This window comes from Schistocerca cancellata, chromosome 8 (genome assembly GCF_023864275.1).
Source record: "Schistocerca cancellata isolate TAMUIC-IGC-003103 chromosome 8, iqSchCanc2.1, whole genome shotgun sequence".
Lineage (NCBI taxonomy): Eukaryota > Metazoa > Arthropoda > Insecta > Orthoptera > Acrididae > Schistocerca > Schistocerca cancellata.
Window position 1 is genome coordinate 62099341 of NC_064633.1, and position 242693 is coordinate 62342033.

The window sequence follows — 242693 nt, forward strand, 5'->3', positions numbered from 1 at the left end:
GAAAGAAAATAAATACAATTTTATTGGGGTTAAAGCAAACCTTCCAGTCTATTTAATTGGTGTCTAGTGTGAATATATCTATAGAATTTTTGGAAGTATAAACGAGTGTAATTTAGAAATATTGATACAGTGGAGTCGATATCACGTATAATGTGATGTTTTTTAAATGTGTTTGGTAAAAGGTTCTTGAACGAATGAAATTATAAATAAGCTACTGAAAGTAGATCTTCTCAATATTAAAGAAACGATTTCAATTAAGGGAAAAGGTTTTCTAAATGATGAATAAGTTTAACCGAAGTAATTGAATTATTTACGGAAAGGTCAAAGATTTTGCTTATAACAAAGATTCGTTATTCTGTGACGCATGCGAAGTCTCATCACTTATATATTATCGCTGCGTCGAGTTGGAAAAATATTTAAGGAAAAATTAAAAATGTTTCAATTCCTAACAGTAGTGATGGAAGTGTCCATAAACGGAATAATCCTTTCAAGACGGTAGACAGATTGGTATTTTAGTACAAGTAATAAAATAGTTCCGAGTTTATGTCAGAGAGTACGTACTGCGTTGTGAAAAGTTCGTTGCGAAAGATAACAATTGCTAGTTGGATGTCGCATTTATCATCACGCAAGATATTCAGGTACTGAAATTAAAATAATTCGTTGCTCTGACGAGATCAGTATCGTAGACAACGAGAGTGGTTCATTAAATAGGCCCATTTATTCGCTACTGCTTAACTTCAGTAATCATTGGCGTGTGAATATTGTTAAGTGATTATTCGCAGTTCTGTCGTGGCTCGGTACGATTTCGGCGTCGTGTCTAGGCATGGTGTTGTTCCCATTATTTGGCAGACAGGCTGTTTGCATGGTCAGCGGTTGAGGTGGCTGCAATAGTAATTGTACTAAGGCTGATTTCGTGTCCGATTAGTTCATTGCCAGTGTGATTGCGGGGCGGGCTAGATTCTTGTCGTCATCAGAGGCCTCTCTCCAACTGGAATCTTCTGCAATTAGATGGCGTTCTGCAGTCTTAACATCAATTTAAAAATAAAAAACTGTGCCTAATTAAAGATGTGGTGGTCGACTGGTGGCCTAAGGATACTCTGCAGTAACGGCACAGAGACGTTGGTACAGTACGATCCCTTGTCGTTGTCAATCGATCTTGGGTACTGCCAGTCACGGACCAGTACATTCTGTCTTAGGTACGTCCGGAAACTCGGTTGTTATCAAAACAAGCATTTCTAGCTGCCACTCATCATTCACATAATGCGACGTCACAGTCAAAAAATTTATCTTCTTGTAGTTATCAGACCACAGATCAGCGTCTAAAGCTCACATTTTGGTCTTTAAGGCACATATTAGCTTTGGCACCACTGTCACCCGTATTTTGTCTGCCTTTTCTTTAATACGCCGCGATACAGTGGTAGGGTGCGTAAGAACATCTTCTACACTGACTTTTCCGTAAGTGGCGCCAACATTGATGAGCTCCTGCGAATAATTCTTGAAGCCAATCTTACTGCAAGTATTTAACGGTAGCAAATCTATTCCACTCATATCGACCAACCTATCAACAACAACGTTCTTTATGCTACTTGGTACTGCAAGTGGCCGGTGGACTTCTGCTCCGCAGTTACTTTTGCAGTGCCGAATCATACCTGTTGTGCTTGATTGGTACGAAAGTACGGTATCACATGTGGTACATTGCACGAAACCAGCAGAAGCCTGCGCGACAGGATCTACTACAAGTGCAAACGATTTCCAAGCTTCACTTTTCGTCTCCTCTTCCGACATGTCTTTCTTCTTCAGGACTAATGAACCGCTCGTAATTCTCTTCATAACACTTCTCTTCGTTTCATGAATGGAACGTTTACGACCTATACTTGGTTTATCCATAACGCTGTCTGCGCTGCTCAAAGCCAGGTCGGCAACTGCGTTTACACACGGTTTCTATTGCGATTCGGCACTGTAGAGCGCGCGGCGGCTGTACTGTCACCGGCCGAGATTGTGAGTGCGCTCGAGCGCCGGGCAGTGCTCGACAGTCCAACCGATAACCGAGAGGTCGAGGACAACCGCCGCATGGTGCATTAGGCGGCCACAGCCGTATCGCAGCGTGGGCCTTTCCCAGCCGTCGAGCAGCGGCACGAAATGGGAAATGCTCGAGCGGTTGTTTTCATCGAGATGCAGAGCTCTACTAGAGACACCACACACTCTTATCGTACTTCAAGGCTAATATGGCGAAGAGTAGGCTTACGATCTACACTCCTGGAAATTGAAATAAGAACACCGTGAATTCATTGTCCCAGGAAGGGGAAACTTTATTGACGTATTCCTGGGGTCAGATACATCACATGATCACACTGACAGAGCCACAGGCACATAGACACAGGCTACAGAGCATGTACAATGTCGGCACTAGTACAGTGTATATCCACCTTTCGCAGCAATGCAGGCTGCTATTCTCCCATGGAGACGATCGTAGAGATGCTGGATGTAGTCCTGTGGAACGGCTTGCCATGCCATTTCCACCTGGCGCCTCAGTTGGACAAGCGTTCGTGCTGGACGTGCAGACCGCGTGAGACGACGCTTCATCCAGTCCCAAACATGCTCAATGGGGGACAGATCCGGAGATCTTGCTGGCCAGGGTAGTTGACTTACACCTTCTAGAGCACGTTGGGTGGCACGGGATACATGCGGGCGTGCATTGTCCTGTTGGAACACCACGTTCCCTTGCCGGTCTAGGAATGGTAGAAAGATGGGTTCGATGACGGTTTGGATGTACCGTGCACTATTCAGTGTCCCCTCGACGATCACCAGTGGTGTACGGCCAGTGTAGGAGATCGCTCCCCACACCATGATGCCGGGTGTTGGCCCTGTGTGCCTCGGTCGTATGCAGTCCTGATTGTGGCGCTCACCTGCACGGCGCCAAGCACGCATACGACCATCATTGGCACCAAGGCAGAAGCGACTCTCATCGCTGAAGACGACACGTCTCCATTCGTCCCTCCATTCACGCCTGTCGCGACAACACTGGAGGCGGGCTGCACGATGTTGGGGCGTGAGCGGAAGACGGCCTAACGGTGTGCGGGACCGTAGCCCAGCTTCATGGAGACGGTTGCGAATGGTCCTCGCCGATACCCCAGGAGCAACAGTGTCCCTAATTTGCTGGGAAGTGGCGGTGCGGTCCCCTACGGCACTGCGTAGGATCCTACGGTCTTGGCGTGCATCCGTGCGTCGCTGCGGTCCGGTCCCAGGTCGACGGGCACGTGCACCTTCCGCCGACCACTGGCGACAATATCGATGTACTGTGGAGACCTCACGCCCCACGTGTTGAGCAATTCGGCAGTACGTCCACCCGGCCTCCCGCATGCCCACTATACGCCTTCGCTCAAAGTCCGTCAACTGCACATACGGTTCACGTCCACGCTGTCGCGGCATGCTACCAGTGTTAAAGACTGCGATGGAGCTCCGTTTGCCACGGCAAACTGGCTGACACTGACGGCGGCGGTGCACAAATGCTGCGCAGCTAGCGCCATTCGACGGCCAACACCGCGGTTCCTGGTGTGTCCGCTGTGCCGTGCGTGTGATCATTGCTTGTACAGCCCTCTCGCAGTGTCCGGAGCAAGTATGGTGGGTCTGACACACCGGTGTCAATGTGTTCTTTTTTCCATTTCCAGGAGTGTACTACAGTCACGCTTGTGACTTCTTCTATACTAAGGATGCCTGATTACAGCATGTGAAACCAACTTAATATACAATATATGAACATAAGGAAAAACTTTGTCGGAAGGGAACATGTACTCACCACCGCATATCGGCTACAGTTTGCGTAATATCCCAGCAACTTGCACCATTTTCGCATACAGTGGTTATTACAAAGAAACTAATGCAGCATGCACAATGCTATCTATTGGTCGCGATAGGAACCTATATTTACATTCTGCGCAGCATCTCTGCGGAGCGGAATCTGTGTCGGATTTACGCTGTATGTAGCGAGATGCTAAATGACACTCGTTTGCTGCATGAAGCCTCAGAGAGTACATCATGAGAGGTTTACTGAAATGCCTCCAATATAACTCAAAGAAATTCGCATCATTTGAGAAGGTTGTCAAAGGCACCACAGTTAGTGGCCTGTCACTTACGGACAACACTGAAATTGGATTGACACTGGCAAAGGAAAAAAAGAAATGAATGCTTCGTTCCAAACGTACCTTTACAATATGGGGTAATGGATATACTATAGATAACACAGACCGCGCACACACCAGTCTCTGCCATGAGGTTTGTAACCAACATGTAAGTCACGTGACTCGGGGCAGCACGCTACACTCGTCGCAGCAAGCCGACACTGTCATTACGCGCTATACGAAGTTGAGCTGACAGTTCTTTTTTTCATTTATTCCTGAAATAAAGCATTAATTGTAACAAAAGAAGACTTGTCACATTGTTGTTATAGATCATGTACCAGTACAGTTAATTAATTTTTCCAAAATACCTAATATTAATGTGACGGTTATCGTTATTACACGTGGCCATTTGAAAATTGTTGACAGTTATTTTCACAGACGTCATATTTATATTTATTTGGTCAATTCCTGTTTTGTTGCACTGTCAAACTTAATTCGCCGCTTCCTCAGGTGTAGAGGACGAACTATGGCAGGCAGCATTAGTTTTCTGTCGATTCGTCAACAACGCATATTTGTTTTCATCTTATTACGCTTTTATAACAAATTAAATCCGTTTATATCCATAATGTCCGTTTTTCCCATTATAAGCGTTTGTATTTTATGACTTTTGCTTAATACAGTACAGATACCAAAACAATTGACATATTACAGTATAGTAGAAAGTATTGTAGGCTAGAGATTTCCTGTGGTGTGTTAGATACAAACTTTCTGTCATTTTAAAACGTTAGTCTTTCATCGAGTTTTATATCTAAGGATGAACATACATTCTAACTTCCAATATATCTCAGCAAGCATTTTGAAGTAGTTCTCTCTCACAAGTGACATTTCCACCAGTTTGCCTAATCTGCAGTATACAACACAAGACTTATCTCAATATACGTGAAAGTCTTTACTTTTAGTATAAAGCACAACATTTTATCTATAACAAAAGGATCATAAATTGTGCGCTATAATTGCGTAATGACATACTCGGCTTTCTGCCCCGAGTTGCGTGACAGATTTGTTTCAGTAAAATGACGCCATGTGCAGCCTATATTATGGGGATACTGGAGTACACACAGAGCTTAATTTACGCTCCCCTGCAAAGATGAGTGATACAGATGTGTCAGTGTCTTTGTGAAACAGCAGAAATCACGAAACTTGAACAAGACCCCAGCGTCTGACGCAGTCCCTATGACATCCTGTGTAGAATTTGCAGCTGAATGAGGCTCCTTCTTCACGGTAATATGCCATAGAACCCTCAAATATGACTCTGTGCTCAGCGGTGAGAGGGAAACCCCTGCTTACATCCATCTATAAGAAGGATACGTGGAGTGTTCACGAAACTACGCGCCGTCGCCATTGACCTCCACCTGTTGCAGAACATTAGAACATGTTCTGAGCTCAGCCGCAATGAGGTACCTCGAACAGAATGACCTCCTCCTTGAGAACCAGGATCTACCCCGCAAAAGTCGGCCATTCACGTGACGTTCTGAAAGTTATGGGTCAAGGCATACAAGTGGATACGGTTTTCTGGACTTCCGAAAAGCTTTCACGTCGGTTATCTATGTTTATTAACGTATGTACGATGGTAAGGGATATCCAATGATATTTGTGATTACACTGAGGAGTTCTCTCTGAAACGAAAGCAACATGAATTCTTGGGAGGAGAGTCACTGAGCTGCGTGAAAGTAACTTCAGGCGTGCTCCAGGACAGTGCGTTGGGACCCACTGTTATATGTGTTGTATTGTAACGACCCGGAGGCAATATTATTAATAAATTTAGGTTTTTTTTTCAGATGATACACTTACCTGTGATAACGCACTATCAGAACCAAGTTGCTGAAGCACATTTTCATAACAGACAGTTACCATGCATTTTACAGTTCTTTCAAAGACTTGTAAACGGCATTTAAACTCACGAATTGGACTAGATTTACTGCAAGTATTCACACTTCCGCTTTTGTTCTCATCCAGTAACAACACAATCATCTGCACATGCACTTTTTTGTTAGTTTAGGCTTGATACACACACTAGAGATCCAAAGGTATTCAATACATATAACTGCCACTATTTACTTTTCATCCGCAGAGGCGGCACACTATGCTTCATTAGATCTCTGTGAAGCTCTTAAATACTTAAAGGTTACTTCTTACTGACAGAACAACTTAAAATATTATTTGTTACTGACATAACAACTGTGTATTAAGAATCAATTTCTTTCACGAAATTGGCTCTCAAATGATTTCAAGAATTGTAGGAATAACATTACTGTGTATGTCAGACATCTGGAAGAGGCGCTCACCACAAAGTACACACGTGAAGCAAAAAATAAATAAAAATTTTTAAAAAATGAAAATTCTGGAGCACGTGTGCTACATCAAGCTGCCAAGCTGCGTCTTGCCGATCAGCGTGCCACTCGGTAAGCTCCGATATCAGAGGACATCGGAGCTAATCTCAAATGAAATCGATTTGTCGCCGATGTCTTGAGAGCGGAGAAGATAGTGCGCTATAGCAGCAGCAGAGATTTACCCGGTTTTGTACGAAGTTTGCGCCTTTTGAGTCAGCAGGCTACATGGATCCTGGTCACGTTCCTACCGTGATGATATTGGCGGTCGTATTGTCTTTGGTGGGCACAGCTGTAACGCAGCAGCACGCCGCAAGCTTTCCCGAGGACTTCATTTTCGGCGCCGCTACGGCCTCGTATCAAGTGGAAGGAGCCTGGAACGAGGACGGTAAGAAGATTTCAGTCTTAGCATTCATTTTTGTCTGGCTGAACCCACATTTTGCGAAGTCTCGTAGGGCGTGACGACTAATCCAGGTTTGCTCTTACTGTCGTTAATACATCACGTTCTATCTCTGCCACACATTTACCCCAACGTGATGTACAAGGCGATTCAGTGATCATGTTACAATCTTTCAGAGATTGTGGAGAAGGGTAAATGTATCACTCTGAGGTAAGGGACCCCGGTCCGGAAACGAAAGAGTCGAAAGTTACTTGCGAGAATCATTCTGATAACTCTGACAGTGGTATACATGCACTAGTGGCGTTGTTGTTAAGATTGTAGTGCAGGAAATTTTCACAGTGATAGTGTGGACAAGAGCTATGAGCTCTTGTTCATTTCTGCTGCTGTGAATTTCGTTTTTTCTACTCTGCTCTTAAGGCATGCTCTTTAGGGCCTGTATTAATTGGACATGTTTTTCTTGTTTTGGTCCACACTTCCTCCTTAAAAAATAGAAAAAAATTAGAAAACACCCTTGCAGTACAAGAGATGGCTTTCGAAGCTGAACAAGTGCTCGTAGCTGTTACGTACGCATTTTAAATATTTGATCTCTCATGCATTTTCAGAGTACACGTAAGACTTCTTGCTTATGTGTCGAAGATCTAGCAGTTTCAGGAAGTAGGATATATGTTATTGGTTCCCACGAGGGCGCTAACATCGCATGGATGTCAGGAGACCTTCCGTGATGCCTTGAAGATGGGACTTGCTGTTAAGAGACCTCATCGACCACACACACACACACACACACACACGGTATCATTTTCTGATAAGGAATACATCCCTTTCTCCCTGTCATTTTTTATATGCACACATGAGTGAGGTGCATTGTTTACATCACACAAAGCGTGGTACTCAAATCTCAGCCAGTAGTCGTTCTAATTCGGTGCTTTAAGTGTACCTTGGCACCTGATATTATAAGGGACGATCAAAAAGAAACGATCCCGAGGCCTAATTACAGAAACCAGTACTTGTATGTTAGAACTATTGGGCCCTGGCTGTTGAGACACTTGTCCCACTGTGACACAAGGCGGTGAATGGCTGTCTCATAAAATTCCCAGAGCTGTGATGTTAACAAGTTCCGCACATACAGCTGGACGCCGTCGTCCGAGATGAATCGTTTACCCCTCAGAGCATTTTTAAGGGGACCAAAAATGGCGTAATCACAGGGAGAAGGGTCATGACTGTATGGAGCGTGGCCGAGAACCTCCCATGTAGGAGTGCCGCGACTGTGTTAGCCGTATGAGGTTCTAAGTTTTCTTGGAGCAGAATGACCTCACAGATGAGAGTGCATCGTTTTGATTTGATAGCTTGGCGAAGGGTGGTCAAGGTTTGCAAGTAATGCTGGGCATTCATTGTTGTCCCACATAGCAGGACGTGAATCAGAAGGGGGCCATCTTGGTCAAAGGACAACGTCAGCATAAGCTTTCCTGCACTTGTGTGGATGGCGTGGCTTTTTTGGGTGGTGGTGAGCCTGGATGCTTCCACTGGAGACTTTGTCGTTTTGATTCTCGTTCGAAGTTATGCCACCATGACTCATCTCAAGCCACCACTCATGCCAGGAACGCATTCCCTTCCCGAGGATAGCGCTGCAGATGAACAAGACAGTGGGGCGTTCGACATGCTTCCTGGTATGGTTGGACACAGACTTTGCGCATGTGCAGTCGTTCCTTCATCATGGTGTCAACACTTCAGTCGCTCAATCCGATCACGGCGGCTATGGCTTTCACTGTAACTCTGCAGTCCTGGGTAATGAGAGCATCCACCAGCTGGACGATGTCATCGGTAATGTGGTGCTCCAGACCGTGCATCATCGGCTAACGACACTCATCCTTCCCTGAAGCGCTTGTGCTACGCCTCCACCCTTGCAAGGGACATGCAGTGTTCTGCGTACCCTTGTGACATTCGTCGATGAATATCCGTTCCTCCTACTCCTTCCGCTGTCAGAAAACTAACAATACCTCTTTGCTCTTCTGTTGACGCCTCCATGTCACTGTTTGCAGTCATGCAATGCGATTGGCATTATGCTGCTGCTAGCTCTGGATAGTCACGTGACGTGCACGCGTGCCCTCTAGCGACGGGCTGTGAACTTCCACGCTCTGGTCGGAAACACCTCTCGTTACACACGCCACGATATTATCCTCCTGCCACCGGTTTGCGCATTCCAGACTCCGGCTCGTTTCTTTTTGAATGCCCCTTACAGTTTATCGACAAGGCAAAAAACAGAATGTCAGCACTGGCAGTGGAGATCGCCATGTGAGAATCTTGGATTTTGGGCAAGCCACAATGGAGAGATTTAGTAATGCTGCTTCCACTTACATTCTTATAGTGACATGTGCTACGGTCGTAACACTTTGCACGCTATTGCAGGCGATATATGTACCAGCGTCAGAAGACTTATGTACTAGAAATAACTGGTGTGGATATAATGCATTCGTTTCCTTATAAAGGTTCAACACACGTATTCTTCACAAATGAGGCCTCCTTCATGTGTGCCACACATTTTTAACAGTTAGGATAGTCTCTTTTGTAACTGCATCAACCAATATGCGATTGCTGGTAGAGCTCATTAACAAAGGTTTGGCAGAGACCGTAATGGTTGTTAATAATTTTGTAAAATCTGTATGTCTGCAAGCAGACTTACCAGCTGATTTTGCACTCAAGAATTACAAAATTATTGTGCTGAGTAATGATTGGTGGAGCATGATGGAGACCTTGAATATTCCATCGTTGATACGCAGGTACAGCTGCCTATTCACTTAGTGTAACTCTGGATAGATCGTGTAAATCATCTTGCCTTGCCAGAACATTCATCTGATTTGAAACATCGTAATTTTGTTTTGTGGGGGTTTGTGTGAAGACTACAGTGTGGTAATCGGTTATGACGTATGCTGTGATATTTCCGTTGCTATAATATTACGTCCTGCATCTCAGTCACCATCTCAGAGAGTTTTTAATACGTCCCGAGTCCTTGAACATGGTATTCTTTGATTGAACAACTACCATAAAGTGGAAGGGGGTCTACGGTGTCATTCTTCAAGAGACAACATTATTTTTGCTGCAGTAACACAGTCAAATTGGTGGAGACACCTTTCATAGCTGACATTATTGTACCATTAAAAATAGAGATTTTCATCCATAATCGTACAGTGATGCGAAAGCTATCAAAATGTAGACCAGCGCTCCTTGCCGGACGGCTGCAGTGTTTACACCGCAGAGCTAACAGCCATTTTTCGTGCCCTTGAGCGTATTCGTACCAGCACTGGCGAGTCTTTTGTCATTTGCAGTGACTCTCTCAGTAGTCTACAGACTCTTGACCAGTGCTACCCACGCCATCCCATTGTTGCTGCCATCCAGGAGTCCGTTCATGCTCTTGCACAGCGTGGACGTTCAGTGGTGTTCATATGGACCCCGGGACACGTTGGGAAAGCGGGAAACGAACACGCCGACAAATTAGCTAAAGAAGCCACCCGCAAATTGCTGTTGGAGATCGGCCTCCCGGCAACTGATCTCCGATCGCTGTTACGCCGTCGGGTCTTTGGGATGTGGGCAGACGAATGGCGCACTCTGTCGGCACCCAACAAGCTGCGGCGTGTAAAGGAGACCACGACCGTGTGGGGTTCCTCCATGCGGGCCTCTCGCAGGGACTCTGTTATTCTCTGTAGGCTCCGCATTGGTCACTCTTGGCTGACGCATGGTCATCTGCTGCGTCGAGAGGACCCCCCTCATTGTCGCTGTGGTGCAACCATGTCGGTGGCCCATCTGTTGTTGGAATGTCCTCTTTTAACCGCTCTCAGGCATGCATTTAATCTCCAGGGTGATTTATCATCTCTTTTAGGTGACAATGTCTCTCTGGCAGATCGGGTTTTAAGTTTTATTCGCGCAAGCGGCTTTTATAGGTCCATTTAATTTTATTACATCACCCTCTTTTGTGCTGTATCTTTTACTTTGTTTTGTGTTGTAATTCGACTCCACCCTAATCTTTTAGGCTGGAGGTTTTAACGTGTTGCAGAGTGGCTGGCTCATCCTATTATTTTCGTGATCAGCCAGCCACAGTCCTCTGCTGTGCAGTTTTAATTCCTTCTGCCTTTGTTCTCTATGTAGTTTTTGTTGCTGTGCTCCGTTTTCCGTGTTGTCTTACCATTGACCATGGGGCTTTTCTTCCCTCGGAATTTTTATTTTAGTGCTTCGCCTGACTGGTGGATGGTTTCACTGTGCTCTGTGTTTTTATGAAGGACCTTTGCAGTTTGGTCCCTTTAATCTTTAAACCAACCAACCAACCAACCAGTGCGTTGTGCGATGCTTGTGACTGCGCTTGTTTGCTGACGTAAACGTAAAGAAATGTATGTGAGCTCTGGGAAACTATGGGGTGTCAGGGATGATCGTAAATAATTAGTCAAGGACATAACATCGCAGTAAATAACATGCATACACGTATGGATGGAAATCGGACAATACATTTGCATACTTAAAGAACAAAAGTAAAGAAAAAGTCGAACGACAAGGAATACTATATCGAACGTACACGAACAAGATACAACCGTAATTTGTGGGTGGCAGCGCGTTCGAGTAGAGAAGTAGGTCTTGCAGGTACATATCGTACTTGAGCAATAGAAAATTGAACGAAATGCTCGACGCTATAGTAATGTGACGGGTATGGGAATATCTGTTAAGGATTTACCACATCAAAACCGAAACAGACTGCATTATGTGGACATAGACGTAGCTAACCACTTTTCTTGATTGTAGAGTCACTGGAAAGAGAACTTTGTTGAAAAAGGATCAAATTTGGGGCCATGGAAATGGTAATGTGGCAGTCATCGCTGTAATGGTCGCAAGCATGAGAGGCTGTCAGTCCAGATTCGAACTGATCTCTTTGCTTTACGGCGAAAATTTGGCTTTTGCTGAAGATGACAATTTGGCTTGACAGGTGAATTTTTGTTAAACGAGGAGGTGATAGCCCGTCAAAAGATGCTTTTCATATGCATTCGAAGAATTACAATCTCCCTGGCTAAAGTGTATAGTAATAGCTCAGGGTAGGATGGGAAATAAGTGTATAAGAAGATTCTTCATTTGTTATTCGTTAGTCTTGCGTGTATTCTCCTAAGTGATGAAGTGCAAAAATAGTCGATAACGGTTAAACGTGCTATATATGAGATCGGAGAAAAGTCGAGTACACTAACAAATATGTCGGGAACAACGGCGACAGTACACAAAACTAGCAAAGTGAATACAATATTAGAGATGAGATGACAAAAGGCTGAAGTTTCATACTTGACACTGGCTCTAGCATATATACACACACTGGACTCGCATTCGGGAGGACGACGGTTCAATCCCGTCTCCGGCCATCCTGATTTAGGTTTTCCGTGATTTCCCTAAATCCTTTCAGGAAAATGCCGGGATGGTTCCTTTGAAAGGACATGGCCGATTTCCTTCCCCGTCCTTCCCTAACCCGAGCTTGCGCTCCGTCTCTAATGACCTCGTTGTCGACGGAACGTTAAACACTAATCTCCTCCTCCTCCTAGCATACATACAGTGTGATTCTTACGTTTAAAAACCTCTGATGCAACGTAGATGAAGCTGAGACAAGTAATTTAATGTAAGACGCAAGGGGTCTCGAATATCGGGAAGTATCACGAAAATGGATCTTATTTAATCGTATGGCTAGGGCCTCCCCGTCGGGCAGACCGTTCGCCGGGTGCCGGTCTTTCAATTTGACGCCACTTCGGCGATCTGCAGTCGATGAGGATGATGGGGTGATGATGCGGACAGCATAACACCCAGTCCCTGGGAGGAGAAAATTCCCCGACACAGCCGGGAAACGAACCCTGGCCCAGACGATTGACAATCCGCCATGCTGACCATTCAGCTACCGGGACCGTACCGGAAAGTGGATGAGAAGTGTGGAACATGCGACGTCGCCAGATGACGTACCTCGCGGCACGTGCAGCGGTTGAACTCACCGGTCTGACGAACCTGATCTACCCAACCCATCTCACGTATTCCAGTCGGAGTGGTTCCGGGCCTAGGTGCGCGACTCCAGCTCGCTTTCCACTCCGGATTCGAGTTTCGCGTCTGACAGGGAGTATGCTTTTCATTGCGTTAGACAATTATGTGTTTACATTGAGGTAAGACACGTTATTTGATTTACCGGTTTTGCGGTCCCCGCTGGTTTATTGCGAAGTACAGTACAACAAAAATCTGTCGTATTGCATGACAAGGAGACGAGTATAGGCTTCCGAATTTCGTCGTCACCAGTTAGTGATATATATTTTCTTAACTAAATGTCTGTAAAGAAAAGAAAGATGGGGCAAAAGGAAAGAAACACAAATTAGGAACACCTTTGGCTTGGTTACAGCGAGGACAATAATTTTGCGACTTTTACGTTTACAACAAATCATCTTTACAAACGGTTTTCGAAATTTTCTCTACTGGCAAGAGTAAGATCGACAAGCCCAACTGCTGCACATGCGGCCAGCTACGTCACCTGATGACGTCACATGTTCAACATTTGTCACCCAATTACTTATTACGTACTTATTACTTAAGTTACTTATCGCAGTGGCGTCTACGTCACTTCGTGTGTTTTTAAACGTTAATAAGAAGCAGCACCGAGAACGCGGAGAAATAAGAAACCTGTGACACTGAGTAATATGGCATTTGTTCAGTGAGAGAATCACTTGACAATACAACCGATTTTGGGAAACGTGAAAGAATACCGAAAAAATACTGACTCGCAGGAACACGAACCAATCACAGCAAGAAATGCTCATCGAACCTGTGCCAGAAGAAGCGGAAAAACGTGTGGTCGTGAGAATGTGATCATCGGCAGAAAATTGAAACACATTTGAAGGAATTAAACCGGTTGTCGAAATAAGGAATAAATAGTGTGCGCGAAACTATCCTACAGAAAGCGTAGGAGGAATGGAGAACATGCCAGTTAGAATTAAAGAATGACACGACCTTGTTACCACCAAAATGTCGTCAAACGTGGTGGTCATAGCACTCAGTAGAAACGGCCAGCAGAGAGTACGGCAGACCTACGAAGGACGGTCGTAAGCGAGCAAATCCGAAGAGGAAATAATCCCCTAATCTGAAGAGTGTGAGCAAATGTTAATCAATACTTGGCTGGGAATCAGAGACAAAACTTTATAGAGCTGTTACATGCAGGAGAAGCAAGGCTATAAACTGGGGGGAAAGAGTCAATGGGACGTCAGACCCTAATCCTTGCAGCTTCATTAAAACCAGTAATAATGAATGATACAAATAGTTATTCTGTTTTCAACTTAGACTGATCAGCCAGAACATTACGACCACCTACCCAATAGCCGGCATGTCCACATTTGCGACAGATAATAGCAGGTAAGCGCCTTGGCATGGAAGCAATGAGGCCTTGATGGGTCACTGGAGACAGTTGGCTCCATATCTGCACATACTAGTCACCTAATTCCCGTATATTCCGGTAACGTAGGTGATGAGCTCTGACGCCACGTTCAATCACATCCCAGATGTGTTCGATGGGGTTCAGATCTGGCGCGCTGGGGGGGGCTAGGACATCAACTGGAACTCGCCACTGTGTTCCTAGTACTACTCCTTTACACTCCCGGCTTTGTGACCTGGCGCGTTATCTCTTTTAAAAACGCCACTCGTGTCGGGAAACACGAGTATGAAGGAGTTTACGTGGCCTGCAATCAGTGTACGACACTCCTTGGCTGTCATGGTACCTTACACGAGCTCCACTGGACCCGTGGATGCTCATGTGAATGTCCTCCAGAGCATATTGCAGCAGCTGGCAGCTTGTCTCAGTCCCACCGTACAGGTGTGAAGGAGGTGTTCCCCTGCAAGACGACGGATTCGCGCCCTCCCACCGGCGTAATGAAGAAGGTGTCGGGATTCATTAGACGACGCAGCGTCAACGTCCAGTGCCGATAGTCACGAGCCCATTTCAGAGGTGGTCACCGGTGTCGTGGTGGTAACACTGGTTCACGCACGGGTCGCCGGCTGCGGATGGCCGTCGTTACGAGCGTCCAGTGCACTGCGTGTTCAGACACGCGTGTACGCTACCCAGAATTAAAGGCAGGTGTTCGTTACGCCACAGTACGCCGCCTGTCAGTTTCACCTATCTGCCCAGCCTATTTTTTTTTCTTCAATGTGATTTCATTCCCCTGCCCCATATGGGCAGGGGATGGCTGTCAGCAGCACAATCCGCCGCTCTTCAGCCGAGTGACACGACAACTAAAACAAGAATAAAATAATACATACATAAGGAGATAAAAAAGGGGAACATAAAACAGAGTAAGGGGAGAAAATGGAGGTAAAAATACACTGACATGTAGACGTTCATTGGGGACAGTTAAAAAAGTCACCAGAAAGTTAAAAAAAAACACAGTTGGCGATTCGTAAAACAGAGAGAAGACACTGGATGCGCATGCACAGGTTAAAAGTTGGCCACAGTATTAAAAACACTCCGAAACAACACACTTAAAACCCACTTGGAGCACACACGACGAATAATAAAACTACCAGGTGGGACCTGCCGAGGGAAAGGTCAGAGAGGATGGAGAAGGAGGGGAGAGCATGAGGCAGCTGGGGAAGCGGCGGGATGAAGAGAGGAGAGGCAACCGTGGGTTCACGAAGAGGCAGGAGACACATGGGGTGGGAGAGGAAAAGGGAAGACAGGGCAGGAGGGAGCGCAGAGACACTGGAAGAAGGCACAAGAGATGGAGGGGGAGTAGGAGGGCAAATCCGGTCAGAAGGGGGGAGGGGGAGGAGAGGGAGTGCTGAGGAGGAGGCAGGAAGAGGGGGTTAGAGTTGGTAGGAAGGGTAGATGTCAGGGCGAAGCTCATCATCCGGGAGGGGTAGACAGTGGAAGTTGTGTTGGGAAAGGAGATGGAGGGTGTCGAGATGGAGAGAGGGAGGGACACAACGGTAAAGGTGCGGCAACTGGTTGGGAGTGGAGAGGAAGGGAGACACCAGGGGGTGAGGGGGATCAAGGCAGCGGACAATATATAGTGTGCGGATGTGTTCAAGGAAAAGGAGAAGGTGAGGGAATGGGATGAGGTCATAGAGGATGTGCGTGGGGGACGGAAGGCGGATGCAGAAGGCGAGGCGGAGTGTATGGCGTTCGAGGATTTGGAGGGCTTTATAGAACCGGGGAGGGGCGGAAATCCAAGCGATGCTGGCATAACAAAGGATGGGGCGGATCATGGATTTGTAGGTGTGAAGGATGGTGGAAGGATGCAGACCACACGTCCGGTCGGACAGGAGTTTCAGGAGGCGGAGGTGGTTGTGAGCTTTGTTTTGGATGGTAAGGAGAAGGGGAGTCCAGGTGAGGTGGCGGTCGAGTGTGAGGCCAAGGTATTTGAGGGTAGGAGTGAGGTGAATAGGACGGCCATAAATTGTGAGATAGAAATCATGGAGGCGGACTGCCCAGCCTACGACGTCCGACATTTGTAATGAAAGATGGCCGCCCAACCCCACATCATCCGGACGCGATTTCACTTTGTTTTCAACACCTGTTGAAGAAACTCACCACAGAACTCTCTGAACACCCGAGAAGTCGTGCATTTCCGATAAGCTCGTGCCGAGGCTCCGGCCTATCACAATCTGCCCTCGGCCAAACTCAGATAGATGGCGGGCCTTCCCCATTGTACAGACGGACAGCACGGCTACTGAGACTACAGGCACCGTGCGTGAGTCTGACTGGCTGTCATTCCTCGCCAGGTGACGCTGCTATCGCCTGGACGGGTTCACATCGATAGTAGTAATATGGTCATAATGTTCTGGCTAATCAGTGCATTTATAAACCGTTAAGGACAGTATTAAAATTAAGAGCTGCCCACTGTTTACATAATATTGATATTGCCTAAATTTTGGTTGGTGAGTCTGCTGTGGGACGATCTTTCGCCATACAAATTGGACTTTTCCCTAGTTGTCTGTTTCATTTTCAACAAACAGTAACTATCGTTCACTAACTCCCACTGAATGCAAAGCCACTGAAGTCTCATGAAACATTAATGGTAGGCAGTACCATGTTTTGTAGTAAAGTGCCCAATGGGGACTCTAGCACAGAACAGCCGATCAGGGGATAACATTTCAACATGGGCCCTCCCTCTCATACATTTTCATTACAGGGTAGTTTGAGTTACTGAGCTCAGGAATACTGGATGCTGTGCTAGGGCACACATTAGGAAGACGTGTAGCGTACCGAGTTGATTCTAAGTCACGTTTCTTCACAAAATAGAGCGAACTTACCAACTTCAGCAAAATTTTAACAAAATCGTTTCACTATGGTTGTTTAAGAGGTATCTGTCTTGCACAGTACTGTCAGTGGTATTCAAAGAGGACCGGGCTCAGTGAAGAACGCAACAAGAACACTCATTTTCTACAAAAACTCAGATACTCAAACATTATGAAAGGCGAAGTTCGCCATGTCTCGCGCAGTTCGAGTTGTGAAACCTTGCTTGCGTCCCCTAGCGGAAAGACGTCACTAAACGTAATAAGAATCACGATACATGAATTGAATAGTGACAAGATAAAAAACAAAGCCGGATCTCATTGAATCTAGCTAAAATATCTGTCTCGAGATTTCCGTAAAAATGCTTCCCACAAATGAATTAACAGTTACAGGAACTTCCTAACAGGAATAAACTGACTCACTTCCATCCAAAATCACATTACAGCTGCACAAAGCAGTGGCACGTCTCGTTCATAAGAGCCCCGAACAGCGACAGCTAACTGTGCACAAAGTTCAACCTGCTCCAACTGCTGGCCCGAGAGTGAAAGGAGCTTGGTAGTGGGGAACTGACCAGTCGACTAAACGAGTTAGCAGTCGTACCAGGCGTCTCCCCCAGTCAAAAAATAGCAGGCACAGCGCCCGGCTCCTCTGTTCAGAATTTCCCGCCCACTCAACGTCGAAGGCGCAAAGAAGCGTTCACGTTACACGTGGGTCTGAAGGAGCCAATCGTGAGGCCGTGCGTTGAGGGAGGACCAGCGCGCAGGAGGCTCCAGCACGACGGCCGCTCCCAGGCCGTGCTGCAAGGCGAGACCCCCTCAATTAAGCAGCGTGAGACTCACATTCATACAATGACCTTCGTACATTCATACAGTCACCTTTGTGTAGGAAAGGTGGATAAAAGTGCATGGAATGCTGAATATGAAGCATATTGAAAACGAGAATAAAAAGAAATCAGATCGGTTCCCAGTGTAGTTCTTTACCCCGGCCACGACAAAGAATGAGAAAACACAGGTACAGAACTCTACAAAATAACAAAATCACCTGAAATGTGGATGACTGCCACATATAGCATATCGCCACTACAAGCGTTTCCGGTAGACGTATGGGAATAACAAAAATGGTTCAAATGGCCTAGCAACAACGACCTTGTGATCACTAATCCCTGTATCACTCATGATGCTCTCTATTAGCTCTGGATTGTTTGTGGCTAAGAGGTCAAGTGTGTTTTCGCAACCATTTACAATTCGCGTGGGTTCGTGGACTAACTGCTCGAAATAATTTTCGGAGAAAGCATTTAGGACAATCTAGGCAGATGTTTTCTGCATACCACCGGTTCTGAACAGGTATTTTTGCCAACATATCGAGGGAAGGTTGAAGTCCCCACCAACTATAACCGTATGAGTGGGGTATTTATTTGTTACGAGACTCAAATTTTCTCTGAACTGTTCAGCAACTATATCATCGGAGTCTGGGGGTCGGTAGAAGGAGCCAATTATTAACTTAGTTCGGGTGTTAAGTATAACCTCCACCCATACCAATCCGTCCCGAATAAGCGACGACGGCGTTGTCGCACAGGGCGGCAGCGGTTGGCTGTGCTGTACTGGCCACAGTAGCAACGACCTTTCCAACGGCGCGCCTGACAGCTGCCGCATCGCACCTTTCTGCAGCGGCCGCCTGCGTTACCGCGTTAGTGTGTGTGTGTGTGTGTGTGTGTGTAGTAATCTAATTATAAAGCCCAGCTCAGGCTAGCGGCGAGTCTCACCTCACAGCTGTCATCGTCAGCAATTTGCAGGTAGCAGCTGTGACACCTCAGCCGCTCACAACGCAATAGTATCCGTCATCGAACGTATCAATTCCTGAACATTGCCGCCTTCGCCGGAACAGCCGCCTCCGGCGTCGGTGGAGGGTGGAAGTGGGACATTAACCTGTGAAACAGAGTAACACTGTGTTTGCAGCGGAATAACTTCAACACACTCCTCCAACAGCAATCCATGAGCTTTAGCGCTGGTTTTACACTTGGTGTTGGCAAAGGAAGAATAAGTATAGGCTATACACTTACTGCATTTGGACTCTGCATCGAAGTTGGATGGCATACAAGAATAGCAAGCCACAATGGTTCGTGTAAGCAATAAGAGTATATTTACATTTACATACTTACTTATGGAAAAAATAGATAAATATCGAAAAAGTTGGAAATGTGAAATAATTCGGTAGAAGTTACGATGTGGTCGCACAGGATATCTGCATTTATATTAGAGTGTGGTGGCAATGTGACGCAAACTGTAAAATACACTCCTGGAAATTGAAATATGAACACCGTGAATTCATTGTCCCAGGAAAGGGAAACTTTATTGACACATTCCTGGGGTCAGATACATCACATGATCACACTGACAGAACCACAGGCACATAGACCCAGGCAACAGAGCATGCACAATGTCGGCACTAGTACAGTGTATATCCACCTTTCGCAGCAATGCAGGCTGCTATTCTCCCATGGAAACGATCGTAGAGATGCTGGATGTAGTCCTGTGGAACGGCTTGCCATGCCATTTCCACCTGGCGCCTCAGTTGGACCAGCGTTCGTGCTGGACGTGCAGACCGCGTGAGACGACGCTTCATCCAGTCCCAAACATGCTCAATGGGGGACAGATCTTGCTGGCCAGGGTAGTTGACTTACACCTTCTAGAGCACGTTGGGTGGCACGGGATACATGCGGACGTGCATTGTCCTGTTGGAACAGCAAGTTCCCTTGCCGCTCTAGGAATGGTAGAACGATGGGTTCGATGACGGTTTGGATGTACCGTGCACTATTCAGTGTCCCCTCGACGATCACCAGTGGTGTACGGCCAGTGTAGGAGATCGCTCCCCACACCATGATGCCGGTGTTGGCCCTGTGTGCCTCGGTCGTATGCAGTCCTGATTGGGGCGCTCACCTGCACGGCGCCAAACACGCATACGACCATCATTGGCACCAAGGCAGAAACGACTCTCATCGCTGAAGACGACACGTCTCCATTCGTCCCTCCATTCACGCCTGTCGCGACACCACTGGAGGCGGGCTGCACGATGTTGGGGCGTGAGCGGAAGACGGCCTAACGGTGTGCGGGACCGTAGCCTAGCTTCATGGAGACGGTTGCGAATGGTCCTCGCCGATACCCCAGGAGCAACAGTGTCCCTAATTTGCTGGGAAGTGGCGGTGCGGTCCCCTACGGCACTGCGTAGGATCCTACGGTCTTGGCGTGCATCCGTGCGTCGCTGCGGTCCGGTCCCAGGTCGACGGGCACGTGCACCTTCCGCCGACCACTGGCGACAACATCGATGTACTGTGGAGACCTCACGCACCACGTGTTGAGCAATTCGGCGGTACGTCCACCCGGCCTCCCGCATGCCCACTATACGCCCTCGCTCAAAGTCCGTCAACTGCACATACGGTTCACGTCCACGCTGTCGCGGCATGCTACCAGTGTTAAAGACTGCGATGGAGCTCCGTATGCCACGGCAAACTGGCTGACACTGACGGCGGCGGTGCACAAATGCTGCGCAGCTAGCGCCATTCGACGGCCAACACCGCGGTTCCTGGTGTGTCCGCTGTGCCGTGCGTGTGATCATTGCTTGTACAGCCCTCTCGGAGTGTCCGGAGCAAGTATGGTGGGTCTGACACACCAGTGTCAATGTGTTCTTTTTTCCATTTCCAGGAGTGTATTTGGGAGTATGCGCACGGAACGATCTGAAGTGGAATGATCATATAAAATTAATTGTTGGTAAGGCGGGTGCCAGGTTGATATTCATTGGGAGACTCATTATAAAATGTAGTCCATCAACAAAGGAGGTGGCTTACAAAACACTCGTTCGGCCTATACTTGAGTATTGCCCATCAGTGTGGGGTCCGTACCAGGTCGGGTTCACGGAGGAGATAGAGAAGATCCAAAGAAGAGCGGCGCGTTTCGTCACAGGGTTATTTGGTAAGCGTGAAAGCGTTACGGAGATGTTTAGCAAACTCAAGTGGCAGACTCTTCAAGAAAGGCGCTCTGCATCGCGGTGTAGCTTGCTGTCCAGGTTTCGAGAGGGTGCGTTTCTGGATGAGGTATAGAATATATTGCTTCGCCCTACTTATACCTCCCGAGGAGATCACGGATGTAAAATTAGAGAGATTCGAGCGCGCACGCAGGCTTTCCGGCAGTCGTTCTTCCCGCCAACCATACGCGAGTGGAACAGGATAGGGAGGTAATGACAGTCACATCTTTTCTGGTTATGACTCTAAAAATTCGAATACATCTCCCATTTTTAGCTAGATACGTAAGTGCTGTGGATTATTCGGTAATGGTAGGATGCAATACCTTGATACTCTACTTAAAGAAAATGACAATCAGGGGCTATGGTGGTTTGTAAATATGAGTTACAGCGACAAAACAGTTACCGTTACGAAGTTGGTAAGCAACCTTACAAAACACACTGGTTGATCATTGATCCTTTCTTCTTCTTCGTAGGAAAAAGAGTATGAATCTGTGCTGTGATACATTGATCGTAATGTAACACTACATTTGTTGTCAGAATGTTTTTTTTTATGAGTCCCATCAGGATGGCAAAAATGACCCAAGTTACTGCATATTTGTCTCAGGACGTTTCCCTCCTAGTACAATCGACTTTACAAAGTTTCGCTGTGCAGATAGACTCTGCTACCTGACCTCCCAGAAGCGTTAGCCTCCTGATATTTCATTTGTCATCGACAACAATGTGTTGTTGCAGCTGTAACGATATGTGAGAGACGGATTCGAGATAGTATCTTAACTTCCAACATCTAATGATACTGTTATTATCGAGTACAAGTATGGAGCGTTTTTACTACTAAATAATGCTTTTTGTGTTAATAAGACTGTACGAAGCAGCTCACGGGCGTGTAATGTGAGTTAATTTTAGCATGTTCCTATTGCCCTGGCTGTCACGGGTCTTCACCAGGCGCCGCACTCTGCCATTACTGTCAATCGTCGGCGGCGCGTGGACGATCCTACCTCGGCTACTGTTTCAGCTGCCGCACTGCGACCGGGGCGGTGCTAAAGTGTAAGACGTAAGCCGTCGGGGAACAGTTCTGGACCGTTACACCTCGGTGACCGTCCTCTTCTCTCAGTTTGAGTACGATTTTCCCGCGGCTACTTGGAGCCAATGAAATGCCTCTTCCTCTGGATCGTGCAAGAGGGGTATTGCACACCCCAAGACTCGTCAGTATTCTCAGCGCGGTGTGCAGGCTCACAAGCCGACGTCTGCTCTCATATTTCGTAGATCTGCAGCTCTGGCAGACGCAGGCAGCATCTCGCCGTAAATATGCTGCTGGCTACTCTGTCATCAGGTACGTGCAACTCGCCTTTGCTGGGGTCACTGTACATGTGTTGCTCACATTGTTGAATCACGTTGGTAATTGGTCTTAGGAAGATTCGCTTATCACTCCAACGGTGCTTGAACTCTATGGTGAGTTCTTGTAGCGTCGTGACCTCTGCGAGTTTCATTTTTTCCACTGTTACCATTTCTCAGTGATGTTTCCACTTTGTGAATGGGTTTTCCAGTTAGGATTTATGAAATACTGGCCTGTCCTACTCTCAAAGCCTAAAGGTAGGATCCCACGTGCCACTGGATATTCAAGGGCCATTGAGCTGCATGTGGTAAATTGTGTACCCATTTCTGTTCCTCAGATTACAGCGACAGCTGTGGCGAAACGAAGAATGTGCTTCAAACAAAATACATATACACTTTGCCATAGAATCGTAATCTGCAACAAAAAATGGGGGTCCCACTCAAAATTTCAAATTTGCCCCCTGCCACCCATGCACGGACAGGGATTGCGAATGGAGTGTGGTATTCTGATTTGATCCATTATAAATGGTTTTTGTGGTATTGTTGGATGTCTCCCTCCGAGACAAACAAATTGGAATTTAACTTTCTTTTTATCCTATGTGTAGTTTTCGAGATATTTCAATGTATTCGGTTAAAATGAACACCCTGTATAATGTCAAATCATCTCATGTGTTTTTCACATTCTAATTGTACTTTAATACAGTATAATAATAAGAGAGAGCTAACGGATTGTTTGTGACTAGGCATTACTTGCTCAAAAAATGTTCAAATGTGTGTGAAATCTTATGGGACTTAACTGCTAAGGTCAACCGTTCCTAAGCTTACACACTACTTAACCTAAATTATCCTAAGGACAAACACACACATCCATGCCCAAGGGAGGACTCGAACCCCCGCCGGGACCAGCCGCACAGTCCATGACTGCAGCCCCCAAGACCGCTCGGCTAATCCCGCGCGGCATTACTTGTTCAAATGGTTCAAATGGCTCTGAGCACTATGGGACTTAACATCTGAGGTCATCAGTCCCCTAGAACTTAGAACTACTTAAACCTAACTAACCTAAGTGCATCACACACATCCATGCCCAAGGCAGGATTCGAACCTACGACCGTAGTGGTCGCGCGGTTCCAGACTGAAGTGCCTAGAACCGCTCGGTCACAACGGCCGGCATTACTTGTTACTAGACCTATTTTATAAGAGGAAAGGACATCAAATTGCTAACAATATTGAAACGTCCCCTTAGAACAATTATACATGACTGTGCTTAAACTAACACACAATATTTTTAGCGCAACGCAATCTGACTTTCAAAAATCCCTACAAAAGAATGGCCCTGACTAACATTAACCTATACCTTTCACAAATCACTTACCTCACAAAAATCTTCATTACTCGAACTACTGCAATACAGCGAGCGCCACTACTGCCAGCTAAATGAAAGATTCAAACTACAGAAGGCACTAACTACTGATAGGCATAGTTAGCAAATGAAAGATTTTAATAGAGAACAAACAATGTATTTACCTTAATAATCATAATATATATAGCAGTTCATAATATCCAGTATAACAAATTTCAAAACTCCGCCATCTCTCTCCCCACATCCACCACTGCTGGCGGCTCACCTCCAACTGTGCAACGCTACGCGCTGTTCACATCCAGCTGCCGCTGCCCAACACTACAATGGCAGACAACAATGCAAACTAGCCACAGACTGCACACAGCACAGCCAGTGATTTTCATATAGAGCGCTACGTAACGTTGCCAATAAGAAAACATAAACATCTACATATTCTAAACTTGCGTTTCCAGATCATCAGTAAAATACTGTGTGATTTACACCTGGTTTCCTTCTTCCAAAAGCGATATTAAGAAGTACATCGACTGCAACGTCATTGAGGGTCGTGGGTGTGGGCGCCGGCGCGCCAGCGGTGGCCTGTCGGAATTTTCTCTCTTGTGAAACTTAATTTAAACCTAGATTATAGATGTGATATGGCATAGGTCATCCTTCGATCCATTGTAGAACTTCGAAACCCACTCAGGGAATATTTGTTCACATTTTTGTTGAACGCAGTTGGTTTTCACCATCCAGTATTAAAACATTTCCTTTTATCAATAGTGCAATTTATAAACAATGTTTTGTGAGTAGAATAAAATTTCCAATGGTAGACTTAACTGCTTTTTCGACGTTATTTTACCAGCAAACTAAAAATAGGAAAGCCTTGAACCCCTTCCACTAAATTTAGTTAGTATTAAGATTCTTTTACAGGGAGTGCAGTGGAGCTGACGCTGAAATCATTAAGTATTTGGTTATATCATCGCTAGTCTCACTGAACTCTTTTGAATTCTGCATGTCATGTCTGGCGTCTCCTTACCAGCAACAGGTCCCAGTTTCAAACTAGTCAATTCCCTAAAAAACACGCTCAGAGCGTCGTTGCGCGAAAGTGGCAGGAGACACGATATAGAACAAACAGACACCACGCAGAATGTTAGACATTGACAGCTGAAAGGCAACAATTTGACGCTACTAGACTTCAGCAAAGCTTTTGACATTTAACTTTGACATATTGCTCAGAAAAATGTTGTTGTTGTTGTGGTCTTCAGTCCTGAGACTGGTTTGATGCAGCTCTCCATGCTACTCTATCCTGTGCAAGCTTCTTCATCTCCCAGTATCTACTGCAACCTACATCCTTCTGAATCTGCTTAGTGTATTCATCTCTTGGTCTCCCTCTACGATTTTTACCCTCCACACTGCCCTCCAATGCTAAATTTGTGATCCCTTGATGCCTCAAAACATGTCCTACCAACCGATCCCTTCTTCTAGTCAAGTTGTGCCACAAACTTCTCTTCTCCCCAATCCTATTCAATACCTCCTCATTAGTTATATGATATACCCACCTAATCTTCAGCATTCTTCTGTAGCACCATATTTCAAAAGCTTCTATTCTCTTCTTGTCCAAACTATTTATCGTCCATGTTTCACTTCCATACATGCCTCCACTCCATACAAATACTTTCAGAAATGACTTCCTGACACTTAAATCTATACTCGATGTTAACAAATTTCTCTTCTTCAGAAACGCTTTCCTTGCCATTGCCAGTCTACATTTTATATCCTCTCTACTTCGACCATCATCAGTTATTTTGCTCCCCAAATAGCAAAACTCCTTTACTACTTTAAGTGTCTCATTTCCTAATCTAATACCCCAACATCACCCGACTTATACTACATTCCATTATCCTCCTTTTGCTTTTGTTGATGTTCATCTTACAGGGTGTTTCAAAAATGACCGATATATTTGAAACGGCAATAAAAACTAAACGAGCAGCGATAGAAATACACCGTTTGTTGCAATATGCTTGGGACAACAGTACATTTTCAGGCGGACAAACTTTCGAAATTACAGTAGTTACAATTTTCAACAACAGATGGCGCTGCATGTGATGTGAAAGATATAGAAGACAACGCAGTCTGTGGGTGCGCCAATCTGTACGTCGTCTTTCTGCTGTAAGCGTGTGCTGTTCACAACGTGCAAGTGTGCTGTAGACAACTTGGTTTATTCCTTAGAACAGAGGATTTTTCTGGTGTTGGAATTCCACCGCCTAGAACACAGTGTTGTTGCAACAAGACGAAGTTTTCAACGGAAGTTTAATGTAACCAAAGGACCGAAAAGCGATACAGTAAAGGATCTGTTTGAAAAATTTCAACAGACTGGGAACGTGACAGATGAACGTGCTGGAAAGGTAGGGCGACCGCGTACGGCAACCACAGAGGGCAACGCGCAGCTAGTGCAGCAGGTGATCCGACAGCGGCCTCGGGTTTCCGTTCGCCGTGTTGCAGCTGCGGTCCAAATGACGCCAACGTCCACGTATCGTCTCATGCGCCAGAGTTTACACCTCTATCCCTACAAAATTCAAACGCGGCACCCCTCAGCGCCGCTACCATTGCTGCACGAGAGACATTCGCTAACGATATAGTGCACAGGATTGATGACGGCGATATGCATGTGGGCAGCATTTGGTTTACTGACGAAGCTTATTTTTACCTGGACGGCTTCGTCAATAGACTGAACTGGCGCATATGGGGAACCGAAAAGCCCCATGTTGCAGTCCCATCGTCCCTGCATCCTCAAAAAGTACTGGTCTGGGCCGCCATTTCTTCCAAAGGAATCATTGGCCCATTTTTCAGATCCGAAACGATTACTGCATCACGCTATCTGGACATTCTTCGTGAATTTGTGGCGGTACAAACTGCCTTAGACGACACTGCGAACACCTCGTGGTTTATGCAAGATGGTGCCCGGCCACATCGCATGGCCGACGTCTTTAATTTCCTGAATGAATATTTCGATGATCGTGTGATTGCTTTGGGCTATCCGAAACATACAGGAGGCGGCGTGGATTGGCCTCCCTATTCGCCAGACATGAACCCCTGTGACTTCTTTCTGTGGGGACACTTGAAAGACCAGGTGTACCGCCAGAATCCAGAAACAATTGCAAAGCTGAAGCAGTACACCTCATCTGCATGTGAAGCCATTCCGCCAGACACGTTGTCAAAGGTTTCGGGTAATTTCATTCAGAGACTACGCCATATTATTGCTATGCATGGTGGATATGTGGAAAATATCGTACTATAGAGTTTCCCAGACCGCAGCGCCATCTATTGTTGACAATTGTAACTACTGTAATTTCGATAGTTTGTCTGCCTGAAAAGGTACTGTTGTCCCAAGCATATTGCAACAAACGGTGTATTTCTATCGCTGCTCGTTTAGTTTGTATTGCCGTTTCAAATATACCGGTCATTTTTGAAACACCCTGTACATCCTCCTTTCAAGACACTATCCATTCCGTTCAACTGCTCTTCCAAGTCCTTTGCTGTGTCTGACAGAATTACAATGTCATCGGCGAACCTCAGTTTTTATTTCTTCTCCATGGATTTTAATAACTACTCCAAATTTTTCTTTTGTTTCCTTTACTGCTTGCTCAATATACAGATTGAATAATGGCAAGGAGAGGCTACAACCCTGTCTCACTCCCTTCCCAACCACTGCTTCCCTTTCATGTCCCTCGACTCTTATAACTGTCATCTGGTTTCTGTTCAAATTGTAAATAGCCTTTCGCTCCCTGTATTTTACCCCTGCCACCTTCAGAATTTGAAAGAGAGTATTCCACTCAACATTGTCAAAAGCTTTCTCTAAGTCTACAAATGCTAGAAACGTAGGTTTGCCTTTTCTTAATCTTTCTTCTAAGATAAGTCGTAAGGTCAGTATTGCCTCACGTGTTCCAACATTTCTACGGAATCCAAACTGATCTTCCCCGAGGTCGGCTTCTACCAGTTTTTCCATTCGTCTGTAAAGAATTCGCGTTAGTATTTTGCAGCTGTGACTTATTAAAGTGATAGTTCGGTAATTTTCACATCTGTCAACACCTGCTTTCTTTGGGATTGGAATTATTATATTCTTCTTGAATGTTACAGCTTAATTTCTCAGATAGTGTAATGAGGTGGTTTGAAAACTACTTAAAAGACAGACAGCAATGTATTGCTTGTGTAAATGAAAAATCTTCCTGGAAAGTAACTGATGACCTCAGGAGTGCCACAAGGGAGGAGGACAGCGGTTCAATCCCGCGTCCGGTCATCCTGATTTTGGTTTTCCGTGATTTCCCTAAATCGCTAAAGGGAAATGCCGGGATGGTTCCTTTGAAAAGGCAAGGCCGACTCCCCTTCCCGTCCTTCCCTAATCCGATGAGACCGATGACCGCGCAGTTTGGTTTCTTCCCCCCCCCCCAAACAACCACCACCACCACCACCACAACCACCACCCCCACGACCACCAGTGCCACAAGGATCAGTCTTAGGGCCACTTTTGTTTTCCTTATACAAGGTGTCCAGAAAAGGACTCCCTGATTTCAAAATTAAATATCTCGAAAACAAAGATCGATAGAGGAATGCAGTAAACGGTATGTTTATTGTGAAAGCTGTAAGAAGTTTATGCAGCAGTTTGAAATAATAGTTACAAAAGCTGCTAAGAGATGGCGTTGTAATCGCCATACGTAATGCCTAGTATAAATAGTGATCCGAAGCCCAGAGCGATCAGTTCCACTATTGAAACGTGAAAGGAGGCTAGCGTGCCGAAGGAAGAGATTAAAACTATGTACTCCATTGAACAACGCGTTTTTCTGGTGCTAGAGTACCACAGGTTACAAGAGAGACCTACGGCAACAAGGCGAAGTTTTCAAGCACGATTTAATGTTCCAAAAGGACCCGATGCGAAAACCATTCGTACGCTCTTCGCAAAATTTCAACGAACAGGCAGCGTAACTGACGATCTAGTGGGGCATGTTGGCCGCAAGCAAACCGCAGTTACGCCTGAAAATATCGCCACAGTTTCTGAAATTATTCAGCGAAATCCAATGTCATCCATCCGTAGAATTGCATCTGAGATTGGTTTGAAGCGTTCCAGCACGCATAAAATACTGAGAAAGAGCCTACACATGTTTCCATTCAAAATTCAAACGCACCAGGCCATACCCGTACGAGCTGTGCAACAAAGGGTTGCCTTTGCTAATCAGATGCTCAGAATGATTAATAGTGAAGGATTTGATGTTGGCTGCATCTGGTTTACAGATGAAGCAAAAAAAAAAAGGTTCAAATGGCTCTGAGCACTATGGGACTTAACATCTGAGGTCATCAGTCCCCTACAACTTAGAACTACTCGCGCGGTTCCAGACTGTAGCACCTAGAACCGCTCGGCCACCCCGGCCGGCACAGATGAAGCACACTTCCACCTGAATGGATACGTGAATAAGCAGAACTGGCGATTTTGGGGTTCCGAAAAGCCATATTGGTGTGAAGCGAAACCCCTGTATTCTCCTAAAGTTACTGTGTGGGCTGCAGTATGCAGCAGAGGCATTATTGGCCCTTTTTTCATTCGAGAAACGGTCGCTGGTGCACGTTACGTTGCAATTTTGGAACAATTTGTCGCCACACAGCAAGCGTTAGAGGATCGACCAGGTACTGAATGGTTTATGCAAGATGGAGCCCGACCACATCGGACCGAACAAGTGTTTCGCTTTCTTGAGGAATACTTCGGGAATCGAGTCATTGCTTTGGAATATCCCAAATTTACTGGTGCAGGCATGGATTGGCCTCCATATTCGCCGGATTTGACTCCCTGTGACTTTTCTTTGTGGGGCACAATGAAAGACATGATCTACCCGAAGCATCCCGCCACGATGGTCGAGCTTGAATCGGCGATCTCTGTGGCATTTGAATCCATTTCGGTTGAGACACTACGAAATGTGATGGCGAATTTCATTCTTCGTTTGCGCCACCTCTGTAGTGCCAATGGTGAACATTTTGAAAACATTGTGATGTGATTGTTTGCAAAGATTGTTTTCATACGATTATTTCACTTATGTATGCTGATATGGGCTGTACAGCGTACAGCGCCATCTGTTAGCAGCTTTTGTAACTATTATTTAAATCTGCTGTATAAACTTCTTGCAGCTTTCACAATAAACATACCGTTTACTGCATTCCTCTATCGATCTGTGTTTTCGAGATATTTAATTTTGAAATCAGGGAGCCCTTTTCTGGACACCCTGTATGCCAAAGACATTTCGTCGGTTCCGTCGACCAGCTTTACCTAAGCGTCACACCTGAAGATATAAACACTGCAATCGCCCAGATGAATGATAATCTGTCTTCAGTGGTGACATGCGCGAAAAACGTGGGGCTTAAACTAAATGCAAGAAAGGCACAAGTAATCTTAATCAGTCATCAGAAATTAAAAAGTTCAGATTTCCGCGAGCGGCTGCCTCCTATTATGCTCGACGGTATTCCAATACCATATAAGAAAACAGTTAAGAACTTGGGTGTAACTTTGGATGAGCATCTCAACTGGGCGGAGAATACAGTCGCAGTGTGCCAGTAGACGTCCGCTTATCTCTATGCTCTCAAAAAGCTTGGGAGCGTATTTCCACTGGACGTGAAACGCCAGCTCTTGCAAGCACTCGTTCTGCCGAACCTCTATTATTGTGATGTAATTCAACAAGGCATGAGTAGTGAAAACAAAAGATGGTTAGAACTAACCACGAATGCCTGTGTGCTTTACACCTGCAACATTCGCCAATACATCATGTTAGCGCTTCATACTCCCAGCTAGGGTGTTGCGGCCGGACAAATTGCTTGACTACCACACTATGTCTACTTCACCGGCTCCTCGTGGCGCAAGCACCTAAGTACCTTGCTTTAGAGATTAAACACCTTTCATGTCATCATAATCGAAACACGAGGTCACTGGTATTTGTTATCCTAACTGTGCCCAGTCACAAAACAAAAACATTTGCAAACTCCTCTACGCTGCCGCTGTCTGCCTGTGGAACACACTCCCCCTTACTTTGCACAAAATTCAATCCCCTGCTTCTTTTAAGAAGAAGTTGAAGCATTTCCTAGTATCATCCTCGTAACGTTTACCACAAAATTAATGTACAAGGCCAATCCTCCCCTCTGTCAAATAGCAAAGCTAATGTCTCCTATCTTGCTCCTTTCTCTTCTTCCTCTTCATCTTTGTCCATTAGCGACGCAATCTTCTTTTCCTTTATATTTCCTTAACTGTGTTTCGTCATGTCCCCATTCTTCTCCTCCCTTCACCATCAGTTTCCCTCACACTCCCATCTAAAGTCTGTCTCTATGTCTAATTATAGCAGTACTTATCATCTACGAATACAAACTGCATGTGTATGTATTTTCCCAAGTCTACCTTTGTAATAGCAAAGTTCACTTTTTTTACTAGATGTAGTTTAACATGCCTACTAAAACATATGAAAACAAAATAAGCAGAATGCCTGGTAAGATGTAAGAGAGGGCCTGATGGCCCTAATATTGCCAGGTTAAATAAATAAACAAAATATAGTACGACAGTACTCCTGGTGAAGCAGTCTGGTTACAAATATCAGTCCATAATTTCTTCCTTCAGTAAATCTTTACAACACTGACTGTTGCGTCTTATATTTAAAGGTAATTACAGTACCACAAAAAGAAGCTAGGACTGATGTGGAATCAACCATTAGGATTAATGCTGCGGTGCCTTCTAGGTAAGGGCGAGAACATCTGGGATCGGATGCTGCACGAACATCCGGAGTACAGCTCCAACGGCGACAACGGCGACGTGGCTTGCGATTCGTACCACAAGTACCAGGAGGACGTGCAGATGCTGAAGGCGCTCGGGGTGAGTCCTCTTCTCCGCTCGGGTGAGCGTTTGCTTGATTACAAAAGTTTATTTCTGGGAATTCTGCTAGGTACAGCTAAGTTTTACAGTCAGGAAAAATGATACATGAGGGTGAGTCAAATGAAAACCTTAAATAGTTTTTTAAATATTATTTATTGTGCAGAAGTGGTACAAAGCTCTATATCTTTTCTACATAATCTCCACGCTCAAGTCCTCCAGCGCTTACAAAGCGCATAAATTCCATTAGAAGAAAATACTTTTGGTAACCCGTGGTCTAGGGGTAGCGTCTTTGATTCATAATCAAAACGTCTTAGGTCCCGGGTTCGATCCCCGCCACTGGCTACAATTTGATAAATAATCAGCATTGGCGGTCGAAGACTTCTGGCATAAGAAGTCAGCCTCATTCTGCCAACGGCCCTGTCGAAGAGGGCGGAGGAGCGGATAGAGGGTCAGGGCACTCTCTTGTCCTAGGGGTGGGAAATTGCCCCTAAAGGCGGAGGAATCAGCAATGATCAACGACATGAGGATGCAGAAGGCAATGGAAATCACTGCATTAAAGACACGTAACGTGTATCCACAGGACATGTGGCCTGTATTTGAAGAAGTGTCATGATGACCTCTCCATTGGCAAAAGATTCCGGGATAGTCCCCCATTCGGATCTCCGGGAGGGGACTGCCAAGGGGGAGGTTACCATGAGAAAAAGATTGAAATATCAACGAAAGTATAACGTTCTACGAGTCGGGGCGTGGAATACCAGAAGCTTGAACGTGGTAGGGAAACTAGAAAATCTGAAAAGGGAAATGCAAAGGCTCAATCTAGATATAGTAGGGGTCAGTGAAGTGAAGTGGAAGGAAGACAAGGATTTCTGGTCAGATGAGTATCGGGTAATATCAATAGCAGCAGAAAATGGTATAACAGGTGTAGGATTCGTTATGAATAGGAAGGTAGGGCAGAGGGTGTGTTACTGTGAACAGTTCAGTGATCGGGTCGTTCTAATCAGAATCGACAGCAGAACAACACCGACAACGATAGTTCAGGTATACATGCCGACGTCGCAAGCTGAAGATGAACAGATAGAGAAAGTGTATGAGGATATTGAAAGCGTAATGCAGCATGTAAAGGGGAACGAAAATCTAATAGTCATGGGCGACTGGAGTGCAGTCGTAGGGGAAGGAGTAGAAGAAAAGGTTACAGGAGAATATGGGCTTGGGACAAGGAATGAAAGAGGAGAAACACTAATTGAGTTCTGTAACAAGTTTCAGCCAGTAATTGCGAATAACCTGTTCAAGAATCACAAGATGAGGAGGTATACTTGGAAAAGGCCGGGGGATACGGGAAGATTTCAATTAGATTACATCATGGTCAAACAGAGATTCCGAAATCAGATACTGGATTGTAAGGCGTACACAGGAGCAGATATAGACTCAGATCACAATATAGTAGTGATGAAGAGTAGGCTGAAGTTCAAGACATTAGTCAGGAAGAATCAATACGCAAAGAAGTGGGATACGGAAGTACTAGGGAATGACGAGATACGTTTGAAGTTGTCTAACGCTATAGATACAGCAATAAGGAATAGCGCAGTAGGCAGTACAGTTGAAGAGGAATGGACATCTCTGAAAAGGGCCATCACAGAAGTTGGGAACGAAAACATAGGTACAAAGAAGGTAGCTCCGAAGAAACCATGGGTAACAGAAGAAATGCTTCAGTTGATTGATGAAAGGAGGAAGTACAAACATGTTCCGGGAAAATCAGGAATACAGAAATACAAGTCGCTGAGGAATGAAATAAATAGGAAGTGCAGGGAAGCTAAGACGAAATGGCTGCAGGAAAAATGTGAAGACATCGAAAAAGATAGGATTGTCGTAAGGACAGACTCAGCTTACAGGAAAGTCAAAACAACCTTTGGTGACATTAAAAGCAACGGTGGTAACATTAAGAGTGTAACGGGAATTCCACTGTTAAATGCAGAGGAGAGAGCAGATAGGTGGAAAGAATACATTGAAAGCCTCTATGAGGGTGAAGATTTGTCTGATGTGATAGAAGGAGAAACAGGAGTCGATTTAGAAGAGATAGGGGATCCAGTATTAGAATCGGAATTTAAAAGAGCTTTGGAGGACTTACGGTCAAATAAGGCAGAAGGGATAGATAACATTCCATCAGAATTTCTAAAATCATTGGGGGAAGTGGCAACAACACGACTATTCACGTTGGTGTGTAGAATATATGAGTCTGGCGATATACCATCTGACTTTCGGAAAAGCATCATCCACACAATTCCGAAGACGGCAAGAGCTGACAAGTGCGAGAAGTATCGCACAATCAGCTTAACAGTTCACGCATCGAAGCTGCTTACAAGAATAATATACAGAAGAATGGAAAAGAAAATTGAGAATGCGCTAGGTGACGATCAGTTTGGCTTTAGGAAAAGTAAAGGGACGAGAGAGGCAATTCTGACGTTACGGCTAATAATGGAAGCAAGGCGAAAGAAAAATCAAGACACTTTCATAGGATACGTCGATCTGGAAAAAGCGTTCGACAATATAAAATGGTGCAAGCTGTTCGAGATTCTGAAAAAAGTAGGGGTAAGCTATAGGGAGAGACGGGTCATATACAATATGTACAACCAAGAGGGAATAATAAGAGTGGACGATCAAAAACGAAGTGCTCGTATTAAGAAGGGTGTAGGACAAGGCTGTAGCCTTTCGCCCCTACTCTTCAATCTGTACATCGAGGAAGCAATGATCGAAATAAAAGAAAGGTTCAGGAGTGGAATTAAAAAGATATCTATGATACGATTCGCTGATGACATTGCTATCCTGAGTGAAAGTGAAGAAGAATTAAATGATCTGCTGAACGCAATGAACAGTCTAATGAGTACACAGTATGGTTTTAGAGTAAATCGGAGAAAGACGAAGGTAATGAGAAGTAGTAAAAATGAGAACAGCGAGAAACTTGACATCAGGATTGATGGTCACGAAGTCAATGAAGTTAAGGAATTCTGCTACCTAGGCAGTAAAATAACCAATGACGGACGAGCAAGGAGGACATCAAAAGCAGACTCGCTATGGCAAAAAAGGCATTTCTGGCCAAGAGAAGTCTACTAATATCAAATACCGGCCTTAATTTGAGGAAGAAATTTCTGAGGATGTACGTCTGGAGTACAGCATTGTATGGTAGTGAAACATGGACTGTGGGAAAATCGGAACAGAAGAGAATCGAAGCATTTGAGATGTGGTGCTATAGACGAATGTTGAAAATTAGGTGGACTGGTAAGGTAAGGAATGAGGAGGTTCTACGCAGAATCGGAGAGGAAAGGAATATGTGGAAATCACTGATAAGGATAAGGGACAGGATGATAGGACATCTGCTAAGACATGAGGGAATGACTTTCATGGTACTAGAGGGAGCTGTAGAGGGCAAAATGTGTAGAGGAAGACAGAGATTGGAATACGTCAAGCAAATAATTGAGGACGTAGGTTGGAAGTGCTACTCTGAAATGAAGAGGTTAGCACAGGAAAGGAATTCGTGGCGGGCCGCATCAAACCAGTCAGTAGACTGATGACCAAAAAAAAAAAAAAAAAATCCGTGCAACCACTCATGCACCGCGTGGCGTACCTCTTCATCAAAACGGAACTTCTTTCGTCACATTGCGTCTTTGAGTGGTCTCAACATATGGAAATCACTTGGGGCATGGTTTGGTGAGTCTGGTGGATGAGGAAGACACTCAAAATGCAGGTCTGGGAATGTTACAACTGTTGTGCGGGAAGTGTGGGGCCTTGCATTGTCATGTTGCAAAAGGACACCTGCTGACAGCAATCCACGTCGCTTTGATTTGGTTGCAGGGCCCCGGAGATGATTTTTTAGGAGATCTGTGTATGATGCACTGGGGACAGTGGTCCCCATGGCATGTAAAGCTCCAAAATGACGCCTTTTTCGTCCCAAAATAGAGTCTCCATAACCTTCCCTGCTGATGGTTCTGTTCGAAACTTCTTTGGTTGTGGTGATGAGGAATAGCGCCATTCCTTGCTCGCTCTCTTCGTGTCCGGTTGGTGGAAGTCACCCAGGTTTCGTCCCCAGTAACGATTCTTGCACGGAAGCCATCACCTTCTCGTTCAAAGCCCCGAAGAAGTTCTTCACAAGTATCAACACGTCATTCTTTCATTTCAGGAGTCAGCTGCCGTGGCACGCATCTTGCAGACAATTTGTGAAACTGGAGCACATCATGCACAATGTGGTGTGCTGACCGATGACTAATCTGTAAACATGCTGCAGTTCATTCAGTGTCACTCTGCGGTTTTCCTTTAGTAGGCCTATGGCTTCACCTGCTGCAATGTTTGTGGAGTCACAACTCGTTGTGCCTGACCTGGACGAGGAGCATCTTCCACTGAAGTCACACCATTTGCGAACTTCCTGCTCCATTCATAGACTTGCTGCTGTGACAAACATGCATCACCGTACTGAACCTTCATTCGTCGATGAATTTCAGTAGGTTTCACACGTTCACTACGCAAAAACTGAATAACAGAACACTGTTCTTCCCTGGTGCAAGTCGCAAGTGAGGTGACCATTTTTATACTGATACTGCGACGGTATGTGTGCATCTGCACTATGCTGCCACCTACAGGCCATTCTGCACGCTGTTTGTAGCACGCTTACCAATTTACAGGATAACGGCACTAAATTTCGATTTGTTATTACAAATTTAAGGTTTTCATTTGACTCACCCTCGTACATGTTGAAATTTTCCGATTCTAGCAAACTTAAGGATCTCCTAGGAGAGGACACAGCGATCGGTGTAATTATTGAACAGATAACCGCCAAAAGTGACGTATTACACTGCCTGAAAGACAGTGAAGCACTCAGAAGGCATGGTCGGAACTCAATCTAACTTCGTACAGGTATATATCTTCATCGAGTATATACAGGCTTTCAATAAGTAATGCAAGATATTCTTTCCTGAAAGTAGTCGTAGTTTGCTTTAATGAGGATTCCAACACACCATATTATTCCCCACTCTTTTGCCTTAGGCACCCTGTTTTTCGACATTACCTCTGTTCAGTGCGACAGCCTTACATCACCTTACAGGGGGGGAGCTGTATGTCCGCATAGCGCCACTTTACTGGTCGACGTCGGAGCCAACGTTTTGCGGCATCAGTAACCTCCCCACTGTCTATGTACAGCTTCTCACAGAGTGCATCCATCGTTGGGCCAAACAGACGAAAGTCGGAAGGTACCGGAACCGGCTCTTGGGTGGAATGAAGAAGAAAAATCCAGTGAAGTTTTGTGGGCTCCTCTCGGGGGCACAAACTTGAGTGAATTCTTGTGATGTAGAAGTTGGTTTGACGACGTGACGACGGACACGTTGAAATCGTTTGACCAATTTCATGAGGACAGCACAGTACACATGAGAGTTGATCGTTGCACCATGAGGGACGACATGAAAGAGAATAACCACCTCAGAGTACCAGAGGACCGTCACCATGACTTTACCGGCTTAGGATGCGGCTTTGAACTTTATCTTTGGAGGACAGCTGGTGTGGCGCCATTCTATCCGATTAGAAGTGATGAACCCATTGTTCACTGCCTGTGACGACGTTCGACAAAAAATTTTAACGATGAGCCGATGGTCGTTCTTTGTTCTTTACGGTTTTCTGTTGGGCGGTGAGGACCTCAGCGGGCACACACCTTTGAGTTCCCCAAATGGTGGACGGGTGTGTCAGCACTGTCAACAGGTAAGTTCAGTTATGCAGCGAGTAGTTTGATTGTGATCCGGCGATCACCTAGAATGAGTGTCCGGACGTTCCACCGATGCAGAAGTCACAGGGGTATGCGGCTGGATGCCACGCGGGAGGTCGAAGATATTCGAGCGACATTTTTGCGATGATAACAGACGCTTCGCCCAACGACTAACCGTGCTTTTATTCACTGCCAGGTCTCCGCAGTCATTCGCATGCGCTTATGAATATTTTCGATGCTCTGATTTTCTGTAAAGAGACACTCAATGACAGCTCTCTGCTTGGAATGCACTTGCTTTACAATCGCCATTTCGAAGGCCATCTATCGAAATTTTACAAAACTATAAGGTCTGCACGGGGAGTATTCCACGATGTACCACAACAAATTCCGCATTTTTTCAACCGATACTGGCCGAGAAAAATATTGTGTTGCATTACAAACTGAATGCCCCTCGTAAAGGATTAGAGCTGTAATTCTCTGTGTCACGTAGGACAGCGACCAGAGTGTATTATTCGTGTATGTATTAAGTGTTATTACAACCCGTTAGGCTAAAAAAGTGGCGAGAACAGCGTCAGATGTGGAGTGACCTCTGTGAAGAACACAGACGATGATGATGTTTGGTTTGTGGGGCGCTGAACTGCGCGGTCATCAGCGCCCGTACAGAGTTCTAGATTTTTTCATAGCCCAATTTTTCACAGTCCAATCTAGCCACTGTCACGAATGATGACGAAGATGATGAAATGATGAGGGTAACAGAAACACCCAGTCCCTGGGCAGAGAAAATACCTTTCCCGGCCGGGAATCGAACCCAGGACCCCGTGGTCCAGAGGTAGCAACGCTAGCCACTAGACCACGAGCTGCGGACGAAGAGCACAGCTGTCTCGTACTCCTGTAAAACAGCGTGTCACCTCGTGTCACTTTCAATGGGGCTTTATAGAGGGTATCGATACTGTCAAGCTCGTCGAACCCTGCAATATCAATTTGAGGGCCATTCGGATGTGACAGTGGTCCGATGTTGGACGGTACTCGTTGTGAAGTTTCTGGTGTACCACATCCGATGACAGCAAGGATGGACCGCTGTGTTCTACCTCGAGCACTTTGTAAAGCCTCTCATATATCCATCTGCCATCCGAGAGCAAGTATTTTGCTCAATGTAATATCGTCATCCTGGCTAGCAGCAGCCGAACTAGCAAATAATCGTCCCATGTGTAGGCTGCCATTAACCACTGAAATGGCTGCATTTGGAGTGACACGATGAGAGACATGGCACTGTGGCGTGGTCCTGTACTGCCACGGATGACCATCGTCGGCAAGTATAGCGGCGACCTGGGGAGAGGTCCCGTTCTTCCACTGTTTTAGAGAGGCGCAGCGGTACGTCATAGTGTGGGGAACTGTGAGGTATGACTTCACGACACAGCTGGTACTGACAGCGGCAACTCTGATCGCACAGTGGTACGTCAAAGACGTCCTTCGTCCACGTGTTTGTCTCTCATGCGACAGTATCGTGGTGCCGTTTTACAACAGGCCAAACCTCGTCTACACATGGCACGTATTCTATGAACTGTCTGCGTGATGTTATGGTAGACACGTAGTGAGCAATATCACCAGATCAGTCGCCGCTGGAACATTTACGGACCAGCTCGAATGGTAACTCTGTCACGATTCAGTATCAGCGATTTCGAGGACCAGTTACAAAATATGTGGGCCAGCTTTCCTCAGAAGAAGATACAACTTCGTATTTTTTTATTTTTTTTGAGTTATTAGTCTTATGACTGATTTGATGCGGCCCGCCGATAATCCCTCTGTTGTGCCAACCTTTTCGGCTCGGAGTAGCACTTGTAACGTACGTCCTCAGATATTCTTCCTCTACAGTTTTTGCCCTCTACAGCTCCCTCTAGTATCACGGAAGTCATTCCCTGATGTCTGAACAGATGTCCTATCACCTTGTCCCTTCTCCTTGTTAGTGTACTCCACATATTCCTCTTTCTCTCCGATTCTGCGCAGAACCTCCTCATTCCACATCTTATCAGTTCACTTAATTTTAACATTCGTCTGTAGCACCACATCCCAAATGCTTCTATTCTCTTCTGTTCCGCTTTTCCTACAGTCCATGTTTCACATCCACACGCTGATGTGCTCGAAACGTACATTCTCAGAACTTTCTTCCTGAAATTTAGGCCTGTGGTTGATACTAGTTGACTTCTCTTGACCAGGAATGCCCTTTTTACCATTGCTAGTCTGCTTTTGACGTCCTCCGTCCGTCGTAGGTAGTAGAATTCTTAACTTCATGTACTTCGTGATCATCAATCCTGATGTCAAGTTTCTCACTGTTCCCATTTCTGCTACTTTTCATAATTTTCACCTTCCTCCGACTTACTCTCAATCCTTATTCTGTACTCATTAGACTGTTCGTTCCATTCAGCAGATCATGTAATTCTTCTTCGCTTTCACTTAGGTTAGCAATGTCATCAGCGAATCGTATTATTGATATCCTTTCACCTTCAATTTTATTTACACTCCCGAACCTTCCTTTTATTTCCAGCATTGCTTCTTCGATGTACAGATTAAACAATAGGGGCGAAAGACTACATCCCTGTCTTACACACTTTTTGATCTGAGCACTTCGTACTTGGTCGTCTACTCCTTATTATTCCCTGTTGATTCTCCCTATAGCTTATCCCTATTTTTCTCGGAATTTCGAACACCTTGAACCATTTTACTTTGTCGAACGCCTTTTCGAGGGCGACAAATCCTATGAACGTGTTTTGATTTTTCGCATATGCCTTTACCTTTCCTAAACCCAAGCTGATCGTCTTCTAGCACAACTCAAATTTTCTTTTTCATTCGTCTGTATGTTATTCTTGTCAGCAACTTGGATGCATGAGATGTTAACCTGACTGTGCGATAATTCTCACACTTGTCAGCTCTTGCAGTCTTCGGAATTGTGTGGGTAATATTTTTCCGAAGGTCAGATGGTATGTCGCCAAACTCATACATTCTACACACCACCTTGAGTAGTCGTTTTGTTGCTACTTCCCCCAGTGATTTTAGAAATTCTGATGAAATGTTTCTATCTCTTCTCCCTTATTTGATCTTAATCCCTCCAAGGTTCTTCTAAATTCTGATTCTAATACTGGAGCCGCTAACTCTTCTAAATCGACTCCTGTTTTATCTTATATCAGATCAGACAAATCTTCCCCCTCATAGAGGGCTTCAATGTAATCTTTCCACCTATCTTCTTTCTCCTCTGCATTTAAAAGTGATATTCCCGTTTCATTCTTAATGTTCCCAACCTTTCTTTTCATTTCACCGAAGGTTGGTTTGGCTTTCCTATTTCCTGAGCCAGTCCTTCCAACAATGATCTCTTTTTCGATTTCTTCACGTTTTTCATGCAGCCATTTCGTCTTAGATTCCCTGCACTACCTATTTGTTTCATTCCTCAGCAAATTGTATTTCTCTGAACTTTTTGTAATTTCTTCTTTCATCGATCTGCTGTAGTATTTCTTCTGTTACCTACGGTTTCTTTGCACTTACCTTCTTTGTGTCTGTGTTTTTCTTTCCAACATCTGTGACTGCTCTTCTTAGAGATGTCCATTCCTCTTTAACTGTACTGCTTACTGTGCTATTAATTGTTGCTGCATGTATAGCCTAAGAGAACTTCAAGCATATTTTGTCATTCTTTAGTACTCATGACACCCTTACCAAGTGAATCTGTACATTTATCCGTGCCAGAGGCATACCTACGTCATGATCACACTACTATGTTCTTTGTAAATTTGACGCGAGTTTTTAATCGCTTTCATAACGTCACGTACCCTCTCAAACCAAGAGGTTTCGTTCCATTCGTTCATCCGCTTCTGCGTGCTTCACTCTGTATTTTTTCCCCCTTCAGGGAGCGTATTTTAACCTTGTGATGCCCTCTTTATTTCAAGAAGCGATACACACATGTTGACAGTTTTCCAGTTCTAGGCAAAGGCTGGCAACTCATGGAGGGGACACAGCGGCAAATGTAACTAATGCACAGATAAACGCCACAGGTTTCTTCTTGTCTAGTTTATTTAAGTATTTTCTCTCGTCAGGCACTATCGTTAGATGTTCATTATCCTAGAGATTTAAAACTCCGATCCGTGTCATTGAAACAAAGTGGTTTGAGTTGGATGTGACACTTTTATCTCGCACCTGATCATCGAAACTAGTCAAATACAGCAAATAATTCGCGACCTATGCCAGTTTCCCTGTACATTAATTTTCAGGTACTGTTCCACAGTTATTTATCGGTCTGCGAAGAAAATTTTCCAAACCTCCTAAGCACTTACGGTAACCATAAAGTACCAACGATACGTGTGGGGTGGGTACTGAGCAGCTGAACCTGCCCGCTATAGGTGGACGTGTACCGGTTCTCCATCTCGTGGGCGCGCATCCTGCCCACAGGCGACCTCGACGTCATCAACCAGCCGGGAATCGACTACTACAACAACCTCATCAACGAGCTGCTCGCGAACGGAATTCAGCCTATGGTAAGTAATAAAGTTTCTTGCAGAGAACTTTACTCACGATTGCTCAATGTGGCTGGAGAGACACCACCAAAAAATTGTTAATTGTTTTCCACTAAATGATTAAGTCATCCTCAGCGAATGTACGCTCCTGTAATTTTTGGAAGAAAAATCCCGCTGTGTTTTCAGATATCTACAGCAAATACAGCAACAAGCAATATTAATGTTACACGTGTAAATGAGCAATGTATGGAGGGAACTATTGAAAGTTTTTTGGGTGTCTTAAGGTACATTTTCTGGGACAAGCCTTGAATTAAAAGGAAAATATTTGCTGTAGAAAAGTGTTTGACCCCCAGTCATGATGTAGATGCCTATCCCGAAAGCTAACCGTTATAAACGCACCATCACAGAAACATTTACTATTGAAATTCATTAGAAGTATTCCACTACCATCTAACAGTTCTAGTGTCCACAGCTCCAATCCTAGAGCAGCGCATGACCCATACTCACTCTTCACTAGAGTTGTCAACGACTCAGAAATATGTTCAGCATAGTACACGGCCACAAAAATCTTTGATCAGATACCTAAAAACTTGTACTGTCTAACAAGAAGGAAAAAAAAATTAAATACAGCTTAAAACCCGTTTCTTCCCGAAAAATTCTTCTGTTTTATAGACAAGATTCCAAAACCAACAGCATTAGTGGTATAGCAGACAATTTTGTTTACTTTTATCATCAAATTTAAGTACGCTTCATTACTGATATGAGTAATATGAAAGATCAATATGTTCATTTTCATGGAGCTTATGCTGCGGTGCGTTTTGGTGATGTCAGCGAGAGGAGTGCGTATACCAATACAGACAAACGAATGAGACTATTTAGCCTGTAAATTGACTCGCTCTATATAGTTTCTTCGGAAATCGGGCCATTTATCTACGAATAAAGGACTTGAACAAGCTGTAATGTGACATATTTCATTCTGAATTTTCTGTTGCATCTAAAATTGTTCTTGAAGTAAGAATAACGTGATAAATATTTCGTTAAGAGCACAGTGGACAAAAGTGCCCGCCTAGATGAATATCCATATAAGACAGACAAAACTTCCCAATACGTATGTACTTCATGAAGAAGTGCCTACAAATATAAATCAGAAACTGGCGGGCAGTTTGCAGTCTGAGGGTCAAAAGCCATGTTTGGTCAAGTCTCCTTCTATTGTAGATAAAAATACTGGTAGTAAAATTCTCATTGGGTCTGACACCACCAGAATACTGTGTATTAGCCAAATAGCTACGTAGCCACACATCAAATCGATTATGCTATTTCAGGATAAACTATTTGAATCTCAAAGTGGTAAATGTTCCTCTTTCATCTCAAATTCACGGGGTCACAAAAAATGCTGAGCACCTACAACACATCGTTGAACGCCAATCATAGCAATCTGTATTTTTCATTGCTAACTTTTGCTTCGTACATGTACACACCATCGGTGGGACTCTAAATGATTAGAGCTGCAATTCTCTGTAACAGGCAGAACTGCCAGTACAGTGCGCTAGTTTGTTCGTGTTTAGTTTTGATACCAGTCCTGGTAGGGGCGCTCACAGCATCAGACGTTGAATGAACGCTGTGAAGGACACAGAAGTGCCGCCTATTCGTGTGAGACTGCGTTGTCAGAACCTTACAGTGTTTCAATGGGGCCTCCTTGTGGGCCTCCATTTGGACGACAGGTCCAGTGATGGAATATCCTGTTCTGTGAGGCATTTGGGAGTGGAAATGGCCTGATGCTGGATTGCTTGTCAAAACATGAGGACAGGCATACTTGTCACCTAGGTTCCGGTTGACCACGTCTGACCACTACAACGGAAGATCGCCGTATTGTGCATCGAGCACATTGTAGCCTCTTCACACCTGTGCCAGCCACCTGAGAACTAGTAATGGTCTCCCTGCAGCATCCCGCACTATTCGTCAGGGTCTAGCAGCAGCCACACGAAGAGATTCCTGACCCACGCGCAGGGCGCCGTTTAACATCACAACACGAACGGCTGCATCTGGAGTGTTTCTGTGCAATGCTGACGAATGTCATCGCATTGTGTTCAGCAATGAATTGTAGTTCTGCACAACCCCAGATGACCTAGGGAGAGGTCCTATACTTACAATGTTATGAAGAGACACAGCCCAACAGTACATCGTCGGCATGCTGTGATGTCACGTGTTGGGCTGCACACGGAAAGAAAGAGGGATATCTGTGCAGGGAGGTCCAGTGCGAGGTGGCTTTACCCAGCGTGGGAAATATCCCCTTGTTATGAAATGAACTGGCACGCAACGGCAGCCGGGTGGTCGAACCGAGCCGGAATCTGCGAGACATTCTTTGCCCGCTTTTGGGGCGCCGGTTGGCGATATGCTGTGGTGACAGAACTGAGGCGCACGCACTGCCATCTTTCTCAAACGATTTTACAGAAACTAAGTGGATAAAAAAGATTTTTTGTGATACATACAGCTTTATACATCGGGTTTGTAGTGAAGTGCCCATCGTCTCGCTAGTTGTCATACTGTCATGTAGGTAAGACGCTGCACGAAGTTGGGAAAAGTTTGCAGTGAAAAATACAGGTTGCTATGATTTTGCGATTTTGCGTTTGGTGCATATTACAATACATGGTGCTACGAATAAAATTTAGCTAGGATTCTGAATTCTTTTTTTTTTCTTTTTTTAAGACTTGGGAGGAGGTCTCTGTCTCCAATCTCGAGAACATGGAGTTTATGTAGCATTTTCACTTCCGACTGCATGGAATATTCATAAAATACCTCATATCTCTTAAACTGGTCGATATATCAAAACGATATTTGGCAAATGATAGCACACAATGAGGAGAGTATTTTGCCATATAGTTAACAGACATAGCGTTCTTACCCACGTCGATATAGCCTAAATTACAGTTATTTAAGTTTCTTTCAATCAAGTGCTGTAATTTTTAGAAAGTCGTTGATAGCTAATGAAGAGAAAATAAAAGTGAAATTCCTTAAATTATGTTACAGCTAATCAATACAATGAGATTTCCCATAAGCTATTGACCTCTCTGGTCGTCTATTGCTTATTTAATAAGACACTGTGTTTCAAGATTCTGTCGCAGTAGCTGTTGCAAGGTGTGTTTTGTAATTTATATTGTGCTTTCGCAAAATAAGCAAAATCAAACCTACCAACAAAAGAAATGTAGCCATTCCTCATAACTGATAGCGTTTCCTCAAATGAGAATTTGTTAACAATTCAGATGAAAATAAATCGCCAACTTTGTTGCAATTCTGGTGGAATCCTGTAACCCTTGTATTTTTAATAGTGAACGACTGGAGTGGAAAGTTACCAGAGGATTTTCTCCTTGTTTTTCATCTGAGAAATGTGAAAATATTCCGCAGTAAATAGTTATTTCTCTTGCTATTCTTTGGTTCAAATGGTTCTGAGCACTATGGGACTTAACTTCTAAGGTCATCAGTCCCCTAGAACTTAGAACTATTTAAAGCTAACTAACCTAAGGACATCACACACATCCATGCTCGAGGCAGGATTCGAACCTGCGACCGTAGTCGTAGCGCGGTTCCTGACTGAAGTGCCTAGAACCGCTCGGTCACAGGGGCCGGCTTATCTTTTAATGTGTTAAAGATGAATTATACGTATTTATTATCGATTTAAATTGTAATGAGTAGTCTTAAGTAGTTCGTAAAGTAATGAGTATCATGTTTTTGTAACATTGTTACCCATAGATACAAAGATTTCCTATTTCTAATAGAACAATAAGGCTTTTTGCTGCAGAGTAGAACTGAGCTTCGCACCATTGAACGTGTGAAGACACAGGCGCCTTTGAGAACATTGCCATCTATTCACCAAAGTGAATATCACTGATGAATCAAAAGATATTTGTAGTAAGAAGATTCACTCTCTCACTTTGTACAGGGATAGGAGTGGAAAGATGGTTCGCTGTTTGCTGTACCTTTTCGTGCGTCAAATATAACTGAGGGGCATAAAGCTTTCCTTTCGTAATTTCAGCCCCAGCGGTTTATCATTACAGGTATGGTGCGTTACGGGATTCCCCTGTAGAGCAACAGAATTGGTGATTTATTTTCATCTGAGCTGATAAAAGTTTTCAGTCAGAAATCGCCACTGGTGACGCTTTTCGGAATTGAGAGAAGGGTAACAAGGAAGGCCAAGATAAATCGTACCTTTTGTGCAGTTTCAGAGTAATCTTGGAACCTAGTGTCTTTTTAATAAAGAGCAGGTAGTACTGAAATATGATTTTTTTTTCTGCCGCTTCAAGCTGCTGAAACGGTGGTTTATTAAGTGAAGAACTGATGACGAATCAGGTCAATATCTTATCAAGAAGTACTCTACTTCTTCGATATAAAAATAAACGTGTAATTTTTTCATTTATTTTCTTGTTAAAACATGTAGCAAATCTCGTTTCACTATCATTGGCCCTTAAATTTATATTGTTTCACAACTTAATGAACCGCTTGAGATTGCTCGTTAAGGTTAAACCTGGACATACATATTAAAATAACGTACAGGAACGCAGCTGGGTGAAGTCGATATTTTGACACGAGAACAAGCAAATAAAGGCATATTAAGTAGGCAGAGGCAGCAGATCGGCTACTTTCTGTTTTTATTGTGTACTATTAGTGAATTGTTGTTAAATTTTTAATTTATTACTATTAGCATAATTTCCTTCCAATGTTATTATTTCATAGAATTGGCAGACAAGCCTTTAATCTTCTGAAATAAATTAAGCATTGTTCTTCATTGCCACGTCACATCGTAAAGGTATTTTCAGACTAGGGTTGGTGCCATTCTGCAATACAACGGATGTCCCGCGACGATGGCGAGGACCTGCCGTTTACACCATGTGGGAGCAAGCCCTGCACACTGCACGTGCTCGCGTACCTCAAGCCACGACGCGCCGCAATAGGGACATTGTTGTCTCAGCAATGCCGTACCTATTCTTATGTCATGTGTTTGTTGCTCTTTTCTGTCGGCATTGTTATTAAAATACCTCTGATCCGCTTTTCGCAATTTCTATAATAAAGCAATATTTGTAAACAATGTACATTTTACGAACGAAAATTACGCGTTTATAATTGTTTTCAAACGCAAAATTTTAGCCCAGCTGCTACGGCTGATTGATATTTCGGTTTTTTTCTCGGTTATTAGTAAAAAATAGAAAGATTTTTATAACCGAGAGCAAGGAAATACCAAGAAATACGGATTATTCAGGACTAAATACCGTTGTCCGTTTTTACCGGTCGGTTTTTCCCACTCCTAACGCAGACTACTGGCTTTCTTTCTGTCCTACTTCACGCTTAATCGTTGCACTATTTTATGACAGACGTGCTAGATATCACAAAACGAAGTACACTACTGGCCATTAAAATTGCTGCACCACGAAGATGACGTGTACAGACGCTAAATTTAATCGACAGGAAGAAGATGCTGTGATATGCAAATGATTAGCTTTTCAGAGCATTCACACAAGGTTGCCGCCGGTGGCGACACCTTCAACGTGCTGACATGAGGAATGTTCTCAACCGATTTCTCAAACACAAACAGCAGTTGACCGGCGTTGCCTGGTGAAACGTTGATGTGACGCCTCGTGTAAGGAGGGGACGTGCGTACCATCACGTTTCCGACTGTGATAAAGGTCGGATTGTAGCCTATCGCGATTGCGTTTTAACGTACCGCGAGATCGCTGCTCGCGTTGGTCGAGATCCAATGACTGTTGGCAGAATATGGAATAGTTGGGTTCCGGAGGGTAATACGGAACGCCGTGCTGGATCCCAACGGCCTCGTATCACCAGCAGTCGAGATGACAGGCATCTTATCCGCATGGCTGTAACGGATCGTGCAGCCACGTCTCGATCCCTGAGTCAACAGATGGGGACGTTTGCAAGACAACAATCATCTGCACGAACAGTTCGACGACGTTTGCAGCAGCATGGACTATCAGCTCGGAGACCATGGCTGTGGTTACCCTCGACGCTGCATCACAACAGGAGCGCCTGCGATGGTGTACTCAACGACGAACCTGGGTGCACGAATGGCAAAACGTCATTTTATCGGATGAATGCAGATTCTGTTTACAGCATCATGATGGTCGCATCCGTGTTTGGCGACATCGCGGTGAACGGATATTGGAAGCGTGTATTCGTCATCGCCACACTGGCGTACCACCCGGCGTGATGGTATTGGGTGCCATCGCTTACATATCTCGGTCACCTCTTGTTCGCGTTGACGGCACTTTGAACAGTGGACGTTACATTTCATATGTGTTACGACCGTGGCTCTACCCTTCATTCGATCCCTGCGAAACCCTACATTTCAGCAGGATAATGCACGACCGCATGTTGCAGGTCCTGTAGGGCTATTCTGGGTACAGAAAATGTTCGAGTGCTGCCCTGGCCAGCACATTCTCCAGATCTCTCACCAATTGAAAACGTCTGGTCAATGGTGGCCGAGCAACTGGCTCGTCACAATACGCCAGTCACTACTCTTGATGAACTGTGGTATTGTGTTGAAGCTGCAAGGGCAGCTGTACCTGTACACGCCATCGAAGCTCTGTTTGACTCAATGCTCTGGCGTATCTATACACCCAAATTGCATTAAGATGTAATCACATGTCAGTTCTAGTGTAATATATTTGTCCAATGGAAACCCGTTTATCATCTGCATTTCTTCTTGGTGTAGCAATTTTAATGGCCAGTAGTGTAATAAAATGTTTACACGCTGGCGGTAGCCTGCCGTAATAGTCTGTTACTAATTACCGACCCGACCGTCTGCCCAGGTGACTATGTACCACTGGGACTTGCCTCAAGCTCTGCAGTACATCGGCGGCTGGCCCAACCCGATTCTCGCGGATTACTTCGTCGAGTACGCCCGGCTACTGTTCGACGAATTTGGAGACAGGGTGAGTGTGACGCAAAGCGCGCTGCCGTCGGTACGGTGAGGTGGGAGTGCAGTGAGCGGAGGCGGCGGCTTGTGTGTGGGGGCAGGTGCGCTGGTGGATCACGTTCAACGAGCCCGCCTCGTTCGTCGGCGGCTACTCGTCGGTGGGGGTGGCAGCGCCCTCGCAGAACGCGTCCGGCATCGGCGACTACCTGGCCGCCCACACCGTCCTCAGGGCGCACGCGCGCGCCTACAGGCTCTACGACGAGCAGTACAGGGCTGCGCAGAACGGTCAGTATACTCTCCGTCCTCCTCATCTCAGCACTGGACAAGTCACCAGTGAGAAACCGAAAGGTGGTATACGCGTTCGTGAGGTGTACTGAAATGGGGTAGTCACTCTTTCACTAGTTCACTGAAAAGAGTGGATTGTAAAAAAAAATCGAACGTCTCTCTTATAAAACGTAAAGGAGAGCTTTTCATGAAGAGACAGACGTAAAGCGTGCAAAGAATTAATGGCCAAATTTATTCATTTAAGATGTTGTCATCATCTCCTTATTAAGAGGTACACTGTGTGATCAAAAGTGTCCGGACACCCCGAAAAACATATGTCTTTCATATTAGGTTCATTGTGCTGCTTGAATACTGCTCACCGGTGTGCGATTCGTACCAGATAGGGTAGATAGAAGAGATAGAGAAGATCCAATGGAGAGCAGCGCTCTTCGTTACAGGATCCTTTAGTAATCGCGAAAGCGTTACGGAGATGACAGATAAACTCCAGTGGAAGACTCTACATGAGAGACGCTCAGTAACTCGGTACGGGCTTTTGTTGAAGTTTCGAGAACATACCTTCACCGAGGAGTCAAGCAGTATATTGCTCCCGCCTACATATATCTCGCGAAGAGCCCCTGAGGATAAACTCAGAGAGATTACAGCCCACACAGAGGCATACCGACAATCTTTCTTTCCACGAACAAAACGAGACTGGAAAAGAAGCGAGAACCGATAGAGGCCACATACCTTCAGGTGGCTTGCGGAGTATGGATGTAGATGTAGATGTAGATGAACATACGTCTTTCATATTAGGTGCATTGTGCTGCCGCCTACTGCCAGTGCCCCATATCAGTGACATCAGTAGTCATTAGACATCATGAGAGAGCAAAATGGGGACCTCCGCGGAAGTCACGGACTTCGGACGTGGTCAGGTGATTGGGTGTCACTTGTGCCCAACGCCTGTACGCGAAGATTTCTTCACTCCTAAACATCCTTAGGTCCACCGTTTCCGATGTGATAGTGAAGTGGAAACGTGACGGATACGTACAGCACAAAAGTATACAGCCCGACCTCGTCTGTTGACTGGCGGGAGCTGAAAAAACATGGATTTCATGGTCGAGTAGTTGCTCATAAGTCACACATCAGGCCAGTAAATGCCAAACGAGCCCCAATTGGTGTAAGGAGCGTAAACATTGGAAACTTAACAGTGGAAAAACGTTGTGTGGAGTGACGAATCACGGTACACAATGTGGCGATCCGATGGCAGGATGTGGTATGACAAATGTCCGGTGAACATAATCTGCCAGCGTGTGTAGTGCCAAAGTAATATTCTGAGGCGTTGGTATTATGGCGTGGTCATGTTTTTCATGGAGAGGGCTTGCACCCCTTGTTCTTTTGCGTGGCACTATCGCAGCACAGGCCTACATTGATGTTTTAAGCACCTCCTTAGTTCCCACTGTTGAAGAGCAATTCGCGGATGGCGATTAAATCTTTAAACACGATCGAGGACCTGTTCATAACGCACGGCCTGTGGCGGAGTGGTTACACGACAATAACGCCGCTGTAACGGACTGGCGTGTACAGAGTCCTGACCTTCATACTATAGAACATCTCTGGGATGTTTTGGAACGCCGACTTCGTACCAGGTCTCACCGACCGACATCGATACCTCTCCTCAGTACACCACTCCATGAAGAATTGGCTGCCATTCCCCAAGAAACCTTCCAGCACCTGACTGAACATATGGCTGCGAGTGTGGAAACTGCCATCAAGGTTAAGGGTGGGCCAACACCATATTGAATCCCAGCATTACCGATGGAGAGCGCCACGAACTTGTAAGTCATTTTCAGCCAGGTGTCTGGATGCTTACTTTTGATCACATAGTGTATAATCTACGTTAAAGGTTTCATACAATAATTCAAATATTAAAGTTAGAAGTTGTGCAATTTACGTGCCTTGAGGCAGCATGTCTCGTCGCGCTCGAATCACCCGGACTATATTCATCTAGACGGCAGTTATAAGCGTCGAGGGGGGCATGAAAGCAAAGCAGTAGTTGAGAAGCAAGTGAGGTAGGGTTCTAGCCTATACACCATGTTATTCAAATTGAACACTGAGCAAGCAGTAAAATGTCGACTGGCAAGTGCAAGAAAAGCGTTTCAGAATGTAGACTGAAGAGTTAGGAAGTCATTTCTGAAAGTGTTTGTATGGAGCAAACAGATTAGACGAGAAGAGAATAGAAACTTTTGAAATGTGGTGCTACATAAGAATATTCTAGATCTGACGCTGGGTTCAGGCCCGAAACTACTGACGTTACAATAAAATCATCTCAGAAAACTTCTGGCTGGATACAGGATTTCCAACAGTATAGTTTACGAAAACAGCTGCGGTGTTCTCGAAGCAAAATGGATAAAATAATCCCTTACTAGTTAGCTAGACAACGGAAGCAGCAGTAAAAAGCGCCAGCTAGACAACGGAAGCAGCAGTAAAAAGCGCCGTTGTAGTGTTAGGCCTTCACCACTAACCTCGCACTCTACTCCGACTCTTTAAAAAATCGGTTCCCAATGTATGAAACAATTTTAAAGTTCTAATTACTAAACTAATTAATTAATAGGTCCAATATTTGCCGTTAAGCATGTAAATACATTATTGTTCAAGAGACAGACACTAGTCATATTTCTAGAATGAAATTTTTACTCTGTAGCGGAGTGTGCGCTAAACGAAACTTCCTGGCACGTTAAACCTGTTTGCCGGACCGAGACTCGGACTCGAGACCTTTGTCTTTTGCTGACAAGTGCTCAACCAGAGTTTTATCTGCCAAAAACGAACACTCCGCTGCAGACTGAAAATTTCATCCTCTAACCGTCCACCAGGTTGTGGCTAAGCCACGCTCGTCTCTGTAATATCTTTTCTTCTTCCTGTAAATTTCGGAGAATAACTTACCTGAACTTCGGAACGTAGGAGATGAGGTACTGGCGGAACTAAAGCTGTGAGGATGGGTCGCGAGTAGTGCTTGGGCAGCTCAGCCAGTACAGCATCTGACCGTAAAAGGCAAAGGTTTCGAGTTGGAATCTCGGTCTGGCACACAGTTCCAACCAGCTAGGAAGTTTCACTAATTATGTTGCTTTTATTGGTTGCAGATTATTCGCCCACAAACTAATGAAATAATCAAATGCGTAAAGCTTATAAAATACCTGAAACTTTGTTGAAAGTTTGTTGCATGTAGCTAACTGCTGTTATTATCAAACACTGGTGAGTGATTTGAGCCGCGTTTTAAGAAAGGATTTTACATGTACGTTCAGTGGTTATGCGAATACTGTCTGTAAAAAGTGTTGCGAGTAGTTAGTAGTAAATAAACAATAAATTAAAATGTAATGTCTGATGCTGAAATTTTACTGCATAAATAGTGGAATTGTAGTAAGCAAAACACTTTTCTCTTTTCATTATTTTATAGACACTGTTAGCGGGATAAACTTTCTAAAAGGTTTGAAATTATATTAAAGTGATTTGGAAATTGATAAGTGCTCCCATTCTCAAATACTGGATGCATATGTTGCTGTTGTCGTCTTCAGTCCAGAGACTGGATTGATGCAGCTCTCCATGCTATTCTGTCCTGTGGAAGCCTCTTCATCTCCGATTTTTACTCCCACACTTCTCCCCAGTACTAAATTACTGATCCGTCGGTGTCTCAGAATGTATCCTATCAACAAATCCTTTCTTGTGCACAAATTTCTTGTCTCTCCGATCTAATCTTGAACATTATTATGTAGCACCACATTTCGAAAGGTTCTATTCTCTTCTTGTCTAAACTGTTTATCGTCCATGTTTCAACACGATACATTGCTCTACTCCGTTTAAACACTTTCAGAAAAGACTTCCTAACTCTTAAATCTATATTCGATGTTAACAAATTTCTCTTCTTCGGAAACGCTTTTCTTATCATTGCCAGACTACGTTTTATATCCTCTCTACTTCGCCCATCATCAGTTATTTTGCTGCCCAAGTAACGTAACTCATCTATTGTTTTAGGTGTCTCGTTTTTAATTTAATTCCCTCAGCGTCACCTGATTTCATTCGACTACATTCCATTATACCTGTTACGATTTTGTTGGTGTTCATCTTGTATACGCTCCTTTCAAGGCAGTGTCCATTCCGTTCACCTGCTTTAAGTTCTTTGCTGTCTCTGACAGATTTAAAATGTCATCGCCAAATTTCAAATTTTTTATTTCATCCCCCTAATTCCTACTACAAATTTTCCTTCCATTTCCTTTACTGCCTGCTCAGTGCACAGATTGAATAACATCTGGTACAGGCTGCAATCCTACCTCACTTACTTCTCAACGATTACTTCCCTTTCATGCCCCTTGACGCTTGGAACTGCCGTCTGGATGAATATAGACTGGGTAATTTGTCCGCCGTGAGTAATGCTGCCTCAAGGGATATAACTTACACAATTTCTAAATTTAATGTGGGATTTATTGTGTCAGATCTTTGCGGTTGGTTACATCTCTTAATAAGGAGATTACGACAGCATTTTAAATGTTTAAATTTGGTCAAATATATAAAATATTGAAAATCCAGTTTCTGGTGTGCCTGGAAACCAATAGATAGGCAACTTTCATTTGAAAACGTGCACCGTTTTAGCGATTTAGTAACATGGAGTCCAGTAACAGACAACGGTTGCAACACTACAGGTAATACATAGTGGTCAATGATGACCACTTTGACAACCTGTGTACACTCTTTTACCGCATCCAACTAATAGAAGTACCTACGGCACATTCAGAAAATAATTGGGCAGAAATGCTTCGTAGTTTCATGTAAAACTATATGCACCATGTCGCCATCATAGGTCGAAGGTAATGACCTGTTCTATAAGGCTGTGGCTCAAATGGCTCTGAGCACTATGGGACTTAACTGCTACGGTCATCAGTCCCCTAGAACTTAGAACTACTTAAACCTAACTAACCTAAGGACAGCACACAACACCCAGCCATCACGAGGCAGAGAAAATCCCTGACCCCGCCGGGAATCGAACCCGGGAACCCGGGCGTGGGAAGCGAGAACGCTACCGCACGACCACGAGATGCGGGCTATAAGGCTGTGATACATAACTCGACAAAAGACGTAACCTGGATCACTGTGAATACGGAAATTCTTTATTAGAAGAAAACTAAAAATTCAAACCGACGGTTCACTCGTACCTGAAATCATGAACTGCGTTAGCAACTCATGGCTTAAACTGTGAACAATCACTTGAGTGCATTCTGATAAGATGATTACGGTGAAATATCATGCCTCCTCAACTCTTAAAGCACTAGGTGGGCTAGTGCTTGTATTTCTCTACCGTTGATTTAAGGGGTGGATACGATCAGTTAGGGGTTCCAGAGGACCAGCCAAATACATCATTTTTGGTCCCCTGGGATGACTGTCAATATCAGAGGATGCTATTAACATTGATGAATGCACCAGCAACACTTCAGCCCTTGCTGGATGACGTAGGGAGAGCGTTAAAATCCTAGCAGTATTTAATGACTCCACGATATTACTATTGTCTCAAGAGACATGAGGGAGCAGGACAGTAAGTAATGTATCACATATTTCTTCTTGGCCATATTCAGTTGAAAAAAATGGGGAATTTGTTGTGAGACATAGTGGAATAGTCCTGTTTGAGCCACTACAGTTTCACGAAGTTCTGATAGTTGGCGGCGCCATATGTAACGCCTGTAACGAGGGTGCGTTCCAAGCAGACAGCTGTCATTGAGATTCTTTTCGCGTAAAACCAGAGCGTCGCAGATCTTCGTAGGCGTTTGCAGAATGTTCCCGCAGTCCTAGCAGTGATCGAAAGCACGTTGAATCGTTGGGCGAGACGTCTGTCATCATCGCGACAAGGTCGAGCATACCTGTCCGATCTCCCGCGTACCGACCAGCCGCTCACAGCTGTGACACTTACAATGTTGGAACGTGCGGGCACTCTCATTCGAGGTGATTGACAGATCACAATGAAATACCTCGCTGCTCAACTGGACGTCTTTGTTGGTAGTGCTGACAAGTCTGTGCGCCCGAGGGGAACTCACATGACTTCATTGGACTGTTCTTCCTCATCCACGCTACAACCCGGTTCTCGCACCTTCAGACTTCCATCTGTTCGGTCACTGAAGGACGAACTGAGCGGAAAGCTGTACGTGGATATTTGGGAGATTATTGACGTAGTAAGATGTCACCTCCAGATGTCCACCCATAGAGTGGTACCATGCGGGCATATAGGCCCTCCCAGTAAGGTGACCTAAGGCCGACGCATTGAGCCAAGATTACGTTAAAAATAGGTTTTTGTAGCCAAAAGAGTGAGGAATAATATGATGTATTGGAATCCTGACTAAAACCAGCCTGCTTTCAGAAGAAAAGTGTTGCATTATTTATTGGACGGCTCTCGTAAAGATACCAACTCCCAATGTTGAAACGAATGAAACTTCCTGGCAGATTAAAACTGTGTGCCGGACGGAGACTCGAACTCGGGACCTTTGCCTTTCGCGGGCAAGTGCTCTACCGACTGAGCTACCCAAGCACGACTCACGCCCCGTCATCACAGCCCCAATTCTGCCAGTACCTCGTCTCCTACCTTCCAAACTTCACAGAAGCTCTCCTGCAAGGTTCGCACGGTCTGCTTCAGGCGGTGGCGCGGCACGGACCTGCTGTCCCGGCCGCGGGCGCGCGTGGACGAGGAAGTGTTTACACCGCCGGTACTCGCGCGTGTTGTTGTCTGACTCGATCGCCATGGCACACAATTTTCGAAAGACTACGCTCCAATTTACGTTCGACAACGAATTTGCCAGACCAAAAGCTTTCGAAATAGAGTGTTTTTTGAGGGAAGGAGTTCGTTTACCTGCTGCAGACATAATTGGAATGCACCTGTCCATTGTAAGCAGTACACTGTACGTAAAGATGACCGATGAAGCTGCGTGTGAAAGAACTCTCTCCGCTGCTCAAAGAGGATTTAAATTTCGACACTCTGATGGCCATATCAGCGATGTAACAGTAGCTCCTTCAGGATTGGGTGCGAGGGTCATTCGGATCTTTGAATTGCCGTTTGAGGTGCCAGAATCGATGGTTACTGAGTCGCTGCGACCATATGGAACGGTACTTAGTCATACGCCTGAACGCTGGGCAAGTTTTAACACCTATCCTGTGCTCAACGGCGTCCGACAGGTGCGGATCGTCCTTACTAAACATATCCCTTCTTATTTATACATTGGAGGATGTCGAGCTATTGTGATTTACAATGGCCAGCCACGCACCTGTTCTGGCTGCGGTGGAGAAGGACATATCCGCTCGGAGTGCATACAACGCCGCGTCGTGCAACTGCCACATGGAGAAGCGTCACAGCGGGAAGTTCCCACGCAACTGCCGATGACGTACGTGTCGGTGGCCCGCCGGGAGGTGTTGCAAGTTCGGAGCGTGACAAGGACGTGTTTATCCAAGAGCAAACCGAGTTACGGGAGCATGGAGGTGACTTGGAGAATGTACCTACACCCACGTCACGTCAGTTGAGGGAGGAACCTCCCGAAAACTCACATGTAACACGCGGCGTGGAAGTAGAGGTCGAGACAGTGACGCCGGCAACAGACCAACGAACGATCGACGAATACAGTGAGGCAGCAGAGGACAGGGCACGCAAACAGCGATCGCCGAAGCGTCGCAAAAAGCGTCGCCATAGTTCGGGTGACACGTCCCCCCTAGCCTAGGGGACACTGAAGGTATCCTAGCCAAAGAACTGTCTGACACAGAACACGTGCCTATAGAGGACGCTGACAGGATTCCGTCAGATGGTGACCGGATGTCCTGCCTTTCAGATGGTCCCTCTTCATTGACACCGACTGACCCAGCGCTGCCGACGAAGGAGTCAGGGACACGAATGTCCCGGCAGCCACGTCGAAATACATCAGAGGACGTTTCTTGGATGGATGACCACTGCGACTGGGCGGAACCAGTCGAAGACATACAGGAATTGCCACCCCCAAATGATGACCACTCACATACAGGATGCACACCATGGAACGACAACAAAGGAGGGCAACCCGTTAGCGGGCACCCCTCTGAGCACGAATAGTGGACTAAAGCCCTTGGAGTTCTCAATGACATGACACGAGCATGACAACGACAACGAACCAAGCATATAAGATGGCCACAGTGAACATTAACACCGCACGTTCGCTTGCAAAGATGCAACTTCTCCGGGACATGAATTACGCCACAGACGTTGATATTCTGCTGATGAAGGAAACCTGCAATGCTGCTTTTCCCAACGTACATGGATACAACACTTATCTAGCGCCGACTCCAGATGTAGGACGTGGCACAGCGATACTAGTCCGGGAAGGAACTCCGATGTGTGACCTCGATTATCTTCCTTCGGCTCGGGTTTTGGCTATGACCGTGAACGGCATTCGTATCGTCAACATCTATGCACCCTCCGGATCTGACAATCGACAGGCGCGTGCACGATTCTACTCGGAGGAGATTGCCCCCCTATTCCGTGGGAGGTATGACCACATCTTGGTAGGGGGGGATTTTAACTGTGTACTCACACCGAAGGATCAAACTCCTAATTTCAGCTCCTGCCACGCATTGAACACGATCTGCCGGGAAATTGCCCTAATGGACACGTGGGAAAAGATCCATGGGCAGCGAGAGGGCTACACGTATTTTACTAGCCACTCAGCGAGCAGGCTGGATCGGATTTATGTTTCTGACGGATTAAGAGATCACGTGTTGGCTGCAGAACGTTGGCCCACAGCTTTTACGGATCACCTTGCATATTTATGCACGTTAACCCTCCCACGGCAGCGGGTCTGGCGGAGTCGTAGTTCCTGGAAACTTAATTCATCCCTATTGGTGGATCTCGAATGGCGCCAGCGGATCGAAGAAACATGGCAGACTTGCACTCGCCGTCTGCCGCTGCACCGTACGGTTCTTTCATGGTGGCTGCAATGTGCAAAACCGGCGATACGAAGAGCTCTCATAACGTATGGCAAGGAAAAAGCGAAATGGCTCCGAGATACACTTGATTATTACTACATGGTGCTCTGCGACCTGTCCTCCAAGACCCCATCGCCCGAGCGTCAAGCGGAAGTCCATCGCATTCAGGCCTGCATTTTATCGATCACGTGATGTCGACTGGAGGGACTTTCGATCCGTGCTCGGTGCTTGGACAACGTCGATGGAGATCGTATTAGCATGCATCATGTGTCCAAGGGACATGCGCGTAATCGCCTATCCCTAATCACAGTGCTCCATGATGACGATGGTCGGCCCATGACGTCACAACAGGACATTACTACTGAGTTTCTGGAGCATTACCGCCTTCTTTTCACTGGGACGCCGACGGACAATCGGACAGGAGAAGAAATTTTGCGACAGATGCAAACGGAGGTGGATGATCCGGATGCAGAGGTGCTATTGGAATCCCTAACGGAAGATGACATCCGGGGCGCATTCTCGAAGGGTGCGGTGCATAAATCCTCTGGGCCAGATGGGTTGACACTCGAATTTCATCGCGCATTTGCGGATTTAATGATGTCCCAGTTGGTATTGATGTATAATGAGTTATTGAGCCCTGACACGGACATTCCGTCGCAGTTCATGGCGGGACTGCTTATACCAATACCGAAATCGACAGCGAGTGTCAGCGCCCATCAATTTAGACCGCTCACGATGCTCAATACTGACTATAAGATCTTTGCGCGAATGTTGGCGGCAAGGCTCAAGATTGTAATATCCAAGACAATACCACCAGACCAGGCTTGTCTAGGGGTTCGGAGCAACATACATTCTATCCTCGGCGAATACCGTGACGTAATTTCCCTGACGGAAGCTTGTCGCATGCGAGCGGCGTTCGTATCGGTGGATTCTGATCGTGCCGTTGACAGGATCAACCATGATTTCCTTGACTCGACCATGCGACGCATGGCGATACCACAGGATTTTATTACCGCCCTCATGCGCCTCCTTCGCGGCGCTTCTTCGACGGTGAGAGTCAATGGCAGGGAGGTAGGAACGATTCCTGTTTGCAGCTCAGTTAGGCAAGGATGTCCCTTGTCGATGATACTGTTTACAATAGCGCTCGAACCATTGATGCAGGCTCTTAGACGGACTCTGACAGGCGTCCGACTCCGTGCGAGCTCCTGCGAGCTCCTTCACGTGTCGTGCGTATGCCGACGACTTGATACTCGTCCGGTTGGAGAACGAAGTAAGTAAGGTGGTTACCCTTCTTACTACGTACCAAGTAGCTGCGGGAAGCAGGGTCAACATGAATAAAATCAAGATCATGCACATCGGTCGAGGGCTGGACGATCTGCACAGTCCGTTTACGACGGTGGACATCTTGCAATGCTTAGGTGTATTGTTCACCCGACCGCTACGGCAATCAGCGGCGGCGAGCTATCGACGTCTCCTCCAGCACGTCCGACTGCACATACGCAACAATTCACTCCGAACGCACGACCTGCTCCAAAGGGTGGACTACACTAATGTTCACCTGGCCTCGCGACTGCCGCACCTGGCACAGGTACTGCCAATGCCACATGGTATTGCTGACAGATTAATGGCGGCCCTTGGATATTATGTCAGCCAAGGAATGTTGTTTAAGATCAAATACAAGACTTTAACCCTCCCATACCATTCTGGAGGACTTAACCTCACGGATGTGCGGAACAAGGCTCTAGCTCTATACCTGCGAGCGACGCTACAAACTTGGAACCAACGGAAACACGCCATCACGTCGGCCCAACACGCAACTGACGACAAATTTGGCGAGCTGTCCATACACCTCTTCTCACCACAGCAGCGCGATCGTTATGGTATACATTAATCAACCGCAAGACAGTCAACCGCCAACGATTGTACGACATTCGCATGGTAGATTCCCCGCTCTGCCTTATATGTGGCATGCAGGACACCGACGAACATTCTCTGCAGTGCGGTGAGGCAAAGGATGTTTGGCGGCTGACGCAACGCATCATGGCCCTTCTCCGACGTACCGACGAATCCACGATCACGACGGACGCTTTACTTTTCCCTGACGCTGTATTTTTTCCCTCACAAAAACATCGGCAATCCGATGGATTGGAGGACACGCATCGCACTACGTGCTCTCGCGGACCTTGATATCGGGCATGGACTATTGGCATTATCTACTAGAACAACACGAAATCATCCGACGCCACTCTAAATATAAAACGCATTTTGCGAACTTTCTAGGCAGCATGTTTCATAACCCCCTGAATCGGTGGGGAGTCCCAGGTTTACGTTGTTTCGAGGGATAGGATTTACTCCCAGTGAAGTGACGAGGATGTCACTTCGGCCCTGTATTTCTTTCCCTTCTTTTTTATATATGGTTTTTCTTTTGGGACATTAAAATTAAACGAATAAATAAAATATTATTGTTACTAACAAAAAAAATTACAATGTAGAATGTTTCCTTCCTGCTGCCTCTCCCTTATCCTGTCAGGAGACGGGGACACCGTGGCCAGGCCTCCAAGTACGACCCCTGCCCACTCTGCCCCCTGACCTACTTTAAAATTAAAAAAAAAGTCGGTAGAGCACTTGCCCGCGAAAGGCAAAGGTCCTGAGTTCGAGTCTCGGTCCGGCACACAGTTTTAATCTGCCAGGAAGTTTCATATCAGCGCACACTCCGCTGTAGAGCGAAAATTTCATTCTCGAAACGAATGTTTCTCTTCTCGATGTTCCTGAAATAAAAACAAATTAGTATTGCCGGTGAATTACACACAGATAAATGTGTTTCGCGATATCGAAATCGTTCTTCTCGTAGCGGCGCGTAGAAATACACACATCCAAATACGTTTTGCATCACTCAGGTTCCCAGAACTCTTGAAGACAGATGTTGACAGTGGATATTGTATCGCAAACAAAGTTCCTTTGACTGTTCAGAGATGTCACTAAACCCGCCCAAAGATGTACACAATCATACATGAGCAGCGCCTATGAGACGGAGGGGGTCCGACAGGCGATCAGTTCCCGTCATTCCACCAGGAAGGGGGTACACGGCTAGTGTTGTCTGTAGTTCAGCCATGCCTAGACGACCAATACCGCGGTTCGATCGCGTCCGCATTGTTACTTTGTGCCAGGAAGGGCCCTCAACAGGCTTCTTGGAATGAATCAAATGTTCAAATGTGTGTGAAATGTTGTGGGACTTAACTGCTAAGGTCATCAGTCCCTAAGTTTACACACTACTTAACCTAAACTATCCTAAGGACAAACGCGCACACCCTTGCCAGAGGGAGGACTCGAACCTCCGCCGGGACCAACCACACAGTCCATGACTGCAGCACCCTAGAGCACTCGGCTAATCCCGCTCGGCTTGGAGTGAATCAAAGCGATGTTGTTCGGACATGGAGGAGTCCGGAACTGTCGATGACATGTCTCGCTCTGGGCCGCCCATTCTTGGAACCAAATAATTCCTAAGACAACAGTGGCATAATACTTCATTCGATGCCTTCCTACAGTTTTTCCTGTTTTATGTACAGCTTAGTACAGAAAGCAGTTATTTTTTCAGACAGAACTCGATTCAAATTTACATCCATCAAAACAAAACCAGTCTGATACTCATATATCGAGAGATAACCATAGAAATAGAATAATGGTAAAAATTAATATCTCATGGAGCATGAATCATCATATTGCTGCTCAACGAGCAACTTCACTCTACTAGATAATTAGTGTAACTATTTTTCATGTATGAATCTTTAATCTTTATATCTTGGTCATAAAAGGAGATAATACAACAGACCGAGTCAAGTCGAAAATACGCTGCTCTGTAATCCGCCCAGCTGCAATATACAATCCACAACATTGGCAAAAAAAAAAAGAAAGAGGGCAGAATACCGAATAGCTGTAATGGAAACAAAAATGCTACAGTAGGTATCTGATCCGACACTTCATGATCATGTGTGCAATGACGAATTATGCAGGTGGGATGGAGTGGCTCCTGTCATTGAGACGATGAGAGAAAGCTGTCTGGAGTAGTAGGGACACGTACTTCGAGCAGACGACGATGCAATAGCAAATCTGGTAGCAAACGACCCCTCTGGAGACCGAGATAGCGCTGGCTAGATATCGTCCATACAGACCTCAAAACAGAGTGCAGCCACGCTGACCAACCACAAGATCGCATCTACATTTGAATCTACATCAACACAGATACTCGGCAAGCCAGGACAGAGAGGCGTAAGAGTGGACTGCGCTACATTTCGGTGCAAACGCTGAGGGGGAGGAAGAAAGTTTACCAGGACGTCTTGTACGAGATGCGCTTAACTGTGCATTGGAAGGAACTGTAAAATGTAGGGTTGTATATTTAGCTCCTGACTACCAGTCACGTGATAATTGCTGCTGAATTCAGCTAGCCTTTACAGTCTTTAGCCATACGCATCAACGTTGCTCCTGAAGTTCTCTACGTACTCGCTTCCATCAGGATGTCTTCATGGTTTTTTAATATCTCCTGGAGTTCAACAAAGAAATTTCTCGATCCATTTACCATCTGTTAGCCTGGTTATATCTTCAGTCCACTTACATTTCAGTTACAAACGTAATTACGTCTTTCACTCCTTATCCCCGATCTATTTCCCTTCCCCTGTCGAAGTTATTAGAGGAGGAGTGCTACCGTACCTACCGCAGCTGGAGAAGAACTGCTGAGCTAAGTGGCTGTGACAAAGAACGCTCTGATTCACCTGCGCTGACGGTCGTTATTTTGCATGAACAACATTTTCTACTGTGCGGCAGTTGTTTATTCGATCTCCGACGCAAATCCATGCCGTCTGCGCTATCAGGTAGTTCACAGCAAAAGATAATAAAAGATTTTACAATATTCAAAACGTTTGGATAGAAGCATTTGCTTAAGATGTAGGAAGAAATCGTAGTCACTTGGTGTGATACTTGAGCTGTGATGGGGGTATTCGTGAAGATATCATCCGAAATTCCAGATGTAGTGTATTTACGAAAATCAAGAAAGTTTCAGATGCCAGTATCCCCTGTCCATGCTAGTTTCCTCAGTCTGCCTTTCCAACTAAGCTATGAACGTGTTTGACTCCTAGATAATGTTGATATTCGTAGCTCTGTCGATTCCGTCAGCAGTTTCTTTTTCATCGGAAAAACTGACTTCTCCTTTTATTTGTACACACTTCCGTAAACTCACAACACTTCCCCTTCATGGCTCGATAAATAGCGTACTTTTCGTTTTGAATTCTACAGCCTTATTATGGCCTTCAACATAGAACAATAATAACACAGTCCTCAAAATGCATGTAGTATGATTATTTTCGTAGTCGTTGTAAGTTGAAGGCTCAATTATAAAACAACAGAAACACTAAGAAATTAATCTTCTCACATTCTGAGAGTCTAATTAGTGTACGGTGAAAGCACAAGCTGATGACCGCAGATACATTTTTTCTAACTAACGTCACTAGTTTAAGAAAATGTATAATGATGTTACAGAAAATGTCGTCGCGCACCTATCACCAAGATAATCGTTTCAAACCACCCAAGTACTAACTTCATACAGTCTGAAGAACAGATGGTCTTATTAGTGACAAGGTGACATTGTGTTCATCATCCGTTCAGTTGATCATATAATTTTCCAACGGTTTGCTGTCTTCATTTACGCGTGACTTAACGTATTTTCCATGTAATTAACGTTTCTCTTATCACCAGAATTCCCAGTATTTATTTCCTTTTAGGAGAGCTCTCAATATCCACAATATGTTATCGCTTTTTTATCAACGTTATGCCCGATGATTCGACACGTAAAGTGTCTCTTATCGCTGCAGGGCGCGTGATCTCTGATCACAAAAGCAAACACACTCTACAGCAGGGCTACCTTTTCGCCGTGCGCCGGCACTCGTCAGGTCACATATTCATCTTGTTGTGGGTTGGCAGGAGAGCCAACACCGGTTTTGAGAGGAAGCCGAAAGGCACGCGTTTTAGCTCACGCAGGCTGGCGTGAGGTCTGGAACAGGTCAAGGAAATTAGACTTTAGCAAAAAACGGACGTAGCTGCTGGAATACTTAACTTTAATCCATAAATGATGAGCGTCGCTCTTGACGGTACATGATTACTGTATCAATCGTAATTGGTAATGGCGCCTTGCTAGGTCGTAGCCAATGACGTTGCTGAAGGCTATGCTAACTATTGTCTCGGCAAATGAGAGCGTATTTTGTCAGTGAACCATCGCTAGCAAAGTCGGTTGTACCACTGGGGCGAGTGCTAGGAAGTCTCTCTAGACCTGCCGTGTGGCGGCGCTCGGTCTACAATCACTGATAGTGGCGACACGCGGGTCCGACGTATACTGACGGATCGCGGCCGATTTAAAGGCTACCACCTAGCAAGTGTGGTGTATGGCGGTGACACCACATTCCTCCCCTGCAAATCGGCGCACCGTTGTGGCATAAGGCTTCCGCCCGCCTTGGGGAGGACCCCATGTTGACGTATGCGACGAGGTGGGGAGCCTAACAACAGGCGAGGCTGTGCCACCCGCACCCTGCCATTCGGACCGCGGGGAGCTAGGAAACGCCTGAAAACCTGCTCCAGGGTGCACGCCAACATGCGGTGTATGCGCCCGTAGAGAGACAGGACGGTCCGAAGGGTCGACCTCCATCGGGCCGGGGCACCCGACGGGCGAAGACGACATATGGTCCGGAGCGGGCCAGAGTTCCATGTCGGAGGACAACTGGTCACGGGAAGCGATCGGCGGCGCGTGACCCAGGGAGGCGCCCGCCGTTTGAAGCGCCGCGTTCACTGCGGGCGTCGCCGGCGGGAGAACAGGCGGTGGCGGCGGCGGCGGCGCGTCGCCATGGGGCAAAATGGAAGGCAGCGTCGGTAACACCTGGGGCTGAGGCGAGCCAGTAGATGGGTCCCCAGGGCGCTGACAGGACGGCACCGTCGCTGAAAGCAGACGGGGAGCGGCAGATCCCGTGCGACGACAGAGGCGCAGCTGATTGAGATGCCGACGCACCTCACCAGAGGCCCCAAAACCATATATATAGCGCGGCCGAGGCAGCGAAGAATGCGCCCTTCGAGCCAACGCCGTGAACCTCGATAGTTGCGGTAGTAGACAACGTCGCCTGCGGCAAAAGCAGGTGTCTGCCGCTGCACAGGAACCTGATGCGGCGGATGTAGCAAAGCCATCAAAGTTCGATGAGGGCGACCGTGGAGCAACTCAGCCGGCGAGCGACCATCTCGGGGCTGAGAGCGATACGAGGACAAAAAGAGCAATAACGCGTCCTCCCGAGAATGCGACTCTTTCAACTTCAACATCTGTGACTTGAAAGTATTGACCAATCGTTCAGCGGCACCGTTTGACTGTGGCGAAAACGGCGCGGACGTCAGATGTTGAATACCATTGGCCTTGAAGAATGACTGAAATTCTGCGGATACGAATTGTGGGCCATTGTCGGAAACAATAGTCTGTGGAAGACCTTCAATGCAAAAGATAGCGGATAACGCTTGGATGGTGGCAGATGACGTCGTGGAAGACATCCGGACAACAAAAGGAAAATTACTGAATGAATCTACCACAACCAACCATCGAGAATTCCAGAATGGACCAGCAAAATCGATGTGTAAGCGTTGCCAAGGGAAAGTGGCTTTTGGCCATGCAAAGAATTTCTCTAAGACAGAGGACTGTAACGAACGTGGGACCACGACCCTGGACTGATCATTATCAGAACGCAACAGCAAAACACCACGACGAACAAAAAGTCTCTCCTTGTGAGCAAAAAATCGGCGAACCAACGGATTCCCGATCCGTGACTTTGACAAGGGCCATTGCGTAGCAACAAAACGCAGAACGGTAGCAAGGGCAGGGTCGGCAGCTGTGGCTGTAGCTACACGACGAAAATCAATCGGAAACGATTCGACCACGTCATCGGTTTCCGAATCAATGAACATGCAAGCAAGTTTGGAGGAATCGATTGCTCTATCCTCAGCAACAGGCAAACAGGATAACGTATCGGCGTTTCCGTGCTTAGCAGTGGACCGAAACAAGATATCGTAGCGGTACTGCGAGAGGAAAATAGACCAGCGAATGAATTTCTGCGCTGTACGTGGAGGTACAGGCTTGGTCGGATGAAAAAGCGATGTCAAAGGTTTGTGGTCTGTGATGATGGTAAAGTGACGACCATACAAGAAATCATGAAACTTTGTAACACCAAATATGAGAGCCAATGCTTCTTTCTCGATCTGTGAATAACTTAGTTGCGCAGACGAGAGCAATTTGGACGCAAAGGCAATAGGGCGATCGTGCGAACCATCTTTGTGCGCAAGCACAGCACCGATCCCGAAATCCGATGCGCCCACTATCAACAAAAGGGGCTTACGGGGATCGAATGGCGTAAGGCAAGTATTGGAAAGCAACGCCGATTTCAACTGGTGAAAGGCGCGTTCGCATTCCGTCGTCCAGACGAACGGAACAGCTTTACGGCATAAGCGATGAAGCGTAGCCGAAATTGAAGAGGCGTGTGGGATATATTTATGATAACAGTTGATTTTTCCCAGCACATTCTGTAGCTGCTTCAAATTCTGCGGCGAAGGCAAGTCTAGTATGGTACGGAGGTGCTCTGGACTGGGATGTATGCTTTGGGCATTGAGTACATGTCACAGGTAGGGTAAGTCACGAGCAAAAAACACACATTTGTCCTTCCGCAAGCGAAGACCATTTTGTCGCAAGACCTGAAATAATGTTCTGAGAGTGGCTAAATGTTCTTCTTCCGTCTTTCCAGAGATCACAATATCGTCCAGATAGTTTGCTGCAGTAGGGACCGACGCACAAACAGTTTGTAGATATTGCTGAAACAATGCAGGGGCGGATGCACACCCGAATGGCAGTCGTTTGAATCGATACAAACCAAGATGCGTGTTAATCACCAAAACGCGCTGGGATTCTTCGTCCACCGGTATTTGCAAGTACGCATCTGCTAGGTCCAACTTCGAAAAATATTTACCTGGGCACAGTTTGTCAAAAAGGTCTTCTGGGCGGGGTAAAGGAAAAGTTGCAGTCACTAGTTGTGGATTCACTGTTGCCTTGAAGTCCACACAATGTCTCAATTTTCCGGAAGGTTTTGGCAAAATTACTAAGGGTGATGCCCAGAGAGAAGCCTGCACACGTTCAATTACACCTTGTAATTCCAAATCGTGTAATGTTTTTGCGGCCTCATCACGCAATGCGTGGGGAACATTGCGCGCTCTGGAAAATTTCTGTTGCGCGTTTACTTTCAGTTCCAAATGTGCTTTATAGTTCTTAGCGCAACCGAGGCCCGGTGCAAAAATGTCTGCAAATTCTTCACATAGACGAGAAACACTGTCGGAAGGCACAGTCTGGTTCACTGATAGGACCTGATTTACTATAGACAAGTTAAACAACTGAAATAAATGGAAACCAAACAAGTTCGCTGCAGAAGAAGAACGAAGGACGTAAAATGACACAAGTTTTGTTTGTCCCTTGTATGTTGCAAGAAGGCTGCACTGTCCTAACACAGGGAGCTGGTGAGCCGAATAGCTAGTTAACTTAACAGTTGCGGCACGCAACAAAGGTGTGCCCAGCAGTTTGTAAGTGTCTTGATTGATCAGTGAAACGGCAGCCCCGGTATCGAGCTGGAACGGGATCACTTTGCCGTTAATGTCAAAGTCCACAACAAGTTTATTGTTCTGCTGACAACAAGAGCGACTGACTTGTACAACATGAACTGACACTGGTACAAAATCACTTGTGGCTTGGCTAGAGTTCCGGCAATGTCGATGCACACTATTTGTAGGACGAACACAGTCACTGTTAGAGAGAGTGGCACTGGGCGGAGTGGCATGAACTATATGAATTTCCATGGGCGAAGTTTCACGAGCCTGAGTATCCTTGGTTCGATTCCGATTTCGGCGTGAAGCAAAGGGCCTGGAATGGTTTTGAGCTTCCGATTTGAGCTTCTTCTGGCAACGACTCTGAACATGTCCTTTTTTATTACAGATAAAGCAAATAGCTTGGCGTGACAGGCAACTCTCACGCGAATGTCTAGTAGCACACCGCAGGCATGATTTTAGCACTGCATTTGCTTGCTGGCGCGGTACACATGGCTAAGAGCCTGGTGGCAGCGGCACGGTCGGGCGCGAGGACTGTTTACTGTTCCGTGCAGCTCGCCCGGCGGGCCGGTTAACCTGACACATGGGTGGCGAAGTTTCAAATGATTCCTGAGCAAAGTCAAGTGTGTCCTGCCGATCCAATATGTCCATCACTTGTTGAAGGGAGGGATTGACTAGTTTCAAAATCTGTCCCCTTATACGAACATCAGAAACGTTCTGTGCAATTGCATCACGTACCATAATATCTGAATAAGGGAGTCCACTTTGACACTCAAAAGCACAATCCCTAGTAAGGCCTTGCAAGGTTGCAACCCACTCCCGATTAGTCTGACCTGCCGTACGTTTTGTACGAAAGAAGGTATACCGTTTCGCAACTACATTGACTGATTCTTTGAAATATGCATCTAATGCAGACAAAATTTCGTCGTAGGACAGAGTTGCTACGTCGCGTCGGGGGAAATAATTTGACTATCACACGGTACGTGTGCACCCCGGCGGAGGACAATAAAAAAGGCTGCCGCTCGTTACCTTGAATTCTGTAGGCGGCGAGATGGAATCCAAATTGGCGTGACCATTCCGTCTAGCTTTCAGTGCAGCATCAAAACGACGAAAAGTTGGTGCAGCTGCGTGTTGTGACTGCATTATGGTGGAGCGGCGGCTGCCGCATCGTGTTGCAGCGCACGTTGACCCTGGACGAGCTGTCCAAGGGCATTCAGTAAGGCCTGTGTCTGCTGATTCTGTAAGCGATAAAATTCGGACAGTTACATCTGGAGATGGTGGCGAAGCCATTACACAAGTAAATAATGGCAGTATAGTTACGAACGCGGTGTTGCCTCGTCGCCAAATGTTGTGGGTTGGCAGGAGAGCAACACTGGTTTTGAGAGGAGGCCGAAAGGCATGCGTTTTAGCTCACGCAGGCTGGCGTGAAGTCTGGAACAGGTCAAGGAAATTAGACTTTAGCAAAAAACGTACGTAGCTGCTGGAATACTTAACTTTAATCCATAAATGATGAGCGTCGCTCTTGATGGTACATGATTACTGCATCAATCGTAATTGGTAATGGCGCCTTGCTAGGTCGTAGCAAATGACGTAGCTGAAAGCTATGCTAACTATCATCTCGGCAAATGAGAGCGAATTTTGTCAGTGAACCATCGCTAGCAAAGTCGGTTGTACCACTGGGGAGAGTGCTAAGAAGTCTCTCTAGACCTGCCATGTGGCGGCACTCGGTCTGCAATCACTGATAGTGGCGACACGCGGGTCTGACGTATACTATCGGACCGCGGCCGTTTTAAAGGCTACCACCTAGCAAGCGTGGTGTCTGGCGGTGACACCACACATCTCTCGTAAATACACTATGTGATCAAAAGTATCCGGACACCTGGCTGAAAATGGCTTACAAGTTTGTCGCTCCCTCCACCGGTATTGCTGCAATTTAATATGGTGTTGGCCCACTCCTAGTCTTGATGACAGGTTCCACTCTCGCAGGCATACTTTCAATCAGGTGCTGGAAGGTTTCTTGGGGAATGGCAGCCCATTCTTCACCGAGCTTTGCACTGAGGAGAGGTATCGATGTCGGTTGGTGAGGCCTGGTAGGGAGTCGACGTTCCAAAACATCCCAAAGGTGTTCTATAGTATGAAGGTCAGGACTCTGTGCAGGCTAGTCCATTACAGGGATGTTATTGTCGTGTAGACACTCCGCCACAGGCCGTGCATTCGTGTTGAAAGATGCAATCACCATCCCCGAATTGTTCTTTGGAAAGCAAGAAGGTGCCTAAAACATAAATGTAGGCCTATGCTGTGATAGTGCCACGCAAAACAAGGGGTGCAAGCCCCCTCCATGAAAAACTCCACCGAACCATAACATCCGAATTTTACTGTTGGCACTAAACACGCTGGCAGATGACGTCCACCGAGCATTCGCCATACCCACACTCTGCCGTCGGATCGCCATATTGTGTACCGTGATTCGCCATTCCACACAACGTTTTTCCACTGTTCAGTCGTCCAATGTTTACGCTCCTTACACAAAGTGAGGCGTCGTTTGGCGTTTACCGGCATGGTTTGTGGCTTATGAGCAGCCGCTCGACCATGATATCCAAGTTTTCTTACCTCCCGCCTAACTGTATAGTACTTGCAGTGGATCCTGGTACAGGTTGGAATTCCTGTGTGATTGTATGGATAGATGTCTGGATATTACACATTACGACCCTCTTCAACTGTCGGTGGTCTCTGTCAGTCAACAGACGAGGCTGGGCTGTACGCTTTTGTGCTGTACGTGCCTCTTCGCGTTTCCACTTCTCTACCACATCGGAACCAGTGGACCTAAAGATGTTTAGGAGTGTGGAAATCTTGCGTACACATGTATGACACAAGTGACACCCAATCACCTGACCACGTTCGAAGTCCGTGAGTTCCGCGGAGCGCCCCATTCCTCTCTCTCTCACGATGTCTAATGACTATTGAGGTCGCTGATATGGAGCACTGGCAGTAGGCGGCAGCACAGTGCACCTAATATGAAAGACGTATGTCCATCTACATCCATACTCCGCAAGCCACCTGACGGTGTGTGGCGGAGGGTACCTTGAGTACCTCTATCGGTTCTCGCTTCTATTCCAGTCTCGTTTTGTTCGTGGAAAGAAAGATTGTCGGTATGCCTCTGTGTGGGCTGTAATCTCTCTAATTTTATCCTCATGGTCTCTTCGCGAGATATACGTAGGAGGGAGCAATATACTGCTTGACTCCTCGGTGAAGGTATGTTCTCGAAACTTCAACAAAAGCCCGTACCGAGTTACTGAGAGTCTCTCCTGCAGAGTCTTCCACTAGAGTTTATCTGTCATCTCCGTAACGCTTTCGGGATTACTAAATGATTCTGTAACGAAGAGCGCTGCTCTCCATTGGATCTTCTCTATCTCTTCTATCAACCCTATCTGGTACGGATTCCACATCGGGGAGCAGTATTCAAGCATTGGGCGAATAAGTGTACTGTAACCTACTTCCTTTGTTTCGGACTGCATTTCCTTAGGATTCTTCCAATGAATCTGTGTCTGGCATCTGCTTAACCGACGATTAATTCTATATGGTCATTCCATTTTAAGTCACTCCTAATGCCAACTGCCAGCTAATTTATGGAATTAACTGCTTCCAGTTGCTGTCCTGCTATATAGTAGCTAAATGATAAAGGATCTTTCTTTCTATGTATTCGCAGCGCATTACAGTTGTCTACATCGAGATTCAGTTGTCATTCCCTGCACCATGCGTCAATTCGTTGCAGATCCAACTGCATTTCAGTATAATTTTCAATTCTTACAACCCCCCGATATACAACAGCATCATCCGCAAAAAGCCTCAGTGAACTTTTGATGTTATCCACAAGGTCATATATAAATATTGTGAATATCAACGGTCCTACGACACTCCCCTGTCGCACACCTTAAATCACTCTTACTTCGGAAGACTTCTCTCCATTGAGAATGACATGCTGCGTTCTGTTGTCTAGGAACTCTTCAATCACACAATTGGTCTGATAGTCCATATGCTCTTACTTTGTTCATTAAGCGACTGTGGGGAACTGTATCAAACGCCTTGCGGAAGTCAAGAAACACGGCATCTACCTGGGAACCGGTGTCTATGGTCCTCTGAGACTCGTGGGCGAATAGCGCGAGCTGGGTTTCACACGATCATCTTTTTCGAAACCCATGCTGATTCCTACAGAGTAGATTTCTAGTCTCCAGAAAAGTCATTATACTTGAGCATAATACGTATTCCAAAATACTACAACTGGTCGACATTAGAGATATAGGTCTATAGTTCTGCACATCTGTTCGACGTCCCTTCTTGAAAACGGGGATGACCTGTGCCGTTTTCCAATCTTTTGGAACTCTACGCTCTTCTAGAGACCTACGGTACACCGCTGCAAGAAGGGGGGCAAGTTCCTTCGCGTACTATGTGTAAAATCCTACTGGTATCCCATCAGGTGCAGTGGCCTTTCCTCTTTTGAGCGACTTTATTTTTTTTCTATCACTCTCTCATCTATTTCGATATCTACAATTTTGTTATCTGTGCGACAATCTGGAGAAGGAACTACAATGCAGTCTTCCTCTGTGAAACGGCAGACCAAAATTTCTTAGGATTTTCTGCCAAGTCATTAGATAGAACTTTACTTTCGCATTCGTTGAACGCCTCCCGCATAGCCCTCCTCACACTACATTTCGCTTCGCGTAATTTTTGTTTGTCTGCAAGGCTTTGGCTTTGTTTATGTTCGCTGTGAAGTTCCCTTTGCTTCCGCAGCCGTTTTCTAACTCGTTTGTTGTACCACGGTGGCTCTTTTCCATCTCTTACGATCTTGCTTGGTACATGCTCATCCAATGCATATTGCACCATGGTTTTGAACTTTGCCCAGTGATCCTCATCACTATCTGTACTTGAGATAAAACTTTTGTGTTGAGCCGTCAAGTACTCTGAAATCTGCTTTTTGCCATTTTTGCTAAACAGAATAATCTTTCTACCTTTTTTTAATATTTCTATTTACAGCTGAAATCACCGATGCTGTAACCGCTTTATGATCGCTGATTCCCTGTTCTGCGTTAGCTGTTTCAAATAGTTGGGGTCTGTTTGTCACCAGAAGGTCTAATATGTTATCGCCACGAGTCGGTTCTCTGTTTAACTGCTCAAGGTAGTTTTCAGATAATGCACTTAAAAATGTTTTTGGGGGTGTCCGGATACTTTTGATCACGTAGTGTATTATTCGGTGGAAAATAGAGCAGGATCTTCAGTTCTTTAATACTTTCCTTTTCTGGATCCAACAGAACTCTTCTATAAATTATACTGGCGAAACGAGTCCCCGATGACTCGCAAAAACCGAACTTGACAACATACCGGGCCATGGCCGTATGTGAATATTGAGGCTGCATTCAAGACGAAGTTAGGTATGTGATTCACAAAATAACCGACGTATTCGTGTTCATGTATTACGGATGTCTGAGAGGACAGCCTTCCCATTAGTAGAACGATGAGCGTCGCCTCGGACCATGGAAAAGCAAAGCGGCTCTGCCCAAGTTTAGGATAGGTCTATGCAATAGACACATCTAACTCTTTTGGATACTGAGAACATTACCAGAGAGATTAGAGGCAGCACTTGGAACTAGTTTGACATTATTCAGTTCGTAGTGAAAGACGGGAAATCATAGAGTAGAGCAGAAGTAATATCAGCCGTCCCCCAAGGTAGTGTCATAGGCCGTCTGCTATTCCTGATTTACATAAATGATCTAGGTGATAATCTGCGCAACCGCCTTAGATTGTTTGCAGATGACGCTGTAATTGACCGTCTAGTAAAATCATCAGACGATCAATTCCAATTACAAAATGATCTGTGTGTGTGAAATCTTATGGGACTTATCTGCTAAGGTCATCAGTCAGTAAGCTTACACACTACTTAACCTAAATTGTCCTAAGGACAAACACAAACACCCATGACCAAGGGTGGACTCGAACCTCCGCCGGGACCAGTCGAAAATTGATCTAGAGAGAATTTCTGTATGGTGCGAAAAGTGGCAATTGGCACTAAACAAAGAAAAGTGCGAGGTCATCCACATTGGTACTAATAGAAATCTGATAAATTTTGGGTATACGATAGATCGCACAAATCTAAGGGCTGTCAATTCGACAAAATACCTAGGAATTACAATTACGAGCAACTTAAATTGGAAAGATCACGTAGATAATATTGTGGGCAAGGCGAAACAAAGACTACTCTTACTTGGTAGAACATTTAGAAGACGTGACAAACCCACTAAAGAAACAGCCTACATTACACCTGTCCGTCCTCTGCTGGAATATTTCTGCGCGGTATGGGATCCTTACGAGGTAGGATTGACGGAGGACATCGAAAGAGTGCAACAAAGGGCAGCTCGTTTCGTGTTATCTCGCAATAGGTGTGAGAGTGTCACTGGTATCATATGCGAGTTGGGGTGGCAGTCACTGAGACAAAGGCGGTTTCGTTTGCGGCGAGATCTATTTACGAAATTTCAATCACCAACTTTCTCTTCTGAATGCAAAAATATTTTGTTGATACCCGCCTACGTAGGGAAATGATCATCATAATAAAATAAGGGAAATCAGAGCTCGAACGGAAAGATTTAGGTGCTCCTTTTTCCCACCCGCCATTCGAGACTGGAATGGTAGAAAAGTTGTATGAAAATGGTTCAATGAACCCTCTGCCGAGCACTAAAGTGTGAACTGCAGAGTAACCATGTAGATGTAGATGTAATCAGTAAGAAGAATGGAGAGAACTTCGAGGGGAAAAGCAAAGTGGTCAGTATATTTGAGTCGCAACCAGGGAGAAGCGTGGTTCAAATCAAAACATAGCTGTACATGTTTAGTACGAGTATTTTACATGATTTCCACAAATCGCTAAAGAGAAATGCCAAGCGTGACCCTTCGAAAAGAACACGGACGAGTACTTTCTCCTGCCTTGCCTAATCAAGCTTCTGCTTGAAATTCCCATCCCAGTTAGCAAGCAAGAAAGTTAAACATCAAACACGATAATTACGTTTTAGCTATAAGTATTCACCATTCATCCACTACTTGATACCGCGTCAAATCCTGATTTACTTGTGCTTCTCTTCTTTTTCTGCCCGTTAGCTATGGTTGGACCTGTTATGTGAAGCCAGACACATTTCTTCGCCTTTTTCGCCATTTATTGCGATCAGATCAGCTGTTCATGGCACAGTTTCTACAGACAAGTGAAAAAAACGAGAAAAATCTTCAGGCGAGTGGCATAGTATCTTCACAGCTCAAAAGCCAAACACAAGCTCGCAGAACTGGCTTGCAAGGCCCCTGTATCTAATGTCGCATTTCTCACTAGCATTTTCTCGAACAGAAAGGGTTTATTTCAATAATTTTTAGAAATCTGAGAAATAGGGTTACAAGAACACTGGTTCTTCAAATCTTATGCAATTTCACAAAATAATATGGTAGAATCGAAAGTTTTACCATCAGTAACTATTCAGATGTAGTAATTTTGAAGAAAAAAGTCGGTTCAGCCACAAGTGGAGAAAGGAGGTCATAAAGTCAAGGATTGTATTACCTTTGTAGTAATTTTGGTAATATACTCGTTGTCAGGTTAGACTGTTCACATAAATACACATTCCCCATTTCAAATGACGTATGCACTTTCGTTCCTGTTCCCTTGTTGACCCGCTCAATGCCTTCCACTCCTCAGTCACTTTCCCCAAAGGTACTGGTCTTGGCAACTTTCGACTAGCTGTGGATAGGAAGTATGAAAGGTGGTTACATTTCCGACGACTATGAAGTCATTTCAGACGAAGCATGAACTGTATCTTGGGTAAGGGGTGCTAGCTAAACTTTCATTATTACAGCAGTCAATACCTGTGTTTTAAAAGCACTAGATACTAACTTATATCTAAATTATACGACACATTTTGTAACGCATTGTCATTCAGTGTAACGTGCTGGTGGGTAAAGCTGTTTTGTTATCGCGCGCAAGTGGATATCTTAATGTGTTCTCAAGCCCAGGGTAGTTAACAGACATTCTACATACATATTAATTTTAGCCCTGTAATACCACTAATGTTAGGTGCAGCTCGTCTCAAATTAATTACAAATTCTATTGTGACATAACAAGAATGCACAAATTGATATAAATGAGAGTTTGGGAATTTTTCTAAAATGACAACACAACCTCTCCCTTTTTCATTCTACATTTAATTTATCGCTGCTTTCAGGGTTCAAGTGATACATAACAAGCAAATTCAATTACTTTCAACTCTCAACAAAATAATTAACATTTAGACATTGAATATGTGATTATTAAATCTTTATCTCTATATTTGAGAATGTTATAACTAGCAAAACAATTAAATCTTCATCAGTGAAATTTACATCTACGTTGTCATAGCTGTTCAACTGACTAAGTTGGTGGAGAATGAAATTTTGTCTTTTAAGGTGGGTAGGACGTCAAACCGGGCCGACTTGGAGCAGGAGAGGCACCACAGGACATTTTAATTTCCACTGTCTATTCTTTTACAAGTAAATTCATAAAACTTTGTCAGCATGACCAGGAAGGATTCAGGATTCACACTAGTAGCAGCGGAAGTTCAAAAACATAACAAAATAAATTTTTTTTTACATGTGAAATTTCATCATTTTTTTCACTTACTATTGGCTGCATTTGTTGCTATAGGTACACTTTTCTTCATAAGTAAGAGAGACTGCTCGAAGAATTTTGCGCAGCATACAAACCATACTTACAGGTGTCTGAAACTCTAGAATCTATTTAATTTACGAAAAAGTGAATGAGCTGTTACTTTTTAAACTTTATGTTTAGAAAAAAAGTCAAATTTTGTAGTTAATTGTCTCAATTTTTACCACAGTTTTTAATAGATTTGGAAAATTCTAGAGTTTCATACACCTGTAAGTATGGTTTGTATACTTTGCAAAATTCATCAAAGAATCTCTCTTACTTGTGAAGAAAAATGGACCTATAGCAACAAATGCACCCAACAGTAAGTGAAAGAATGATGAAATTACATATCTAAAAAAAAATATTTTGTTATGCTTTTGCACTTCCACTGCTATGAGTGTGAAGCTTTCCTGGTCATGGTGACAAAGTTTTATGAATTTATTTGTAAAAGTGTAGACAGAAGAAAATAAAATGTCCTGTGGTGCCTCTCCTGCTCCAAGTCGGCCCGTTTGACGTCCTACCCCCCTAAAACTATCAAACTCTCATGTACTCAGTGGAGGGTATGTTAGTTTTCAACTCTTGAAATTCTATATTCAAAGCGTTCACAGGCTGGAGTCAGCAAACTCTCGATTCGACATTTAATGTCGCCTAATACGCGTTGGTACATTACCAATGGGGAACTGCGGTGGCGTTTTCCCCGTACTGGATTTGAAATGCGAGTTCCCTACGCTCGCCTCGACTAAATCGCTCAGTCCCAACTTTCCTGCGTTCCGTAGAACATTAAATTTTCCCTAGTTGAAACAATGGCTATTGCACACTCGCTAAGGGATGGAGCGGCGTGCACAATGCTCTGCCAGCAAAAATTCCCGCAGGAATATGAACTACCACTTTACATCTGTCGTCACGATATGTGAAGTGTACCGCCCTCACTTCGCAGACGTAAAGGTCTCAACGTCTTCGCTATTTTTGCACACATGGGTGTGGCCTGGTGCGAGGCGAGAGAGCTTTGTTAATTTACTTCTCAAAAATGCTTTTATAAGACGTGACTCCCCCCACCGTGTCTCTTCTATGTCACACAGTATGGCTTCAGCCAACCGCTTCCTCGTTATAGGTGAATTTTTATTTTTCTTGACGGGTCGCCGCTAGCGTTGTTAGTGCTGTCGAGCCAATTACCTACAATCTCGGTTGTGTTTATTTAAAAGGTATTATACTGTTCTCGCCTTATTTCTTTCTGCGCTGCAACTGGGTCTTTTGTTGTTAATGTTAATTGAGGTTTCCCAGTGCCATTAGCCAAGTGCAGAAAACTGCATTCACTGTATCTCATTTGTGTATGCCCCTGTCGTTATAAGGGTAGATACTGTTTTGTTATTCGGTACATGAGATTATTACAATTGCTTCCTCTTAACAATAAAGAGTTATTTTCTGGGGATTTTATTCTGTATCGTAATTGTGAAGCTCATGTAAGGTCCGAAAAATGTGCACGCCTTACAATGTGATCACATATAAATAATTGTTTGATTCAGCAAGTGTTGTAACTAACAAAAGCGGTTATTTTGAGTGGTGTTTGAGTGCAAAACGCATGTTTCACGCACAGCAATAAATGTTCATCATCCCACAATTTATTTTAAATTAAACGAAGTAGTTAAAAACAAAAGTAGGAACTAATGATATAAATAACACTTAATTTTTCTTTTATACGGTCTATTAAATATGTAATGTGCAGTACGTTCCTAATGCTGTGGGAATTTTACTAAACATAATATCAAACACCTTTCAGCCGTCTGATTTCCAAGTTGTTATTTTATTGGGCTACCAGTTTAGGCAAATTCTTACGCCAAGTTCAGGACCCCTGACCGACGTGTAGTAAGACGCCAACCTCGGTTGAGGTCAACATTCAAAGACAGGTATCAGTAGATTTCTGCTTGATACAGAATCACTACAAACATCATCTGCCGACTTTTAGATAAACATGTACAAAGTGTACAGTACCTAAAATTACTGCACAGGTGACAGATATTTGTATTACCCTTGACTTTAAAACCTCCATTTCTCCACTTCTAAAAGCACAGATATTTACTCCAAAATTAATATATTTGGAAAGATATTGATGATAAAAACTTTCGATTCCACTATATTATTTTGTAAAATTGAATAAGATTTGAATAATCAGCTCTATATACTTGTAACCCTAATTCACAGATTTATAAAAATTTATACTTTTGTAAAAATTAATTTGGTAATTGTAAAATTATTGAAATAAAATCTTTAGTTCGAGAAAATGCTAGCAGGAAATGGAATATTAGAAGCGTGGGCCTTGTGCGCCAATTGTGCGCATCTGTGTTTAGCTTTTGAGCCCTGAAGAGGCTATGCCACTCGCCTGAACACACTTCTCGTTTGTTCCACTTATCTGCAGGAACTGTGCCTAGTAACAACAAGCATTAAAATCATCACAAACTGTCAACCCTTTTTCTTTGTGGGAGCTCTCTACCCCAACCACTTGTTACTGAAGACGTTACTCTGCAGACTAGGAGATGGTACCAACATGATGGCTGTCCTACCCACAGTGTACGCAGTACTACAGAATTTCTTCACCAACTGTAACGCTCAAATGCGAGATGGCAAGTGATAGGTATCTTACACAGGGTGATTCACCTAAAACTTTCACCGCAAATATTTCCGAAATGAAAAGTGCTATTGACGTGCCGGTTTCACAGAATGGATTGGTAGTCAGCGGTTCGTTTTGTTAGTTAATCGACAGATTGTAATGATACTTGTAAAGTGTATTTTTTGAACAAACATATCCTTTCAAAAGGCAACAATGCCTACTGACATTAACAAACTGAACGTAGGCTACATTAGAAAGTCGGTGCTGTTTGTTGCAGGATTCTAGTGCGAGTCACTTACGAGATATTGAATTTTGAAAAGTTCCCACACCGTCACTTGTATAGTACCCGTGGTAGCAAATGTTAAAGAAGAACACTCCTCCATACCTAGTTATATGGATTATGAATCGTAACGAGAAAACTGACCATCACAGATTGTGTTCAAAATGAACACTGGCAGCGGCAATACGCGCTTCCAGTCTGGTGTGGAACGACTACTGCACACGTGCTAGCATTTCAGCGGAGACGTCTGAGCAGGCCGCAGTAAGACGTCGTTGCCTATCATTGGCTGTAAGTGGTATGTCCTCGTAGACAGCGCCTTCCAACTTTCCCCGGACAAAAACGTCCACAGGCGTCAAATCCGGTGAACGGGCCAACCGAAGTACAGGTCGTCTGCGTCCAGTCTAACGACTTGGAAACAATTCGTGAAGCCGCACAGCGTAGCCGCGTGGTCTAGGGCGTCTTGCCACGGTTCGCGCGGCTCCCTCCGTCGGAGGTTCGAGTCCTCCATCGGGCATGGGTGTGTGTGTTGTCCTTACCATAAGTTAGTTTGAGTAGATTAAGCAGTGTGTAAGCCTAGGGACCGATGACCTCAGCAGTTTGGTCCCACAGGAACTCACTACAAATTTCAAATTTTTAAATTTACAGTTGGTGAAGAAATGCTGCAGTACTGCGTACACTGTGGGCAGGACACTCATCTTTCTGGTACTACAGGTTTCTCTTAGTCTGCAGAGTAACGTCTTCTAGCATCTGTGGAAGATGGTGTGGTCTATTAGTAGGCTGCAATAGTGCGCATTCTGTGTTCCGCCTATGAAATCGGGCCTGTGAGATGGTGGTTCACTATCCCACACTATACGTTTACACTCCATGTAACTAAGCCAGCAGGGATTTCCAACAGATCAATAGTGCATGTTTCAGTGGTTTACGGGGCCATCCTTTGTATACGTGTCTTAATCACTAAACAAGATACAGGGTACATCTGGAGTATCCACTCTTAATGCCCGTGTAAAGAAGTTAACACGTTTCTCGTAGTCGTTTCCATGCCGCTCTTTTTACACAGCGTGTTTCAAAAATGACCGGTATATTTGAAACGGCAATAAAAACTAAACGAGCAGCGATAGAAATACACCGTTTGTTGCAATATGCTTGGGACAACAGTACATTTTCAGGCGGACAAACTTTCGAAATTACAGTAGTTAAAATTTTCAACAACAGATGGCGCTGCAAGTGATGTGAAAGATATAGAACACAACGCAGTCTGTGGGTGCGTCATTCTGTACGTCGTCTTTCTGCTGTAAGCGTGTGCTGTTCACAACGTGCAAGTGTGCTGTAGACAACATGGTTTATTCCTTAGAACAGAGGATTTTTCTGGTGTTGGAATTCCACCGCCTAGAACACAGTGTTGTTGCAACAAGACGAAGTTTTCAACGGAGGTTTAATGTAACCAAAGGACCGAAAAGCGATACAATAAAGGATCTGTTTGAAAAATTTCAACGGACTGGGAACGTGACGGATGAACGTGCCGGAAAGGTAGGGCGACCGCGTACGGCAACCACAGTGGGCAACGCGCGGCTAGTGCAGCAGGTGATCCGACAGCGGCCTCGGGTTTCCGTCCGCCGTGTTGCAGCTGCGGTCCAAATGACGCCAACGTCCACGTATCGTCTCATGCGCCAGAGTTTACACCTCTATCCATACAAAATTCAAACGCGGCAACCCCTCAGCGCCGCTACCATTGCTGCACGAGAGACATTCGCTAATGATATAGTGCACAGGATTGATGACGGCGATATGCATGTGGGCAGCATTTGGTTTACTGACGAAGCTTATTTTTACCTGGACGGCTTCGTCAATAAACAGAACTGGCGCATATGGGGAACCGAAAAGCCCCATGTTGCAGAATCCAGAAACAATTGAACAGCTGAAGCAGTACATCTCATCTGCATGTGAAGCCATTCCGCCAGACACGTTGTCAAAGGTTTCGGGTAATTTCATTCAGAGACTACGCCATATTATTGCTACGCATGGTGGATATGTGGAAAATATCGTACTATAGAGTTTCCCAGACCGCAGCGCCATCTGTTGTTGAAAATTGTAACTACTGTAATTTCGAAAGTTTGTCTGCCTGAAAATGTACTGTTGTCCCAAGCATATTGCAACAAACGGTGTATTTCTATCGCTGCTCGTTTAGTTTTTATTGCCGTTTCAAATATACCGGTCATTTTTGAAACACCCTGTATATATATATGATGGGGATGGGACCTATGTCGATGGTGAACGCATAGGACACTTGCCTGACTCATGCCACTTCCACAGCTGCTAACTTACGTACCATCTGCAATAGCAGCAAGATCATTAATTTTCTCCTCTTCTGTCATCCATCACTTGTTTCCATTTGTTACGTTATCTAGATGTTACACTACCACTTTCAACTAACTGGCTGAAGAAGCTGATAAATAATAGTTGAGATGGTTGAGGTCTATTGGGGTATCTTGCCGCGTATTGTACTAGAACGAACTGCGTTCTTCCTATACTCTACACACACCATGAGCATGTCGGCTTTTTCTGCACTGGTGAATCTCATCGTCCACTCACGACCTGTTATTTGGACTGTCACACCACTGACGAGCAAGTCGCAATGCACTCATGAAACACACAAGCACACTGTAAGCAGACATAAGAACATCGTACCTACCAACTGAACAGGTTGAATGGCACAAACAAGTGTCGGTCTGGAAACTTTCCACAATAAATTATCTCGTAAACGACTTGTACTAGAATCCTGCAACAAACACCACTGACATTCTAATTTATCCTACTTTTAGTCTGTAAATGTCAGTAGGCATTGTTCCATTAAAAAAAGTGTGTGTTTGCACAAAAAATACACTTTTTAAGTAAAAATTATTTTTACAATCTGTTTATTATCTAACAATACGAGCCACTGACTGCTAATCCACTATGGGAGAACCGCACAGAAGCACTTTCCATTTCCACACTACATACGGTGCAAGTTGTAGGTAGTTTGAAATTTTTGAAAACATAGTCAGCGATCTTAAAAGTAGTTAAAATTAAAATTTAAAACAGTCTTGATCGCAATCTTGTTAATCTTTTAATTTTTTTTATTGGAGTGAGTGACCGGTTACGACTCTATGAAAAAATCACCTTCAGGCTCTGTAAAGATATATTGCCAAAGTAGTATAGACGTTATAATAAGCATCAATTAAAGATCCATAAAAAAATATGCCTATACGCCCAACTGTTAATAATATGAGTTGCCCCTCACACAAATTGAATAAAAAATTGAATGAGCTTTTAAAATCTTTTTACGTTTATGAAAAACGTTTTAGTGTCAAAAACAGTTACGAACTAGCTCTGACAATCTATGATATGGATATACTGGATGGTGCTAGGTTTGCCTCACTAGATATAAAATATCTATACACTAAAATACCAATAAAAGAAACTACTGATATTATTAAAAAATCACTTATTACAACATAAAATTATGGACACAGAAGAAGTAACAGAGTTCATCGATCTACTAGAACACGCATAAGCTTTTAACTACTTTTCTTTTAACGGTAAAATCTGTTTTCAAAAAGATGACCTATCAATGGGTATTTACCTAGCCGGTACCATAGCAGATATCTTTATTAATCACGTTGAACTACAATGCTTTGAACACAACCCTGAAATTGCTAATAAAATCATCTACTATAAGCGACATATAGATGATACACTTTTACTCTTCAATGGGACCATAGATGAAATAGATACCTTAAAAAATTGTTTAAATAGTATACATCCGAAACTGATCTTTACGGTAGAACATGAAATTCATAAAAGTATACACTTTTTAGATCTGACTACTACAAACAAAGAGAATAAACATCAATTTGCAAATTTATTGAAAACCGACAACAGATGTCTTTATTAACACAACCTCGTGCTATACATCGAAACAGAAAAAAGCATTCTTCCAGTCAATGATCAATAGACTAAATAAATTACCACTCACCACAGAGGAACTACAGAAAGAGAGACTAATATTGAAGCAGATTGCTAGTGTAAATGATTTCAATCCCGATGACATTGACTTCATGTTACAGGATACACATAGTGCACCTGAATCCAGTCATCGAAAATACTCCAGAATGAGTTACGTGGGGTATATCTCCGATAAAATAAATAAATTATTTAAAAATACCGAGCTCACAATAGGGTATTCGTTACCAATAACCAGCTTCAAAATAGACTCAGACACAATATTAATAAAAAAAACAACACCTAATATCAAAATTCAGGAGTGTATAAAATACAATGTGATGACTGTGAAAAACAATACATCGGACAAACTGGCCGCAACTTTGCTATTCGGTTTAAACAACATGTGGCTGGTACCAGTCGTAATAAATCCTTGTTTGGCCAACATTTGAATGACTGCAACCATTCCGAAGGATTAATTCATACGAAATCCGTTACTTAACGCATTGGAGGAAATTGAAAGCTATGCACATCGTAAAAGTGAACCCCTAGCTCTACTCAATGAACAACTAGACTTTAGGGAAAAATATTTTTATGGCCTTTTTGAAGACCTATTATAAAGAACTGCTCTGTCGTTTTCGTATTATTACGTTCAGTGTAGCCATGTATGGAAGTGAAACGTGGACGATAAATAGCTTAGACAAGAAGAGAATAGAAGCTTTCAAAATGTGTTGCTACAGAAGAATGCTGAAGATTAGATGGGTAGATCACATAACTAATGAGGAGGTATTGAATAGAATTGGGGAGAAGAGGAGCTTGTGACACAACTTGACTAGAAGAAGGGATCGGTTGGTAGGACATGTTCTGAGACATCGAGGGATCACCAATTTAGCACTGGAGGGCAGCGTGGAGGGTAAAAATCGGAGAGGGAGACGAAGAGATGAATACACTAAGCAGATTCAGAAGGAAGTAGGCTGCAGTAGGTACGGGGAGATGAAGAAGCTTGCACAGGATAGAGTAGCATGGAGAGCTGCATCAAACCAGTCTCAGGACTGAAGACCACAACAACAACAACAGCGTTGATTTAAATTTTTATATTAAGCTGACGCTTGTTTTATCATTAGCATTTTACAATTACGTTTTTTTAACTATCTGTATCTCATTTTTATAATGGTTCTTATGTTAAAAACCACAACACAACAGCATATAAACTGTCACTTCACACTTTTCTTATTTTTTTTTTTTTGTTATCCATATTTTTCCATCAAAGGATGCTAGTCGTTGCTTATTTTTGATGTCCGCTTTATACTTTGCCATAGCGGTATCAGGCACCTGGTTCTCACCAATCATCATACACTTTCATTAGCATCCTGTTGCCAATATTATAACCTATAATATGTGCAACCTGACAAAGACAATTCTTGTGAACAGATTTTAGAAAAAAACGTAATTTTAAGCTGGTTATAAACCTAACATTTTATCCTCTTATGACGTATAATTTCGTCATAAGGACGTATACAATGCTATATTGACAAAGGCGTCAAATTCCGCCAATTATAACCTTGTTACAGCACCATAGATTGTCGCAGTGAGAATAAGACGCTATTTTCATAGCAACCGCCGACATATCTATGCAAACACTGTTTTCGTGGTCGAAATGTCAACCCTTGAGATATCTTTCGCAGTACACAATAATCTGTGATCATCTGATGCCTGCCTCACCGGGCTAGGACGCCTTTTCCATGGCAACTATCGATGCACTTCAGTAACATTTCTGTCATTACAGAAATGTTGGTGTGGTTCCTCCATAGTTCAGTTATTTTCTATGGCGCTGACATCGGAAGAGAACAAAATTAACCGTATTTCTATGGCATCACATAATCGTAACATACGACGTATCTCCCCCTAGTACAATCTTTGACAGCACCACTAACGTCCACAGCGGAACAGGACGCCATTTCCATGGTAACCCTCGATTATCCACGTAAACACTGGTGCAACGACAATCTTTGGTGCAGATTTGTAGTTCTGAGTATAGAAGGTAGCATACTCTAAACCTTCTTTCGTATGAACCATTTTAATAGTATAATTTATATTCATTGACGAATAATGATCAATAATTGACATTACGATGTATTCCAACTGTAACTGTTCCTTCGTAGTTATGTAATAAGTCATCTAATCATGAACGTGTTTTCTGATTGGCTACTTATGATGTCCTACTCAGAACGGTGGGTGTGACCAGCCCTATTAATACCTGGTCCCTCTATACACGCCGGCCGGGCCGGTGTGTTCGAACGGTTCTAGGCGCTTCAGTCTGGAACCGAGCGACCGCTACGGTCGCAGGTTCGAATCCTGCCTCGGGCATGGATGTTTGTGATGCACTTCGGTTACTTAGGTTTAAGTAGTTCTACGTTCTATGGGACTGATGACCCCAGGTGCTAAGTCGCATAGTGCTCAGAGCCATTTGAAACATTTTGAGCCCTCTATGCACAGTCAGCAGATACACGAGCGTCGAGGGTCGACGGAAGTCATCTAGTAGTGTCCATCCACCGCTCTGGGTATAATTTATTACTATTTATCTTATTTTTATATATATTTTTATATGCTTATTATAACGTTTATACTACTCTGGCAATATATCTTTACAAAGTCTGAAGATGACTCTTTCATAGAGTCGAAACCGGTCACTCACTACAATAAAAAAAAAAAATTTAACAAGACTGCGATCAAGGCTGTTTTAAATTTTAATTTATCACCTAAGTTGCAATTTCAAAATGTCTTGGAGTAAGGTCAGACTATCACCCTTCCTCCTTGATTTTTTTTTCATCCGAAAAATACCCAAGTGGACATTCTGCTTTACTGCATAGGGCATTAATGTCGCGTTAGAAAGTACTAAATCGACTGAGAAAAGCAGTTTTAATAATCAAAAAAGTAGACAGTGAGGGAAAAAACTTGTTTACAGTACAAATTACAGGTACTGAGTAAAAAAATTAATTACATAAGTAATTATTTTAAAAATCATTATTATTGCCGACGAAATGTAAACAGATTAAAAATATTTTAGGCAGCGTTTTGGCACGAATAGCAATTTTCATTCCTACCAATAGCCGCACACTAATCGTGGGCCCACACTGTAAATGCCTGGACCTGACGCCGTTCTCAGTGTAGGAAATCTTTTTCAGAAACCAGCAATCCACCCCTTTCCAGCCCTTCTCGTCTGCTTATTAAAAATGAGAGAAAACGTTTCCCCTTCGAGCATTTCAAATGCTGTCATGCTGAAAAATCTTCTCTTGCCAAACGCTAGGTGATCATAGATTTCCTTTTCTTGTTTTGACGTAAAAATTCATTGAAACCCTATAGATACTTTCTCGATGTCAGAATCATTTAAATTTTCCTCAAAACCGACGTATATAACGTGTCGTTCCGAACTCGGCAGGGGGTGGAGCGGATTTCAAAGCCCTGCAATACTTCACAGCCTGTATCGGTCTCCCCATGTCACATGGATTCGAGGATTCACCGGTTCCGTTGTGCTTACATGTGTACGTCGTCGCTGCATGGAAAAAATTATTTCTATTATTTAATAATAATGCTTATTAGTATTGCTGGGTAGTTATATTTATTATGAATTAGCTGAGTAGTGAGCGTTGCCCAGGTGTGTATTTATTCCAGTTTACTATTAATCCACCTCCTCCACCCCCTCCCTCTCTGTCCACCCCCTCACCCCCCACTCCCAGTCCATCTGCTCCTGCCTGTCTTTGTTCATCTCCTTCACCCCATTTCTTTGTCCAGCCTGTCAACCCGATACGTCCATCTGCTTCTTTCCCCTCTGTCCCCCTCCTCATCCTCCCCATCAAAGTTCAACTCACCCATCCCACTCTCTCTCTCTCTTTGTCTCCCCCTCCACCTTCTCTTTCTTCATCTCCTCCTCCCACACTCTGTCCATCTGCTTCTCCCACCTCTCTCTGCCCATCGCCACACCACTTCATCAATCTCCTTCACTCCCTCCCTCTGCCCACCTCCTCCACCTCCCTCTGTTTCTCCCCCTCTCTCTGTCCAACTACTCCATCCACATCTGTCGATCTGCTCCTTCCCCTCTGTCTGTCTCCACTCAGCCTCTAGTCCATCCCTTCACGTCTTCTCTCTTTGTCCACCTCCTTCCCCCAATTTGTGACCATTCTTCCCCCTTGCTGCCAGTCCATATCGTCATCTTCCTTTCTCCCTCCATGTTATCAAACTGATAAAGGGCTGCTGGCTCTTACTCCAACAGTATTTCTTTTCAGATTGTGACTAATATGTGTACCAAGTGTAGCTGAAATCGGTCCAGTGGTTTTGGAGGAGATGTGGAACATACATACATACAAACATACATACAATGAAAGTTATTTGCTCTGTTTCGATCGTTCGTTCGTTCATGAGCATTAAAATGTTTGCCTGCTTTTTATTGTCCTCTGTTATAAACAGTTTGAACTGAAATTACTATTGCAAACAGCGTATCTCAGTGCACATATTAACATAAAGATAAAACTACTTGTCGTTCATGGTGCAGGAAATTAAATCAAATTTGCTACTCAAAAACCACTATCAAAATCAAACTGTGCACAGCCCAAAAAAACTCAAACACTGAAATTACGTAGCAACACTATGAAACACACACTGTTTACTAGCCCATTAAAAATCTGAATTGCAAAGGAATCGCTTAGAATTTTTGCAATGGAGACGTGAGGTAAGAAACGGAATAATCAACAAAATATGAAAAGAGTTTAACCTGAAAAAGTACAGCGTAAACAGTACAGCATAAAGATATCGCAGCAGCTAAAATATACTAAAGTAAAACTGAACCATTGGAAGAAACATTGGAATGATTTTCTCAATTTAAAACGAAAAACTTCATACTTGAAATGAAAATACTAATCCGTTCATTATAATGGCAATTTGTATCTTTTTAAAAAATTTATTTCCCAAGAACATAAACCTCACAGAAAAAAAGAAATTTTACTGTCTTTACAGAGGTCTTACAAGGCAATGCTTTTACGATTATGTAAATTGAAAAGAATTAAACTGAAATGACCTAAGCTGAGGTCGCGTGGTATTATGTTCTGATGCAAGTATCGCTAACATTACTAGTATGTATCAGCAAAAACCGTTAGTTTAAAAACGTACCCGTAACGCAAATCCATTCTTTCTGTTCCATAAATGCTACGTCTGTAAGTCCTTCCATCAGATTAATGATTCCTAAAACTTTCTTTATCAATATCCTCTTCCAGTATGCACTATGCTGAAAGTTGTGCTAGCTTACTATGTCCAATACTCGACTACACTCCGCTCTACAACTGACCCAAAGATACACAGTTTCAGAGATACTACTATCTCTGCCGTAAGTCGACTATTCTATTCCACAGATGTCACAAGCGACTGCTTCGCTCTCGTAACATGAAATTTCCACTCATTCTGACACTATCCGTAAATAAATATTCAATCCACCTAAATCGGTCCACCTTTCTTAATCCCCACCCCATTTGATAAATTTATATACAAAACTATAGGTATCATTCTTCCAAGAATACGTCTCAACAGAAAACGGAGCTCCTAACCACTCCCTATGCATCTTTACCTCAAATATCGCTGAAATATGTCCTCATACTACTCATCATAAACTTCATCACACATCATCATCAAAATATAGCAACAATGGCTTCAGCGCATAAATACCCTCATATCTCATAAAAATTCATCAATTTCCCAATATAACGCTTATTCTCTGCTTAGTCTGCAGAAATTGGCAGATACGAAAAACTATTAGCTGCTTACTAAGAGAATCAGTTATAGTACTACATCCATTCTTCATTCAGAATCAAGAAACTGGAGCAATTTTACCGCTGTTTCCTTACATACTTCATGGAACTGTATACAGCATTTTCTGTATACTTGTTTACCATGTACGAAGTACTGCCTTATATTGATTAAAGAAATTGACACCTAAAATTATTTGAGTAGAGAGCACCGGCACAATGAGAAAGTTCATAGCAAAACTATGTCCCTGACAAGTAAGTTACAGAAAGGTCTCATGTTTAACTTCAACAGTTTCTGCAGTGGTGGCACCTTGTATTTCAATTTTCGTAAGAGGCAACGTCGGGCAAAGTATAGTTTTCGTACATTATTATATGCTGACTTGCTGATAACTGATATTGCGATACCTGAGTCCAAAAGTGCGGTAAAACTATTGTTAGTAATGCAAATGTTGATTACGGGGTGTACAGTTCGTTTTAGTCCAACTTTGTTTTCCTGGAGCAGAATGTCCCGAATATCTCCGAATTGCATAAAGAGCAGTTACGGCAGCAGTCACCTGTTCGCTGTCATTTCCCTTCAGCTGCCGGGATCTTGTTTATTCATTTTACCCTGTCGCTGATTGCCATTATGTGTCGGTGATCTAACTTCGACTATCTCTACCTGCCATTGTGGTGACTATCTACCACAGTTGTGTCATATAGACATGTTTTGCTGACTGTTATTCTGACAATTGTTGTTGCCTGAGATTCCATTGTTGTGCCAGGTGTTGTTTTCATCCGACTGATTACATTCCTGATTACATGAATGTCCGTGATTATTATTGTGGTTGTTCTGACATTCATGACTGTTTCTAAAACGATATTTATTTCTGGAATAAGAATTCGAATTGTGGCTTCTGAAATTTCACTTGTCTATGTAGCTAATCTACCGTTGTTCCTATTGTCATGTCGTGAATATGAGAAATCATAGTTGGTTGGTTGGTTTGGGGAAGGAGACCAGACAGCGTGGTCATCGGTCTCATCGGATTAGGGAAGTATGGGGAAGGAAGTCGGCCGTGCCCTTTCAGAGGAACCATCCCGGCATTTGCCTGGAGTGATTTAGGGAAATCACGGAAAACCAAATTCAGGATGGCCGGACGCGGGATTGAACCGTCGTCCTTCCGAATGCGAGAAATCATAGTTATCAAATGTGTAATCAATTGATTTTCCTGCTCGAGCATGATCGCTGTCTAGTTCCAACTCCTGGAAAAGGCTCAAAAATTCTTCTAAATCGTTCTTACCCCTGCTTGCCATGATTATTTGACATAAGTGGGTGTGGGTAGGTAATTTCGTGAAGCAACTCAGGTGGGCTGGGCAGATGTTCTCAAATGCCAATTAAATATTTCTTTATTTGGCAATATGATGACTTCATTTTATTGCCAATGAATTAAAATTCTAGTTTAATGTAGTGCCTCTTTGCACAGCACTGCTCAGTCTTCTAATATGAGGTTCACTATCGCAGAGCAGAAGAATTTTAACGCTGGGTTGAATAACTTTTTAAATTTAAATGGGCTCACACCTCTTTTGAAAATAGCTATCTCTCTCCTACTACAATCTTGCATTTAAATTTATGACATAAGTCAAACCATGTCAGAATTCCTTCAGCACATCAAAGCATACCAGGTTCCTCAGTTCAATTGCAGATTTTATCAGCGTATCTTTCATTCCATTAAAACCCTTGTTTCCTTAAGTGATCAAGAACTTCTTCTTAAATCATTATTTCAAGATTCAGCTTGAAACTATATTAATAAAATTGATTTGTAATGAAACAGGAAACTCGCGAACAGACCCTGAAGACCACGTGATATTCGACCGACTGCCGTGTCATCCTCAGTCATTCGTCATCGGGTGCAGTATGGAGGGGTATGGGGACGTCAGACTGCGCTATCGGCCGCTGTCGACTCAACGAACGTAGAGGCGCTACCTCTCAATCATGGACACCCCGGCCCAGTCCTCCCACCAAGGAAACATGCCTGGCAGTACCAGAAATCGAACCTGGATTCTCCACATGACGATCTGCCGCACTGACATCTCGCCTACGGAGGCGGACTGTTTATTTAGAAAACGAAACGGAGTGCACAAATACAATGAGCCACAAATAATTGGCTGGATTTTAGAAAAGGTGAGAAGTCGCGTGCAAACAAGTACTAGTAGTTTCTTGGTGCATTTATTCCAGATGACATGTTTCGGGCTCCGCCCTTTTTCAGATTTCCTGGCATAAACAGTATGACAAATAATCAGTTATATATTTTTAAAGTACGAAATGTTAACAAGAAAGCGCAAAATCGAACTAAGTGTCAGAACCAATACACACCATTTCATAGCAAAAATAGCTTCGAAAGCTTTTTACTTATTCGCACCTTCACGAACCAAAAGGTGTAACATCCAGTTTAAACATGGAAGATGGGACTGTTGATTTTGAGGAGGACTACGGAAAATAGCTACTCCAGTGCGCTCGCACTTGCTAGGTAAACCACGCGGTGCAAGAGGGCACTAGCTTACGGCACTGCGGCTGTGCAAATGGCGATATGTTTGCTAAGAATTTAAAACCGTAACCGACACCAACCAAACATACATAGACACGTTAAAAGCCAATGGCAGTTGTACAAAACACAAGAATGTACATTACAAAATTATAGAAAAATCTCTTGTATTGGTAAGACATGATTTGTCGAAGATTACAAAAGGGTTTGTTTAGATTTCCAATTTCACTTCTGGACTATTCGTCAAACATACATTTTTAAGAAATTTGTCTCATCCTGTGGCATGTTATTGCAGTTATGCATATGCCAAAATGTTTACTGCCCGTTAAAACAGTAAAATACAACAATAAAAATACATGTAGTGTGCTGCAAGTAAGCACAATAAAAGAACCATCACTGTAGTAATGTACACGAGATTGTACCTTTCAAGATGCTAAAATATTTATTTACCTTAAAAGGATAAGTTATTAAAATTACTGAAGAATTTGTCTTGATGCACTGATCAGCTGGGAAGGGACTGTACGTTTCAACGTTTAACTATTGATGAATCTAACCAAGACGGTATTCACTGACCACTGTAGGGAACAAAGGAGTAAAGGGAAAGTGGTTATCGAGTGCTTACGAAAGCTTTCATAGCTTTTACGTACCTCTGAAAGCAAATCGTCAAAAACACTGAAAAACCTGTTCCTACCACTACTGATTTGCTTGTTGATCAGCGGTTCTGCAGCCACTTGACTGCATGCATGTATTTCCTATTCCTCCAAGATGTACAAATTGTTTCCCTTCCTCTGCGTGTGCAGAAGTGTCGTGTTACTTTCTAATTCTGCCAGCGAATGGCTTTTCTCTTTTAAATGGAAACCTAATGCGCTGCTGTTGCTCACATACCCATGTTCTTTAAACATCGTTTTGAACTCTCATCGTGTTTGTCCCACGTAAAAACGTTCACATGATCCGCACTTTATTTTATATAGTCCCGTCTTAAAGAACTTCTTTTGCGCGGGTCGCAGACTGTGCCTCAACAGGTTCCTCAAATTATTAGCCGTTTGGAATCGTTTTTATATAAATGTTCAACTTTTTGTACAAGTTTGCATTATTTTGTGAAAATCATCAGAAAAGGTTAACGCGATGTGTTTTACTTCTTCTCTACGTTCCACTTTACTTACTGCAACATTAGCAAAAACTTTTTCATGTTGCCTCCTAACATTAGCTTCATCGTACCCACTTGAGAGACCGATCTGTACAAAAGTCCCGCTTTCCTTATTTTTCGCTTCCTTGTCCAAATCAAACTTTGCTAACTTGTGGAACATAGATAAAAATACGACTTTTTTGGTTTTCAGGATGGCAAGAACATTCGGAATCATAAGATCCGATGTCGTTGGTTTCCGAAAAATACGTAGTTTGGGCTTTGAATGTTGCCTGGTTATTTCTAAATGTAAAAAATGGTAAGGCCCCACTCTTTTCAGATTCAGTTGTAAACTTAATATTTTCATGCATGGAATTTAATTTCTGGGCTAAGTGTTCTATTTCTTTAACATTGCCCGCAAGGTCAATGAAAATGTCGTCCACATGTTTGTAATATGCCATGATTTTTTTCTTTACACAATTCCCTATGGGCATCAAAAAGTTTCCGATAAAATCCCAGACAGAACCGAACCCATAGCCAGACCGTCTTTCTGAAAGAAAGTTTTCCCATTGAACGTGAAATTACTAAAGGAAACTGCCAGCCTTGTAAGTTCAATCGGCTGTATTCTATGCAGGTGATCAGCCTTCTCGTACTTGACGAGATTTACATAAACAATCCTGAGTGTTTCATTTATCCTTATACTACTGTAAAAATTTGTTATGTCAAGAGACATATGGATGTCATTTTTTGGCAGTGTGATTCTGACATTTAGTTCCATTTTGCGCTTTCTTGTCAACATTTGATGTTTTAAAAAATGTTTAACTAATTATATGTTATATTGTTTACACAAAGAAATCTGATGGTGGGCGGAGCCCGAAATAATGTCCCTTAGATTCAATGCACCAAAAAAAAAAAAAAAAAGAAAAAAAAACAACTAGTACCTGTTTGTTTGTGACTACTCAGATTTTCTAAAATCCAGTCTATTGTATTAATAATAATGGTCGCATGCCTCTACCAACAGTTTCAGACCGACAAACGTAAAAAAACTGAGCTATGGTTTTGGAATTTGATTCAGGCATTGATTACAACTAGACTTCCAGTCTATGCGATCTCGTAGCTGGGTTCGTATTTATCCAAGATAATATGGTTGTACAGTCTTAGATGATAATAAACTCCTATACGTTGTACAACACACGTTGTCATTTGACGCTTATTTACAAATACAAACAATGGAAAATCCTGGATGAAATGTAACAATATTATGAAAAGGGAAGTCGCTACTCACCATACAGCAGAGATGCTGAGTTGCAGATAGGCACAACAAAAAGACTGTCATACAGTAAGCTTTCGGCCAACAAGACCTTTGTCAAAAACAAACGACAGACGCACCCACACACTCGCAAACGCAACTCACACATACATGACTGCAGTCACTGGCAGCTGAAGCCACACTCAGTGAAGCAGTGTTGCTTCAGCTGCCAGAGACTGCAGTCATGTATGTGTGAGTTGCGTTTGCGAGTGTGTGGGTGCGTCTGTCGTTTGTTTTTGACAAAGGTCTTGTTGGCCGAAAGCTTATCGTATGACAGTCTTTTTGTTGTGCCTATCTGCAACTCAGCATCTCTGCTGTATGGTGAGAAGCAACTTTCCTTTCCATAATATTGTTTACAAATAAGTTATAGTTGTCACAGTTGAACTCACTGTTTCAAGGATATTACGAATAAGAAATTTCGCAGTAGAGCATCGCTCTTACAGTAAAACTTGAAGACGTGATGTTTCCCACAAGTGAGCCATCTTTATGCACTGGTACACTGTACGAAATAACGGTTGCTAGCCGCCTTCCAATGTAAACAACCCTGAACTACACATATTGTGGAAATCCGACGCAAACCGACATTAAAATTAAACAGAGTCTGCCTGAAAAAAATTACTATTCAATAAATCAAATTAAAAACTGTTTCAAAAGTAACGAGAATATAATTTTTATGTCCTTACTACAGCTTAAAAACAGTGCAGATTAAAGATAGTCATTGAGCGCAACTAGATTTTGGACGATAACGAGGGAGGGGGAGGGGGTATGGGGGAACGGGGATAAAGAGCGCAGTAGGCTCAGATGAATTAAAGCAATCCCCCGAAAATATCTTTTAGAAACGAAGGAACTATACCCCTCCTACTCTTCACAAACCGTTACCTATCGTTCCGCATCTGAAATTGTTTTCATAATTGAATGTCGCCTGGGCACTAATGAGACAAATTTGAGCAAACTGTTAATGACATGCAACCATCGCCGTTTGAGCGACATTTTTGTTTATCAGCTCGATTTTTGGGCAACACAGACAAATCCAAGTGTACCGGTATTTTTAAACAGTGATGCTAATTTAATGTCTTTGTTATGATGTTCACACCTCCGCTGCCTTGTGAAATACTGAAATATTGCAACCACTAAGTCCTGTCAGTTTGCAAATAACTGCTCTAGATTGATAATTAGACCGTGTATATTTTTGACTTGCCACAACGCTAGTGGATGAATCAAAATGGTTTTCTTCTTCTTTCTTGTAACAATAAACGAAAGCACTTACATTAAATTCAACTGCAAGCAAGAACTGAACTGATCAGCAAAACAACAACGGAGTTCAAGTAAGGACAACAATGTACAGTAGTTGGTTTTTGCTTAAATACGGGTGGACGACAGCCGATAATACTAGCGATAGCTTAAATCTATCAGTGGCCTGATTGACTCGATAGCGCGTATCCCTTTTTCGTCGTATGACTCAAAATCAAAATATCTTTTAATTTCACTGTATGGCAGCTATGTCATGTGTAATTTGATTTAGGTGATGGAGGTGTCCGGTTCTCACGAACCAGCGCTTTGGCTATGTCCTTGACCCATGTCGCAGATATTATTCTCTTCCGCAAATCATTTGTCAGAATTCAGAGTACTGATGTTAGGGGAATTCCTGTGGCTTCAGAGAGTACTCACAAGTCGCACTTCGATCTCCTCCAGAGCATGAGCCACAAGTTTCACACTTCATTCATCTGTTGACGTTTTCGCGACCACCACGAAAACGATGAACCCAACGTGAAATTGTACTACGGTCAACTGTAAACTCACCACGAACTTCACCTAGCGCACTGTGGATTTTTTCGGGTTTTTACCGCGTTAAGTTTCGAGCTTGGTGAACGACCTCTGGTCACAGTACCCGAAGCCCATGCAAGGTCCATTTACACCTCTTGTCAATTGTACGTTATTGTACACAGCGAGAAAACAGAGAAACGTGATTCTTCCATCAAGCTCCCAACTGCATCTAACGTAATGTTCATTGTTGTTGCATCTAACAATCCACAGTAATATCGACCGGAGCATTATTTATCAAATGCCCCTCATAGTTGGTGGCGGCCTTTGCTGAAGCACTCCTCAACATGGAAATTTGTCGCTAAGTAATCAGTCTTTCAACGCAATTATGGTAGCAAAACCTAACTTCTTTCGTACGTTTGTAATAATTACGTGAAGTGAGAACCTACTTTGATTAGAAGCTCTTCGAAGCACACTGAACGTGACTGTGAGACGATGTCCTGCCTTCTTGGAGTGACTATGCGTAACTGAGGAGATGTCGAGTGATACCTGTACGCTGTTACCGTACGATTGCAGCACTGTACTGACTCACAAACTGAAGTTGCCGTCTTTCCCGCGCTTGCCGTCATGCCCACCCCTTCCCCTACATATTCCCTTGAGCACCACACAAATATGAACTTTATCTAATGATGTAAGGTAACAGTGACAAATGTTGAAGAGGCAACACATGTTGATTAATTCGTTAGTACTAGAGGAAAATACATAACATAATTACAAATAAATGTCCATTTGTATGATGAAGAAGACTTGGGCGCCTACCACACGCATCCATATCACTAATGTAGACCGAAAATTAATTTCTAAATAAAAGAGAAACTAGTAATAATAAAAAATGAGGTCTTAGGATTTTGTGGTGCACTAACTCTCACGAATTGCTTAGTCTAAACACAGTCTTGTTCCAGGCACTATTGGGATCACCCTGAACAGCCAGGGCTACGAGGCAGCCACAAACTCTACAGCGGATGAGGAGGCAGTTGAGAGGAGTCTCCAGTTCCAGGTAATTTCCATGAATAAATTGATCAACGCAGGCACAGAGATGTAATTGCAACACATCGTGTTAGCAAGAGTGGAGCTCACGTTAAAAGACGCAAAAATATTCTGTGGATATCTGCTATTGCTCCACCAACGAATTTAATTCAATGAAGCACTGTCCTTTGGTGAGTATCATTCAAGGCTCGTAAATAAATGGTGAAAACAGTACATACAATACTATAACGAATATTATAAGTGGTTAAAAATACACTGAAGAGCCAGAGAAACTGGTACACCTGCCTAATATCGGATAGAGCCCCCGTGAACAGGCCCAAGTGCCGCAACACGACGCGACACAGACTCGACTAATGTCTGAAGCAGTGCTGGAGGGAACTGACACCATGAATCCTGCAGGGTTGTCCATAAATCCATAAGAGTACGAGGGAGTTGTAATTTCCCCCCTACTTCCTAATTCCAGCTGTTGTCCACAATAAGCAAAGTCCTTTCTCAAAAATTTGAGAAGAGCGAAGATTACAACACACTTCCTAGTTCACTTACATTTTCGTGTAGAGTTGTCTTCAGTTCTTCTTGTCTACGGGTCTGATTCTTGAAGCTGAAATTCTCACATTTTAGGTCCTCGTGGCTGAATTGATCAAAATAAATTTGAAGATTGTTTTCGCTGAATCTTTATTGTTACGATAATTTTCTTTGTCACATTTTAGTATATCATACAGTCCCTTGAATATTCACATTAACAAACCGAAATAACATTGTTCGTTCAAAATACAAAATTACGTCCAATCGCATCAGAGGCATACTTACTACTTACCTCACTTAGCAGAGATACAATAATCCAAAGGATTTACAAGTTTTCTTGAAAAATTAATTTCTATAAGTTTCGATTATTATGTCATAAATGAATCCAGAGACAGGCATAGTCAACATACTAGATTGTGAAATTAATAATAGAAATTTTGCGTGTGCCAAATAATTCCTAATTTCAAATGCTTCTAAAAAAATAATTTTAACTGTATATTCAGTGTTAGTGCTTATCGATTGTAACGTCGAAAATAAAGTAATTCCTTTTCATAAATTTTAGCATGAAATGTAACATATTTTGTATAAAATTGTATGAAAGTTTTTAGAAAAGCAGCTGAGATAATATTGACTTGTCCAAAATTCGAAAAATACTACTGGTATCGACAACTACTCTTAAGGGAAAATAATGCTAGAGGAGGATGTCCCGTTACAGGGTGGAGGTCTCTTCTGAACAGCGAGTTGCAAGGCATCCCAGATATGCTCAATAATACTCATGTCTGGGGAGTTCAGTGTCCAGCGGAAGTGTGTAAATTCAGAAAAGTGTTCCTTGAACCCCTCTGTAGCAATTCTGGACGTGTGGGTATCAAATTGTTCTGCTGGAATTGCCCACGTTCGTCGGAATGCACAAGAGACATGAATGGATGCAGGTGATCGGACATGATGCTTACGTACGTGTCACCTGTCAGAGTCGTATGTAGACGTATGATGGGTGCGATATCGCTCCAACTGCATAGCCCCACACCATTACAGGGCCTACACCAGCTTCAACAGTCCCTTGCTTACATGCGGAGTCGGTGGATTCATGAGATTGTCTCCATGCCCGTACACGTCCATCCGCTCGATGCAATTTGAAACGGGATTCGTCCGACCAGGCAATATGTGCCGTGCAGTCATCAAGGGTACATGACTGGGCCTTCGGCTCCGAAAGCCCATATCGATGATGTTTCGTTGAATGGTTCGCACAGTGACACTTGCTGAAGACCCACAACTGAAATGTGCAGCAATTTGAGGAAGGGTTGCACTTCTGTCACGTTGGACGCTTCTCTTCAGTCATCGTTGGTCCCGTTTTTGCAGGATCTTTTTCCGGCTGCAGCGATTTGATCTTTTACCGGATTCCTCATATTCACGGTACTTTCGTGAAATGCTCGTACGGAAAAATCTCCACTTCATCGCTACCTAGGAGATGCTGTGTGCCGTCGCTCACGCGCCGACTATAACACCGCGTTCAAACTCACTTGTATCTTGACAACCTTCCATTGTAGCATCAGTAACCGATCTAACAACTGCACCAGACACTTACTGTCTTATATAGGCGTTGCCGGCCGCAGCGCCATATTCTGCCTGTTTATATACTCTGTATTTGTATACACATGGCTACACCAGTTTCTTTGGCGCTTCAGTGTAGATGAGACATAAGCACATTTTATCTTTTTTCGTCAACTGCATGACAGAATTTGCAAGAAGTCTAAGTTATGTTACAGAACATGAATTACTTCGGTGTTATTACGAATTAATTTTTAATGACATTTATAGAGGACTCAATACAACACATGAGAAAAAAATACTTCTATCGTGTTCACCCTTGTATTTGCTTTTAAAAACCTTCAGTAACTAACAGAACACTTGCTTTAATGGTCCTGTTACGCTTATAATATTACCTTCAATTGTAATTCCAATTAGAACGGGGGATTATATAAGTAATTAACTGTTGTTACTTGCTTTACTACTTCTATATCTGAAGGAAGTAATCAACTCCAGTAACTAGTTATGAAGGTTACTAATGTTCAGGTTATGCGAAATTAAATTATTATTAGTTGAACTGAGTTAAAATTGAAAATACAGATTCCGTTCAGTGTCTGCTCTGGATTAGACTCTCTCCTGCATTTCGTTGAAAATTCAATAGTCCGTGCCGAGAATTAGCGATCTCGTTGTGTAAAAGCAACTGAAGATCTACGCCGGTCTTCTGTAAATTGCTAGCACTATTTATGACTTTGTGTAGAAGTTTCGGGAACTGATCCAGTTATCATTTGTTTCGATGATGCGTAGCAGTACAGCAGATTACTTCAAGACCGTGATGCAGACTCGTCAACAAAAATCACGAACCCAATGTCCGAAGGTCCTCCAGAAGCCTTTCGCAGAAGTTCACTCTTGGAAATACACCGTTTATGAAATGAAACTTATTTAAATTCCTTTTCAGCACTGTATTATATCGTTGAGGAAAATTACAGCCTCTTCTCTTCAGTACCTTTAACATGTTCCTCGAAATAGCAAAGTAAAATAAAAATGCCTTTAATGGCGGACAACAATGAGTTACAATTCTGTTCAAGATTTGTACAAATCTGTTCGCGATCGCATATTGTAATAGAGTGTATCATCTATCTCTGCTTTTAGCTTTAGATTTAGCTCTGACTTAGAACACGACAAGTAATGCCATCACGGCGGAGATGCGTACTGATATTCTCTTAGTGATATTTGTGTGGAAAAATACAAATATCTGGTTAAATAACGTATCTGTGTCTTCACTCCACGAAGTTTTGGCCCAATGGAGATCTCGGCTTCCTGTTACTTGATTTCACTGCTTCTCGCCGGCAAGGAATCTCTTGGCTCACTGAGAAGAATCTCAAGTGGCGGTAGCTACTCGTAGTCTAGCCTAGGGGAATTTGTTTTTTTTTTTTAAAGACACCACATGAGCAGTACAACTTGCACAGGCTGTCGAGACATAATAGCCTCTCTAGCCTACCAAGAAAAACAGAAAATATTCATGCCGGCTACCGGATCGTGGCTGCTGTGGGCGACTCTTACTAGGAAGGGGGACACGGAGCCTATAGATGCAGCCAGCCCCTCATGGAGACATGGGTTGATACAAAGGAGGTCCCAGTGGCTGTCCTATTAAGTCTATATTCAGCTCAATGTCCCTCCAGAAAATCTTTAAAATGATTTTAAATTACTTCAGAACTAAAGAACTGATGAAATAACATTTTCCCAGAGACACGTGAGTCTCAACTTTATCTTTGATAAGGACAGAAGTTGAAGTAATGAATTGAAACCTGTGCCTTAGCCTAGACTTTAACCCAGGCCTCCTGCTTACTAGGCAAATGTGCTAATCACTGCTTCATTGCAGCACTGTGGCTGCCTCACCTGCACACAGTAATCTAGTTCAATCCCTTCCCGAACACAAACTTCAGTTCACACTTTCAGCCCTGTTTCCCCTTCTCAGATCGTCATTATTGCCAAAACTCTACGAAATTGGAACTGAAGATTGTGTTAGGGTGAGCACTGAACTTACGTAGGCCACGCAGTTGTAACAGCCACGGTACCATGGTGCTGTAATTGTTAGCACATGTTCCTAGGAAGATGGCGACCTGGGTTCAAGTCCAGGCCATGGCACAAATTTTTATTCGTTGCTGCAGCTTTTATCCTTACTTCAAAACTATTTCTTAGTAATGAAATCTAGGAAGTACTTCGTTTCCCTTGAAGCAAGGAAAGCATGTTACACAGTCGTTGCGGAAATGATGGTAATTGCGTACATCATTCTGTTTCGAACTCGATTGGATCTACGGGATTAAAAAAAATGCGAAGTGGAGACTAACATCATGTCAAAGTAAACTTTAGCTCGTTTTACTGAGGAAACAGATGTACCTGTTCAATGAGGTGTCGTCGAGTTTCAGGCGTTCGTCTCAATAATACCGAAAACGTGCCTTTAACAAAGGCACAGATACTACTTCCCTTCATTCGTAGGGCCTGTACCGTGGAGCTGCTGCCCATTATCCAAGGGATGCAACTGTAGGCAACAGTTGGAGAATAACCTCTTATTTTATGCACTAAAGAAATTCCTAAACACTGTATGTGTCTTAGTTACGTAATCTGTGGTCTTTGTTAAGTTACTGTTGAAACATTTAGTGGTCAAATACAATATAGCAGTTTCAGCTAGTAGGTAAGTAAGACAGTAAAGTAGTGAATGCGACTTTTTTTGTGATCAATACTTGCAACTGTACTCCAACACATCTTCGGAAATTGTCTGCATTGTAAGAAACACGGCTTGGAAGAAGTTACTTGGGTTTGTTAATGAGGGATTGGACCCCCAATTTTCCCTAATACAGTTGCGATTCTTCTTGGGATACAGGCATATAATGACTGTATAATCTTCAGCGGAATGTTATGCTACTCTTCGATCAGGACCTCTTCCAACTCCTGTAGTGAAGAGGGAGGTGGAAATCTGCTCCGGACTCTGCGCTCCAATACCGCCCACAACGGTTCGATAATGTTCAAGTCCGGGGACTGTGCTGGCCAGGGAGGACACTGCAGTTCAGTTGCATGCTCTTCATACCACGGTTGTACTGTCCTGGGTGTGTGAATGGGTGCATTATCGTCCTGAAATATGGCATCATTGTTTGGGAACAACACTTGAATCATGGGGTGCACCAGGTCATCAAAAATGTTCACATAAACGTTGGCCGTAACACGGCCTTTGAGAGTAATGATGGGACCAGCAGAATAACATGCTATGGCTGCCCGCACCACCTCACTTCCCCCTCCATGTTTATCCGTTGGAATCAAGCAATCTGGATTGTAGGCATCTTTTGGCGTTCTCCAGACGTAAACCCGGCCCGATGCTGGAAATAACGAAAACGTTGACTCGTCGGACCACATAACGTGCATCCACTGATCAGCAGTTCAGGATTTATGCTCCTGACACCATGTTTTACGCTTCATTGCGTTGGTTGTCGTCATTAATGATTTCCGTATAACAACTCGTCCACGAATATTCGATTTATGAAGTTCTCGGCGGACAGATACGGGGTCTCGAGGATGACTATTGAGCTCTGCAGTCACTGTTGCCGCCGTAGTTTTGTGTTGTTTTGACACAAGTCATGTTAGCGTATGACGATCTCTGTCATTTAGTTTTGATTTGCGCCCACTATTACGTTTACACGATGATGTCTTTCCATGTTCTGTGTAGGCTGTCATGGGTGTTGAAACAGTTGCTCTTGAGACATTCAATAAATTGGTTGTCTTGGTTACTGACGCTCCAGCTAATCGGGACCCCACAAAGTGCCCTCTCTGGAACTCTGTTCGGTCTTTCATTGCACGCCGACCTCGGCCTGTGAATTCAAGTATGAAGTATGCGTTACTCGTCCATCGCAACACGTGCCTTACCTGCGTTGTTGACCGTCAAACACAGTCATCCCATTACTACAACTGTTGACATTATTTTGCCTATCGCCTGTAAGTGCATTATGAATATCATACTTAAATGCTCGAATAATGCCTTGAAAAAGTCTTATAAACTGTATCGTTGGAAGAAGTTTACTTCTTCCTCAAAGTGTGGCATAGTTTAAGAGTTGTAAAGGGCTCTTAACTATTTCGCACCTCAAGCCCATATCTAATCATGGAAATGAGCTAATATGGACAAAAATATTGATACTTTGTAAGAACGCGGCTTATACACTCCTGGAAATTGAAATAAGAACACCGTGAATTCATTGTCCCAGGAAGGGGAAACTTTTTGACACATTCCTGGGGTCAGATACATCACATGATCACACTGACAGAACCACAGGCACACAGACACAGGCAACAGAGCATGCACAATGTCGGCACTAGTACAGTGTATATCCACCTTTCACAGCAATGCAGGCTGCTATTCTCCCATGGAGACGATCATATAGATGCTGGATGTAGTCCTGTGGAACGGCTTGCCATGCCATTTCCACCTGGCGCCTCAGTTGGACCAGCGTTCGTGCTGGACGTGCAGACCGCGTGAGACGACGCTTCATCCAGTCCCAAACATGCTCAATGGGGGACAGATCCGGAGATCTTGCTGGCCAGGGTAGTTGACTTACACCTTCTAGAGCACGTTGGGTGGCACGGGATTCATGCGGACGTGCATTGTCCTGTTGGAACAGCAAGTTCCCTTGCCGGTCTAGGAATGGTAGAACGATGGTTTCGATGACGGTTTGGATGTACCGTGCACTATTCAGTGTCCCCTCGACGATCACCAGTGGTGTACGGCCAGTGTAGGAGATCGCTCCCCACACCATGATGCCGGGTGTTGGCCCTGTGTGCCTCGGTCGTATGCAGTCCTGATTGTGGCGCTCACCTGCACGGCGCCAAACACGCATACGACCATCATTGGCACCAAGGCAGAAGCGACTCTCATCGCTGACGACGACACGTCTCTATTCGTCCCTCCATTCACGCCTGTCGCGACACCACTGGAGGCGGGCTGCACGATGTTGGGGCGTGAGCGGAAGACGGCCTAACGGTGTGCGGGACCGTAGCCCAGCTTCATGGAGACGGTTGCGAATGGTCCTCGCCGATACCCCAGGAGCAACAGTGTCTCTAATTTGCTGGGAAGTGGCGGTGCGGTCCCCTACGGCACTGCGTAGGATCCTACGGTCTTGGCGTGCATCCGTGCGTCGCTGCGGTCCGGTCCCAGGTCGACGGGCACGTGCACCTTCCGCCGACCACTGGCGACAACATCGATGTACTGTGGAGACCTCACGCCCCACGTGTTGAGCAATTCGGCGGTACGTCCACCCGGCCTCCCGCATGCCCACTATACGCCCTCGCTCAAAGTCCGTCAACTGCACATACGGTTCACGTCCACGCTGTCGCGGCATGCTACCAGTGTTAAAGACTGCGATGGAGCTCCGTATGCCACGGCAAACTGGCTGACACTGACGGCGGCGGTGCACAAATGCTGCGCAGCTAGCGCCATTCGACGGCCAACACCGCGGTTCCTGGTGTGTCCGCTGTGCCGTGCGTGTGATCATTGCTTGTACAGCCCTCTCGCAGTGTCCGGATCAAGTATGGTGGGTCTGACACACCGGTGTCAATGTGTTCTTTTTTCCATTTCCAGGAGTGTATTTCGCACCTCAAGCCCATATCTAATCAGGGAAATGAGCTAATACGGACAAAAATATTGATACTTTGTAAGAACGTGGCTTATAGTTATTACTGCCACTTGCTGACATAAATCTGGTTACATTGAGTACTAACTGTATTGGAAAGTCATTTCCTCAGATCGCAAAAGTTTTAGTCGTCGTTACCTCATACACAACAATGCATAGCGGCGACTACGATATGTGAGGGAAAATACTTCCAATAGAAGGTTTCGGTATCAGCATTGACGCTATGATGGAACATAAATTTCCGTAATACATCTTTAAAGGACAATCCAACATTGTGCAGTATTTGTTGCGTTCGTGTGCCTGCGATGTGATTCACGATTCAGTGTGCTCGGCGTGTTTCAAAATGTATCTTCTGGCGTCATGCCCGTAGATCAGACATTCCGAGTCATGGTGTTTGCGACACAATAAACGTACCCAGAAATCAGATGTTCAGGTATTTAGTTAACGTTTAGAATATTCAGCTTCGGAGGCAGGAAATGGTCAAGAGTGTTTCTAAAATTTATAGACACCACTGAAAAGGAAAATGGTTCCAAATGTGACACTGGTATCGCTACATGGATATCAGTCTCTAGTCGTCAAGTACCCAGTGAACACTAACAGAGTCCTCTCCCCCCGACTGCAGCTCGGCCTGTACGCGCACCCCATCTTCAGCCGGGACGGCGACTACCCGGCTGTGGTGCGGCAGCGGGTGGACGCCAACAGCCGGGCCGAGGGGAGGCCCCGCTCACGGCTGCCAACCTTCACACAGGACCAAGTCGACTACATTAAAGGTAAGAGATTTCGAAGCTGTGTCTTTTGAGACTATGACCTAGTCCTGCTTTTTTTTTATTACAGCACTGAAGTGTGCTACGTCCAATAGATACTTCATCATTCAAGGATTTTTCGAAACACTCACAAATGTTCTGTCTCAAGTGTCCTTCCTTTACACATGAAACGAGCCATCAACACAGCGATTATTAACACATTTGGACGTTTCCTGAACCTGGACTGATATTTTAGAAGCACACGTGAACGTGTTCAGAAGCTTTTTTGGAGAACCTGTGTTACTGCATTTGCACCTGTTAGACCACCACAAATCAAAATCAGTCTTGACAAAGAGCTTAAACCAAACTCTCACTGTCTCTTAAGAGTTTTGCCCTAAATCATAGTTACATACTGGATTAATTCTCCGAGTCGATTTCGTGAAAAATGCTTGTGTGAAAGAGTTATGTAGGTTGCCCAAAAACATTTTACAGGTTTCACCCTTTCATATTTACTGGCATCCTGTGACTGGTGAAAACGCTACAGAAAACATCAGTTTCTATGATGGCAACGATCTGCCGAGAGTGTGAAGGCCAACTCGGTGGGCGAAAATACAGTTGATGGCGAAATTATGGCTGTAAGTAAACAGCTCAAATCAATACCGAGAAAAATAGAAGCAACAATGTACAAAACGGTAGATAAATCAACAATTCTAGTTAATGCGAATTCGTTTTCTTATTCCATTACTAACGTGTCCTCGCAGATACGTATGGTTGAAAACCTTACCAACCGGAACAGAGGCTACCAATTATCAACACATGGAATCGCACCTTTTCTACCATTTGCGTTTAGCAAAGATGACAGAGTGCGCAGAGAATTACGTTGAGCAACAGCCCGTATGAAAACTGAGATTCGAATTTCAGCCATCGAGGGCGCCGTCAGCTAACCGTGTGTAGACCATCTACACCATCTCATAAAAAATATCTGGACGACGATTAGCCGACATTCAAGTCGGGTGTGTTCACCCTCGGCTTTTATTGGGGCTTGATTTCTGCTGTGGATATTTCCAGTGACGTGTGTGACTGGTAGTGAATGTTGTGGTAATGATATTGGACGCTGGGATATGGAACGAGGTCGATGTTATGACTTATGTCACAGGTGTTCCACTGAGATCATATTGGGACTTCGGGCAGTCCATTCCATTTCAGGGATGTAACTGTCACCAAACCATTGCCTCACACATGCTACTTTACGACACGGTGCACTGTCAGCTGATGCAATCATCCTCTCCGAACCGTTCCTCTACTGTATGTAGTACACAGAGCTGTAAAACGTGTACGTATCCTTCCGCATTTAATGTTCTCTTAAGCATAAAAAGGGGACTGGAGCAACGCCGTAACACGAATTCTTCTCTCTTTCACTCTTGGCTCTACACCTGATGGCAGATAATGTTCTCCAGGATTTCGCTTGACCCAAACCCTTTCATCTCACCGACATAAGATCCAGCGTGATTTATCACACAAAAACACTCGTGTCCAGTCATCTACTAAACTGTGGCTGCTGAGATGTGCGGCTTATGAGGAAGTTGCAAACAATCTTGTAAGTAGGGCGTTCACACCTAATACCGTTTTACATACCGTAAAGGAACCCTAAAAAAATTAAAATATGCTGAGGTGTTGAGAGGCTGGTAAAATTGGTGGAAAAAGTTCACTTTGCCACGTTAGCTGTTTTATTGTAGTCGCTCAGAGACTGATACAACTGGCTTGATACCATACACGTTCACCCTCAAGAGTTTTACTGCGTAAAAAAAATTATGCAAACCTTTACAGGGCTATTACAAATGATTGAAGCGATTTCATAAATTCACTGTAGCTCCATTCATTGATATATGGTCACGGCACACTACAGATACGTAGAAAAACTCATAAAGTTTTCTTCGGCTGAAGCCGCACTTCTGGTTTCTGCCGCCAGAGCGCTCGAGAGCGCAGTGAGACAAAATGGCGACAGGAGCCGAGAAAGCGTATGTCGTGCTTGAAATGCATTCACATCAGTCAGTCATAACAGTGCAACGACACTTCAGGACGAAGTTCAACAAAGATCCACCAACTGCTAACTCCATTCGGCGATGGTATGCGCAGTTTAAAGCTTCTGGATGCCTCTGTAAGGGGAAATCAACGGGTCGGCCTGCAGTGAGCGAAGAAACGGTTGAACGCGTGCGGGCAAGTTTCACGCGTAGCCCGCGGAAGTCGACGAATAAAGAAAATTGGCTCATGCCACAACTGGAGACCGACAGCGCCGACTTCATCTTTGAACAGGATGGTGCTCCACCGCACTTCCATCATGATGTTCGGCATTTCTTAAACAGGAGATTGGAAAACCGATGGATCGGTCGTGGTGGAGATCATGATCAGCAATTCATGTCATGGCCTCCACGCTCTCCCGACTTAACCCCATGCGATTTCTTTCTGTGGGGTTATGTGAAAGATTCAGTGTTTAAACCTCCTCTACCAAGAAACGTGCCAGAACTGCGAGCTCGTATCAACGATGCTTTCGAACTTATTGATGGGGACATGCTGCGCCGAGTGTGGGAGGAACTTGATTATCGGCTTGATGTCTGCCGAATCACTAAAGGGGCACATATCGAACATTTGTGAATGCCTAAAAAAACTTTTTGAGTTTATGTATGTGTGTGCAAAGCATTGTGAAAATATCTCAAATAATAAAGTTATTGTAGAGCTGTGAAATCGCTTCAATCATTTGTAATAACCCTGTATAACAAACTTACTAGACATTTACTCAGTCCAGGATTTTTAATATCAAGATTAAAATCTTGGCACACGAATTATTAAAGAAAGGCACGAGCTCCTGTCATAAAATTACTTGTAAAATCTGATGTACCATTTTATCTAAATGGCTTAACTTGTGAACCAAGGTGCCACGAAGAGCACTACCGACACGCGCACCAACAGAAGTCAAACTTAATGACGTCAACTGCCACTGATAATTTATAGTTCACGCTCAGAGAGCACCAGACGTCCCTAAATTGAAAGTGTTATAAAAGTAATGGTGAGGAACGTCCAACAGGGGATACAAGTAGACCCAAATGAAACAATAATCTTTACAATAGTGTCGGACTCACATGTGGTAACGTGAAACCGTACAGACTACTGAGCATCTGTACATTGAGCGTACCACTCCCATCTTTAAAACATCGGAAATTGTAGGTGTGTTGCTAAAATCAAAGTGTAGGTGAGGCGAAATTTCTCACTGTCCTAAATACTACGAAGGAAACATGACTTAAAGACGGTACTTACCACATATTAAGAATTCTGATCTTAGTGAGTCAGTAGCGCCGTTGTTATAAAGTTTTGCACGAACGTTTTTGTACGCGGAAATGCCCCTGGGGATGTACGTGTATTGTGCGCAACTGTTGTACCAGTCTCTGAGCGAGAACAATAAAACAGCTAATGCGGCATATTTGACTATCTATCAATTTTACCAACATTTCAACACCTCAGTATGTTTTAATTTGTTAGAGTGTTTCTTTCTGTACTTATAATTGTGAGGTGATGCTCGGCCATTATACCTCATCTGTTTTAAGTCGCCACCCCTAGCCACTGTCCTAGCTGGGCTGCTGGCAGAACTTCGGAAGTCACGAGTTATTCCTCCCGCAGATTTCACGCGATTTTTCGCAACCGACCTCTGCAATGCTGGACGGTCCCTGTCCCTCAGTACTTGAGCATGATCGTTCCTTTGCGTTTTCACTTCACGAGCACACCATTAACAACCGAATTTGGCAACATTAGAAGCGGTGAAATGTCGCCGATGGGCTTCTTACTCAGCTGACGCTCAATGACTAGTCGACGTCCGAAGTCACTGAGCTGTCTTGATCGACCTATTCTGCTGCTACTCTTTGTCTGCTGACAACACAGTGCTTCCCACCTCATTGTTATACCGGCGGATTCGCCTCACATCGTATATAGTGGTCAATTTCTAGTAAGGTCGGGGTATCTGGATCAGACAGAGTATTGTAGGGGTCCAGTCCCAGACTCTTTCAGTTATCAGGAGACAACCAGGAGAGATACGGTGGCGAAGTCACTATTCTCGAGAGCGCCAAGAAAACATCATTGTCACTAACACATCTATTACGTAGAATCGCACCACAGCCAGATCTGCACAGTAGCACATTATCAACAGCGGAATGCCGGCGTGCGATCCATTCGAAGTACCGTCAGCACAGCAAATCGTCAGGTGGCAACTGTCTCGTCACAGGACTGCCATTGAGGGTTGGAATCTGGCGGCATCCAGCTCTGCGTAGCGATCTCCGAAGTGCTCTCTTGAACGGCGAAGATTTGGAGGCGCAGGTCAAGCCTCCAGCAGGCCTGAGGGCTGATGTCGGCCTCCACGTTCCGTCAGAGTCGTCTCGGAAGTACGAAGAGCAGCTGGCAGCAGTAGAGTCCTGGCAGTGGTTCCATAGACGGTCGACGGTCGAAGAGAGCTAGGCGTGCTGAAGATCGATCTCCCCCCCCCCTCCCCACGCTGGATACCTGCAGCTAACACAAGGGGCAGTCAGCACTCGTCAATCAGTCAATCAGTAACCAGACATTTATTAAGAAGTGTGGTGTATTTATGTTGGAGCTTCTCGTGCGCTCTGCGGCGGTAGGGATGGCTGTGACTCCACGTGTCCTCGTTTTCCCTCTCTGTCAGCTCTCCTACTGACTTCAGACTTTCGGAACTTTACATTTCAGAGGCTCTTCTCTACTGGCTCGACACCTGAATACTGGAAGTTGCCTTTTACATTGCCTTTGTTACGGAACTGTGCTTTCTCATTGTTAGGATAGTCTCTCTTGGCTTTCATGATGTCATTATACTTCGGCTGCCATTTCGGGCGCCCGGTCGTTCCCTCGTGCTGTGATAGCTTCCGTGTTTGCCGCAACTCACTCGGCATTTCCCCCTAGCTGGCGGCTTACTGGAGATCGATACAGGCTGTTCGCCTTACTGGAGCTGCCAAGGTAGAACTTGGACGTATTTTTAGTATCCACCAGGGATATTATTCAGGGGCGTAACAGTATATACAGATAGCAGGTGAAGTCGCACGTGATTGGCTCATCAGCTGTAACGGCGTGTTTCGTCTGCAGTAGTTTCTGGTGTTGGAACATTCTTTCGAAGACCTGTGAAAACGCTTGCAGGGTATTTGAGTCCTTTAAGTGAGTGTGCTTTGGTCAGACAGCAGATTTAATACGTTCTGTGCTGTGGGCGTAAATATGAACTTCGATCCGGTTATGAGAATTTCTTTAAAGTTCACGTAAGAAGATACTCGTTACCAGTTACACACTTTCGAAATTATAACACTAGCATTTGTACGGAATGTATTTGACTACATCAGAAACAAGGAATATGAATATCAGAAATAATGCCAGCTTTGCCTCCTCACGTTACTCATAGTGACTCTCATACTTTCGGATGATTGTTTTAGTTTGTACCTGTAAAAATCATTCGCTCCACCAAGTATTGCCGTGTACTGATTCTTTCAAGAGCAACATGTCTTTCAAGTTCCTTTCATATGACAATCAGGATTTATGTAGTCTGTTTCTGCCAGTCGTAGCTGGTAACGTAAATTTTTAATCTCATATTTATTACAGCCCAGAATACCAGAGTTTGTTTTCGATTCGGAATTACGGCTGAATGTTGGAGGGGATGAAATGTCAGCATATTTCTTTCGTATTTGTAGTTGGTTGCTATAGCGTCGTTCACTATAAGTAAGTGGCCACATGGAGTTGCTTCGTGAGCAAATGGCCTTGGGAAAATTTTATAGTGTCGTGACATACCAAACGAACAGATTTATCAATAATATTCACTGTGGTATATGCAGAGTTTTCTTCTTACATTTCTTTTTTGATTTCATTATTGCAGTTACTGCAGAGGTTTGTGTCTTAAACAAGCAGCAAATAAGAAATATCTAGGTACCTAAATAACTTTTATATTCACTTTATGAACTCCATGTACTGTAAATGTAAATATGACTAGTGAGATGTATTATTAATCTAGCAACGATGCATTACTTCATACCACGATATTTCTCGCAATTTCATTTTCTGTCATTGTCTCAAGACGGAGGTATTCAACGGACTTTCCACTGGGCTATTATCAGTTCGTAGCTACGAGTGTAGGTTGAAAAGTAATGCACACATGCTTAAAACAACTAGGAAAACCACATATTTATTAATAAACATAGTCACCGTTAAGACTGCCGGTCGGGGTAGCCGAGCGGTTCTAGGCACTACAGTTTGGAAGCGCGCAACCGCTACGGTCGCAGGTTCGAATCCTGCCTCGGGCATGGATGTGTGTGATGTCCTTAGGTTAGTTAGGTTTAAGTAGTTCTAAATTCTAGGGGACTGGTGACCTCAGAATTTAAGTCCCATAGTGCTCAGAGGCATTTGAACCGTTAAGATTAATTCATTTCTCTCAACCTGTAACAAGTTTTTTCGTTCTGTCACAGAAAAATTCTCGCAACTTTTCTCAAATCCAGGACTTGATACTGGCCTCCACTTCATCGTCCGAGATGTAATGATTAAAATCTCAGGCCGTAATCTCTATGGAGAAAGGAATGTGTGGAGTCGTTTCAAACTCCAGGTTTCGCAAAGCCTCTTCAGTTGTGTGTGGACGAACGAAAGATTATAGGCGCCACGCTGCCTCTAAAACTACGAACCCGACATCGGAGGTTCAAAGACAGTCGGCAGTATACACTGAGAAGAATTTAACGTTGTCACTCGTAGCAGATAATCAGATACGTAAAGTCGACGAGCTTTCCAAAACACAATCAAAAGAATTTTTTGCGGATTGTAGTGATTTGAACTTATTCGGCTAGGAGAAAATGGATATCTTTTCTCTTCTGGGTCGAAATGATGGACCTCTGACTCCCGCCCCGTCACAACATTCAAAAGTAAGTCACCTCCATCATCTCGGTAGCGCTACAAAAAATGCTCGCAGCATTGCAGTCGACACTGTCTCTTCTCGTCTGTTGGAGGGATTGCTTGCAACATTCCAGTCGACACTGTCTGTTCTCGTCTGTTGGACGGCTTGGCACTTATCGTGTACAGATTTTACGTTATCCTCATTGTTCAGTAATGAATCCGACACGTTCCTTGCATACTCCAATAAGGTTTTCCCTACGTTTTCCGGTGATTCTCCGGTCGCCGACGAGTTTGCGATGTTTATCATGTGGCAGACCGGACGTCAGCTGCGTGTTTCAGCAACAATTGTGTCTTTTCCAGGCTCACAGTCAGGAAATTTTACTACCCATCTGTTACAGTAGAATTATCAACAGGATCATCACTACGAGAAGTGAATCTCACACGGAGTCACTTTTTCAGCAATTAAAATTTCGACAACAGCACACTTCTTAACTCGCTTTCACATTGCACTAGAACGCGCCTCCATTCTTCCGCTCTCAAAATTGCGACACATTCAAATGGCGCGTGCATATAGAGGGGGGATTTATCTTCCGCGTGGCACTTGGCGCGTTTCTCAATATCATTTAAATGGCTTTCTACAAGCATGTGAGCATTACTTTTCATCTTACAATCTTACATTCGACGAAACATAGCCGCCATCCCCCCATGAACCATGGACCTTGCCGTTCGTGGGGAGGCTTGCGTGCCTCAGCGATACAGATAGCCGTACCGTAGATGCAACCACAACGGAGGGGTATCTGTTGAGAGGCCAGACAAACTTGTGGTTCCTGAAGAGGGACAGCAGCCTTTTCAGTAGTTGCAGGGGCAACAGTCTGGATGACTGACTGACCTGGCCCTGTAACACTAACCAACACGGCCTTGCTGTTGTGGTACTGCGAACGGCTGAAAGCAAGGGGAAACTACAGCCGTAATTTTTCCCGACGGCATGCAGCGTTACTGTATGATTAAATGTGTTGTCGAATTAAGTCGGGTGATGCTGAAGGAATTAAATTAGGAAATGAGACACTCAAAGTAGTAAAGGAGTTTTGCTATTTGGGGAGCAAAATAACTGATGATGGTCGAAGTAGAGAGAATATAAAATGTAGACTGGCAATGGCAAGGAAAGCATTTCTGAAGAAGAGAAATTTGTTAACATCGAGTATTGATTTAAGTGTCAGGAAGTCGTTGCTGAAAGTATTTGTATGGACTGTATCCATGTAATGAAATGAAACATGGACGATAAATAGCTTGGACAAGAAGAGAAGAGAAACTTTCTAAATGTGATGCTACAGAAGAATGCTGAAGATTAAATGGGTAGATCACATAACTAATGAGGAGGTACTGAATAGAATTGGGGAGAAGAGGAGTTTGTGGCACAACTTGACTAGAAGAAGGGTTCGGTTGGTAGGATATGTTCTGAGGCATCAAGGGATCACCAATTTAGTACTGGAGGGAAGCGTGGAGGGTAAAAATCGTAGAGGGAGACCAAGAGATGAATACACTAAACAGATTCAGAAGGATGTAGGCTGCAGTAGGTACTGGGAGATGAAGAAGCTTGCACAGGATAGAGTAGCATGGAGAGCTGCATCAAACCAGTGTCAGGACTGAAGACCACAACAACAAAAACAACAACATGGCCGCCATGACGGCGTACCAGTTCCCTCCCTGTGTGCAGTACAGCCTCTTTAGCTGTGTCGATAGTCTTGCAACAATGGTCATGACGAAAGCGCAAGACCGACACAGCGCGATAACACACTGTGCAACGTGGGCAGCCGATGTGCGTCTTTGCCGGCTCTCCTGAGGTGCGCAGATGCGGCGGGCAAGTGGAGAGGCGAAACATCGCGCGTGGTAGAAAACGGCGTTCAGCTGCACTCAGGAAACGTCGTGGAGCAGTCAAGAGCACAACCATAAACAACTTTTCAAATCGAGTCCAGAAAAGCAAAGTGTTAGTCGTATTATAGAGTCGGCACAACGAAAGCTTCAGTGGCGAGATACGAACTGCCGATCCGCCAGCCGGTTCGCGTATTTGTTTCCTGTGGAGGGACAACGGCCGTCACCGCGCGGCGTGTTTGACGCGTCCTCAGGACCGCCGAATGATGAAGTGTGCTCCGTGGAGGTAATGCTGCCTAGAGATGGGCAAGCTCGTTCATCCTTGGGAACTAGTTCACTGCTGATAGTTCATTTTTGGGAACCGTTCATTTTTACTCATTCACCGTTCGCTTGTGCTTCGTATATGGTTCTTATGAAGCAATTTCTGTGATTCTGAAGAACCTCTCGTTTAGCCAACCTTAGCCTTGTGTGACTGATCGCAGGGAAATAATATAGGGTGGCGCACGGAAAACCGGCCGCGAGTACAGACTGCTCGCCAATTACGGACGATGTGTTGCCCGTTACGAGCAGGTATAACAAACAGACAAGAACATGAAAATCACACGCGGCGCGCATGGGCTTGAGCTCATGTAGTCCTGTAAACCTGTTGACGGTTGTTTCCCAATTTAATAGACCACAAGGGTCTTGTGTAAAATTCTTCGTTTCGACTTCCACTACATAGCTATGCTACGTTGTAAACAATAATAGTTTACACCCTATATACACTCACGTTGTCTCTGAGTTCGTAGGCGAAGTAGAGACTTCATGGAAACAAATTAAAATGTGGTTTTCTCATACTTGCGTCACACGCTTAGTAAAAATTAGGTTTTAAAGTTGGGTTATTGAAGTTAATGCATCAATAATAATAATAATTAAGTTCGCAGTAATAATGTTTTTGGTTTGAAAGCTCCTTCTGAACAAATATTTTTGAGGTAATAAGTAAATACGATTTTATGTCAATCTATGTCTTTTCAAATGGAGAGGCACCGCTTTTCCTACTGAGCCAAACTGAGCCACAACGCACTTTTTTTTCTTTTTTTGTTTTTTTTTTCTTTTTTGTTTCTCCAAAGAAACCAAAGTAGCAGGTAATGCAAATTGGAAACAACCAAACTTAAAAATAATTAGAGCCTTCCTAAATGTAATGTTTTGTGTATGAAAGATACACGAAAATCGTTTTATATGAATTTTCTTACACTAAAAATTAAGCAAATTATTGAAAGTTCGCTGCTGCATCAAGTCGATGAAACCAAAAAATATATGAATAACAAAAAAAACTTGCCTTGTTATAAGTATGTCTTCTGCTGTTCATCGATATAATGAAGTGAGCTGATATGCCCTTTTGTTACCTGAAAAGACGTACCTATTACATACAACGTAATTTTTATGTAATTTACGTAACTATAAAATACTTTTTGATTACCGGTTGTGGACCCTGAATAGCCAGAACCAAGTGCAAGAACAGTTTGGAACACATGTAAAATAGGCGAGCGCAGTGAACGAAACGAACAACTCGATACTGAACTAACTAGGAGCAGTCGTCAGTGGAATTGAAAAAGGTGGTCAGGCGAAGAACGACGAGTGCGGCCGAGGGAGACCGAGACTGAGATGAGCACGCGACCGAGGCTGGAACGAGAACTGCCGAAGTGACCGCCGCGACCGAAGTGAACTAGTGAACTATGAACCGATCATTCCTCGTTCCCGGGAACTATAAGTAGACCGCCGCGACCGAAGTGAACTATGAACCGATCGTTCCTCGTTCCCGGGAACTATAAATAGACCGCCGCGACCGAAGTGAACTATGAACCGATCGTTCCTTGGAATTCGTTCCTCGGTCCTTTCGTTCATCTTGGTGAACCGTTCCTTTGCACCCGTTTGTTCGCGAACTACCTATCTCTAATGCTGCCACCGCTCTCCGAGTCGGTCTCCACAAATGGCGTGGCGTCACATGTGAATGCAACATCTGTTTTCAATAGATTCGCCCTTGACCAACCCCAGCCACAATTCAGAAAAAGGTGCCTTTGGAAAGGTTGGTGAATAGCCTAAGAAAATTACCGTCAGCTACAACTCGCTTCTGACATCGGTTGTAAGGCTGTTGGAAAGTCTTGGAAAGCGATTCTTGTGAAATTGTTCGAAGCACTGTGCTCACGCACAACGTATTCGAAGCGTAAGCCTCCCGGAGCTGATCTAACTGGAAAAGGCGCCCATACTGCATCAGTGAGTAAACTGTCGATCCTTAGAGCGTTATAAGTCACGTAATCTCTATTTGTGTAGAATGTTTTTGTGAAATGGCTCTGAGCACTATGAGACTCAACATCTGAGGTCATCAGTCCCCTAGAACTTAGAACTACTTAAACCTAACTAACCTAAGGACATAACACACATCCATGCCCAAGGCAGCATTCAAACCTGCGACCGTAGCAATCGCGTGGTTCTGGACTGAAGCGCCTAGAACCGCTTGGCCACCGTGGCCAGCTTTTGCGAAATGCTTTTGACAGCCAGACTGACAGTTTATTATTGTTGATGCTTTTTCTTTCGACAGTTAACTCACTGATGCAATATGGGCGTCTATTCGGACGTTTACTTGAGATTGGCGCAATAACCGAAACAAGCCTGTAGTAAGGAAGTACCACTAATAATTAAACTATTTGCAGCTTGCCTGGAATAATTCGCTACAAACTGTCCAGCAGTTCCGGCAAGTACGATTGTAATGTCATTAGGTAGTTGCTGTTGCCAACTCATCTAGAATGGGAGGCTCTGTTTTTCTGCTTATTATTATTATTTTTATTTTGAGTGTTGCCGACTTAAGCGGTGGGCATTTCTAAAAATGATATTTCATTCAATTTTGATTGACGATTAAATGCTTTTGTGAAGTTTTCCTTTATAACAATATTAATCTTAAATTATTTGTTACGTTAATGAATGTTAGACTCGCTGGATCTTAAGAATTGAGCATATAAGTTGAACAATGGAATAAACTTTTCATATTAATTTCCTCGGCTAGTCAGTTCACTTTAAAGCAAAAAATCTTTAGTTATTAATTACAACAGCAGCCCACACAAGCGCGAGAGTATTTTTTCTTACCTCCGTTAACCATTGTATTGTAGTCGGAGTCCTGGCTCTGGCTATCGGCTGTGGTACTGGAAATAAGGATCTTAAAGCTACGCATTTTCTGCAACGTCGGGCGGCTCTGGAGAAAAATGTATATTATGTTAATAGATGGCGAGTTTTTCGCTTCCGCTAAATTTTATAAGTTAATATCGCCACGTAATGGCGTCGTTGGTTGCATCGGCCGCTGCGATTGTTGCACTGTAAATTGCTCGAATGCAGATTAATTCAAGGAAGGCGACCATGAAATCGGGATCACCTCTTACAAATTAAATGTGCACAATAATATTAAATCGATATATTATCTGCTTAATTAGTACAAATATGCTTACATTTGCCAGCACTCGCAAGATGTCCGACTACACGCAACCAAGACAAGAGAAGAAGTGAAGACGACTGAAAAATTAACAAAAGAGCGTATCGTGTCGTCTCTTTAGATCATTTTGTTATATTTCTTTGCCCTCGAAACTTACACAGAGAAATTATTATAGTACGGAGAAAAATTTATGTTCGCCTGAGCAGCTAGTGCCCATTTATTATTCAAATTTTAAATGTCTCTTTTTTATAAATACTGTTTTTTAAGTCTTCTTATACTTTCGGTTGGGACGCTATGCAGGCACGAAAGTTTAGTGATAGTTACTTGTGAATATTTCTCGAACGGGGAAAACCACTTTGTCAGTATATAGGGCAATTTTATAGAGAAGGCTCATGATCCATACTTCCAGAAACAAATGTTTCAGTAGATGACGGTTTGTATGTGATATGCCTACCCCCATGAACCATGGACCTTGCCGTTGGTGGGGAGGCTTGCGTGCCTCAGCGATACAGATGGCCGTACCGTAGGTGCAACCACAACGGAGGGGTATCTGTTGAGAGGCCAGACAAACGTGTGGTTCCTGAAGAGGGGCAGCAGCCTTTTCAGTAGTTGCAGGGGCAACAGTCTAGATGATTGACTGATCAGGCCTTGCAACACTAACCAACACGGCCTTGCTGTTGTGGTACTGCGAACGGCTGAAAGCAAGGGGAAACTAAAGCCGTAATTTTTCCCGAGGGCATGCAGCTTTACTGTATGGTTAAATGATAATGCCGTCCTCTTGGGTAAAATATTCCGGAGGTAAAATAGTCCCCCATTCGGATCTCCGGGCGGGGACTACTCAAGAGGACGTCGGTATCAGGAGAAAGAAAACTGGAGTTGTATGGATCGCAGCGTGGAATGTCAGATCCCTTAATCGGGCAGGTATGTTAGAAAATTTAAAAAGGGAAATGAATAGGTTGAAGTTAGATACAGTAGGAATTAGTGAGGTTCGGTGCCAGGAGGAACAAGACTTTTGGTCAGGTGAATACAGGGTTATAAATACAAAATCAAACAGGGGTAATGCAGGAGTAGGTTTAATAATGAATAATAAAATAGTAATGCGGGTAAGCTACTACCACCAGCATAGTGAACGCATTATTGTGGCCAAGATAGACACGAACCCCACGCCTACTACAGTACTACAAGTTTATATGCCAACTAGCTCTGCAGATGATGAAGAAATTGATGAAATGTATGATGAGATCAAAGAAATTATTCAGGTAGTGAGGGGAGACCAAAATCTAATAGTCATGGGTGACTGGAATTCGAGAGTACGAAAAGGGAGAGAAGGAAACATAGTGGGTGAATATGTGTGTGGGAGAGAAATGAAAGAGGAAGCCGCCTGATAGAATTTTGCACAGAGCATAACTTAATCATAGCTAACACTTGGTTCAAGAATCATAAAAGAAGGTTGTATATATGGAAGAATCCTGGAGATACTAGAAGGTATCAGATAGATTATGTCATGGTAAGACAGAGATTAAGGAACCAGGTTTTAAATTGTAAGACATTTCTAGTGGCAGATGTGGACTGTGACCACAATTTATTGGTTACGAACTGTAAAATAAAACTGAAGAAACTGCAAAACGGTGGGAATTTAAGGAGATGGGACCTGGATAAACTGACTAAACCAGAGGTTATACAGAGTTTCAGGGAGAGCATAAGACAACAACTGACAGGAATGGGGGAAAGAAATACAGTAGAAGAAGAATGAGTAGCTCTGAGGGATGAAGTAGTGAAGGCAGCAGTGGATCAAGTAGGTAAAAAGACGAGGGCTAGTAGAAATCCTTGGTTAACAGAAGAAATATTGAATTTAATTGATGAAAGGAGAAAATATAAAAACGCAGTAAATGAAGCAGGCAAAAGGGAATACAAACGTCTCAAAAATGAGATCGACAGGAAGTACAAAATGGCTAAGCAGGGATGGCTAAAGGACAAATGTAAGTATGTAGAGGCTTATCTCACTAGGGGTAAGATAGATATTGCCTACAGGAAAATTAAAGAGAAATTAAAGAGACCTTTGGAGAAAAGAGAGCCACCTGTATGAATATCAAGAGCTCAGATGGAAACCCAATTCTAAGCAAAGAAGGGAAAGCAGAAAGGTGGAAGGAGTATATAGAGGGTCTATACAAGGGCGATGTACTTGTGGACAATATTATGGAAATGGAAGAGGATGAAGATGAAATGGGAGATACGATACTGCGTGAAGAGTTTGACAGAGCATTGAAAGACCTGAGTCGAAACAAGGCTCCGGGAGTAGACAACATTCCATTGGAATTACTGACGGCCTTCGGAGAGCCAGTCCTGACAAAACTAAACCATCTGGTGAGAAAGATGTATGAGGCAGGCGAAATACCCTCAGACTTCAAGAAGAATATAATAATTCCAATCCCAAAGAAAGTAGGTGTTGACAGATGTGAAAATTACCGAACTATCAGTTTAATAAGTCACAGCTGCAAAATACTAACGCGAATTCTTTACAGACGAATGGAAAAACTGGTAGAAGCCGACCTTGAGGAAGATCAGTTTGGATTCCGCAGAAATGTTGAAACACGCGAGGCAATACTGACCCTACGACTTATCTTAGAAAATCGATTAAGGAAAGGCAAACCTACATTTCTAGCATTTGTAGACTTAGAGAAAGCTTTTGACAATGTTGACTGGAATACTCTCTTTCAAATTCTAAAGGCGGCCGGGGTAAAATACAGTGAGCGAAAGGCTATTTACAATTTGTACAGAAACCAGATGGCAGTTATAAGAGTCGAGGGGCATGAAAGGGAAGCCTGTACCCGATGTTATATGTTGCTGTAAATTGAGCAAGCAGTAAAGAAAACAAAATAAAAATTCGGAGTAGCTATTAAAGTTCATGCAGAAGAAATAAAAACGTTGAGGTTCGCCGATGACATTGTAATTCTGTCAGAGACAGCAAAGGACTTGGAAGAGCAGTTGAACGGAATAGATAGTGTGTTGAAAGGAGGATATAAGATGAACATCAACAAAAGCAAAACGAGGATAATGGAATGTAGTCGAATTAAGTCGGGTGATGCTGAGGGTATTAGATTAAGAAATGGGACACTTAAAGTAGTAAAGGAGTTTTGCTATTTGGGGAGCAAAATAACTGATGATGGTCGAAGTAGAGAGGATATAAAATGTAGACTGGCAATGGCAAGGAAAGCGTTTCTGAAGAAGAGAAATTTGTTAACATCGAGTATAGATTTAAGTGTCAGGAAGTCGTTTCTGAAAGTATTTGTTTGGACTGTAGCCATGTATGGAAGTGAAACATTGACGATAAATAGCTTGGACAAGAAGAGAATAGAAGCTTTCGAAATGTGGTGCTACAGAAGAATGCTGAAGATTAGTTGGGTAGATCACATAACTAATCAGGAGGTATTGAATAGAATTGGGGAGAAGAGGAGTTTGTGGCACAACTTGACAAGAAGGGACCGGTTGGTAGGACATGTTCAGAGGCATCAAGGGATCACAAATTTAGCATTGGAGGGCGGCGTGGAGGGTAAAAATCGTAGAGGGAGACCAAGAGATGAATACACTAAGCAGATTCGAAAGGATGTAGGTTGCAGCAAGTAGTGGGAGATGAAGAAGCTTGCACAGGATATAGTGGCGTGGAGAGCTGCATCAAACCAGTCTCAGGACTGAATACAACAACAACAACAACGCTAAAGTAAGGTATCTTAATTTGTCCTACGGTATGGCTCTACAATCGGTTCCTCATACAAACCCGTGCAGAGAGCTGAGTGCGCAGACAAGCTGCGGATATGTAACAGCGCGTGAGCCCCGTGCTTCGAGCGATGCCACGGGATGCAACTGCTGACAGTTTCCTGCAGCCCCACAGCTCATGTCCGAAGTATGTTGTTGCTGACGGTGATTACTTTGGAGGCCAGTAAATGTATTTTGTTTGTAACTCTCGTTTCCTTTATTTTCTGAGACTATTCACCGTACCTTTCAGACACACCTCGTATATTCCATCTTACGATAACCGTCAAGGCTTGAGAAGATAAAGTGAGCGACAAACAAAATGACAGTTTATTTGTATTAATATGTAATCCCTATGCCCTAACGACCACAAAATGGTTGAAAACGTACGACAAGCTCATCTACGATAGGTACCAAATCCATAAAATCTAATTTAACGGGAGGGACAGAAACTGTTTACAAATCACAGTAGCAACAGAATATGTTTCGTAGTTTTGATGTTATATACAGAGAGATCTTGAGACACATTAGGTAAAGTATCTCTGTTGAAATTTTATTTGTTTAATTGTTATTGCGCAAATATAAATGTATTTGGTACCTTTTACCAGAAAATTGTGTTAGCTTTGGCAAATATTGTTCTGGAGAGACATTATGTTACTACAAGCAGTAAAATATAGTTGGCTGATGCATATGCATTGTTTTGTACTGCAGTTTACATTTTTCAGGCTTATTTTGAACTGTTATTAGCCTAATGGTTTAGAAATACTGCAAAGAAAATTTTTGAGAACATTTTTATTTCACCAAGTATTTTACACACTATTTTCGTCTTTACCCAAACTGGACGGTGAACCAAGTGGCATTCCCTTGCACTTCCTGCAGGAAATACACTACTGGCCATTAAAATTGCTACACCCAGAAGAAATGCAGATGATAAACGGGTATTCATTAGACAAATATATTATACTAGAACTGATATGTGATTACATTTTCACGGAATTTGGGTGCATAGATCCTGAGAAATCAGTACCCAGAACAACCTCTTCTGGCCGTAATAACGGCCTTGATACGTCTGGGCATTGAGTCAAACAGAGCTTGGATGGCGTGTACAGGTACAGCTGCCCATGCAGCTTCAACACGATACCACAGTTCATCAAGAGTAGTGACTGGAGTATTGTGACGAGCCAGTTGCTCGGCCAACATTGAACAGACGTTTTCAGTTGCTGAGAGATCTGTAGAATGTGCTGGCCAGGGCAGCGGACAAACATTTTCTGTATCCAGGAAGGCCCGTACAGGACCTGCAACATGCGGTCGTGCATTATCCTGCTGAAATGAGGGTTTCACAGGTTTCGAATGAATGGCTCTGAGCACTATGGGACTCAACTGCTGTGGTCATAAGTCCCCTAGAACTTAGAACTACTTAAACCTAACTAACCTAAGGACAGCACACAACACCCAGCCATCACGAGGCAGAGAAAATCCCTGACCCCGCCGGGAATCGAACCCGGGAACCCGGGCGTGGGAAGCGAGAACGCTACCGCACGACCACGAGATGCGGGCGTTTCGAATGAAGGGTAGTGCCACGGGTCGTAACACATCTGAAATGTAACGTCCACTGTTCAAAGTGCCGTCAATACGAACAAGAGGTGTCCGAGACGTGTAACCGATGGCACCCAATACCATCACGCCGGGTGATACGTCAGTATGGCGATGACGAATACACGCTTCCAATGTGCGTTCACCGCGATGTCGCCAAACACGGATGCGACGATCATGATACTGTAAACAGAACCTGGATTCACCCGATAAATGACGTTTCGCCATTCGTGCACCCAGGTTCGTTGTTGAGTACACCATCCCAGGCGCTCCTGTCTGTGATGCAGCGTCAAGTGTAACCGCAGCCATGTCTCCGAGCTGATAGTCCCTGGTGCTGCAAACGTCGTCGAACTGTACGTGCAGATGGTTGTTGTCTTGCAAACGTCCCCATCTGTTGTCTCAGGGATCGAGACGTGGCTGCACGATCCGTTACAGCCATGCGGATAAGATGCCTGTCATCTCGACTGCTGGTGATACGAGGTCGTTGGATCCAGCACGGCGTTCTGTATTAGCCTCCTGAACCCACCGATTCCATATTCTGCTAACAGTCATTGGATCTCGACTAACGCGAGCAGCAATGTCGCGATACGATAAACCGCAATCGCGATAGGCTACAATCCGGCCTTTATCAAAGTCGGAAACGTGATGGTAGGCATTTCTCCTCTTTACGCGAGGCATCACAGCAAAGTTTCACCAGGCAACGCCGGTCAACTGCTGTTTGTGTACGAGGTGCCTTCAAGTTCTAAGGCCTCTGATATTTCTTCTAATTAACTACTCACCCGAAATCGATGAAACTGGCATTACTTCTCGACGTAATCGCCCTGCAGACGTATACATTTTTCACAACGCTGACGCCATGATTCCATGGCAGCGGCGAAGGCTTCTTTAGGAGTCTGTTTTGACCACTGGAAAATCGCTGAGGCAATAGCAGCACGGCTGGTGAATGTGCGGCCACGGAGAGTGGCTTTCATTGTTGGAAAAAGCCAAAAGTCACTGGGAGCCAGGTCAGGTGAGTAGGGAGCATGAGGAATCACTTCAAAGTTGTTATCACGAAGAAACAGTTGCGTAACGTTAGCTCGATGTGCGGGTGCGTTGTCTTGGTGAAACAGCACACGTGCAGCCCTTCCCGGACGTTTTTGTTGCAGTGCAGGAAGGACTGCTGTTTGTGTACTATGAGAAATCGGTTGGAAAGTTTCCTCATGTCAGCACGTTGTAGGTGTCGCCACCGGCGCCAATCTTGTGTGAATGCTGTGAATATTGCATATCACTGCATCTTTTACCTGTCGGTTAAATTTTGCATCTGTAGCACGTCATCTTCGTGGTGTAGCAATTTTAATGGCCACTAGTGTATTAAAGACATACTGTAAAACAGGCAACAAGGATGTAACCCACTAACGTCTACCATCCATAAGGAGACTGACATCTTCACAATATCTTTTTCCCTACATGTATGGTACATAACATTCGTTCCTGTGTAAAGTAATTAACAAAAAAGTAAACGTGCTTCAAAACAATGGACAGCTTTACTCTGCTGCAGGTTGTCTTTATTAATCACTTCATTGTCACTAACATCATTGGGAGATTCTGTACCTTTATTTTCATTCAGTGCTCCATTATAAAAGGGCAAATCTCCTCCTGATTATCCCAAGTCCCCAAGAAGTTTAATTATGCCACTTCTTTTTGTAAGTTGTACATGGCGTTTAGCATAAAGTTTCATAATCTTTGCCATAATGTGCTCATATTTTACTGACTTTTCATAGACGTTTCTGTTCACAATGCGATGTTTCCGCGTAGTATGGGTTCAGATCAACCACACTTGTTTTCGCCTGCAAAGTAGTCCTCTCCTCTCAGCTTATCTTTATTCGTTTGGAAACAGCACACAGATTTCCAACAGATGACACAATTGAAGTCGACACCCAACACAAACACAGCCTTACCTTTGTTGTCCTAACCTTTAGATTTGTAATGTGAAGTAGTGTTTACGTTATTCACAAAATAACATCCACATTTTTCAAATATTCAGGTCTACAGGAATATATTTTGTCCCCAGTGCTCCACCTCGGCTTTAACACTTTTCTCTCCATTTTAATAATTGAATACGGTAAGAAATCTATTGTTGAAGTTTGTCAGCCCTCAGTCTAGACCCACCTCTCTTCACTGGACCAATAACGCCCGTCCGCTGCTTTGCTTTTGCAATATTTTCATCCATTCGCCTACCAGTGTTCAATACACTTAGAAATATATCTCGACACACGTTTACAATCACAGTCTCAGATTTTACTTTACGTAAGTATTTTACAGACGTTGCCATCTTGACACCTTTACCATTTTCCTAATTGGGTCTGCGCCTCTCCGGTGAAATTAGGTCAATGGATGACGAACTGAAGTTCTTTTCTGAAACAGAACCTTTATTCTGAAAGAAACTGTCATTGTAACTTTTGAATTTCAGTTGGCGATAAGCGTGCAGCACTGCAGAAGCCACTGTCACGTTCACAACTCATCTGAGGCGCTATGCTAGCCTTTTTGCATTCTCATTTTGTTTCGCGATATTTGTGTTCCACTTTTTTGGGCCACGTAGCGAACCTTTTCCTTGGATTTCCAGTCTCCGTTGGTGATTCGTAGTATTCATCTGATGTATCATATTGCATAATTTAATAAAAAACTCACAAAAAAAGAATTTCATACATGTCCTTGCAACATAACAGAATTTCATGTAAAAAACATGTCGGCCATGTTGTGTGTGACGTCATTACCAAGAAGAGCAACGATTGGCTGCTGGGCTACTTTTCGTAAACGAAATAAGACTGGATTAGGTACTCTCCGCCGTGAATCGCAAGTGTTAAAGGGCAATATATAGCGGATACGGTACGCTTTGACACACATAACAGTTACTATTACATAGGTAAAGGTACAAGTAACGCTGCCCCCCTTCTAACAGCCGTGTACCCCAAGTCTCTAGAGGAACGGAAGGTTCCAAATGATTGGAAAAGAGCACAGGTAGTCCCAGTCTTCAAGAAGGGTCGTCGAGCAGATGCGCAAAACTATAGACCTATATCTCTGACGTCGATCTGTTGTAGAATTTTAGAACATGTTTTTTGCTCGAGTATCATGTCGTTTTTGGAAACTCAGAATCTACTATGTAGGAATCAACATGGATTCCGGAAACAGCGATCGTGTGAGACCCAACTCGCTTTATTTGTTCATGAGACCCAGAAAATATTAGATACAGGCTCCCAGGTAGATGCTATTTTCCTTGACTTCCGGAAGGCGTTCGATATAGTTCCGCACTGTCGCCTGATAAACAGAGCCTACGGAATATCAGACCAGCTGTGTGGCTGGATTGAAGAGTTTCTAGCAAACAGAACACAGCATGTTGTTATCAACGGAGAGACGTCTACAGACGTTAAAGTAACCTCTGGCGTGCCACAGGGGAGTGCTATGGGACCATTGCTTTTCACAATATATATAAATGACCTAGTAGATAGTGTCAGAAGTTCCATGCGGCTTTTCGCGGATGATGCTATAGTATACAGAGAAGTTGCAGCATTAGAAAATTGTAGCGAAATGCAGGAAGATCTGCAGCGGATAGGCACTTGGTGCAGGGAGTGGCAACTGACCCTTAACATAGACAAATGTAATTTATTGCGAATACATAGAAAGAAGGATCCTTTATTGTATGATTATATGATAGCGGAACAAACACTGGTAGCAGTTACTTCTGTAAAATATCTGGGAGTATGCGTGCGTAACGATTTGAAGTGGAATGATCATATAAAATTAATTGTTGGCAAGGCGGGTACCAGGTTGAGATTCATTGGGAGAGTCCTTAGAAAATGTAGTCCATCAACAAAGGAGGTGGCTTACAAAACACTCGTTCGACCTATACTTGAGTATTGCTCATCAGTGTGGGATCCGTACCAGATCGGGTTGACGGAGGAGATAGAGAAGATCCAAAGAAGAGCGGCGCGTTTCGTCACAGGGTTATTTAGTAACCGTGATAGCGTTACGGAGATGTTTAACAAACTCAAGTGGCAGACTCTGCAAGAGAGGCGCTCTGCATCGCGGTGTAGCTTGCTCGCCAGGTTTCGAGAGGGTGCGTTTCTGGATGAGGTATCGAATATATTGCTTCCCCCTACTTATACCTCCCGAGGAGATCACGAATGTAAAATTAGAGAGATTAGAGCGCGCACAGAGGCTTTCAGACAGTCGTTCTTCCCGCGAACCATACGCGACTGGAACAGGAAAGGGAGGTAATGACAGTGGCACGTAAAGTGCCCTCCGCCACACACCGTTGGGTGGCTTGCGGAGTATAAATGTAGATGTAGATGTAGATGTATCTCATTTTTCAGTTTTTCGAATGTGGGGTCTTTTGGAGATGAGCTTCTCATACATGTGAATGAAAAATTGAGTGATTAGGTTTCCCAAGTGCTGCAACCACTAGTCTTAAGAATGTCTACGATGTGTTTGCATAGCGTAACGCAGTGGGTGTGACAGATGAGGACTCTGCTACTACGTAACGCTGTTGCGAGTGGTCATTCGATTTGAGTACATTTCTGGATGCTGTCGTTCGGCATTTGTCTCAAAATGTACTTGAAGTCAGTAAACAACCGCGTTGCGGTACAGGAAATTATTATCCGGTAAGACGAATTGGTTACCCAGTCTTAGCGGGTTGCTCCGCTAGGTGCCTTCACGATGCAGTTCAAAGTAGCGAGCACTGTTATCTATGCGAGCACAACAGATGATCACGGAAAATATATTTGTGGTAGGCCGCGACAGCCTGTTATTAACGTCAGCTACCTAGTAGAGGAATAAAACACTGACAGAAAAAATGTTTCATTGTTGGCGCAGAGATATAGATTTCTCTAGACCTTTCCATCACGGAAAAAATGTGAAGCAGTTTCCATGATTCAATTCAGGCACTTCGGCGTTATTAGTAAAAAATTGCTAACTATTATACCACGTGGTCAGTTTGCTTAAACTGCTGTATATATATAATGAATATGTGTCCATTCTCTTATTTCCTCATTTCTTACCTTGTCACCTCGGAAATTCTACAGGCTCTATTCACCACAAAGATAATAATAAATCTGATCTTTTTTCTACCTTAGCAATATTACAGTGCCTAATGAGGACTTTGTGTTTCAGGAACGTCTGACTTCTTCGGAATAAATCATTATGCAACGAAATTCGTGATATCCGGCGAGGAAGGTATATCGCCTTCCATGACTCGGGATACGGGGACCGTCCTAGTTGATACGCAGGTATGGAAAAAAAAACAACTGTATATACCATCTAGACGGCCACTTTGTGTTATTTCTACTGAAGAACAACACACTAAACACAACAAAACACATTTTAACAATGACTTTGGAAATGATACAATATTTGAACATACAACACGCCTGTTGTCCTGCAGAAAGGTAGTAGGACATTTTTATAGTTTTTTTGCGGCTACGGAAACTATGTTTGTTTTAAGAAAGGAGTATGCCGATTGTCGTTCCACGCTATGGAGTTCATAGTGCCAAATATTCCGCCGGGTGCCATTATCATAGTGTCATTATCATCATAGTGTCATTATCATCAGAAGCCAAATAGTCCCTCCAAACTTCCTTAAAATCCCTAAGTAATGGATGTGCGTTCGAAGAAATGTCCTGTAGCGTTTGCTAGCTTAGGTTTTTCGTCATTGCTTACAATCACTTGACGCGAATTCCAGGATAGTTCACTGAAGAATGACAAGTTTCTTATTCGTCACATTCAGCCGAAGACAACACGCAAGAAACCGGTCAAAACGTCGCTTCAGAAAGAACGCATTACTCTGTTTGGTTCCCGAGCAGATTTCATCAATATTGGCTATTGGAAGTAGTAATTTGAGTACGATAATAATGAATACAGCCTGCATTTAACTTGTAAAGAACAGATTAAAAGGTAATGAATAAACAGAAAAATTACGTTCTGGACCATAGGCTACGAAAAAATGGAATTAGTCACGTGAATAGTTTCCATTTCTGTAACGATTTCGACACCAGTATGTACACCATTTACTGTATCTTGGTTTTGAATAAAGGGTACATTGTATCACACGTTCTGTTATAATGCAGGTGCTTACTCTTCGATGTGGATGATATACACAGAACCACGATCGTATTCACGCAAGTGTACAAACACACACACACACACACACACACACACACACACACACACAACGTAATTTTTGTTACCGTTCATGGCAAGCCATCCCAGGTTTACATTTCAACAAGATAATGCCTGCCCGCATACGGCGAGAGTTTCTACTGCTTGTCTTCGAGCTTGCTAAATCCTATCTTTGCTTGCAAGGGCGCGGGGTCTCTCTCAAACTGAGAACTTTCGGAGCTCTATGGGCAGAGTCCTCAAACCTGCTCTGGATTATGACAATCTAACCTGCCAAGTGGACAGAATATCCCTCAGGAGGACGTCTAACAACATTATCAGTCAATGCCAAGGCTGCTTACGTAAGGGGCAGAGATGGACCAACAAGTATTGACTTGCTCAATTTGTGAAGCTCTTCCTGTTAAATAAATAATCCAATTTTTATGAAATCATTTGTTTGTCTGTATATCACAATTCTGACGTTACGGCTAATAATGGAAGCAAGGCTAAAGAAAAATCAAGACACTTTCATAGGATTTGTCGACCTGGAAAAAGCGTTCGACAATATAAAACGGTGCAAGGTGTTCGAGATTCTGAAAAAAGTGGGGGTAAGCTATAGGGAGAGACGGGTCATATACAATATGTACAACAACCAAGAGGGAATAATAAGAATGGACGATCAAGAACGAAGTGCTCGTATTAAGAAGGGTGTAAGACAAGGCTGTAGCCGTCTAATGAGTACACAGTATGGTCTGAGAGTAAATCGGAGAAAGACGAAGGTAATGAGAAGTAGTAAAAATGAGAACAGCGAGAAACTTAACATCAGGATTGATGGTCACGAAGTCAATAAAATTAAGGAATTCTGCTACCTAGGCAGTAAAATAACCAATGACGGACGGAGCAAGGAGGACATCAAAAGCAGACTCGCTATGGCAAGAAAGGCATTTCTGGCCAAGAGAAGTCTACTAATATCAAATAGCGGCCTTAATTTGAGGAAGCAATTTCTGAGGATGTACGTCTGGAGTACAGCATTGTATGGTAGTGAAACATGGACTGTGGGAAAACCGGAACAGAAGAGAATCGAAGCATTTGAGATGTGGTGCTATAGACGAATGTTGAAAATTAGGTGGACTGATAAGGTTCTACGCAGAATCGGAGACGAAAGGAATCTGTGGAAAACACTGATAAGGAGAAGGGACAGGATGACAGGACATCTGCTAAGACATGAGGGAATGACTTCCATGGCACTAGAGGGAGCTGTAGAGGGCAAAAACTGTAGAGGAAGACAGAGATTGGAATACGTCAAGCAAATAATTGTTCGTGGCGGGCCGCACCAAACCAGTCAGTAGACTGATAAAAAAAAAAAACCATCACATCTACCGATTTCCGCCCAATTCGCATACCCCCCATTGGGCTCATAATTCTTTTGTGAGTACTTGCTTGCTTACCACGGGGCCTCAGCTTTTGCAGTATTACTTCGTTTCCACACTGCAAGCTTATGCTTCCACTCTTCCTTTCCCCTTCTATCCGAAGATTTTCCTGGCGCAGACCCTGTTTGGATCTGGTTTATGTTTGGGATTCGAGTTTCCCCTTCCAGTATTCTCTACTACGCTTCATTAAATAAACACATGATCTCCATTGCTGAGTTTGAACTACCAAAAAGTTTCAAAATTCAGCAGAAGTGCGGATCGTGCAGGGAGGGTTGCCCAGGGCAGTGTATGCTCTATCTTTGTGTCTTTGCATCTTTACACCCTTCTTATTATTAAGAAAGTAATATATCCTAAACCCAGCATGGTAGCCATCCTGTCATCGGTGGGAGGGTGTGTGGGGGGGGGGGGGGGGGAGGCGCAAGTACCTGCACAGTAGTAGCCCCCCAGACCATGCATGGATCGCACTGTTCGTGCCTGAGCTGAAAACTTCCATGTATGCCAAGGAGTATGTGCCCATCGTGACCTGGCCATGGGAAACGGATTATTGGCCAAGTAGGTGTTGCCGAGGCTGGATGAAGCCCATGGGGAGAGCCCTTGTTTGGAGTGGGTGACACCGCAAATGAAGCCACAAATGAGTCGCAAATGAAGTGGATGAAGTTATCTCCCGCTGGTGGCCATATGGCACCAGCAATCTCAATGGAAGGGAAGTCATGTAGAGAGATATGACCTTAAGATTTTCCTTTCCCTGGCTACGCCTTGGGAGGAATGTAGAGCTAAGTGGCAAGTAGAAAAGTACTCCTTCGATTACTTGGTTTGCACAAGGGATGGTGGGAATTCCTTCTTCAAAACAAAGCTCTTATTCTTTGGGGAGAACGTAGAAGAGAAGTTTCTGGAAACGGCAGCCGTCTCCAAAATGAAAAGAGGGTCAGTTTTGATCAAAACGACATCCCCCACCCAGTCATAGGCGCTGCTCGCCTGTAACAAGCTGGGTGACATAACAGTGACTGTCATTCCCCATAATAGTCTAAATGTGGTGCAGGGCACCATTTATCATCGAGACCTGCTCTTGCAATCTGACGACGAGCTAAGTGCCAAGTTGGAGCAACAGGGTATTCAGTTTGTACTTTGTGTACATAGAGGACAAGGACTATAGGGTTACTAACAGTGCCTTCATCTAGGCCTTTGAGGGCTGTTCTTTGCCTGAAAAGGTCGAGATGGTGGTATACCAATGTGGCGTGAAAGTATATGTTGCCCCTCCCCCTCAAGTGTTTGAAATTCGGAAGATGGTGTTGCAATGCCAGCTCCTAGCTCAAAGAGATAGGAGATTCCAGTGGTGCCAACAGCACCAGATTCCGCCTGTTCCACTCCTATGGCCGAAGAAGATGTTCTGGCGGCCCCTGAGGCCCATGGCCTCATCACACAACAGAACCCAGAACCTGTGTGTGTTGGTTACCCCTCAACCAGTGGCAGCAGGTGACCCTTGGGCATAACCTGCCTCCTTGGTCCCTTCATGGCCTCACAGGACATCGACTGCATTATTCTACAGTGGAATTGTAGCGGTTTTTTCCATCATCTGGCTGACCTACGCCATCTTTTAATCATTTCCCCTGATTTCTGCACTGTCATTCACAAGATTTGGTTTCCAGAAACGTAGACCCAGGCCCTTCTTGGATGCCGGGAATATTATAAGAATCGTACGACCTATGACAGGGCATCGGGTGGAGTTTGCACATATGTTCCGGACATTCTTTATAGCAAACTTACGCCTCTTAATACACCTTTTGAGGCTGTGGCTGTTCAGATAAGGTCATTTCAGGATATTATCATTTGCGATGGTGACATGTCTCAGAACATATTGTTTGCACTGATTTTTTAGTTCCGCCACCTTTCCTAATCTTGTGTGATTTCAACGCCCATAACCCTCTGTGGGGTGGAACCACGTTCACTGCCCATGGTAAAGACGTCGAACATTTACTGTTACAACTTGACCTTTGCCTCTCGAATATTGGTACACCCACACACTTCATTGTGGTGCATGGGACTTGCTCGATACTTGACCTCTCCATTTGCAGCCCTTGTCTTCTTCCATCCATCCGCTGCAGAGTGACCACTTCCTGACCTTCCTCTCCATTCCTCAACATCGCTCCTTTGGACGCCTTCTTAAATGGACTCTCAACAGTGCTGACTGGCGTGCTTTCACGTCTGCTATCGTCCATGCTCCTAGCCTCATGGAGATATTAATGAGGAAGTCAAAAATACAATTATAGCCATTGTTTTGGCAGCTTATTTGGTGATCCTCTGTTCGTTGAGCCCCTCCCAACGAAAGACAGTACCTTGTTGTGCATCAGATATCGCAGAGGCCATTCGAGATTGTAGGTGGGCTCTCCTGCGCCATAAGCAGTACCCACTGATGGAACACCTCATTATGTTTAAACATCTCCACCCCAGATCAGCCACTTAATGAAACGATGGAAACAAGAATGCTGGGAATAGCACGTTTGCACCGTCAGACCATGTACTCAGATCATGTAACCCCCCTTCCCCCCCCCCCCCCCCCCCTCGCAGATTTGGGTAAATTTTAGATGTGGCTACGGATACCAGACACCTGTTGATGTATCTTCTATTACCTGCACTGATCCAGACGCCATCATTGAACATTTTGCTCTGCATTATGCTCGAGCTTCTGCATCTGAAAATTTTCACCTAGCCTTTCATGCCCTAGAACAGCAGGTAGAACAAAAGCAATTACTGTGTACTATACGCCACTTGGCGCCACATAATGCGTTATCGTCCCAGTGCTGAAACCTGGTAAAGACCTGCTAGAGATGGACAGCTTCCATCCCACTAATCTCACCAATGTTCTGTGTAAGTTGCTTGTACACATGGTGAGCCAGCGGCTGTGTTGGCCCCTTGAGACTCGGGGTCTTCTGACCCCATCCCAGGGTGGTTTCCACCAAAGCTGTTTCACTACCGAATATATGGTTTACCTGGAGTCCACCATGCAAACAACTTTTGCCCGACGTCAGCACCTTATAGCCGACTTATTCGACCTGCAAAAGGCTTATGACACCACATGGCGACAACACATACTTTCAACATTACATGAGTTGGGCCTCTAGGGTCCGTTCCCGATTTTTATCCAGAACATCAGGTTCGAGTTGATGCTTCCCACAGTAGCCTACATATACAAGAGAAGGGGTCCGGCAGGGCCCTGTACTGGATGTCCCTCACTTTATAGTAGTCATCAATGGACTAGTAGCAGCTGTGGGGTCCTCAGTATCACCCTCCTGGTATGCTGACGACTTTTGCCTCTTCTTTAATGGGGGCGTCTCTGAACGTCGGCCGCCATATGAAAGCGCAGCCATGTTTCCTCACCCATGGATTTCGGTTTCCAGCCGCCAAGACTCGAGTGATGCACTTCTATCGACGTCGTACTATTCGCCCATAACCTTAACTTTACGTCTACGACCAAGTACTCAATGTTGTGGAAACCTATCGCTTTTTAGGACTGGTCTTTGATGTTTGGTGGATTATCGCATAATCTTCGCCAGATTATGCGAAAGTGCTCGCTGCTCGCTGCACATTAATACACTTCACTCAGTAACACCAACTGGGTTGCACGTTACACTACCCTTCTGCAGTTTTACAAAGCCCATTTTGCCGGCCGGTGTGGCCAAGCGGTTAAAGGCGCTACAGTCTGGAACCGCGTGGCCGCTACGGTCGCAGGTTCGAATCCTGCCTCGGGCATGGATGTGTGTGATATCCTTAGGTTAGTTAGGTTTAAGTAGTTCTAAGTTCTAGGGGACTGATGACCTTAGAAGTTAAGTTCCATAGTGCTCAGCGCCATTTGAACCATTTGAACAAAGCCCATTTTCTTTATGGGAGTCTGGTTTACAGTATGGCATCGCCCTCAGCATTGTGGATATTGGATCAGATACAGCACTGTGGGATTTGACTTGCGACAGGAGTCTTTGAACAAGCCTTATGAACAGTTTACGCATGGAGGCTGGAGTCCCTCCATTGTGGATTAGGCGCCAACAACTGCTTGTCAGTTTTGATACCCATGTTTCCAGCTCCCATAATCATCTGACGTACCACCTACTATTTCCACATCTCTGAACTCCAGTTTTTTCCTCTTCTACCACTCCTCTAGGCCCACGCACTTACTTTCCCACTGTGCATCCCTTGGCCACAGCTTAGCTTTGACCTATCACGTGGTCCGAAAGACTCGGTCCATCCTGAGGTCCCACGTCACCAATTTTTGTCAATCCTTGGCACATCCCAGGGTTCAGAAGTAGTCTATACTGATGGCTCAATGGCTGCTGGTCATGTGGTCTTTGCTTATACCCATATGAGGCACACTGAACTGCACTCCTTCTCTGGATGCCTGTAGTGTTTCTACTGCCGAGTTGGTAGTCATCCCTCATGCTCTTGATAATATCCATTTCTGCACTGGTGAATCCTTAATCGTCGGTAGTAAGTTGCTGAGCAGTTTACAGTGACGACCAGTGTTACCGTCGCCATCCCTTGGTCATGGCTATTCAAGATTCCCTGCATGCCATTGGAGAATGTGGATGCTCAGTGACCTTCGTATGGACCCTAGACCACGTCGAGATCCTAGGAAATGAACTTTCTGATAGCCTGGACAAACTGGCTTCCAGTAAACTGACTCTTGAGCTCGGTATCTCGGAGACAGACTTCCTGTGGGTATTACAACGTCAAGTTTTAGGAACCTAGAATATGGAATAGTTCACTCTGACTTCAGCAAACGATCTGCAGGTGATAAAGGAGACTAAGAATTTAAGGTTTACTTGCTATGTCGGTGATGTTAGTCTTTCCTAGGCAGTTTCTAATTGGAGTACCTCTGGTAAGTGGCGGGGCTGGGGGATGTATGTCCCTTCATGGCAGTCTGCTTTTGGGGGCTCCTCCTTAGATGGGGCACCTTGCCTGCCTTTATTCCTCTGTCTCTCTTTCTTCTTTTCGTCCCTTATCTTGCCATCGTTGACCATTCGTAGACCCCAGTGTTTTGTTCCCATGGGTCTTTCACAGCAGGCTATGTCTAATCTACAGTCATGTATGTTCGAGGACAAAGGGACTGATAACCAAGTAGTTTGGTCTATCATCCAACCAACCAACCAACCCATTTGCATAATTCCATCTAGTGCTTAGTAATTTTTTTCTCTTAGACTGAATATAGATTCTTTCGGAAACTCGATGATGTCGCGATCTTGTAAAACTGCATGTTTTCTAACGGTGTGTTGTACTATTTTAGTTGTACTTTTTTACTGTAGTTTAACATTCCTAATGCTTGCGGCTGTGACTTATATAACTTTTATCTTAATATTACCTGCAAGCTAAACGGCAGATGTGGCAAGAACCCTCAATTGTTAAATGACTCAGTGAGAATGCTGAGTGTGGTGCGAAGTTGAGCATTGGATGCTGAAGGAGCACCAACACTGCAACTCACCTTAAGACCAACAAACATATAGTGGAACTTCAAGACCAAATATACACTACTGCTTATTGGTACATCTTGGTTGGATTTCACAAACTATTCCATGTTCTAATTCATCTATCCAAACAGAGATTTTAGTAATCACAGCTTTGTGGGCAGGTGAAAAAGAAGCAGACTCAAGTTAGAAACAGAAAAATTTCTGCCTTGTACGGGCTTCTGCAATTTGATAATGAAAATAAACTTATGAAGCAAAAAGACGCCACTAAAAAGTAGCAGTTAGGTACTTGTAAGTCTATACCATCTTCAATGATAAATATGTGAAATTTGTGTTGATATTTATATTCAAATTCTGTATGCAATACTGCTACTTACCTCTCGTCTGGTATGGTAGATGACGTGAAGTGAATTATTTTTGAACCTATATAGACTTTATTTCTATCATGTCCTGAGTTTATCTCATTTGTAATTAATTTTTCAGCTTTATTTTGAAAATGTCTATAATTTAGTGATAAACAATATAGGAATCTTACCCATGAACAAATATTTACAATGTGTGAGTGAATGCGTTTTCCAGGACAACAGTGAGACACCTGCTCTGTCGAGGTTTCTTAACTCACCACCTGTCATGTGAGCAGCTAGCATGTAAACTGACCTGTTAGTTACCACCAAAAGACAGAGTGGATATTCTTCGAGATCTTTACGCTGAAACAATGTGGGTCGTTAGTGGTGATCGAAACCGTTCTCTCGGCGCTTGTAGTTTCCGACGATAACCAGATACCAGGGGCTGCTTCCGCAAATTCGAACATAATGCTTAAGTAATGAATGGGTGCGACGAACCTACTTCAGTTTCAGGGGTGTAGCCTCCCTGCAACTCTTATTCCTGACGGTGTCCAGATAAACAATAAGCATTCCCTCTACGTTAGCACGATGTAACCGCCAACATTTCGGCTTGAGGACTCTCTTACAGTTTCTCGCTGACGGTTTCTAATGCGCAGGTTTAAAACTTGGCCTCAGTCCCGAAGTTCACTTGTTTTGCTTTTCAGAACTACCCCACGGGATTCCGCAACCTTCTGAACTGGATAGCGGCCGAGTACCCTGGCTACCAGGTCGTGGTCACGGAGAACGGCCTCCGGACCGGCGCAGGGATCAACGACACGGACCGCATCGAGTACTACGTGGTGAGTACAGTGAGGAGACGGGCTCTCAGCTGCCCTTACAAAAATCACAAATGTGTGTTGAAAGAATGACTGCTTAGCGCTTAACAAAGGAAGAAACAAAAAACGAGAAATGTCTTACCTCTTCCAAATCGATTCCCATTTCTCCTTCTACACAGTTAATCTCCCTTGTAGAGGCTCTCAATGTACACTTTTCGCCAATGCACTCTCTCCTCTACATTTAAGAGTGAATTTCCTTTTCCACTCCTAATGTGCTCGAACTTGCTTTTGAGAGAAATGACTTTTCCTTATGTTGAAGCTGTCCTTCGGACATTTTTCTTGGAGTCATTTTGTTTTAGGTTTCTTCCACTGGCCTTCACAGGGGTATCCAGTCTCTTCAACTGAGCTGCCTGTTCTGGTATCCATTATCGCAGACCTACAACCTTAGAGACATTCAAACGCACATCATCATTCCTCAGTGCTTCAGTCCCCTACTTTTTTATAAAGTGATTTTTCCTGAAGATTCTCCTAAGCTTTAGCCTACTGACCATCATTACTTAATTGTTGTGTGGTTTGCTTTTACAATCCAATATCTGGTTTCGGAATCTCTGTCTCACCACAATGTAATCCAGTTGGCATCTTCCCGTGTCTCCGGGTCTTCTGCAACTATACCTCCTTCTCATGTGAGTCTCCGACAATTTATTTACCGTTATTACCTGTCATTTATTGCAGAACGGAAGAAGTTATTATTCTCTCTAATTCCTGATACCGAGCCCATATTCTCCTGTCAATTGTCTTTTACTTGTTCCACTACTATAGCGCTCGTATCCTCAATAACTGTTAGATTTTCATTTCTCTTTACATATTGAGTTAACCGTGAACTGTCTGCGTAAAATCTTTGTCTTCTGCTTGTGGAGTCGTTGGCATTCGTTTGTTCGTTATTCTGATGAGGACAATCCAGTCACTGAACTGTTCACAGTAACTTACTCGTTGTTCTACTTTTCTATCCATAACGAGCTACTCCCATTATTCTATTTTCTGCTGCTCTTGATCTTACCCTATATTAATCTGATCAGGAATTCTTGTCTTCTTTCCATCTGACTTGACTGACGTCTACTATATCCACATTGGGCCCTTCCATTTTCCTTTTCACATTTTATAGCTTCGATAGCAAACTCAGATGTCCGAAAATTTCTCGCTCCGTCTCCTTTTTGTTTTCATCCATCCTCTCGTAGCCCCCTCCAGGATATCCGAAATGCAAATTCATTTGGAGTATTTTGCCAATGGAGAGATCACCATGACAGTTTTTCGGGTACATGCCACATTTCCTATGGATGCACGTTATGTGTGTCTAATGATACATTTTACCATTTCAAAGCTTCATCGCGAGAAGTATCGCATAGCACCCATTTCTGGTTTATTGCCATATACAGGAGGCTGAAATATAGTCGCAGTTACAACAGAATATTTCGCAACGAAACTGTGTAAAAAGATATTTTATACAGCACTGAAACTATGAACCAATTTTTACTTTATGTACATGTTTATGTAAATTTGTATTATCGTGTACGAAAAACAAGGCACTGTGATGAGGATTGTCGTTTACGAACTCAAAAACCGAAGGAGCTAGCGCTCAAACAACTACAGTAAAAATAAACATAGCTCCGTAGAGAAAAATAGTTTTATTTTAATAACATGATATCGTCTTCTCCTGAATGTCCTAGACACACTGGAAGCGCCCCTATGGCATCATAGCAACTGAGTTTCCCTTGCGCCACGACGAAAATTTTTGGCGAAAACTGGGAGAAAGGCAACTGTTGCGAAATCTCTTTGTTCTAGATCTACATCGACATGGATGTTCTGCAAATCACCTTAACAATAATTCTTTATTATTTCAATCTCGAGCAGCCTGCGGAATAAACGAACACCTGTATCTTTCCGTGTGAGCTCAGTAAAAATTTTATTTTTTTAGGATGATCGTTTTCCCTATGAAGGTGCGCGTCAACAAAATATTTTCGCATTCGGAGGAGAAATTTGGTGATTGAAATTTCGTGAGAAGGTTCTGCGGCAACGAAAAACGCCTTTGTTTTAATGACGTCCACCCCAAATCCTGTACCATGTCCGTGACACTCTCTTCCCTATTTCGGGATAACACAAAACGTGCTGCGCTTCTTTGAAATTTCTCGATGTATCCCGGTAATCGTATCTGGTAAGGATCCCAGACTGCGCAGCAGTACTCCAAAAGAGGACGCACAAGCGTAGTGTAGACAGCCTCTTCAGTAGATCTGTTGCATTTTCTAAATGTTCAGCTTGGTAACTGTCTCGCACGGAAATGTAGTTGGCGTGCGTCTCAACTTTATATTCTCTTATTCCTCAGAGTTTAACAGCTTTCTTTCAAGAATAAACTGCTGGTAAAAGAAACTTCGTTCACTTCTACATTTAGAAGGTGCTGAAAATTGGTTATTGCTGATGGAGATTAGTAGTAACTCAGTCCTAGTCAACTAGTATATCAGGTACTTGATTCGAAATACATTATTAGTTGTTAGTGTAGTGAAGGAGGAAACTTCATGGTTTCGAAACATGCAGCGGTCACTAATTCTTATTCACAGCTTCTCTTGAGCTTTCATTTTAGTTCTTGAAAGACTTCTTTAGGTGGATGCCTTTTTGCACGTTCAACTTTCCACATTAATATTAGCTGCAGCTATCTGTTTACTAAAATTACTGATCCTCAATTCGAACAAATGCCAGACCATGAAATCCACATAGTATTATTAAAATATGTATCACTTATTTATATAGTTTATGTAACACGTTAATGGGATTCACTCCCACGGTCCAGTTAGACAACTATCTTGATAATGTGACATACATATTAATATAGAGGTCTTGCTATAAACAAATAATTGTTACGTTCAGTAAGCTTTTTGAGCGACTGAGAAACTGCTCATGGCATTTTCTTGTCCTTTCCTAACCTCTGAAGAAGACTTCTTTGAGATCAAATGTTACCTTTAATTGTAAAGCAGTCCTCGAGTAATTGTACGGAAAGTCATGAATGTGTCTCTGCAAACTTTTGCATAAGTTGAAATATTATCGGCAACCACTCAAACTCTATAGTAAACAAGATATTTTGTGTTCAAAACGAAATAACGGATTCTGTGCATATGCAATCATTATTCTTACTAGTTTGCTCTTGGTATATTGTTTGGCAAGTCATTCATTGCATTACATCCTCAATCGTGAGACATGGAAAGTAAGACTCTTGTAGGTTATTTTACCTCCATTCTGTGAAAAAATCTAAGAAACTTAGCCGAGGTTGGTCTACGGGAAGCATCAAAGCATTTTGCATCTAAAATCAAAGATACAGGACATCAGTTCGCCTTACATCACTAACAGTAACAATTAAGAAGCGAAAACTGGAAAATGTAATGGTAAAATGAAAATTAAAAAAATGAAACTCTTCCTTGCTTGTTTAAGGACTCTATGCCAGAATTTGCGTTAATCGATTTGGATAAACTACAGAAAGCTTAAATCTTAATGACAGGATGGGCGCTTACCTTCGCAACTCATAACCATATCAAAGTGACAGAAAGAGCAGGTAACACGTCGCTTCACAAAAGCACCGATATTACTGTACGGACGAGGTTAAATATTCGGATTTGGTGTCGCTAACTTTCACACGGGACTAGCCCCATATGAATTGACGGAGGCTTTTCTTCTGTGAAATGTTTCGAACGTTGACTGTTTTTCTGGACCCTTTCTTGATTTGCAACTGCTGAAACCTTATTTTAGCCGCATGTGATTGATAAAATTAGTTGATTATGCCAGTGACAATGAGGCTGCGTCAAACTAGCAAAAGTAAAGAACTATAGAGTTTTACTGAAACCTTCAATTATGCTTCAGTTATTTAAAATGTTTTCCTGAGTCAGATACCAAAACTTTGGAAAGGCGTTATGAACCAGTAGAGGTTTGCTGATATTGCATATGATGGTAGGCTAATGTGGTAGTGAAATGTACAGACTGTTTCCATGTATCGTCTGGAATTTTCCTCTGCCTGCTTCTTTGCCGTTGACACATTTATTATAACCATATTTTTTACGTAATACTACTTTATGTTATGCGAGAAGCCAACAAGAACATACCGAAACTGCTTTAATCAATCCACAAACTGATTACGAAGAATTTCGCTACACTGCACGCAATGAGATTTACAGATGTCATTTTTATGTACTTTATACACAAATAAAAGTTTTTGTGCATTCATCTTATTCTTGTGGATCAGAATTGTTCACAATATTCGTTTAATTATAGGCTTTCAATTATGCAAGGTTCATATTCTTTTGTGAAAAGGTCGAAACCTGAAAACTGCAGTAGTTCTGGCGACGATTTGCGTTATAATAACAAATAAAAACAATTAAAGGAAAGAATGAAGGAAATTTGATTGGTAATTGTCCTTTTGCTTGCAATGAAAAGAGAATATTAGTACAATGCATTATTATGAGATGTTCTGCGTGTACGAAATTGTGCTATTGTTCATTCCCGTACCTTGCGTCGTTTCTTTTTCTGTGTCCATCACTATATATACTTTAATTATGTTTCTCATCTTCTGAAACTTCTTCTGTTAATTTTACGAAAATGACCGTGGACTTCTTTTCATCCATTTCAACTGTAGATGCAGGCAGCCGACTACAGGGAACACCAGTGCCTCTCTAGATGATATAAAATTCGAAGAAATTCTTCTTAACCTGCTTCTATTTCACTTTAATACAAATGCTTAATACTGTTATTAAGTCTTCTCTTATTCAGAAACACACAAGATACAAAACACTCCTACCCGTCATACTCCGATCAGTACAGCTTAACAAAACTTCTGCAAACGCGAGAGTGAAACAAAATCAAGAACAAAAAAGTGAATGATGTTTTAGGGTCATTTGTTATCGCTGTTTCATTTTTTAATAAATTTTAACTTTACCATATCCGGGGGGGGGGGGGGGGGGGAATCTCTCACCATGTACCTGCAAAGACTGCTTTAAATTTGTGTGAAGAACTATCAACATAATAAAAGTTCTGTTTGACTCTAAAATTACGATGTATTCGATAGCTCCTTTGAGTATTTTATTAGACCCAATTCATCACAGAAGCTGAAGTCAAACTCGGAGAAATGAAGAGATTGGCAAAAATCGTGAGTGATATATATGAAGATGCTTATATGCTACCGTTTAGAAACTTCCTGAAATGTCCTTACCTCAGTTCATTAGAACATACAGATATGATATGAACAATGTATTAATTAATTATTTGTATTTTGTTGCTACCAGTCTCATCTAATGACTTCAGTTAGTTTCATACCCCATGGATAATTTACGCGATAAATCGTAATGAAGTCGGACGAGTCATTTTACATTCACATCGCAAATTAATTTGTAAATATGGCTGAATATTTATAAGCATCATTTAATTTTAATATAAAGATATGAGTCAGTAATTCCTACCCACCACCTTTCTCACATTACAACGATAGAAATTCTTTTAATGAATAGGTGTTGTTAAGCAGGAACTTTTCAGTTTGTTTTCAAATTTTTCTTTGCTGTCTGTCAGACATTTTTTAACGTTGGGTAAGTTACAAAAACTTTTATTTGCAGCATTGTGCACCTCTTTTTGTACTGAAGACAACCGTAATACGGAGTAATGAATGTAATTTTTCCTTCTGCTATTGTAATTATGTACATACGTCGTTATTCCTTTTGAACTACAGCTGACGAATTTCAACAAATTTCATGAAGGAAAAAATATAATGTGAGCAGTACTCAGAATGGCCAACTCCTTAAAACAGACATCTTTAAGATGATCATGGGTGAGCACCACATATTATTCTTACAGCACATTTTTAAGCAGTGAAAGCCAGGGCATTATTGCATATGACATTATTGAATGAAAATATGAAAAATATGTCAATCTCACTGATTTATCTTTCTACAAGATTTTCAATGATTATAAGTGCAAATGTGGCTGAACTAAGTTGTTTATGAGTCCCAAGATGTGGTTTTTCCGATTTAAATTTTCATCAAGAGAGACACCTAAAGATTCTAAAGTTTCCAGACCATTTCTTGTTTCCTCACCATGTGTTGCGTTCATCATCGGTTTAGTACCTCCAGAAGTGCAGAACCAAATACGTTGGGTCTTTTAAAATTGATGGTGAGACGATTCGCAGAAAACCAGTCAATGATACTTTTAAGAAAACTGTTTGCCATTCCTTCTGTTTCTGTATGTATGCTCAGATCGAGTACAATACAAGAGTCATCTCAAAAAAAAAAAAAAAAAAAGAAAGAAAAAAAAACTAATCGTGCTTTCTGACTGTTAGACACAAGATCGTTTAAATATATGAGGAAAAATAATGGACCAAAGACTGAGCCTTTGGGAAACCAACACGTGATTTCTCCCGTGTTAGAGTAATGTCCGTGCAGTGCACTGGAAGAATTAATAAGTACAACTTTCTGCATTCTCTCCGTTAGATACAATGGTTGACTATACCATCAGTCACAGAAGATTCAATTTATCTAGAGAATTATGCGATTCCCACAGTAAAATGCCTTGGATAGGTAGCAGAAAATACCAGATGGCGTTGTTTCATTATTTAATCTTTGTAAAATTTGGTGAGTGAATATACAAATGGCATTCCCAGTAGAGAAACTCTTCTGAAATCTGAACTATGATCTGCTGAGGATGTTACTGTTGCTCAGGTGAGGTCCTGCTCTGAATGCATCACCTTCTCAAAAGTTTTGGAAAGTGATGTCAGCAGTGAAACAGATCTGCACTTATTACTGTCTCTCCTGTCACCTTTCTTATGGCGTGGTCTGACAACGGCATATTTCAATCTCTCTGGAAAAATGCCCCTAATTAGTGATGAACTACGTAATTCAGATAAGACAGGGCTTATTACTTTGAAATCTTTAGTATTCTTTAGGAAACATGATCAAAACCAGTCGAGTTATTATTTTTGAGAGAACAACATTCTTAATTTCAGGAGAAGTTGCTGATACATTCATAGATCTGTATTTTATGAGAGTTGCTTTTTTAACATACTGCTGTGATTTTTCGCTTTAACTATTTTTCCCTATACACTCCTGGAAATGGAAAAAAGAACACATTGACACCGGTGTGTCACACCCACCATACTTGCTCCGGACACTGCGAGAGGGCTTTACAAGCAATGATCACACGCACGGCACAGCGGACACACCAGGAACCGCGGTGTTGGCCGTCGAATGGCGCTAGCTGCGCACCATTTGTGCACCGCCGCCGTCAGTGTCAGCCAGTTTGCCGTGGCATACGGAGCTCCATCGCAGTCTTTAACACTGGTAGCATGCCGCGACAGCGTGGACGTGAACCGTATGTGCAGTTGACGGACTTTGAGCGAGGGCGTATAGTGGGCATGCGGGAGGCCGGGTGGACGTACCGCCGAATTGTTCAACACGTGGGGAGTGAGGTCTCCACAGTACATTGATGTTGTCGCCAGTGGTCGGCGGAAGGTGCACGTGCCCGTCGACCTGGGACCTGACCGCAGCGACGCACGGATGCACGCCAAGACCGTAGGATCCTACGCAGTGCCGTAGGGGACCGCACCGCCACTTCCCAGCAAATTAGGGACACTGTTGCTCCTGGGGTATCGGCGAGGACCATTCGCAACCGTCTCCATGAAGCTGGGCTACGGTCCCGCACACCGTTAGGCCGTCTTCCGCTCACGCCCCAACATCGTGCAGCCCGCCTCCAGTGGTGTCGCGACAGGCGTGAATGGAGGGACGAATGGAGACGTGTCGTCTTCAGCGATGAGAGTCGCTTCTGCCTTGGTGCCAATGATGGTCGTATGCGTGTTTGGCGCCGTGCAGGTGAGCGCCACAATCAGGACTGCATACGACCGAGGCACACAGGGCCAACACCCGGCATCATGGTGTGGGGAGCGATCTCCTACACTGGCCGTACACCACTGGTGATCGTCGAGGGGACACTGAATAGTGCACGGTACATCCAAACCGTCATCGAACCCATCGTTCTATCATTCCTAGACTGGCAAGGGAAGTTGCTGTTCCAACAGGACAATGCACTTCCGCATGTATCCCGTGCCACCCAACGTGCTCTAGAAGGTGTAAGTCAACTACCCTGGCCAGCAAGATCTCCGGATCTGTCCCCCATTGAGCATGTTTGGGACTGGATGAAGCGTCATCTCACGCGGTCTGCACGTCCAGCACGAACGCTGGTCCTACTGAGGCGCCAGGTGGAAATGGCATGGCAAGCCGTTCCACAGGACTACATCCAGCATCTCTACGATCGTCTCCATGGGAGAATAGCAGCCTGCATTGCTGCTAAAGGTGGATATACACTGTACTAGTGCCGACATTGTGCATGCTCTGTTGCCTGTCTATGTGCCTGTGGTTCTGTCAGTGTGATCATGTGATGTATCTGACCCCAGGAATGTGTCAATAAAGTTTCCCCTTCCTGGGACAATGAATTCACGGCGTTCTTATTTCAATTTCCAGGAGTGTAATTTCTACTCTATTTAAGAAATGATTATTAAATAGGTTTGTTACCTGTGGCTCATCACTTGTAGCTCAGTTGTAATGTGGTCCTGTTCTGCGAGTGGCGGTTTTGTGTATCATCAACATGGACAAATGCAATGAATATGGATGATATGATACTCTATGGTATTCTGCGGTTTGAATTCACTATGTTATTTAGCAGTTGCATTGATTTGATGTTGTAAATGATACTGACAATATTATACACATGTATAATTCATTATTCATACTACAACTTCTCCCGGATAATTATTTTGTTCAAATTGCACAAAAATTCCACCTAACGTAGTGTAATAATGTTGACTGTACGTTGTGTTCATATCACTAAAATTACAGATATACATCAGATCTTTTATAATTTTTGTCTTCGATGGATTTATTTATTCTTAGCAAATTGATCATGAAAGGGAACCACAACGCACACAACACTGGCATATGCTACCAGAAATATTTTTCTCCGTGATTCGTGCGTAGTTTAATTTTGGTCTCATACATCAGCAATGAAATCTTGTTCAACAATAAATACCATCAGCAGCGTTGTTGGAAAATGCAGTCTGATTCGATTAATTTTTTCTTTTATAAATAGAGTTCAGTACCACCGGTGCACATTTATTTCTTACACATCGGAATACTGTTTGCAGGTTCAAGTAATTTAAATTTGCCGCTGAGACAAAAGTTACGATGGCGGCCAACAAAAAATAGAGGATTTCCTTTTTAATTAAGATTTTCCTTTGTTCAATAAATAATTAATCATTTAAATTGGTCCCACCAAAATAATTATTAATACTGTTTTGCAAATTAGTTTAACACAAACCCTTGATATTTCGACCAGAAGTGCAGACGAAGTTGCTATATATTCGCAACTAACAATGGCTGCGCTTCTTGCAGCTATGATAAAACAATTAAGACAAAATTATAATTAAAAGAGGAAATGATTTTTTAATAATTAATCATAAATAGTTTTAACGCATTTGACTTTATTTGTTTTCTACCATCAAATGAACATAAAAGTACAATAATTTTACGTTAAATGTTTTTCATTCAACGGACCTCGAATCGATTCGCGTCTTGCGTTGGCGACGTACATCAGTAGAAGACGACAAAAGGGTACAAAAGAAAAGAAAAGAATGACATAGATCAACAAAGAATGTGAGACAAATATTGTCTCTGATTTACATAATTATCATCTCTTTAAAAATAATTAGATAACTGAATGAATATTACTGAGTTACGCAATTTTCCACACGATCATATTCCACTCTTAATAAAAATATATATATAGTGGATGTTATATGCGGCTGGTAGTCCTGCCTCTCGTTTCGCTACATTCCACAGAGTGTGAAGTCTGTTGTCGGAATTACTGATTTCTTATGTTATACACATGCTCCTTAATTTTTTAATACTTATCTTAGCAATTTTGAGTAGTTTTTTTAGTGTGCAACTACTACACGATATCTACTTGTTCTGACCAATGGATACGTTTTTCTATTCCTTAGACCACGTACTTTAATCATTTTAGTGATCCATGGTTTTTTAAAGCCTCTTTAATGTCCTTGCTGATTCACTTTTGAGGAAAGATGAAATAATGATATGCACTTTTTATGGAATGGATTAAATTTTACATTAGCATTTGGTTCATTATAATTTTTTATCCAGTTCACCTCACGTAAACTATTCTTAGAAACATTTGTCTTCGAGTCATTAATTATTCTGATTTCCAGTGATCAGTATAAATGCTTTAAGGAATTATCTTATCTCTCCTAACTAACAGTGCATGACGATCAGAGAGAGTATTTGTTACTGGGTAAACATTTACTTTCTGGCTTTGAATGTCATCAAAGAAAACATTAGCAGTTACGGTCCTTCTGTCTTTCTTTATCCATGTTAGAAAATTAATTACTAAGATCAAGTTTCAGGATCGAAATATCTCTTTCAGATCTTTTTCTTATCAGAATCCTTTAGAAAATTTACACTGAAGTCACCACAGACTATTAATTGCTTGCTGCTATCTGAGTGACAGCATAGTAGTGAATTCAAATTTCATAAACAGTTCAAAATTTTCCAGTGTGGATCTATGTATAGCTACAATTCAAAATGAACTATTTTACAGTGTGAATCCACGAGCATACACGCTACAAAATCTACTTGTCTCAATGTTTTTGAACTTGTGTTCTATCTTAATATGTGTAAAAACTCCTCTTTTGCCATGTTGGCTTTGCATGAGTAAGCTGCTCGAGTGTAATTTTTTATATGTACATTATCCAACCCTGTGGTTACAAGGTCTTCAAATAGGCATAGAGCTCTCAAAAGTTTTGAAACAAACAAGACGCCCTTCTAACTTATTACTGTCCTCAAATACTCGAACGAAGTAAGCTAACGTTACGTTTCTGTGCATTATTAAGCATTTTGTGGGGCTGTTCCGTTATTTTGACTTCTTTCAAAACAGGGTGCCTGAACCCTGTGTCTAAACTCACAAAGGTACCTCTGCGACACAAGTAACCTCAGAGGTTTCGCTTTGTGTGATGGTGGTCCCTGTATATTATCTGCAAGAAGCACAGCTAACCTATCTTCCCCTCTCCTGTTTAGGTGTAGGCCATGTCTAGAACACACACATCTCCCAATTGCAGCAACAGGCAGTTTACTCATAAGAGATTCGTTTTCAGTCAGCAGCAGCGTACTCAATTCATTGTTCACACACCTCACAACAGTGTTAGCCCAGGGTTGCTATTTGTTATGTAGGTCCTCCAAATAACTCACATTTCATTGACATTTTAACTTCTGTTTCATCCAGGTCACCTCTAATGCTGTAATTTCTGTCCTTAGCTATGTTATTTCCCAACTCATCTACTACAGTAACTTCATCGTCTCTGCCAACATCTTTTCACAAGTTCCCTATGTCCTCTGTCGCCAGGCTAAGGCTAGCACTTGTTACGCGGTTCCTAATTTGTACTGCACCATCGGGCATACTCCACACCAATGTTTCCTAATCTCTTCTGCTGCCGACCTACACTTATTTTCTTTGCTAGAAGTCTGCTGCACCCTAATGTGACCTACAGCTGGATGAGGCTAAACCCCTTCTACCTCAGGCACCAAGTGATTGAAAAGTTGTTCTCCTTTCGCTCATTGATTGTTTTCCTTATCCAGTTACCACCATCTGTTTCCCATTTCAGCCCATCTAGTTCAAATTTCGGATGTTTAATTCATCCTGAATGGCACCAGTCATTTCCTCCTGTTCAGCGAATCTCTTCTTTTTCTTACATAGGTTATAGTTGCATGGGAGAGTCTTGCTGAGTTCCCCATTCAGTTCACCACAGTCTCTTAAGAGAATTTATATTTAGTGTAACATATTGAAGTACGTTTCAAGGGCGTTTTGCCCATGTGTACAGAAATGTGTTGATTAAAGAGAAGATGTCTTAATCTGAACTAACGTAAACTATTTTTTTGTTTACTTTTGCTCAAATGTTCAAATGTGTGTGAAATCCTATGGGACTTAACTGCTAAGGTCATCAGTCCCTAAGCTTACACACTACTTGACCTAAATTATCCTAAGAACAAACACACACCCCCATGCCCGAGGGAGGACTCGAACCTCCGCCGGGACCAGCCGCACAGTCCACGACTGCAGCGCCCAAGACCGCTCGGCTAATCCCGCGCGGCAGTTTACTTTTCTGCTGCTGGAGTAGCTATTGGGATATTTGCAGGGAGGAGGGGCAGTGGATGGCCAGAAATAGATGTCCATTGATGTCTTCTGATGGTGTGGAGCTGTGCCTCGTTGTTTCTTGCAATTGACACAACAGCTTGTGTGAGATGCACATAGTTTTGCATCAATTGCTATTATGTGATACGCGTGCGAAACACTGTTATTGTATCAGTTCTTCACTTGCGATTTTGGGGTCCCAGAGCTCCATTCGCCTCATCGAAACACTCGTGAAACTGCTGTATATCATTGCATCATTTCACTGCTGCATCATTTCACTCTGGCACAGGATAGGCCGTATTTATCTGTACACAATGTTTCTACATAGACTTAAACAATTTACACTAGTACAATATGGCGGCCTGACAGTTTGACAGTCATTTGTTTCGCATTGTCACAACTTAAATCCGTTGCATTAGAATCGACTTAAGGCTGATGAAGAATTCTGAGGCTTTGTATTCACTTAACTCATTAAGAATATCTTTTTTCTTGTATTACGAAAGAACATTTCCATTTCTTCCATGACACATATTATTTCACTTTCTTCAGATTTTGCGTAAAATTTCCAGCTTGTCTGCGGTTTTCAAAGGTTCGTCCGTGTCTTTAATGTGTGTTGCTACTGCTGATTTGTTACATTTCTTCAGTATGCAGCAGTCTATATGCTCCTTAAATCGATTTCTGAAGTTTCTTCCAGTCTGGCGTATATGGTATTTGTTGCGTTGGCTACAGGTAATGGTTTAAAAGCCACATACGTCACGATACGTAGCTAATGATTTTGTACTGTGTATAAGCTTCCTAGTTAGACTCTTAGTGGTTGTTAAGCTCATTTTTACACATGTGTTTCTGAATTATCAACCTAATTCATCAGACATTATATCAAGATTTGGCATTTTTACATATTTAATTGATGGTGTCCCGTCAATTGCAAGTTTAGTTTGCTGGTTTTTGTTGTGTTTACTTTTTGTATTTTGTGGCATTGTGTGATGAGTATAGCATCATATCCATTGTTTATGGCTGTGCATTTTACTATTTCTATTTCCTGTGGCGATTCTGTATACTGAAATAGAAATTTCCAGGCTCTGTATAGTACTGATCTATACACACTTATCTTGAGGGAGATGGAATGAGCGCAATATGTTTACTGATGTTTCATAAATTTTGGTAATATCATTTTTTTAATAGAAAAGTAAGAAAATCCGGTTATTAGTATAGGTTTCATTTCTGAGACAAAGCTCACCGAATTTCAGCAAATATGTTTTCTCGGGGAGGGTAATTTCCTCAAAATTACATTGAGTAAATCAGGAAAATGGAGTTAAATTTTGGTCAAAAGATGGACATTATAATATGTTCCTACACAGTGTACAAAGTTTCGGATTATGTACAAGATTAATTACTCTCTTTCAGTCTTATCTTGATGCTGTCCTACAAGCTGTTAACACTGATGGAGTCCCAGTGATTGGATACGTCGCCTGGAGCCTCATGGACAATCTGGAATGGACTGGCGGATTCTCGTGAGTAATAACCACTGTCTAGAATATTTGTTACAATTCTTGGTCGTGCTTCAGCTTTCATCATATAGGCCCTTGATGATATTTCTCTAACAAAACGTGCCAGCATCATGAATGAAAGCTGCACGAAGCTACAACTGCTTGAAAAGTCGGCAGTAGCGGAGCATTGTTTAAACGAGGGTCACGGCGTGAAATCAGGTGAGACCCTAATAGTTGCCGGTGGTGCGTCCGGTTTACAAGCAGTGAATTGGAATTAGGTTGGGAGACAACTTGATTATTAGAGAGAAGTACTTCCTGTTAGCAGGACATGAAACCTTATATTGTGCTGCATTAAATCGCAACGTTCTTTGGTGCGATGCTCCACTATGGGCAGCACCACAGTCCCATTTTTTGGGCCAGCACCTGTGGTGGACGGCGCATGCGCCGTGTACGGTACAGGTGTCTGTATAGGACGAAGATTTCCAGCGTTAGCATCATTGTTCAGCGGGGCACTGGAACAATAGCCTCTCTCCTGAAGAAGGTGGACAAACTGATCGCTGAAATATCTAGTCATCTTGGTTTTAGCATCTATCAGCAAACTCGAGGTGAATACCATCATTAAAGAAAGTTGCTTGTGTGTGAAGTCTGTTTATGGACTAAAAATTTTTGTACCTAAGCGAATCAAAGTAATGACAACATACACGTAAGGATAAAAGATGTAACAAAAAATCCTAGTCAAAGATTTTTCTAACATGACGTGAGAAAATAAATATCTAAATTTACTATACAGACGTCTTGTCTTCTATTGATGCTAAACTGGTTTTACAGTTTACTTCCTTGAGGACTGATTAATTGTTTCTTAAATGGCATGCCGGCCGGTGTGGCTGAGCGGTTGTAGGCTCTTCTGCCTGGAACCGCGCGACGGCTACGGTCGCAGGTTCGAATCCTGCCTCGGGCATGGATGTGTGTGATGTCCTTAGGTTAGTTAGGTTTAAGTAGTTCTAAGTTCTAGGGGACTGATGACCTGAGATGTTAAGTCCCATAGTACTCAGAGCCATAAATGGTGTTGTGTTGGCAGAAGAGCCAACACCGTGTTACTAGTGGAGGCCGAAATGCACGCGTTTTAGCTCACGCAGGCTGGCGTGAGGAGGGTAGAACTATACTGACGTGAGGTCTGGAACATGACAAGGAATGAGAATTCAGAAAGCGGACTTAATTAGTTTGATACTTAACTTTAATCCATTAATGATGAACGTCGCTCTTGACGGTACATGATTCACAATATTATCTGTTCAGAATACACCCATAGTAATTGAATATGGCGCCTTGCTAGGTCGTAGCAAATGACGTAGCTGAAGGCTATGCTAAACTGTCGTCTTTGCAAATGAGAGCGTATGTAAACAGTGAACCATCGCTAGCAAAGTCGGCTGTAAAAGTCGGGCGAGTGCTAGGGAGTCTCTCCGGACTAGACCTGCCGTGTGGCGGCGCTCGGTCTGCAATCACTGATAGTGGCGACGCGCGGGTCGGACGTATACTAACGGACCGCGGCCGATTTAAAGGCTACCACCTAGCAAGTGTGGTGTCTGGCGGTTACACCAGAAATGGCATGTTCAGCTCGTGCCCAGAGAGTCAGCAACAACACATATACTGATAAGCCAGAGCCTTGTGACCGCCGACGTACTATCGGTATAAAGCCGTCCAAACGATAGTAGTGTCAAAGGGAGAGTTAGACACGTGCACACTGCATGTAGTATCAATGAGAGCGCTGCCCTTATGCAGAACGGGAAAGGCGCGCCATCTGTCTGAATTTGACCGAGGGCAGAGTGGGATTGCCCAGAGGTTCGGCACGACCACTTCGGAAACTGCACGAGTTGTCGGGTGTTGGAGGAGTTCTGTGGTGAGTTTCTTCAAGGTAAAACCGCGTCCAGACGCCGTGGGGTTGGGCGTCCACCCCCCATTAGAGATGACAGACGTCTTAGGCTGGGCAGACAGGTAAAAACAGGGCAGGCAGCAAACTACGGCGCAACTAACACCAGACTTTAACGAGGGGCAGAATAAAAGTGTATCTGAACACACGGCGCACCGAACACTTTTAAAGATGGGCCTCCGCAGCCGACGACCCAATCACGTGCCAATGTTAACACCACGACATCGCGACACCGAAAGTACGACTCAGGTGGGCACGTGACCATAGATACTGGACGTTGGAGCATTGGGAGAGCGTTCCTTCGTCTGGTAAATTTACCTTCTTCATCACGCCGATGGCAGGTCGCGAATCCGTCGCCTTCCAGGGGAACAGCTACTTGACACATGTACTGCGGGACGGAGACAAGCTGTCGGCGATTCCATTATGCTCTGGGGGAGATTCGCGTGTGCATCCATGGGTCCAGTGGCACCGTGATGACCGAGCAGTATCGCACTCCGGTTGCAGCCCAGGCACACTTCTTCATGACGATCATGTTTCCCGACGTTGGCGTTATTCTGTATCTGTGTCTGAGGAACACAGTGGCGAGTTCCAGATGATGTGCTGGGCCCCCAGCTCGCCAGATCGGAACCTGATCGAAGAAATCTGGGTTGTGACTGAACATGGCGTCAGAGGTCATCGCCCTCCTCCCCGGAATTAGGTGGCTTGTGTGAGCAGATGTGGTGCCAAATGGCTCCATCGACCCAGCAACGCCTCATCGCTTCCATGCGACGACGCGTCGCGGCTGTTACCCACCGGCTATTGTGTAGGTCGTCATAACGTTCTGGCTGGTAAGTGTACATTTCATAAGCGTTACATTCAGTACCAGCGACGCATGTTTGCGGTTAGCAGTTCATGACTTTTAAATGTACCGGGTGATCGAAAAGTCAGTATAAACTTGAAAACTGAGTAAATCACGGAATAATGTAGATAGAGAGGTACAAATTGACACACATGCTTGGAATTACATGGGGTTTTCTTCTTCTTCTTCTTCTTCTTCTTCTTCTGCTTTTATGGCCTCATTGGACCACTTCAGTCAATCATTTCTGGTCCTCTTCTTTGGTATTTTCCCCTTCCGAGTGGCCCAGTATCTCTTCATTCGTTCCGATGCTTTCCGTCGTTCCTCATCTGCAAATACCCTTTTCATTGTACGTCGTTTGTCAATTTTTTGTTTAAATCTTATTTCTGTGTCCCTCAACTTCTTTAAATTTGGCGTTTTGTTCTGCAAATCATCCAGAGTTATTTCCAGTTCTTCCATATCCTCTCTTATTTCCTTAAGCCATCCTCCTTGTTGTTTCAAATTCCAGAGTTTCTCAATAATTTTCCTTGATAATCTGGTTTCTGGTGTCCTCAGAATGTGACCACAAAAAGAGATCGTTTTCTTTCGTATAGTATCGGTGATGGGCTCCAGTTCTCTGTATACCACTTCATTTGGAACTATCCGCCATTGCCCAGCTTTTTGATATTTCTTATTTATGCATGTTCTAGCAATTCTTCTCTCTACTTTTAAAATTTTGTCAATTCTGTTTTTCTGGGTGACTTTAAAAAGAGTTTCACTTCCGTATGTAACCTCTGGTTGAACCACCGTCTTGTAATGTTTTAATTTTGTTTTAATTGATAGACATTTTTTATTGTACGTAGACCATGTTAGTTTTTGAGCTTTTATCATTTTATTAGTTCTTGCTCGCCATGTAGGTTTCTCGTCCAATTTATGTGTTATAATTTCACCCACATATTTAAATTGTTTCACTATTTTAATTTCCCTATTGTTCACTGTGATGTGATCTATTACAAGTGGATCCGTTACCATTATTTCAGTCTTTTCAAATGATATCTGGAGTCCTAATTTTTGTGCTATATTTTGTAAGCTTGTTATTTGTTTCGTGGCTTCCTGAATATTATTAGCTAGTAATGCTAGGTCATCAGCAAATCCCAAGCAATTTAGGTTTATTTTATCTTTCTTAGTTCCAATTTTAATATTCATAGGATAGGGGTTTTATTAGAACAAAAAAATAAAAAAGTTCAAAAAATGTCCGACAGATGGGGCACTTCATCTGATCAGAATAGCAATAATTAGCATAACAAATTAAGACAAAGCAAAGATGATGTTCTTTTACAGGAAATGCTCAATATGTCCACCATCATTCCCCAACAATAGCTGTAGTCGAGGAATAATATTGTGAACAGCACTGTAAAGCATGCCCGGAGTTAGGGTGAGGCACTGGCGTCGGATGTTGTCTTTCAGCATCCCTAGAGATGTCGGTCGATCACTTTACACTTGCGACTTCGGGTAACCCCAAAGCCAATAATCGCTCTGACTGGGGTCTGGGGACCTGGGAGGCCAAGCATGTCGAAAGTGGCGGCTGAGCACACGATCATCACCAAACGACGTGCATCTGTCGGACATTTTGTGAACTTTGCATTTTTTTGGTTCTAATAAAACCCCATGTCATTCCTAGCACGTGCGTTAATTTTTACCACTCTATCTACATTACTCCGTGGTTTATTAAGTTTTCAAATTTATACTGACTTTTTGATCACCCGGTATTTATTTATGTTTTTCTATCAACAGAAGAGTCACTGTGATGGTTAATTTCATTTCAGTAAGTCATCTGTTCTTAGGTGTAGGTGATAGAATCAATACAATTTGTCGCCAGAATATTGCAAAAAATACATTTTCCTTCAGTGCATCAACATTGGTTCACATGTTGATAGTTTTACATCTACATCTACATCTACATCCATACTCCGCAAGCCACCTGACGGTGTGTGGCGGAGGGTACCTTCAGTACCTCTATCGGTTCTCCCTTCTATTCCAGTCTCGTATTGTTCGTGGAAAGGATTGTCGGTATGCCTCTGTGTGGGCTCTAATCTCTCTGATTTTATCCTCATGGTCTCTTCGCGAGATATACGTAGGAGGGAGCAATATACTGCTTGACTCTTCGGTGAAGGTATGTTTTCGAAACTTTGACAAAAGCCCGTACCGAGCTACTGAGCGTCTCTCCTGCAGAGTCTTCCACTGGAGTTTATCTATCATCTCCGTAACGCTTTCGCGATTACTAAATGATCCTGTAACGAAGCGCGCTGCTCTCCGTTGGATCTTCTCTATGTCTTGTATCAACCCTATCTGGTACGGATCCCACACTGCTGAGCAGTATTCAAGCAGTGGGCGAACAAGCGTACTGTAATCTACTTCTTTTGTTTTCGGATTGCATTTCCTTAGGATTCTTCCAATGAATCTCAGTCTGGCATCTGCTTTACCGACAATCAACATTATATGATCATTCCATTTTAAATCACTCCTAATGCGTACTCCCAGATAATTTATGGTATTAACTGCTTCCAGTTGCTGACCTGCTATTTTGTAGCTAAATGATAAAGGATCTATCTTTCTGTGTATTCGCAGCACATTACACTTGTCTACATTGAGATTCAGTTGCCATTCCCTGCACCATGCGTCAATTCGCTGCAGATCCTCCTGCATTTCAGTACAATTTTCCATTGTTACAACCTCTCGATACACCACAGCATCATCTGCAAAAAGCCTCAGTGAACTTCCGATGTCATCCACCAGGTCATTTATGTATATTGTGAATAGCAACGGTCCTATGACACTCCCCTGCGGCGCACCTGAAATTACTCTTACTTCGGAAGACTTCTCTCCATTGAGAATAACATGCTGCGTCCTGTTATCTAGGAACTCCTCAATCCAATCACACAATTGGTTTTCAAAAGTAATGCCCCAGAATTCACTGCTGAATGGACTATTATTATGCAATATACATCTGTATCTATACGGCTATTCTGTAAATCACACTTGCACTCTGATAAAGTGTTCAATGAACTACCTTCATATTAACTCTAGAAGGGCGCGCGAAAAGAAAACGAACACCTGTATCTTTCCCTGCGAGCTCTGATTTCCCTTATTTTATTATGATGACCGTTTCTCCCTATGTAGGTCGGTGTCAACGAAATACTTTCGCATGGGGAGGAGGACGTTGGTGATTGAAATTTCGTGAGTAGATCTGGCAGCAACAAGAAACCCCAGATCCAGTATCATGTCCGCGACACCCTCTCCCCTATATCTCGATAGTACGAGACGAGCTGCCCTTCTTTCAACTATCTCGATGCACTCCGTTAAACCTGTCTGGTAACGATCCCACATGCGGCAGAAGTGCTTCAAAAGAGGACCGACAAGGGTAGTGTAGACATTCTCGTTAGGAGATTTTTTGCATCTTCAAAGCGTCCTGCCAATAAAAAGCAGTTTTTGGTTCGCCTTCCCCAAAACACTTTCTATGTGTCCTTTCCAGTTTAAGTTGTTCGTAATTGTAATTCATAGGTATTTACTAGGACCTGTTTTGGGCAGTATGGAGGATCAACTCCGTCCTTTGTTAATTTATTTGGTATAAACCTCTCAATTCCTGTTAATACTATTTTTTTGAATTCAAGTCACATCTGGTATACAACTACACTGTTCATTTAGGAGGAGAGAGGATTGTCTTTCAGGAAGGTATCAAGCAAATTTTTATTTGCTTTTTGAATAGATACATCTTTCGTTTATTGTTGGTGGGTTTGGGAGTTACGGTATTCAGTCTCGCTACGACAACCCCATACCTGTATCCGTTCTGATGCTCGTTATTAGCTCAGGATTATTTGTCTCTAAGAGGTCAAGTGTGGTTTCACAGCCGTTTACTTTTCGAGTGGCTCATGAACTAATTGCTCGAAATAACTATCAGAGAATGCGTTTAGCATAATCTTGGATGATATTTTACGTGTACCACCGGATTTAAACAAGTATTTTCTCCAGGATATCGAGATTGCAGTCACCACCAACTATAATTTTGTGAGACAGGTTAAGTCACTGAAATTAGACTCGGTTTTATTTGAACATTGCTGCAGTTGTATCATCTGAGTTGGTAGGTCGATAAAAGAATCCAATCATTTTATTCCGGTTGCCAAGAATAGCCTCTACCCATACTAACTCACAGGAACTATTTAGTTCAGTTTCGCTACAATATAAACTTCTTCTCACAGCAACAAACACTGCACCGCCCAACTGTATTTAGCCTATCCTTGCTGAACACCGTTAGCTCCTTCGTAAAAATTTCGTCTGAACTTGTCTTTGGGTTTGGCCAGCTTTCTGTGCCTATAACGATTTGAGCGTCAGTGCTTTCTATTTTCGCTTGGAGCTGTGATACTTTCCCACCACAGCTATGATAATTTACAACTGTTATGCCGATGGTACCTAGATGTACGTTCTTCTTGTGTTCGATCTGCACCTTTTGAGACTGAAGCACTTTTTGTGTTTCCCTGAGACACTTTAACCTAAGAAACCGCCCAATCCACACCCAAGTAGCTACCCATGTAGCTACAAATGTAGCTGACTTCTGCGTGTAATGGTCTCCTGACGTATTTAGCAGAACCAGATACCCCACCACACTGTGGCTCAAGTTTACGTATTTGCAGCCTACACGGTCAGAAAACCGTCTGACCTGATTCACACCCTCCACTCGGCTCTGTAGCAGTGTTCACAATCGGTTCTGTTGACTATTTTGCAAATGGTGAGCTATTTTGTCTCACAAGCATGGCAGGCAACCCTTACCATTTCAGATAGCCGCTCGAAACCATAGGTAATCCCTTCCAGTCCAAAGTAGCACACATCATTGATTCCGACGAGATCCACCAGCTGCAGTTGGCTACACTCTACGTTCTTCATGGCATCCGGAAAGACCCGTTCCACGTCTGGAATGATTCCACCTGGTACGCAAGCGGAGTGCACATTGGCTTTCTTCCCCTCCTTGGCAGCCATGTCCCTAAGAAGCGCCGTAACGTGCCTGAAATTGCAGGTAATGCGTCTCTCGGTGGTTGGCTTTTCCTTTTTTGTTTCTATGGTCGGCCAACCACCGTCACACATCTGTGTGATTTTAGTTTGTCTTGTCTGGTCTTTGTCTAAGTCTCTCTTGTTCTGTGTTGTCTGTGATCTGTTCTGTTACTCGTTTTTATTCTCTGAGGGTGTTTTTACTATTTGGAAAAAGGGACCGATGACCGTCGCAATCTGGTCCCTTTAATCCCCCAAACCAACCAACCCAACTGCTAATAATCCCACCCTCTCAGACTGCCCAGATATTGCAGGCTGAGAGGTTTCTGAAACAACAGCATCTGGATGAGAGACACTGTCAGGCACAGATAGCACCTGGAACCTGTTAGACTAACCATGCTAACAGCGGAGGCCTTTTGTTCAGTCGACCAGAAAGTCTCTTGCAGCCTGCGATGCCGCGTGGTGACCTCCTACCCGACCACAGGTGAGGGGTCAACCTCAGTGCCAGCAGTACAGGGCTGGCCACCAGTGCACACCGATCAGTGGACTCGTGGGTAGTGCTGGATGTCCGTTGGATCACCACACTCGGTCCCCAACTGTGATGCGTGTCCACTACAATCTCAGGCTGTGTAACAGAAGCCATCGCAGCCTGGGGCTGACAGCGAAGTGTCATCAGCGCAGTTCGCATTTGCACACAGCAATCACAGTTCGTATTCATACTAAAGACAGAGGAAAACTACACTAAACAAACAAACGACTATAACACGCGCTGCCGATCTCTGTTTTATACACTAACAAACATAAGAACTGTGGATAGTAAATTAAAATAGATACGCAGAGATTCAAAAGCTAAACTGCCAAAGCACGCAGATGAGACTACATAATTCGCTCCTGGTTAGGAACTTGTAAAAGTCATAAATATTTCAGACACAAATGAAAATGCGAGAACAGTGTCTGTACCTCGTTTATCATAAGAATAAACCTGATGCAAATAAATACAAACGGGATCTTTGGTCAAGCAGCCATAGCTCTCGTACACTGGTGTTGTTCCGCTCTTGGAAGTAGGTCCAACTTATGTATTGGGTATCTTATTACTATGTCACTCTAAACGAAACTTTAAGACACTCTGATGTATTATCAGCCTCTAAAGTCTTTCTTAATCGTACTTAGCTTACATAATTTTTGTTTAAAACATCGTCATTCTCTGTAATCTCTACTTGTGCTCTGATTGTCTCGCTGTTAATTAATACGTACCGTGAAAATGGATGACACTGCTTTCTGCTTCATAGTGAAACACTGTTAATGGCGAGAAAGAAGTTCTTCTTAATGTTTTTCACAATATTACAGAGAAAAACCAGCTTAGACGTATTTAGTGGACGATATAATAAATTTAAGAAAGCTGATGTGATTGTATGCATACCGTATACCGTAGCGTCGTGGAATGACACTCGTGTATGCAAGTAGGCGGCGGTTCGAAACGCATTTTGAGTACAGCTTTTTTTGTTCGGTTTGTATATGTCAGTCACTTAAATATGAAATTCATGAAATATATATTTTAATTAACGCGTACTTAAACATAATTTTTCAACAAAAATGCACGTCTTCCTAGTTTCTACTTATATTCGCACGTAAAATTCTGGTTTTCATTGCAAATATACATTTTTAATTATCGATATTTTATGTAAGATTGTTGAAGTTAAGAAAACATTAGACAATTAAATTTTTTGGGGAAAAATGAAAAATCAGATATACTTTATTTGAATATACCCCTTGTTTTGTAGGACAGATGTAGTCTCACAGAGTGATAAGCGTCGTAGAAACACGGAAAACAATAATTTTCACGGCGTCGAGCACACTGTACAAACGCCTCAATTTCACGGTTGTAATCTTCACACTGCAATCTGAACCCAACAGATCTGCAGCAAAGCTAAAGTATTTGTCGCCAAAAGTAACGAGACATTTAAGCTGTAAAACGTTCTGTAAGTAACGCACGAAGCTTCGTGACACGTCGCTGCCGAATGATGACGAAATGCAGAACAGCATATCTTAAAGGAGGAGGAGGAAATGCGGATTTTTTTTTGGTGGCTTGCGATTCTGTTGCCGATCGCCTCGTTATCAAAGTAGCTGTACTGAAAAGTATTCCTCGGAGTCCGATATGAAAGGAGTTCAGAGATAACCAGACGAGTGACTATAATACCTTCAGTGGCTTCAATATTTAACTACATGGAAAATCAGCAGTGCGCTTTACGCCACACAGAGCTCATGCAGAAAAATTACCTTTGTTACAGTCAGGAATTTTCATCACATTACTGTGTTAGCTAAAATTGAGAGCACGTCATGTTTTCCGTACGGTTACCTAAGAAGCGTATCTCCTGAGTTTTGCTATATATTATTTCCTTCTGTCAAAAATGAATGGCATTCAAAGCTATATGGTTTCTCTGCTCGTCTCTTTTTACGTGTTTACTGCAACTGTTCACTTCACTGCAGTTTCGTTGGATCACTTGCCCGGCCAGTGCTGTCCAAGTTAAAGGCGCCGGTGAAGCTATTGCCACGTATTGTCGCTGAGTCGGTGTACGCGTAATGCGGAGCATAAAACGTATCCTTATTATCGTACTTGACTGTACTCGAGACAGCCTGTCTTCTGCGCGACGTGGAACGAAACCCAGCGAGGTCCCAGAAAACCCGGAAGAATACATTGTGTAATGTTTACATGAGGTTTATTCTTATTATGAGCGGAGTATAGTAAATATTAAAGTTCCACGTAGAAATTCAAAAACTAGACTACCAAACCACACAGATGAAACTATATAATTCGCTTCCGGTTAGGAGCTCGTAAAATTTCACAAAATCGGTTACTTCCCTGTTGCATGTTTACCATGTAACCGTTACACTGGTGTGAGTCCAAGTGAATAAAGTGTACGAGGCGTTCGTACATTTCTTAAGTGTTTTATTGTGTGAGGAGGATTACGAAAGGTATTCTTACACAAATTTATATTTAATTGTCATCTTGAAAGGTTATAGTGCAATCTGGGACGGAGATTGAATGATGACCAACAACACGGACTCGTACATTCTTTACATGACCACGAACACTGAACTGTCAAAATCGGAAGGCAAGACAAAATCGGAAGGCAAGACAGCCTTCGCGGTGAGTTGTCAGCTATGGTAGATCGAAGTAAGGGTAAATGTAATGATTTTTGTATATGCATTAGGACGTTTGTATACACCTCCGTTTATTCTTGATACTTCTCTTCTGCAGTCACAGTTTTACAAATGATACCGTAGTTATTCCATCGTCTGAACTGTGAAAAATCTTACGTGGACGAGACTCATTTCACTGTATTTAACGCGGTCGCTTTGATAATTTTGATTTTGTTTAAAAATCAGCGTACCTAGATCATAAACTCTTCTCAAGTACAAAATTATTTTTTTTATTACTCTGGTTTTTTGCTCCTTTGTTATCTCCGTGCATTCTTCAACAAACCAACATTCTATTTTTAGCGCACTGCGACGCAGTGACAAATAATATTTTCTCGTTTTTATATATTATGTATCCCCATTCTCCTCGATTACTTTGTAAACAAGTCTGTAACATTTACAGTAACCACTGCAGACTCTTTAAATACAGCCAAATGCGTCTGGGCAGTCACAAAATGCGGAAAAACTCCAATGTTACTTGCAGGATGTTTATCCTCGCTCTTCCTATAAATTTGTGTGGAAGTTTCTAGTATTGGTTGTTCATACAACAGCTGTAAGTTGTAGTTGGTATGTCATAATCAGTTCACAATGCCTTCTCACCAAAGAATTTGCTCATCAGGTTTTTTCTTCTTAACATTTTCTTATCTCAGATATTACATTTTCAGTCAAGAGGTTCATATGCCCAATTAAATAAGGCGGGACAAGTGAAACCTACACTCCTGGAAATGGAAAAAAGAACACATTGACACCGGTGTGTCAGACCCACCATACTTGCTCCGGACACTGCGAGAGTGCTGTACAAACAATGATCACACGCACGGCACAGCGGACACACCAGGAACCGCGGTGTTGGCCGTCGAATGGCGCTAGCTGCGCAGCATTTGTGCACCGCCGCCGTCAGTGTCAGCCAGTTTGCCGTGGCATACGGAGCTCCATCGCAGTCTTTAACACTGGTAGCATGCCGCGACAGCGTGGACGTGAACCGTATGTGCAGTTGACGGACTTTGAGCGAGGGCGTATAGTGGGCATGCGGGAGGCCGGGTGGACGTACCGCCGAATTGCTCAACACGTGGGGCGTGAGGTCTCCACAGTACATCGATGTTGTCGCCAGTGGTCGGCGGAAGGTGCACGTGCCCGTCGACCTGGGACCGGACCGCAGCGACGCACGGATGCACGCCAAGACCGTAGGATCCTACGCAGTGCCGTAGGGGACCGCACCGCCACTTCCCAGCAAATTAGGGACACTGTTGCTCCTGGGGTATCGGCGAGGACCATTCGCAACCGTCTCCATGAAGCTGGGCTACGGTCCCGCACACCATTAGGCCGTCTTTCACTCACGCTCCAACATCGTGCAGCCCGCCTCCAGTGGTGTCGCGACAGGCGGGAATGAAGGGACGAATGGAGACGTGTCGTCTTCAGCGATGAGAGTCGCTTCTGCCTTGGTGCCTGTTGTGTCTATACAAGACAGTCTAGACACAGAGTGAGGTTACCGATAGGCACGCGTACACACACGCCGGCTGGCGTGAGTTCTGGAACAGGATAACTATTGAATGGTAGCAAGAAAAGTACGTAGTTGCTTTATACTTAACTTTTATTCTCTGATGAATACAGCGTTCTTCTTGAGACATTTATACTATAACTCTCAAAGTAGGTAAGGCTAATGGCGCCTTGCTAGGTCGTAGTCATGTGCTTAGCTGAAGGCTATTCTAACTGTCTCTCGGCAAATGAGAGGAAGGCCTCGTACGTCTAGTCGCTAGCAATGTCGTCCGTACAACTGGGGCGAGTGCTAGTCCGTCTTTCTAGACCTGCCATGTGGTGGCGCTAGGTCTGCAAGTACTGATGGCGGCGACACGCGGGTCCGACACGTACTTATGGACCGCGGCCGATTTAAGCTACCACCTAGCAAGTGTGGTGTCTGGCGGTGACACCACAGTGCCAATGATGGTCGAATGCGTGTTTGGCGCCGTGCAGGTGAGCGCCACAATCAGGACTGCATACGACCGAGGCACACAGGGCCAACACCCGGCATCATGGTGTGGGGAGCGATCTCCTACACTGGCCGTACACCACTGGTGATCGTCGAGGGGACACTGAATAGTGCACGGCACATCCAAACCGTCATCGAACCCATCGTTCTACCATTCCTAGACCGGCAAGGGAACTTGCTGTTCCAACAGGACAATGCACGTCCGCATGTATCCCGTGCCACCCAACGTGCTCTAGAAGGTGTAAGTCAACTACCCTGGCCAGCAAGATCTCCGGATCTGTCCCCCATTGAGCATGTTTGGGACTGGATGAAGCGTCGTCTCACGCGGTCTGCACGTCCAGCACGAACGCTGGTCCAACTGAGGCGCCAGGTGGAAATGGCATGGCAAGCCGTTCCACAGGACTACATCCAGCATCTCTACGATCGTCTCCATGGGAGAATAGCAGCCTGCATTGCAGCGAAAGGTGGATATACACTGTACTAGTGCCGACATTGTGCATGCTCTGTTGCCTGTGTCTATGTGCCTGTGGTTCTGTCAGTGTGATCATGTGATGTATCTGACCCCAGTCATGTGTCAATAAAGTTTCCCCTTCCTGGGATAATGAATTCACGGTGTTCTTATTTCATATTCCAGGAGTGTATTTAGAATACCATATGGTAACTAGCCTAATAAGTAAAAACTCTGCGGTTCTTATAAAATGAACTTTTATGTAATACTACACATGGTTTCACATTATACCTTTGAACATGTAGATTCAAATACCAGAGAATGGAGTATGAGGATAGGTTCTATTGTCATAACAGAGAATACAGATTTGCAGTCATGCCAGTTACAGTTTTGTTACAATTGCTGTGACCATTCAATACTTGTAATTTTTAATTTCCAAAATTTACTGTAGTAAACTGTGTACGAGGGTTATTATTCTTCTTCCTTTCGAGATCCTATAGGTCACGAAACCACAGTGAAAATTCGATGAAGCTCTGCACGGTTGTGGTGTGCAGGGTCTCTACTATGCTCGTCGATAGCGTCACGTCGCACTTCCAAGTACTCACAGTGGCTACGAAAGGCGCCTCGAACAACAGATTCTCCAGCCAAGTATTAAGTATGTGCTGTCATTGGATTTATTCTTGCTGATGAGTACCACCCTGTTTCATGCAGCCCACACCATGTAAGTGCCATGCATGAGAGCAATGGCGGATTTAAAAATTTTGCGCCTCTTTGTACACCATATTATATGCGCCACCCCCCCCTCCCCCCTCAGCAAAAAAAAACATGTTTTAAATAATAACAATTACGCGAAACCCAGTACAAAATCCACCTACAGAAACCCATTGGTAACAAAGTAAGGAAAGATATCTCAAATAGAAAGTTTCAGATACGTAGGAAAGATTATACAGAAAACAGGACTAAACTCGACAGCCAATGAAGAAAAAGCTGCAAAGCTACAAAAAGGTTAAAGACTTACATGGAACCATTACAACGGAAGAAGTATTTTCGTTAATGCCAAATTAAGACATTACAAAACAGTAGTCTTACCAGAAGCCTTTTATGCCTCAGAAACGACAGTAATCAGGGGAAGAACGAAAATCAAGGAAACGGAAAAGGAAGAGCGGAAAATTCTGAGAAAGATCTATGGGCCAGTTCAGAGACGGGGGATATGGATAAAAATACCGACAAAAGAACTGTTCAAAGAGACAGAGACAATTACAGACAGCGTCAGAAAAAGAAGGGCTAAATTCTACGGGAACATTTATAGGATGAACGAAAATAGGCTGATCAAGAAGATTTTAAACATAGTGATGAGCAATACGATGAAAACTAACTGGGCAAAGGAAACCATGGAAGACCTAAAGAAACTAAATCTCTCCACAAAAGAAATAACAAACAGAGAAAAATACAGAGAAAAAATCAGGAAACAGAAATTCGAGGAAAAATCAAAAGAGAAGAAACCAGGGAGGAAGTGGACAGAAGAGAGGAAGAAGAAACACAGTGAATATAGTTGTTTAGAGGTTTTTGGGAAGAGAAAAGAAAGAGACAAAAAAAGTGCCATGAAAATTGATTGTGTTTTAACGCTCTCCTAAATGGGGCATTCATGATAATAGTAATAATAATAATAACTATTACCCGAACACTTCACAATTGCCGTTTCGAGTGGGAGTGCTGTGAGCTGTTTCCGGACTCTGGTATTCGTTGTTCTTCAAAATGTTTCAAATGGCTCTGAGAACTATGGGACGTAACCTCTGAGGTCATCAGTCCCCTAGAACTTAGAACTACTTAAACCTAACGACATCACACACACCCATGCCCGAGGCAGGATTCGAACCTGCGACCGTAGCAGTCCCGCGGTTCCGGACTGCAGCGCCATAACCGCACGGCCACCGCGGCATTCGCTGTTCTGAAGGACGCTTCAGCGGTCTAGTCGCGCTCAGTCAAAATGCTATGTGGTTCCTGAACTTGGTGTATGGCAGCGGATGAAACGAACTTACAACTACATTACGTTAACACATTCCTCTGTCGAAAGACAACAAAAACGAACATAAGGAAAATAACTTTTCTTTTATGGCCGTAAAATCCAGAAGAGCATATAAGAGACAACGCATTTTTGTTAAACATTCACTTTTAATATTATCTTTTACACGAAATAGTTGCAAATGAACGTAAAAAAGTTGTGTTACGATCTAAAAATTGAAGCGAACGTGTCGTACATTAGAAATGAATACGTACTTTTACAGAGATCGGCTCAAAATTAAAATTAAACTGTCTTTTTACGATTTAATAACTTGAATGTGTAGCATATAAAAACACGTCCGGTATTAATACGTGTATCTGTATGAAAGCGTAAGAAATGGAAATGAAACAGAGATTTCGGTGCTCGAACTAATAACTAAATACAGACGAACAAACACAGTCCTGGATTTGCTACTACATAATTTGTTTTGTAAGCTAGTAGTTAACGTGTAAAGCATTAGGATCTGTGTAGCTAATTGCTGCAAAAAAAGTGTACACAATACCTTTAATCCATGTAAGGGCTGAACAGTTTTGTACTGCAGCTACTGCTCTCACCATAGCTCTTTCTAACGGTATTAGCAAAGCTTTTACGTATTTATCGACAGAACTGAACTACGTTATTTATTAACACTTTTTCATTTGAGCGTACTCTCCGATAACGTATATTTCCGCGATAACTATACATTTCAGCAGACGTCAAGAATACGCATCAGTTGCGATATACTACAGTATCAGTATGACTTGACTGTACAGCGCCGAGCGGCCTGTGTCATTCGGGTATTGTTTAGTATGTCGGGCGCCTTCGCCCACCTCTGCATGTAAACAACGTTTCGTTCCGCTTTTTGCCATCGGCGTTCGTAAAATAAGCAGGTAATACGTATTTTGTGAATCCAATGAATGTGTTCTAAGTTACAATAAAAATCACATTAGATCCTTAAATTTTTAAAAATAATACCAATAAATAAACAAACTCACCAGTCAGCCACGTTTGCGTCTGGCTTTGACGGCAGAAAACTCGTTGATAACATCTTCATAGTAAGGACGGTTATCAGCTAGGAGGTCGGCTTCGATTTGAAGAATGGACAAGGCGTTCAATCTCTTCTCAATGTAGAACGTAGGTATGGTTTCAGTCTTTTAAGAGCCGAAACCAAGCGTTCTGCTGAACAATTTGTAAGTGCCATACACAGAAATGTGGTGTCACCGCCAGACACCACACTTGCTAGGTGGTAGCCTTTAAATCGGCCGCGGTCCGTTAGTATACGTCGGACCCGCGTGTCGCCACTATCAGTGATTGCAGACCGAGCGCCGCCACACGGCAGGTCTAGAGAGACTTCCTAGCACTCGCCCCAATTGGACAACCGAATTTGCTAGCGATGATTCACTGACAAAATACGCTCTCATTTGCCGAGACGATAGTTAGCATAGCCTTCAGCTACGTCATTTGCTACGACCTAGCAAGGCGCCATTACCAGCTACTATTGATACTGAGTCATGTGCAGTCAAGAGCGACGCTCATCATTAATGGATTATAGTTAAGTATTCCACCAGCTACGTCCGTTTTTCTGAAGCCTAATTTCCTTGTCCTGTTCCAGACCTCACGTCAGCCTGCGTGAGCTAAAACGCGTGCCTTTCGGCTTCCTCTAATAATACGGTGTTGGCTCTCCTGCCAACCCACAACAAGAAATATACTAAGAGCAATGTCAACATTCGGAAACACGGGCTGTAACCTCTCCATTCGTAAAAATTCACTCATTTCGACTGGCATATCACTAATCTCAGAAGATTTCGAAAGTTCCGCGAAATGTACACATTCGCTACGGAAGGAAGGCTCTAAATTTGTGTCATATGACGCTTAGAGTTTTGCTGCACGTTCGGCAATATCGTCAGGTGAACTGTTCTTAAGGTTACTGAAAACTGTGAAGTAATTCAGTAGTGTTCTATAGCTTCCCTTGCTCCTCACCAAGTTGTCGAGTACTGGGATGTATGGCTGGGGCCTCTCGGCGGGTGCCGGTCTTTCAATCTGACGCCACTTCGGCGACCTGCAGTCGATGAGGACGATGATGAGGACAGCACAACGCCCCGTCCCCTGGTGGGGAAAATTCCCCGACCCAGCCGGGAATCGAACCCGGGCGCAGAGGACTGACGATCCGTCACGCTGACCATTCAGCTACCGGGGACGGACGAGCACTGGGAGTAATGTTTCGAGGCTAAATTTTTCCTTTCCGGTCAGAAAAACGTCTTCAGAGTCTGCTTCTTCGTCATAACGAAGTTAGCATTTTCGTGCCTTTTATAGGTTGTAAGTAGGCTGTTTATGTTTTCTTATTGGCAACGTTACGTAGCGCTCTGTATGAAAATCACTGGCTGTGCTGTGTGCAGTCTGTGGCTAGTTTGCATTGTTGTCTGCCATTGTAGTGTTGGGCAGCTGGATGTGAACAGCGCGTAGCGTTGCGCAGTTGGAGGTGAGCCGCCAGCAGTGGTGGATATGGGGAGAGAGATGGCGGAGTTTTGAAGTTTGTAATATTGGATATCATATATTATGACTATTAAGGTAAATACATTGTTTGTTCTCTATTAAAATCTTTCATTTGCTAACTATCCCTATCAGTAGTTAGTGCCTTCCGTAGTTTGAATCTGCTATTTAGCTGGCAGTAGTGGCGCTCGCTGTATTGCAGTAGTTCGAGTAACGAAGATTTTTGTGAGGTAAGTGATTTGTGAAGGGTATAGGTTAATGTTAGTCAGGGCCATTCTTTTGTAGGGATTTCTGAAAGTCAGATTGCGTTGCGCTTAAAAAATATTGTGTGTCAGTTTAAGCACAGTCATGTACAATTGTTCTAAGGGGATGTTTCAAGGTGCATTCATAGTCTACATCAGTCGCAATCTCCATGGATTTATTTTCATAATAGTCGAACATGCCATAAATAGATGCAATAAACCCTACAAGTGATTCATATAATTCATGCACTATTTTAGTATCATTATTTACACTTTGCAATTTCAGATTTTCACTATTAAATCTCTGGAGTATTTCCTTCCAGACTGTCATCATGAATACTGATTCCAGTCTGCTGAGTTGATTCAACAAATCTGAAACCTCATTTCGCACAACTGGTTTTTCACACGTATTATTAGCAATATGTATGAGGCCATTGGTAACGCTCTCCCAGTTTTCATATAGACTTACACACGCTTCCTCTCTTGCTGACCAACGTATTTTTGATAAACTTTTTACCGTTTTGCTTCCTGGTTTCATGAAAGAAGTAAGTTTATCTCAGCGCTGTGTAGAAGCAGAGAAAAAATTATAAAGGTTTTGCACTACATTGAAAAATGAATATGCTTCCCGACAACAGCTTGCAGCACTAGTGCCGACTAAATTCAAAGAATGTGGTGAACAAGGCACATAATGCGCTTTAGGATTTCGTTCTTTAATGCATGCATGCAAACCAGTGCAGGTCCCTGACATATTGCTTGCGTTGTCATATGACTGGCCTCTACACTCACAAGGGAACCTCCCCATCGCACCCCCCTCAGATTTAGTTATAAGTTGGCACAGTGGATAGGCCTTGAAAAACTGAACACAGATCAATCAAGAAAACAGGAAGAAGTTGTGTGGAACTATGAAAAAAATAAGCAAAATATACAAACTGAGTAGTCTATGTACAAGATAGGCAACATCAAGGACAGTATGAGAACAGGAGCGCCGTGGTCCCGTGGTTAGCGTGAGCCCCTGGGAAATGAGAGGTCCTTGGTTCAAGTGCTAGCTCGAGTGAGAAGTTTAATTTCTTTATTTTCGCAGTTATGATCTGTCCGTTCATTGACGTCTCTGTTCACTGTAATAAGTTTAGTGTCTGTGTTTAGCGACCGCTCTGCAAAACCGTGCGATTAGTAGACGAAAGGATGTGCCTCTCCAATGGGAACTGAAAACATTTGATCGCAAGGTCATAGGTCAACCGATTCCTCCACAGGAAAACACGTCTGATATATTCTATACGACACTGGTGGCGGCATGTGCGTCACATGACAGGAATATGTTGTTGACCCACCTATCTTGTACACTTGGCGAATGGGTAAAAAGATTCTTCTACCTTGCCAGATTTTGGTTTTCTTGTGGATGTGATAATCACTCCCAAAAAAGTTATGAAAACATAAGAGTTTGTCACATAAACTGCAACAAATGAATGCAATAGTTTCACAGTCGCACAGGTTTCCCTGTGCTCTGTCAAAACATATGTTTTTAACGTTTTCAAATTTTTCCGTGTGTAGACTGTCAAATCCTGCATATGTCCAAGCAAATCGGAACATGTCCTGGAATTGTGGAGAGCGAAGTTGATTGTGTGTTTGTGCCTGAACTTTCATAATTATCTGAAAATAAAAAATTAAAATTATCACGCGAGGGAAGACTTGAACCGAGGACCTCTCATTTAACAGCTGCTCACGCTAACCACAGGACCACGGCGGTACTGAGCTTGTACTATCCTTAATGTTGCCTATCTTGAGCATGGACTACTCAGTTTGTATATTTTGTTTATTTTTTTCGTAGTTCCACACAACTTCTTCCTGTTTTCTCGATTGATCTGTGTTCAGTTTTTCAAGGCCTATCCACTGTGCCAACTTATAACTAAATCTGAGGGGGGTGCGATGGGGAGGTTCCCTTGTCAGTAATATCAATGGAATTTGTAGACAGGACTTTTAGTACGGCCTTAGCTAAGTTTCCGGACTTGTGTCCCGGGTTTGGTAAAAACAGAAGGAAACGTTCAACAGGTTCAACATTCTCGTTCATATATCTTAATATGAAAGATAATTGATCAATATGTGAAATGTCTGCAGGAGACTCTACTAGTATACAGAAATATTTGGCCTGTTTTATTTCACTTATGATAATTCTCTTTACTCGTTCTGAAAGAAACTCTATTATTTCATCACAGATTATTGAAGAAAGATAAGTCGTATGTCCCTGTCCTGGATTTCCATATCGTTCAATGTACTGTGTGAGAAAAGGATCAGATTCGGCTATAAGTTCAAGAGACATCTTAAACTGACCATTATGTAATGAATGGACTCTTTCAGCGTGTCCACTCGGGGGAAGTCGACGACTTGTTAGCTTCTTCGCTACTGCAAACACCCTTTTCAACACACTCCGCCAGTCCATTTTTTGTGTCTCAACATATGACTCGAAATGGTTATCTATTGTTCCAAGCGACTTTTTTCTTGTTAAGAGTGATAACTCAGAATTTTTGCGTTCAAGTGAATTCTCATGATGAGATAAAATATTAGCAATATTTTTCCAATCTGCAATACCATTAATAGCAATCGCTGCCTTAGATCCGAACAATTTACATGGTGCACAAAAAACAGCAACCGTGATACAGGAGTATACTAGAAAATCAAAGAAAGTTGATTCGCCATTTAAAAGTTTACGGTAAAATACATTCTTGTTAAAATATCTGGATTTATCGCCTATTGATCTTCTTGAATTAGAAAAATCACCGTTACAATTTTGATTAATGCCACGTTGTAAGAGAATGTCGAATGTTGGTTCATTGACACACCATTCTGCAGGATCATCACTAACGACGTTATTTCTTTTTATGTCTGACTCGACACTTAGTTTTTCGTGAAACTCGAAATCAAGAACAATTTCCTTTTCCTCGTTTTTAACTTTTGCTTCGTTTCTATTTACTTCTTTTACAACAGCTGCAGTACCAGAGATATCATCCGTACTACCTGAAATCGAAGTCGAACCAGCAACATTTTTTGCGAAAAATTTATCTACTCTGCCAAGCGTTTTTAGAACATTGGCTTCTCGTTCTCGCCTTTCCTTCGATAATTTCCGAAATGCCGCCACACTTAATTTTGCACATTTGCTTTTTTCTCTATTATTTATGTTAAGGCACTTACAAAATTGTCAACCAACAGTCAAAACAAGAGAAAAATATTGTAAAAGTAAAGAAAGAACGAGGGTAGCCACTTCCAATCGTACTACACTGCACACGAGCACAAAGCTTTTAACTTTAAATACGGCACACGAGCACAAAGATGTTTCCTTTAAACACGGAGCGATGAACTGATCAACTCGGATTACTCGACGTAACTGTGCTATGAAAGAACGACAATACACAATAATTTAATTTCATTGTCGCCTCTTTCTCCGTTGTCAGTGGACAGTAGAAACACACCTGCCGGCTGGAATTCGTCCCCTAAAGCAAAAGGGACAGTCCCTTTTTTGGCTTCTGCTTCCCGCGTCGCCGGAATTTTAGCAAATGTGTTCTGAATATTCTTGACACCGTCTTTCTAATTTACAAAAAGCAAATAATTTTTGCAATTTCTTGCAGTGAGGTGTGCTGGAGCGACTCATATCACACCTATTCTTATAACATTTTAGCGGTTTCTGTGGGCAGAGAAGACTACAAAGTTTAAGTGGTGTTGTTGGCAGCTGTTGGGGTTTGTTCTCATGTGTGTGAACATTGCTGTTATGTTCACACGCCAACGCACCTTTGGTTCCCACATAAAATAAAAATAACGTTTCCTCGACGGAAAAAAGTTGATTATGAAGTTTAATATAAAATTTGCAATTCCACGTACTATTCGATAGCACAGAGTGGGAACTTTGATATCGTGCAGGCTGCAACACAATAAATGAGACAAACGAAAGTTGGTTTCTTCTTCTTTTTCCGCCAAAAAAAGTAAGTAAATTACTAAATAAAATTTTTAAACTCTTGTGAAGTGTATTTCACACACTATCTGATATTCTGATTATGTTCTTTTCGTATAAAGATATGTTTAAAAATGTAAAACATTCCCAGTATCAACATGTTTTCTTAAACGGGTGTCATTAAATCGAAGTTCAGATACTGAAGACCACAGAGCTTTCACATTAATTACAGTAATTGAGGGTTGACTTGACACTTCCCCGTAATTTCTACAGGAAATTTTAAGTAGAGTTGGATTTTACATACTGAGGCGCACACATGTTACAGTATTTAAGAAACAGCTGATTAGTTTATCACAGCTTTTCCGGGGTCCCGGTATTTTCATGGGGAAAATACGGTAGGGTTAAGTAGCGACCGAGAACATTCTCGGAATAATAACGTTTCAAACACTGTATCGTAGGTTGCCGCCCTGACAGCTTACTTCAAAATATTTTGAACACTCTTGAAGATGACACCAGATAGAAACCCAATGATAAATTTCCATTCAACCACCAAGTAAACTATATATATTTCCAAGCTTGTATTGTCGAATTTCGTTCTTAAGACTTATTTAAACTAGCAAGTTGTTTAACAATATTAAAATTTTTTGTCGTTTGTAAGCGCAATTAGTTTAAAACGTAAAAGGTTAAAGCGAGTACAGAGCAAAAAAATGCCGCCCACCTAGACCCGCGCCTAGCGGGCCTACATGTAAATCAGCCGCTGCATGAGAGTAGTGTGCGGCAGTGGGGCACTAACTATGAAGCAGGACATACAGAGGTCCACTACGCAGGCGGTCAGCCAAGGAAACAAGTGAAAACCAACGATATTCCTTAGCCAGTGGATCAAACGATTCGAGAAGGTGACCTACGAAGAGCAACCCAGAGCAAGCGAAGAGTGGTGTTGTCGTCAGGTACTGTCCTTCGACAGTAAAAATGGTCGGCAGCACACAGTGACGCTCCTGCAACGTTTTCGACGGGAAGTGTTTGATCACCCACCGTACAGACTTCTGATTTTTATCTCTTTGCTCACATGAAGAGGGCAGCGTTTTGGCAAAGACAACAAGCTGCAGACAAGCGTAGAGAACGGCCGGAAAGCACAGGCGGCTGCCTTCTATGACGGGCGTGTGGCATAGTTGGTACAACGCTACGACGAATGTCTAAGTCGGAGGTGGGGGGGGGGGGGGACGACGACTATGTAGACAAGTAGCTGAATGTTGCAAGTAAAACACTTTCGATTCTCACTGTGGTTTTCATTTCGCAACCTATCGGAAAAACATATGATTCAGTCTTCCTGGATGTTATACAGAGTGTTACAAAAAGGTACGGCCAAACTTTCAGGAAACATTCCTCACGCACAAATAAAGAAAAAGATGTTATGTGGGCATGTGTCCGGAAACGCTTAATTTCCATGTTAGAGTTCATTTTAGTTTCGTCAGTATGTACTGTAATTCCTCGATTCACCGCCAGTTGGCCCAACTGAAGGAAGGTAATGTTGACTTCGGTGCTTGTGTTGACATGCGACTCATTGCTCTACAGTACTAGCATCAAGCACATCAGTACATAGCATCAACAGGTTAGTGTCCATCACGAACGTGGTTTTGCAGTCAGTGCAATGTTTACAAATGCGGAGTTGGCTGATGCCCATTTGATGTATGGATTAGCACGTGGCAATACCCGTGGCGCGGTACGTTTGTATTGACTATCGAGACAGATTTCCAGAACGAAAGTGTCCCGACAGGAAGACGTACGAAGCAATTTATCGGCGTCTTAGGGAGCGCGGAACATTCCAGCCTATGACTCGCGACAGGGGAAGATCTAGAACGACGAAGGCACCTGCAATGGACGAGGCAATTCTTCGTGCAGTTGACGATAACCCTAATGTCAGCGTCAGAGAAGTTGCTGCTGTACAAGTTAACTTTGACCACGTCTCTGTATGGAGAGTGCTACGGGAGAACCAGTCGTTTCCGTACCATGTACAGCGTGCGCAGGCACTATCAGCAGCTGATAGGCCTCCACGGGTACACTTCTGCGAATGGTTCATCCAACAATGTGTCAATCCTAATTTAAGTGCAAATGTTCTCTTTACGGATGAGGCTTCATTCCAACGTGATCAGATTGTAAATTTTCACAATCAACATGTGTGGGCTGACGAGAATCCGCACGCAATCGTGCAATCACGTCATCAACACAGATTTTCTGTGAACTTTCGGGCAGGCATTGTTGGTGATGTCTTGATTGGGCCCCATGTTCTTCCACCTACGCTTAATGGAGCACGTTATCATGATTTCATACGGGATACTCTACCTGTGCTGCTAGAACTTGTGCCTTTACAAGTACGACACAACATGTGCTTCGTGCACGATGGAGCTCCTGCACATTTCAGTTGAAGTGTTCGTACGCATCTCAACAACAGATTCGGTGACCGATGGATTGGTAGAGGCGGACCAATTCCATGGCCTCCACGCTCTCCTGACCTCAACCCTCTTGACTTTCATTTATGGGGGCATTTGAAAGCTCTTGTCTACGCAACCCCGGCACCAAATGTAGAGACTCTTCGTGCTCGTATTGTGGACGGCTGTGATACAATACGCCATTCTCCAGGGCTGCATCAGCGCATCAGGGATTCCATGCGACGGAGGGTGGATGCAAGTATCCTCGCTAACGGAGGACAATTTTGAACATTTCCTGTAACAAAGTGTTTGAAGTCACGATGGTACGTTCTGTTGCTGTGTGTTTCCATTCCATGATTAATGTGATTTGAAGAGAAGTAATAAAAAGAGCTCTAACATGGAAAGTAAACGTTTCCGGACACATGTCCACATAACATATTTTCTTTCTTTGTGTGTGAGGAATGTTTCCTGAAAGTTTGGTCGTACCTTTTCGCAACACCCTGTATAATCAATAAAAGATTAAGGCGGGAGGAAGTCTAATAATGAATAAGAACTAGAAATGTAAGTGTGCAGGCTTTTGTGGCCGTTGTTACTAAAGTTAAAATCTTCTGGATCGCTAGGCCGCGTCATACTTCCTTCTAAAATGATCGACGTTTCGACCTCTTTGCTGGAATCTTCTTCCGGATGTTTCGGTGTCCACCATTGCTAGAATACGTCGATTATTTTAGACATTATCGTGACGCGGGCTAACAACCCAGAAGATTTTAACTTAAGAACCAGGAATGTCAGTGATCTACTATCAACAGCATACTGTACGCATCATCGTAGCCAAGATTGACACAAAGCAAGCACAGCGGCCGTCGAAGTGTATATGCCTGCTAGAAATGCAGCTGATAAAGAAGTTGAAAGTATACTTGATGAAACAAAATACATTATGCAGTTTCTCAAAGAGGCTAAAAATTTAATTTTGACCTGATGACGGATGTTCAGCAGTTGGAAACGAAAGAGTAGGATAAATAGTAGTAGAGCATGGACTGAGGAATGGAAGGGGAAGTCAAGTGATAGGAATTTGCTTAGAATGCCATTTAATTATTCGAAAAATATACAATGTTTATCAACTCTGAAGGATGCTTGCATGATTGGAAGTGACCTGGAAACACCAGAAGGTTTTACATAGGTTAGAGAAAGTATTCCGTGTTGTAGAATTTACATGTTGGAAATCGACAGTGAGTGTACGAGGAGCTTTCTGCCCAGAAGTTCCAGAACACACCATCAGTTTATCAGCGCTAAAAGAAATTCGAAGAGGGTAGCTGTTTGTGGGATACACAACGTTCGGGGCAGTTGGGCAAGTCAGAACAGACAGTCGACTGTCCAACGACATCTGTCTCTCGATCAACTAAAGAACTGAACAACCCTAAGCCAACTGTGCAGAAAATGCTTCGTAAGCGACAAAGAGTGAAGCTGCACAAACTGGTGCTCCTCCAAACCGTGAGCCTCGGTGACAACTTGCGCCATCTGCAGTTCTGCGTTGATATGTAGAAGCATCTCGAAAATGACGACTGCACAAGCAAATTAATATACAGTGAAGAAGGCCCTTTCTGCCTTTGATTGGAGGTCAACCGACACAACATACGTATTTGAGGACAGAGAATCGATACGCAATTGTTGAACGCATCCGGGATTCCGAGAAAGTTAACGTGTTATGTGCAGCGTCCAACGACAGAGTCTACTAACCTTTCTTCTTCTCTGGGAGTTCTGTCAGTGGTGCCGCCTGTCGCGATCGGGTGCAATTGTGGCTGATACCGGAACTTGAGGCTGATAGCAGGCTTTTCATCTTTCAACAAGATGGCACTCCTCCACATTTCCATAACTGTGTACGAGATGGGCAAAACGCTCACGAGACTTGACGCCATACGTTACTTCTTCTTCCTCTCTTTTCTTGTCTGTGGCGCTACATCAAGGAGTGCGTTCACGTTCCACATAACGTTTAACACTAGCGGCGCTGCACTGCAGCAGCTGTTGTTACCGCCACTCTTGATATGCTGGGCCGGTAGTGGGAAGAAACGGACCACCAATCAGATGTGTTCGAGTATAATGACTTTTCTGGAGACTAGAAATCTACTCTGTAGGAATCAGCATGGGTTTCGAAAAAGACGGTCATGTGAAACCCAGCTCGCGCTATTCGTCCACGAGACTCAGAGGGCCATAGACACGGGTTCACAGGTAGATGCCGTGTTTCTTGACTTCCGCAAGGCGTTCGATACAGTTCCCCACAGTCGTTTATTGAACAAAGTAAGAGCATATGGACTATCAGACCAATTGTGTGATTGGATTGAGGAGTTCCTAGATAACAGGACGCAGCATGTTATTCTCAATGGAGAGAAGTCTTCCGAAGTAAGAGTAATTTCAGGTGTGCCGCAGGGGAGTGTCATAGGACCGTTGCTATTCACAATATACATAAATGACCTGGTGGATGACATCGGAAGTTCACTGAGGCTTTTTGCAGATGATGCTGTGGTGTATCGAGAGGTTGTAACAATGGAAAATTGTACTGAAATGCAGGAGGATCTGCAGCGAATTGACGCATGGTGCAGGGAATGGCAACTGAATCTCAATATAGACAAGTGTAATGTGCTGCGAATACACAGAAAGATAGATCCTTTATCATTTTGCTACAAAATAGCAGGTCAGCAACTGGAAGCAGTTAATACCATAAATTATCTGGGAGTACGCATTAGGAGTGATTTAAAATGGAATGATCATATAATGTTGATTGTCGGTAAAGCGGATGCCAGACTGAGATTCATTGGAAGAATCCTAAGGAAATGCAATCCGAAAACAAAGGAAGTAGGTTACAGTACGCTTGTTCGCCCACTGCTTGAATACTGCTCAGCAGTGTGGGATCCGTACCAGATAGGGTTGATACAAGACATCGAGAAGATCCAACGGAGAGCAGCGCGCTTCGTTACAGGGTCATTTAGTAATCGCGAAAGCGTTACGGAGATGATAGATAAACTCCAGTGGAAGACTCTGCAGGAGAGACGCTCAGTAGCTCGGTACGGGCTTTTGTCAAAGTTTCGAGAACATACCTTCACCGAAGAGTCAAGCAGTATATTGCTCCCTCCTACGTATATCTCGCGAAGAGACCATGAGGATAAAATCAGAGAGATTAGAGCCCACACAGAGACATACCGACAATCCTTCTTTCCACGAACAATACGAGACTGGAATAGAAGGGAGAACCGATAGAGGTACTGAAGGTACCCTCCGCCACACACCGTCAGGTGGCTTGCGGAGTATGGATGTAGATGTAGATGTAGATGTAGATGTATGGCCTGTGGTAAAGGGTGAACATCTAGAGAATTTACAAACGTTGTAAAAAAAAAAGGAGTTTGTGGTTACGTTGTTCTCGGCTATTTATCTCTACCAGTTTTTTGAAATGTTTCATGGACTTTGTAATTACCATGTATTGAGGTAAGAAGAGCTGCTGACCTGACATGTACGCTAGCGTCCACGGGGGTCTCCCTCCAATCGTCTAACCATTCCAAGACAAACAGGGGTGATGCGGTGGTGTGGTCTCTTGCAGAAGTTGAAGATCGCCATCGAATTGCTGCAAGCGAACAGGAGGATACAAACGAACACACATTTGGTTCCTGTATCATTCGTCGGTGAGAAACAACGGCAGATGTGTGGAACGGGCCAAATTGGATGGCATGTAATCACGTCGAAACCGTAACCTGCCAACGTCGTCTACCGACGCGCACCTCAACTTCATAGCCATGACGACATTTTTTCGTGCTCTGAACGTCTAGAGCCAGCGTGTGCTGCAGCTGTACCAATCTCTGTGTCCTGTGTCGTGCGGTGAGCACTGGAGCGGGGCTGTGTATTGGTTCTGTATCGACTATGGATGGCGTGGCTGCGTGCTAGGGGTACTTGTCCAGCACTGAATTCGTGAGTGACTATGATCCATCTACCTTTTGTTATAATTCAATCGTGTGGCACTACGAACTGCCGGCCGGAGTGGCCGAGCGGTTGAAGGCGCTACAGTCTGGAACCGCACGACCGCTACGGTCGCAGGTTCGAATCCTGCCTCGGGCATGGATGTGTGTGTTGTCCTTAGGTTAGTTAGGTTTAAGTAGTTCTAAGTTCTAAGGCACTTATGACCACAGCAGTTGAGTCCCATAGTGCTCAGAGCCATTTGAACCATTTTTTGAGCACTACGAACTACTTCACTTCTGCGTGTGAGAGGGTCGCACCTTCTCGAACACAGTAGCTAACTATACAGAAATGGCTGATAACTGTACAGGGTGCAAACAAAATTTAATTAAAAGTTGTGAATAGCTTTTCACTCCCTGTATTTTACTCCTGCTACCTTCAGAATTTCAAAGAGAGTATTCTCGTAAACATCGCCAGAAGCTTTCTCTAAGTCCACAAATGCTAACGTGAGTTTGCCTGGCTATGAAGACAAAACTTTTCCACAGACAATGAGCTGAAGATCAGTGCAGATAACTGGCTGAAAGCACAGGCATCTGCTTTCTGTGACGAGGATATTGGAAAGTCGATGCAACACTACGACAAAACTCGGAAGTTGGAGCGGCAACTATGTAGAGAAGTAGGTGAAAGGTGTACCTAACTGTTGCAAATAAAACGTTTCTGGTTTTCGCTGTGGTTTCCATTTCGCGACCGATCGGAACTTACTTTCTGGACAACCCTCGTATTAAACTGATGGGTCAGTAATATTTACACTTGTCAGCACCTGCTTTCTTTGGAATTGGAACTAGCACATTCTTCTTCAAGTCTGAGGGTATTTCCCCTGTCTTATGTGTGTTGCATACCAGATGGACGTGTTTTGTCATGGCTAGCTCTCCCAAGACTATCGGTAGGTCCGACAGAATGTCGTCTATTCCCGCACCTTGTTTCGACTTAGATATTTCAGTGCTCTCTTAAATTGTTGTCTCAGTATCATTTCGCAAATTCTTCTCGCAGTATCATTTCTCCTCTCTCCCCTTCATCTAAGTCATCTCTAATTTCTATGATATTGCCTGCAAATTCATCTCCTTTGTATAACTCCTCTATATACTCTTCCTACCTTTCCACGCCCCAAAACAAACAAACAAAATCGCACCACGAAGAAGTTATCCGAATGGGACTGAGATCGGTATCCTTTGTATAACTCCTCTATATACTCTTCCTACCTTTCCACGCTCCAAAACAAACAAACAAAATCGCACCACGAAGAAGTTATCCGAATGGGACTGAGATCGGTACCCTTTGTATAACTCCTCTATATACTCTTCCTACCTTTCCACACTCCAAAACAAACAAACAAAATCGCACCACGATGAAGTTATCCGAATGGGACTGAGATCGGTACGTGTGACGTGCATGCACACCGATCTCCCGATCGTTATGATGGTATTCTTGACCGAAGCCGCTACTGTTCGGTCGAGTAGCTCCTCAATTGGCATCACGAGGCTGAGTGCACCACGAAAAATGGCAACAGCGCATGGCAGCTGGATGGTCACCCATCCAGGTGCCGGTCACGCCCAACAGCGCTTAACTTCGTTGATCTTACGGGAACCGGTGAATCCACTTTTTTTTTAATACTACTTCTTTTTTTTTTTAATCTCATTTTGTTCGTTTTCGTTCGTTGTATCTGCCCAGGGCGGACGTCGCAAGACACCCGTTTCAGTTCGTCGTTGTTCCATTAACTCAGTTTTTTTATTACAGAGGGCAGCTAACCCTCTGACCGAGTCCACTGAGGCAAGGCCGTTGCCTGTCAAACGTGAAGCAATGTGTTGCTGACACGCTCAAATTGTGAAGCTGTTTCAGTTCAACAAATCGTCCAGTTTTTCTGAAATTGTAACCATTTGTTTGTCTCTACATGTACATCACGTCTACTGATTTTCATTTCCCATTCGGATAATTTTTTCATGACGCGTCGTTTTTTTATTTTTTTTATTTTTGTAAGTGCAGCAAATAGAAATTCTCTTGTAGTAATACTAATGAAGTTGGAAAACAGTTCTTGAAGGTGACGCATACTATTCCTTTCGTTTTGCAGGACGTTTAGCTGACAACATTGAAAGGAATATCGTGTGGCATAGTTGTAAAATTTTAGAGTAGTTTTTACAAACGCAATAGATCGTATCAGAAGCGAGTAGCAGTATGTTTGTTATCTACACTCCTGGAAATTGAAATAAGAACACCGTGAATTCATTGTCCCAGGAAGGGGAAACTTTATCGACACATTCTTGGGGTCAGATACATCACATGATCACACTGACAGACCCACAGGCACATAGACACAGGCAACAGAGCATGCACAATGTCGGCACTAGTACACTGTATATCCACCTTTCGCAGCAATGCAGGCTGCTATTCTCCCATGGAGACGATCGTAGAGATGCTGGATGTAGTCCTGTGGAACGGCTTGCCATGCCACTTCCACCTGGCGCCTCAATTGGACCAGCGTTCGTGCTGGACGTGCAGACCGCGTGAGACGACGCTTCATCCAGTCCCAAACATGCTCAATGGGGGACAGATCCGCAGATCTTGCTGGCCAGGGTAGTTGACTTACACCTTCTAGAGCACGTTGGGTGGCGCGGGATACATGCGGACGTGCATTGTCCTGTTGGAACAGCAAGTTCCCTTGCCGGTCTAGGAATGGTAGAACGATGGGTTCGATGACGGTTTCGATGTACCGTGCACTATTCAGTGTCCCCTCGACGATCACCAGTGGTGTACGGCCAGTGTAGGAGATCGCTCCCCACACCATGATGCCGGGTGTTGGCCCTGTGTGCCTCGGTCGTATGCAGTCCTGATTGTGGCGCTCACCTGCACGGCGCCAAACACGCATACGACCATCATTGGCACCAAGGCAGAAGCGACTCTCATCGCTGAAGACGACACGTCTCCATTCGTCCCTCCATTCCCGCCTGTCGCGACACCACTGGAGGCGGGCTGCACGATGTTGGGGCGTGAGCGGAAGACGGCCTAACGGTGTGCGGGACCGTAGCCCAGCTTCGTGGAGACGGTTGCGAATGGTCCTCGCCGATACCCCAGGAGCAACAGTGTCCCTAATTTGCTGGGAAGTGGCGGTGCGGTCCCCTACGGCACTGCGTAGGATCCTACGGTCTTGGCGTGCATCCGTGCGTCGCTGCGGTCTGGTCCCAGGTCGACGGGCACGTGCACCTTCCGCCGACCACTGGCGACAACATCGATGTACTGTGGAGACCTCACGCCCCACGTGTTTGAGCAATTCGGCGGTACGTCCACCCGGCCTCCCGCATGCCCACTATACGCCCTCGCTCAAAGTCCGTCAACTGCACATACGGTTCACGTCCACGCTGTCGCGGCATGCTACCAGTGTTAAAGACTGCGATGGAGCTCCGTATGCCACGGCAAACTGGCTGACACTGACGGCGGCGGTTGCACAAATGCTGCGCAGCTAGCGCCATTCGACGGCCAACACCGCGGTTCCTGGTGTGTCCGCTGTGCCGTGCGTGTGATCATTGCTTGTACAGCCCTCTCGCAGTGTCCGGAGCAAGTATGGTGGGTCTGACACACCGGTGTCAATGTGTTCTTTTTTCCATTTCCAGGAGTGTATATTCTGTGAAAAATAGCACTGTCTTGTACTGACTAAGTAATTTCTTGTATTGATGAGGTACGTAGTAAAATACATTTTAATGTGTGAATGTAAAAGTTCGAACCATTGTGTAAAGGAAGCGTTAGTTATTTTTAGAAATTTCGATTTAAACCACTGGGGATACGTTGATACGTGTCACCAAACTAAATTTTCTATTTTGGGATCTAGGGTTCGTGTTGTTTGTAGTAGGCCTATCTGTAAAGACTTCTTGGATTCTTGCTACACTCAGAATTCCTTGTGGTTGCGAATTTACCACTAGTTCTAGTTTTATTCTCTGGCTTAGCGACTAGACACATATATTTTGTGCATTCCATACATGACCAGTAGAACGGCTGTTTCTCTTTGTAGTTCGCCGGCCAGAGTGGCCGAGCGGTTCTAGGCGCTACAGTCTGGAACCGCGCGAACGCTACGGTCGCAGGTTCGAATCCTGCCTCGGGCATGGATGTGCGTGATGTCATTAGGTTAGTTAGATTTAAGTAGCTCTAAGTTCTAGGGGACATGACCTCAGCAGTTGAGTCCCATAGTACTCACAGCCATTTGAACAATCTCTTTGTAGTTCGTGACTTTTTAGTTTCTATCTTTGTAAACAATAGTTCATTGTCTCTTAAATGCACTTATCCATCGGATCATCAGTTTCTCAAGTTTTTCCTCGGTATGTTGCATCCCTTTTACGCACTAACTGCTTTGTGTTCATATCAAATTTTCTGAAGAGTGCAATCTTAATAGTATGTTTCAGTGTCTTAGCTTTAACGCTACGTAACTTTTTTTACGTAAGATTTTATCCGATGACAGGCACCGTCAAATTTTTTCATCTTTTTCTAGCAATTTTCCTGGGTCACCACACATAAACGTTTCATTCTATGTCTCGTGTGATATTCCCATAATGAGTCTTCATCCATTTTTGTCGACCACTAAGATCTATCATTAGTTTAGATTCGTTGAAGAAAACTTCGTAGTTGAGCTGTTTAATTGCTGTGTCGATAATCACTGAAGGCCCGGCGATTAACATGAACTTGTTGCAGCTGGCAGCCTAGTAACAGTCACCTCCTTCTACTTGGATATTACCTGCAAATGAGGATATGTAAAACAAGCGTATTTTCTTTGTTAAACGGTTGCTTTAAGTAAAACATTAAATATTTTACTTGTATTAAATGGTTGTTTTAAGTAAAACATTACATATTATAAGGGGCAATCAAAATGTTTTCCGCCTGAGAGCGTTAATGTAGTGTTCATGCAACTGCGATGTCGCTTATGCGACTGCGATGGCGGTAGAAGAGCACCGACATGTGCACAACGGATTAGTATGGCTTTCGTGTCTTCCTGACGTGCGTGCGGTAAATGCGGAAACATGAACTATGGCGACCTTATTACGAGATTAGTCCAAAGATGGACAGCGTGCTGTTATTCTTTCCGTGGCCATTGAAGGACAAACACCGATAGACATCCATCGGAGAAGAAGAATGCATCTGGGGCAGCATGGCCATCTAAAACCACCATTCTGGAGTGGTGCGCCAAGTTCTGAGCTCGTCGCGATTCGACACAAGACGCCGGTCGATCTGAGAGACGTCTAGAAGTGGGGCCAACTAACGTGGGACACACTCCAGTATTCACCTTATACAGGGTGTGTAAATAAGGCTTCAAGGCTGGTCTCAGAACACAAAATTCATTGATTAATTTCATGCACCGGACTACAATTCTTCAAAATAGGTGCCTTGAGAATAGGTGCCTTTAAAATCCGCACACCGCTTGCAACGAAATTTCCACTGGTGGTAAGCTCCCTAGAAATCCTTCACCGGAATGCTGTTCAAAACCCTCGTCGAAACCTTTTGGACTACTGCAACACTGTCAAACCGCTTCCCGTTCAGGTCTCTCTTCATCCAGGGGAACAAAAGGAAGACACTGGGGACGAGGTCAGGGATATACGGTGGCTGCGGCAGCGTTGCCTTATCAAACATGGTCAAAACTTCAGTGACAGCGAAGCAGGTGTGACCGGTCGAATTGTCATGGTGGAGCATCCAGTCGTCTTTCTTCTCCGGGCAGACTTGGCGGACTCGATCCCCCAAACAGTGGACCACTCCAGTATAATACTGACCATTCTCTGGCAGGCACAAATTCTTTGGGTATATCATTCCCTTTGCGTCAAAGAAAGCAATGAGCATGCTTTTCACACGTGATTTGTTCATGCGGTCTTTCATCAGCTTTGGTGATGCGGAGGTGTTCCACTCCAAGCTTTGCCTCTTCGACTTTGGATCGTTTTCGAAGAGCCAGGTCTCATCACCAGTGACCACTTTGTCCAAAAAATCAGGTTCGGTTTGTAAATATTCAAGCATGTCCTGTGAAAGTGCCAGACTCCGCTCCTTCTGTTCATCCGAGAGGACTTTAGAGACAAGTTTCGTGCACACTTTTCTCATAATTAGATCTTCTGTCACTATCTGAAACACAGTTTGGTGATGCAAACCCACTTCATCTGCACTCATTCTGAGGCTGAGACGTCGGTCACTGTTTAAAACTTGACGCACTTTGGCCAGATTTTCGTCGGTTCTGCTCGTTGAAGGCCTTCCAGAGCGTCCATCGTCCTCCAAGTCTTCGCGGCCATCTTTGAACCTTTTGTGCCACATGAAAACCATGGCACGTGACATGGCGTATTCTATATAGGCCTCTTGAATCATTTCGAACGCTTCCGTACCGGTCTTGTTCAGTTTCACACAAAATTTGATCGAACACCTCTGCTCCAAGAGGCACTGCATTTTGGACGTTTCGATTCCTCGACGACGTTTCGAAACAGACACTCCCAGCACTCGCGATCTTTTCACTTCAGCGTTTCGCCGGCGAATGCCAGTGTTTGGCTTCCTTAGCCAACAGCACACCCAGCACATGGCGCACGTGGTGAGACCGGTCTACGGCCATCGCTACTCACGAAAAAATCTGTCTTGAAACTTTATTTACACACCTAGTAGTCCTGGCCTCTCCCTATGCGATTGTCACGGTCCATTAAAAAAGGTCTTGAAAGGTAGACGATTACAGCCGGAGGTGCATGTGCAGCAGGCGGCTCCGAACTTTCACGGAGCAGTACACAATGTTTTACTAAACGGGTATCTTTAGCCTGCGGCGCCGATAGGAAGATTACCTCAATGCTCACGACGATTCTGCCTGCTGGGTATACCGATTCTGGACACGCGGCCTTCGAACGCAAAAATATTTGGTCGCCCCTTACAGATACAAATCAATATACGTTTGTCTAATTCTACGTTATTAAACACATCTGTGTATAGTAAACACTATGAAACGTAATTTTTCTTTTTCTTTTGTTTACACAGTGTGAAGTTCGGGCTGTACGAAGTGGACTTCGACGACCCAGACTTGCCAAGGACACCAAAGGCATCCGCTGGCGTAATGGGCGACATTTTCAGGACCAAACAGCTACCTACCGACTTTTTGCAATCTTTTGTGTAAATCTCTGTGAAATTGTAATAGTTCCACGTGCTGTTGTAGTACGCCAGAACCCCATTATGATCTTCGCTTTTGTTGTTTATGCCAACCGGTGTAAAAATGTCAGAGTTGAAGTGTGAGTTAATAGGTTATCATACTGTACTCGTAGGTATCATTTTATTCGTTGATTGCTTCCTATACTCCTGCAATAACATATTTCCTTTATTGTTAATCTGGTCTCGTTTCTCGTAAAAAAAAGACTCTTACTACCGTTTCATTAGCCGGCTGTAACCGTAATCAGAATGGTGGACTCTTCCTGAATCTCAGATTCTTAATATGCGATACTGAACACATACAGTGTACTAAATTAGTACCGAACACTAGCTTGGTAACGATAACAGCACTTAGTACAGAATAAAATATTTTCCTGGGAGTTACCAGCATGTCCTTAAATACTGAGTCATTTCAGATGTCTCAATAACAATTGAAACAACTCTCATGACGGGTGAGATACCAATGGTAATGAGTTCACACATTACTTCATGCTTGTTAACTGAAAGTTTCAACTCAGTTGACGATAGTAAGTTTGCCGTTGTAGATAAAACCACGCGTTGTACACTTTTTATTAAAGCAAAATAAAATATTTGTTTCAGCATAAAGCTTTGTAGTTTGGCAAATTAAGTGAACTGAACATCAAGTTTTTGATTCTGAAAAAAGAATCCGGCAGAGCGAAACGAGCAAAATTTATGAAGATTCAACAAAAGTTAACTGTGGACTCAAAAGCAAGAAGGTTATCAAGAAATGTAGATCTCAAACAATACATTAAAGTGTTAATTTGTACGGCGTCTGTTAAAAAGAGAGAACTGTATCCAACACGAGAATGTGACTAAACCGAAGCATGAACTACACAAAGATATAATCTATCAGCATTTTACAGATGTTCCGGTATGGCTAGATTAATAAACAACGTCTGTAGCCTACCAATCGCAAGTTCCTATCCATACGTATGAAAATAAAAGATTAAATCACGGATACAATTACTCACACATGGACTGACAACGCCACACCGTCTGAAAACAATATGATAAGAACTCGGCAGGCGCAATTTCGCTGTTCGGCTCGCCCTAACATACAGCTGTGACTCCTCATAGATATCGTTCTGAGATAGTAAAAGTTAATAATCCACACTAACATGAATCACAAGATAGTCATTCATCATTACTTCATAAAAAGCATGAGATAGGAGTATTAGTCCGACCAAAGTAAAGCAACTGGAAAAATTCAAATAAATTACGGTTTTATTAGAGTAATTACTACAAAAAAAATCGCATAAATTAGTACAACACATAGCATATAGTACACTTAATACAATTCGTCTCAAGAATCGGCAATATTAACAAAATAACGTAATATTTCCCATCTGTTTGGTGAATGAAAACTGCCTATCGCGGGTTCATTATGGACGTCAAAGTAACCAATGCTGAATATTAAGTTCATCACACAACCTAATCAGTCACATTGCCACCAGATACGAGGGTGAGTCAAAACGTTAAATATTTTTAAATGTTATTTATTGTGCAGAAGTGGTTCAAAGGTCTATCACTTTTCAACATAATCTCCCCCACGCTCAATGCGAGTCCTCCAGCGCTTACAAAGTGCATAAATTCCTTTAGAAAAAAATTCGTTTGGTAGTCCGCGCAACCACTTATGCACCGCGTGGCATACCTCTTCATCAGAACGGAGCTTCTTTCCTCCCATTGCGTCTTTGAGTGATCCAAGGTCTGGTGAGTATGGTGGATGAGGAAGACACTCAAAATGCAGGGCTGTGATTGTTGCAACTGTTGTACGGGCAGTGTGGGGCCCTGCATTGTCATGTTGCGAAAGGACACCTGCTGACTGCAATCCACGTCGATTTGGTTTGATTGCAGGCCGCAGATGATTTCTTAGGAGATCTGTGTATGATGCACTGGAGGCAGTGGTCCCTCTAGGCATGTAATGCTCCAAAATGACGCCTTTTTCGTCCCAAAAGAGAGCCAGCATAACCTTCCCTGCTGATGGTTCTGTTCGAAACTTCTTTGGTTTTGGTGATGAGGAATGGCGCCATTCCTCGCTCGCTCTCTTCGTTGCCGGTTGGTGGAAGTGAACCCAGGTTTCGTCCCCAGTAACGATTCTTGCAAGGAAGCCATCACATTCTCGTTCAAAGCGCCGAAGAAGCTCTTCACAAGCATCAACACGTCATTCTCTCATTTCAGGAGTCAGCTGCCGTGGCACCCATCTTGCACACACATTGTGAAACTAGAGCACATCATGCACAATGTAGTGTGCCGACCCATGACTAACCTGTAAACATGCTACAATGTCACTCAGTGTCACTCGGCGGTTTTCCTTCACTAAGGCTTCAACTGGTGCAGTGTTCTGTGGAGTCACAATTCGTTGTGCCTGACCTGGACGAGGAGCATCTTCCACTGAAGTCACACGATTAGCGAACTTCCTACTCCATTCGTAGTCTTCCTGCTGTGACAAACATGCATCACAGTACTGAACCTTCATTCGTCGATGAATTTCAATAGGTTTCACACCTTCACTACGCAAAAACCGAATAACAGAACGCTGTTCTTCCCTGGTACAAGCCGCAAGTGGGGCGGCCATCTTTATACTGATACTGCGACGGTACGTGTGCATCTGCACTATTCTGCCACTTGCAGGCCATTCTGCACGCTGTTTGTAGCACTCTTAACAACTTACAGGGTAACGGCATGAAATTTCGATTTGTTATTACAAATTTAAGGTTTTCATTTCACTCACTCTCGTACATTCGAAGACGCTAGAAAAGGAAGCGGTAACACCTTACTTCGGACACTTCGCAGAGTACATAGGGAGAATCAATTCAGAAAACATACGTTGCTCTCTCAAAACTAATACTGGAGCCACCTTCTGTACCAATAATACACGAAGGTGACACATATCATGGGACAGCGATATGCATAAATACAGATGGCTGTAGCGTCACGTTCTCAAGGTACAAAAGGGTCGTGCATTGGCGGAACAGTCATTTGTACGCAGGTGATTCATGTGAAAAGGTTCCCGACGTCATTATGGACACACGACGGCATTAACAGACGCTGAACGCGAAATGATCGTTGGAGCTAGGCGCATGACACATTCAGTTTCGGAAATCGTTAGGAAATTCAGTATTCCACGATCTACAGTGCCAAGAATGTGCCGAGAATACCACATTTCGTTATTACCTCTCACCACGGACAATGCAGTGGCCGACGGCCTTCACTTAACGACCGAGAGCAACGGCGTTTGCGTAGATTTGTCAGAGACAACAGACTAGCAACACTGCGTGAAATAAATGTGGGACGTACGACGAATGTAACCGTTAGGACAGCGATACAAAATTTGGCGTTAATGGGACGCGACAGCAGACGACCGACGCGACGTGCGGTAGCGTCCTCGCTTCCCACGCCCGGGTTCCCGGGTTCGATTCCCGGCGGGGTCAGGGATTTTCTCTGCCTCGTGATGGCTGGGTGTTGTGTGCTGCCCTTAGGTTAGTTAGGTTTAAGTAGTTCTAAGTTCTAGGGGACTTATGACCACAGCAGTTGAGTCCCATAGTGCTCAGAGCCATTTTTGAACCGACGCGAGTGCCATTGTTAAGAGCACGACATCGCCTGCAGCGACTCTCCTAGGCCGGTGATCATATCAGTTGGACCACAGACCCGATTTCAGTTATTAAGATCTGATGGTAGTGTTTGAGTGTGGCGTAGACCCCACGAATCCATGGATGCAATTTGTCAATAAGGCGCTCTGTAAGATGGTGGTGACTCCATAACAGTGTGGGCTGTGCTTACGAGGAATGGGCACGGTCTCCTGGATGTTCGGGTACTTGAAGGCGACCTGCAAGCATTCCTTGACTTCATGTCCCCAAACAACGATGGAATGACAATGCGCCATATCACTGCCCCACAATATCTGACAACTGGTTCAAAGAAATTCTGGACAAATCGAGCGAACGATTTGGCCACTCAGATCTCCCGACTTGAGCCCCGTTGAACATTTATAGGACATCATCGAGAGGTTAGCTCGTGCACAAATTCCTTTACCGGCAGTGCTTTCGCAGTTATGGTCGGCAAGAGAAGCAAGTATTTCTGCAGGGGACTTCCAGCGACTTGCTACGAGGAGCTGCTGCACTACGCCGGCCTCAAGGACACGATATTGGCAGGTATTGTGTGACTTTCTTCACCTCAGTATAATTACAATCCCAAAGATAGCAGGTGTTGACATATGCGAAAATTACCGAACTACAGTTTAATACGTCACAGCTGCAAAATACTAACGCGAATTCCTTACAGACGAATGGAAAAACTAGTAGAAGCCGACCTCGGGGAAGATCAGTTTGGATTCCCTAGAAATGTTGGGACACGTGAGGCAATACTGACCCTACGACTTATCATAGAAAATAGATTAAGGAAAGGCAAACCTATGTTTCTAGCATTTGTACACTTAGAGAAAGCTTTTGACAATGTTGACTGGAATACTCTCTTTCAAATTCTGAAGGTGGCAGGGGTAAAATACAGGGAGCGAAAGGGTGTTTACAATTTGTGCAGAAACCAGATGGCAGTTATAAGAGTCGAGGGACATGAAAGAGAAGCAGTGGTTAGGAAGGGAGTGAGACAGCGTTGTAGCCCCTGCCCGATGCTATTCAATCTGTATATTGAGCAAGCACTAAAGGAAACAAAAGAAAAGTTCGGACTAGGTATTAAAATCCATGGAGAAGAAATAAAAACGTTGAAGTTCGCCGATGACATTGTAATTCTGTCAGAAACAGCAAAGGACTTGGAAGACAGTTGAACGGAATGAACAGTGTCTTGAAAGGAGGGTATAAGATGAACATCAACAGAAGCAAAACGAGGATAATGGAATGTAGTCGAATTAAGTCGGGTGATGCTGAGGGAATTAGATTAGGAAATGAGACACTTAAAGTAGTAAAGGAGTTTTGCTATTTGGGGAGCAAAATAACTGATGATGTTCGAAGTAGAGAGGATATAAAATGTAGACTGGCAATGGCAAGGAAAGCGTTTCTGAAGAAGAGAAATTTGTTAACATCGAGTATAGATTTAAGTGTCAGGAAGTCGTTTCTGAAAGTATTTGTATGGAGTGTAGCTATTTATGGAAGAGAAACGTGGACGATAAATAGTTTAGACAAAAAGAGAATAGAAGCTTTCGAAATGTGGTGCTACAGAAGAATGCTGAAAATTAGATGGGTAGATCACATAACTAATGAGGAGGCATTGAATAGAATTGGGGAGAAGAGGAGTTTGTGGCACAACTTGACTAGAAGAGGGGATCGGTTGGTAGGACATGTTCTGAGGCATCAAGGGAACACCAACGTAGTACTGGAGGGCAGCGTGGAGGGTAAAAATCGTAGAGGGAGACCAAGAGATGAGTACACTAAGCAGATTCAGAAGGATGTAGGCTGCAGTAGGTACTGGGAGATGAAGAAACTTGCGCAGGATAGAGTACCATGGAGAGCTGTATCAAACCAGTCTCAGGACCGAAGACCACAACAACAACAACAGTGTAATATCATGCACTCCTTCCCTTCAACCGAGTAGCAACAGAATTATCAGGCGGCAGCTTTTCCGATACAGGAAACTGTCAACCAGCCTCTTCCGGCTCAGCACTGGCTCCTCGCATCAACTCACAATGACATGTACCTCAAACACAAAACGGCTCGGCACCGCCTACACTTAACAGCATGTGCTGCGCTAAATGGTAGGGTCCACAGAGGACTGCACACATCTGACAGTGGGATGGCCGCCACGTTCAACTCCATCTATACAACTGACTCTTCACAAAAGCCGCATTGCAACGGCCCTCTTTCCTTCCTTCAAACACAACGCACTTACATGACACCACCGCGACCTAGGCGTCCCTCACTCCAAAGATCCGCAGTTGAACGTAAATACTTCCGAAGTAGCGGGCGGATATCGTAAGGGACCAGCAAACTGTAGGAAGACGTACCAAAGAACTCCCCATAACGGACATGTAAAAATATGTAATTGGAATCAAAGGTGGATCAGACAACAGAAATAAGAAAAAGGAACTAGAATCACCAACGGAAAGAGACTGATGTTATCAGTGAACTCATTCTGTGTCGGTAAGAATTGAGAACTATCAGTAGGGAGAATAATTAGTAGTAATAGATGAACCAAAGATAAGGTTTTTATGATGACATAGCTTTGCTGGCTGAAGATATGAATATTGCTAGTACCAGTTTGGATGCACTGAAGAATAGCCGTGGACAATGTGCTATGAAGATAAATCTTAAAAACGCTAAGATGATGGTGTCTTCCAAGGCGAAAGAAATAAATATGAAAGATATGGTAAAAGAAGAACCAAGATTTAATTGTTTGATGGCAGAATAAGTAGCAATTAGTAATGCATAGAAAATGTGTAGACGAGAGCAGCTATAGATAAATACATTTCGCATAATGAACAAAGTATTTTCTGAGTGTTCTTCATAAGCAACAGTATGCAACAACGCAAGACAAAGGTAACTGAAATTAGAATTCTTCGGCTCTAGAATTCAGGCACTGCGAGAATGACAAGAGCACATTTAGACGATTTCGGAATTTGGGTCAGAGGAGACAGAGAAGGTGAAATTGAGAGACATAAGAGGGTATATGGACATATTAAAAAGAGGGATTATTAGCAGGTAGTTGCAGATCACAAAAAGGATTGGAAAAAAATGGTTGGGTCATCCAGCGAGAATAGATCTCGGAAAACTAAGATTGCTATAGAATGAAGTGTAAATGGACAAAGTGGCTGTGGTGTGCGTACTGTAAGGCCTTCGGTACACACACCATCAGATTATTTGACTTGTCGCTCTAGCAAAGTAGGCGAGTGTCAGCAATATGTCTCGTGGTCTAATCGTGGTGTGTTTATCTTCTGCCGTTAGGTCAGACGATAGAAATGCCACTTGCACGCTTAGAGTAGCAGATTGACGGTGACCAACTTTAAACAGAACTTGATTAATTTTCACACACATTTATTAAAATAATAACAAGCATAAAGATAACTTAACTTAGTTCTGGATGCTATTTACAATTGACATTCTGAAGTTCCTTTGGTCTTGGTACGTTAATCTTATTCTCACATATCTCTGATACTTGACAAAGTGTCTATTCATTTATCTTCATGGCTATGTACAGGAATATGATAATCTTATTAGGCGCAGACTTAAACTTGACTACAGTCTAATGAAGACTAACGCAGACTATTGCAGACTGACTAATCGGAGGTCTGTACACTCTTTATAATACCTCGTGCATTCAGGTATCACTGTGCGAGTGTGATCCGCGAGGAGAAAAGGTTCTACGTTAACAGCAATCTCATTGGCTGCATTAAATATTAATATGCAGATCGGCGGAAGCAGAATTTGGTCCGTCTCTAAGACAGCGCCATCTCGTGGTCTGGAGACGGACGAGCGCTGCGCCTGCGCTGTTGTGCTTAGCGGGGCGCGCTCTAGTGGGAAAGTTGTGTACGCGCTGACTACGCGGAACTATGTACACAACAGCGACGTAGAAAATACCACCTAATGGATAACATCAGCCTACAGTCTTTACACTGCGAAACTAATAGGATGACTAAGAGAGGAATGAAGAACGTCGAGTTTCCAGAAAAACAAAAGCTCGCCTCTAGGAGTTAGCACGGGGTTATGATGATGATTTAATAAAAAGAATGATATGAATGCTAAAAGTATGTCTTATTTGATTAGGCACTGTCTTTGAAGACTAAAAGAGCTTAAATAAGTAATATGGATAAGTTAAACTAGGCAGAAATGTGTGCGTTCTATTTTCAGAGACGAGTGCCTTTGGTGGAAGAGATGAACAAAAAGGGCAACTACGTCAGGACTGGGCACCGTAACGGCGACTTCAGATTCTGTGAGACGTTTTACTCAGGGTACAATTCTAGTAGAAGAACTATGCATATCTTTTCGTATATCAACTGACTGATGCAGCACGGGAATTCCCTAAGATACGCAATTAAACATACAAGCCAAGATATTCATCTCCTTCGACCATTGATAAGTGGAGGAGGAGAATGAGGGTGGGAAGGGAGAGACCGTCTGTAGTAGTTCTTCCTAAAAGTTAACATATTAAGAAATGAAGACTGTAGATTTTTTCATTCTTATCAAGACGTTAAATGAGGTCCAGAATAAAAGACTTTATCCTTAATATATTCCGAGCATTTACAATCATATACCGTTGAGGAAGCTTTAATCAGTTCATTACTTAAGTTGGCCTGACATTCCAACTGTTTCTGCAGAAATCTTCATGTAAAGAGCATTACGGCTCGTAAGGGAAAGACTATTGGACACAGTGAACAAAGGTACTTGGTATATTTAGAGGCATTTTGCAGGCTACCGTGACCAAACCGATTGCTAACTTAGTTTTCTCTTCAGGTGGACGGAAGGGCGTTTCCCAGAAAGCGAGATATGTCAAATACTGAATGTTTCAAATTGTAGTGGTCCTTTATACTGTTACTTCATTAAATGCTTATCTCGATGACCACGTCTATATTACACATATGATAGCCTTTCGTTATCTTCGACTTGCGTTATCTGCACACTTAACGAGTCAATCCTGCGAGAACTTAAATACTTCACCTTGTTGACAATAACAACAAAACTAATGATAAGATCAGTTAAACGAATACAAGATCAGTTAAACTGAATGAATTTTTCATGACTTTTGGACAGTAGATTAAAATACTCGAGAGGTACAGAAGTCAAGTATTCTTATGTCAAAATGTCGACAAAGAAAGTCATCTCTGTTTCACATAAATAAATAATAAAATGGTGCGATAACTCCAGAGGAAGACGTTACAACGCGTCACCGCCAATTTTTAGCTTTTGTTAGTTACATGTTCCCAGTGAATGATTTTAATGATCGACTAAATTTATTTTTAAATATAGATGCATGTTCACCATTTAAATATGAGATAACGTCACACAAGAATATTTATGCGAATATACAAATATCTATATAATGTTTTTGATCTAAATTAGCTGCAAGTATCTGAATAAAAATTCAGATTTTGAATAGAATTAGTTATCAAGGAAGAAGGTATTGTAGCTTATTTCAAGATCTAGCAATGCTGTCTATCAGTTGCTTAACATCATTGGTTAGCGTATGAAGATTTTTCTGAATTGAAGTCTATTTTGTTACAAAGTATGAAATAGATTTTTCCAACTCGTACTGTAAATATTGGTGTCATTATTGTGTACTTAAAACAAATTTAATTACTGAAAGTACATACAAACAATACATAGCTCCTCAAGCAAGTATTTTCCGGCCGAATGAGTGTTTCTTGGGACGCACTTTTTTCTTGTTTGAGTCATCAGTCTTCTGGCTGGTTTGACGCGGTCCGCCACGAATTCCTTTCCTGTGCCAGCTTCATCTCAGAGTAGCACTTGCAAACTACGTCCTCAACTATTTTCTCGATGTATTCCCATCTCTTGTCTTCCTCTACAGTTTTTGCCCTTTACAGCTCCCTCTACTACCATAAAGTTATTCGCTGATGAATTAACAGATGTCTTATCATCCTGTCCCTTCTCTTTGTCAGTGTTTCCACATATTCTTTTCCTCTCCGATGCTGCGCAGAACATCCTCATTCATTTTCGACATTCCTCTGTAGCACGACATCTGAAATGCTTGGATTCTATTCTGTTCCGGTTTTCCCACAGTCCATATTTCACTGCCATACAATGCTGTGCTCCAAATGTACATTCTCAGAAATTTCTTTCTCAAATTAAGACCTGTGTTTGATACTAGCAGACTTCTCATGGTCAGGAATGCTCTTTTTGCCAGTGCTAGTCTACTTTTGATGTCCTCCTTGCTCCGTCCGTCGCTGGCTATTTTTCTGCCTAGATAGCAGAATTCGTTAATTTCGTCTACTTCGGGACCATCAATCCTGATATTAAGTTTTCCACTGTTCTCATTTCTGCTACTTCTCATTACTTCCGTCTTTCTTCGATTTACTCTCAATCCAGATTCTGTACTCATTAGACCATTCCATTCAGCAGATCATGTAATTCTTCTTCGCTTTCACTCAGGATCGCAATGTCATCAGCGAATCGTATCATTGATATTCTTTCATCTAGAATTTTAATTCCACTTCTGAATCTTTTCTCTTTTCTTTGTTTATGATAATAAATTATACAATCGTTATTAAATTTCACATATTCCACTCTACCTTTACCTGCAATCCATATATGTTGACTTCTACTTTAGTGGCCTGAAAACGTCCCAGAATTACTCCAGATCCTGAAAATAATTTGATTTGACATTGTTGAATGAAAATAAGACCAAGATTTAAGTGTCTCACTGGCGCCGTAGCCTTTAATAAGCAGAACTGCATATTCTGCGATTTTCTTGTCTAAGGCGAAACTCATTTGTAGAAAATCAGTTAATACATTTATGAAGCACCTTATTCACCATTTCCCGTAATTCTGTGTGCCTATTGCGGTGGCAGTCACGGCGATAACAGGTCTGTCGCTTTGATACTTGACCAATTTCTAATCAGTAGCAACAAGGATAAGCCAAATACACAGAATTTAGCCAGTTCTCTTTTTAAATCAAATAATATTACCATTTCAACCTTCGGATCTACTTTCTCCGGGTTTTGAGACAATTCACAAAGTTTCTTTGTTGGAAACAACTTAGGAACGTCAGAAAGTAAGTTACACATGTAGTCCTACTCTAGGACTGTAGTGAAACAAGAGTGGAGCATTGTCAGACTAGTGCACATATTCCCCGTTTTCTGCAGACGTAATCCTGTTGAGGTGTGGATAACAAGTGCATCACAATGTAAGATTGAAGTTTTGCAGTAACTGGAAACATATTCCAAAGTTAAAGTACGCGGCTCAGTATGATTCTTGTGAGAAAAACGTGTGAATTACATATTCGCCGTGAAACTCTGGTGGTATATGGACCAAATTCAGCCCTCAGCAACCCACTTAGCTACCACCGGACCCCAACCTGCGCAGCACTACTTCACTTTCTGTACTCCAAGTCTATACTTCCACTATCCCTTTCCCCCTGTGCTTTTCCATCAGATCGTCTTTGTGGTGTAAACCCAACTTGGACCTGGTACATGATTTAGGACCCAGTTTTCCATTTCACTTCTGGCGCTCTCTGCATCTTTTCATTAATAAATACGCGGTCCCCATTGTTGGGTTTGACCTGCCACCACTTTTCCAAATTTTTTTCAGAAGTGCGGATAGTGCAAGGAAGGTCACTCAGTGTGGTGTCTGTTCCATCTTTGTGTCTTGTCACCTTAGCACCTTCCTTTCCAAAAGGGTAGTACACCCAAAACACAGTACAGGAGCCATCCTGTTGTGGGAGGGTTGTCAAGTACCTGCATAGTAGTAGCCTCCTGATCACACAGGGATTGCACTGTTGCTGCCCGGACTGATACCTCCCGATGAGTATGTGCTCACCATGACTGGGGTACAGGGACGGTGAGAAGGCTGCTGATGCTCAGGCTGGGTGGCGTCCATGGGTAGAGCCCCTGTACGGAGGTGTGGCACTGTGGGGAATGACTTACATATGAAGCGGACGAATCTTTCTCCTGCTGGTTCATATGGACCCAAGCAATCTCTTCAGCAGAAGGAAAGAGCTCTTTCAACATATGATCGTAAAATGTTTCCTTCGCTGGCTACACCGTGAGAGGAATGTCAGGCTAAGTGGCAAGGAGAGAAATACTCCCCCCAATACCTGATTTGCACAAGGACAGATGGAGATTATTTTTGGGCCAGATAGCCTTTATTATTTGTAGAGACTACTGAGGACAAGTTTTGGGAAGTTGCAACCATCTTCAAAATTTTGATTAAAACAGCATCCCCTATCCAGTCACGGCCGTTGCTTGCTTGTAACAAGCTGTGTAGTATTCTTGTGACTATCACCCCCCCCTCTTAATAATCTAATCATGGTACAAGGAATCATTTTTCATTGCATCATCCTCTTGCCATACGATAATGGGCTACGCACCATCTTGGAGCGACAGGCTATAGTCTTCGCTATTATTTCCTTAGGGTGCAAAGAAAAATAAGGTTACTACTGGGGCCCTCATCTTGGCCTTTAAGGGCTATTCGTTGCTTGAGACAGTCAAGATGATGCTGTACCAATGTGACCTGAAACGATGTGTTCCACTCCCACCCCAACTTCAGTCCTTCAAGTCTATGAAATTTGGGCTCATGTCTTCGCATTGCAGCGCAAACTCAGTCTGTAGGGACTGTGGACAACCGTTTCACCTGAATGTTACTTGTGCTCCTGTCTGTCAACTGTGGAGAGCACCATTCTCCCCATTTAACACACTGCAACCAACCGAGTCTGCTTCACCCACACCGACTTTGCGAGTAATGGCTCCCCGAGGACCAGGTACGCCAGTCCCCATCTCCCAGCTGGAGATGCATCATCCTTGTCCAGTTTCTCGTGCCAGCTAGGGGTCCCTCCTGAGGATACTCCCCTCCAACATTTCTTCTGATCTGCAACTGGATACCAGCCAGTGGCTGAAGAAGCCACGGGTTGCTGGCCGTAGGGCTTCATGATCTGCTTCAATCCCTGAAACTAATTCAAGGAAGCCGTCCCAGTCATTGAAATCCCATATAGAAAACAAGTCAAAAAGAAGTCTTCCAAGACAAAGAAAATTTCCGGTAGCCCCCGTGCCACTGGATATCTTCTTCTTCTGCTTCTGTGGCTGAGACGGCGATTCCAGTGGCCCCTGACACTTCATACTGCACCACACAACGTGTCTCAGAACCTATGCACCTTGATACCATGTGCTCTCAACCAGTGGCAACAGCTGATCGTGGGACATAACATAATTCCTTGCTCCCTTCCCACCCTCACAGCGCGATTCTGCAGTGGAACTGTAGTGTTGTTTTCCACCACCTGACCGAGGCATGACATCTCTTAAGTTCCTTCCCTACTTTCTGCATTGTTTTTCATGAAACGTGTGGCTACTGGGGTTATTTTAAGAATTTTGCTGATTATGATAGATTGCTAGGTGGGGTTTGCACGTATGTTCTGAACTACGTGTGTAGCGAATGTTTGCCTCTTGATACAATTTTGGAGGCAGTGGTTGTTCAGGTAAGGGCATTTCAGGATTTTACCATCTATAATGTTTACCTCCCTTCCAGTGGATAGTGCAGTGACTCGGCACATATTATCTGCCTTGGTTTTCCAGTTCCCATTACCTTTCCTAATCATTAGCGACTTCAATGCCCATAACACTTTTTGAAGTGTAACTATGATCACTGGCTGCAGTGAAGACATCAAAAACTTACTGGTAGATCTCTACCTTTGTCTCTTGAATACTGGTGACTCCACTGACTTCAGCGTGGCACATGGAAGTTACTCAACCATTGATCTTTCTACTTGCAGTCCTGGTTTCCTCCCATTTATCCACTGGAGGGTCGATGACAACCTGTGTGGGAGCGGCCACATCCCAATCCTCCCGTCCTTCCCTAAGCGTTATTCCCCTGGGCACCCTCCTAGATGGGCACTACACAATGATGACTGGGATGCTTCCACCTCTACTGTTGTTCTGAGCTCCATATGAAATAGAGGCATTGATGGGGTTGTCCAGAATGCCACATCAGCCATTTTATTGACAGCTGAATTAGCGATCCCTTATTCTTCAGGACCCCCCCCCCCCCCCATCGGATAGTATTACCTTGATGGGCCTTGGAAGACTCCAAGGCCATTACAGATTGCAGGCAGGATATTCAACGCTGTAAGTGTCATACATCAGTGGAGCTCCTCATTGGCTTTAAATGGCTCTGTGGCCAGGTCTGCAAGCAAGCAGAAGCAAGAGTGCTTTGAATGGTATATTTCAATCATTGGACCACGTATACCCCTTTCGCAGGTTTGGGTGAAGATCAGACACCTCATTGGATACCTGTCCTCTGCAGGTGTGTACTGGGTATTTCCTTGAATCGTGCTGTTTTCACTGACCCAGAAGCCATAGCCGAACATTTGGGTCTGCATTATTGGTGCGTGGCTTCTTTAATATGACCTTGCACAATCCATACCACAACTATTATTAGGATGGGAAATGGGATGGCGAATCATGGTTGGTAGTCGTACTTTGGTTTACACATACTTAATTTATTAACATAAGGTTCCTGCAGATCATTCCCCACAATATTCACCACAATCAGCAGTTACTTGGTATAAGTTCTTATTGACACATACAAGTATAACCATAACATGCATGTAAAACAGTTCAGAAACAACTAGCAAACACAGTATTGCCGTGGCTTCGCCACACTTAACGAAAGCTTACAACTGACAGTACAGTTCCTATCGGAGTGGGCCAGCCACTTAATTGCATTTGAACGCTACACGGCCCTACATTGCCCAGACAACTTCCCCTCATGTGGTTAACCACAATTCCTTGAAACATAGATATGTAACAGAAGCAAGAAAGATTGCCGTGAAACAAACCCAGATTACACTTAGTTGCAGGTCTATTTGTTTAAACATCAGAAAATCACAAATTACAAAACGCGTTTTACCCGCTTTGGTGGAAGGAAAAGATATACTAATCCTTTTGTTTGGGGTCTTCGCCTAAAGCAATCCGGCCGTGGCAGGGTTACGTAAACACAGCAGGACCTAGGCTGCGGGCTACACCTCACTCCCCGCCAAGGCGTTGGCACTTACAGCAGCTTTTGACAAACACAGGACAACTGCAACTCTCTGAAACACTCACAAAATACAGGGAAGAATCCTTGCATCAGACATACGTGCATCAGTCTACAAAATGTTCCGTCCACAGTAACCACCGACCTTTAAATTGAAACGAGGACGGTTCACCAACAATAATAATATCACTTAGGTGCACTTCTCAATCACTTAATACAGTTATAACTAAGACTTCACTGCGAAGCCGACATTTTACCAGCTCACACGGAGTTCATCCACATACTTTTCAATTAACGGCTGTGTAAGTTCCACAATCATCTAGCGAGTGAAACGCCTCTCAACGCGTCGCTCAGCCACATACAGTAACGGACAACGTGCTTGATGTTTGCACACAGCACAACACAGCGGCTCAAACAACTTAACCACATTCCTTCAGGGACCTTTCCCTTCATAGAAATCACGAAACTTGGATCTCCGAGCTGCCCCAAAACACAGACTTGCCGACCAATACAATTGCGCGGTATATCATGCTGATAGGGCACACCCGGTCTCAGTCGACACTCCTCTCTCCGGAGACGTCCCACGTCTCTCTACGTTTTCCTTTTGAAAGCTAACGGCCGACTCTTGAAGCCCGCCAACGCGGAAGAAAGCCACACGATATGCAAAGATCTCATGTACCCTCCAAAATCGATCGCAACGATATAACGAGCGTACCCCGTGCTGGCGCCAGTCCGCCACGGCTCAGTTATGCTTGGGCCCCTTCATCTGAAAACTATCAACCTGCCTTCCATGTCCTTAAACAGCAGATTGCACTTATCTTTCACTACATACCACCTTGAACACTGCAATGGTCAGTAAGTGAAATTCTTCAGTGTCCCAGCCCTTTGCTCTGATACAACCCCAGGACCAGATCACATCCACCAGAAAATGCTCAAACACCTAGCAGTGGATTATCTGCGTGAAATCCTGCCATCTTCAACTGTATCTGGAGTGAGCGTGAGCTCCCATCTCAATAGCATCCTGGTACTGAAACCAGCTAAGCATCCCTAGAGATGGACAGCTATCGCACAATTAGTTACATCAATGTTCTCCGTAAGTTGCTTGAACGCATGGTAAGCCAGTGGCTGTGATGGCTCCTTGATTGTTGGGGCCTTGTGGCTCTGTCCCAGGGCGGTTTTCACCAAGGCCATTCCACTGCTGATAATTTGGTTTGCCTGGAGTCTGACATCTGGACAGCTTTTGACCGACATCAACGCCTTCTTGATGCCTCCTTCGACCTGCAAAACACTTCCGACATCACGTGGAAACACCACACCCTAGCTACATTATATGCATGGGGTATCCGAGGCTCACTTCCGATGTTTGTCCAGAACTTCTTGTTGTACCATACTTCCCACGTTCGAGTTGGTGCTGCCCACAGTACCTCCCATAGCCAAGAGAATGGGGTCTAGCAGAAGCTGTGGGATCTTCAATATCACCCTCCTTGTATGCTGACGATTTTTGCTTTTACTATCCCTCCTCTGGTGTGGGTGCTGCTGAACAGCGAATGCAGGGCGCCATTCAAAAGACGCAGTCATGGCCCCTCACCCACGACTTTCAGTTTTTCGCCACCAAGACTCATGCCACGTACTTCTGACACTGTCGTACTGTTCATCCACAACTAGAACTTTACCTTCACAGCCTGCTACTCAATGACGTGGAGACCTATCGCTGTTTGGGACTCTTCTTCGATGCTGGGCTGATGTGGCTTCCCTATCTTTTCCAGCTTAAGCAAAGATGCTGGTTGCACCTTAATACAGTTCGCTACCTCAGTAACACCAGCTGGGATGCAGTCTGCACTATCATTCTGCAGCTTTAGAAAGCAGTAATCCTGTTCAGTGTTAATTATGGGAGTTCGGCATATGGTTCAGCATCACCCTCAGCATTGCAGTCACTGGGCCCGATACGCGATGGTGGGACCTGACATGCTACATGAGCCTTTCGAACTAGTCCTGTGAACAGTCCTCTCTTAGAGGCTGAGATCGCTCCACTATGGATCAGGTGCCAACAACAGCTACTCAGTTATGCTATACATGTTCGCAGCTCCCCTAAACATGCAAAGTACTGCGTTCTTTTCCTAATACGGAAGTCCACCTCCCATAACAGAGACCCAGAACTGGAGCCACAATTGCAACTCGACTGCTGTGTCTCTGCTCTGAACTCCAGTTTCTCCACTGTTATCTCTTGTCAGGGAACAATTGTGTACGCCCCAATGGCGTGTACCTCGATCTTGGATCTGTCTTGATTTATCCTCTGGACTGAAAGATTCAATTGACCCCCTGGTGTTTCACCACCTGTTTATGGCTGTCCTTGATGCATTTCCAGGTTCGGAAGTGGCATACACTGACAGATTAATGGTTGATGTTCAAACCGATTACAAAATGCAGTGAACCACACTCCTTGTTGAATGGATGCAATGTCTTCACTGATGAATTGATGACCATCAAACGAACTCCTATGATGCTCGTTCTTGCACAGGCATGATGATTCTAATCTGAAGCGACTCCTTGACAAGCCTTCAGGCTATAGAATTCTACTGCACTCGTCATCCATAAGTCACGACTATCTAGGAACTTCTTTCTGACCTCCATCAAGCTGGACGGCCAGTCGTCTTTGTATGGGCCCCCTCGACATGTTGGAACCTCAGGGAATGAAAGTGCTGACCACAGAATAATTGGCTATTTTGCCGATTTTGGAAATGGAGGTCCCAAAACTGGACCTTCAGTCAACTCTTCACCATCAGTTGTTGGGTGCCTGTAACTCGGAATGATTTGCCCTGGACTCCCAAACAAATTGATGCCAATAAGGGAGAGCACAACGACTTGGCAGTATTGCTTTTACGCTTCTTCCAGGGAATACATTTTTGCTGGCTAAACATTGGCCACACTTAGCTGACCCACAGACACATGCTCCAACGTGAGGGGCCACCTTACTGCCGATAGGGTGCCCACCTGACAGGGGTCCACATCCTTCTAGTCTGCCCAACTTTGACTGCTTTGTGACATCTTAAACTTCTTGTCATGCTACCTCTAGGTGTTAGCGGCAATGCCAGAGCGGCTTGCCTGGTTTTATGTTTTTCGATGATGACAGCCCCTCACCCATCGACTCACCGCGCTTTTGCTCACTGCCAGTTCTCCGTAGACCTCTTCTCTGTCAAGTGGGGCACTTTGGCCTCATTGACTGCATGAGGGGTTTGAGCGGCACCCCTCGCTTGCTCTGGCCCAGGGGTCCCATTTGGGCCCTTACTTGGCGGCCTGGCCTTGCCCTTAACGTTCCCACCTTTTTATTCTCCTTGTTTTTTATGTTTACCGTTTTTAACGATTTATCTTTAGTAAACTTTTCTTATCTCTTCTGTGCTCATAGTTTCTTTGGTGTAACGGACAGCGAGGTGGTGCTGGCGCTGTGCAGAGTCCACCATCCCATACTATGTTCATAGGACCTCTAGCTGCATTCTGGGCAGAGTGGCTCGCCTGTCTTACCCCATCTCACTCCTACTTTTCCTTGGTTTTATCTCTGTCTTATTGTATCTTGCTTACAGTTAGGCTTCTCAGGATTTTCGTTTTGTATCCTTCTTCTGAGGGTTATTCCCGGTTCGATACATATAGGCTGAAGGGACTGATGACCTCGCAGTACGGTCCATGTAACTCCAACAGTGAACCAACCAACCAAATGCAACGTCACGTTCAGCCGTAGAGAAATGTTGCCAACAATTTGACCAAAGCCACATGTATGTGAGTGTTGCTCATCCAGTATAGAGTTCATATATTTCACCATGTGATTTCCAACGTTTCAGCAAGCTGACAGAGCATCTCTGGGAAAGGAATTTTCCGACACTGAGCTCGTCCACATAGCGATTCTAGAATAGCTCCATGATCAAGGAGCGGATTTCTGTCGTCGAGAAACTGAACGATAGGTAAAACTTTCCGACTGCTGTCCACAGGGACTTGGTGCCTATGATGAAGAGTAATATCAGAATGTGGTGGGAGAGAACGTATGTTCGAGGCTTCTACAACAGGACCTCTAGGGTATGATGACCCTACCATATTCTGAGTCAGCCATGGACCAAGGTATATTATAGGCTATTGTTGATTTACTTTCAGGGATTGGCACTTGGGACGAATTGAAAAGTGTTTGGAGGACAGAGGCTACAGCCTGTGTGTGCATTCCTAAGGGACCAAACTGCTGACGTCATCAGTCCCTAGACTTACACGCTATTTAAACTAACAACGCTAAGTACAACACACACACGCATGCCCGAGAGAGGACTCGAACCTCCGGCGGGAGGGGCCGCACTATTAGTGACATGGCGCCTCCAACCGAGCGGCGACTCGGCGCGGCACAGAGACCACAGTATAATATGTGTAAAACGAAGCATTTGACTAGAGGTAGGGAGATGCTGAATGTAAGCCTTTTGGCTGTCAAGAAACAATGTGTGCCATCTTCAACGACTACTGTATCAGAATATTATTGAAGACATTTTACTAAACCCAGACGAGGTCTAATCACATGTAAAGGTGTTCGAGGTAACAAAGTTGATGTCTAGACACTCATGGGCGAGAAGGTGACTGTAATTTAGGGTGACAAAGTAAAAGCAGAAACGATGAACACGGTTTCAAATGTTCCTTTACAAATGTAAATTCGAGGGTGTTTCCCTAATTTGATTCTTCCGTCACTGCAAGGATGAATGATATGGAAATTAGATGCATTGGATAGCTGAAATCACAAAAACTGAACAAAGTTCCAGCCCAGTGGTATCGCTATATAATATACCATAGATCCCTCGAATGAAAACTCGTCTACAAGAAGGATAGAAGAAGTGTATCGTCCAATATCCTTGACCACATTCGCTGTAGTATGTTAGAACACATAAGAAGTATAACCTTATTCACCTTGTGACTGTTCCCAAACCCGTACATTTGTACAGTAATCTTGCGTATCCTATCTGCGACACCTTGCACTGATTCACTGTGCCTCTACTTCACATTACTTAAATGCTTGCGGAGAAATTACGCGCTACTTTGCTTTTTATAGCGCTCTAGGGGGATTTCCTGCAAGCGATGACGCGTCTGTAAACCTCAAAAACGTGTTCGCCTCCCCAGTCAACAGTAATTTTGTTATCTGCAGTGACTGATCACCTTCCAACCACGCATGTTTGCTGATGATATTCGGTCATCGAACAAAAACATTATGTCCTTATCCGAATTAGCAGAAAACATCAGGATCGGGCTGTCTGACTAACGCAAACTACTCTTTTTAAATCGCAATTTACTCTAGCAACTCCCTCTTGTCTGCTTTCGACTGTGCTACTTGAGTAAGTAAAAATGGCATCACATGCTGCTGTAACGGAGACGCATTCCGAGGAAGGAGTTGTCACTGAGTTTCCTTTCACAGATATTCATAGGCGCTTGCAGGATGTCTACGGAGAACTGGCAGTGAACCAAAGCACGTTGAACCGATGGGCGAGGAGGCTGCCCTCATCGAAAAAAGGACGCGCAGACCTGTCAGATCTCCCACATGCCGGCCAGCCACACACCGCGTCAGGAAATTAAAGAAAAGACATCACTGTGTTCGTCGTCACAAAAATTCAAACGAACTTCCCCTTCTGCATAACAACGCAAGGAATAACACAAGTGTGCGCACCCGTTCACCGTTCAGCCCGTATCTCGCACCTTCCGACTTCCACCTGTTTGACACAATGAAGGATGCACGCCGTTATAAGCAGTACGTGGATGATGGGGATGTTATAGTTGCAGTAAAAGCTTGGCTCCGACGTCGACTAGTAGAGTGGTGCCAGTCAGGCGCGCAAGCCCTAACAGTAAGTTGGCGCAAGATCGTCTCATCGAACGGAGATTATGTCGAAAAATAGGGTTTTGTAGCGAAATGAGAGGGAAATAATCTGGTGTATTCGAATCCTGAATAAAACCAACCTGCTTCCAGAAAAAAAGTTTTGCATTAATCATTGAACACTTTTCGTAATTGTTGTGATTCTTTTTCATTGTGAGCTTTCTGTCCCTGTATGATGTACATATCTTACGAATCCGAGTCTCTGCAGAGATCAGCAAATGTAAGGAAGTAAGCCAGGTGCCAAACGAAAAGTTCACCTGGCTGTTCATTTTCCTCGTGCGCAGGCACGTCGATTGTAGCGTTCTTTAGAAAAGAGACAACGGCGCTACGCTACTGATTAACGATTTCCTCGTATCAGAACCCTCGGTTTCGAATACAACTCGTAAGGAGATTAACGGACCAGACCACGGTCTAAGTCCTGAATAATTAAAAACAACAAGGGTGCAAATATTGGCCATGAAAGCTGCCTCGTATGATCAAGTGACAATAATTAAGAGTTGAAACAAAAGACTTTTCATAATTGTTCAAGGGATAACTTATGCAAAACATGAACAGGCTAAGTGTATTTAGTATGGATAATGTCCCAGATCATTACAATATTACAGTAAAAGGCAGACGAAAGTAAGCAAAAGAGCCGAATAATTGGCTGTCAATACGTCTCGAACGAAATGTTGCAGACAGTAAGGAAGGTGAAGTTCTTGAAACCTCAAAAGCGCTGGAAGTCATCATTTCCATATAATGATTATAGGGTTTCCAGAAAAATATAATAACACAGCCATTTTATCGCTACGAAAATAAGTTGGACACAACTCAAGGTCTTTGTTGTAAAAGCAACAAAAACTTCGTTGTAGAAAAGATCTGAACTTAGACAAAGCAGTATATGACTCAGCTAACTTGCCGATCGAAGGTAACTGTGACATCGAAGAGTACCCCTCCGAGAGGCAAGAAGCCTTTCACTTAACTTCTGCTGTTAAATAGCGTCCTGTCAGCACAACGAGTACCGTGACTTCTCTCTGTTTTTTTGAAGTTAAAATTATACTTTATTCACCATTGCAAAAATACACTCTAAGACAAAAGAAAAATAAATAAATGAAAAAACGACGCACCACGAATGAATTATCCAAAAGCGACGGATATCAGTTGATGAGACGCACAGACAAACAAATGATCACAGTTTCAGAAAAGTAGTCTGACTTTTTCAAGAGAAATAGGTTCACAAAGTGAGCACGTCAATATCGCATAGGTCCACCTCTGGCCCTTACGCAAACAATTATTCAGCTTGGCACTGATCGATACTGTTGTTGAATGTCCTGCTGAGGGACACAGTGCCGAATTCTATTCAATTAGCCCCTTAAACCGTCAAAATCCCGAGCTGGTTGTAGGCCCTGACAAAACTGCTCCAAACGTTCACAATTGGGAAGAGATCCGACAAACTTACTGGCCAAAGTAGGATTTGGCAAGAACGAAGATAAATAGTAGAAACTCTCGCCGTGGGCGTGCGTGAAGTGTAATCCCACGAAGGCTTGCCATGAAGGGCAACAAAACGAGGCGTGGAATATCGCCAACAGACCGTTGTGTTTGAAGGGTGCCGCGGATGATAACAAAAGGGATTCTGTTACAAAGTGAGACAGGACCCCAGACCATCTCTCCTTTTTGTCGGGTTGTATGACGGGAGATAGTCATGTTTGTACTCCATCGCTGTCCGGGGGACTCCAAACATATCTTCGGCGTGGAATCTCATTGACTAGGGCAGAATTAATGAGCCTCACTTCGAACTCAGCACCTAAGACTAGCGAACAGGATACCAACCTGACCATCACCTGCCGCACAGCTCGACAACCAGCAGTGGTGGTCGGGGGTGACATTTCATTTCACAACAGGACCCCGTTGGTTGTCCAACCTTGCAGCACAGTGGGACATCGACGATATTATACGCCCCCTTTTTGTTGCTCTTCGTATCAAGTCACCATGGGCTCAAAGTTCAGCAAGATAACGGCTGCCCGCACACGGCGAGAGTTCCCACTTCTTGTCTTCCTGCTTTCCAAAGCCTACTTTGGCCAGCAAGATTGCCTGATCTCTCCCCAATTGAGAATCTTTGCATCGTTATCGGGAGGGCCGTGAAACCAGCTCGGGATGTTGACAATCTAACGCGCCAGTTGCTTACAATATGACACGATGTCCCTCAGGAGTATACTCAACAACTCTGACGATCAGTACCAAGCAGACTAACTGTTTGCACATGGGCCAGAGGTGGACCAACGCGTCATTGACGTGCTCAGTTTTTGAAGTAATTTCTCTTGGATAAATCATCCATTTCTGCTGAAAAGTATTGTAATCCTTTGTTTGTCACAGCATGTGTATTACATCTATCAATTTCAGTCCCATTCATACCATAGCCTTCCTGGAGCGTCGTTTTCTTTGTATTAGAGGCTAGTTTGGTAATCGGACTTCCTCCGTCACAGTATTGCACCTGATACTATAACGTAGCGCTCTTACTGTCGACATTACTGAGTTACAGGCAAAGTGAAAAAGCTTTAAACCAATGGATTAGCGCAGGTGGCAGATGTCATTCTCAAGGCCTTCGAGTGTCCCGCAAATGAGCGAGGGTAAAGCTGCCACAACAGCTGATCCAAGCCACTGCGTTAGATCTCGCGGCTAACTGCAACGAAAAACATGGAATTAACACAATAAACACATTTGAAACGCTTGTTCCATGATTCCTCATTGACTATGATATGACACACGAACCAAAGAAGAATCTGTGACCAGTTTATGTTAGAACAATGAAAATAAAGCACGTCAGTCGAGAAAGTTACTGTTATACAAATGTGTGCCAGCAGAAAGTGTAAATGTTATCATTGAGGCCTTTTCACTGCAAAATTATTTGTTTGTGCAACCCTCGACAGAGTGGCCACCGTTAAATGGAAATGCTGCAAAATATAAAAGCAGAACGAATACATAGAACGGCATTCACATTATACCATTCCAAATGAAAGTTTATAAAATCCATATTTGAACCATCAGCTGCTTTTATTTTAAACCAAAATATCAACACGTTTCGGTCCATCTTCACGGATAAGTATAAGAACGGTTTAAGTCACCATATTACATTAGTCATTACTTAAATAATGTGCAGTGCATGCCATGAATATCAATATATGGCGCAGGGCTTTTAGCAGCAAACATGTGAATACTAAATGTACACGAGCAGTACTCATAAAAATAAAAATTAAAGTTACACAATAAAATAAAATTTTAAAATTACACTAATGGCCATTAAAATTGCTACACCACGAAGATGACGTGCTACAGACGCGAAATTTAACCGACAGGAAGAAGATGCTGTGGTATGCAAATTATTAGCTTTTCAGAGCATTCACACAAGGTTGGCGCCGGTGGCGACACCTACAACGTGCTGACATGAGGAAAGTTTCCAACCGATTTCTCATACACAAACAGCAGCTGACCGGCGTTGCCTGGTGAAACGTTGTTGTGATGCCTCGTGAAAGGAGGAGAAATGCGTACCATCACGTTTCCAACTTTCATAAAGGTCGGATTGTAGCCTATCGCGATTGCGGTTATCGTATCGCGACATTGTTGCTCACGTTGGTCGAGATCCAATAACTATTAGCAGAATATGGAATCGGTGGGTTCAGGAGGGTAATATGGAACGCCGTGCTGGATCCTAAAGGCCTCGTATCACTATCAGTCGAGATGACAGGCATCTTATTCGCATGGCTGTAACGGATCGTGCAGCCACATCTCGATCCCTGAGTTAACAGATGGCGACATTTGCAAGACAACAACCATCTACTCGATCAGTTCGACGACGTTTGCAGCAGTATGGACTATCAGCTCGGAGGCCATGGCTGCGATTACCCTTGGACGCTGCGTCACAGACAGGACTGCCTACGATGGTGTACTCAACGACGAACCTGGGCGCACGAATGGCAAAACGTCATTTTTTCGGAGAAATCCAGGTTCTGTTTACAGCATCATGATGGTCGCATCCGTGTTTGGCGACATCGCGGTGAACACGATCAACGTGTTTGGCGACATCGCGACAACACGATCAACGCACATTGGAAGCGTGTTCGTCGTCGGCATACTGGCGTATCATCCGGCGTGATGGTATGGGGTGTCATTGGTTACACGCTTCGGTCACCTCTTGTTCGCATTGACGGCACTTTGAACAGTGGACGTTACATTTCATATGTGTTACGACCCTTCATTCGATTCCTGCGACACCCTACATTTCAGCAGGATAATGCACGACCGCATGTTTCAGGTCCCGTATGGGCCTTTCTGGATAACCTGCCCTGATCAGCAAATTCTCCAGATCTCTCACCAATTGTAAACGTCTAGTCAATGGTGGCCGAGCAACTGGCTCGTCACAATACGACAGTCACTACTCTTGATGAACTGTGGTATCGTGTTGAAGCTGCGTGGGCAGCTGTACCTGTACACGCCATCCAAGCTCTGCTTGACTCAATGCCCAGGCGTATCAAGACCGTTATTACTGCCAGAGGTATTTGTTCTGGGTACTGATTTCTCAGGATCTATGCACCCAAACTGAGTGAAAATGTAATGACATGTCGGTTCTAGTGTAATATATTTGTCCAATGAATACCCATTTATCATCTGCATTTCTTCTTCGTGTAGCAATTTTAATGGCCAGTAGTATATAATATTTAACTTCTATTATGCTTTGGCGCATGTCAAACCCAAAAATCATCCGACTGGCTGATAAAAACAAGTGAAGTATACAGGGCTACGAGCTAAGGAAATTAAACTTCACGCGATGACAGGTTATCTCGTAATATTTCAGCGATTACAAAAACAAATCAAATTTACAAAGAATCTGGCCGTATGAGCAAACTTACCAGTACGATTCTCACTCAGTCTGGCATGGATCTATGCAGTGATTCGGTTGGAAAGGGTGTTATAAAGCCGCTTTATCCTCTCATGAAGCTATCTGGCCCATGTCATCACGCACACAGTTCATAGGGAGACGTACCGCATGTGGGCGGGCATTGTCCTGTTGGAAAATGGCAGCCCAATACTGTAACATAAGAGGTAACACATGAGGAAGCAGGAAGTTCACGATGTACCGTTGTGCCATCAGTGTTCCCTCAGTCGCTACCATCCGTGCCCTGTACCCGCTGGCTCCCCACACCATAAAGCCAGTAATAACACCTGTGTCCTCTCCAAAACAGTGGAAGAATGAGGCCCCTTGTTGCGGCTATGACTTTGGTAAATAGTTTGGGCTTGATTTGGAATCGCTCATTCCCTGCAGCTATTGGAATAACCTGGCTAAGGAACTTCCTAGTACTGTGTCAATAGTTCGCACATGCTCACCTCACCTTTCAGTCCAGGGCAGACTCTCCTACATTTTCATCAGTACGTACGGCTCATCTGTATCATCTAGTTTTTCCTAAGCGTGCATGTGTGTTGATCATACTCATCATTTCAGCCTCCGTCTCGTCACTTTGTCTTCATCACCACTGCCAGTTCCTCTGTATTTCATCACCATCACATCATCCTGGACATCGCTGCTATCACCCTTGTCACATCAGAGACATTCCGTCGTCAGCCACCGACTTACGTTCCACCACAGCTCTTCACCATCATCCTCAGCGTCCCTCCAGCGGCTGCCCACACCAATCAGCGCCTCTCATTACTGTCCGCCGTCACGGATCATCCCACAACGTCCATCATCTACACCTCCTCATGTCCAGCTCCCACACTCATCACTCCGAGAACGTCATCCAGTCCACCACCCTACACATATTCTTTCTATCTACAGTACTCTACCCCATCACAATACCAACATGTGCACCTTTATTCCTCCCACATCTCCCATTCCTCTCTCAACCATGTCCCCACATCTATCTCTGCCGCTCCAGTAACAACCCACTGAGCAACAGTAGCAACTGATGATGTCACAGTCATCCCTTCCATTTTCAAGACCATCACCACACAAACCTATGCAAGGCACATAGAACCTGCATGACTCCCAGCTAACAATCTGCCACATAACCCCCCCCCCACCCCTCCATCACACAACCATCCTCCCACCTGTAAGTTTGTAAGACGTCATGGTCTCCTGACCTTCATTGCTTACATATTCCGCCCTCACAATCATATTCTGCGCATCAAGACGATTCGTTCTAACCCAAACTCGATAAAGTCAATGTTATATGAATTCATGTCAACGATATGCAAATAACAAGTAAGCACACCGTGGTTGAAATACTCGAGGCTGGCATACACACACACATTCCAGGCACGATGGTCACAGGAGCTTTTAGATCGGGAGAGTAACCGCATGCCAGGAGGCTGGTCCCAACCTATCTATGTCGGCCGGTGGCCGCCTGTGCAGTGGACAGCGTTTCTCCGAGTGAAAGGAGGAATGACCCCGTGTTCAGCTTAAAAGCAAATTCCGCTACATTCTGTGGGAGCGGCCAGCCTATGCATTCTTTACACATAGCACACACTTTCAGAGATTTTCACAGGGAGACAGCAAACGCCAAACGCCGATACTACAGATTTCCGGATTGGTCACCTTAAACGAAACGTCATCCTCCCGTTTTAGAAGAGCAATGCTGATTAGCAGACGATATTTCTGATGCCTTGAGCTGAAGGAGTATTGGAAGAGACCGAAAGATGTACCCCTTTCACGTCTGGTGTGGAGAGGGACCGTTGTGTTGTCGCTTTTGGAGCGAGAACACGTAACGAGAGCGTGCGCGCTAGTACGTGTACTCAAAGAGCGAGGAACAAGTCTCTCCACAGTACTTCACTGGGAGAACACCTCTGTCGAGAGCGAATCGAAATGCGACTCTGTACTGAGTCCTTGTGATTAAGCTTTGTTGACTGTGTTGGCCACCTCACTTATTGTGTGGTGTGAATGGACAGAGTTATAGATAAACGCCTGCGAGCGAATTTTTGAGTGGCATCGCGGTGGACTGGTTATCTGACCGGTGTACCATGCCAATAGTTAGACTATGGGCGTATAGGAGTCCTTGACTTCATCAAGGCATAGGGAGAGTTTGATTGGTGAAGGTCAATCCAGATAGAACGAGAGTTATCCTATTTGTCAGCAGCGAGCGGCGGAGACAGCAGTCATCACAGCTTACGGTATTGTGCGCTACAGCTCTTGCGAGCCCCCATATCTCCTCCACAACAGTACACTTCACTGCATTTCTCACGCGACAGCCTCGACCATACCTAGCAACATTCTAATGGATAATTATTCAAGTTGATTAGGTGCGGCTCTCAGCCATTCTGCCAAGTAAATAACAATCTTAAACTTTGTATAGAAATTTCATTAGCGAATTCTATCCTTAAGAGGTAACTTCACATTCCGAAAAAAGCCCGGAAATAACTTGTTGAGTTCATAACTAAAAGTGCCATTGTGATTTCTCAGAATTTTTGCAAAATAAATAATAATTTTCGTTAGTTTCATGTTTTTCTTACACTAACTAGCACTACGCCAGTACCCAAGTTCCCACTAGTTACGTATGAAATTTTGTGAATTTTTGTGTCATTTCCTTACAGAAGACGACTCCAGAAGATACTTATTGCTGAAAGTTTTTCAGGAATTTCTCTTTAGAACGTTAGGAGCGTCTGTCTGACTTCTGTAGTAGTGTGGCGGTGGAAATTGTATCTTGCAGGAGGCACAGGGTAAAGGGTACATCTCAGATTAATCCGTTGCGCAGAATGACAGAATAGCAACCCCACACGCTCACAACATAAGTTTTTACTAATTATTACTTCACTACACTTTAAATGTGTTGCAGTACTTTATAGTTTATTGAAAAGAGTAGCATCATGTGAGGCAAATACTGAGGCTACAATTAATAAAATAATTGGAGCTATTATGCCGTGGTCGAAGAGATTTCACTTTAAAACCCGACGTTTCGGATGACATTTTCAAGGGGGATCGTAGCTTTGGTGAATGTCCGATTCACACCCTGGCTTGCTAGTGGCAACAGCAAAATTCCGCTTCCGCGCAGTGGCGTGACGTCAAGTGTTTTGAATACGCGAACACAACTGGCCGTTGTCGACTGCCGTCGTCCGCTGTTACTGTCATACCATGGTGAAACACCGGTACAAATCTCCTTCAGAACCGAAATCCAAATTTCATTCCATTTCACGCCCTCCTGCTTCCTACTGCATTCCTGTTATGTTTCCCAATCCCTACGACCTATCTGTATATCCTTTCGTCGTATCCGCTTGTGCCTGCCAATACTTGAGCCCAGTCAAAATGAATGTGGTGGTCTCCTGGCAATGAGGCAAGTTCCGCAACGGCTGATCCGTCAATCTGCCCTCTTCTGCAATTGTCCTTGTGCTCTTAGAGTCGTTTTTTGTCAGTTCTTTTTGTAGTACCCATGTACAGCTCTCCACAACTTCACAGAATCCTATAAATTGCAGCTTTTTCCAGGGGCTGGCGAGCAACCTTAGCCGCTTTTAGATGATCTACATCTACATCTTGTATCTTCCGACTGGGTGTGTAAACTACCGCAATATTCCGCTTTCTCAAGAATTTTCCTATGCAGTCAGTCACGTCCTTAATGAATGGCAGGAAAACTTCCGATTCCACCGGCGCTTGAGCATCACTATGATTTCTACGCGGTGGTCTTAACTCTCTTTTCACCTCAGCGAAAGAATAACCATTCTTGAGCGATGCACTGGTGAGATGTTTTAATTATGTGTCAAGCAGCTCTGGTTCAAAGATTTTCCTTGCTCTATCAGCCAACGTTTTTATGACGCCTCGCTTTTGTTGTGGGTGGTGGTTCGAATCCCGGAGTAGGTAACGGTCTGTGTGAATGGGTTTTTGGTAGACTGTGTGGCCCAAGCTATCATCTTCTTTCTTGAAAACAAGTTCATCAAGAAAACTTAACCTTCCACCTTCTCCCTCCTTCTTGGTAAACTGAATCTTCGGATTGATCCCGTAGTATGTAGTCGAGACAATGGAAGTGTGGAACAGAGTCGAAGGATTTGTGGCCTTCAGGCATGATTAGGAATGGCGTATTTTGAATTAGATAGGTTGAAGACGGAAAGAGACCGTGGGAACTGTAAGGAGACGATAAGCAATAGGCAACAGGAGAAAACCTCAGAAATCACGTTTCAGGAGACCTATCATTTGACTTTTTACCTGGAACAGGAGAATAGCAACAACTATTTTTTGAGTAAAGTAGACTGCAGTAGACTCTTAGGGACGACAGCCACGTCGAAAGAAAAGAGTCTTACTGCGTGGCAGCAATCATGGGAGCAGTGTTGGCCAAATTCCACAATAAAAGCTGTGACTAGGATACTCGCTCACAAGCTTCCTGAAACCTTGTGTCAAGTTTGGCCAGGGAACGGAGAGTGTGGGAGAACTGTGCAGAGATTTTGTTGTAGAGGATGAGGGACTAATAGTAGGCGGAGCAGCAGAAACAGCCCCGCTAGCTACTTAGAATATAGCACTAAAGGTGACCTGGAGGAAATAGTAACAGCAACAGCGGACACTCGTGTGGGGTTTGTGAGGGTATTACAGCGCAATGGCTGTTAGCCATATTAACAAAGGCTGACCAGGTTGCTTTTGACATACGCACGATAGTTTGTTTGACTGTATTATAATTAACATGCTTTTAATAGAATCGTTGACCTCTAATATGTCATCAAAGACTCTATATTTTACAGGTCCGTCTGGATCACACAAACTTTTACAATTCGCTATTACCAGTATCGGCTACTGCCATCTTCAGATCAGTTACAAACAAAAACAGCGTGTAACCAACTAAGTTCAATTTGCTTACGAAAAATCTATAAAAGCCCTGGTGCAATGTAAGAAAGATAAAAAGTGTTTACATGATTAACAGCCATGTATACCAGCCATACACACCACAAGATATTCTGATGTGGTGTCAACGTCAACTAAACATGTGGGTACATAATAAGTGCTGATGATGATCAGAATGCGTCTGGTATTTATACAGGGAAACTGAGGCCAGTAGAGCGTACTATAGCTAGGGCACATGATTAACCAGTATCGCAAATGTAATGGTTAAAATGCGGTATGTATAGTCGTTAATTAAGATTACTTCACATGGCAAAAAGAGCGTCTGACAATAAAACACGTACTGACATACTATACGTGGAATTGGATCCATACCTAAAATCCTCATAAAAAGTGCAAATACTAATAATGTGAAGCCCCTAGTCTCGCAAGGTAAAACATGCAATTGTATAAAAGCCAGTATAAAAAGTATAAGATTAAAAACATCTATAGAGTAAAATCTTCCACCTGACAGATCAATTACCGTCGTAATTGTAAGGTAATTACGAAACAGTGATTATTAAGTAAAAGTTAAAAAATCGATAATCGATAATACATGCAGAGTGTGGTTTCAATGGCGGCACGCCGTGGCTTCTCTGTATGACATTGTTGTTTTCCTGCGGCGGAACTTGAGGGGGAAGGCCCAGTCTCCTCGTCGCCGAAGGCCGGCGCACACGACCGCACGCCAATCAGTTTTATGTGGATTTTAAGTATGGATCCAACTCCACGTATAGTATGTCAGTACATGTTTTATTTTCAGACGCTCGTTTTTTCCATGTGAAGTAATTTTACTAATGACTATCCACACCGCATTTTAACCATTACATTTGCGATACTGGTTAATCATGTGCCCTAGCTATAGTGCGCTCTACTGGCCTCAGTTTCGCTGTTAATTACCACTTAATATGTAAATACATGTTTAGTTTACGTTGACACCACATCAGAATATTTTGTGGTATGTATGGCTGGTATCTTTCTCGTATAGCACCAGAACTTTCATAGATTTATCGTAAGCAAACTGAACTTAGTTGGTTACACGCTGTTTTTGTTTGTAACAGATCTGAAGATGGTAGTAGCCGAAACCGGTAATAGTGAAATGTAAAAGATTGTGTAATCAAGATGAACCTCTAAAATAAAGTGCAAAATATATGATCACGGACTCAATTTCAGACTTTATGTCTTCAATTGACATCAAAGAGTCTGTTTAGTCCGAGGTTCAACTGTGGTTGCAGGTAATAGACTCAGATATAAAAGTGTTACAATGTGTGTGTAACCGTATAGCGACTGACCATTGTTGAGGCCAGAGTGGTCGCCCTCACGCCGCCATGCAGTCCAGCACTGGGCCGCTGTCACGTCCGATTGCACCAGAGAGCAGGATACTGCACGATTCGACCAGTCGGCCAAATGGAGACCCTTATTTAGGCTTCTTTCAAATCCGGTCAGGTGCTGATAACATTGTCTCATACACAGCATCTCTATGTATTTCACATTGATCACTCAACATCTGACGATGTTTGAAATTACATTCATATCTGACGTCATATCTGAAGGAAACTACAACCGTAATTTCTGCCGAGGACATACTTTGTGGTTAAATGATAATGGCGTCCTCTTGCGTAAAATATTCCAGAGGTAAAATACTCCACCATTCGGATCTCCAGGCAGGAACATGTCGTTATCAGGAGAAACAAAACTTCCATTCTACGGATCGGTGCGTGGAGCCTTAGATACCTTAATCTGGCAGGTAAGTTAGAAAATTTAGAAGGGGAAATGGATAGGTTAATGGTAGATGTAGTGGGAATTAGTAAAGTTCGGTGGCAGGAGGAACAGGAGTTCTGGTAAGGTGAACACAGAGTTACAAAATACAAAGTCAGATAGGGGTAAGGCAGGGTTAGGTTTGAGAATGAATAAGAAAATAGGAATGTGGGAAAGCTACCATGTGCAGCATAGTGAACTCATTATTGCACTCAAGATAGACAGGAAACCCACACCCACCATACTAGTACACGTTCATGTGCCAACTAGCTCCGCACATAATGAAGAGACTGAAGAAATGTGCGACGAGACAAAAAAAATTATTCCAGTGGTTAAGGGATCCAAAAATTTAGAAAGTGATGGGAAACTCGAATTCAATCGTAGGAAAAGGAGCAGAAGGAAATGTAGCAGCTGAATAAGGACTGAGGGAAAGGAATGAAACAGGAAGCTGCCTGGTACAACTTTGCACAGACCGTATTTTAATCACCGCTAACACTTAGTTTAAGAATCTTAAAAGAAGGTTGTACACATGGAAGAGACCTGGAGACACTGGAAGGTTTCAGATCGATTCTATAATGGTTAGACAGAGATTTAGGAATCAGTTTCAAACAGTAACACGTTTCCAGATGCAGATGTGGATTTTGACCACAATTTATTATTACCTGTAGATTAAAACTGAAGAAACTGGGAAAAGGTAGCAAACTAAGGAGATGGGACCTGGGTGAGAGAACCAGAGGCTGTTGAGAGTTTCAGAAGGAGCATTAGGCAACACCTGGCTAGAACATGGAAAAGGAATACAGTAGCGGACGAATGTGTAGTTTTACGAGATGAAATAGCGGCGGCAGCAGAGGATCAAATAGGTAAAAAGACGAGGGCTAGTAGAAATTCTCGGATAACAAGAACAGATAGTTGATGAAAGAAGAAAATTTAAAAATGCAGTAAATGAAGCAGGCAAAAGGGAATACAAACGTTTAAAAATTGAGTTTGACAGGAAGTGCAAAAAGGCTAAACAGGAATGGCCAGAGGACAAATGGAAAGATTTAGAAGCATATTTCACTAGGGGTAAGATAGATACTGCCTACAGGGTAATTAAAAATGCCTTTGGGAAAAAGACACAACTGTATGAATATTAAGAGCTCAGAAGGAAATCCTGTCCTACGTGAAGAGAGGAAGACTAAAGGGTGGAAGGAGTATATAGAGTGTCTATACAAGGATGATAAAGGCAGTATTATAGAAAGGGAAGTGGACGTAAATGAAGATGAGATGGGAGATATGATACTGCAAGAATCTGAGAGCTCTCAAAGTTCTATGTCGAAACGAGGTCCCGGGGATACACTATACTCCGTTAGAACTGCTAATAGCTTTGGGAGACCCAGCCATGGCAAAACTCTTCCATCTGCTGAGCAAGATGTATGAGACAGGCGAAGTATACTCAGACTTCAAGAAGAATATGGTAATACCAGTTCCAAAGAAAGCAGTTGCTGACAGGTGTAAAACCACCGAACTGTCAATTTAATAAGCCAGTGTTCCAAAATGCTAACACGAATTCTGTACAGAAGAATAGAAAAACTGGGGGAAGCCGGCCTCGGGGAACATCAGTTTGGATTCCGGAGAAATGTAGGAACACGCGAGGCGATACTGACACAGCGAATTACCTTAGAAGATAGGATAAGGAAAGACAAGTCTACGTTTATAGCGTTTGTAGAGTTAGAGAAACATTTTGACGATGCTGAATGGATCACTCTCTTCGAAATTCTGAAGGTAGCAGGTGCAAAGCACAGGAAACGAAAGGCTATTTACAATTTGTACAGAAACCAGACACCACTAATAAGAGTCGAGGGGATTGAAAGGGAAGCAGTGGTCGAGAAGGGAGTGAGACAGGGTTGTAGCCTATCCCCGATGTTATTCAATTTTTACATTGAACAAGCAGTAAAAGAAACCAAACAATAATTTGGAGGAGGAATTAATGTTCAGGGAGAACAAATAAAAACTTCACGGTTTCCCGATGACATGGTAATTCTAGCAGGGACAGCAAAGGATTTGGTAGGGCAGTTGATCGGAATGGACATTGTCTTGAAAGGGAAATATAAGATGAACATCAACAAAAGCAAAACAAGAATAATGGAGTGTAGTCGAATTAAATCAGAGGATGCTGAGGAATTAGATTAGGAAACGAGACTCTTAAAGTAGTAGGTGATCTTTGCTATTTGGGCAGAAAAATAACTGATGATAGCCAAAGTAGAAAGGATATAAACTGTAGACTGGCAACGATAAGAAAAGCATTTCTGAAGAAGAGAAATTTCTTAACATCAGATATAGATAGAAGTGTTAGGAAGTCATTTGTGAAGGTATTTGTACGGGGTGTTGCCACGTATGGAAGTGAAACGTGGACGATAAACAGTTTAGATTAAACGAGAATAGAAGCTTTCGAAATGTGGTGCTGCAGAGGGTGTTGAAGATAAGAAGGTCGATCACGTAACTAATAAGAAGGTATTGAATAGAATTGGGGAGAGAAGAAATTTGTGGCACAACTTAACCCAAAGAAGAAATCGGTTGATAGCACGCATTTTGAGTCGTCAAGGTACCACAAATTTAGTATTGGAGGGTAGTGTTGGGGGGGGGGGGTGGTAAAAATCGTAGAGGGTGACCAAGGATGAACACAGTAAGCAGATTCAGAAAGATGTAGGTTGCAGTAGTTATTCGGAGATGAAGAGGCTTGCACAGGATAGAGTAGCATGGTGAGCTGCATCAGACCAGTCTTCGGGCTAAAGACCACACCACCACCACCTGATTCCGTCTTCTGAGTGTTCCACTTTTTTCGTCAGTCACTGTAGTTTTGGAATGTAATTCGCGTCGACCATCTTCAAGAGGATGGTTCAAATGGCTCTGAGCACTATGGGACTTAACATCTGTGGTCATCAGTCCCCTAGAACTTAGAACTACTTAAACCTAACTAACCTAAAGAGATCACACATCCATGCCCGAGGCAGGATTCGAACCTGCGATCGTAGCGGTCACGCGGTTCCAGACTGAAGCGCCTAGAACCGCACGGCTACACCGGCCGGCCAGAGCTTCAAGAGGAGTGGGACCAGGTTTCAGGCGAGCAGCCTAATCTTTGTTGAAAATATGAAACAGACTCTTATAAATCTTCACAGTCTTTGACTGTAATGCCGTCGGATATGAACTTTAAGAACAATGAGTTGCATTATGGTATAATATTCCAGTTCACTGCTATTGTAATGAAAGTGGACCTTGAACTACATTTGCTGAAATGTGTGTGTATTGTGTAGGATGTAATAAAGTATATTGGGTAATTTGTTTAAGAATACAACCTGTGTTTTAATTAAAGTCACAGGCTGCAAAGGAAGAAATAAATAAATTAGTTTAAATAGTATTGGTTTTGGAGTACTATGTCACTTTTCATCTCCACCCAGTAATCGTTTTTTTATTTGCTCACGAATTAGTGATAATTTTGTATACAGCGGGTATAGCAAAAGTTTTTCACAAACTCTCAAGAGATCCAAATCTAACATTGCCTGAATAACAACATTTGTGTCTTTTTGACGTAATAGATGTAAATTTTAGAGACCTTAATTAATCGGTATGTTGAATTATGTTTTATTTTAAACGAAATCGTAATTATATGCACTTTGTGAGATTTGAAAATAACGTTTCTACAGTAAATTAAAGAAAACTGTAATTTCTCTGAATGTGATACAATCAGTACAATGAATTGCATGCCATTGTTGATTTTCAAACATTTTTTTATTAATTTACTCGTATGTTGGAATTGTAGCCACTCGAGTCAAAACTGTTACATATACAATCGTTGTCTCTATGTTTGTATTGGAATATAATTAAGTTATCATCTGTTCAACTTGTTTGCAGTGCCATTAGCTCTCGCTACATTTAACTTTTTCGGGGCAGTTCCGTTTTCAACTCCCACCAGAGGAGATGTGCGAAGAACTGTGCGCAAGTACCAAAGTCCAGAGAAATAAACGGCATAACATTTCGTCTATGAAAATATCTGTCAAAAATGTGAACTCTATAAACCACTCGCAGCACTGAATCATCAACTAATCAACTATGCCACCGAGAACAACAATTGGGGCTGGAGGACGACAATTTCAGATAAGAGGAGAGTTATATCTAACTGAGAAAACACGTGTCACACTATCGTTTATGTGTTAGTAAAAAAGATCTGAAAAACCATCACGGCAGATACTTGCGGCAGTTGCAAATAGTACTAAACAAGGATCAACAGTTTTTAAGAACGTGAGGGAAATTAGAAAGTGAAAAATAAAAAAACAACTGTAATACGACATCATTGTACTATTATGTCCCCAGTGTTGAATCTTACTATCTGTGGCCATGCCAGTGACCTCTCAGCTTTGCTCCAAATGGCTCTGAGCACTATGGCAGCTTTGCTTCACACGCATCATACATCACACATTATTGATGCACGCAGTCGATACCTTCGCTGCGCAGTGCCGATGGTACTGTTACCGACGACTGTGCCGCTAAAGCGGAGTTATTGAACGCAGTTTTCCGAAATTCCTTCACCAGGGAAGACGAATGGAATATTCCAGAATTTGAAACACGAACAGTGCTAGCATGAGTTTCTTAGAAGTAGATACCTTAGGGGTTGCGAAGCAACTCAAATCGCTTGATACGGGCAAGTCTTCAGGTCCAGACTGCATACCGATTAGGTTCCTTTCAGATTACGCTGATACAATAGCTCCCTACTTAGCAAGCATATACAACCACCGATAGATCTGTACCTACAAATTGGAAAATTGCGCAGGTCGCACCAGTGTTTAAGAAGGGTAGTAGGAGTAATCCGTCGAACTACAGACCTTTATCACTTGACGTCGGTTTGCAGTAGGGTTTTGGAGCATATACTGTATTCAAACATTATGAATCACCTCGAAGGGAACGATCTATAGATACGTAATCAGCATGGTTTCAGAAAACATCGTTCTTGTGCCACGCACGAAGTAACGGCCGCTATCGACAGGGGATCACAAGTTGATTCCGTATTTCTAGATTTCCGCAAAGCTTTTGACACCGTTCCTCACAAGCGACTTCTAATGAAGCTGCGGGTCTATGGCGTATCGTCTCAGTTGTGCGACTGGATTCGTGATTTCCTGTCAGGAAGGTCGCAGTTCGTAGTAATAGACGGCAAATCATCGAGTAAAACTGAAGTGATATCAGGTGTTCCCCAGGGAAGCGTCCTGGGACCTCTGCTGTTCTATATAAATGACCTGTCTGACAATCTGAGCAGTTCTCTTAGGTCGTTCGCAGATGATACTGTAATTTACCGTCTAGTAAGGTCATCCAAATACCAGTATCAGTTGCAAAGCGATTTAGAAAAGATTGCTATATGGTGTGGCACGTGAAGCGATTTAGAAAAGATTGCTATATGGTGTGGCACGTGAAGCGATTTAGAAAAGATTGCTATATGGTGTGGCAGGTGGCAGTTGACGCTAAACAACGAAAAGTGTGAGGTGATCCACATGAGTTCAAAATGAAATCCGTTTTAATTCGATTACTCGATAAATAGTACAATTCTCAAGGCTGTCAATTCCACTAAGTACCTGGATGTTAAAATTGCGAACAACTTCAGTTGGAAAGACCACATAGATAATATTGTGGGGAAGGCGAGCCAAAGGTTGCGTTTCATTGGCAGGACACTTAGAAGATGCAACAAGTCCACTAAAGAGACAGCTTACACTACACTCGTTCGTCCTCTGTTAGAATATTGCTGCGCGGTGTGGGATCCTTACCAGGTGGGATTGTCGGAGGACATCGAAAAAGTGCAAAAAAGGGCAGCTCGTTTTGTATTATCACGTAATAGGGGAGAGAGTGCGGCAGATATGATACGCCAGTTGGGATGGAAGTCATTAACGCAAGGACGATTTTCGCCGCGGCGAGATCTATTTACGAAATGTCAGTCACCAACTTTCTCTTCCGAATGCGAAAATATTTTGTTGAGCCCAACCTACATAGGTAGGAATGATCATCAAAATAAAATAAGAGAAATGAGAGCTCGAACAGAAAGGTTTAGGTGTTCGTTTTTCCCGCGCGCTGTTCGGGAGTTGAATGGTAGAGAGATCGGAAGTTCACTGAGGCTTTTTGCGGATGATGCTGTGGTGTATCGAGAGGTTGTAACAATGGACAATTGTACTGAAATGCAGGAGGATCTGCACCGAATTGACGCATGGCGCAGGGAATGGCAATTGAATCTCAATGTAGACAAGTGGAATGTGCTGCGAATACATAGAAAGATAGATGCCTTATCATTTAGCTACGAAATAGCAGGTCAGCAACTGGAAGCAGTTAATTCCATAAATTATCTGGGAGTACGCATTAGGAGTGATTTAAAATGGAATGATCATATAAAGTTGATCGTCGGTAAAGCAGATGCCAGACTGAGATTCATTGGAAGAATCCTAAGGAAATGCAATCCGAAAACAAAGGAAGTAGATTACAGTACGCTTGTTCGCCCACTGCTTGAATACTGCTCAGCAGTGTGGGCTCCGTAACAGATAGGGTTGATAGAAGAGATAGAGAAGATCCAACGGAGAGCAGCGCGCTTCGTTACAGGATCATTTAGTAATCGCGAAAGCGTTACGGAGATCGTAGATAAACTCCAGTGGAAGACTCTGCAGAAGAGACACTCAGTAGCTCGGTACGGACTTTTGTTAAAGTTTCGAAAACACACCTTCACCGAAGAGTCAAGAAGTATATTGCTCCCTCCTACGTATATCTCGCGAAGAGACCATGAGGATAAAATCAGAGAGATTAGAGCCCACACAGAAGCATACCGACAATCCTTCTTTCCACGTACAATACGAGACTGGAATAGAAGGCAGAAGCGATAGAGGTACTCAGGGTACCCTCCGCCACACACCGTCAGGTGGCTTGCGGAGTATGGATGTAGATGCAGATGTAGATGTAGTGTGATTGTGGTTCGATGAATCCTCTGCCAAGCACTTAAATGTGAATTGCAGAGTAATCATGTTGATGTAGATGTAGATCATTAACGGGGCGATGGAACGCTGCATTAAATTACCTTCATTATGAGATTTGGGCTGCGGGCCGTGCCCGGTCAACCGCCACACCGCTCTCTGAGGAAGGTGAAGATGGGGAACAAGTGAACTCGCCGCCAGAAAATGGCGGTGCAGTCGCACTGTTTGTGACGTGGTTTTATATTTCTCATTTCTTAAGGCGGTCAACAGTCCCTGACTCTGCGGGACCGTCCCGAATTCTGCCGCACCGTCCCGCACTGGAAGACTTAATAAAAGTGTCTCACAAAATGCCTAATTTGTCCCGCATTCCGATGATTTTCACATTCAACGAACTACAGATTATTCCCGCGTATCGTAAGCACTACGAATCGAGATATGAACTTAAGATATATGAGTGTGATTACGTACAGTACCTTTCGTTGTCTAGTGTACATAAAAAAGAAATAAATATATAGTACGACTGGGTGAAACACGGCTTGCCGTTAGCCCGTGGTGACCACTCTTAGTTCTCCGAGGTTGGCAGCGACCTGAGAAACAATAGGTTCCGGACGAAGCATTCCGGGTGATGCCGAAGTTCAACGGGAGATTATTTATGTTGTAGATCGGTCCGCGCGTGTTTGCGTGCTCCGCCGAGGTCCGTGAACTAATTTGCTTGGTTTACTTAGCAATGCAGCCGACTGTTAAAAAGCAAAGTTGTCAATTCACGAAGGAATTGCAAAAGGGGTTCCCTTTTTTTTACAGAAGTCTACAACACCTTCAGAAGTGAGGTGCAAAAAGTGTAATGGGGTGTTCTCCGTTGCTCCCGGCGGTAAACACTATATACAACGTCATTCAACATCCGACAAACATAAAAGAGCACATACTGCTGCATGTACTTCATCACTCTCAACTTATTTCCCTGAGGAAAACGTCACTGACTACAAAGAGCTTGCAAGAGCCTAAGGTTTGTGGCCTTTCAATTCTGTTAAGTCACAATCAGAGTTTTAGATCGGTGGAATGCACTTCTTCATTGATTCAAAAAGTGTTTCAAACGAAGTTTCGCTCGGGGAAATTAAGTGCGAAGCAATGATACAGAATGTGATTGGGCCTTTTTCTTTAGATAACCTGTAGACAGAACTTGACGTTCCATTTATCTGTATGTGTAAAGACACTTCAAACCACAAAGACTTCAAAATATTTCCAATACTATTGCGGTTCTTTAATTCAAAGACTGCAACTATTGTAAAAGTATTAGATATCCTGAAAATCCTTTGTAAAACTGCAGTTCTTATATACGATTCTTTAATGGACATTCGGGAAAAACATGGGCTTAAGGAGAAAGTCATCGGAATTTGTGCAAATAATGTCAATACAAATTTTGGCAGAGTTTAACGTGAAGGACAATGTAATGTTTTCGTCAAGCTTCATGAGATCTTAGGGAGAAAAATAGTTGGCGTGGGGAACGCAGCGCGTATTGCACACAACGCTATACAAACATCAGCAGATTCATTACCAATGGACGTCGAATGTATTGTTTCGAAAATTTATTCGCACTTCTGTGTATACACGGTACGTGTAGAAGCTCTCAAAAATATTTGAGAAGAAGCAGAAATGCAGTACAAAAGAATCCTCGGATATAGTAAGACACGAAGGCTTGCACTTTTGCCAGCGGTGGGGAGAGTCCTGCAGATGTATGTACCATTGAAATATTACTTTCTATCGCAACAAAAATGCCCAGATGTGCTACACGAATACTTTTCTAATGAATGTTCGGAGCTTCGGTTAAAATTTGTGCGTGTACAAGCCGCTTTGTTTAATGACTCTGTGAAGATGATGAAAGAAGATAAAATTTTCTTTACGGAAGTTTACCACTTGTTTACGGATCTCAAAAACAAGTACACAATGTGCTTGGAAAACGATTAAATTCCTCTGAGCATACGAAGTGAGTTAAGAAGTCTTGTGGAGAGTGGGAAAATCGATAAAAATTATTTTATCGGACATATACGTAGCTTCAAATACTTGCAGAAGTATATTCATCAGTACAATGAATTCAAAGTATATAACTCGAATGAGTTAAAAAATAGTATGAAATGGGCTGATGTGGAGCAGACGTACCAACATTTAATTGTGCAGATGCCAACGATGGCAACTACAATAGCTGAAGATGGACTGTTTGACGATGTAAACGTCATTTCGGATTACGTCAGTAGGGCGACAAGATTCGTGCCACCCCACTCTCCATTGTTGCCAAATTTATTCAAGTTGGGAGCGATGACATCATCCAAGATGGCGGCATGTAGACTTGGCAACATCGCATCACGTCATCCAAGATGGCGGATTTTGGTGGGAGAATAGTCCAATTGTGCTACATCCACTAACCTAACCTCAAGAAAAAATGGCAGGAAGTTTGAATTTTGGCGAGAAAACAGGCCAATTGTGCTACATCCACTAACCTAAGCCTCCAGAAGAAAAATGACGGCAAGTTTGAATTCCAAAATGATAATGCATGCAAAGACTGCACTTGTCTTTATTATTTTATTCATTATTATTGATTATCATTTATTAACATTCATTATCATTTATTATTAATTATTATCATTCATTATTGTTTATTATCATTTATTATTATTTATTATTATTGACCTGCCTCCACTAGAAAATACCCTCCAAATTCAAATTCCAACATGATAATGGCTGCAAAACCTTACTTTTGTTTACTATTCATTAATTATCATTTATTAACATTCATTATCATTCATTGTCATTTATTATCATTCATTATCATTTATTATCATTCATTATCATTCATCATCATTTATTATCATTTATTATTATTATTATTATTATTTATTATTATAGACCTACATCCACTAGAAAATTGCGCCAAATTCAAATTCCAACACGATAATATCTCGAAAACTGTACTTCTATGCATTATTATCATTTATTATTTATTCAACATGTGCGATCTTCTCGGCGAGAAAGCCATTTTCCTTACATCCACAACAAAAATCTATCACAAGTTCAAATCCAGACAACATAATTGATCACACCTATGAACTTTCTCCATCACTAATCTTTTTTCACTGGTAGCCTATTATAAACGCGTCAAATAATAAAATGCTCTTATAGTAACGTAAGTCACGTCCTTTGATTTTAAAGGGGGGGGGGGGCTGAAGAATTTGTTTCAATCAGTACGGTCATCACTTGTTCTCCAACACAGCACACACATCTTTGATATTGCAGTGCAGTCACCAGGACGTCCACGCTCCAACTGAATTAGTTCAAATCCTCGCCACCCCCAGGCCAGAACGCGGAGACACTACCTATACCTGTCACGTGAGGCAGTTGGCAACATGTGCGGGGGGCGAGCCCAGCGATCGCTCCCACGTCGTAAACATGTTTTTGCTAGACACGCTGGAACTTGTCGAGTTTGACGTCACAGCGGCCCCTTGTCCGCTGACCACGTGTATTCGTCGCCTCCGCACGTTTCCCGCCAAAATTGTCTGCCTCGGAGCTGAATCACACAACGGTCGACTGTTCGCTGCCACACTTATGGCGCCACGTTCAAACCTGTCGATGCCGACCGCTCACCGTCCACCACATGTCCCTGTGCGAGCGAGAACGCAGTGCTACACTTTTGGTGGCAAAGTTTGCTCGACAGTGGAATCTGCCATGACTATATAACAGCACGTTTGGACCGCACTAGAACGCCCGCTAACTGACTCGCTCTAGCGCGCGTGTAATAATTGTACAATCACTGCGCCGCCGCCCCGCTTACGTCACACACCCTCCATACACGCGACGGACATAGCCTTCTGTAAATACCTGGACAATGACTCTTTGTTTCAGACATTACGGTCATGCAGGTGTGTTCCAACTGACTTCTCTATGCTCTCACAGCGAAACTCCAGAGCGCAGCGGAGGTACGCGCGGCCGGCTGAGCCCGCTCCACCGGCAGCTCATTGGCCAGCTGACGTCGAGCGACCAGCGGTGCCCGCACAGCCCCACGGCCAGCGCGCCAGCTAGGCGGCGAGCGGCGCCTAAGGGTCGCGCCACAAACAGCCAGCCTCAGAGTCCGACTACGTCAACATCTTTCCGCGCTCGCGAGCACTTAACGCCGGACACGATGGAACCTGTCGACCGGGTGCCGGACAAAGGATACGTTTGGTGCCAGAGTTTGACCGACAGTGTAATCCACCATGACCGTATAACAGCGCGTTTGCTCATCGCAAGAACGCTCGCTAAGTCAATCTCACCACCCCGCTATATTAAATAATTCAATTTACAATTTCATATACGTATGCAAACGTGTTCAACTCCCGAATTTCAACTACTTTTCGAGGACCAGACCGCCTCCTCCTCCTCCTAGGAACCAGTGCCAAGTTTGAAATCTGCCAGTAAACAAAGCTCACTTGCGCTTCCGCCACCAACCTAAGGAAATTGTTTCAAACTAAGCCACCGGCACTCAACCTCTTCCTACACGTTTCTGGTAAACGGACTCACCCTGCACTAGGTCCATGGACCGAGGAACGAATTTACTTTATTTAGGAATGGAGTAATGTGTCACACCGACATGTCCCACATCATACAGACCTGCAAAACACTCCTACATAACTCATTTATAATGTTCTAGACACACGCTCGCTATTTGTAAACAGTTAAAAATAACTCATAGCACAACCTACGGACATGCGAACCGCTCATAAATAATGCAAAAGATTTACCTCCAAATAGCCAAACAACTGCTAATTTTCGGAAATAATTTCAGTGCATAGGCTGATGGAAGGAAGAACGAGTGTACTTTATTTTATTTGCGACATATCATTTTGATACTTTTACTTCTCATAGGTTTCGATATGTAAGGCTGACATAAGGCAGTTTCTGAACTCCAGTAGTGCACTACACTTGGCAACACAACCACACCCATCAAGATATTCATTCCAATCCAGACCTGTAACTCCTCTACAGATAAATTTGTCCAGTTATTTCTCTACTCACTCACATTCTGACCAGATTGCCGTTATTGCGCAAAAACAGCTCAGACTGCGCTGTGCGGCTAGGGGAAGTAAGGAAGGGCTGCACTCTATTTATTTGGAGCCATTTATTTAGTCGTGGAGTATATTTGTCACAAAACACAAGCACTGATCCGACTGTGGTCATCGGACACAGGATATAAACACGTAAACAACTCCAAATTTCATCACACAATAGCAAACAGCTCTTAAATAATGCAGTACACAATATCAGCAGACGAGCTCTGTACTCTTAAACCCCCCAAATAAAGCACCGCACAGTGCACAGACATGCTCGCAAAATAGTGCAACAGGCGCGCCCAAACACCACCAGCTGCCAAACCGACCAAAAGTCTCTGCTCTGCCTCCCCCAAACATGACCTCAACACAGTCGCATTCGCACCTATTACTGGAGAAATTGATATCGCCTATGCGCCTTAGATTACGCTGCAAGGCAGACCGCGCGCGCGTGCGGTCGGCGGGGAAGGGGATTCCAGAGTCTCCGGCCAAGTTCAGCTTCCGAGTGCTCGTGACAGCCGACACATTTCAAAGCTTCATTGTTCTTCTCATGTATACCGCCGGCGTCCCAGTTCTGGACCTGCCTTCACGTCTATTGGTAAAATAGCTCATAGCTCATTGACACACTCGATTAACGAGGCCGGGAAAACATTTACTACTCGCATGCATCCGAGATGGTGACGGAAAAACCGAATCCCTCTGATCTGCGCTGCAGGCGCGTGTTATCATTGAGAAACCCCTATTTATTTTTTTCGAACAACTTATTTAACCATACAGTTTATCTATCACAAAACACCAATCCCAGATGTGCCCTGGGCCATGTTGCACAGCCCACAGGCACGCACCCAATCATAATTTCAGTACACACTATAGCAAACTGCTACTAAATAATACAGCACACAGATGTGTAGATACTCTCAGTACTCGTAAACTATCCTAATAACGCATAGCAGAGCCTGCAGATACGATCGGAAAATAACTCAGCAGACGTGCGCAGCTACCCCCACTCTGCACCCTGCCCACAGGATCGTGAAGTCACCCATCCGTCTGATTTCAGACCTCGCACAGCCCCTGCTCAGCTTCTGCAAGCGCGTGTTGGCGCGGTCAACGCGCTTGTCAGCGGTCAAAGCAGACACATACGTCCGTCCAGGACCGCGATCCCGAGCCGCGACCACCGAACGCGGGTGAAAGTCTACTTTATATCAACGTAACATAATTTCAAAGCGCAGCCTCCATACGCTAGACACATCATAGCAGCACATGTCTTTACCTCCTATGACACTGTAGCACACTGCGCACTGCAACTCACACGACATTACACGGCCCTTTAACTAAACCATGCCCTTCAATCAATTTACCATTCTCGTCCCCTCCTTTCGAATTACAAACGTAGCCTATATCTAAACACCAATCAACTCATCATTCTCGCACTTTCAACAGTAAAATTAATTTTACACACACTCAGAAATACCAAACGCAATTAAAGACTCAAACTTTTATACAGAGCATCAAGCACATACGACACTCACACCAATATTCAATGCCTGGTCCATATTTATCACCTCCACCTTCAATTAAATATTATTACCATTGCTGCAACATTCTACCAGAGCTCGGTTTGTAACCATTTTTCCGCTCTTAACTGTTGTTACTAGCGGTCGAATATCACTATCTATAGATTGCATAAATTTCCACATAAAGAAAAATCTCGCCCCGCCGTTCAGTGAGTCCTATCCCCAAACACTTAGCATTATTCTACTATCACTTGCTCTTATCTAATAACTCATCCATCTGGTCTGGGGGCAAGGTCATCCCTTTCTTTCTTTCTTTCCTGCTTTCAGCAGCAGAGAGCTATTTTTTTTTACAGTGGTAGCTAAACTGCGCCATCAACTTAACATCACCATTCACGAAACATATCTTCAAATACGTAAACACTCTTACTCAATTACACAGCGGTCTCGCTGAGGACATGAACTTCAATATTACAGTTCTTAATCCAATGACCACCGAAACAAGTACTAAATGCTCTAACCAATCCCATAGCGCCTTACAAAGCGAGTGTCCGAGCGCCGCCGGCGGCATGTCAAAGCCACATAGCTGTCCATCTAAACAGCCATCCACTCAGCCCCAGGACCAGAATGCTGAAGTGGGCTCTTCTTATGTCTGCTCTGCAGCTATTGTCAAACGACATACAGTGCACAAATGGATTCCTGAATAGTGCAGATCTCTATCTCCCCCTTCCATCTCCAACAGGACATGTAAACAGCGTCTCCTCCAGCCAGCGAACCCGACGTCATTCACCCTTCACTGATAATTTCCACTCGCATATATAAAACCATATTCACTCCTCCCAAAACTCACTTAATAATAAAAAAGCATTCTCCCTTTTTAAGCATAGATGAGTATGCATTATCTGCACCCATCTGATGTCTGCTATTTAAGTCGGAGAGAGACATATCTATTACCTTCTGCAACCTGTCTGACGGGATGAATTTTAATTTTCACATGTTGGACGCTGCTGTTATACGTATCTGTTTGCTTGTAGGGCGTACCGGCTGCTAATAACTATCATTTTTATATAGACCTGATGGAGTAATAGTATTATTTCTGACTCGTGATCTGGCGTGCCCGCAGGGCTATATTGGGCTCGTATCATAGAATGGAAAAGTTTTACGATTGGGGAAGAGATAGCTCAGCGTAAGGTGACCGGGGAGAAGGATGTATGTCTGACAGGACGGAAAAGTAAGCTATCTAAGGTTATTGCCCGTTTTTAAGTGCTGAACGTTCTAGTCTTAGGAGTGTGTGTGTGTGTTTATGCTCTCTCTCTCTCTCTCTCTCTCTCTCTCTCTCCTACTGGAACCTTCGATGCACCAATCATGGACTCTAGGACAATACTTTACACATGATAGATTGGATGATTTGCTTAAAAATCTATCGAACTATGTTGTGTATAAATATCGCTCCGATCTTGTTCTTCTTAACTGTATGCTACTAAATTAAGGCACTTTGTGATCTGTTACTATAGATCGATATGGTGTGCTAAGCTCCAAGACTTGGTTACAATTCCAGAAATGTGGTGCACTTGGATGGATTAGAACTAGGAAAGCTCTATTCAGTCAAGAGAGGTGGAGTGTAGCTGTATTCATCTGCTCGGTTGAGGAATAATTGGGTAGCGATGTTGTGGGGTAGGTAGGTCAATGCCGAGGTGAGGATGGTCTTTTAATGTAAGAGGACTAGACAGCTCTGTGACAGCCATACGCAGAGAGATTGATCGAGTACTATGCGCGAGGTCTTAGAAATATGTATATCGTTGCTTGGTATAATTTGATCGTCTTTATGTGTTCGAGAATTAAGTGTGAATGGACGTGCTGAGCAGTCATCTATGAATGGTCGCAATGATACTTGCAAAGTAGGGGATGTATGGTTTAGCTATGATACTGAAATTAAGAAAACAACCTGTCACATGATTGGCCAGTGTTGGACATACTGTAAAATTTTTCGCGGTATCAGCTGTGATGGATAATATTACAGTAGATCGGTGGTGTCTTATCCATCGCATCTGTGCATTGGGTACGACGTAATGATTGACTGACAATGCTTGCTTGAGTTGGGGGGAAATTTTGGTTGATGGACCGCAACTTCCAGGGTTGCTAGCACCGAAAACGGTGATCCTGTACTTGTGTGCAAAAATGACCAAGCACTAGAAATTCAATGCAGAGTTGTAAACTATTCGGTCACTGAAACATATGAGTTTAAATGTAGAGGTGGTCAATCACTTTCAAGGGAAGTGGCTACAACGCCAGCGGGCTCTTCTATTTTCCTTGTGTTGTGGCTGTCCTTTATTTAAAATCATTCAGTGTTATGCTATCGACTGTAAGAATATGATTTATAAGGTGCAAGGTATAGTTCCCTGTGAGAGACCGTGCATCAGTCTGTGTTAATGTCTTCTTAAAATCAGACAATGACTTGGAAGTCGCAGCAGAAAGACGAAATGCTCGGCAGTGTGCAAAAGCGTGTTAGAAAACACTGTTTGAACAAGGGCCAGAGGCAGCTTCACATTCGCTTAGAGTATGGGTGATCAAACTTCAAAGGGGTCTCTGCAGCGTGTGTGTATATTTAATACGATATTGTTCATATAGGCATTTGTAGTTTGAGGTGTTGGTTTTGGTGAGCTGTTAGGAATTATTGGGTAGTTGCACTCTGAGTTATTCGGAGGGAGTTTTGTGAATTCCGTTTGTCCACGCTGGAGAGGGATCGCATTGGTGCCTTCGTGACTTTTTCACTGTTTTATGGTAGAGGATAAAGATGATAGGGTGTCGAGGATCTGTTGTAATTTTACCTAGTTTCAGGCGTACAATATTGCGCGCATTTCTGGCGAATGGTCAAAACAAGGTCCTGTTGTAGTAACTAAGATCGTTCTGTTTATAGTCAAGTTGCAGAAGGTAATAGATATGTCTCTCTCCGACTTAAATTGCAGAGATCAGATGGGTGCAGATAATGCATACTCATCTATGCTTAAAAAGGGAGAATGCTTTTTTATTATTAAGTGAGTTTTGGGAGGAGTGAATATGGTTTTATATATGCGAGTGGAAATTATCAGTGAAGGGTGAATGACGTCGGGTTCGCTGGCTGGGGGAGACGCTGTTTACATGTCCTGTTGGAAATGAAAGGGGGAGATAGAGATCTGCACTATTCAGGAATCCATTTGTGCACTGTATGTCGTTTGACAATAGCTGCAGAGCAGACATAAGAAGAGCCCACTTCAGCATTCTGGTCCTGGGGCTGAGTGGATGGCTGTTTAGATGGACAGCTATGTGGCTTTGACATGCCGCCGGCGGCGCTCGGACACTCGCTTTGTAAGGCGCTATGGGATTGGTTAGAGCATTTAGTACTTGTTTCGGTGGTCATTGGATTAAGAACTGTAATATTGAAGTTCATGTCCTCAGCGAGACCGCTGTGTAATTGAGTAAGAGTGTTTACGTATTTGAAGATATGTTTCGTGAATGGTGATGTTAAGTTGATGGCGCAGTTTAGCTACCACTGTAAAAAAAAATAGCTCTCTGCTGCTGAAAGCAGGAAAGAAAGAAAGAAAGGGATGACCTTGCCCCCAGACCAGATGGATGAGTTATTAGATAAGAGCAAGTGATAGTTGAATAATGCTAAGTGTTTGGGGATAGGACTCACTGAACGGCGGGGCGAGATTTTTCTTTATGTGGAAATTTATGCAATCTATAGATAGTGATATTCGACCGCTAGTAACAACAGTTAAGAGCGGAAAAATGGTTACAAACCGAGCTCTGGTAGAATGTTGCAGCAATGGTAATAATATTTAATTGAAGGTGGAGGTGATAAATATGGACCAGGCATTAAATATTGGTGTGAGTGTCGTATGTGCTTGATGCTCTGTATAAAAGTTTGAGTCTTTAATTGCGTTTGGTATTTCTGAGTGTGTGTAAAATTAATTTTACTGTTGAAAGTGCGAGAATGATGAGTTGATTGGTGTTTAGATATAGGCTACGTTTGTAATTGGAAAAGAGGGGACGAGAATGGTAAATTGATTGAAGGGCATGGTTTAGTTAAAGGGCTGTGTAATGTCGTGTGAGGAGCAATGCACAGTGTGCTACAGTGTCATAGGAGGTAAAGACATGTGCTGCTATGATGTGTCTAGCGTATGGGGGCTGCGCTTTGAAATTATGTTACGTTGATATAAAGTAGACTTCCACCCGCGTTCGGTGGTCGCGGCTCGGGATCGCGGTTCTGGACCGACGTATGTGTGTGCCTTGACCGCTGACAAGCGCGTTGACCGCGCCAACACGCGCTTGCGGAAGCTGAGCAGGGGCTGTGCGAGGTCTGAAATCAGACGGATGGGTGACCTCACGATCCTGTGGGTAGGGTGCAGAGTGGGGGTAGCTGCGCACGTCTGCTGAGTTATTTTCCGATCGTATCTGCAGGCTCTGCTATGCGTTATTAGGATAGTTTACGAGTACTGAGAGTATCTACACATCTGTGTGCTGTATTATTTAGTAGCAGTTTGCTATAGTGTGTACTGAAATTATGATTGGGTGCGTGCCTGTGGGCTGTGCAACATGGCCCAGGGCACATCTGGGATTGGTGTTTTGTGATAGATAAACTGTATGGTTAAATAAGTTGTTCGAAAAAAATAAATAGGAGTTTCTCAATGATAACACGCGCCTGCAGCGCAGATCAGAGGGATTCGGTTTTTCCGTCACCATCTCGGATGCATGCGAGTAGTAAATGTTTTCCCGGCCTCGTTAATCGAGTGTGTCAATGAGCTATGAGCTATTTTACCAATAGACGTGAAGGCAGGTCCAGAACTGGGACGCCGGCGGTATACATGAGAAGAACAATGAAGCTTTGAAATGTGTCGGCTGTCACGAGCACTCGGAAGCTGAACTTGGCCGGAGACTCTGGAATCCCCTTCCCCGCCGACCGCACGCGCGCGCGGTCTGCCTTGCAGCGTAATCTAAGGCGCATAGGCGATATCAATTTCTCCGGTGATAGGTGCGAATGCGACTGTGTTGAGGTCATGTTTGGGGGAGGCAGAGCAGAGACTTTTGGTCTGTTTGGCAGCTGGTGGTGTTTGGGCGCGCCTGTTGCACTATTTTGCGAGCATGTCTGTGCACTTTGCGGTGCTTTATTTGGGGGGTTTAAGAGTACAGAGCTTGTCTGCTGATATTGTGTACTGCATTATTTAAGAGCTGTTTGCTATTGTGTGATGAAATTTGGAGTTGTTTACGTGTTTATGGCCTGTGTCCGATGACCATACTCGGATCAGTGCTTGTGTTTTGTGACAAATATACTCCACGACTAAATAAATGGCTCCAAATAAATAGAGTGCAGCCCTTCCTTACTTCCCCTAGCCGCACAGGGCAGTCTGAGCTGTTTTTGCGCAATAACGGCAATCTGGTCAGAATGTGAGTGAGTAGAGAAATAACTGGACAAATTTATCTGTAGAGGAGTTACAGGTCTGGATTGGAATGAATATCTTGATGGGTGTGGCTGTGTTGCCAAGTGTAGTGCACTACTGGAGTTCAGAAACTGCCTTATGTCAGCCTTACATATCGAAACCTATGAGAAGTAAAAGTATCAAAATGATATGTCGCAAATAAAATAAAGTACACTCGTTCTTCCTTCCATCAGCCTATGCACTGAAATTATTTCCGAAAATTAGCAGTTGTTTGGCTATTTGGAGGTAAATCTTTTGCATTATTTATGAGCGGTTCGCATGTCCGTAGGTTGTGCTATGAGTTATTTTTAACTGTTTACAATTAGCGAGCGTGTGTCTAGAACATTATAAATGAGTTATGTAGGAGTGTTTTGCAGGTCTGTATGATGTGGGACATGTCGGTGTGACACATTACTCCATTTCTAAATAAAGTAAATTCGTTCCTCGGTCCATGGACCTAGTGCAGGGTGAGTCCGTTTACCAGAAACGTGTAGGAAGAGGTTGAGTGCCGGTGGCTTAGTTTGAAACAATTTCCTTAGGTTGGTGGCGGAAGCGCAAGTGAGCTTTGTTTACTGGCAGATTTCAAACTTGGCACTGGTTCCTAGGAGGAGGAGGAGGCGGTCTGGTCCTCGAAAAGTAGTTGAAATTCGGGAGTTGAACACGTTTGCATACGTATATGAAATTGTAAATTGAATTATTTAATATAGCGGGGTGGTGAGATTGACTTAGCGAGCGTTCTTGCGATGAGCAAACGCGCTGTTATACGGTCATGGTGGATTACACTGTCGGTCAAACTCTGGCACCAAACGTATCCTTTGTCCGGCACCCGGTCGACAGGTTCCATCGTGTCCGGTGTTAAGTGCTCGCGAGCGCGGAAAGATGTTGACGTAGTCGGACTCTGAGGCTGGCTGTTTGTGGCGCGACCCTTAGGCGCCGCTCGCCGCCTAGCTGGCGCGCTGGCCGTGGGGCTGTGCGGGCACCGTTGGTCGCTCGACGTCAGCTGGCCAATGAGCTGCCGGTGGAGCGGGCTCAGCCGGCCGCGCGTACCTCCGCTGCGCTCTGGAGTTTCGCTGTGAGAGCGTGGAGAAGTCAGTTGGAACACACCTGCATGACCGTAATGTCTGAAATAAAGAGCCATTGTCCAGGTATTTACAGAAGGCTATGTCCGTCGCGTGTAAGGAGGCTGTGTGACGTTAGCGGGGCGGCGGCGCAGTGTTTGTACAGTTATTACACGCGCGCTAGAGCGAGTCAGTTAGCGGGCGTTCTAGTGCGGTCCAAACGTGCTGTTATATAGTCATGGCAGATTCCACTGTCGAGCAAACTTTGCCACCAAAAGTGTAGCACTGCGTTCTCGCTCGCACAGGGACATGTGGTGGACGGTGAGCGGTCGGCATCGACAGGTTTGAACGTGGCGCCATAAGTGTGGCAGCGAACAGTCGACCGCTGTGTGATTCAGCTCCGAGGCAGACAATTTTGGCGGGAAACGTGCGGAGGCGACGAATACACGTGGTGAGCGGACAAGGGGCCGCTGTGACGTCAAACTCGACAAGTTCCAGTGTGTCCAGCAAAAACATGTTTACGACGTGGGAGCGATCGCTGGGCTCGCCCCCCCGCACATGTTGCCAACTGCCTCACGTGACAGGTACAGGCAGTGTCTCCGCGTTCTGGTCTGGGGGTGGCGAGGATTTGAACTAATTCAGTTGGAGTGCGGACGTCGTGGTGACTGCACTGCGATATCAAAGTTGTGTGTGCTGACTGTGTTGGAGAACAAGTGATGACCATAAGAGTAGTTTATTATTTGAAGCGAGTACGATAGGCTACCAGTGAAAAAAGGTAAGTGAGGGAGATAGTTCGTACGTGTGATCAATTATGGTGTTTAGATTTGAACTTTGATAGATTTTTGTTGTGGATGTAAGGAAAATGGCTTTCTCGTCGAGAAAATCGCACATCTTGAATAAATAATAAATGATAATGCATAGAAGTACGGTTTTAGAGATACTATCGTGTTGGAATTTGAATTTGGCGCAATTTTCTAGTGGATGTAGGTCTATAATAATAAATAATAATAATAAAATTATAATAATAATAATAATAAATGATAATGAATGATAATAAATGATAATGGATGATAATGAATGTTAATAAATGATAATTAATGATAATGAATAGTAAACAAAAGTAAGATTTTGCAGCCATTATCATGTTGGAATTTGAATTTGGAGGGTATTTTCTAGTGAAGGCAGGTCAATAATAATAAATAATAACAAATGATAATAAATAATAATAAATGATAGTGAATGTTAATAAATGATAATCAATAATAATGAATAATAATAATAAAGACAAGTGCAGTCTTTGCATGCATTTTCATGTTGGAATTCAATTTTGCCGCCATTTTTTCTTCTGGAGGCTTAGGTTAGTGGACGTAACATAATTGGCCTATTTTTCTGGCAAAATTCAAACTTCCCTTCATTTTTTCTTGAAGTTAGGTTAGTGGATGTAGCACAATTGGACTAGTCTCCCGCCAAAATTCGCCATCTTGGATGACGTCATGCGATGTTGCCAAGTCTACATGTCGCCATCTTGGATGACGTCATCGCCGCCATCTTGAATAAATTTGGCAACAATGGAGAGTGGGGTGGCACGAACCTTGTCCCCCTACTTACGTCAGTCACGACGTTCTGAAGACATGGAAAGATATGAAGAGGAGCACGGAGGAACTGTGGATAGAGGTGTTCAAAAACCTTAATGAACAGCACATACGGCATACAAACTGCCTGACCATCGTCCAGTATGTACTTGGTTTGTCAGGGTCAAACGCACCTTCAGAATGAGTGATTTCGTTGTTGAATACTATGTGGACATTGGAAAAAACTTCACTTAAAATTGAAACTCTGTGTGCAGTTCAGAGTGTGTAATTCAATGTGGGAACTTGTGAAAATTTTTATGAAATTCTAAATCAGAACCAAGATTTAGTAAAAAATGTCACTCATGTCACAAATAAGATTTTAGAAATAAATGTAAAATTATTAAATTACGTTACATTTCTAATTTTAGCACAGTCAGGATGCATGGTCATTCACTTCACCTCAGTTCCCACCCACATGCACAAAACGTCCTACATTGACCGTGGCCGCCTTAGGCAAAAACCATTCAAAAATTGCAAGAGTGAAAAATTTAATATAGGCTCTTGCGAAAATGTCTTGAAACTGTAATAAATATCCAGAATTAAAAATAAAACGTCATTTATGTTAGGTATATTATTTTTAAAGTAAATGAGTTCTTTTGTCGCCTATGTTTCTTTCCTAGTTTCAGAGTAAGCGACACACTGAGTCACTTGTTCATAGTCCCCATCCACATCCTCGAAACATCCCGCAATGGAATTTGAAATGTTGGCCGCGTTAGCATTTCTCAACAACAGAGGGCAGAAACAAAACAAATTTTCAGTAATATATAATTATTATTCTCGCACTAAAAACATCATATAATTTTTATCTGGTACAAACTGTCGTCATACGGGCAGATGCAGACAATTTTATGGAGTTTGGCCCTCAAGTTGCCACATAATTGTGAGTTATTTAGTTTTATAATTGAAAAAAGTCTGCCACACAAATATGTCGAACGAAATGTTATAGCACTTTAGCGGCCTCGTCATGTAGACTTGGAAACGCTACCTGAGGAAGGCAACGTAGACGTGCTGCACAGTTTTAACGTTAAAAGTAATTGTCACTAAAACTGGAATTACCTTGCAGGTCAATTAGCTACATGGGCACATGCACAGGGGCGCTTTCAGCTGAAACGGTAAACGGTCTAAAAAATAGCAAGGAAACGGGTGTGCGACTGAGGTTGTCTTCAAAATGTTTATAAAACTATACTTGTAATTCTTTCAAAACCACAATGAATTCTCCAAATCTCGCGTATTCTTCAATGGCAGTGACTTTGTATTTGTCAAAATGTGTCCATTCTACCACACGATTTTCTTTTTAAATGCGCTCCCATCAGATCAGAAGGAAGTTATCTTACTTATTGTGGGTGGTGTACAGTCAAGTCCTCTTAAAATGCGAAGTCTGCAATCCATTCCGGATGTTTCAATTTTCGTTCCTTCGTTTCCTTCATAAATTCAACAATATCGAGTTTTACATCGAAAAATCGTTCCAGTCATGCCCCTTGACTTAACCAACGCACTTTGCAGCGACTCACGACGTCTCCACGTTCTTTTCCACCGTAAATGGTTGTCATTAACAGTGGAATAATGTCTGCGATTTCAGAAATTTTACTATTCGTTCGACCAATTTCTTCACGTGCTCCAGGCCTGCAAATTTAGCACAAACCGTTTCTTTTTACGTACAGAACAATGAATTCCGTCTGTCGATCGTTACAATTTTTTGTTCTTTTATTGTCAACTAAATCTTTAGAATCCTTCTCCATAGTACTGTAATGTCGCTTCATAGCAAATGTGCAGTTCTTGTTGTCATGCGAATTGAGATGTCCCATCCTGTCACTCCCATTCATTTTAAAGGACTGTGACGATATATCTCTAGACTGCCTCTTTTTGTGCAAACAGTCACTGGGCTTGTGAACGTCCGTGGTACCACGAATGAATAGCGAAGGTTAAACATCGCTGACAGCACGGTCCTGCCGAATTCGAAGAGCTGTGTCGACTGAAAAGTGGCCATCGCAGTACTCAGTGAAAAGTCGAGCTGTTACGGGTACTTCCGAGGAGGACCGAACAAAGGCGACTGACAGCCCCGCCTGATGCCCGCACATACTGCACGCGGCCGGCCCTGCTGTAAGCCAATAGTGGATCGCCAGATCATCCACGAAACTCAGGACTCAGTGAGAGACTACTTCTGACTTCATTCAGCCCAACGCTGTACAAAAAGTTAGGACGATCAACAACCACATCGAAACGTTGTCAGGAGCACCTTTGTTTGCTGTAGCTGTAGCTGCATCAGAAGTTGAGCCGACAAGATTCGAACAGCTTCTACAATATGTC

General features: G+C 43.6%; 1 protein-coding gene across 3 annotated transcripts; it reads left to right on the forward strand.

The window, feature by feature from the left end:
* The first annotated feature begins 6707 nt into the window (after window positions 1-6707).
* LOC126094949 (myrosinase 1-like) lies at window positions 6708-187137 on the forward strand. 3 transcript variants are annotated; one of them, XM_049909602.1, is made up of 11 exons: window positions 6708-6893; window positions 31624-31757; window positions 41880-42014; window positions 48809-48931; window positions 49017-49200; window positions 96840-96934; window positions 105265-105412; window positions 128115-128230; window positions 137024-137158; window positions 150806-150912; window positions 186401-187137. In XM_049909602.1, exons 1-11 carry the CDS (start codon window positions 6734-6736, stop codon window positions 186534-186536), a joined length of 1473 nt encoding a protein of 490 aa, XP_049765559.1. In that variant the 5' UTR covers window positions 6708-6733; the 3' UTR covers window positions 186537-187137. The 3 variants fall into 3 exon arrangements, with proteins under 3 accessions (XP_049765559.1, XP_049765560.1, XP_049765561.1); XM_049909603.1 differs by lacking the exon at window positions 48809-48931; XM_049909604.1 differs by lacking the exons at window positions 96840-96934; window positions 105265-105412.
* The last annotated feature ends 55556 nt before the right edge of the window (window positions 187138-242693 follow it).

What these genes read in the sequence shown, in the direction of transcription:
- LOC126094949 (XM_049909602.1), top strand. Translation starts at nt 6,734, where the DNA reads ATGGATCCTGGTCACGTTCCTACCGTGATGATATTGGCGGTCGTATTG. An exon ending in TCGACGAATTTGGAGACAGG is followed by an intron (nt 48,932 to 49,016) that starts GTGAGTGTGACG and finishes GTGTGGGGGCAG; the next exon opens with GTGCGCTGGTGGATCACGTT. An exon ending in CCAAGTCGACTACATTAAAG is followed by an intron (nt 105,413 to 128,114) that starts GTAAGAGATTTC and finishes TTTGTGTTTCAG; the next exon opens with GAACGTCTGACTTCTTCGGA.